General features: G+C 40.2%; 2 protein-coding genes and 1 long non-coding RNA gene across 8 annotated transcripts in view; 1 reads left to right on the top strand and 2 right to left on the bottom strand.

The window, feature by feature from the left end:
* The first annotated feature begins 21,209 nt into the window (after positions 1-21,209).
* LOC136869284 (uncharacterized) lies at positions 21,210-42,931 on the top strand. Its single transcript, XR_010859750.2, has 3 exons — positions 21,210-21,271; positions 38,879-39,056; positions 42,745-42,931. It is a non-coding gene; the product is annotated as an uncharacterized lncRNA (long non-coding RNA).
* Positions 42,932-53,861: 10,930 nt separating this feature from the next.
* Rpi (Ribose-5-phosphate isomerase) lies at positions 53,862-193,085 on the bottom strand. Of its 4 annotated transcripts, XM_067135517.2 has the most exons (9): positions 192,823-193,085; positions 192,540-192,600; positions 187,485-187,600; positions 187,210-187,343; positions 160,379-160,520; positions 157,958-158,060; positions 144,253-144,293; positions 61,659-61,746; positions 53,862-54,013 (listed from the first exon to the last, which is right to left on the bottom strand). In XM_067135517.2, the coding sequence occupies exons 1-9, from the start codon at positions 193,060-193,062 to the stop codon at positions 53,943-53,945; spliced, it is 996 nt and encodes a 331-aa protein (XP_066991618.1). In that variant the 5' UTR covers positions 193,063-193,085; the 3' UTR covers positions 53,862-53,942. The 4 variants fall into 4 exon arrangements, with proteins under 4 accessions (XP_066991618.1, XP_066991620.1, XP_066991619.1 ...); XM_067135519.2 differs by lacking the exon at positions 144,253-144,293 and having other exon boundaries at positions 53,875-54,013; XM_067135518.2 differs by lacking the exons at positions 53,862-54,013; positions 61,659-61,746 and having other exon boundaries at positions 136,549-144,293.
* A 12,799-nt stretch (positions 193,086-205,884) lies between these two features.
* Positions 205,885-288,358, bottom strand: part of LOC136857113 (heat shock 70 kDa protein 12A) — a 560,524-nt gene continuing 478,050 nt past the window's right edge. For 2 of the 3 annotated variants that reach the window (XM_067135515.2, XM_068225061.1), the window contains 12 exons: positions 274,256-274,445; positions 269,852-270,135; positions 246,980-247,155; positions 244,404-244,625; positions 235,483-235,699; positions 226,915-227,040; positions 224,160-224,371; positions 223,858-223,980; positions 216,259-216,399; positions 209,412-209,547; positions 208,830-209,005; positions 205,885-207,766 (listed from right to left, as the gene is read on the bottom strand). In XM_067135515.2, the coding sequence (XP_066991616.2) occupies positions 207,572-207,766; positions 208,830-209,005; positions 209,412-209,547; positions 216,259-216,399; positions 223,858-223,980; positions 224,160-224,371; positions 226,915-227,040; positions 235,483-235,699; positions 244,404-244,625; positions 246,980-247,155; positions 269,852-270,135; positions 274,256-274,445 (2,198 nt within the window). In that variant the 3' untranslated portion in view covers positions 205,885-207,571. The remainder of the gene's footprint in view (positions 207,767-208,829; positions 209,006-209,411; positions 209,548-216,258; positions 216,400-223,857; positions 223,981-224,159; positions 224,372-226,914; positions 227,041-235,482; positions 235,700-244,403; positions 244,626-246,979; positions 247,156-269,851; positions 270,136-274,255; positions 274,446-288,358) is intronic. The other variant, XM_068225062.1, reaches the window with a different exon arrangement.

Below are 288,358 nucleotides of genomic sequence, written 5' to 3'. Positions count from 1 at the left end.
ATCGTAGATTCAAGGACCTCCGTGTTCTGACCTTGACCGAGGATGACCGCTGGCGCAGTTCGTTTTCTCTGTGAACTCTTCCTTTCCCAGAATCAAGTTACGAGCTCTCCCGATGATAGATAATTATCACCACGACGATGTTTAGCTTTCTATGGCCCGACCTTCAGTCACCTTATAACATTCCTCTAGTGTTACTCCACAGCGCTCAAGGTCGGAACGTGGTCATAAGATATATAGGTTAAGGAGGTAAAAAATGAAATACCTCTCCATCGTGCGGGTGGTGAAAGATAAAGAGTTAAATGATGGTAGGTTGTTTATTGCCTCGTTGCCAATGTGGATGATGGTGTTGATTGTTTTTTTTAAGGGACCTAAGTTGTCTGATCCTTTAAGGTTTGAGGCTAGATAAAGAGAAGTCATGAAACGTGTGAACAAATGGAAGACTCCCTAGGCCTCGCACATCTAATACCGAAGGAACCATCCGGATCCCGAATATTCGATTTATCATACGTTGCACCGACACAGATAGGTCTTGTGGTGACGATGGGGTAGGAAAGGCCTAGGAGTGGAAAGGAAACGACCATATCCTTAATTAAGATACAGCCCCAGCATTTGCCTGGTGTGAAAAATTGAAACCACGGAAAACCATCTTCAGGGATGCCGACAGTGGGATTAGAACCCACTATCACTCGAGTGCAAACTCACAGCTGCGCGACCCTAACCGCACGGCCATCTCACTCGGTTCTTCGGGCTTCGAGCTTCCAGTTCAACTATCCTTCCGTTCGTGGGATATTAATCGCGAGTGGTTAATTCTCTTGGCTCGGGGAATGGGAGATTGTATAACTTCCAGACTTCTTGCACACTACACATGAAACGGAGTTTCCTATTCCAGGCAGACGCCATCCAACCTCGTCGTGGAGGGAACACCTTATCAAAAATGCACCGGCTAGAAACGATCACACATTATTATTATTGTTATTATTATTATTATTATTATTATTATTATTATTATTATTATTATTATTATTATTATTATGATTATTATTATTAAGGTGATTTGAAAAGTTAACGTTTAATGAGAATTCTACATTGTAAGTATGTCTGTTCGGCAGAGCTCCAGATTTAAATTCCACATAGCCACTTCCTTCCCCGTCCTATCCCATACCTTCCCTATCCCATCGTCACAGAAAATCTATCTTTCTTAATGTGACTTTTAACCATCAGCAAGAAAAAAATCTCTACTTGTTAAATGTTTTGATTGACTTTAGAGTTGTCTGTTGAATCTTTAGCCCCAAGGCTCACAGAATACTCAAAAAGGGAAACCCAAACTTCCGATGACAGCGCCATAACGAGGCGTGCAAGGCATGGTGAGGAGTGATGTAGTTAGCCAGTGCTTTCCTCACTGGAACAGAATGTGCTATTGTAGCACGATTGAGCACCGTTCATAAATACTAGTCGTGCTCCGGATGTCTCTACTTGCTAGTTGCTTTACGTCGCACCGACACAGATAGGTTTTATGGCGACGATGGGATAGGGAAGTGCTAGGAGTGGGAAGGAAGCGGCCGTGGCCTTAATTAAGGTACAGCCCCAGCATTTGCCTGGTGTGAAAATGGGAAACCACGGAAAACCATTTTCAGGGCTGCCGACAGTGGGGTTCGAACACACTATCTCCCGAATACTGGATACTGGCCGCACTTAAGCGACTGCAGCTATCGAGCTCGGTGGATGTCTCTACTCAGCACTGTCCTTACCCCAGCAATTTCCTTATTGTCACAGTTGTAAATGAGACTGAGACTTCAGTAATGTTCTGTGGTATTAAACATTGGAGAAAGGAAAGTGTCTACAGAACATTAGTTTGTCACTTCCTCCGATCTGTCTCAGTCTGATATTTGACAATATGAAAGTGACTGAGGTATGAGACAGGGGCGTAGCCAGTGGGGGGAGGGGTTACTGGGAGTTAGAACCCCTTCCCCTCCATGGATTTTTTTACAAAAGGAAAATGAACAGAAACTGACAATAAACTAAATAAACATTCAGAGATATAATTGTAAAACCAGCAGATCTGTTGAACCTATTTTCTAAGAAGCCTCGAAAATTGGATTTAGATAGTAAACTGAACATACAATTCGCTGTAAAACTGTAGAGCTTGGTCGTATTGTTCTTGTTCTGTATCTTAGTGTAAGATTTTGTATTGTACTCCAATCTGAATATAAGCAGAATTCACTTGTATCAGTGTCCTTAAGGAATGGCAAATCATCCTTGCGCGCACCACCCACTCACCTTCATTATGTTGTATTAGGATTTTGTAACTATGACCCCTCACCACCACCCAATCGTCCGATCCTGCCTACGCTACTGGTTTGAGAAATGCTAGCAAGACCGTTCCTTATGCACACGAACGATGTGAAAGTATGCCGTATAGAGTCGGTTAGTGTATACGTTTCGGACAAGTTGGTAGAATGATATATACTGTAATAGCACCTTCTGGCTCACCAAACCAAGCAAACTTCCCCTCTTTTTCCTAATACACCCTTTCAGTGACACCCGAGATTTCATTGTCAGCTGATCGTGGAACTGTTGATAAAATCCAACCAGTCTGTGGGATGGGGCTCTATATACATAAATTGAGTACAAATTAGCAGGGCTAGGATTTAGACGAGACAGCGTCTACAGAAGGCTACATAGTGTAACGAAAGCATGTGGTGATATTCGGACCTGTAGTTCCAGTACTAAAGATCCAATCCGAATGGTTCAGGTATGATTTGAAATGAGAGCACATATGACTTGGTTGGAATCAATTAAATACATGGGGCAAAGGTTTCAAAACGTGACGATTTCAAGGTATTTGCTTTGCTTGTTTAGTTACTCCGAAACGAAAGTCGTTAAGATGTCTGAAGACCAGTAGCGTAGCCAGAATTTAAGTTTGGGGGGGGGGGGGCGTTCATCCAGAATTTTATTTTGATAGGTGTCCAAACTTCCATAGTTTAGGTGGTGTAGAATACCGATAAAGGAAATGGGTGTCCTTGGATCCAAGTAAGAGTGGTGGATTCGTGCGGATTCCGGAAGCTAATAGTAGTTTTCTTCTTCTTCTTCTTCCCCCGTTTTTCCCACATCTGTGGGGTCGCGGGTGCTAACTGTGTCGCACATGTGGATTTGGCCCTGTTTTACGCGGATGTCCTTCCCGACGCCAACCCTATATAGAGGGATGTAATCAGTGTTGTGTGTTTCTTTGGTGGTTGGTGGTGTAGTATGGTGTCTGAATATGAACATGTTGGGACAGACACCTAGTCCCCAGCCAGAAGAATTAATTAGACGCGATTAAAATCCCCGACCCAGCCGAGAATCTAACCCGGGACAGTCTTAACCGAAGGCCTCAACACTGATCATTCAGCCAATGTGTCGGACTCCGTAAGCTAATATTAATGTACATTATATATAAAATGCTCAATAAAAGTACATTCGTTAAAACTCCTGGGGTGTGTGGACTTCTTGGGCGAAAACTCCCCCGTCCCCCGGCTAACTCTGTTACTCCCATCCCAACATAACTGTAGCATTTCATATATTCCGAGTACAAGTGAAATGAATGCAAGAATAAACAGTGTATATACGCGTGTAAGGATGCAATATTCTGGTTTAGAACAAATACGGTAATGTTATTATAATAATGGCCACGTGATAAGCAATAAAGAAGTGACACTTCATACAAATAATGCGGCAAAGATATACACACACACGCGTCGAATACAGGTTTCTCGTCCTTCTTGTCCATGGCTAGATGATGAAACCAAGAGAATGGTGGCCCACCGTGACTCGTTATTTCGACATTATAAACAAACCCTAGATGACACAGACTTCGAATCTTACCGCATCTTAAGAAATCGCACAAAGCAGTTAATCAGAAATTTTAAAAAATGTATATATTTTCGGAATTTAGCTAACAACTTAAATTCTAATCGCGCACGGGACCAGCTTAGAGCTCTGGGAATAGGAAAACATCAACAGAGACAGACAACTCCTGACATTCCACTTGACAAACTGAACGATTACTTTAGTAGAATAAATAATCAACCTACCCAAATTAACTGCACCGACTCACCGCCCTCTCCTCCAGCCAATCCACCATTCACATTTTACAGTGTCACAGAAAATCAGGTTAAAAGGCTTTGTACTCGATTAAATCAAAGACTACAGGTGTAGATGATATTCCTATTACTTTTTACATAATATTATGGGTGCTATCTCGCCTATACTGACGCACATACTGAACTACTGTTTATAAACGGAACTTTCCCTACTGTCTGGAAAACAGCCAATAGTATATCGGTACCTAAGAGTTTAGACCCACAATCACCCTCTGACTATCGTCCTATGTCCGTACTCCCTGCGCTTTCTAAAGACTTTGAATGTTTAGTAACGAGGAAGTTCTGGAATACCTAAATAAAAATGCTCTTTTGGACCCTTTACAATCTGGATTTGAGAAGGTTCACAGTACCGCGACAGCAATTTTGAAGGTTACTGAAGACATTAGAAACGCTATGGACAAACGTCTGCTCACTATACGTATCCTTCTTGACTTCAGTAGCGCCTTTGACACTATAGTAATTCCAACTATGATAAAGAAAATGGAACTGCTAAAATTCGACCTGGCTGTGCTTAAGGTTTTTAGTTCTTATTTGAGTAACCGTCAACAGCGTGTAACAGTAAACGACAAGGCCTCTAAATGGAAAATGAAACTTAGTGTTGCCCCACAGGGCAGTATTATTCGGCCCCTAATTTTCTGTATTTTTATCAATGATATACCATCTGTGACAGGAAATAACACACATGACCTCTGTGCTGACGATCTTCAAATATATTGACACTGCAAGACAAGATATTAACAGGGACCTCCGACGGGTCAGTGTATATGCACAACGAAGCTCTCTTATACTAAACTGCAAAAAAACTCAGACAATTATAATTGGATCACGAAAATTACTGAGCTACTCAAACAATGTCGCAATCCCGCCTAGCCTACTGAATTATTTCCTACAGTAAAACGGTTGAAAATCCCGGCGTAATGATGAATGAAGCAGCTGATTGGTCTGATCAGACGAAACAAATACGTAAAAAGGTTTTTGGAGTTTTTCACCCTCTTAAACGGCAGAGGGATGTATTTCCATTTGAGCTACAGGTCAAACGAATACAAACACTCATTCTCCCTATTCTTGGTTATTGTGACGTTGCTTTAGTTGACATGACGAGAGAAGAAACACTTAAACTTCAACGAGCACTGAATACCTGCCTGCGATTTATTTACAATATCGGGTACGACGTTCATATCACCCCATACTATCAGGCTGTCTCATGGCTGATGTCTGATAAACGTCGGCAGCTATACACTTTAACGATGGTGATCAGAGTGGTAGCTGAAAGTCAGCCAATGTATATTTCTTCTAAATTCATCTTTTTTATCATCATTTCACAACTTAAATACACGTTCTAGATTCATTCTTTCTATTTCACTGCACCGCACAAATAAAATTAATAGACAATTTGTGGTGACTGTCGCCAGATTATGTAATTCCCTGCCAGTTCAGGTCAGAGAAACTAGCTTTTTAAAATATCGATTTAAGGTCACCTGCTGAGGACAGCTGACTGAATGGTTGAAGTATGAATGTGTGCGTTCCTGAGGATTAGCCATTTTTAAGAGATTTTAATATTAATTACTTCTAATATTAATTTAGTAAGTAATTTATTTAAATGTATTTTCAATTAAATGTATGTAGTTTTAACTATTTTAAGTATTTCAGTATTTTATTTAAGATTCTGATTAGTATGTGGTTAAGTGTACGAGAGGGCCTGGAGCCCTAACTTCGCCACTGTACTGAAGGCACTAATAAATAAATAAGTAATAAATAAATAAATAAATAAATAAATAAATAAATAAATAAATAAATAAATAAATAAATAATGCAAAAGCGTATGGGTATAGATATCTTGTTAGGTGGTAAAGAAAAATACACGTCACAACATATGCTATGTAGGATTTACCTTGTCCTATTAGTTTCCAATGCGGTTAGGGCCACGCAGCTGTGAGCTTGTATCCGGATAGTGGATTCGAACCCCACTGTCGGCAGCCCTGAAAATGTTTTCCCGTGGTTTCCAATTTTCACACCAGGCAAATGCTGGAGCTGTACCTTAATTAAGGCCACGGCCGCTTCCTTCCCACTTCTAAGCCATTCCTATCCCACCGTCGCCATAAGATCTATCTGTGTCGGTGCGACGTAAAGTAAATGGTTAATTACTTTCCTCGCAAGCCTGGGATACAGAATATAGTAGTATACAGTTAGAGTTTAGTGGCGCTAATATTCGTACGTATAATTTTTATTAACGTGTCAGAAACCAACAACACTGAGCTGTTGCCATTTCCACACCGTTTTAAGGGTTACCGATCCAAGCCGGGATTTGAACCTGCGAACTCGAACTCAGAAGGACAGAGACACAACCAACTGAGCCACATAACAAGAAGGCGTTTGTGATTATTGTTATAAAAAGATTAAGTTAGTATGTTTACAAAGGTTTTATGAGGAGCATTTATTAAGGGGTACATTTTCCAACTGTCCTGAATGCACGAGACCGGATGGAACAACTAGCTGGAAGCTAAAGAGCCTTGCAGGGATGTCGCTTCCTTCTCTGTTCACTTTCCCAAACCAAACTCCATGACGTAACAGCCCCGAAGCGCCATCGCCTACCAAGCGACGGCTGTTCAGCCCGGAGGCCTGCAGATTATGAGGTGTCGTGTGGTCAGCACGACGAATCCTCTCCACTGTTATTCTTGGCTTTCTAGACCGGGGCTGCCATCTCACCGTCAGATAGCCCCTCATTTATAAGCACGTGGGCTGAGTGTACCTCAAACCAGTCCTTTACCTGGCCGGGAATCGAACCCGGGGCCTCTGGTAACAGGCAGGCACGCTACCCCTACACCGTGGGGCCGGCTGGTTACTTTTAGGTCTCCTTATTTTCGAATTTGACTTAAGGAATTCTGCATTCGATTCCCGGCACTGACGGAGTTAAGAAAGGCATGGGATCGGGAGGATACAACCTTGTTTTTGGGTGCAGTAGAGTTTTCCTTGAGTCTCCCGTAATCGAAATATCTACGGCCTGGAAGGTAGTCACCTTCACGGGGTGTAGTACCAAAGTGGTTCCTTTTTTAAGAAGACAAATTAAATAAAGATTCTAATTCCTCACAAACGAAGAATGATATTATCAATTTTACGAACAGTTTCAATAATGCAGCCGGTGTATGTTAAGAGTACAGAAGCCATGATTGTACATGGTAACAATCAAAACCAACAATATCTACTGAAGATCCGTCACCGCACTCTGTAGGACCAGCTTTCTTTTTATATCCACCGGGCGAGTTGGCCGTGCGGTTAGGGGCGCACAGCTGTGTGCTTGCATCCGGAAGATAGTGGGTTCAAACACCACTATCGGCAGCCCTAAAGATGGTTTTCTGTGGTTTCCCATTTTCACACCAGGCAAATGCTGGGGCTGTACCTTAATTAAGGCCACGGCCGCTTCTTCCCACTCTCAGCCCTTTCCTTTCCCATCGTCGCCATAAGACCTACGGTGCGAAGTAAAGCAAATTCTAAATAAAAAATAAAAAATCTTTTCACAACCCCTACCAAGGAAAAGTTGTATCCACACTACTGGCCACTGAAATTATTTTGTGGGTACGCCACTGCATTCACTCACCATTTAAGGTTCAAGGTAAGTCCGAGAATGGTTGGATACTCAAAATACGCCACCATAAATGATGCGGTTCTGGCTCAAAAGTGTAAGGAAACGTAAGGGACGGGATCTGTGTTTTAAGTAGAATCCGTATCAATAGAACGTGACTTCCCATTTTAAAAATGTTTGATGTATCGACTGCGATTCAAGCCTGGGCCGTCCTGATGAGAAGATAGAACCATTGGAACTGAGTTATCACGCCCGCCAATTACAAAATAGTTACCCGCACCTTTGATGGTGCCATTTGAGGTTCCAATCAGTCCCCGGGCATTTGATAAAATATATAGGCCTACCTATCGAACTTAGGCACGACTCCGCGATTGTCTTGCTATTTTAAAAGTAAAAAAACTTTTTCATAACTTACCGAGGATGCACATGGTGTTGGCTTCTCAGTGAGAGAACGGTCCCTCTTCAAAAAAGTTACTTATGTGGCAGAAAATGAGAAACTAACGTGCAGCTCACAATCCTGTCAGAATCTTCCCAGCGCTGCAACTTAAAAACAGCACATCTCTTAACCAGGGTACAACCCGAGGATCCCTAGGACATTGTTGTTTCCTGGAACCGATATGCAAAAGTTGACACTATGTTGTTATGTCGGTGGTCACGTTCTGGCCTCCTACAGAGTAATCCCTTCCTAATTGCTCCTTTCTCCATGCTTGGCATTTGTCAACACACGGTTACATTCTCAATACTGAGGCCTCTACAGGGAAATATCCCCGAGAATCACAATCCTAAGTGTCTTCCTTTCATTCAAGCAGTACAGATATGGAGAATTATGTATGGCGCTATTGAGCCCTGCTAGTAGATTCTTGTCGCTACGTTAACTTAACATTTCGGCGTACGTTTTTAAGTTGTTCGTACCGTACGTAAAACAACGGCTGATCATCGCTCTAGTTTCAGGAAATACACTGACTGACAGAGCAAATGCAACACCAAGAAGGAGTGGTTCGAAAGGGATGAAAGTTGCGGAAAAACCAGAGACGGCACGGACGAATAATTGATGTTTATTTCAAACCGATATGCAGGTTACACAATGCGCACGGCATCGACTCAGTAGGATGTAGGACCACCGCCAGCGGCGATGCACGCAGAAACACGTCGAGGTATAGAGTCAATAAGAGTGCGGATATTGTCCTGAGGGATGGTTATCCATTCTCTGTCAACCATTTGCCACAGTTGGTCGTCCGTACGAGGCTGGGGCAGAGTTTGCAAACGGCGTCCAATGAGATCCCACACGTGCTCGATTGGTGAGAGATCCGGAGAGTACGCTGGCCACGGAAGCATCTGTACACCTCGTAGAGCCTGTTGGGAGATGCGAGCAGTGTGTGGGCGGGCATTATCCTGCTGAAACAGAGCATTGGGCAGCCCCTGAAGGTACGGGAGTGCCACCGGCCGCAGCACATGCTGCACGTAGCGGTGGGCATTTAACGTGCCTTGAATACGCACTAGAGGTGACGTGGAATCATACGCAATAGCGCCCCAAACCATGATGCCGCGTTGTCTAGCGGTAGGGCGCTCCACAGTTACTGCCGGATTTGACCTTTCTCCACGCCGACGCCACACTCGTCTGCGGTGACTATCACTGACAGAACAGAAGCGTGACTCATCGGAGAATACGACGTTCCGCCATTCCCTCATCCAAGTCGCTCTAGCCCGGCACCATGCCAGGCGTGCACGTCTATGTTGTGGAGTCAATGGTAGTCTTCTGAGCGGACGCCGGGAGTGCAGGCCTCCTTCAACCAATCGACGGGAAATTGTTCTGGTCGATATTGGAACAGCCAGGGTGTCTTGCACATGCTGAAGAATGGCGGTTGACGTGGCGTGCGGGGCTGCCACCGCTTGGCAGCGGATGCGCCGATCCTCGCGTGCTGACGTCACTCGGGCTGCGCCTGGACCCCTCGCACGTGCCACATGTCCCTGCGCCAACCATCTTCGCCACAGGTGCTGCACCGTGGACACATCCCCATGGGTATCGGCTGCGATTTGACGAAGCGACCAACCTGCCCTTCTCAGCCCGATCACCATACCCCTCGTAAAGTCGTCTGTCTGCTGGAAATGCCTCCGTTGATTGCGGCCTGGCATTCTTAGCTATACACGTGTCCTGTGGCACACGACAACACGTTCTACAATGACTGTCGGCTGAGAAATCACGGTACGAAGTGGGCCATTCGCCAACGCCGTGTCCCATTTATCGTTCGCTACGTGCGCAGCACAGCGGCGCATTTCACATCATGAGCATACCTCAGTGACGTCAGTCTACCCTGCAATTGGCATAAAGTTCTGATCACTCCTTCTTGGTGTTGCATTTGCTCTGTCAGTCAGTGTATTTTTGGGCGGGGGCGGCCCCACTGCCCCCCCCCCTTGTCTACGCCAGTGCTGAAGACAGAGAATTTTGACACCTTACATTTCCCTAACAAAATCGTTCGAATCCCAAAATGATAATAGGGTAACAGAGAGGTCCAAAATTTAAAAATTGGAACTTTGTTTGAGAAATCGGTGATTTGACCATCTAAACATCAATGCTGGCCCTCATGTGGGTGTTCGTTCGAAAGCTCTCCCTGAGGTGGGCATCGCGATACCAAAATGGTTGCCGTAAAAAAATACAAACTGTTTTGAAATGTTACTCTGTACGGTATTATTCGAAAGAGGAATTCCAATAGGATTGAGCTGCGCTAGCATAATTCTTCTCGTACTTCACTTTCTATAACCACGTGGAATCGCGCGACTTACGTAAGTGCACTGAAACGGAATGATACGCAGTGGTATGATTCGCCAATGTTCGTGCTATGTAAACAGCGTGATTCAGCCGCCCCTTCCAATGCAGTTTTATGAAACCCAAAATATTCATTCCGTCCTGAAAACATCTGCCCTGCCGGTATGCTCAGACAACACAACTGGATATCTTGGTATTTACCGCCTCACCATGATAGTAATGTTATACTCGTATTAAACACTGGAAGACATGCGTGTGCCTTCTAGATCATATGAACCTGACACACCGGAGAAACACTAAATTGATAGTGTGATCAAAGTAAATCTAATACTTGCTATAAGCTGCCCAGTGTGCCGTACGAAACCGTAGTGTAGTTGGTAAAGGTGTGGCGGAGCGGGCTTGCATGTCAGGTGAGAGGTTTGAGTCCGGGGCGAAGATTACAAATGTCTGAAATATTTGTTTAATACGCACCACACGCAATGTAAGTTCAATACCCGCTTTCATTCAAATTGTGTGTGAATGAATGTCTTTGTGACCCTAAGAAGGGCCGATTAGTTAGCAGGCCGGACACATACAGACCGGAAATAATAGGAACACAACTGCCCTGACAATGTTTTATCGCAGAAAATTCTCGATGTGATGACTTTTGGTTTTTGCACATTTTGGCCCGGTGTCTAATATATCGTCTTGCGCGCTGAAGAATTCCAGGTGTAATTGCTTGGTAGGCTCCGTGATGAGTTGCCGGAGCGGGTCGGAGTTTTCCGGTGCCTGAGTGTAAGCGACGTTCTTCAAATGTCGCCACAAGAAGAAGTCTAACGGCGTTAAATCCGGTGATCTGGCGGGCCAGGAAACAGGGCCTCCTCGTCCTATCAATTTCCTTGGCAGTTCCTCGTTCAGATGGTTACGAGCGGGCAAAGTCGAATGTGGTGGAGCTCCATCCTGTTGCAACCACCTCGTCAAACGATCGTAGCAATAGTAGTTCCTGACGCAGAAAGTGCAGGCAGCGTGGGCCCGTAAAATGGCCCTCAAAGAAATAAGGTCCAATCAGGCGATCCTCCAAGATTCCACACCAAACATTCACTCCCGATCGTACTTGATGGGCCGCCTGTCGGAACTAGTGAGGATTGTCCGGACTCCAATATTACATGTTGTGACGTTTGACGTTCCCATTATTGTGCAAGCGCAATTTGTCCGAGAACAAGATATGCGATACGAATGTTGCATCATATCCCAGCCTGCCTAATAGCCACCAACAGAACTCCATTCGACCTCGAAATCCCGCCCATGAAGCTCTTGCTGTAGCTCGCGATAGTGTGGGTGAAATTTACAGTATGTTCATGCAGTATTCACCAGACGGACGGCTGGCTGGTGTTCACCTGTCGTGCAATCGCCCTTATACTGGTTTGGATTATTACGAGCTGCCTCCAGATCGGCCTCTTCTATTTCACTCGATGTAACGGGCCTGTCGCGGACTGGTGGCTGGTTGGAAATCACGCCTGTTGTTCTTAGGCGTCTTTCAACAGGGCGGAATGTCGTACCAGCCGGCTGTCGCCTGTCGGGATACCGTTCCTGGTACATACGTAGTGCCTCGCATGCATTTTGTCTTGCTTCCCCATAAATGAAGAGCATGTCAACGTATTCCTCTGTGGAAAACATGACGAATGACAGCAGAGATTACAGTACATTTAGGCCCTAACTAGTGGAGTATACGCAGGGCACATGATGAATAACAGCGTCATTCTACTGTTTTAATGTGGCACACGTGGGCCTGTGTTTACGTATTCAAACATCATACCGATGCAAAAATATTTGAACGATGCAAAATTCGAACCGCCGCTGGCACATTCCGTCGATTGCTCGGCGAATGCCTAACCACATCCGCTACGCTATACTGCTGTAAGCACACTGGTAGCACGACAAGAACAGAGTATATCCGCCATCTGGTTCGGTGTTTAAGACATTAATTATTCCACTGTTTCCTAGTTTTATGCATTGATTCCCCTCTTCGTTACACCCGGTCATAAGGCACGACACATTAACATAGTTTCATGGTAAAAGAACGTTGCTACATTATTTCAAGGCGTCATGTTTTGCGAACGGATGACGTAACATTTCGCTAAGGTTCAGAATCGTGCGCAAAATGTGCTCCCTGAACATTGATACCATACAGTACGCCTGTAGGGGAATAGCACCCCTATAACCATGTGCACGTTAGTTGGGCTGCAGTAAACGATATTAGAAGGGGCTGCTGAATCACACTGTACAGCTATCCAATTAGCTAGGCGACCTGCCAGAAAAGTTAGTTAATGTCATCGATAACATAACTGCCGTAAAGATAAAATCAGTTAATGGATTTGTATTTATGTGTGCACGTATTTATTTTACAAGGAGCGAAATTTCTTACCCATCCTTGGTCTATCTAACGTGTCTTTCAATTCACGCTATGCCAGATTTCTGTGGAGCGACGATGTCACGAAAGTCCAGCGGCTATTCCCATTACGGTCGGGGATTTTAACTGTGTATCGTTAATTCCTATGGTTCGGGGAATGGATGTTTGCATTAGCTTCAACACACATCTTCTATACACACAATACATCACACAACTAACCACCACTGAAACAGGCAGTACCGGGCGAGTTGGCCGTGCGGTTAGAGGCGCGCGGTTGTGAGCATGCATCCGGGAGATAGTGGGTTCGAATCCCACTGGTGGCGCCCTGAAGATGGTTTTCCGTGGTTTCTCACTTTCACACCAGGCAAATGCTGGGGATGTACCTTAATTAAGACCACGGCCGCTTCCTTCCAACTCCTAGGCCTTTCCTATCCCATCGTCGCCATAAGACCTATCTGTGTCGGTGCGACGTAAAGCCACTAGCAAAAAAAAAGAAAGAAATAGGCAGTAGTGATTTCATCCTTTTACGTATGATTTTTGTCGGGAAGGACATCTAGTAGTAAAACTGGGGAAATCCGCACACTTTCTGACGCCAAGAAACTGGGAAAGACCAGGAAGAAGATGCTCTTGAACACGACGCCTATGTTCACAATATCAACAATCATGTGAAATACAAGCTTATGCTGTAGAACACAAAGCGCATTCATTCTCCGTGTTTACTTTTACATCTTGCAGTTTGCAGAACTCTATTTAACTATTACGCCCAAACTTCACTGCGCAAACTTAGTTTGCACAAGTAAAATCTTTGGGGCTGCAACGTTTACGCAAGCCGCGCTTCTTGGTTTGCACGAGCCATACGTACAAACTTTCCGCTGCAAACCGGTTTGCGCAAGTATGCGCGAGGTAAATCCTGTGCGTGTGGACGGCCGTTTATTCGAGGTGATTGTTTCGCAATTCCGAGAAATGCTCTGTGATAGTTTTAGCACAGTACTTTGCTTGAGCATGATACTTCTAAGGAGTATAACTTCACCGAACACTGAGGAAGTAACTGAATCTACTCCTGAAATGGCTAAATTTGTAATAAAAGTTCAATCTACCTTGAAGAAGTGAATTGATGATAGATTTTTGCTTGAGGCTTCTCAGCTCCCGCTTAACGGATTGAGATAAAACCAACTCCTGGAATATTCTAGATGTCTCTACTGAAAAATGCGCTAGGTTTTATTTTTCGTTTTTCAATCGAAACAGACAGATAACACGCCCACAAGATGTTGGATATCGTCTCCACATCGTGTATCCTATCAACGCTATAAAAATTGCGACAAAAACTCGAATGTGCGGAGACACTACCGTACTCTCTTATTAGTGAGATATGGTCGGGAAGTAGTTATAACATACTCATAAGGAAAGGTCCCGGTAGTTATCACGGAGAAGTCTTATCAAGGATCAGAAATAAGGACTCCTTGCAAACGTTTAGCTGCTATTGGGCACTGGTATGGGCCGGAGGGTTAGGGGAATGGGGATGATGGATGTGCATGTTTTAGCAGTTCCTCCTCTTATGAACTAATTCCTCCAAGAAAATCGGTGCCTTAAAAATGGTCAATTTATTTATTAATTATTATTTTTTTATGTCACTGTTGTTCATTGTAATAATATACAATCTTGTACTATGAAAAATTTGTAACTTCTCTTATCAGAAAACGAGGAGTCCATTTTCAATTATTTCTGGGGGGCTCCGAGCTTCTCAGCGCCACTACTGCTTCTGATATCATTTGATACAGAGATCATTTTCTTCATCTTCAATCTTTTGTACATTTTCAGTCCTCGTCAGCAAGATTTAAACAAGCTTAGTCTGATTTGCTTTTTCCAATCTGGTTACCAAAAAACCAAACCCCACGGCACTTAACGCCCTTGAAAGGGCTCTGGCCTGCCCAGCGACCGCTGCTCAGCCCGATGATGCTTGATGATGCTTGTTGTTTTAAGGAGCCTAACATCTAGGTCATCGGCCCGCTCAGCCCGAAGGCCTGCAGATTACGAGGGACCGTGTGGTCAGCACCTAAGATTATTCTGGTACATTTCTAACACCGTTGGATTACTTATTCGAAGGTGGGTTAACGGAAGAGCGTTTCCTAGTACAACCTGTTTTTATACAATGTACCCACTATGAGAAGTGTATATGTATGTATGACAGACTACACTTTAATAAATAATTTGTATGTTTGTTGCCAGTAATCCTCAAGTCAGGTAAGTAAACGGTTACAGATGTCCATTGGTCCTTAAAAAATCCAGTATTTCTTCGCACTAATTACATGTTCATTATAACTTACCGGTTGTGGTCCACAGAACATATTTTTTGCGATATGTATTCGTTGTCCTCTTCCACCAAATGCACTGAATGTGAATTTAATTTGAGCGACAACATATCGGCTCTTCCCTTGTCAATAACCGTGAATATTGAATACCCTAGGTATATCTTGCGGAAGTGGCAGCGGATGTATTGCTCCACGAGCCACCTTCTTTTTACTTTATAAATTTGCATCGCACTAGGACATCGTGATTAAGTGATAATGAGTTCCACGCTCGTAACTTTATATTTCGCTAGAGAAAGTTCTGATGTATGGAAGTATAATGTCAGGAAGAAATTACCGTAACTCGTAATGAAGTTATCTTTAGCTTCTCCAGAACTGAAATTATAACCTAGGGGATACCATTTGAACGATAGTTTGTGGTGGAATTCGAATACTTCCACCCAAAGTCACCGCAGCCAGCATTGAAAAGGTCTGAATCATCCCGGTCAGTGAAGTTGGATATTGTACTTCTCTGACGAAATTCATATATTTCACACATCTCCAATGCTAAAAGACCGATTTCTCACTTTTTTTAAAGTTAAGGGTTGAGGAAGTTATTCTGAGATTTCAAAGTGACAGAGGATGGTTGCCTAGTTGTACTTCCTCTTAAAACAATAATCACCACCACCACTTTCAAAGTGACAGCTCTCCTGTATCTTTCCTCTAGAGAAGACAAGTCCACTGAAAGAGAACAGCAGCTAACGCGGGCACAAAAGGAAGATAAAAATTGTGTGGACCAAGGTGTGTGTGAGCACGAAGTAGGCGTCATCTGTCTCTAGAGGTATGCTAACAAGGTAACAGGAAGAACAAGTCCATCCCATCCTCCTCACCTGCCATTAAAGTGACTTGCTGCTCGTTTAACAAAAACCAACTTACAGTTTCTCAAGAGCTGCTTGAAACTTGCCAGTGTTTGCCTTTGATCTATTGACATGACTGACCGTCTTCTTTAACAACATACTGGTATGTCTTAAGAGTACTACCAATTATGTACGATGTACTTCAGAATAGTTTATGGCGAAAAAAATATGATTATAATATCACAGTATTATCATAGATTGCAGATACCCTTTCGTACCTTATGTGTTAATGTGTTACTGTTCTCCCTAGCCTTCAAATCTCCATCAACGCATAATGATATTCAATAATACATTCATTCTAGAACACTTCTATAAGCACGACCAATGAGTTTACTGTCCTTGTGTTTATGATCACGAAGTATTTATTCCTCTCTTCCACAAATTATTTTGAAAATATGATTGAATAAATAAATAAACATAAGGAAATAAGACATGTGATACATTTAGGGTTTATGCTGTATCGGCAATTACATAATTGTGAATCTTGCCCAGGTTCGTACATTCACAACTTCTAACAAAGCCTCTTGTTATTTAATCGTATAATCTAGTAATGCAGAGCAAGCAAAATAAACAATACTTCATGATGTCCAATTTATCAGGTCGAAAACGTATCCGTAGTAACTGGGACATGATAACCGAGTGACTCAGTGGGTTCTCACCAAGGTGACCGTGGTTCGAATTTCAGCCGATGCATGTAGGATTTCGGAAATGAAAAGTCATGATCACGTGGTTCGGACTCCTCATTAAAAGTGGATGTCCTGTGACCATGGTTACAGTAACATAAAACTACAAGCTTGCTTGTTTTTATGAGTATTGTTACTAATCCTTGATTGTGAGTTAGACGCAGTTTTTATTTGTTCTTCCAATTAACTGTTACTTCTTCGAATTTATAATTACGAAAATTCTTGTAATTAGTTATCGAGGATATAAACCGTAAAGTAGTGTGAAGAAGTTAGAAAAACTGGGAGATTTTGGACTATAATGTGATATTCTGAGCGAGGAAATAGCACGTTGGTAATGAAATGGCGTATGGCTTATAGTGCCGGAAGTGTCCCAGGACATGTTCGGCTCGTCAGATGCAGGTCTTTTGATTTAACACCCGTAGGTGACCCGCGCGTCGTGATGATAATGAAATGATGATGAAGCCGACACATACACCCAGCCCCCGTGCCAGCGAAATGAACCAATGGTGGTTAAAATTCCCGACGCTGCCGGTAATCGAACCCAGGACCCCTGTGATCAAATGCCAGCACGCTAACCATGTAGCCATGAAGCCGGATAGCACGCTGGTGACAAAATGACAATACAATTTTTATTTTAAAGCAGGTCAAAAGTATAATGCACTGGTTTCTGAACCGATCACTAACGAGTTAGTTAGGAACACTTTGGAGAGTCATCATCACCATTACAAGGCTCGTCTCGAGCCTGTTTCATGTGTGCAGTACGAGAGACTTTCTGAAGAGTTCGTTTGTCGGTTTGTGTGCTGAGAACAGTGCTCAGACCATCCCCCTTGCCACTCTGCAAGAAAATATGAAGAACATCCCATTCAGCTCGAGAAACTGAAGCTGTTGTAGCTATGATTTAACCCTCTTGTGGAGGAGATCTGGATAGTTCTAATTCACAGTTTTCAAGAAGGTAAGTTGGGTGTTCTTGTATAGTGCTTATTCTGTTAGAAAACAAGAGAAAGATAATCTTCACTTTAATTTGCAGAGTCAGTTTACCGGTGGCATGTTCTGTTCGGTATTCAGAATATATCCTTACCCCGAAATCTCAGGAACCCGTACCTTTAACGTTGTTTGCAAAAGGCAGAAAATGAAGAGGCAATTTAAATCTTTTTGTAATTTAATAATTTAACATTACGGTATATTATTGTCCTCAAGGGAGGAGGGAGGGTAAAATGTGTAATAAAAAGAAATATGCCAGAGGAATAAAATACTCCGCTGAATTTGCATTTCGTCAATCTATCGGTAGCATTTCAAGAGCAAATTTTGCTAATTCATCATAATCACGTAGCACATACTACTAGAATGTTGATCTTGTGTCGCTATATGTTGTTGAAAAGAACTGGTTAATTTTTTTTTTTTGTAATAACACTTGGAATATTTTAAAGAATAATTCTGATTGTTAATGATCATTAGCAATAATGCTAGATTTAAGAATGCGTTGACTTATATTCTGTTTATGTTTAATTGCTAACAATTTTTTTTAAGATGTTGTTTCTTGATACAGACCAGAGCAAACTGTATCTTTCACTGAAGTCTCATTTTATGGTTATGACAGTATGGACGTTTCTGAGGTATGGGCTGTGATGAGTACTGGCATTCGAGTACAATTAGTGCGTTAGGATGCCATTAATGGAATATAATTGAATACTCCCCTGCCCCAGTCTCGGATCACCCAGAACTGGGGAGGGGGTAATCATTTATTGTACTCCAAAATATGATTTGGTACATGCATATACAACATTAGACATTTACAATTAAACTTTTTCAATATTTCAATCTATTTCTAGATTGTATTTTCTTTTTTTCTTTTCAGATTATTTATTTATTTTGTCCTAGACGTTAACCTCGTTATATAGTCTAGGACATGCATGTATCTTACCCTCCTTAAGTTGTATTAGTGCTTAAATTGTCTACCTTTTGAATTAATTGAATAACTGGAAGCATGTCTGAGTGGCTATACTTTATTCACATGCAGTTTAATAGTTAACTTGAGAAACAATGAATAGCGATCCTGCAATACAACAATTTATCTATTGCTTCATTTAATAATTGCTTTACACCTACACGTAATTATGTATCTTCTCCTTCCTTATTTTCTCTTTTTTCATCCTCTTTTAACTTCTTTTCCCACGTTTCTCTTATAATATTGCAAAAGTTTTGTTGTTTTTCCTGGTACCCTTCCATTCTCTGTCTATTAATTTAGCAATGGTGTAAAATTCATGTTCATAATCGATTTTACTTATATATTTTCCGTCTATATATTTTTCTCTTACCTTTCTTGTTTCTTTGTCCTTCAGTAAGTAAGCAACTTCCATGTCCTTATGGCATAAAATGCAGAGATTTTCCTCATTTTTTGTTCTTAAAGCTTTATTATTATATTCTCCAATTAGCCACAAAATTATCCCTCTCATTTCGCTTTTTGTTAACATTTCAGGCCTTACTGTCATATTTTCGCCTATTTTACAAAATACAGCCAGTGTTCTCTTGCTGTTACAGTCTGACCTTACTGTTTGTCTTTCAATGTCTCAATCACCGTTTTACACAATCCCCTGTCATTTCTTGATAGATTTCTTTCCCAATAGTACCCCATTCCTACGTCATCCAGTAGCTTCTTCACACCATCCACCCAGTAATCCTCATTTTGCTGTTTCATTTGGTGCTGGTATGCTATCCTTGGAATTTCACCCTCTGCCTCCATCTTTAGCCTCCACCAATATTTAATTATTCATTTAACAATATCCGCCCGTATACTCATTCCTTCACACATCTTTCTCACTCCACTATTTGCAGTGCAGCTTGGCAGTCCCATTATTATTTTGACAAATTTTCTTACAACTATAATAGGATGTCATGAGGGGTGCTACTCGTAGGACCAGTCGTGCAGCAATCACACTTTCTGGACCAGTAAGGAAACCAGTGACGAACTACATAACTCCTCATGACGTCTCATTATGACGCCGATACCGGGTCCTGCGGTTTTCTTATAATCGCGTGAACTTTGGTGATGTTCAGCCTCAAGGCTGAAGACCTGACAGAAGAACAAACAAACAGATGTTAAATATTCTGTATAATGGTAATGTTAAAGAAGGAGGGGGCATTATTAACTCATTAGCTTCCACCAGGATGGCCAAGGTTCAAATCCCGTGGATCCTACGGTGACATTTTCTCCGAAAACAGCACGAAGCATCAAGAAATGCACTCGGCAAAAACCCCAAATTAACCAAGATGGATTTGCGTACCCAGCAATGATTATAAATAATAATGGCATGTGGCCTTCGAAGAGCCCTGGTGCAAGTCTTTCGAGTTGACGCCATATAGGCGACCTGCACGTCTGTGAGGATGAGGTCCTGCCTATGATGAATGAAGACGGCACACATACCCAGACCCCGAGCCACTGTAATTAACCAATGATGGTTAAAATCCCCGACTCGGTTGGAGATCGACCCCGGGACCTTCTGGACCAAAGGCCAGCACGCTAACAATTTAGCCATGCAGCCGGACAGAAATAACTATGGTAAGCTGTAGGAAATTAAAATATGTTTTCAATAAGACAAACCCATATTTATGTTGACTGCAGTGGCTCACTCGTTTGGCCATTATCTATCTATTTCCAAAATAGTAGATTCGATCCCCACTGAGGTCGGAGGCATTCGAGGGTGTTTACTTGTAACTGTCAAAACCGGGTGTCATTGGCTTCCAGCACGTTAGAAACTTCTGTAAAGCAATAATCCGAAACTGTAGCGCCTCTAATCTAAGAGACGCTAAACAAATAAGGATTAATTAACCTGTATCCAGCCCCGCGGTCTAAGTGTAGTGAGCCTTCCTTTTACCCGGAGGCACCAGGTCGATTCTCAGCTAGGTAAGGAACTTTTATCTGGGTCTGGGTGCTGGGTCGAGGTCCCCTGACTACGCGTCATCTCGTCACCTCTCTTCGGGCTGAGTAGCGGTCACTTGGTGGGCCAAGGCCCATCAGGTCTGTAGCACCATGGAGTTTGTTATTGGCTAGTTCTGGCATTTTCTTATCATGTGGGTTAGTTGTCCCTGCGTTTCAAACATAGCGGGTTCGATCTCGGTAGCATTTGAGGAATTTTAAATGTGAGAACTCTCTTACCAGGCCAGTTTGTGTTCTGGCTATGAGTAGTCACATAGTGATCTGTTAAATGTCAGGATCCATCCTATTCCTGCGCCAAGATCTTAACGGTGATGCTCACTTTACATCGAGAACAGTGTTCTGGGGATAAACGGAGCGGTTATCTTCGGCATTCATCGGGATGCACTTGTAACGCATTACAACGGTAGGGTTATTGTTTCGGGCAGTGAGAGGTCAGGTGCATGAGGCTACGCGGGTTGCATGAGTAATGTGATGTGATGAGGGGGCGGGGCTGGCTATATAGCCGAGAGTCAAGTCTGGGCTGACACAGTACTACACTGAATCGTCCGCAGAGCGCATCACAGTCAGCATGAAGACTGCAGTGAGTACACGACTGATCTTAACTCCTCAGAAAGGGAGAGTCACTCACATATATCAGAGAGTCCTGTAGAATTTGGTGATGCGATTTGAAATTATCTCATAAGCATTGGAAATGTCTGTTAGAACTTTGAGATTAAAGATGATTTCATCTCAGACATGTTAGAGAGTAATTATCTTATACGTATTAGAAATCTGTTAGTGCTTAGGAGATCAAATTTGAGATTATGTCATACATATTAGAAATTCTGTTAGAATTGTAGATCAGTGCATGATCGGGACAATAGGTTTAGAGCTAACACCCTTCAGGTTCCACAGCATCGTACGGTAAACTGCAGTAAGTCGTTTATTGTCACTGCCTGTCAATTATAAAATTGCCTTAAAGTAAACTATATGAAATACAGCAAGATAGTGTCAAAACCCAGAAAAAAATGTCTTAAATACCGCTACCTTTCCACTTATTACGCCATGCTAGTGAATTTTCACCAATTTAATTAAATAGTACGAAATATCGTAACTTACTAGTTACTTTTTCGATGTTTAGTTCTTAATTCATCCTCCGCATTAAAATGTATCTTAGGTTTCTCTTACGTCTTCTCTTCCTTTTTAGTATAGTCTATGTTTTCTGAAATGTAAAAGTAATATTGTGATCTCCTAGATGTTTAGTTTTTAATCTTTTTAATCCTCAGTAGAAAAATACATCTTACGCTTTTTTATAGTTTATTTTTATTAGAGTTTGTATATTAATTGATTTACAGTGTCAGTTAGTTACAGCCAAAGGGATCTCTGGTCCTACTTGTAATTAACTTTAAATATATTTCTATTTTCTACCAAATCGGAAATATTGTTTTATACGTATTAGAAACTTAGAGTTTAGAGATTGATTTTAAAATTATATTTTCTTATTCTTGTGAGCCTCCGTGGCTCAGACGGCAGTGCGTCGGCCTATCACCGCTGGATACCGTGGTTCAAATCCCGGTCACTCCATGTGAGATTTGTGCTGGACAAAGCGGAGCCGGGACAGATTTTTCTCCGGGTAGTCCGGTTTTCCCTGTCATCTTTCATTCCAGCAACACTCTCCATTATCATTTCATGGCATTTATCAGTCATTAATAATCAGGTTGGGAGTGGCGACCCCATTGTACAAATAGCCTATATCTGTTTCATTCATTACATCCCTGACCCGGTCAAAGACTGGAAAACAGGCTGTAGGTTGTTTTCTTCTTCTTCTTCTTCTTCTTCTTCTTCTTCTGCGAGTGTCGTCTCCATTAGGGAAGGTTGGTTGGCTACAATCTTGGCTGGTTCGATCTTCAGCTGTACTTGTCTTAGAATCCAGCCCTGATCAGTCCCGCAGGTTTCTTTTTTGCTAGAGGCTTTACGTCGCACCGACACAGTTAGGTCTTATGGCGACGATGGGATAGGAAAGGCCTAGGAGTTGGAAGCGGCCGTGGGCTTAATTAAGGTACAGCCGCAGCATTTGCCTGGTGTGAAAATGGGAAACCACGGAAAACCATCTTCAGGGCTGCCGACAGTGGGATTCAAACCTACTATCTCCAGGATGCAAGCTCACAGCCACGCGCCTCTAGGCGCACGGCCAACTCGCCCGGTCCTGCAGGTTTCTCAGCCATGAGTGTTTTCTTCGACCTGACCTCGTCGCTGATCAATTTTCCTTTGCAAGATCAGCTTTAGGAGACGGTATTTTTCGTTTCTGTAGATATGCCCTAAGTAGGCGGTCTTAATTTTCTTCATAATGCTGATTGATCCTTCTTAATGCGCTTCAGTACAGCTGCACTGGGGACATGTTTTGTCCACGAAATACGCAGTATCCTTTAACAGATTCACATTTTGAAGGCTTCCAGTCACTCTATGGTATTGTGTTCGAGTGCCCATGACTCAGCGCCGTACAGGTGAACTCAATACACACAACACCTCACAAAGTTGTATCTTTAGGTTCTTCATATTCACATCAGTTCGTTTGATCGAATCATGGAACAGTTGTCGGCTTTCATGATTTCTTAACTACGAGGCACCTGCGTTAGTAGATTAATTAGTGTGTTAAATAATGTTTTCAGAGAACCTCTATCGTTTGTCAGTGCTTTTTAATATCAAAGGAGCGTCAAGCATGGAACATTCATACTCGCATTGGTTATGCTGCAAGAATATAGATTAAAATGCAGTTTCTTTCATTTCGCGACGTATTCAGTGTTACACAAACACAGGTTTTCGGCAATGATGGCAAAGGAAAGAGCTCGGTCTGGGAAGGCAGCAGCCATGGCTTTAATTAAGATACAATCCAGGGATTTGCCTGGTGTGAAAACGTAAAACATGCAAAAAACCATTTTCAGGTTTGCTGCAGGTCGAGTTCTAACTCATCATCTCCTAAATGTAGGCTTACCAGTCGTACTCGCTCGGCCTACGGTACAGTCTTGACGTAGGCTGATATTTGTATTCTAAGTGGCTACGTCGCACAAACACACTGGAGGTTTTTGGCGACGTAAGGGCAGAGGGCTATGATTGGGAAGTAAGCGGCTGTGGCCGTCGTTAAGGGAGCCATGACTTAAATGTTGCTATTTTTTACCAAAAAATCGAATTTTTAATTTTAATGTAAAAAAATCCCCCAATTCTTCCTCTTTGAAATCCTGTTATCAGATTTCATTAACGCCATTTTTAAAGCTTTAAATGCCGGATTTAAAGGGTAGCGATTCGGCGTATATAGAGCAAGCACACCCCCTTTCTCACGCTGCCAAACAGAATTAGCTTCAAAGTTACTTTGGACTACTATCTCAATAATACCGCTGGAATGTATGTACCTTGTAGCAGGCCCACGCTGTGCGTAAGAGGAAGCAGACATCTGAGGGAGTAATTTACAGTTCGGGACTGTTTTAAAGCAAGTATGTTTCTTAAAATTTGCAATTGCTTTTGTCTACCTTAATATTTTTTTTGTTTTAGTTTTTTTTAGCTTTTTGCCAAGCATAAAATGCTCCTTGCGATAGAGTTTTTATCTGATTCATCTGATGTTTTCAGAGAATGTTTGAATATATACAGGAATTATAAGTAGTTCTGCGTTTTACTATCAGCTAAATATTACCTTCATATTTTTACTCTGAAATAGCACGAAACTGTATTTTTGCCTATTAAATGAATATTGAAATTTTTAAAAAAATGTATCTCCGATAGTTTATACCTGACTGCGAAACCTGGAGTTCTTCTTAAATATATGAGTATTTTTAACAAGTCTGCCAAACTATAACACCCCCCCCCCCAAAAAAAAATTGTGCCAGAAGGAGAATTTTCCATGCAACATATAAAAATAAAAATTAGTTGTAAATAACTTTGCTACCAATTAACTAATCAACTTCAAATTTTGTATGGGGCTATATCTTATTAATATATACTTCTGTTTTAAATTTGGTTTTGATAACTGGTAAATTGTGGAAGTTCAAAATTTCAGTCACGACTCCCCTTAAAGTACAGTCCCAACATTTGCCTGGTGTGAAAATGGGAAACCATGGAAACCATATCATGTTCCGTATGTAATCGCATTGGTATGCGATCCAAATCACGCAGTCAATTCATTCGATCGCTGAAAGAAAGTACAAGTAGCATTCTTAGATAATATTTGTGACTTATTGGATTTTAAATTCATAAAGGTTTCAATTATAATTATGAGGTGAAAATTCTGCATTTTGAGGACAGTGGTGAAAGCATAGTGGCGCTAATAGTAACTAAAAATGTACTTGAACAAGTAATATACTCCCACACCATAAACATTGTGACGATGCAGACATTGTATCAAAGGCAAAGCCATCTTCTTTAGAGGCCTTCAAGGCCTTGGGAGGAGTGGACGGTAAAGACTTCCACTATCCATAACGACGGCATTAAGTGGGGTAGAGTGTTTGACTCTATGTCCGACCGCCTTTACCACTAGGATTTTAACCTGGCACTCATTTTTGGTGTAGGATGAATGAAACTCAACGTCATATGCACGTTCAGAAGTGGGTATGTCGTTTCTTAAATTTTTCGGCTTCCTGACGGGGAATCGAACCCTCGTCTTTCGGTGTGAACGCCTTTACCACCTCGGCTAAGCAGCCTGTCACGAGTTGAATCGCTGCAAATCACTCGTAACAAAAGAGAGCGTTCAGCAACACTTGGCAAAAGCATATTAGCGGGAAACCCCCGCAAACCCCATGGCACTACAGGCCCTTGAAGGACCTACCAAGTGACCGCTGCTTAGCCTGAAGGCCTGCAGATTACGAGGTGTCGTGTGGTCAGCACGACGAATCCTCTCGACTGTTATTCTTGGCTTTCTAGACCGGGGCCGCTATCTCACCGTTAGATAGCTCCTCAGTTCTAATCACATAGGCTGAGTGGATCTCGAACCAGACCTTAGGTCCAGGTAAAAATCTCTGATCTGCCCGGGAACCAAACCCGGGGCCTCCGGGTAAGAGCCAGGCACGATACCCCTACACCACGGGGCCGGCGTTAGCGGGATACCAACACTGCATAACTTTTGGTGTTTGAAATACCGTTTGTTTGTCCAACCCTTGTCCCGTTTCTCTACGGAGTCGAGTATGAGGTGAGATGAATCTGTCGTGGCAGGTTTTATGACCAGATGCCCTTCCTGGCGTCAGCCTCATCAGAGGTGTTAATGAAATGAAATGAATCACGTGATATGATAGTAGGAAAGAATAGGGTGAAACCCGATGCCGGCACATAGCCTACTCCTGTCGAATAGCACCAAGGGGTCTGCTCAAGACTTAACGTCTCCATCCAACGGACGAATCACCATCAACAGCGTCATATGCCCTCGCTCCATATGAGCACTGCGGAGAGGTTTGGAATTTAAACCAGGCTTTTGGCACACAATCTAATTATTACAAATTGTATACCACCAACCTCCTCTGCCCTGCCGGCCAACATTCTGATGGACCGGGCGAATCAGCCGTACGGTTAGGGGCGCGCGTCTGTAAGCTTGCGTCCGGGAGATAGTAGGTTCGAACCCCACTGTCGGCAGCCCTGAAGATGGTTTTCCGTGGTTTCCCATTTTTATACCAGGCAAATGCTGGGGCTGTACCTTAATTAAGGCCATGTCCACTTCCTTCCCACTCCGAGTCCTTTCCTATCTCATCTTCATCATAAGACCTGTCTGTGTCGGTGCGACGTAAAATAGATATTTAAAAAAATCTGATGGTGAAATTGTTTTCGACCAACGGGACGCGAACAGGCTAACCACGGTGTCTGACCGTTTAGGCTTCAATGCCTTAATGATCATGGCCACCAGGCGATGTTGAAATATGTATTTGCTTTTATTTAAATATAGACTGTCTTTAATGCATGAACTGGAAGAAGAAAAAAGTATGAACAATTCATAACTAGTGATAATTCGATTAAAAATTTGAAGCAGACCGGCTGAGTAACGTAGTTGCTTAGATCTTCGCTTCCTCTGCTGAAGGTCACGGGATGGAATTTCGATGCAGTCGGCTGGCATTTAAGGATGCTTTATATCAGAGTTTCGTGAACCAATATTTGATAAAGATCTGGCACTTCTATAATCTATCTCATTTCTTGGCATCTTCTTCGTCCCGCAGAAGAATGATCAACATGGAATAATTATCCCTCTTTTGTAATTCTCGTATTAGAGTTGCTGTATCGAAGATGTAGTGAGGAAAGCAACGGGAAACTACCTCACTCCTCATTTCCCTAGTACGCCTCTTTAGTGATGCCTAGGCCATCTATGCCAGCTGATGACAGAGATGTTGAGGATCCCACCAGCGGAATCGCTGACGGACTGAACATACATACATACATACAACCACTGTAGGAGGTTCTGTGCTGAGAAGTCTTCTCCGCTCACTCCTCGTTTCCCTTCTGTGTTGTCTTCTGTGATCAGTTGTACCATGTTGTATTTGTCATTTCGAAGGTGTGATCGAAATAAGATGTCGGTGCGACGTAAAGCAAATTGTTAAAAAAATGCTTCTGTCTTTTTCCTTCTATTTGCTTTAAATTTAAAGGGCTAGGAGTGGGAAGGAAGCAGCCACGGCATTTTCCTGGAGTGAAAATGGGAAACCACGGAAAATCATCTTCAGGGCTATCGACAGTGGGGTTCGAAGCCATTATTTTCCGAATGAAGGCTCACAGCTACGCGACCGTAAACGCATGGCCAACTGGCTAGATGTCTCCGTGAGTTTTGCGATGGCTCGTATAGTTTTTCAGTATCACGGACTATATCATTGTTGGTAACGCGGCCTAGCCGTGGGTTCTTCTACATTCTGCGATATATCCACATTTCAAAAGCCTGCAGTAGGTTCATTGACGAAGTCTCCAGAGTCCATCCTTCGACATTGTAAAGCAGCACTACATGTAAGCAAGTTCGTTACGAGGTGATGCAGCTCTTTTCAGGCAACACCCCGCCCAGTGGAGGTGAGCCGTAATGATACGGAGGCGAACAAAGCAGCATTGACAGCACACATTACTTCATGACATGCCAACAAGTTTCGAATCTAAGTTACGCTTGCACACAAAATATTTTACCTTTAGAAACACACCTTTCATAATGCCGGTTCTACTTTTAATTTCTACATCCAGAAGACAGGGATAACAAGTATCCCTAATTTTGTCAGTTAAAATAAATCATCTATCTATCTATCTATCTATCTATCTATCTATCTATCTATCTATCTATCTATCTATCATTCTTGACGTATCCAGCATCCTACGTGCTCCATCTCCGTACAGGCCATGAATGTCGTTGGAGGATTGGAAAGTAAAGCCTTCCTATATCCGCAACTTTGGCACTAAGTGGGTCCGCCCTTACCCTGAGTAATTAATCTGCTAATTATTGTTTATGTAGTTTGAGAGAACCACAGGGCCATGTGCCCCTCTGTTCGACTTCGTGACTGGAAATCGAACCAATGACCTTCCGGATAAATAGAAAACGCCTTTACCTCCTTGACATGACACCCTTTCAATGGCCTTTCCGACCAGGGTGAAAAACAACACTTCAATTCAGTCAGATACGGTTTCTTTCTTTTTGCTAGTGGTTTTACGTCCCATCGACACAGATAGGTCTTAAGGCGTCGATGGGAAAAGAAAGGCCTAGGAGTTGGAAGGTAGAGGCCGTGGCCTTAATTAAGGTACAACCCTAGCATTTGCCTGATGTGAAAATGGGAAACCACGCAAAACCATATTCAGGGCTGCCGACAGTGGGATTCGAACCCACTATCTCCCGGATGCAAACTCACAGCTGCGCGCTCCTAACCGCACGGCTAACTGACCCGGTCAGAAACGTATAAAAATATATTAAAATTCCCTTCTGTTACATCATCTAGCAATGTCTTATGGAGGGAAAGTTCAGCTTATAAACTGATAACGTAAATGGACTTGCAATGTAAGAAACTCAGATAATGGCTGTACATTTAAGAACCGTGTTTTCCTAAGTACAGTATCGTTTCAAGGACCTCCGTGAAGACTTTACCTGCAAGTAAACGTTTTTGTGAAGAGAGAATTTGTGTACTAAACTGACAGCTCACGCGCTCATAGACGAAATAATAATAATAATAATAATAATAATAATAATAATAATAATAATAATCGAGCAATCGGCTCCGCGGTTTGAGTCACGTAGTTATCAGCTTGCATTCAGGAGATAGTGGGTTCGAACCCCACTGTCGGCAGCCCTGAAGATGGTTTCCCGTTGTTTCCTTTTTTTTTCTATTTGCTTTACGTCGCACCGACACAGATAGGTCTTATGGCGACGATGGGACAGGAAAGGGCTAGGAATGGGAAGGAAGCGGCCGCGGCCTTAATTAAGGTACAGCCCCAGCATTTGCCTGGTGTGAAAATGGGAAACTACGGAAAACCATCTTCAGGGCTGCCGACAGTGGGATTCGAACCCACTATCTCCCGGATGCAAACTCACAGCTGCGCGCCCCTAACCTCACGACCAGCTCGCCAGTTTACCATTTTCACACCAGGAAAATGCTGGGACTGTATCTTAATTAAGGCCACGGTCACTTCTTTCCCACTCCTAGCCCTTTTATACCCCATCGTCGCCGTAACACCTGTCTGTATCGGCGAGACGTAAATCAAATTGTAAATAATAATAATAATAATAATAATAATAATAATAATAATAATAATAATAATAATAATAATAATAATAATAATAATAATAATAATAATAGTGCTATGTCCTAAAATAACAGACCCCCATGGCACTACTGCCCTGATGGGCCCTGGCCTACAGTACAAAGCAACGACTGTTCAGCCCGAAGGCCTGCAGATTACGAGGTGACGCGTGATCAACATGACTTCTCTCAGCCGTTATTCTTGGCTTTCTAGACCGGGGCCGCTATGTCACCGTCAGACAGGTCCTCAATTGTTCTCACGTACGCTGAGTGGACCTAGAACCAGACCTCATATCTAGGTAAAACTCCCTGCCCTGGCCAGGAATCGAATCCGGGAACTGAAGGAGAGATGCATGTTCAGTACCCCTAGCCCATTGGGCCAGTAGCTGACGTCCCACTGACTAGTTTAATTTTGTTGAAGACGCCGAGTAGACGGAATTTTGCCCCGTAGTTATTTCTTTTACGTGCCGGTTACTCTACGACACGAGGTCGACGTATTTGAGCACTTACAAATACCACCGGAGTGGCTGTCTCCGTGCCTAACTGATTAGCATGCTGGCCTTTCGATCCAAGGGATTTTAACCTTCATTTTTACCTCCTCTGGCTCGGGAACTAGGTGTCTGTGCCGTCAGCATTATATTTCATCCTTGATAGGGCCCCATCCTCACAGACACGTCGTCTCAAAAAACCCGAACCGGGCCACTCCGGAGACCATACGTCAGACAGTAAAAGCGCCGGTCTTCTGAGCTCAAGTTGGTGAGTTCGATCACGGAGGTATTTCAAAGTACTCAAATACTTAGCTTCGTATAAGTAAATTTACAGGCACGTAAAATAAATCCTGCAGGACAGAAATCCGGCACCACGGTTTATCTGAGAACCAAAAGATAGTTAGTGGAACTTAAAACTATTATTATTATTATTATTATTATTATTATTATTATTATTATTATTATTATTATTATTACTCAAAGCTAGTACCTTATCTAAACTTGGCTTAGTAAGTGCTCCCTACTCGGTGTGTGTGTGAGAGAGAGTGAGGCGGGGGTGTATTTGGTCAGGCACCCCGCGCTGCTTTTCCCCTCCCCCTCTGGCCAATGGCACGTGGGCTATCCATACAAGTGATTAAAGCGCCAATGTTGCTTAACTAATGGGATCCGGTGTCTCAACACGGTCACACCGTTGGCATTATTGTTCTTATAAAGTGATATAAAGATAGAATTTATACGTCATATTCGGAGGCCACTGGTGAGATACCCAACTCGTTCAAGGATTTCAATCAAGACCTGCTTGTTGAAACGTTCATTCACCCCCAGAGGTCAACTGGAGAACTGTGAAGTGAGTGACAGTGGACAATCGTTACGCTGACGATGATAGCAATAGCTGTCGATCTTGCTGGGTCGCAATCATCTTTGCTGACTCGAGGTCTTATCCCTTTCAGATCTGTATTTTCCCCCCACAGGTATAAAAATTACCCTAAAAATGTCACCTTCTGAGGGTATACAAATCAGGTGTCATTCCCGAAGAAAAATATTTCCTTATTTTCTTCATACTTGTCTCACCCCCATTTTCACGCACGGGATGTTACGGAAGTAGTTAATGTCTATTTTTATCAGGTTAAGACTGTACATTCTCAAGCAGATTAATTATAACTGAGATGAAACTCTGCGCTACAACATAAAATGGGAGTAAATTACTCATAAAAACGAAGAGATTAGGATTGCTTTACCTATAAGGAATAATCTTCATTGGGGTAATCACGAGGGTGTAAAGAAAGGTTACAGATCTGTTCACATGCGTATGAAGATATTTAGAGGTTGTAGTAAGGATGTAAAGAAAAGGGCGCATAAGTCTCTGGTATGACCCCAATTAGAATGTGGTTCTAGTGTATGGGATCCACACCAGGACTACTTTATACGAGAATTGGAAGATATTCAAAGGAAAATAATACAGTATGTTCTTGGCGACTTCCGACAAACGACTAGTGTTTCGAAAACATTGCAAACTTTGGTCTGGGAATACTAGGAAGTAAGGGGACGAGCTGCTCGACTAAGTGCTATGTTCCGAGCTGTCAGTAGAGAAATGAAATGGCGTATGGCTTTTAGTGGCGGGAGTGTCCGAGGACAAGTTCGGCTCGTCAGATGCAGGTCTTTCGATTTGACTCCCGTAGGCGACGTGCGCGTCGTGATGAGGATGAAATGATGATGAAGACGACACATATACCCAGCCCCCGTGTCAGCGAAATTAACTAATTATGGTTAAAATTCCTGACCCTGCCGGGAATCGAACCCGGGACCCCGGTGGCCAAAGGCCAGCACGCTAACCATTTAGCCACGTCAGATGGCGTGGAATGACATTGGTAGAAGAATAAGCTTGAGTGGAGCTTTTAAAAGTAGGAAAGATCTTAGTATGAAGATAAAGTTGGAATTCAAGAGGACCAGTGGCAGCTGGTGCAGAAAATCAGTTGTGTGCTGTAACCCATCCCCCCTCCTAAAAATAAAAATATTTACAAACATACCGGTATGTGGTTTTCAAGAGGCCCTCCACTGAGTTTTCCACACTGAACAAACACGCAAACAACCCCAACACATATACACATTCCTCATAAAAAACTATAAAACTATATAATTAAACACACAATAACCCCTGCAATGGCAAAATATTTACGAACTCAAACACTTGGAGTGCAAAAACAGAACTTCCCGATGTTACCAACATTGAAATAAATGCAAGTGTGACTAGTGCTGCCTCTCTGTGGTCGAACGAAGAATCGCTGTGAAGTGATGTTTTGGCTGTTGTTTCCACAGCCTAGCGGAAAAGTTGGGCACGCATGCGCAAAAGGCAGAGTTCCTGAAAGGCTTAGAAATTATCGCTGAGCTGTGATCGCACAGCCCAACACAGCCACCCGGCATGGAGTGCACGACTAGCTACCTGGTTGTGAGGTGAATTGCATAATTTCCTATTCTTTGGCTGACGTCTTTTTCAATGCACTGTATTTGATTGTAGAGAATATTTTTAAAGTAAGTTATTTTTCAAATTGGCAATGTGCTGCAGCACTTCAGCACATAAGGTACGGCCGCCCCTGAGAGGACTAATCGGGGCAAGTATTCATTTATAGCACCAGGTTGAGGGACTGGAATAATTCGTCAAGGGAAATGTTCGATAAATTTCCAAGTTCCTTGAAAACATTTCAAAAGCTAAGTAAACAGTTGATAGGGAATCTGCCTAGTGCCTACCGAGCAACCGCACTAAATGTAGATCATTGATTGGTAGTGTATGTTCCGCCATACTTCGTAAACGGTTATTCATTAATCACGGCCGACTGGATCCCTCGCTGCGCTCCGGAGCTAGCTAGAGCGACGCATCAAGTCGGCCGTGCATTAATCCATTTAGTTCCGTCATGTCCTGCTAGATGGCTCTGTTTCCGAAAGGAGAAACAGAGAATTCCATGAACAAGACCAAGCCACTTTATAAGTTGCAATCTGAGATGAACTATTAGAAAGATAAAAAATGGCTCTTTACAGTCCAAAGCACGGAATTATGCCGATGTACCGCTGTTAGAGTACGGTTCCAATGTACAAGGCCCACACCAGGACTACTTGATACGAGAACTGTAAAACATCCAGGGGAAAGCAGCACGATTTGTTCGCGGTGATTTCCGACAAAAGAGTAGTATTACGAAAATGTTACGAACTTTGGGCTGGAAGACTTGTGAGTAAGGAGAATAGATGCTCGACTATGTGGTATGTTTCGTGCTGTCAGTGGAGAGGTGGCGTGCAATTACATTAGTAGACGAATAATCTTTAGCAGAGTTTTTAAAAATAGGAAAGTTCATGATATGAAGATAAAATTGGAATTCAAAAGGACAAACTGGGGTAAATATGTATTTATAGGACGAGGAGTAAGGAATTCGAATAAATTATCAAGGGAAATGTTCGGTAAATTTCCAAGTTCTTTGGAAACGTTAAATTACAAGCTAGGTAAACAACTGACAGTGAGTCTGCCACCAGGGCGACAGCCCTAAATGCAGATCATTGATGATTGATGAGCATTTATACACCACACGTCTCTAAGGTGGATTTCTCCGTACTCAACACCACTTCTTCTTTTGATCGGCCGGGTGACGCCGCATCTTTACTTCCGCACCTAGCCGCGTAAAAACGCATTTCGGCTGACGCCACGTTGGAAGTCGGCCTTCCCATCACCATCATGCCCAACTGCATTCTTCACGATGTCGAGCTCACCTACTCTGATGAAGAACTTCTCCACTACTTCCGCAATAACTGCTTCCCTATTACCAACGTGTCTCGGGTACAGGATAATTGTCTTCCCATTCATCGGATCCTTGTTCAAGTTCCAACAGAAGATGCCGTACAACAACTGCTCCAAGATGGTGTGTACTTCGACCTTTCCACGCATCGTGTGGAACGCTGCCCTTCATATTTTGACGACTCCTTTGAGCCCCTCGCCACACCCATACTACCCCAAGGACTCCCGCCTCCCCTGATATCGCTCTCTTCCTAGGACCCCCCTGTCACCACCACCACCACTTCTACCATCACAACTACCACTAACACTTCTGTCCATGCTTCCTCTACTATTATTCTAACTACTACCGTTATATCCCATTCCTCCCCACTTATGACGTTTCCTCTCCCCATCCCAATCTCACTTACTCAACAACATGCAAAAAACCAGCCGCCTGCTCAGGGAAATGCCACCGTTCAAGATACAGCGTGCCCACCGTCTCCACCATCACCGCCGACAGACCAGCATACCATCTACAGCTGTGTTGTTTGCGGCGTAAATCCCAGTCTCCCAACTGAGGTAATTGTCCACGAACTTCGCCTGGCAGGGATCCTCGTGCGGAGAGCGTTCAGGATCCACAACGCTGCTGGACCCACATATCTCGTGCCCCTCCAACTTCCGACGTCTGCAGACAATCAACGCCTCATCGCTCATGAAATCCATCTCCACGGCCGCCACCATCGAGTAGAACCCTCCCGCTCACCTCCCCAACTTTTGACCCGGCCTACATCACCTCGTCGGCGTCCCTGGCCTACCCCTCCTCCTCCTCCACTTACTCCCAATATGCGGTTTCATCCACCCCCACCCAACTACTTTTCCCCACCTCCGCTTCCATCAGACATTCTTCGCCTACTGCTCACATCCCTTATAAACTTCTCCTCTTTCTATCACAACTTTGCACTTCACCTTTTCAATACCCACCTCGTACTCTCCTCTGAATTTTCAATCCTTGCACACATCCCCTTAAATAATATCCACGCACACCTTCTCATTCCTTACTTCGTATAACCCTCCTCCTCATACTATCGCTCCTTCCCCAACCAGCCGAAACTCCTAGCCAGGGTGAAGGCGTAACCTTCAAAGTGGCCCACCCCTCCCTGGGAGGGGAATGAAAACATAGGGAAAAATGAGCATTAGCTACCCCGTTGATGCATCGTTCTAATACCGTCTAACACCACCTTCACCTTTGATAACCGCCTTGATACAGCAAGGAAAGGAGTCCACAAGTTTCTGCTGGTATGCCATATGCATGTCTAGCCACTCGCTGTTGATTAGATCGCGTAGAGCCACCAAATAACGAGGATACTGATATCTGAACAGTCTTATTTTCTATGATATGATGGTCGGGGGATTTAGTGAGCCAATCAAGGCTTAACACTGTGTCGGGTGTGTTCCTCAAACCAGTCACGTATACATGCAGCCCTGTGAGCACGGCTGTTGTCATCCTGGAAAATGGGAGTGTCCACAATATACTCATCATGATAATGTTGAATGAAGGGCAACACTTGGTCTTCCTGGTACATGTTCACGGTGACGTAAATGAGTGTGTCCAAGTCATAGTGCCATAAAAAAAAAACCAAAACACAGAATCACTCCAGCCTGAACTTCACACTCCAAAACTGCGGGTCAAACGCTTCATTGGGCAATCGGTGTACTAAACGCCTTGCTTTATTTGAAAACAAGCAAAATCGTGACTCGTTGAATCACACGGCATGCCTCCAGCCAGCAACTGTCCATGTTCGGTGTTGTTTGGCCATCGAAGGCGCTCAGCTTTATGTGTCACTGTGAGAAATGGCATTTTACGAGATACCCAACTCCAGATGTTACTTCGCAATGTTCACCCGGAAACTGGTTGGGATGGACTTTCATTTACCAAAAGCAATAATTCCCATTGGGTTTGGAGCCGGTTTTCATTGTCAAGGATCGTCGCCATACGACCGATTTGTGTCGGTGCGACGTAAAATAAATTTAAAAAAATTTACACTGCGCGACGCTCATCCTCGGTGTCTGTCAGTTAGGATCATTTTGCGACCACAATTTTACACCGTACTTCATTACCGCGAATAGTACACCATTTCTGGTAGACATGCTGGACAGTCCTTGTTGATACACCAACACATCGGGCAACTTCATTCGCTGTGTGCTCATGGGCACGTCCAAGGACGATAGCCCCATTTTGTCAGTCTGACACGTCTTTGCTTCGACCCATTTCGATGCGCTGCTTCCATACAACCGACTGTCTCTCTCTCTCTCTCTCTCTCTCTCACACACACACACAACTTCACTGCCATGGTCATATGTGACGAGTGAAGAGTCACATGACCTGCTACCAGTGCAATATTCTTCAAAGCGACCGGACTACTCTTTCAAGGGGATGACTACATTTTTTCCCGGTATGTTTATATGTTCTTTACGTAATATTAAATAATTGTGATTTATTATATTAAACTTTAATACCATTTCATCGACAACAGATCGGTTTTAATCAGCAGTTACTCATGAAAATATATTTACTTGTATTTACAATCATGTAAAGGAATAAAACTACTGCAAATGATACAGTATGTTTAATTTTATAGTCTACGAATGAAGCAGTTTCATCTCAATGAGAAACGGACACAGTATTTTGCACTACAAAGAATAAGTTGAAATATATGCTTTCAGCGCATTTTCTAGCAAACTACTGAGCATGTAATTAAAAGGAGATAATATATATATATTAGTTAAGGTTTCCAGTCAATCATATGGTTATAACTTGGTCGTCTGACTATATTGACCTCGTTAGGCTCTGCAAACCAAGGCTAAAGGTAAGGTGCTAAGCAACACAAGAGAATTGGTGGAACCAGTTAAGGGTGGAGCAGAGGCGTTGTACCATTCCATTACCAACATAAGCTACTCTTTCTATATCGGCAAGATTCCGTGCACTCGACTATTCATAATAACGAACATCGGGTTAAAGTGGGTTCAGGTACTGTATGAGTTCGTGTTATACTTTCTCATCAGCTAACTTCCTCGTAAAACTTTGAAGAAGTATTTCCGCCTAGTTACTTAATACTATTTTCTCTAAGTAATTCTCCATGAAATTAAACTTTCACCTTAGTCGTGCGTGTTAAATCATGAACTATGTCTGAATTAGGAATCCAATATCGAAGGTTGGGATTCTGGAAAAACATTGCTGAATAAGTTTACCTAGCGGGTTGTTTATTCTCCTGACATTAACACTAAGCAACTGTACATCGTACCATAAGACATCACCTTTACACGTGATATATGGAAACAGCCGTTCATTAAATGGCACTTAAATCATGCAACGGATAATGAAACATTCGGATACAATAATATGCGAAGCGGATACACACCATCCTCTCTAGTATACAAAAATTAAGTAGATTCATAATTCGTTTCTAGGGACTTAAAATCAAAATCATCAGGAAAAATGAAGTGCGCCTGACACAGGCACTGAATATAGAGATGGAGTACAAGAACTTGTAGGACAATACAGTCTCCAAGTTATTAACGAGTTAGGTTGGCCAATAGCATTCCACTCCCATAAGTAATACACGAGCAATTATTCGCTAGGCTTTACTACTACTACTACTACTACTACTACTACTACAAACCCCATGGCGCAACAGCCCCGAAGGGCCATGGCCTACCAAGTGACCGCTGCTCAGCCCGAAGGCCTGCAGATTATGAGGCGTCGTGTGGTCAGCACAGTGCATCCTCTCGGACGTTATTCTTGTCTTTCTAGACCGGAATAATAACAATAATGATAATAATAATAATAATAATAATAATAATAATAATAATAATAATAATAATAATAATAATAATATGGCCTCGGCTGCCTCAGTGTAAGTATTTTGACTTTACGTCACCTGAGTGAGTTGCATGTCATTTCCAAAGTTCATTTTTCACTAACATATTTAATATATAACCAATATATTTAACTACAATCAAATACAATTTTTTTTTCGTCGCACCGATAGAGATAGGTCTTATTGTGACTATCGGATAGTAAAGGGCTTGGAGTGGTAAGGAAATCTCCATTTTAAAATAATGACATAGGCAGAATCATTATTTCTATCCAATTTAAAACGAGGACACAAGTTAATTTTAAGTTAATAAACTGTAAATAATACCATTCGAACTTCTATATTTCCGGAAATAAAATAATTCATCACTGAGTGGCAAGTAAACAAAAACAGCTGCGTATATCTAACATTAATAAGTGTAGGTATTTCATCTACCTCTGACAGTCAATGTTTATTCAAATCCATTTCACTGTAATACAGTAGCTAAAACTGGTACATTTTAGTGAAATTTTTACTTAAATCAATGTCGATTCGGACGGAGTTGTGGGCAATAGTAATTTAAATTGTCAGTAATATGGAAGTAACTGATTACAACATCAGAGCAACGTGAGTCGCTTATTATAGAATGACTGTCCCAGAAAGCCTCATGCATACTCAGCAGAAAAATATGGAGCTGTGACTGACCAAATATCACAAAGAGGTTGGGATTTTCGAATGATATTTGGTTAAATAGAGACGGACGATAGTATCAAATAGTGTCTTAATTTCACTTCCTGTTTGTATTTAAAATTAGGTTTTCTTGCAATAACTTTGTCTAATTCCGAAAACTTACTTTATTCATGGCACCTACTGCGGAATTTCGGACTTCCTACATTGCAACTTAAAGTCCACCACAGTGTGGAAACGGTGCAGTTTCAATTGAAAAGGAAGATATTAGAAAAAAATTCAGATATTGTTTATTTCAATAATATGATTTTCTGGTATTTTAATAGTTTCTTTTTAACGGAATTTTCTACATTGCACACTCCGCTATGTTTTCCTTATTCCCATATGCCGTGGTTACGGTAATGAGAATTGCTACACTTCTCGATTTACCACGACCATTCTCTCAAAACATAAGATTTCCAACAGTTTTGACCTTCCATTCCAAAACACCCTTTTGCTATTACACGTAAGGACGTATGAATAGCGCTACAGGAATAGTTACTGGTTAAATGGGATTTGAGCACCCAGAGACCTGCCAAATACTCTTCTGAAGGACAACAAGGTCACTAATAAATATAGTGTTCAGAAAAATAATGAATGGAAATGTACATACTAACCTTCGTTTGAAATGTTCGTAACTGAAGTGACATTTGTCCACAGGTGGTACTCCTGATGTTGGTGGCGATGGCTGTCGCGGCGCCTGCCCCCTCCTACACGCAGCCTCTCGTTTACGGCTACTCCTCACCCCTCGCCTACGCCGCCGCCACATATGCAGCAGTCCCGGCGTACAGACCAACATTGTATACAGGCTATGGAGGGTACTCAGCGTACCCTGGAGGTAAGTCCCCAATATTACCAAGGACCGAGGTGTAGCATGTCTTCTATATCCACCGTGAAAACACGAAATGCAGCCTGCCAACATATTTCTCAAGGTAGAAGGAATACAAACGTCAAATGTTACGGTGATTTCATTTTGGCATAAAACCATAGTAAGAACTGTATACTGCGAAACTCGTAACTCATAACACAGTATGTCAGGAGGGAGACAGGTGTGTCTATCTCTACACTAAAGCATTTGGAATTTGTCTAATTTCTAGGAAATCAAGTTGACATTATTCGAACTGGAACCCATATATAGCAGGTAACTTTCTTGCTATTAAAAGAAGAGAATTATTCCTTTTCACGTTTCACGTTTACTCAGGCATTCAATGGCAAAAATGCCACTAAGGTAAGGGTGTATTCTGCCCGAAGGTAGGTCTGAACCTTCGCAGAGGTGTGCCTGATCCGGAGTTTACGTACGGTAGGGTAGGATGGCCAGTTCCTTTCCGCTCCTCCATTCCCTTACGCCCCCACCAACAGCGCGTGGTAACCCATCCAAATCTTGACCACGCCCACTGTTGCTTAACTTCGGAGATCTCGCGGGATCCGGTATTTTTCAACACGACTACGGCCGTTGGCGCATAATGCCAATGACGTCGTGTAATTGCTGTTTGAAGGTTATTGTTTTTTCTTTTTTTCTTTTTGCTATTTGCTTCACGTCGCACCGACACAGATAGGTCTTATGGCGAAGGTGGGATAGGGAAGGCCTAGGAATGGGAACGGGAAAACCATCTTCAGGGCTGCCGACAGTGGGATTCGAACCCATTATCTCCCGGATGCAAGCTCACAGCTGCGCGCTCCTAACCGCACGGCCAACTCACCCAGTAAAGTTTATTGTCACAGGTACATTTTAACCCTAAACAACGCCCTCTTGGATATACACATGGAAGATACTGTTATGAGATGTTACCGTACGTTCATGCATGTAAGATGTTTGAAATTCTCCTCGAATGATTTCTTAAGAGATGGATATTTTATCCCTCTTGGTGTAAATCAATCTTCCGCTAATATCAGCTACTTTCAAGCACTCCAGTGTTACTAAGGGTAAGAGGGTAATACTTTCGTTATTTTGTCCCTTGAAACAACCGGCTCAAACGAACTCCGCAACTTTTACCTGCTCAACACACGAACTCCGCAACTTGCTCAAAACTACCCTTGCAGCCAGTACACGAACTGCGCAACTAGCAGCAGATCTGTGATTTTCTCTTGGCCACTCCCCATAACACATCAGTAAGCCATATAATAAAGAGCTTTAATTACAAGATACTTTTATTCAAAACATGCTTTTAAGCTAACGATAACATTTAAGACTTGTACGAAACTTGCGAGTACCTTCATTCAGAAAATATCTTTAAACTAGCGATATCAGTTCAACTTCGTACGAAATACATTTCAAAAAGTAGGCCTATAATCTGTCCATTTCACCATTTGCACAATTTTCTTCTGGATGTCGTTCTTTGTATTTCTTGTCAGTTTTTGGTACGGAACCAGAGCCGACACTATTTAGCTAAATGTAAGAGGCTGTTGGTACTTTGCTGAAGATGGATCAAGAGTCTGGTTTCCTACGCGCCGAGACAAAACATCATCACTCCCAATTGTTAAACGCTTGGCATTACAGTTCTTCTTCGAGCATCTCCAACCCTGATCATCAGCAGATTTCACTGTCCTATAATGTCTGAATATAAAGTTTAAAAAAAGTGGGAGTGTCTGACCCCTTTCACTACACATTACTTTTACACTATTCTCCATCTACAGTGTCACTATCCTACACACTTTTCAATGCCTTACTTTCTCGGCTCTAGATTCACCACTGCTATGTTCTTCTCTGACGAAAGGTTCAAGCTAGGCGGAAGCACCTGTTTTTCTACCTGAATGGCAAGTTGCGAAATTCGAGTACGAGGATTAGTGGACACATCCTCGACATTTTCTGAATTGCGGAGTTCGTATCCCTCTGAAGCAACTACCAATGTTACCACCTCTTTACTAATTGAGGCGTTTTTTACAAGTACAGTCATAGTCTAAAATTTTCTGGAAGGTGAAATAACTTCCTGTATCCCACAAATATCTTTACAAGTCTTGGGATTTTCGTTGTGTATTCTATGAATGTTGTTATGTTTTCACTAGTTTGCATTACTCACTGGCTATTACTTAAGTTAGAGAAAATGAAGCTTAAAACTAAGTCCTTAAGAACTGTGTCAGTTTTGTTAATAACTGGCAGGAAATTATAAATAAATAAATAAATAAATAAATAAATAAATAAATAAATAAATAAATAAATAAATAAATAAATAAATAAATAAATAAATAAATAAATAAATAAATAAATAAATAAATAAATAAATAAATAAATAAATAAATAAATAAATAAATAAATAAATAAATAAATAACCTAATATAATGCAATGCTTCCTAAGACCCTGAGTAATGTATTCAATTGAATATGTTAGTGTTCACATTTTTGTAAATAAAAAAAAAGACCTCGGCATTGCGTGGGATGGAATGGTTAGCTCTTAGCCGGCTACCTTTGTCCACAGAAATTAACCTGGTTTTCCTTGTTGGTGTGGACTGAGTGAATCTCGGGGCCATGTGCCGCTCCAAAAGTGGAAATCTCTTTTCTTACATATTTCAACTTCCTGGCGGAGAATCGAACCTACTTCTTTCCACGTGAACCGAGCACGTCTTTATAGCCTCGACTAGGTAGCCTCTGAATATTATGTGTGTCTAATGTAAGAAGTAATTGACTTCTATGATTCTGGTTCAGTATTTCTCTTAATTGGTTTATAACTTCAATTTCTTTTTGCTAGTAGTTTAACGTCGTTCTAGCTTAGATAGGATTTTGGCGTTGAGATAGGAAAGGAAGGAAGCGATGAGGTCTTAATTAAGGTACAACCATGAAATTTCCTCAGTGTGGAAAATGAAAACCACAAAAATCCATCTTCAGGTTAGCCGACGACTTCAAAATCACCATCTCTCGAAATCAAATTTACTTCTATACGAGGTGAACCGTGCAGCCAACTCGCTCGATGTATTATTTTCTAATCGATTCGGTATTACCACATTAATAGTGGCATAGGTCTGTCTCTGTGGTGTTGTAGTTAGTGTGATTAGCTGCCACTCCCCGGAGGCCCGGGTTCGAATCCCGGCTCTGCCACGAAATTTGAAAAGTAGTACGACGACTGGAACGGGGTCCACTCAGCCTCGGAAGGTCAACTGAGTATAGGGGGGTTCGATTCCCACCTCAGTCATCTTCGAAGTGGTTTTTCATGGTTTCCCACTTCTCCTCCGGGCAAACGTCAGGATGATACCTAACTTAAGGCCACAGTCGCTTCCTTCCATCTTCCTCGTCTATCCCTTCCGATATTCCCATCCCCTCACAAGGCCCTGTTCAACATAGCAGGTGCGAGGTACTGGTCCTCCTCCCTAGTTTTATCCCCGAGCAATTGTCTCCCGCTCCAGGATACTCCCCTTAAGGCAGTAGAGGGAAAAAGCAGCCCCGTAGGGTAAAATTATTAAATAATAAAAATGGCATGCAAATAGATTGAAGTGGAAGCATATGGAATATAATAACAAATCCAATTTTTGTTTGTTAGTATTTTTTCTGTATTTCGTCAGCTATCCTTGATAATGATATATTTACTTCTTTCCAGTCTATGGCTATCCGTACATCAACTACTATTAGCGGCCGTCTCTAGTGCTGCGACATTTCTTCTAGTGCCAACCCATCGTCACCACTAAGAGTCACCTTCTACTGAGGAGTCTCTACAAGTGCCATCCCTCATTATCATATTACATATCATAATTTGTCATTATGAAAATAAACTATTTTATACAATGGTTGTCTTTCTTGTGTTTGAACCTCAATTTTCTTGAGCACCTTTAGTGCCGGATTAAACCCTTTGGAAGGTTCTAGGCCAGGGTTTCCCAACATTTTTGTCTCTCTGGGGCCCCTTGAACATATCGCACGCATGACCAAGGAACCCCTAGCCACAGAACATACCTACTGCATTCAGGAAACAAAAAAAGCAGAATTTTGTAATGATAATATGTTTGAGTTTATTCGTATAATTTAGGACTAATATTTACTTTTTTGAAAGTTGAATTTAACTCCTTGTACATAAAGACATATGCACATAAATTATAAAAGTGTGACACTTGGATAATAACTACAACAGTTTTTTTTTTTTTTGCTAGTTGCTTTACGTCGCACCGACACAGATAGGTCTTATGGCGACGATGGGACAGGAAAGGGCTAGGAGTGGGAAGGAAGCGGCCGTGGCCTTAATTAAGGTACAGTCCCAGCATTTGCCTGGTGTGAAAATGGGAAACCACGGAAAACCATTTTCAGGGCTGCCGACAGTGGGGTTCGAACCTACTATCTCCCGAATACTGGACACTGGCCGCACTTAAGCGACTGCAGCTATCGAGCTCGGTACAACAGTTTGGATCTGGAAATTTACTTGAAAAGATTCACTTGTTGCGGTTGTTGGAACAATGGGACGGATGATGCTGTTTTCCAAAGACCAAGCGCTTTACAAGCGTCGTCATTCGAACCGAAGATCAGCCTCTACATTAGCTCTGTTTCTGTATTTCGTTTACGTTTGTGTGAGAGCGGAAAAGGTACACTCACACGGGTATGTTGTCATGAAAGGTATTAAACGCAGAATTTCTTTTCTATCAATTGTCGGGTATAGGGCACATCATGGACACAAAATTCGATCAAAGTTGTGATATATTCATTGAACTTCCTGGAGCTAATATGCCACTCCATCTGATTCTCCCCCCATATCACACTTCAATTTATTTCTCAAGGGAGGGCAGTACATGTTAAGTTTCAGAGAAGAGGTTTCTAATCCACGAGATTTCTCAATCAGAGGCCGAAAATACGGTCTGAGTGTGGATACTAGCAGTTCTAAGTGTCTCACAATTACATCACTTACATTGCCTTGTACTATTTCTTCTTTTTCTGCTGCTAACTTGCACTATCTATCGGCCAAGTTAAGAGTTACATATACTGCATGTAAGTTATACAACAGTGAAGACATAGTTACTAAATTCATATGAATTGTGTGTGTACAATAAAATTTCGCTCTTTAAGTACTTACAACTTTTTTTTTTTTTAACCCTTGGATTATCGTCGCAAGTCCACAGCGGTCCGCAGACTACAGTTTGGGAATGGCTGCTCTAAGCAATAGAAATCTCGGGGCTCCCTCGCAAGTTATTTCCTAATACGTCTTTAGTTTTCCCAACAAACAAATTTAATCAAAGAACTTCGTTATAAAAGCAAATATTAACAACTATTAATGTTATTAAAAAGTTAACATACTATGGTATTTAATATTAGGCCCATTAAACAATGTTACAGAATTGTATTAAGCAGAAAGCTTAAAAATGAATTTATTTATTTATTTATTTATTTATTTATTTATTTATTTATTTATTTATTTATTTATTTAGCGTATGATGAATACAATATTATATACAATATATACAACTACCATCTCAAGTTCATAGCTAAAGTTCCATGTCAAAATTTAATAGCCAGAGAAGAGCTTCGTTTGAGACACAGTTTAAGTCCTCTATAGAGCCTCTGTAACCACGCAAAGGACACTCAAATGCAATGTGATCCACTGTCTGCTCATCTTGTCCGCAGTCACATTGCGGTGATGTCTTCCATCCCCATTTGAAGAGAGTGGCTCCACATCTACCTTGGCCGGTCCTAATTCGATTTAGCATCCTCCACTGCCGTCTGGGAAGAGAAAAACTATCTGGGCATTTGCATGGGTTCTCAATGATGTGATGATGTGGTAATAAGGATTGCTGTTGCCACTGTTGCTCATGTCCGTAGGTTTAACCTACATATGTCCCCCGGGTGGTGCTAAGTGAGCAACATCAGAATAAGATGAGACCGAACTCTCGTATACGACCTCCCGGTCAAGGAAAACGGAGAAGAATCACACCTAGAGGCCCTTCTCAGGGCCCTCAAGTTCGTAACATTGGCCCTTCAATGAAAATATGCCAGCTTAACATCGAGGGCATAAGCAGAGCAAAGTGTGAACACCTAGCAAAGATTCTCAAAATGAATTTTAATAAACCAATACAATCTTATCTTTCAGAATACATTTGCAGTCACACACTCGTCACTTAAACATCCACCACTACGGCATGCTGCCATCTAGTAAGTCACTGAGGAAACACTTCCGGTGCACAGTTCAAACTAAATTGCCGATACGTTAGGAGTGTCCGGAAATGGGAACTCTCCGGGTAAAGGTCCCAACCTACTCTAATATGGTGTTGCCTGTTTCCTTTTTTTTTTTTTTAATATTTAATTTTTTGGTAATAAATTCTATTACAGACTGTCACCTGACAGTGATGAGCCTGCGAGAGACAAAGTATAATGTGAAAATTATCTCTATTCTTAAATGTCTTTAAACTGTTGATAGGCACACTAATATAATTGTAAAATTTTCGCTCTTTTGGTTGATTAATTCTGTCTAACTCTTGGAAACAATTTAAGAAATCTTTATTACAGTTTTTTTAATAGCAAGCCTGGTTCTGTGTTCTATTGTCGTAAGACCCCTAAAAGGGGTGCGGTGTGGCCCAAAGATCGATTCCTATTCTGCCTGTAATTTAGGAAGTGTTTCCTATATTTTCCTATACGTACCGTAACATCTCCAGGATAGCTTGCGGCGGTGTGATCATATCTGTTCACTTCAAACAGGTGAGTTAAAATTACGATTTTCGAATTAATTTACGGGATATACTTGCAGCATTACGACTCAGCTCAAAGAGGAATAATCTTCCACATTTACATGCTTTACAGACCATAGTGTCGAAGTCTAGACACAAAAGGATTCACTAATTAATCGAATGCAAGTTTTTAAAATGTGAGTGTATTTGCAGAAACTGAAGATCCCATGGGTATACCGTGTCACCAACGACGAGGCACTCCGGCTTGCTGAGATACTATGCGGAGTCCTGCAGTAATCCTCGTAACACGCTGCAAAGCACCCTACCTTGGGCACATCTTCCAAAATGACAAATACAGCCTGATACAACTGATAATAGAAGGTGAGATGGGAGGGAAACGCAGTGTCGGACAGAATAGAATATCCTGAGCTCGGAAGCTTCAATGGCTCGACATCCACGATACGGCAGCCCCGGTACGAAAGCGTAAAATACATGTTCCATGATGGTCAACAACTTTTGTGGGACGAAGAACACCCTCTACAAAAAACTAATTAAGATCTGCCAGTGTCTGAAAGAATATTCAATTGGAAATTATCGAATTACGATTGTTACTAGGAAATAATAATAGCAAGCGGCAAAGTGGTCAGCGTCTGTTCACCAGAGGTGTGGCTGTAAACATGCTCCAGGAACTAACAATCCCTGGTTCTACACCACTAGCGAAAGCTAGGAGATTGTTTACAGCAATCATGATTCGTATAAGTAAAGACATCATTACCCCAGGTGGATGATCAACCCACGCTAAAGTGGCAACCAAGCATTCGGATTCTGGGGAGCTTGGACTTCTACGAGAGAGCAAGTCGGAGTGCTCCGGCATTCACGGAAAGCACACACTTACATTGGCACTTTCAACATTCAGACATTGATTCAAACGGGAAAACTACCTATATAATCTCACAACTCACGAAGCAGAAAATCCAAATTCTGGCCCTGCAAGAAACACGTTTCCCAGATTCAGAAACGGTAGACTACAATAATTACAGAATCTTCAAAAGTGGGACAAACAAGAAGCAGCACTATTTGGCATGGCCTTCATTGTAGACAAAAAAGTTCTAGAATCTGTGAAAGAGTTTAAATCCATCAACAATAGACTTGCGACTTTAAGAATCAAACACACCAGCAAAAGATACACCTTTATTAATATCCATTGCACCAACAAATGACGGCAATAAAAAAGAGCCCGAGAAAACGGAAATAATCTGGAAATAACTTGAAACAGAGATGGCCAAAATCCCGAAAGATGATGTAAAAATTCTACTCGGTGATTTCAGTGCACAAATTGGCAGGGAACGAAAATACAGGAAGACAGTGGGAGACTATCCGGCACACAGGTGGACCAATAAGAATGGCACAAGTCCCATTGGGTTATTCCAACAAAACAACTTGGAAACTATGTTAAATTCACCTAGAAAAAATCCCCAAAAACAAAAGATATGGCGATGACCCATCCACTGTTTAGGAGAATTTCACATTGATCATGTGGCAATAGCGTACGTTTATCAAAAGGAAATCACAATGTGCAAGTGCGCAGAGGTGTTAATATCGATTCGGATCATTATTTAACCAGGATCAAAATAAAATTCACACCAAAAGAAAATTCAAAAAGGAAACGCCGGTGATCCCAAAATTTGATCCACACAAAATCAAAGACTCCAAAATAACAGAAGAATGTTAAGAACAACCTACAGAGAATTGGGAGAAATCTCAAACCAAGATCATCAAAACGGCGAAAGATCTCACCCCTCTTCACAAGAAACCAAAACACCCTTGGTGGAATCAAGAATGTGAGAGCGCACTAGAAGTAAGGAAAAATGCATTTCAAAACTACAATTGCAACAAATCAGAAGAAGCACAGAAGACATTTTTCGAAGTTCGAAAACAAGCATCTAAGATTCCAAGATAAAATAAACGGAAATACGTTAACGATCAACTGAAGTCAATTGAAGACGATTTCAAAAATTACAACACACACGGTTTTTACAAGACTTTCGCGAACCAAATTAAGGGGTTTTCTCCACATAATCTTTGCTTTCGGAAACAAGATGGTAGAAAGGCCTTAAAAAATAAAGAAAATTGCCAGGAATTAGCCACGTATTTTTCACAGCTTTTAAATTATCCAGAACCTACAGAGAGATTTCAGAAAATACAGCCAGAAATTGCACTAGAATATTCGTCACCACCAACACAAGAAGAAATGTACAGTATTCGCACAGCAAGAAAAAAACAACAACGCATCAGGGGAGGACGGAATTGTAGCTGAACGTTTGAAAAATTTAGACCCAAATTCGCTCAAAGAAATTACACAAATAATTCAAAACATTCGGCAAAACGGAAAGCTCCCGGATGACTGAAAGATTGCTCTAATCCATCCACTACATAAAAAAAGGTGACAAATCAGATGTAAGTAATTATAGAGGGATCTCTCTTGTATCTGGCACCTACAAAATTTTATCAACATGTCTCTTACAAAGAACACAAAAGCAATTAGAACCCAAATTAGATGAATATCAAGCAGGATTCAGACCAAATAGGTCATGCCTCGAACACATTTTTAACCTCAAAACTATAGTAATGCGAGCTCTCAGACAAAAACCCCTCGTATGCACATTTGTAGATATCAAAAAGGCTTACGATTCGATCTACAGGCCCTCACTGTTCCAAATTCTAGAAGAGAGGGGACTAGATCCCAAAACTCGAGAACCCTTGTCCCGTTTCTCTACGGGGTCGGGTATCAGGTGAGATGAATCTGTCGTGGCGGGTTTTATGACCAGATGATCTTCCTGACGTCAACCTCATCATAGGAGTTAATGATATGAAATGAATGACGTGAAACCCGGTGCCGGCACATGGCCTACTCCTGTCGAATAGCACCAAGGGGTCTGTTCAAGGCTTAACGCCCCCATCCGACAGACGAATGATCATCAACAGCGTCATATGCCCTCACTCCATATGAACACTGCGGAGAGGTTTGGAATTTAATCCAGACCTTTGACATGCAATCTAGTGATTAGAAATTTTATACCACCACCTCCCCTACCCTGCCGGCCAACATTCTCATAGTGAAAAGTTTTTCGAACAACGGGACTCGAACCGGCTGACCTCAGTATCGGATAGTTTAGACTTCAACGCCTTAATGATCATGGCCACCAGGCGGGCTTTATAAAAAAAAAAAAAAACATTGAGTGGCACAAAATCTAAAGTGAAATGTGTGGGGGGTAATCTTAGAACCCTTCGACATTCAAACAAGCGTGAGACAAGGTGATGCACTCTCTCCTATTCTGTTCAACGTCGTCCTAGATAAGGTTATAGAAGAACGGAAGAAAGAACGCAAGAAATGTGAGTTTTTGAAGCCAATTCGACTGGGCTTTCCTAAAGATAACTTCTACATACCATACCTCGCTTTTGCAGATGATCTGGCGATACTAACAGAGGATGAGGAGACTGACGTTAAACAGCTCGAGATACTAAAGAAAGTGCAGAAAAGGTGGGACTACAGATATCGTCCGAGAAAACTAAATTCTTATGTTCAAAGACAGATACCAAGAGCCTGAGAACAAAATATGGTACAATTGACCGAGTCCCTTACTTTAAATACCTTGGAGAATTTATCGAACCGACAGGCCTAGAAAAGATTTCACAACAAACTCATCTCCAAAAAAATTAAAAGAGCATTAAGGTAGTCCAAAACATCTACAACAAAAAATCCATGTCAAGACATGCAAAATTTCGGCATTACAACACAGTCATAAAACCAACATTCCTTTACGCAAGTGAAACACTGACACTCAACAGAAAGCAAGAACTTGAAGAAATCAAGAAAGAAGAGAGGAAGATCATTAGGAAAATCTTAGGAGCAAGATACACACAAGAAGGTTGCAGGTTACAATCAATCAAAACAACTGAAAAGTTCTCGAACATTGAAACTGACACTGCTACTACTACTACCGGGCGAGTTGACCGTGCGTTCAGGGGAGCGCAGCTGTGAGCTTGCATCCGGGGGATAGTGGGTTCAAACCCCACTGTCGGCAGCCCTGAAGATGGTTTTCCGTGGTTTCTCATTTTCACACTAGGAAAATGCTGGGGTTGTACAGTAATTAAGGCCACGACCGCTTCCTTCAAACTCCTAGGCCTTTCCTCTCTCAGCGTCGCAGTAAGACCTACTGTATCTGTGTCTGTACGACGTAAAGCCAATTGTAAAAAAGAACTACAACTACTACTACTACTACTACTACTACAGTGTGATAGAGGGCGCTATTCACATTCAGTGAAGATTTGTCATATTCATTATTATTATTATTCAGGATTATTTAAATTAGATTTCATTGTGCTGTGTTCGGCAGTATATTTTAGTGATTTCTTTAGTGAGATCTCAATTCTGGTGAGTTTGAATATCTCATTTTGGCGATATTTTACAGTGTGTTGAGTTTGTTTACTCCAATAACCTATGGTTGCCATGATACAAATATTATGACGTCATGCGTAGTGAATAAATTCAAAATTAATTGCTTAATATTCATACAGAATACCAAGTTATATATGTTTGGAAAATTGTTAGACCCTATTAACCATTTCAAATAAGATATCAGGATTTGGCTTGCCAAGATCAGATTTTTGAGTCACCTTATGATCTAATGAACTGAAGGTGTGGTCTCGTGACATATGGTGGTCTCTTTAATGTATTTATAAACAATACTTGTGCGCTTGTGCCAGTTCTTTTATTCAACCGCAGAACTTTAGCAGCAATAAGCGTTTGCACGCCTTTGTAATTAAACGCTAATAAATGAGTAACTACATTTAAAAATTGAATAAACTTAATTATTTGGAGCTGCAGCAACCGAAATCACATTGTATACAACACCGTTTCGAGGGATACAGTTAATTATTGGCATTAACGTGCTACCGTAAATCAACTGTAACAATTTAAACTGAGGAAATGCTGTTCCAGTCCAGATTCATTACCACCAGATAAAGAAGAAGTCGCAAGATAGATCAAAAGACTTTAAATCAATAAAGCATCGGGTGAAAATGGAATCATAGCGGAAGTCCTCAAATCAGCAGGCTCAAACACCATAAACGAAATACCAAAATCATGCAAGATATTTTGCATACAGCACAAATCCCAGAAGACTGGAAAAATGCATTAATTCACCCGCTACACAAGAAGCGAGACAGAACAAATGTAAACTACTACAGAGGAATCTCATTGGTATCAGTTGCATACAAAATTATACCGCAAAGTCTTCTCGATATAACACAACAACTATAACCAAAAATCGGAGGATATCAGGCAGGATTCAGACCAGGCCGATTATGTCAGAGAAAATCTTGAAACTAAAGCTAAGATATCAGAGAACTGTAGCAAAAGTTTGTTCTGCATATTTGTTGATTTCAAAAAATCCTATGACCAGTTGATGGCGAATCACTTTTCCAAATACTAAAAGAACAAGATTTATACATGAAAACTCTTTCAATCATGAAATAGACACTTTCAAACGCGAAGACCAAGGTTAAATTCATGGGGGAAATCTCAGATCGCTTTGAAATTAAAACGGGAGTAAGATAAGGAGATGGACTTTCTCCTTTGCTCTTAATAATAATGAACGATAAATGCGTCCTTGACAAAAGTTATATAAGAATAGTTCAAATAGAAATTAGTCCTCAAAATTCACCAAACTATCACTTTAGGCACAGGAAAATTAGCGATAGATTTCCTAACATTTGCAGACGACCTAGCAACCTTAACTCGAGACAGTTCAACAGCCCAAAATCAGAATGAACTTCTGAAAGAAATAGCTGAAAAAGTCGGCTTCCAATTATCTTGTGAAAAGACAGAATATATGACCTTGAACAAAAAGGCAACATGGCTCATTGAGAAAAAAAAATATGACAAAATTGAAGGAGTATCACAAATTAAATATCTTATTGAAACAATTCATGAAAATGGACATGAAATAAAACCAACGAAATTACATGCCAACAGATGGAAACTAAGACAAAAATTTATTTTGAAGTACACAAAACTAAAACACTGCAATACAATCATTAAACCAGAATATCTTTATGGAACAGAAACGCTGATTTTGAACAGGAAAAGCAGACATTGAGGACTTTGAGATAAAGGAACGCAAAATCATAAGAAACATTCTCCGTCCAAAACTCGTATATGGACAATACAGGCTCATAGACAAACAGGAAATGAAACAATAAACCAATATTCACAGTGACATTAGAAAACGAAGCTTAAGATTCTACGGACTTATGCAAGAATGGAACCAGACATATTTACAAAACAAACTGTCGAATTCTATGAAAGCAGGAGTAAAGACAAAACAGATGGAAAATCAGATCCGATCCGAAATAAAAAAACAGGCAGGAATTACACCAGCATAGGTCCAAAACCGGGTAATCTTCAGATCCAAAATTCACAAATGGCAAGTTGACCAAGAGGAAATAACAAGAAAGAAGACTGGAACAACTTGGTCTGATGACAGAAAAGGAGCCCACGGTAAGAGAATGAAATATATTTTGTTTTGTTACTTGTTTAACGTCGCACTAATACATCGAAGGTTTTCGGCGGCCGTGGTCTTAATTAACGTACAACCCCAGCAATGAAAGAAATGTGGGCACAAAGAAAGGAAAATGCACGCCAATAAGTACTTTGCGTAGTATTAATGGACTTATTTGCAAATATATGATAATATACAGTACATGGGATGGTGTATTAGTTTAAAGGAGAAAATAGTAAAGTACACGATAGGGCATGAGGAAATAGAATAAGTATTGGCTTCCAAGTATCTGGGAAGCTCGATGAAAGAAGACATGCAGTGAGGACAAGAAATCGGAGTCAAAACAACAATGGCTAAAGTTTTTTAACAGAAAGAAAGGACTGCATGTGGTAGCCTGAATGAAGACTTACGGAAACATCTGTCAAACTGCTTAGTGTGGAGCGTTGCTTTGCAGGAGACAGAAACCTGGACGATTAGCAAAGAGGATGAGAGAATAATAATTAAAACCATCCGAGATGTGGGCGTGGTAAAAAATGGGGAAGATCAATACGACAGATAGAGTGAGGAATGAGGAGGTGTTAAAAAGATTTGGAGAGCAAAAAGCACGTTACAGATCGTGAAGAATAGAAAAAAGGAACAGATAGGGCACTGTTTAAGGACAGAATGCTTGCTGGTGGAGATAATCGAAGGATTGGTGCCGGAAAAGAGAGTCAGAGGAGGAATAAGATAACAGATGTCAGCCGTTATAAACCGAACGAAAGGAGCTATAAAAGAGTGAAGAGGAAAACGGAAGACAAAAAAGAATGGAGGGCGATCAAGTGGAAACCTGCACAACATTGAATGATGATTATGATTACGACGATGATGATGATAATGATGATGTATCAGTTTTGACTTTCGTTTTGCTTTATTGGATGGCAGAGGAACTGGAACTCTTTCTGCCCTTCAAAGAATCCGGATATGAAGCCGCGAATTTCATATCGAAAGACCTATACCGATCCACTGAAGTGGCTATGTTACGTGATGCAAGGTGAAGACGACAACTCGGAAAATATGCCAACAGTTACCTAATAACCTGGTATTATCATAATTATCCCATTTGATATACAACTGAAGGGCAGTGAATTTTATATAATTATGCATTCTTTAGAAATGTACCAATATAAGATTGTTGTGTACAATCTCATTCTTAAAGCCATTCTCATTTAAGAAGGCATCCCCTTGGCCTAGGGGTAGCGTGATTGACTCTTACCCGATGGCTGCAGTTTCGATTACCGGACAGTTCAGGAATTTCAGTTCTGGACGAAGGACTGAAAAAGGGTATATTCAGTCTTACGAAACCAACTAAGAAGCTGTGGTATGAGTGCATTTGTATGGGCAGCATTTGTCTTGGTAGGGCAGTGAATGGTTCCACCACGGGTTTGTTTTTTAGAAAATACGCAATAGCATATCTTCTGCGTGTTTACAGTTTATTTTTACATATTCAGCATATCAATCTTTGTAATAGTAATACCACTGAGATGGTCCCTTCCACGATGATCTTATTCTTGTTTCCCGTTTTATCTTCTGGGCTATTATTGGCGATCGAAGAAAAATTAGAGACCATACTTCTCGGGATCGCCATGTTCTTCGAAATCCACAGATCTCCTGATGGCAAGACCTTTACCTAAAAGCAAGATCAAAACAGATTTATTTTTATAGACCTCATGAACTCAGAAACTAGATGAAGACTTCCAAACTCAACCCATGAAAGATAAACTTTCCTTAAGAGCTGACCATTTCTTCGAATGGAAGAAGGTAGATTAGGTTTACTCTAAACACATTCTCTATGATAACGGAAAAACCAACCTTATTTTAGGTGACTGCTGACGTCTCATAGCCACCGTGCCCCAATTTTACGTGAGAAGTCCAAACAACTGGGACGTGACTTTTCATTTCAAAAATCTTACATGCTTTGGCCAGGATTCTACCGCGCCCGTCTTAGTGAAAAGCCAGTTACCTAATGACCTGGTATATAGGTATAGTATTGTTGGATGTAGTGTAAATAATGCTAGGCTTAACCCGTTGAAATTCAACGGAATACTAAGACCCTGGTTCGGTAAAGTATATTTTTCTGGCTTTTAAAAACTGTTCAATGACAGCATTTGTTATATGTAGTTTCCAGTGGCTAAATACAGACTCCAGAACTTATCTTATAGACTGAAGTGTTTAGTACTTATATGCAGAGAACTTTACGTCCATTGTCTCTGAAATTTAGTGCTGTTAGATCACCTCCTTAAACACTACATTTATTGTTCTTTTATGAGACATTGGTACACGAATGTCTTGCCATTACCGCCAGGACCATCTATAAAGTATGTATTATTGTTATCTTGCATAGTGTGAATAAGTTCATTCATGATGAATTTTTGTTGTATGTGGCAAGTCACTGATAATTGGTAACCCGAAAGTTGAAGGAGAAAAACCATGTAATTTTGTCATCTTACTGATGTCGCGGAGAGTCAGTTGATAGCTGTTTGCTGGTTATGAAGACATAGGTAATCTTCACTAAGAGAATCTGTAAAAGTATCCCAAAATTCAACTGAATCACATTGTTGAAATATACAAATGAAGAAAAATAATTGCCACAATTAAAATGGCATTTGAAAAACTGACACTTCGCGTAGATAACGATGCCATTCAGCATCGGTCTGAATTAACCTACGTCCCATCGCTGCTTCCTTGAATGTAGAATGGCACACATTTTAGACTGTCTTCATACCTTGAAAACAGGTGGCACCTACTACGTGAAGTAACAGCAAGTGAAGATGATATTTTTCTCATTCCACTGGGGAAACGTTAGACATTCTACCTATTATTTTCCCAGGCTTAATTCTTTTTCCCAGACGCATTTATTAATTTTTCAAACATAACGATCTGGCGTTTCTGGGTATATGTAGGGACTTCTTGTCGCCGGATTCTTATTTAAATTAAACCATGCAATCAGTTCTGTGCTTTACAACTCCACTCGAAGTAGAGCTTCAGGACAGGATAGGAAAATATTCTATAAACAGCTTCACTTGGACATATCGGGAGTTCAGAAAGCTAGATATTTCACCATAGTGAAGTAAACCCTCGTCGCTTGTTATTTGCAGATTAGCGCACTCACGTCTTTTGTAAATATATTTGTGGATATATTTTATACTCTTTAATACTTGAAAAACTCAACATTAATATGAGCTTGAAAGTACAACAAAAGGACAGGATTACAAGGCACTATGAAACGATTGTCGACTTTCATGTCATTACCTTGAACGCGGTTTCAATGCTAGCGAAGCAGCGCTCGGTGGTATAACCTTGAGTCTGCAGTGTGCCGCCGTCTCATAATTAATTACGTAGCTCTCTCTGTAAACGGTTGACAGCAAAGCATTAGTATATTGTAGCTATTATTGTTCACTCCCCTTCGTTGTGATTATTTTTCCATATTACCGTACCTTGTTCTGTATGGCGATAGAAAGGTGAATACAGTGTTTTATTCTCAGTTCTTCATCGTCGTGTTCATTATGATGTTATTACCATGGAGCGGCGAATGATCCCAACAGTCACTGATGGAAACTGTTTATTTCGGTCCGTATCGCACTGTTTGTACAGTACACAGGAATGTCATCGTGAAATACGTTTGCGGGTTGTTCAGACAATTAAAACTCTATGGGAATATTATAAAGATTTTGCTGTATGTGACCCATGCTACAGAATCGATAACCCAACTGACTACGAAAATTAGTTACAGTAGCACAAAACAGTATTGGTCTGTCGAGATATGCTACATGTGAGGACGAGGAATCGAAGGGAATGATGATAAAAATTGACATATACTAGAATCCTTAACATGTGTCATCTTGTGTAACATGTACTTGCCACCAAAAAAAGTATTGGTCTCAATTAACATAATGCAGTTTCTTGATCGTTCGTGAACGTTTCAGTACTTGGTAGGTCCTCCTTCCCTCTTTATAATCTCAGCTAACCAATTTGGCATCGTTCGTACCCAGAATTCCTTAGTTTCCTTTGGTATGTTATTCCATTCAGTGAGCAATGCTTGTTTCAGGTCAGCTTTGTTTGATATTGCATGCTTTCTCACGTTTTACTCCAAATAGTGCAACAAATTCTCGAAGGGGTTGATTTTGGGAGATTGTGCTAGAGCTTCCTTCTAACGTGGTATTTTATATAACACCCATAGCTTCATGTTCAGGGCTGTGTACTTGGGGTCGTTATCTTGCGTAAACGTATACTTTGCTGAGAGTCCCATTTTTTGTACACTTGATGGAATACCTCGTATGTGTCTTGAGGATGTTAATGTATGCTTTGTGAACCACAGTTCCTTCAATAAAGGCTAATTCACCTACACCATTTGCACTCATGCAACCCGACACCATTAGGGAACCACCTCTATGTTTCACTGTAGCTGTCAGGTTCTTATCTTCAAGTTCAGAACTCGTTTACCTCCACACAGTCACTCGTCTGTCTGACCTGAAGAGGTTACATTTACTATCATCCAATCCTCATAGATGCCATTTCTCTGCTCTTTAGCGTAAGCAAGTCTCTTCTTCCTGTTAGCCTTACTGATGTACGGATTTCTACGGGCTGTTTTGCCCGCATATCCTCTTTCGCGTTGCACATTTCGGATGGTTTCAGATGATGCTTGCTCTTCTGCATCTTGTTGTAACACAGATGCTATCTTCTGCGCCCTTATTTGAGGATTTTGGGCCACCCTACGCACAATTTGCCGTTTGTCTTGTACTTATAACTTCGAGGGGTGGTCATTTCTTGGTCTATTTTTTATTGTCTTTGTTCTTTTGTACCTGTACACAATATTTTTAACAGCTGTAACAGCTCTTCCAGTAATTTCACTTATGTCCTTGAGAGATTTACCTTTTTGAAATAGTCGCACTGCAATCCTCCTTTCTTCCACGGTTGTTTCTTTCATTTTTCTTCCCATTGTAGCTGAACGTAGAAACAGTGCTGAATTACCTTCCGACGTGTCAGCAGAGACATAATGAGCCGGAGTTGCGGCAGACTGCACGATGTCACGATGATATTGTTTACTAGACTAATACTTGTTTGGCGGGTAATGATGCACGCCGTTGTATTACTGGTCCGTTTGCAAACAGCATGAATCTCCTTGGCTCTATATTCAACATACTGATGTACCTGACTGTCCTTCATATCTACATATGTGTAATTCCATGATATGTACCATTAAATTGTACTATACTGTTCCGTTCATACCACAGCTATGGGCAGTCCAATACTTTTTTGAGCCACTGTATCTCTTGACGGTGAATATGCTGGCCATGTTGAATTACATTGTATTGGTCAGTTATTCCCCGATTATTTATTTGGGGTTTACAGAGATGATTGCAACGTAAATTTTGAATATGGTACTTGAAACAACATTTGCAACCTACTTTTTTCTGCTGGTGTTGATGCCGGTCATTACAGTGTTTGGGTTTCCAACGTTCAGTACCAATCGTAGTAAATGATACTGTTAAAAAAACACGAGAGGAGAAAGACACTGACTGGCTGAAGGGAAAGTGCAACGCGACGTCTACCATTCAAACGGTGACATAATTCTCCCATTTTACATACCATATCCAAAACTATGCATGGGTCTAATGCTGTGCAAGACATAGCGCCCAAGGGAGTGGAGGGAAAAGGAAAAACGTCCTTGACCGGGCGGAGGGTAAGGACGGTTCGGCGTATACATTACCAAAGTTGACCAACTTTCCAAATTCAATAAAAATAGGCTTTTTCAAATACAACACCTGAGATAAATTCTTTCAATTTGGGGTATTTAAATGCCGGTAGTAAGAAATGAAGTTACCGCTCCGCGTTCTACTTTTCAGCTGAAAAAAGTACGTCGTCTGGCTATTTTAGTCAATGTTGTTCAATGAAAAATTGAAATTTCCTGAGAGTCGTATATCTGATGACTTAAAGGCATAGGGAATAATGAACAGTCCAACAATTTCAGGGATAACATTCGTCAGTATAATAACGCACTGTATTTTGTCTCATTTACATCAAATATAAAATTACCTTCGTGTCATGGACCTTATTACTTTAAAATTCAAGATGTAGCACATCACGGACAATTTTCGTGACAGACAAAATGCCAAAGGGCCTAAGAAGCAACCGAACCATTAGACCTATCACTTTATAACTTATGTCATAGTGTTGTAGATAGCGAGATCAGATGACGTGTTTCATGGTTAGTTTGCCGTAGCATAGAGTCCTGAATTTTCCTCCACCCTAAGCCTATAAGCTAGATATAAGTGTCTAGACTCGAATAAACCACACGGAGAATGCCGGTAATCATGATCAGAGATGCGGAGAAGTGTGCATTTGAATCCTGCATGGGCATTGGGTTTTGCCACATCTGTTGTCAAGGATATACTTGGATTTAGCTTACGTGGTGGCATAGTATACCACGTCAAAAAGGGTTCAGTATCAATATAAACTTGTTATGTACAAGCTCACACAGCACAAAAACTAGGGTATAGAGACAAGTGGCTGTTTATGAACATACCATAGGATACACAGTAGGATTCTATAGTATACTGTATTATATTGTTCCTTTCTTTCCCTCCTCTTAATACGCTCCTTGAATGATCTAAAATCATATTTGTTCAAGTAACTGCGTTGGAAATCAGCGCTATTCAGCGACTATCCTGAGAGTGGTCCAGTACCACGTATAATCTATGGGTACGTCCAAGATGCACGCTGGTTTTCTGAGTCAGACAGTCGGCGCCGAGTCGGCATAAGTACTGTATATCCTTTGTTGCTAAGCGGGACTGGCCATAATGCACGTGCGCGCAGGAAGCCTGCGCACTGGTAGTCTGACTCAGATGTTTACCGGAATGATTAGTTCATTCTGGTTTCAGACAACCTGCCGCGCAGGCTGTTGATTTTCGTGTTGAGTGTGTCTGACATTTTGTTAACGATGGATATCGAGGAAGAACAGGAGTTTTGTGGTAATTCACCCAGTTCTTCGTAAGCCTGTGTTCAATTTTTAACAAAATAAAATAAAACGTACCCGAAATCATTCTGAAATATTCGAAAAATCTGTTTTCGTCGGCAAGTAACTGTGGAAAAGGGTGTTTGTACTCCCCGTAAATAGATCTTAATTCATTAATTGGATGTGTATCACTTCTCATTCGTTTTAACTTGGTTGTAACATTGTCACCTAGCAGCAATACAGCTGCAGCCTGTTCTCTTGTTGGTTCCATGCTACACTGATCAGTTGTAACTCATATCTTTTCTTTTGTGGCAGCTCTGTCTGCGCTGACAACCAGCTTTCATGTCCGACTCGTTGGCTGAATGGTCAGCGTACTGGCCTTCGGTTCAGAGGGTCCCGGGTTCGATTCCCGGCCGGGTCGGGGATTTTAACCTTCATTGGTTAATTCCAATGGCCCGGGGGCTGGGTGTTTGTGCTGTCCCCAACATCCCTGCAACTCACACACCACACATAACACTATCCTCCACCACAATAACACGCAGTTACCTACATATGGCAGATGCCGCCCACCCTCATCGGAGGGTCTGCCTTACAAGGGCTGCACTCGGCTAGAAATAGCCACACGAAATTATTATTATTATTACCAGCTTTCATAATGGCCACATGTCACCTGCCGCTCGGAGTCAGACAGTCAGCGCCGACTGTCTGAATCAGAAAACCAGCGTGCATCTTGGACGTACCCTAAGGCACCCCTAAGATAATACCTTTAACCAGCTATGTATTAGAGAAGCTTTGTTGATGCTGAATAGAGATTTAAAAGAGGTCGAGCTCTCAAGACGGGTTACACAGCGCCCTAGCATGGCTAAGGAAATCACTCGCTTTCTTCTTCTAGTATAGTGCTTCAGACTAGCTCATACTAAGTATACCATGGTGATATAAGGACCGAAAGGAAGTTGGATTGAATTCTGAGGTTGTCCTCATTTTAATTAGTTTCTATTTTTAAATGGTTCTGTCGAGTTATATTTTGTGGTACTTATCAAGGAAGGACGCGTCCGGGGAATCGCCAATCTTACCTAACTTTTGTACACACGTTAAATGAGCCAGTAATAACACAATGGCGAGCCTCCGTGGCTCAGGCGGCAGCGCGTCGGCCTCTCACCGCTGGGTTCCGTGGTTCAAATCCCGGTCACTCCATGTGAGATATGTGCTGGACAAAGCGAAGGCGGGACAGGTTTTTCTCCGGGTACTCCGGTTTTCCCTGTCATCTTTCATTCCAGCAACACTCTCCATTCTCATTTCATAGCATCTATCATTCATTTATATAAATCACTTTGGGAGTGACGACCCCATCGTAATAACAGCCTATATCTGATTCATTCATTACGTTCCTGACCCGGTCAAAGACTGGAAAAAAGGTTGTAGGTTTTCAATAACACAATGGATAAAATACTACTTTCGGAAATTAACTCGTGCGACCTACAGAAAGCGTTAAAGTTCGTATGTTTGAATTAGCGCGCTCGGCTACCCAGGCCGCTACACCATACCCTACCCCCGCAACTCGCACTGTCCAACAGCCGATCTGAGGCCACGCTGACATACGCTTATGTAGTCGTTGTATGGGACTAGTGGTTGTTTGTATAATGGTAATCAACATAAGACAAAGTTATTTTTGCGTTGGAAGAAAAATGTGGAACATGTAATATTATCGTCGCTTCGTTAGGTGTGGTTGGTGTAGAACTGTTTTGTGCTTCCAATATTTCTACCACGAGCGTCATTGTTGCAGAAGCTATAAGGAGTAACTTGCTTTCGTGCGTAACGTCGCTTGTTATACTGATTAACCTTTATATCTACTGAGTCATAACAATCTTTTCTATTGCCTTTATTGACCCACAATCAATGCAGGAATTAAATTATTTCTCTTAATATCGCTACGTCATTTTCACGACGTGCTACGCAATTACTAACGGAATAGAAGAGGTCAGTGCGTGGTTCCTCGACAAGTGAACCCAGCACGTGCCGCAGTCCTGCGTAGCGAAGCGGGCCGATTCAAACGTGCGAACTTCAACGCTTTCTGTAAGTCGCATGAGTTCATTTCCGAAAGAAATGTTTTGGCCGGTATGTTATTCTTGGCTCATTGACCGTGTGTGCAAAGTTTACGTAAGATCCGTGAATCCCCGGTTCGCGCCTTTCCTTTGTTAGACACATTGTCTTTAACATCTTAAAACTCACTAGATTATATCATCTCCACCTATATGATTAGCACAGCAAGACGGAAGTTAATACAGAACCAGCGATGTTATAGGAAGATGACTGTACTTACTATTCAAGCAGATGAAGGGATCCTTTAGGTGTCTGTGTCTCATATCCACACACACCATGCCGTAACAGCATTGTCTGGACGTGTGACACTGGAATAAAAACAAAACGGTGGCATCAGAGTTATTTTTACCATGTGACCTTTCTTTTGTGGATGTATCTAATCATCATTACTCTCACCCGTAAGCAAACTAGATACAAGACCAAAATGAGCAGCGGCTTTTAAAATTACGCCCCCTCTGTGATGGGGGCGGTAGAATAACACCTAAGGTTTCCCCTGCCTGTCGTAAGAGGCGACTAAATGGGCCCCAGGGCCTCTCACCTTGGGGGATCGTGGTTTGGCGACCACGGGGCCCTTAGCTGAGTCCTGGCATTGCTTCCACTTACTTGTACCAGGTTCCTCAAAATCATCTATCCTATCCGACCTTGTTCTTTTCCGACCCCGACGTTATTAGAGCATTCGACGCCTAGGGAGTATTTCATTTTCACGCCTTTCGTGACCCTTACTTTCGTTTGGCCGATACCTTCACTTTTCGAAGTGGCGGATCCCTTCCATTTTTCTCTCTGGTTAGTCATATATAGAGGATGGTTGTCTAGTTGTACTTCCTTTTAAAACAATAATCACCACCATCACCACCTTTTAAAAGTACGCTAACAAACACTGATTCAGCTGCAGCAAATAACAATCGGATATCTCCCCAGGAACAAAGTTGATATAGTCAATTTGCCTTAATACGTTCACTGCCGCCTTAATTAAACCTATGAATTTCCCCAGGAGCCGATATGTTTTTTTTTCTTTTTTTCTTCTATTAGTTAGAAAGTAATAGATGTTCGTTCCAACATTACGAGTGGAGTTTTTGCACATACACATGAAAAATCATCGATGACGCACGCGTGCGTGTTATTAATACAGCATATTTACATTTCATTGTAGCGAATGATATTACATCGTTACCTAAATACCATTCATACCGAACTCGATAGCTGCAGTCACTTAAGTGCGGCCAGTATCCAGTAATCGGTTGATAGTGGGTTCGAACCCCACTGTCGGCAGCCCTGAAGATGGCTCTCCATGGTTTCCCATTTTCACACCAGGCAAATGCTGAGGCTGTACCTTAATTAAGGCCACGGCCGCTTCCTTCCCATTCCTAGACCTTTCCTATCCCATCGTCGCCATAAGACATATCTGTGTCGGTGCGACGTAAAGGACATAGCAAAATAAAAAATAAAAATAAAATATATATCGTTCACACCAAGAATACCCGTCAGTAATTGTTTTTTGACGCAGTAGTGAATATTATTGTAGTCATTCACATCATGTATAGCACTAATGGTGAATCCTAAAGCAAAGGGCAGCATTTCGCGGTAAATGAGCACAATAATAAACGGAGTCAGTTTTTCCCTTCTGCACTTAATTTCGGTGTTGGAATTCGAAGGACCGCTAGACTTGCCATTGCCACTATCATCCATTATTACACCGCGTTTGAGAGCAACAGGTCATGAACCAATAACCCGAATGCGTAACTCGAACCTCATTCCGAGTGCCGTTACAGGAGGACAAAGCCTACTGTCCCGACCAGTAAAGACAAGAAAAACCGGATCATACACAATGACGCGTATGTGCATCATGGAGCAGCCAACGTGTTAAGGCGAGCTGACAAAAAGCGAGTTGATGGATTATTTCTGTTCCCGATCTATAATGGGAGTTTACGAGGATTACTCCGTGTTTAAAAAGTCGGTCATCATAGTTTGTGTCAAATGAGAAGCGTTTAGGCTCAGAGAGATTACTTAGAATTGTCCAACCATTGGCTGACATGATGTCGCGTAATACCATCCATTAAAAGCACTGCGCCTCGCAGAAAAGTTCACGCGTTAAATATAATTTGCGTCAGTTCGAAGTACACTCATCTGCAAAAAAAAAAAAAAAAAAAAATGCGAACCGTAAAATAATCGCGCGAGTAGAACGATGGTTTCAACTCAGTACCTTCATCGGCTGGCATGTATTCAATTTGCGTTTAATACCGATTGCTTGCACGGAAGAGCCACTAGAGGACGTGCATGCCCATTCCTCATTCACAGATGCAAGATAGTCGTACCTTCGTAGCAGCAAGACCGACTCCAATACTCATATCGTAACATTAAGAAAAACATGGCGGATAAAGTAGCCGGACTGCTGGTATTGGCGAACACGAAAATATCACGTACATATTCGACCAATGGCGGTAATTTAACATGATAAATGTAACATCATAAGGAAAATCACCGTTCCGCGTATGAAAACGTTTCGCCAACAACTTATCATCCCAAATAATAAATTAGAATCACATATATTCTACTAGAACAGACGGACAGCCCCACAGTAAAAGAAATCAACAAGCTGATTATTTAGAAATTTCACTCGGTCAAATAACAACCCACCTGGTGGCCATGATCGTTAAGGCGTCAAGTCTATATGGTCCGATACCGTAGTTAGCTTGTTCGAATCCCACTGGTCGAAATATGTAACTATCATAATGTTGGCCGGCAGAGTAGGAGAGGTGGTGGTATATAATTTCTGATCATTAGATTGCGTGCCAAAAGGCTGAATTCAAGTCCAAACCTATCCGCAGTGTTCAAATGGACTGAGGGCATATGGCACTGTTGATGGTGATTCGTGCGTCGGATAGGGACTTTAAGCCTTGAGCAGACCCCTTGGTCCTATTCGACAGGATTAGGCTATGCCGGCAAACAATTTTCGCCCTCTCCCTTCCTACTAACATATAGGACGTCATTCATTTCGTCTCATTAACCCCTCTGATGAGTTTGACGTCAGGAAGGGCATCCAGTCGTAAAAACTCGCTTCGAAGATTAATCTCACTTCATATCCGACCCCGTAGAGGAACGGGATAAGGGGAAGGTTTGCACATACTCGAATAACATTTTCTCTTTGATTTCACGTCACTGGATGGATGAAAATACAGCACATGGCAAAAGGTGTTACATTTGATGTAGTCTGCTTGATAACAGCATGGATCAGAAGATCAAAATGGTGCAGGGGCGTACCCAGGAGGGGGAGACTACTGGGGAGGTTAGAATCCCCTCCCTCCCCATGGAATTTTTATAAAAGAAAATGAACAGAAACTGACAATAAACAATAAACATAAATGTAGAACCAACAGATCTGCAATTCACTTGTATCAAACCAAACCAAACCAAACCCCATGGCACTACAGCTCTTGAAGGGCCTTGGCCTACCAAGCGACCGCTGCTCAGCCCGAAGGCCTGCAGATTATGAGGTGTCGTGTGGTCAGCACGACGATTCCTCTCGGCCGTTATTCTTGGCTTTCTAGACCGGATTCACTTGTATCAGTGCCCTTATAATGACAAGTCATTCAAGAACTTTCATGGTGTACTACCATCATTTTTAACTACAAGCAGTGTATGCACACTACTGTTTTGTCATCGACTTTAAAATAGTCACGATGTATATTACTAATTCACGTCTGCCTTAATGTTTTATTCGTTAGAAAACTTAAAGAATAATATTGTATGAGAGGCATTGCCGTAGTTCGACTTACACCGGTTCACAACACGATCAAAACAAACACATTCTCACGTTACCGCATATAATTAAAGATCCTAAGTGTCCACTAACTCATATAAATACACTCGCACATTTATATTCTACAAAGAAACTAATACTTATCGTCAATTTTCATGAAATTACACCGACTGCATACGAAAACAACGAACCTACGTTTCCAATAGGCCCGGCTACTCGATTCGCCATCTTGGAACGATCGAGAGTAGCAATTAAGGTCTGAGGATTGGAATCGGTCTTGGAAACAGTGGGAGCAGTGTGACCCGCACAGCTAATATGACTGGCCACGCAGCATGTTCTGACGGCACATTCAACAAGCACTCGATCAGCGGTAACTAGGATAGACGAGTTTGAGGGAGCCCATATCATCGGACTAAGAGAAGCAGGTTGGAATTTCTGGCGCATTGTTCACCACTTGAATCATTTTTACTACACTGTGCATCGGTGTGGGACACCATGCGAACGTGAGGGCACACACACGTGTGAAAAAGGCTTTGGTCGACCCCGGCGGACCACAGCAGAGAGGATCGTTTCATTGTTCGACAGGCTGTAAGCACTCCACCGGCGGCGCTGCCCACCATTACAACCTGAGCACCGCTGAGCACGTTTGAACTTTTGTCAGGAACGTGCAGCATGACAGGCTGCAGATTACTGACAAGTTGTGCTCAGCGACAAACCACGGTTCTGTCTGGATACAGACGACCGCCGAATTCGAGTGAGAAGACGTCCTGGCCAGCGCAGTGATCCGCGTTTAGTTGTAGAGCGGCACACCGCCCCAACAAGCGTTGTCATGGTGTGGGGTCCATTTCGTACGATTCCCGCTCCCCAAAGGTGGCGATTGAAGGAACCCTGACGGTACGGCGCTACGTCCAGGAAATTTTGTGTGATCCCGTTCTGGTGCAACTCAACAGCTCCATCTTCCAGAATGGTAATGCTCGGCGTCACATAGTATGGGTATCACTGACCCGTCTTCCTTGTCCAGCAAAGTCTCCAGACCTTTCACCCATCGAGAATGTTTCAGACCAGATTGCGCCGCAACATCAGTCAGCGGCAACTACGACAGATTTTGAGGGCATTTAAAACGATAAGCCTTTTGAAGTAATAACTATATTTGGTGTTGTAGTTGGCCGATTTCAGTGATTCTTGCGACGATTAAATCCCTTTGTTGAGTACGTTTGCAATTTTGTAATATAGTGCTGCTTTTACGATCGATTACTCTATTTTTGTCAAAGTAAATCCTCTTTTCCCTCTTCTCTAGTCACGATGGGGGAGAAATTTAAAATATTCGGCGGGAAAAATCGATCGGCTCGCCAGACGGACTGCGGTATAGTTGTGCTTCAACTACAATTCTTACTAATATATTTTATCAGCTGTAAGGACAACTAACAGTCAACGCTATTCAAATGTGTTGCATTATGATTCACATCTATGGGCGTGGGACATCGTAATTAACAGATCTATGCATTTGGTACGTGGGGTTGCAACTCATCATCTCCCGAATACAAGCTTACAGCTACACGGCTCGCATGTGCCATTTGTCGCGTTTTTTACAATTGGCTTTACGTCGCACCGACACAGATACGTCTTATGAGGACGAGGGGGTAGGAAAGGCCTAGAAGTGACAAGGAAGCAGCTGTGGTCTTAATTAAGGTACAGGCCCAGCATTTGCTTGGTGTGAAAATGGAAAACCATGGAAAACCATTTCAGGGCTGCCAATAGTGGGGTTCGAATCCACTATCTCCCGGATGCAAGCTCACAGCTGCGCGCACGGTCAACTCGCCCGATGTCATTTGTCTAATTGACATTGAAACTCAACTACTATATACAAACCAAAACCCAAACCAAACCTCATGGCACTACAGCCCATGAAGGGCCTTGGCCTACCAAGCGACCCCTGCTCAGCCCGAAGGCCTGCAGATTACGAGGTCTCGTGTGGTCAGCACGACGAATCCTCTCGGCCGTTATTATTGGCTTTCTAGACCGGGGCCGCTATCTCACCGTCAGATAGCTCATCAATTCTAATCACGTAGGCTGAGTGGACCTCGAACCAGCCTTCAGGTCCAGGTAAAATCCCTGACCTGGCCGGGAATCGAACCTGGGGCTTCGGGTAAGAGGCAGGCGCGCTACCCCTACACCACGGGGCCGGCTAACTACTGTATACACTCTTGTTAAATTTGTTAAGTTATTAAACTGAGAATGGAAGAAACTAAGAAAAACAGCAAAACTGTACTGTAATATCAACAGAGAATGTAGGAAGGAAATCTAAACACAGCGAAAACAGCTAGCTCGTAGTAAGAATATGAATGAGGAGGTCCCCTAGACTTTGTAACTCAGTTTAAGTCCAGGGAATACTTCAACGTGCAAGATTGTCTAACTATTAAAGATACGACCAAAATATATTTCTTCTTCTTCTACCGTTCTTCCAACATCTGTGGGGTCACGGGCGCAAACTGCGTAGCACACGTGGATTTGGCCCTGTTTATGGCCGGATGCCCTTCCTGACGCCAGCCCTACTTGGAAGGATGTAATCACTATTGCGTGTTTCTACGGTGATTGGTAGTGTAGTGTGTTGTGTGAATATGAAGCGGAAAGTGTTGGGACAAACACAAATAGCCAGTCACCCAGCAAGAAGAATTAATAAGACGCGATTAAAACCGCCGACCCGGCCGGGAATCGAACCCGTAACCTTCTAAACCGAAGGTCTCAACGCTAACCATTCAGCCAAGGAGTCGGACCGTCCATAATATATTTCTAGGATGCATATTAGTAAACTATATTTTCGTTATTTTGGTAACATTTTGCCAGTTGGAATATCTGTAGTATTTTGTAATATAACAAAAAATGAAATGGCGTATGGCTTTTAGTGCCGGGAGTGTCCGAGGACATGTTCGGCTCGCCAGGTGCAGGTCTTTTGATTTGACACCCGTAGGCGACCTGCGCGTCATGATGAGGATGAAATGATGATGAAGACGACACATACACCCAGCCCTCGAGCCGGCGAAATTAACCAATGATGGTTAAAATTCCCGACCCTACCGGGAATCGAACCCGGGACCCCTCTGACCAAAGGCCAGAACGCTAACCATTTAGCCATAGAGCCGGGTAATATAACAAAATTAACTGCATATTCGAGTATTCTATTTTCATGGTGGTGGACATTGTTTTAAGGAGAAGTAAAACAAGGAAACCGTCTTCACATAGGCCTAGCTCTAATCAGAAATTAATAAAGGACCAATTTTTCCATGCGTGAAGGTATGGGAGAAAAGGGATGGGATACGAAGGACGTGAAAGTGAAAGACTCCATAGATCACGCAAATCTATCGCTGTCGAAGTCGGAAGAGAAAAGCGTAAGCTAAGGGGGGTCAGATCAGAAAGATGAAAATGAGAGGCGGAGCACAAGTAAGTGAAAGCAATGACAGACTCAGAGGCTCCGTGGTCTCATATCTACGCTGCCAAGCCGAGAGTTCCTGCTTGCAAAAGGTAGGAAATAGCGTGGATGCATTCTACGCCCCTACTCACAGGGGTTGTTTATTGAGTGCCTGATTAAGTGAAGCAAAGTGAAATATGATCTGTGTTCTATTGCAGGTAACATCTCGGTATGGGTTAGAGGTTGAAGCGGGAAATAAGAATGGCTTGGCAACCAGTAATGTCATTCAAATTATTTTCTTTCCATACTCTTCCTCCATTCCAAACCCCACGCTAGATTTAAACCCTGAATTGCGCAGTCAGAAATGGAATCCGAGACTAAAACTCGTGTTGCTTGCGACATAAAAACTGAACCCATCTTCGTAAGGCAGGTAAAACAGCATGGCAATTTACGTAGCGGGTTAATCAAAGGAGCTTTGACAAGTATGACGAGAATGGAACCCGAGACAGGAAGTGGAAACAATTTTTGACTACCCAGCGTGTCGGCTGAATGGGTCGGGCCAAGTAGCTGTGAGCTCACATTCGGGAGATGTTGGGTTCAAACCCTGCTGTATTTCCTCATTTCCATTATAGCTTAATTAAAGTACGGCCGGTACCTTCCCAATCCTAGCCCTTTCTCATCCTTGCGTCGCCAAAAGCCTTCCATTAGCATTTTTTGATTAAGTTCGCACGAGATTCTGTTTGCTGACCATCAGAGTCTGAGACAGTTAACTGGAAATGATTTTTGAAAAGCTCACACGAGATCCTATGTTAGTCGTCACATCTCACCAGCTGTGGGCTCTTTTGTTAGTGGAAAGGAACGGGAATACTGACAGACATTTAAAACATAACATCAACAAAATACTTTTTCAATTCAGGAGAACTGGTCCTCATGAATCGCGCTTGGTCATCTGGAGACGTGAACGCGGAACTTGGCTCAGGCTCCTGGAATGTCCCTGGCAGTGAACATGGCCACGATCTACCTCAAATCTGATCACGCACTCTCATGACCTTACTTTGTAATTCACGGGGCTTTGCATTACCGTTAATATATTCTATCACTAGTTCTTAAGAAGGGATCTGAATCGTCAGTGGTGCGCAGTGTGGAAGATTTTTGCAAAGCAGGTTGCCAAATAGGCTGTTATAAGGACATAAATATAGATAGTAACAGATTAAACATGTACACTAAACTACATAATTAAATAACTGGGTGACCTGTATTTGTCTGGATGTTCGAAGTTTTCGATTATGTTCCAGTAGAACTGTCAAATGACCTGCTTTTTGTAGGATACTCCGGGATTTCGGTGTATAACGAATTGATTATTCAGGACGAACGATTGTCTCACATTTTACTTACGGCGTGACAGTGAAGAAACGACATGTTTAAAGAAGACTGAAACTCTAACTGTTCATTTACTATTGAAACAGGACTTCGCCTCGAAAGGTGATATTTAAATGAAGATTCATTCTCTGAAGAAAAATGTATTTAAATATCATAGTTTGGTATTTCGTCGCTCTTATATCAAAAATGCCTGGCTCCATGGCTAAATGGTTAGCGTGCTTGCCTTTGGTCACAGGGGTCCCGGGTTCGATTCCCGGCAGGGTCGGGAATTTTAACCGTCATTGGTTAATTTCTCTGGCACGGAGGCTGGGTGTATGTGTTGTCTTCATCATCATTTCATCCTCATCAAGACGCGCAGGTCGCCTACGGAGTCAAATCAAAAGACCTGCACCTGACGAGCCAAGCCCGTCCTGGGATCTCCCGGCTCTAAAAGCCATACGCCATTTCATTTCATATAAAAAATTAAGTTCCCTGAAGGAATTCAAAATTTAATTTCATCGATTGCATATGTTTAAAACATTTAAGCTCTTTAGACCTTTTCAATCGTGAAATTACCAGCGTTTCGCCCCAGTGTAGTAGTGGGTTCATCAGCTGGATTGCTACACCTTTCCAAGACGCTGGTGGCTAGCGCGCCGTTGAGACACAGCTGCAAACCTCCTATGTAGAACAACGCAGTGGCGGTACACTAGGGGAAGCATGTGCCCCCAATTGTATAAATGCAGGCTTGTAGTAGTGTCTCAGCGGCGCGCTATCCGCCAGCGTCTTGGAAAGGTATAGCAATCCAACTGATGAGCCCACTGCTACACTGAGGCGAAACGCTGGTAATTTCACGATTGAAAAGGCCTAAGAGCTTAAACGTTTTCGTCGCTCTTGTTCGTTCATATCATAAAAACCTTCGAAGAATGTCATTTTTCCACACTGTGTAGAGGAGAAAGATACGAAATGGACTTTGAGTGGCATCTTCAGAGGAAATAATTCTGCAAAATGATTTATGAAGACTCTGAAAACTTGTATATAAATAAAATGACAAAAGAGTCCAAGAAATAGCTTTCGTTAGGTAAATGAGGAGAGCAATACTTCTACTTAAATGGGATACATCTTTTATTTGCTTAATATAGGCGAAGCGGTAAAACCTCCGTGGCTCAGGCGGCAGCGCGCCGGCCTCTAATCGCTGGATTCCGTGGTTCAAATCCCGGTCACTCCATGTGAAATTTGTGCTGGACAAAGCGGAGGAGGGACAGCATTTGCTCCGGTGACTCCCGTTTTCCCTGTCATCTTTCATTCCAGCAACACTCTCCAATATAATTTCATTTCATCTGTCAGGCATTAACCATTGCCCCAGAGGAGTGCGACAGGCTTTGGCAGCCAGCACAATCCTTATCCTCGCCGCTAGACGGGGCTTCATTCATTCCATTCCTTACCCGGTCGAATGACATTTTATAATATAAGTTAAAATAATTCTCCTCAGTTGTCAGTCAACTGACGGAAGCATACTTGGATTCGCCAGCCGTCAACTACGGTAACATTCTTGGTGAATTATAAGCCTACGATATTTGGGGACTCTTTCATTACGTCTAAATTAGGTATGTAAGAATGCTATCTATTTATTTATTTAGATTATTTAGTCGAGATTACAGTGACGAACATATTCACGACATCTCTGCCACCGGAGAGTATTTTTTTTTTTTTTTGCTATTTGTTTTACGTCGCACCGACACAGATAAGTCTTATGGCTACGATGAGATAGGAAAGGCCTAAGAATGGGAAGGAAGCGGCCGTGGCCTTAATTAAGGTACAGTCCCAGCATTTGCCTGGTGTGAAAATGGGAAACCACGGAAAACCATCTTCAGGGCTGCCGACAGTGGGGTTCGAACCCACTATCTCTCGGATGCAAGCTCACAGGTGCGAGCTCCTAACCGCACGGCCAACTCGCCCGGTACCAGAGAGTAAACAACAAACTTTGCAGGGTTAATATCTCATAAGTAGAGTTCATGTTTGTATGCAGTAATAGGTTAGAATACTATTTTGCCGAGTGAGGCATTCCACGTGAAATCGGACAGCAAAAAACGTGTTTTATTATTTTGGAGTGATGTCTTAGAAAAAATAAGTGATTGGAGAGATTAATTTATGCACGATATCAACTTTATCCTCCCCTGTGAACCATGTAATCTTGCCGCAATGGGAAGGCTTCCAACCATATCGGAGGAGTAGGCCCATCTGTCGAGAGACCAGACTAACGAATGGTTAATCGAAAAGGAGGTAGCAGCTTTCCGGAAGTTGCAGGGGCGGCAGTCTGGATGAAGGACTGATACGTTCTTGTAATAATATTTTAACATAGCTTAGCTGTGTTGATACTGTTACACGGCTGAAAGCAACGGGAAACTATAGCCGTAACTAACTCCTGAGGACATGCAGCTAACTATCTATGAATGAATGGTATACTGATGATGGCTTCCTCCCGGGTAAAATATTCTGGAGATAAAATAGTCCCCCGGGTGTGGATTACACAGGAGGAGGCAACCTTCAGGTAGACGTGTACCGTACTGACATTCTGCGAGTCGGAGCGTGGAATGTTAGAAGACTGAATTGTTGTGGTAGGTTAAATAATCTGAAGAGTGAAATGGTGAGACTAAAATTAGATGTAGTTGGTAAGAGTGAAGTACGTTGGCTGGAAGGGCAGGAATTGGTTTAATAATGAATAAGAAAACAGAGCAGCGGGTAAGTTACTATAACCGTCGCCAAAAGACCTTTGGCAATCATGTCAATCACTACTGATCTGCATTGAGGGCAGTCGCCAAGGTGGCAGATTCCCTATCTGTTCTTTTCCTAGCCTTTTCTTAAATGACTGCAAATAAATTGGAAATGTATTGAACACCTCCCTTGGTAAGTTATTCCAATCCCTGACTCTCCTCCCTATAAACGAATATTTGCCCCAATTTGTCCTCTTGAATTCCAACTTTATTATTATTGAATTTCCCGTTACAAACCCTATTTTACAAGTAGTATATTAGGGTTATAGATAGTGAGACTAAGTTAATACATGACAATTCAATTACAATAGAGATGACTTATAAATTAGATGGAGAAATTTAACAAACACTTGTATTCTATATTACACATTACGCATTACGCATTAATAATTCATATCTACTCCTGTTAAAAATCGGACACTCAAATAAGAGATGAGGAACAGTTTGTTGTATTTCACAGGTACAAGTGTAGGGCTTCTGAACACTGATTCCAAACCTCTCGAAGTATGATCCAAACCTTCCATGTCCTGTCAAAAACTGAGTTGTAATATGTTCATGTTGCAAAAACCTACTTTGTAATCTGTCTTGGATATTTGGAAAGAACAACTCTCTTGTTAGCCGGCCATTATTGGTTGTTCCACATATCTTGTGTATACTCCCTCAGTTCCTTTTTTACATGAGACTTTATCTTCGTATTGTGATCTTTTCTACTTTTAAAGAAACCACTCAAACTTATTCGTCTACTGATGTCATTCCACGCTATCTCACCACTGACAGCTCGGAACATACCACTTAGTCGAGCAACTCATCTCCTTTCTCCCAAATCTTCCCAGCCCAAACTTTGCAACATTTTTGTAACGCTACTCCTTTGTCGGAAATCACCCAGAACAAATCGAGCTGCATTTCTTTTGATTTTTTCCAGTTCTTGAATCAAGTAATCCTGGTTAGAGTCCCATACACTGGAACCATACTCTAGTTGGGATCTTACCAGAGACTTATATGCCCTCTCCTTTACATCCTCACTACAACCTTCAAAATACCCTCATAACCATGTGCAGAGATCTGTACCCATTATTTACAATCATATTTATGTGATTACCCCAATGAAGATCTTTCCTTATATTAACACCCAGATACTTACAATGATCCCCAAAGGGAACTTTCACCCCCATCAACGCAGTAATTAAAACAGAGAGGATTTTTCTTACTTGTGAAACGCACAACCTGACTTTTAACCCCGTTTATCATCATACCATTGCCTACTGTCCATCTCACAACATTATCGAGGTCATTTTGTAGTTGCTCACAATCTTGTAACTTATTTATTACTCTGTACAGAATAATATCATCTGCAAAAAACCTTATCTCTGATTCCACTTCTTTACACATATCATTGATGTAGATATAAGAAAATATAAGGTCCAAAAATACTACCTTGAGGAATTCCCCTCTTAATTATTACAGGGACAGATAAAGCTTCGCCTACTCTAATTCTCTGAGATCTACTTTCTAGAAATATAGCCACCCATTCAGTCACTTATTTGCCAAGTCCAATTGCACTCATTTTTGCCAGTAGTCTCCCATGATCTACCCTATCAAATGCCTTAGACAGGTCAATCGCGAAACAGTCCAATTGACTTCCTGAATCCTGGATATCTGCTATATCTTGCTGGAATCGTACACGTTGAGCTTCAGTGGAATAACCTTTCCTAAACCCAAACTGCCTTCTATCAAACTAGTTACTAATTTTGCAAAGATGTCTAATATAATCAGAAATAATGCTTTCCCACAGTTTAGATGCTATGCATGTCAAACTGACTGGCCTGTAATTTTCAGCTTTATGTCTATCACCCTTTTCTGTATACACAGGGGCTACTATAGCAGCTCTCCATTCATTTGGTATAGCTTCTTTGTGCATACAATAATCAAATAAGTACTTCAGATATGGTACTATAACTCAACCCACTGTCTTTAGTATACCCCCAGAAACCTCATCAATTCAGCTGCTTTTCTAGTTTTCAACTTTTATATCTTACTGTAAATGGCATTGTTGTCATAGGTAAATTTTAATAGAGCTTTAGTATTAGTCACCTCCTCTATCTGGACATTACCCTTGTAACCAACAAGCTTTACATACCGCTGACTGACTACTTCTGCATACACATACACACTCCCCTTCTTCATTAATGATTCCTGGAATGTCCTTCTTGGAAACTGTTTCTCCCATAAAGTACCCATATATACTCTTCTATTTTTCACTAAAATTTGTATGACCGCCAATTATGCTTGCCATCATGTTATCCTTAGCTGACTTCTTTGCTAGATTCAATTTCCTAGTAAGTTCCTTCAATTTCTCCTTACTTCCACAGTTATTTCTAACTTTATTTCTTCCCAACCTGCACCTCCTTTTCAGTCTCTTTATTTCTCTGTTATAATATAGTGGATCTTTACCATTCCTTACCTCCTTTAAAGGTACAAACCTGTTTTCACATTCCTCAACAATTGCTTTAAACCCATCCCAGAGTCTGTTTACATTTTTATTTACCGTTTTCCACTGATCGTAGTTACTTTTTAAAAACTCCCTGGTGCCTGTTTTATCAGCCATATGGTACTGTCTAATAGTCCTAATTTTAATACCTTCCTTTCTATCACATTTATTTTAAACTACTTCAAAAACAGCTTCGTGACCAATAATACCATCTATTACTTCGGTTTCTCTAAAGAGCTCATCAGGTTTTACCAGCACCACATCCAGAATATTCTTCCCTCTTGTTGGTTCCATCACTTTCTGAATCAGATGCCCTTCCCATATTAACTTATTTGCCATTTGTTGGTCATGATTCCTGTCGTTCGCATTACCTTCGTAATTGACATTTGGTAAATTGAGATCACGCGCTACTATCACGTTCCTTTCCTCATCGTTTCCCACATAGCTGGGGAGATAGCGGGTTCGAACCCCACTGTCGGCAGCCTGAAAATAGTTTTCCGTGGTTTCCCATTTTCATACCAGGTAAATGCTGGGGCTGTACCTTAATTAAGACCACGGCCGCTTCCTTCCCATTTTAAGCCTTTCCTGTCCCATCGTCGCCATAAAACCTATCTGTGTCGGTGCGACGTTAAACAAATAACAGTTCCACATAGCTGGTCATCTTATCAAACAATTCTGAATCAGCGTCAGCGCTACCCTTTCCCAGTCTGTACACTCCAAAGACATCAAGTTGCCTATTATCTATAGAGATGAGCCTTACACCTAAAATTTCATGTTTGTCATCTTTAACTTTTCGTAGCTTACAAATTCTTCTTTCTCCAGAATGAATATACCCCTCCTACCATTCCTATCCTATCCATTATATAATTTCTCAGCCATGATTCAACTCCTATTACAATATCTGGTAAGTATATATCCATTAAATTACTTAATTTTATTCCTTTCTTTACAATACTTCTACAGTTCAGCACTAACATTTTCTGTGTCGGTGCGACGTAAAGCAAATAGCAGAAAAGTTACTATCACCAACGTAGTGAACCAATTATTGTTGTCAGGAAAGTCACCAAGCCAGTGCCCGCCATAATAGTGCAGATCTATATGCCTAGTAGTTCAGCAGATGATGAAGAAATATAAAGAATATACGAAGAGATAACAGATGTAATACAATTTGAAAAGACGAGAATCTAATTGTGATGGGAGACTGGAATGCAATGGTAGGCAAAGGAAGATAAGTTAATACCGTAAGATAATTCGGACTGGGACCAAGGAATGAAAGAGGAAGTCGGCTAGTTGAATTATGCACAGATCGTAATTTAGCCCTAGCTAATACTTGGTTCAAACACCATTAAAGATGGCTGTACACGTGGACAAGACCTAGAGACACAGGAAAGTAAGAAATAGACTTTGTTTTTATTAGGTAGAGATTCAGAAATCAGGTATTGAATTGTAAGACGTCCCCAGGAGCAGACGTGGTGGTCATGTAATATAATCTGAATTTGAAGAAATTGAAGTAAGGAAGGAATACACGAAGAAGGAATCTAGATAAGTTGAAAGAAGATAGTGTGAGGGATTGTTTCAAGGTTCAGGTTGCACAAGGACTAAATGAAAAGGCAGAAGGAAACAAAATAGAAGAAGAATGGACAGCCGTGAAGAATGAAGTTAGTAGGACTGCTGAAGAAAGGTTAGGAATAAAGGAAAGATCAACTAAGAATCAGTGGATAACTCATTCTAGACTTGATTTCTGAACGACGAAAGTACAAGAATGCAAAATATGAGGACGGCAGAAAAGAATGCAGGCGATTAAAGAATGAAGTAGACAGAAATTTCAGGAGAGCTAAGGAAGAATGGCTGAAAGGGAAGCGCAAAGATGTCGAAGCTTGCATTGTTCTAGGAAGGATAGATGCTGCATGCAGGAAAATCAAGGAAACCTTTGGAGAAAGGAAAACTAGGCGTATGAATATTAATAGCTCAGATGAAAAACCACTGCTAGGGAAAGCAGACAAGATAGAAAGATGGCAGGAACATATCCAACAATTTTATCAAGGTAAAGAAACATATGATAAGGTTCGGGAACAAGAAGTGACTGTTGATGCTGATGGAATAGGAGATCCAATTATGAGGTCAAAATTCGACAGAGTTAAGAGAGATCAAAATGGAAACAAGGCACCTGGAATTGATGACATACCCTCAGAATTACTGACTACCTTACAATAAACCAGCATGGTGAGGTTATTCCATTTAGTGTGTAAGATGTGTGATACAGGAGAAGTGCCATTCGATTTTCGTTATAATGCTGTTATACCTATTCTCAAGAAAGCCGGTGCTGACAAGTGAGAAAATGAGCGCACCATTAGTTTACCATCTCAGCCTCACGCTTGCAAAATTTTAACACGTATTATTTACAGAAGAATGGAAAGTCAAGTTGAAACTGAATTAGCTTCAGAAGAAATGTAGGAACACGTGAAACAATCCTGACACTAAGTTTGACCTTAGAGGATGGAATTAAGAAAGACAAGCCTTCGTACATGGCATTCGTAGACTGGACCAAGCTATTGGGATTGTGAAAGTGATCGGGATGAGATGTCGCGAAAGAAGTATTATCTACAATCTGTACATAAATCAGTCTGTAGTGATAAGAAAAGAAGGCTATGAAAAAGCAGCAGCAATCCAGAAAGGAGTGAGTCAAGGCTGCAGTTTTCCCCCTCTTCTTTTCAACGTTTAATAGAACAGGTGGTGAAGGATATCAAAGGGGAATTTGGAAAACGAATCACAATCCAAGGAGAGGAAATCAAAACTCTGAGATATGGCCATGATATTATTATTATTCTGTCGACTCTGCAGAAAATCTGGAGAAATTGCTGAATGGTATGGACGCAGTCTTGGAGAAGGAGTACAAGATGAAAATACATGAATACAAACAAAGGTAATGGAGTGTAGTCGTACAAAGTCTGGTCATGCAAGTAATATTAGATTATGAACTGAAGCCTTGAAGTAGATGAATATTAGAATATTGTTACTTGTACCAGAATAACTAATGATGGTAGAAGTAAGGAGGACATAAAATGCAGACTAGCACAAGCAAGGAAGGCCTTACTTAAGAAAATAAATTTGCTCACTTCGAACATTGATATAGGAATTAGAAACACATTGTTGAAGACTTTCGTTATATGGCAGTGAAATATAGATAATAACCAGCTCAGAAAGAAAGAAAAGAGTAGAGAAGGTTTTGAAATGTGGTGTTACAGAAGAATACTGAAGGTGAGATGGGTAGAACGCATCACAAATGAAGAGATACAGAATTGAATTGGTGAGGGGAGAACAATTTGGCGAAATTTGACCAGACGAGACAGAATGATAGGGTACATCTTAAGACACCCATGTTTTCTCAGTTTTTTATTGAAGAGTAGGCGGTAAAAACGGCAGAGGCAGACCAAGGTATGAATATGACAAACAGATTAGAGTGGACGTAGGATATAGTAGTTATGTAGAAATGAAGAGTTTAGCACGGGATAGGGTGGCACAGAAAGTTTCATCAAACCAGTCTATGGACTGATGACCCAAACAAAATAACATCGACTCAATCTGATCAACAGTCTTCATTATATTAAATGTTGAATATAGTATATCTTTCCGTGTAAAGTTTTGACATAATTACTGTATTAAAAATAACAGTAATTTATGGTATAAAAGATGAAAATAATATTTTAACGTCGAATGAAAAATGTAACGCACGAGGCGAAGCCGAAAGTGATCATTTTCCCAAGATTTTAAATATATCTTAATCTCGCGTGTCATACCGGAGTTTGTTTATTACCAATATCTAAATCAGATTAAATGAGAAAATTTCACTCGTTATTCAATCTGAAGTTTGCCATGGCTTAAACGGAAGACAACGCTGGTTGTCTGGAAGATTAAAGATATAAACAAATTGAAATAGGTTGCATATATATAAGTGTAGTAAATTGAAATATCTAGAGAAAATGAGAATATATTTATTTCTGAAGATATTTTGATCGATTTTCACACTACCCTGACATATTTGGTTTCCAAGAAGTCTGCTTTTTGTATTCTGATTATCATTAATTGCAGTGTAATTCGAGGAGTGAACTAAATCGTTTAAAGCTGTGAATTAATAGTTACTTACGCACTATAATGGCTGCTGCGTACAATATTTCATTCCATTCTACTGTGAATATACATACATTAAATTAATTTCATTATACGAAGGTTGGAACTTAAATAGTGGCAACTATTTTTCTACAACAGATACAACAGAGGCATTGGAAGACCCCAGAAGAGATGGCTCGGTGACATAAAGCTGTTGGCTGGATCACGCTGGTTCCAAGTGGCTCAAGACCGAAGACGATGGAAGCATATGGAAGAGGCCTATATCGAGCAGTGGATTGAAATAGGCTAGAAAAGAAGAAGAAGAAGTAGTAGAAGCAGAAGCAGAAGAAGAAGATGATGATTTACTGTCCTTCAGTGTAGTCACCAGCGTTGTGTATAACCCGTTGCCAGCGATGTGGAAGTCGTAGTATACCTTTAGCAGAGCCTGTTCCGTTGATGGTGCGAATGGAGCGATCTACTGCCTGTCGAATCTCTGCAACAGTTCTGAAGCGAATGCTCACGAATCGTCTGGCTTCGATGATTGTCCAGTAACGCGGCAAGAGCATGCACTTCTTCTTCACTCGTAGCACGACCTGCCCGATGAATGTCCGCCACAGTTTGCCGACCATCGCTGAAGGCTTTTACCCAACGTGCCACTGTTCTGTAAGGCAATGCAGATTCCCCGCAAGCCTCTTGAAGACCTTGATGACACTGTCGTGCTGTACGACCTCCGCCACATTCAATTTTGATCCAACTCCGTTGTTCCTGTTTGGAAAACATAGTGACAGCGTTACGTTAGACCGCTAGCTCACACGTGACTGTGTTTCTCTCGCTTGTGCGCACGCAGGTGATGTGGGAAGGGCGAGTCCATTAGTTCTGAGGTAAGGTAGGTATGCAACCAACGTGTGCCATCAGCGACAATATAAGATTCCGTTGCATAGCGTCTCCACAGCAGTGTTGCCACTATTCAAGTTCCAACCCTCGTAAATAATTTTGATTCGTCACGACGCAAATCGTCCATTTTGATTCATGCATTGACGGTTTTCTTTTTTTTGTTTTGTTTGTGCGAGCATAAGGTTATGCTGCAATAAAACATACAAATTAATGTTAATGAAGCGGTAAACAGTCCATTAACCTACCAGAGTCGTAAACATGATCCTCTGGTCCTGGATTAATGAAGTTAATACGAACTTGTTAATATACCGTGATATATGCGATATTAATCTGTTGGAAATGAATTAACCTATACATTAGGCAGTCTTGTGATGGTGGCAGATTACTTAAGCTGGGAATACAGAGACGAATTTTTGTGTAGATAATTACGTAACCAGGGTGCTGCAATCAAGCGGAGAAACAATACAACATGGTTAAGTTTGGTATTCCTTGATTCGTGATCTCTCTGAGTATCCGTGGAGTTCACCCAATCAGAGACGATTTGTAATACAACAGTGCGAAAAGTAATTACAGTACGGCCGTACTCTTTTGAGTACTTGAAGAATTCGTCCGTGGGGAAGAAGGCAATTACGTCATAGCTTGGAATAATTTAATTCACTTATAAAAATAAACTCATAGTTTGAGTTGCTAAGGACGACGAATTAAAGAGTATTTTGTTTGCTAGGTATGAATAAACTACGAAGATAGGGCCTTAATTTCCTTGCAACTGTAAAGAATACAATAATAAATATAGCCTAATAATTAAGTTATTTATTAACATTTTATGGAAACATGTGAATTAAATTTGACTTCCTTTCCTACATTAAAAACATATATTTCGAAAGTCACTGTCTTCCTCTTCAAAGAGAATACGGTAACGGATTGCGTTTAGAAAACTTCGGGGGTCCTTAATGAAATGGTACTGAAACCGTTCAATCCCACGGTATTAGACATATCGGGAAGCCTAGTAAGATATATGTGCCATTTACCGCATCAATTTATGAAATATTTGGTTGCAAATAGCGTTTTATGCTGTGTCCGGGATACGAAAGACGCTGCGCGAGTTCGGAGGCTGGAGCCCTAATTAGGCCTACGCGGAAGGAGAGAAAGAAGCTCTGAATACAGCGTGACCTCGGTATTACCCTCTCTATTGTGCAAGAAGCTAACGATATGACGCCAAGCTAAAATGCTGCCTGTGTCAGAAGGCCTAGCTAAGTTACAGGGTTTCAACCTAAGAACTGTATATTACCATCACTTCCCTGCCTATTTCTGGGATACCAACCCACAGATTTCTTGGGCTCATTCATAATAATAATAATAATAATAATAATAATAATAATAATAATAATAATAATAATAATAATAATAATAATAATAATAATAATAATAATAATAATAATCTATATATTTAAAAAAATTATGAAAACTAAAGTCAGTCAGTTCGGCCATTCTATCCAGTCGATTTCCTTGATTATTTTTTAAACTGAAAGGTATTCATGCACAGATTTGTCATCAGGTACTATAAATCACATAACTTCCGCCTTCCTCAAATCATTTGATTTTTCAATTTTTGACTCTTTGAAGCAATCATATCTTTGGTTTTAATTGAGGTACGGAGTTCATTTTGGCCTAAGAACACTCAGTAGATTAAGCTCTTTCATTTAAGCTCTTAACTATTGAAATTGGTTGATTATGAGGAAAGTTATGAGTGCACATTCAATTTGACGTCTCATTTCTTCAACATGTTTTCTCATTGAAGCAATCATATCTTTCGTTGTAATTGAGATACGCAATTCATTTTGGTCTAAAAACACTCAGTGGATCAAGCGCTTTCTTTTGAGGTAATAACTACTTAAATTGGTAGATTATGAACAAGTTATGAGTACATTTGTCTCCATGACAAAGATCTCTGAAGGACTTTTTAACAGTTCGGCGCGCAGTGTTGTTCCAAGGAACGTTCAAATCAATTTGTGTGACGTATTTTTAAGTGTTTTGTTGACATAATATTACATTCTATGATCACAGCAGAGCATGTGCTTTATTTCATTAACTCGAAACTTTGCAAATACATCCGTGAGGATAGTAACGAACAACACCATACTTTGTACATTGCGGGCGGAGCCAGCGGGAAACTGCTAATAATAATAATAATAATAATAATAATAATAATAATAATAATAATAATAATAATAATAGTGAAAATTCCTCGCAATACCCGGAAAATTACATAAGATGGATTAATAAACTCAACATAATTTGCAGTATTTAATGATGTAAAAATGTAATTTCCTTCTCGACGCATTCTTAAGACAGCATCGCGGTGATAAATACCAGATGGCCTTTGGGGTTTTCTTAACTCAGAGTTGGGAGTCCCCATCACCCCCACTACGCGCGTCTAAAAACCCAAAGGACGCAGTCGTAATTACTGTTAAGCACGCCATCCGATTTTAATGAAAATAGTTCAGTAGATAGAGGGTGTAAAGAGCTACAAATTGAGCATCCATTCGACTCTGAAGATGACTGCTAACGGAGCGAATATGTACAAGTGGGAGGGGCGTTCCCTTTCCATAGGGAATTCCACTAGTCGTCTATATAAGGCGTTTCACCCTGCACATTTCAATCTTAGCTGTATCATGGTTTGTGTGGTTCATGTCGTAGTGCATATTAAGTTTTTCTTTGTGCACGTCATTGTGTGATAGGTGTGTGTGCTATCGACATCAATTACGTAAGATCAGTACTCCTCTTGTGATGGAGTGAACATAAGATATTGTGATATTCTATACAGGCTAAATAAATTAGTTTCATTTAGAGACTGGGTCACGCTATCTGTAATCATCAGTGTATTGTGGGGCAGTGATAACGGAGATTTCAAGATCATTGTGGTCTAGTTAGCTTGTGGGTAGCTACCAGATGCTATAAACGCTATCAAATAATTATAGTCATATTAGTCAGGGATGAGTAAGTGAATAGTGACGTCTAGTTGGGGGATAGACAAATTATCAAGTATCGTTGTCTGAAATGAACGGGGCGCGAGTGGCGATCGTTAGGGACATTGATTGCTACTTGTGGTAGTCTATCTCGAACCTATGAGTGGTCACTAGCATTTATCTTGAAGTAAGATAAACATTACTTCGAATAACCCGACTTGCATTTGTGTTCATATGTATGCGAGTGCCCCTTGAACGCAGTACCTACAACTACCAAATCGCGCCTATGTGCCAGCAGTATTCCTAGGTGGAAGGACAGCGTGGGATTTTCAACGGCTTGGAGGTAGCAGTTTCCAGTACATGTTGGAGTCAGCGCAGAGCCAGATGAACCCAGGATCTTCTACTAGCGAGATGACGGTCATGGATAACTACAGTAAATCCATATGGGTATCGCCAATGACAGCAGATTACACACCGGAACGACAAGTACATTCCTATGATATCTTAGCATGAAAATCCGTCAAAGGTCGCATTAATATGATAATTTCACTTTGTGGATAGATTCAACAGCTAGCATTTTGATTTCATGTATACGAGGCGACTTGGCCATGCGGTGAGGGGCGCGCAGTTGTGAGCTTGCATCCGGGAGATAGTGGGTCCGAATCCCACTTTCGCCAGCCCTGAAGGTGGTTTTCCGTGATTTCACATTTTCACACCAGGAAAATCCTGGGGCTGTACCTTAATTAAGGCCACTGTCGCTTCGTTCCCACTCCTAGGCCTTTCCTATCCCATCGTCGCCATAAGACCTATCTGTGTCGGTGCGACGTAAAGTGACGAAAAAAATAGATTCCATGTATAGTAAGTAGATAGGGAGATATGCGTGTCTCGAAGGGATATAGTATTTTTATTAGCTTTATTTTTCTTGTCTTCTGGGTGATTATTGGTTAATCACAAGAGTTATCACCGTGAATATGCATGAATGTTAATGTGCTATAGGTTGTTATGCGTGTTTAATGAAGCACTCATAGATGGTGTGGATTTAAATAACTCAGCTGACTTCCATAATATTTCCATTTAAATAAACTGGTAGGATCTTCCTAAGTTCCGATTATTAATTGTCCAGGTGATTTACAAATTAAATTTGCATGGTTATATACATCCTCCTTTAGTTTAAGGATGCTGATAAGTGAAGAAAGGAAATGACGACTTGAGGTGCGAACTAATGACATTGTAAGATAAAATAAAAATAAAAAAATAAATAATCGTATGGCCTCAGCTACCGTGTGCAGACATTTCAAGTTGACGCCATCTGGCTGTCTCCTCGTCAATTTCGACGTTCCGTTTTACTCTAGGCCCACTAGATGGCAGACCGAGTAAACCGAAACTCTCTTGGGCGTCTATGGCTGAGATTTAATTAATTTTGTCGGGTAAACACCAAATGTGTCACCAGAGATCTTTTACATGCCGATATCGTACGACATGGAATGTCGAATGGACTTTTTTCCGCCCTTCAAAATCCGACTACCTCTGCCGGGTTTGAATCCGCTATCTTGGGATCTGGAGGCCGACACTCTACCACTGATCCACAGAGGCAGCTATTGTAAGATACGCGAGTGTGTGAAGTATAATACTTTGATGTCCTGTCGGTAAGGGTCATCTTAATATTTTCTAGAGGCATTGAAATAGTGTGGATATTAAGTACATGTGTTTAAAATGGTGGGCGATAGAGAAAATATGTGAGAAATATGCAGCACATGAGAAATAATAATAATAATAATAATAATAATAATAATAATAATAAGGCAGTAGTGTGATTAGCAGATACTTTGGAAGAAAGTGAATGATATGTGAATAATATCTATGGAAGATAATAATATGTCAGAAAAACATGCGATAGATGCATTTAATTAATCGTTTATTCCGGCTGGAATTGCGAGCAACGCTCAGCTGTTTTGCCACGGCATGTTCCCTAGGCGAGTGAAATATGGCCTCAGAGTGGAGGGGTGAAAGGGAGGCGAGATTCTCGACCTTTCAGTTGTTTGTGTTTCTTTTAATGACTTTGTCCCTAGCATGTGTACTCTTATATAATAATTATAATTTCGTGTGGCTATTTCTAGCCGGGTGCAGCCCTTGTAAGGCAGACCCTCCGATGAGGGTGGGCGGCATCTGCCATGTGTAGGTAACTGCGTGTTATTGTGGTGGAGGATAGTGTTATGTGTGGTGTGTGAGTTGCAGGGATGTTGGGGACAGCACAAACACCCAGCCCCCGAGCCATTGGAATTAACCAATGAAGGTTAAAATCCCCGACCCGGCCGGGAATCGAACCCGGGACCCTCTGAACCGAAGGCCAGTACGCTGACCATTCGGACAACGAGTCGGATATGTGTACTCTTGACCTGCATAGATAGTTTCGCCCAGTTAAAAACGCAGTACTTACAATATTCGCGTGCGTATTAATTCGTCTTTATCATCGGAAGGTTCTGTGTTTAATGGTCCAGTAGTTGATGCATTCCCCCAATTGGGGTATTACAATACAGTCGTAGTTAGTGGATTTCAGCTAGCCCCTCGAGTCAAGATGGAGTGGGGAATCCTTGGATCGATACCAGAAGACCTTTGTGGGGTCACAGATTCTGGAGAGCACTGGGGTGTATTTATTGTCTTCTTTACAAGGAAAATGCCCCACCGTATTATTTATATTATTGTCTGTGTCTTGTGTAATTGTGTGGTGATTAGTTTTGGAGTTATAGGTTCACCAGCGTTGTAATGTCCACATTGTAAATATTACTAATTTGTTACCCCGGAAAGATGCTTATATTCGGTAGTGTGGTAATGTGTAATGTGATATTGTAAGAACCACCTAATAGGCGACGGCGGGATTTTTATGACTAGGTAATTTTTTCACGGATGTGGAACGTACTTATTTAGATGCCATCGTCTTCGTTTAATTTATGTGGTTCTTTCACAATAATCAGTGGATGGTATATCTGCCATAGAGGAAACGAGGTCATTGACCCGTGTAATAAAATGGTTATCCAAATTACATCCTTGTCAAGTGAAAGGGAAAGTCCCTAATATTTAGCAATGAATTTGTAATTTATGGAGTGCTGAGTGGTTTCGGCTTGGGAATGTCAGAATGCAATTCAAGAGTGTATAACGAACTCATAAGGACATGAAATGGCATTACCCATGCGATAACTTATGCCACGCAGGCGATTATTTGGCATCTCATGTGTGTACGGAGTTTTTCACCAATGATCTCTCAGTGAATAAAATTGTGTTTTTAATTTGGTAAAAATCCATTCTTATTATTTCTTAGATCAATGTGTTCCTCTTTCTATAGTGCCCTACTTTCAAGATGTTACATGCCCACTTTATTTCACCGGACAGTACCATGACCCATTTGCTCTCGAGCGTAGCCGTTGCTTTGAATGAAAGTAGGGAGAATGGAACTTCGATGCCCGGGTTTGTTTCTCCGAAGTTCTTTATCAATAACATTTCCATCTGTGACATATTGGTAAGGCAGGATTTGTACACTTACTACTCTGTCGATGCCCGGGACAGGTACAGTACGAAAGTAAATTTGTTCATTTCACTAGCTGTGGGGACAATTACTTAACATGCGCATTTCTGTCCACAGCTCGTATTGTTCCGCAGATTGTGAGGCGGATAAGTGAGCATGCCTCTTCCGATCAGCGGCTTGTCGTGACGTACTCGCTTCCTTGTTCTCTGTGTCCCTTTGCGGTTTCATATAGTGTTGTACTATTGCTGACCTTCATTTTATATCTTACTTTCGGAGTAAAATAAACCTAAATATCAGGTTAATATTTAAAAAACACTGAAAGATGTACAAAGCCATTAAAACGTTGCCGGAACGATCTCCTTACCAACTCTCTATACAGTCTATAAAGTTAGTTACCGGATCTTGGACTTAACGTTTCACACGACTGCCACTGATATTTCCCTTATTTTCCTTATAGTTCACTGTATCAGGAAGGGGTATAGAACAATAAATGGCATGAGCTATTTTCATATAAAACCAACCGTAAGAATGAAACATCGAGTTTTATGCTTTACGGTCCCTTCTGAAGCATCCCCTCCTGGCGAATTTTTTAAAGAACTTATAGCTAAGATCAGTCTCAATTCTATTCTAAACTCAAATACTAAGTGTCATTAAAATCCACCCACCTATTTCCCCTTGATGCTGTGATAGACACATACAAATATTAAACTGAACTCGATATAGAGTATTACAATGACGTCAGTATTCTTGTCAGAATAGCGGAATGACCCGACCACAGATACCGGTGAAAACTTCTCTGCCATTTTCCGTTAAGTGTGCACACTAACCAGAGCCTCATAGCAGGAACACTATGGTGGACCACTGTATCATGTACGAGTATTTGTCAGAACTTGTATGAGCAAAGGAATGGCGTGCTTAAAATGAAAGTTATCTATTTCTCGACAATATTCAGGAAGGCTGTTCTACTTGGCACGCAACATTAATACCACCTATCGGAGATCAGTCGTAGCAGAAGTGACAAAGCGCATTACAATAAACAATAGTGAATGTAATGTTACTGCTGATCAATTTTATGGACTTTCGATATTGTAGTCCTTCACATCTAGTTTTCTTCTGACTAGGATATTAGGGCATCAAATGTAAAGGGAGCCCTTCTTCCTCCTTCCATGAAGTTTCTTCACGACATTTTCTTGCCGATATGGGCTGATGAGAACGCAGTTTTTCACCGCCAGACAATCACGGCAAAAACATCTCCATCGCCAGTTAACACGACTGAACAATATTTCCATGTTAGCGATGCTCGGCGTTGACATGGACTAAGCAACAAAAATCTAAATTATGACTATATCTGTTATCATAGCTATTATGTGAAACTGTTTAAGTCATAAATGATCGAAAAATGTAGGATATTATCTACGTAGTACAATCATTAAGTTCTGTGACTTGACGCCTGGAGGATAAGCACCCACACGACTCTGTATGTCACACACGATGCCGCATTACACGGCGTACACTGACACAGAATCGCATCCACCCTCAAAATAGTCGCCGTTGGCCGTTATGCACGTTTGCCAACATCGGTATAGCTGCTGGAAGCACCGCTGAAAGGAAACACCATGTTTCGTCTCCAGTTGTTTATTATCCGGTTGAGAAATATCGGATCATCGTCAGCACTACTGATGAGGTCACCACAAATCGCCATGCGATCATCACATTAGTCTTGCAACAGGATTCGTGGCACACTGTGCTGGGTAGCACGAGACATGTTGAGGTCATCCGTCAGAATTTTGTGGCAAGTACCAAGGCTGACCCCTCTTGCTGCTGCGATATCGTCTTTTGATTGGGAGCGGTTAGCACACACCAACGTTGCAACTTATTGGATCTTGCGTTCCGTTCGAACTGTTTGTCGTCGACCAGTACACACATCGTCTTCCAAACTATTCTGCCCTTGCACAAAACGTCGGTGCCACCTAAACACAACATTGCGACTCAATGCATCCTTACCGTAAACCTGCTGCATCATTTCAAACGTTTCGGCTGCGGTTTTGCCTAATTTCTGGCAGAATTTGATGTTTGCCCGTTGCTCAAACTGTGACATGCCAACGTCCGACTGGCGCATTCAAATCACCGTCACAACACCGACCGTACGTCTGCTTCCAGTGCATGCACTCAACTGTCTATTGCAGGGACGAAAGACTACCTGAAATGGTACCATACCACGGCGCCACCTATGCGCTATAGTGCACCACAGCGCCATCATGCGGTCAGTCTCAGAAATGAATGACTGTACTACGTATACGTTTTATTATGTAATATTTGTCAATAGGACCACTGATAACGTCGATATTCGAGAATTACATTTCAGGCCTTCCGCAAAACTATCATTTCACCCATTGAGAATAAAATGATTTATAGCCTAGAGCCAGGGATGGCGAACCTATGACACGTTTTCTGTGGCACGCCGTACGACATACTAACATATTTTAATGCTTGTAATGTGTGATGATAATAACAACAAAGTTATTGGTTTACATCCCACTAACTACCTTTTAATAGTTTTTGGAGAGACCGAGGTGCGGGAATTTAGTCCCTCAGGAGTTCTTTTACGTGTCAGTAAATCTACCGACACGAGGCTGACGTATTTGAGCACCTTTAAAAACCACCGCACTGAGTCACGATCGAACCTGCAAAGTTGGTGTCAGAAGGCCAGCGACTCAATCGTCTGAGCCAGTCAGCCCGGCTAACATGTAGCATATTTTAACATTACGCTTTAATAAAGAAGTATATCAAAATTAATTTTATGGCCATGTCTTTTACAAAGTTTATTAGGTTAAAGCAAAAATATATCTTATAACATTTACCTCTTTTTTGACATCTCATTTTCAGTGATGTTTGCAAAATAAAATCATGAAACATTCAGTCGCATGAATTTATATGCAATGCAATCTCATACCTAAATGAATTCAAATGAGGGTTTCATGATGATTTAAAAGAAAAATAACCGATGGCATACTAGACAGTAAAAAATAATAAACAAGACCATAATGCACGTCTATGCTGTGGAGTCAATGGTAGTCTTCTGAGCGGACGCCGGGAGTGCAGGCCTCCTTCAACCAATCGACGGGAAATTGTTCTGGTCGATATTGGAACAGCCAGGGTGTCTTGCACATGCTGAAGAATGGCGGTTGACGTGGCGTGCGGGGCTGCCACCGCTTGGCGGCGGATGCGCCGATCCTCGCGTGCTGACGTCACTCGGGCTGCGCCTGGAGCCCTCGCACGTGCCACATGTCCCTGCGCCAACCATCTTCGCCACAGGCGCTGCACCGTGGACACATCCCTATGGGTATCGGCTGCGATTTGACGAAGCGACCAACCTGCCCTTCTCAGCCCGATCACCATACCCCTCGTAAAGTCGTCTGTCTGCTGGAAATGCCTCCGTTGACGGCGGCCTGGCATTCTTAACTATACACGTGTCCTGTGGCACACGACAACACGTTCTACAATGACTGTCGGCTGAGAAATCACGGTACGAAGTGGGCCATTCGCCAACGCCGTGTCCCATTTATCGTTCGCTGCGTGCGCAGCACAGCGGCGCATTTCACATCATGAGCATACCTCAGTGACGTCAGTCTACCCTGCAATTGGCATCAAGTTCTGACCACTCCTTCTTGGTGTTGCATTTGCTCTGTCAGTCAGTGTATATCGATCCTCAGTTGGTCTCACAAGACTGTGAACTCCAAACCACCCCTCAGTCCAGAACTTAAAATCTCTTGACTGGCCAGGAATCGAACCCGCGGAATTCATATATGAGGCAGTCACGGAGGTGGAATAATAATAATAATAATAATAATAATAATAATAATAATAATAATAATAATAATAATAATTTCACTTTGTCCAGCTCCTTGGCTAAATAGTATCGCGTCCTTCTCATCAGGGAATCCTTGGTTTGATTTCCTGCCGGGTCGGCGATTTTACAGTAGCCGCGTCTGGTTAATTTCTCTATAAGACAATGAGTTTTTGTTTGTCTGTCCTTTCCTCTTCATCTAAACGCCACACACTACACTACAACGACCACAGTAACACGCAGTGGTGAATACATCCCTCCACATACAGATCCAGGAAGGATATTCGATGTAAAACATGTACATGTTATCCTCGAAGTAACTTAATTTTGCAATTAACATACCTCTACACCAATGTGAGGGAAATGCGACAGAATAATAGTAATAAGTTATCTTTATTTTATTTTTTCGCAATGTGTTTTTCGTCGCACCGACACAGATAGGTCTTATGGCGACAATGAGATAGGAAAGGGGTAGGAGTGGGAAGGCCTTAATTAAGTTACAGCCCCAGCATTGGACTGGTTGGAAAATGGGAAACCACGGAAAGCCATCTTCAGGGCTGCTGACAGTGGGGTTTGAACCCCAATGCAAGTTCACAGCTTCGCGACCCTAACCTCACAGCCACTTGCTCGGTGAGTTCTCTTTATGTGGCAACTTCTTTTGCGATAAAATATTGGACTTACCCCTTCAGTAAACCTCCGACAATCAAGAGTATTAGCCACCGAAGTTATCCCCATGACAAGTAGCATACCAAATAGCTTCATTCTGGCCAGTTCTCATCTGGCATTTATTCATGTTACTGTTGGTTCTTAAATTCAACATCTTATACTTGTCCAAGTTATCATTAGCTGTAAATCGCGCAATTAATCGAATAATTGTTTCTGATTTGATGGGCTTGCAAATCCTGGTACTGTAGAAAATGAGGCGTAACAAAGAAGTCCGTTAGAAAGTAATGAGGTTTTGAACAGTAGTAGCTGAGGGATAACACAGGATTACTTTTGTTGTTGTTGCGATTGAGGCAACTTGAAAGTCAATTGAAATCTGACGACGCTCTTGTTAACCCAGTCAGGAATTCGTAACTTTCGAGCAGTATGTGGTGACTACAGGGCCATCATCTGAGCCTGGCATTATTTCAACTTACTTGGGTCAGTTTCTCCGGTCTTCTTCTCTTTCCGACCTCTCGTGATCAAACCATCAGTTTGCCTTCAAGCTCGATGACAATAAGTTAGGCTAGCAACACCCAGATAACCTTTCATTTTCCCGCCTCTCTAGGCTTTCCCTTTCTTTTTTCGATATCTTCATTTTTCAATGGGCCGAAACTCTTTCCTGATAGCCTGCTTGTTAAGTGAGAATGTCAGCGGAATTCAAAGTGTAGTACGTGGGGTCGTCTCTTTTACAACTTGCTTTACATCGCACCGACACAGATAAGTCTTATGGCGGGAACAGGAAAGGGCTAGGAGTGGGAAGGAAGCGGCCGTGGCTTTAATTAAGATACAGTCCCAGCATTTACCTGGTGTGAACATGGGAAACCACGGAAAACCATCTTCAGGGCTGCCAACAGTGGGGCTCGAACCCACTATCACCCGAATACTGGATACTGGCCGCACTTAAGTGAATGCAGCTATCGAGCTCGGTGCGGTCGTCTCAAAGAATACGCAAATTTATCGTAGCTTCTAACTGTTTTCATTGAGCAGTTCCGAAATGAGTTAAGCCTGCTCACTTTCAATAAAATCTTGTTTTGATTTAGTGTTTTTATTTACCACTACACAGAGTTCCTTTTCCGAACTATTCATTTTAAAACGTGTCAGTTTGTACCTCCCACTGACTAGGTATGCAAAAATGCTTACTTATGCTGCATTGCTCTGTTTTACATTTTTTTGGTTTCGAAATCCACTCATTCACTTCAATTGTTCTCAGTAGCAGTGTACACAGTACAATAGTAATTGTTGCATTAATAAGTGTACTCATATATAGACCTATATATTTGCAAGGCAGTGAAATATCTCGTTATTTATTCCACTCGCCAGAAAACCGCGTTCATCTCCATCTGTCTTGTGAAGGCTTGCCGCGTTGCCTGATAAAGTAACAGAAGACTCCAATGGTCGAATAATTGGGCTATCATTAAGCTATGAAAATGCCACGAACAGTTCTCCGGTCATTGCTGACCGTTCAGTTCCGGGCTTCTTCTGTAAACTTTACTCCAAAGGAGTTACGAGGTTTCCTTTGCCCAGCAAAGATACCGTATATATGCAATATAATGATTGTTATTATTGGGGAACAGGGTGGTGTAGCGGTTTAGCTGCTTCCCTGTCATCCCGGCGACCGTGGTCTGAATCCTACTGTTGCTGGGATCCCATGGTGTCAGGAAGTATATGCGACCTTAAATCCCCTGTCACTACTCTTACATGCCTCAGTGCGCGCAGGAACACTGACCAAGCGGAATAAGCTGAGGATGATGATGGTGATGACTAGGGCCCGGATGTTTATGCGGTAATAGTTTAGAATGCAAACTTACTGAAGCGAGTAATAAGTAGAGTCTACCCGCACGACCGTAATGCTAGGAGGTTTGCATAAACATTAGGGGTTAGGCCCATTAGAACCCCTAGAATTTATGTTACTCCCACTACATTGCGTAAGAGCAGGCTAGTCGACATTTCCTACTAACAACATTATTTTGTAAAAAAAAATATTTAGTAGGAAATGTCGACTATCCCGCTCTAACGTAGTGTAGTGCAAGTAACATAAATTCTAGGGGGTTCTAATGGGCTGAACCCCTAACGTTTATGTAAACCTCATAGCATTAGCGTCGTGCGGGTAGACTCGACTCGTTACTCGCTTCAGTAAGTTTGCATTGTAACCTATTACTGAATAAACATCCGGCCCTGGTGATGACTATAGTTAATATTATTTGATATCCAGCAACAATCATTTGTTATTTCCGGTAGAATATAATCTCAGTATACTCGTACTTCAGGGCACGAAGGTAAAAACAATTAAATTTTCGTGTATGCCAACCAAAATGTTTGAATACCACTGCACTAGTTGAAAACAACGGGAGATTACTTAGAAGAGTTTTTTTTTTTTTTTTTTTTTTGCTATGGGCTTTACGTCGCACTGACACAGAAAGGTCTTACGGCGACGATGGGATAGGAAAGGCCTAGGAGTTGGAAGGAAGCGGCCGTGGCCTTAATTAAGGTACAGCCCCAGCATTCGCCTGGTGTGAAAATGGGAAACCACGGAAAACCATTTTCAAGACTGCCGATAGTGGGATTCGAACCTACTATCTCCCGGATGACTTAGAAGTTTTGTAATATTATTGTTATTATACTGATGCAGGTTTTGACAACCAACGCCAACTGACAAGCTTTCCTCTTCCGGGATAATAACCCGTGTTGACATTACAAATCTATATATATAAAAGCAAGTCGGGCTGGAGCGATGTATATATAAATATTTAAAAATGAAAAAAGACGTGAATTAATAAGGCACTTCCAGAAATCTCCGAAATTTGAAACTTGGTACGGGGGAAACTGATGACCCCAGGATCCCTCGAAAAATCGGAAATTCTCAAAATTCCCTGAAGGGGGCACGCTGGGGGGCTCAAATTTTGGGCTCAGCATAAGAACACTGTCGTATAGTATATCCAAAACGATAACCTATAGGTTTCGTGGGCTTAAAAATTTTCGGGAATTTCCTCATTTTTATCCCCCGTCCCCCCAAATCAAGATGGCGGCACAACCTGCCAGACGAGGTAGACAATTGAAATTTGGTGAAATTATAGCTTTTGGTCCCTAACCGACGGGAAAATTCCAAGATGTTCAATTTTTTCACTTTTTACCCCCAAAGATATCGAAATGTGGAGGCAATTTTAATGACTGTGCAGACATTCCTTTTGAGCTATTTTTTGGCTACACGGTAAGTCGTATCACAAAACGGATGGCACAGTGTCCCTTCAATTCGGAGTGATCTACAACTTTGGTCCTGTGACATTTTGTCGTATCTCTCTCCCTTATACGTTAAATTTGGCCGTATTTCTGGATTGTTCGTAAATTTGGTGATATTTACAAGTATATTTCATTCTTTGACACACTTATAAGAACGATAGGATCATCGCGTTAGGTGCGCACATTGGCACGATTAAGGGACATATGTGTACCAAATTTCATGATTCTAGCTTATACATAAGTAGGCAAAAAGTAATGTAAAATGTTAAAAATGCACCCAAATTTCACCCTACTCAAAACGTGAACTCAATTTACCCCCTTAATATTGGAGATACGAGGATATGGTTTAGAAACAAACATGTAGAGCGATAAATGAGGCGTCTGATGGCGCAAACCGTTTCTTAATATCATAAACCGTTTAGGAGATATGAATCTCGAAGTGGAAGTCTGCACTTTTCAACGTGCTCATGCTTATCCGTCATCTATATATACACAATGTGCGCACCTATCTATATATATAAAGTAGCTTGTGCTGACTGACTGACTGATTCATCATCGCCGAGCCAAAACTACTGGACATAAAGGAATGAAATTTTGGGGATATATTCATATTATAATGTAGGTGCTCGCTAAGAGAGGATTTTTGGATATTCCGTCGCTAAGGGGGTAAAAAGGGGGGTGAAATTTTAAAATGAGTGTGTCTATATCTCAAAACTTTAAAAGTTTACAGATGTGAGAATTGGTATTTAGAATCTTCTTTAAAAATAAGGAAACACGTATTTTTTGGTTTTCAGACAATCCCAATAGGAGGGGTGAAAAGGGATGAAAAAGGGGTTGAATGCCTTTAATCAGGATACCGCTACTTATATCTCAGAAACTGAAGATATTACAGACCTCAAAATTAGTACTTTCGATCGCAGTCAAAAATAAAAAAACACATATATTTTTTGTTTTTGGAAAATCCAATTAATGCGAGGGCGAAAGGGGGGTGAATTTTTAAAATGAGTGCATCTATATCTCAAAAGTTTTAAAGTTTAGAGATGTAAAAATTGGTATTTAGAATCTTCATTAAAAATAAAGGAACACGTATTTTTTTGTTTTCGGAAAATCCCAATAGGAGGGGTGAAAAGGGGTGAAAAATGGGTTGAATGCCTTTAAAGAGAATACTTATATCTCAGAAACTGAAGATATTACAGACCTCAAAATTGGTACTTTTGATCGCTTTCAAAAATAAAGTAACACATACTTTTTTGTTTTCGGAAAATCCAATTAATGCGAGGGTGAAAAGGGGGGTGAATTTTTAAAATGAGTGCATCTATATCTCAAAAGTTTTAAAATTTAGATATGTAAAAATTGGTATTTAGAATTTCCTTTAAAAATAAAGAAACACGTATTTTTTTTTTGTTTTCGGAAAATCCTAATAGGAAGGGTGGAAAAGGGTGAAAAAGAGGTTGAATGCCTTTAATGACGCTACTTATATTTCAGAACCTGAAGATATTACAGACCTGAAAATTGGTATTTGGGATCTACTTGAAAAATAAAGAAACAGGTATTTTTTCGTTTTTGGAAAATCCAAATAATGGGGGGTGAAAAGGGGGGGTGAATTTTTAAAATGAGTGTGTCTACATCTTAAAACTTTAAACGTTTACAGATGTAAAAATTGGTGTTTAGAATCTCCCTTAAAAATAAAGGAACACGTATTTCTTTGTTTTCTCTAAATCCCAATAGGAGGGGTGTAAAAGGGTGAATAATGGGTTGAATGCCTTTAATGAGGATACATATATCTCAGAAACTGAAGATATTACAGAACTGAAAATTTGTAAATGGGATCTCCTTTAAAAATAAAGAAACATGTATATTTTTGATTTTGGAAAATTAGATTAATGGCGGTTAAACAGGGGTGGCAAATTGGGGTGAATTTTTTGAAAGACTAAATCTACAGAATATCTGAGAAGCGTAAAATGTCACAGACGTAAAAAGTGGGTATTTGGAATCTCCTGTAAGTGTAAAGAAACATAGGTGATTTGTCTTTGGAAACTCCACTTAAGGGGAACTAAAAGGGGTGAATTTTTTAAATGAGAATTTCTACAGTATATCTCAAAAAACTTAACATGTTACAGAAGTGAAAAATGGTAATTTTTAAATTCTAATAAAAATAAAGAAATGCGTATTTTTAGTTTTCGAAAATACCACTTGGGTTGTGGGGGGGGGGGGTGAAAGTGACTGAAAATGGTGTTGAATTCTTTTAATTAGGCTACTGATATCTTAAAAATGAAGATGATGCACACGTGAAATTTAATTTTTGGAATCTGCTTTAAAAGTAACAAACACGTATTCTCAGAAAATCCAATGAAGGGGGTTTTGGGGGTTAAAGGGTTGAAAAAATTAATTGACTTAATTGTATGAGAATACATACATCTAATAAAAACTAAAGTTGTTACAGACGTGAAAATTGGTATTTTGATCTCCTTTAAAAACAAAGAAAAGCGCGTTTTGGGGGGGGAAACAATCTTGGGGGGGGGGGCGGGAATGAAAAGGAACTGAATTCCTTTCATGAGGACACATAAATCAAAAACTAAAGAGGTTAGAGTGGTGGTAATTGGTATTTATAAGATCCTTTACTATTAAAGGAACAATATTTTTTGCCTTAATATCACTATGTGAGGGGGGGGGGTGAAAGGAAGTTAAAAAAAGTGAATTATTTTTAAGGGGATACTTATATCTCAAAACTGAAGGTAATAAACGTGAACATTGGTGTTTGGAATCTCCTTTAAACATAAAGAAACACACCTTCTTTAATTTTTTTGGGGGGTGGGGGTTAATAAACTTAACGGCGGTGGGGTGTAAAAGGCGGTGAGACCAATTGATTTTACTGTTCATAATGTACTTATAAGGAGCCTCCGTTGCTCAGGCGGCAGCGCGCCGGCCTCTCAGAGGTGGGTTCCGTGTTTCAAATCCCGGTCACTCCATGTGACATTCGTGCTGGACAAAATGGAGGCGGGACAGGTTTTTCTCCGGATACTCCGGCTTTCACTGTCATCATTCATTCCAGCAACACTGTCCAATATTTCATTTCATTTGTCACTCATCGATCATTGCCCCAGAGGGGAGCTTCGGCAGCCGGCACAATTCCTATTCTCGCCGCTAGATGGGGCTTTATTCATTCCATCCCTGATCCTGTCGAATGATAGGAAACAGGTTGTAGACTTTCGATCCACTTATTCTGATCATAAAACGATCATTTTTAATCTTTCCTGCGTTCTTTTTCAACAGCCATCTTTTCCTTCGGAGAACGTTCTTAGATTACAGTAGATTCTCCTGGCATATAAATAAAAATTTAAACACATTTTAAATAAGCGATAGGAATGATATTGACCGTCAAATTGTTCACCTCTATAATAAGGTCAATAATACACGGAGGTATGTCATTCGTATCGCCAGAAATCCCGCTCACTTGCCTACGCGCGACAATGGTGCTGGTCACATTGTCAACAATGACAATGGCAGCAGATGTAATTTACCGCCAAGTAGCGGTCTTGCATATTGATGTGGGGTCCAGAACATATAATAATAATAATAATAATAATAATAATTGTACCGGGCGGTACACCTCTACACCGTTTATTTAAAAGTTGCGCCAGTTGAAACTCCTCTTCTGGAGGAAGGTTGAACTTTATCTATTCTATTAATTCTCTACTTTCTCAGAAGATGTCACCACGTGGAAAATTTTTGAGTTTGTGAACTGTGTCATTTTTGATGTGTCTTTGTTTCGCTTGAAGTAAGAAGTGTGAACTTTCTCTTCTAGAGGACACTACTGAAGATCAACAATAGTGCGACCTAGTGCGGAGTTAAAGAACTATTTTGTTGGAGAAATTTTTATTTCAAGAGTTTGTTCTTTGTTAAATTTCCTTCTGTCATTGTTTAAGTTGGCTGTATACCCCTCTTTTTCCCCTTAGTTTGGATCTAGCCAATCCCGAATTTCTTTAATTAATGTTCCACCAATAATGTGTTTCTTTTTCCTCTATGTAGGGGTTTCTTTTCCCGAACCAATAAAGATTTTGTGGGAGGGTGTTTTCTTTCCCCTAACGCCTAGAATCTTCCGCGAGAGGATATAAACTGCTGATTTTGGGGTCTCCGGGCCACTTCTGTTCCATCTTTCAGTGTATTAAGTACATAGCAGGAGGCGGGAAGCGCCTCTTTCTTCTTCAGCCGTTCAACACCAGGTAATGGCCTATTAATAACGTCTTTTCTTGCTAGGTCGGCAGTTTAACACTCGCGGCGGGTTCGAAGCATTTCCATCATGTAACCTTTTCCTAAAATGTAATTACTCTTTTCATCTTTTTCTTGTAAAGCTACATATTGGGATAGAGAGTGCTAACCCTCTCGAGCTCCCACTCACATTTGTTTTGAGGTGAACTTATTTTCTCAAACTATTCTTCGTTTATGTAATGTAAAGTGTTCTTCTCTAAGTCACCTCTGTAGTATGGGATTAGCCCTTGCGTTAGTGGCCCAGAGCCAGATTAGGTTTTAAAAAACAAAGTGTATTAGGAGTGCAAGTTCGCCTCCTCTCAAATTGTTATTTTAGAGGTCATGTAATCAACCTTCTTTTCATGTAATAGACCTCCGTAGTTTGGGTATTTTACCCCTGTAAATACGTCCTTAGAGGACAGCTTGAAGGTAGAGTTTGGTGTGGCCTTTGAGAGGCTTAAATTTTAAGAGCGGATCGCTCTTTTGAAAATGGAGGGTCATATGCCTCGTGGAGGCTTTTCTGTGTAATTCGGAGCCAGGGGCTCCTAGGGATGAATGGGGTTTTCTGCCCCGTTGTTAAAATTTGTATATCGGAAAGTTGGGCTAGTTGCTCAAAAATTGTGAACTCAGGGCTCGAAGCCCAAACTCTGTAATCCCTGTAATTGTACATTTCAAATTGTGTTTCGGCTACTAAGTACCTGTTCTTTGTTATTACTTAATTTTGAAAAGAAAATATAACCTTGTTAAATTTTAAAATTTAATTTCTCTTTAGTAGCTTGAGACCTATTCACCACCCAGCACCTTCTTTCATGCTTAACTACCACAAAAACTCGGTAACAAGTGGTAGCAGAGCGTGGTTGAATGGGTCTCAATTTAGCCCCTTTTGACGGCTAAACATTGCTTTAATTCGAACTCTAACAATTTTCTCAGTTGCTGGAATTTTTTGAGTTTTTCAGAATTGTTCTGTCATCATGCCCGGCCCTCGCGATGTTCTCCTCCTTAACTACTTGCGCAAAGAGGAGTTGATATATGAGTTAACTATCAGAAACGTTCAATCTGGAGGCACGGTTGCAATAGATACTAACAAGCTTAGAGAGTCCCTTGATTTGCCCATTTCCATCCCCAATTTGGGAGAGAAAGAAATTGATGACTCTCTTTCCACGATTGTCGAGAATATTACTGGGCTAGCATCGGTAGTCAGCTTTTTTGATGAAAACGATCCATCTCCTAATCAAATTAAGCGTGTGCAAGGCAGGCTGTATCACTTTGCAAATAGAGTTAATGATCTATTGTCTCTAAAGGTGAATGACGTTCAGAGGAAGCAAGCTAATACGCTCCTTGAAACTATTTCTGAATTGTCTAATAAGGTCACTCAATTGCTAACCGGCGAAGCTCCTCCCAAAACTGATCAACCCGCCACGGTGAATGTAGGTAACGAGGAAGAGCCTCCTCAGGGAGAAGTCAATAGGATAACCGTTGCTGCTCAAACTATCTCTGCCCCATCGAACAACGAATCTGAACGCCGTGCGTCATTGAGTAACATCCGCTCTGAATTAACTTCTTTGCCATTGAAACCTTTAACGACCATGTCACCTGGGTTCAGCAGCTTGCCTCATCCATTGGCAATGTTGCTTAGAGGTATCTCTAAGTTTTCCGTCAACACCACCAGTGACGTAATTTCATTTTTAAGATTTCTAGTGGAATTTCAGGATCATGCCCTTGTGTTTTCTCTTTCCCCATGTCAAATTTTGCAAATTATCTATCCTTATGCTATTGGTGTTCTATCTGACAAAATAGTTAGAGCCATCGCTGAGCAATCTTCTATTGAGGATTTCCATGCCCATTTGCTAGCTAACTTCATCCCGGCTAGGGCCAGGTCCTCCCTTATTCAGAAATACTATTATCGGGTACAGCGCTTGGATGAAAACCTGGCAGACTTCATCCAAGATATTAAGTTTTATACTAGGGTGTTTGCTCTTCACTTCCCTGAGGATCAAATTGTACAAGCTATTGTGGAAGGTATTTCACCATCCTATAGGTCATATTTGTGTTTCGCGGCGTGCCCGCAAACGTTCTCGGAACTTGAAGCATTGGCAGTCTCAGCGGAAGGAGTTAGATATGCCGATTCTTTGCGTGTCGCGAAAGAACCCCCGCCTTCCTTTAGTAACACTCGGCCTCCACCTCGCCGACCAGTCAATCCCCGTAAATGTTATGCTTGCGGGTCGCCTGACCATCTGCGGAATAAGTGTCCTCTGATCAAGTCAAGTGGGACAAGGAATGGAGCAGGGTCATCACAAGGCTGTTTTAAGTGTGGGGCCTTCTCACATATCGCCAAGAATTGCCCAAACTCAAATAGCACCCCCTCCTGCTCAACTTCTGGTGCAAATTCCAGCTATGCCAATAATAAAAAGTGACTAGTGGCGTCGGCTGAGCCGACTAATCCATCTTTCCAAGGCTCAGCCCCGGGCAAAAGGGTCGAGAATTCAGGGAATGAGCAATCTTCAAATTCTTTTTTTGAATGCCCCAGAGAGTGTCTTAGGATTGCGGCGGATACCCCCGCACCGGTTCCTTTTCTTAGGATTGAGTTGAATAACGAGCCTATAACAGCTCTCTTAGATTCAGGCAGTGTTTGTTCCATTATTTCGGCTGATTGGTATTCTAAATTGAAATCTGTTTGTAAACTCCCTGACTATGACTCATCTCCTGTTAAATATGTTTCGGCTAATTCATCTCCATTAGAAATTCTAGGTTCCTTACATGTCAAAATTCGGGTTTTTAAATTTACATGGAAGATCAAATTGTTTGTGGCCAAGCGTTTGTCTTGCCCCATCATATTGGGAGCGGACTTCATTTCTCACACTGGTCTTGTGCTCGATCTCCAGAGTAGGTCGTGCACATTCAAATTTGCGTCCAATTGTAGAATTCCCTTGTTAAAGTGTAATTCTGTATCATGTTCATCTATTTCGCCTACCCAGGATGAGATGTTGTTAGACCTTAGACATCTACCTGAGGAGCAGGCTGATAGTATTCGCAAACTGTGTCAGTCGTTTCCCGAGGTGTTCTCTGATACTCTTGGTGTTACTGACCTTATTGAATACAAAATTGAGGTTACGGATTCGATTCCTGTCCGTTTTCCACCGTATAGGCTATCTCCACCTAAAATGAAGGCTCTGAAAGAAATCATCGATCAGATGTTGAAGGACGGTATTATTAGGCCCTCTAAGTCTGCGTATTCTTCGCCTATTTTTCTAGTCCCGAAACCCCAAGGAGGCTTCAGGCCTGTCATTGATTACAGGGCTCTCAATCGGAAGGTGGTGTTGCAATCTGTGCCCCTTCCCGACCTTCATTCTTGCTTTTCATGGTTTCGAAAGGCCAAGTTCTTCACTATCTTGGACTTGAATCAGGCCTATAATCAAATTCCCCTTGCCGAGGAGTCTAAACATCTTACAGCGTTTGCCACGGACTGGAACTTATATGAATACAACCGCGTGCCTTTCGGGCTCCCCACGGGGGCAGCTGTGCTCACTAGGCTACTAGATAGGGTCTTCTCCGACATCAAATTTGAGTACTTATATCACTACTTAGATGATGTCGTCGTATTTTCAGAGACCTTTGAAGAACATCTAGATCATCTGCGAGAAGTTCTCGATCGCCTTCGTAAGGCTGGGTTAACTGTTAAGTTGTCCAAGGTTGCCTTTGCTAAGCCCTCTATGTCATTCCTAGGGCATATTGTGTCACCTGATGGTGTAGCAGTCGATCATTCTAGAACACAGGCCATCCGTGATTTTAAACCTCCCAAGGACATTAAAGGTATCGCCAGATTCATTGGTATGGTGAATTTCTTCAGAAAGTTCATTCCTAACTTCGCTAATAGAGCGGCGCCCTTAAACCTTCTTCGTAGGAAAGGCATCAAATTCGAGTGGGGACCTTCTCAACAAGCCGCTTTCGAAGATCTTAAATTAGCTCTCTGTAATGCCCCTGTACTTGCTATGCCTGATTTCTCGAAGAAATTCATCGTTCAAACGGACGCGTCGTCGTCAGCTGTAGCCGCAGTCCTTCTTCAAGAGACTGAACTAGGGAGGCGTCCCATCGCCTATGTATCTAGGACTCTATCGGTTCAAGAAGCCAAGTATTCCATCTATGAGCTCGAAGGGTTGGCAGTCTTATTCGCCTTAGAAAAGTTCCGTCTCTATCTGGAACATGTCAAATTCGACCTGGAGACAGATAATCAAGCCTTAAGCTGGGTCTTAGGTAGGCCGCGTCGTACTGGTCGTATAGCCCGTTGGGCCATCCGTATTTCTGCCTTCCAATTTGATGTACGACATATCAGAGGTACCGAAAATGCTGTTGCTGATGGACTCAGCCGTATGTTTCATAACGACGTCGAAACCCACGAACCGGTCGATAGTTCATCACCTTCCGAGTCCATACTATCTGGTGTTAATGCCATCTTAACAGATGCTCCCATGCTTTTTAGGGATATTGAGAAATACCAACGGGAAGATCCGACGCTGGCTCCTATAATGGAAACCCTTTCTTCTGGGGAACATGCTGTCCCTTATGTTCTGAGGAATGGTGTTCTATGTTGCCCTTCGAGGCATGATAAGTTGATGAAAGTTGTTGTTCCAGCGGTTCTTGTACCTATGATCTTCAAATACTATCATGAGACCCCATTGGGAGGGCATCTGGGTATCTTTAAAACTCGTGAAAAGATTCGTGAAATGTTCATCTGGAAAGGTATGGACGGTGAAATCCGTGAACTTGTAAAAGCTTGTAAATCTTGTTTGCTCAGTAAACCAACCATGTCCACCAAGGTAGGCCTCTTGTCTTCGCATCAAGCGTCGCGCCCCATGGAACGCCTGTATATTGATTATGTGGGACCCTTCCCCCAATCAAAGGGGAATGCCAACAAATTCATCTTTGTATGTGTAGATGGTTTTACAAGATTTTCGTGGTTATTCCCGACTAAGCTGGCTACCGCTCAGTCTACAATTACTTGCTTAAATTCTATTTTTGCTTCTTTTGGTCCGTGTCAATATATTGTATCTGATAATGCTAAGGCTTTTACATCAAATCTGTTTCGTAAATTCTGTTTTGACTTGTCCATCTCTCATGTAACTACATCTGCTTATTACCCTCAACCATCTCTGGCTGAACGGGTTAACCGTAATCTCAGGTCCGCTCTCATTGCTTATCATCATGAAGATCCTTCCAGGTGGGACACGTCCCTGCATTGGTTAGCTTTTGCTTTGAATTCGGCGGTTCATGAATCTCACAAGTTTACTCCAGCTTCTTTGATGTTCAAGTTTGTTCCCAACTCGCCGCTCTCTAACCTCTGGTCTCTGAGTGACATTCTGCCCGAGACCATAGATCCGGACAACATCAAAGATCTTTGGAAGAAGGCTAAAGCCAATCTTAAAGTGTCTCATGAAAAGGTTAGGGAAAGGTATGATCGTGGACGGAGACCCACCCCTTTGAAGGTAGGCGACCAGGTTATGGTCAAAAATTTTGTTCCCGCGGGCAAGCTTGCCCCCAGATTTCATGGGCCTTGTATCATTCTCGATTTTCTTACGCCGGTTACCTTATTGCTAAGTAATCCAGCCACCGAGAGGATATTTAGAGTTCACCTGTCCCAGGTGAAACCGGTGTAATTTCTGTGTTAACTTGCTTCATATTATTTTGAAAGGATATGAAGGTTATATTTTTTTTTTTTTTTTTTGAGTTTCACTTTAAGGCATTCTGCCCCTTCTGTAATATTTTGGTTTTAGATGTAAGCCTTGTGTAAAACCTGCCCCGACCCATTAAACTGCCATCCTGTTCTTGCCACGGCCATTACCACGCTCCCGTCTCCTGCTCCACCCTACACAGTGGCTTAACGAATACCATGAATATCTGCACGCCGCTGGCCCCTCACTCTCTCTACAAGCCTGTACCCTCAAAGAAAATGATTGTCCAACACAATTCTGCCGCCTAGCTTTAATGTTTCAGCGCCCCCGCAGCCGCGCAGCGACGTGCAGCGACTGGGGAGGGGGATGGGCCCCCTCCTCTCCAGCGAGGCCGACATGTGCACGGCAAGCCGGAGCTCTCCTCCCGGCCAAGGCGGATGTGCGGCGCACGACCTGCTACATGCCCGCAGCCTGTATCTGTTCACCGCGGGCGCGGCGGACCTCTACACCTCTGCTCCCCTCATAGTGCGGGCGAGCGGTATCTCAGGGTACTTAAGGGGTCCGAGCGGCCTCCCTTGGACGCAAGCTGCAACGGCCGGTCTGGCCATCCTTCTTAATTTACATCAGCTATATAGACAGTCACCCTAAGCAATAACTACTCTTGGAAATTCAGCAGCAATATTTGGTGGACATTGCAAAATTTTTTCTTCACCTTTAAGTATTAAAAGTTTATCTTCAGAAATTCAAATTCTACAAACATAAAGACTTTCATTCACCTGCAACAAAAACATTTTGAAACTGAATTAAGAAATCTTGTAAATGCTTCTGCTATCTATCTTCGTATCAACATCATTACTTGGACTTTGTTTCAAACTGATTTCATGTGTCACCCCTGGAGGAACTTTTGGGGGGGGAGGTCTGTACCGGGCGGTACACCTCTACACCGTTTATTTAAAAGTTGCGCCAGTTGAAACTCCTCTTCTGGAGGAAGGTTGAACTTTATCTATTCTATTAATTCTCTACTTTCTCAGAAGATGTCACCACGTGGAAAATTTTTGAGTTTGTGAACTGTGTCATTTTTGATGTGTCTTTGTTTCGCTTGAAGTAAGAAGTGTGAACTTTCTCTTCTAGAGGACACTACTGAAGATCAACAATAGTGCGACCTAGTGCGGAGTTAAAGAACTATTTTGTTGGAGAAATTTTTATTTCAAGAGTTTGTTCTTTGTTAAATTTCCTTCTGTCATTGTTTAAGTTGGCTGTATACCCCTCTTTTTCCCCTTAGTTTGGATCTAGCCAATCCCGAATTTCTTTAATTAATGTTCCACCAATAATGTGTTTCTTTTTCCTCTATGTAGGGGTTTCTTTTCCCGAACCAATAAAGATTTTGTGGGAGGGTGTTTTCTTTCCCCTAACGCCTAGAATCTTCCGCGAGAGGATATAAACTGCTGATTTTGGGGTCTCCGGGCCACTTCTGTTCCATCTTTCAGTGTATTAAGTACATAGCAGGAGGCGGGAAGCGCCTCTTTCTTCTTCAGCCGTTCAACACCAGGTAATGGCCTATTAATAACGTCTTTTCTTGCTAGGTCGGCAGTTTAACACTCGCGGCGGGTTCGAAGCATTTCCATCATGTAACCTTTTCCTAAAATGTAATTACTCTTTTCATCTTTTTCTTGTAAAGCTACATATTGGGATAGAGAGTGCTAACCCTCTCGAGCTCCCACTCACATTTGTTTTGAGGTGAACTTATTTTCTCAAACTATTCTTCGTTTATGTAATGTAAAGTGTTCTTCTCTAAGTCACCTCTGTAGTATGGGATTAGCCCTTGCGTTAGTGGCCCAGAGCCAGATTAGGTTTTAAAAAACAAAGTGTATTAGGAGTGCAAGTTCGCCTCCTCTCAAATTGTTATTTTAGAGGTCATGTAATCAACCTTCTTTTCATGTAATAGACCTCCGTAGTTTGGGTATTTTACCCCTGTAAATACGTCCTTAGAGGACAGCTTGAAGGTAGAGTTTGGTGTGGCCTTTGAGAGGCTTAAATTTTAAGAGCGGATCGCTCTTTTGAAAATGGAGGGTCATATGCCTCGTGGAGGCTTTTCTGTGTAATTCGGAGCCAGGGGCTCCTAGGGATGAATGGGGTTTTCTGCCCCGTTGTTAAAATTTGTATATCGGAAAGTTGGGCTAGTTGCTCAAAAATTGTGAACTCAGGGCTCGAAGCCCAAACTCTGTAATCCCTGTAATTGTACATTTCAAATTGTGTTTCGGCTACTAAGTACCTGTTCTTTGTTATTACTTAATTTTGAAAAGAAAATATAACCTTGTTAAATTTTAAAATTTAATTTCTCTTTAGTAGCTTGAGACCTATTCACCACCCAGCACCTTCTTTCATGCTTAACTACCACAAAAACTCGGTAACAATAATAATAATAATAATAATAATAATAATAATAATAATGTTCTGGACCGTCGTCACATGTGCGGACCACGCTGGAAACGGGTCCTGGACGGCTAATGACTAAGAATGCAGTCCGGCCGCGGGTTCAGTAGGCTACCGCCAAGGCACCCAAGACGACACCACGACAGATTCCCTGAAGGATTTGATCCATATTAAAAATGCTTATAGGAAAAGATGGCAAAGATTTAGGGACCCAACTAACTGGGTGGAATACCTGGACCTAGCCCGGGAAGTACGAAATCGATTGCTGGAAAGAAAGATTGAAAAATGGGAGGAAACTTGCCGTAATCTATTAGAAAACGAGTCAGATCGCGAATTTTGGCGGATTCTCGCAGAAAACGAGTCAGATCGCGAATTTCGGCGGATTATATATCTAATACAATAAGCATTCAGTTATAAATTTCATTATAATTCCGTACCGAAGCACGGGTATCTTGCTAGTCTATATATATAAAAGCAAGTCGGGCTGGAGCGATGTATATATAAATATTTAAAAATGAAAAAAGGCGTGAATTAATGAGGCACTTCCAGAAATCTCAGAAGTTTGAAACTTGGTACGGGGGAAACTGATGACCCCAGGATCCCTAGAAAAAACGGAAATTCTCAAAATTCCCTGAAGGGGGCACGCTGGGGGGCTCAAATTTTGGGCTCAGCATAAGAACACTGTCGTATAGTATATCCAAAACGATAACCTATAGGTTTCGTGGGCTTAAAAATTTTCGGGAATTTCCTCATTTTTATCCCCTATCCCCCCAAATCAAGATGGCGGCACAACCTGCCAGACGAGGTAGACAATTGAAATTTGGTGAAATTATAGCTTTTGGTCCCTAACCGACGGGAAAATTCCAAGATGTTCAAATTTTTCACTTTTTACCCCCAAAGATAACGAAATATGGAGACAATTTTAATGACTGTGCAGACATTCCTTTTGAGCTATTTTTTGGCTAAACGGTAAGTCGTATCACAAACCGGATGGCACAATGTCCCTTCAATTCGAAGTGATCTACAACTTTGGTCCTGTGACATTTTGTCGTATCTCTCTCCCTTATACGTTAACTTTGGCCGTATTTCTGGATTGTTCGTAAATTTGGTGATTTTTACAAGTATATTTCATTGTTTGACACACTTATAAGAATGATAGGATCATCGCGTTAGGTGCGCACATTGGCACGATTAAGGGACATATGTGTACCAAATTTCATGATTCTAGCTTATACATAAGTAGGCAAAAAGTAATGTAAAATGTTAAAAATGCACCCAAATTTCACCCTATTCAAAACTTGAACTCAATTTACCCCCTTAATATTGGAGATACGAGGATATGGTTTAGAAACAAACATGTAGAGCGATAAATGAGGCGTCTGATGGCGCAAACCGTTTCTTAATATCATAAACCGTTTAAGAGATATGAATCTCGAAGTGGAAGTCTGCACTTTTCAACGTGCTCATGCTTATCCGTCATCTATATATACACAATGTGCGCACCTATCTATATATATAAAAGCAAGTCGGGCTGGAGCGATGTATATATAAATATTTAAAAATGAAAAAAGGCGTGAATTAATGAGGCACAACGTTCTCTGTGAAGGGAAAGAGCATTTGTTTAATAATCTTTCTGGTAGTACGAACAACAGATTGGTAAACTCAATTTTATGGTAAGCTATTTATTTCGTTAATATTTAACTTTGCATTTTACATTTTGTCCGTTCTTCAGAAATGCTTTTCTTTATAACTGTGTCGTGTTTTGCAGGCTTGTTGTTGTTTAAAGGGGCCTACATCGAAGGTCATCGGTCCTTAATGTTGTTCATCATTACTTTCAAGTACTGATAGTTAACATGTTTTTCATATGCTACGAGTTATTATTTTCTCATTAATAATTATTAATACTATAATATACGAACTTGTTATTACTTAAGACAGAGCAGACAATGACCGGTAGAAAAAGGTCACAGACTTGGGACTACTTTGAAGAGCTTCCAAACAAAGGAGTAAAATGCACACGATATGATATATTAAAAAACGATAGTAAAAATACATCGACGGTGATAAGGCAGTTAAAAATTCATCTTGTTCGTCCTTCGTCGAATGAAACCATTACAAATGAGGGGGAGACATCTCCACCCAAAACGATGTCGACATAGTATGCAAGTAAAATAAATATCGTCTGTAGGCTCTTTTCTTTTTTTCATGAATAGCACAGTGGACGGCCGCCCGCATTAGAATGTCTGCCTGGACAGGGTCTACAAAGTTAGTCTACTGCTGAGGCATACAGTTTATACCGATTTTATGTGCATAAGCATTACGTTATGAAACCAATTTATTCATTGATTGGCAATTAGTCCGCCTCTTTGGTGTAGTGTTTAGTGTGATTAGCTGCCACCCCCAGAGGCCCGGGTTCGATTCCTGGCTCTGCCACGAAATTTGAAGAGTGGTACGAGGGCTGGAACGGGGTCCACTCCACCTCGCGAGGTCAACTGAGTAGAGGTGGGTTCGATTCCCACCGTAGCCATCCTGCAAGTGGTTTTCCGTGGTTTCCCACTTTTCCTCCAGGCAAATGCCGGGATGGTACCTAACTTAAGGCCATGGCCGCTTCCTTCCCTCTTCCTTGTCTATCCCTTCCAATCTTCCCATCCTCCCGCAGGGGCCCTGCTCAGCATAGCAGGTGAGGCCACCTGGGCGAGGTACTGGTCATCCTCCCCAGTTGTATCCTCCGACCCAGAGTCCGAAGCTCCAGGACACTGCCCTTAAGACGATAGAGGGAAGATCCCTCGCTGAGTCCGAGGGAAAAACCAACCCTGGAGGGTAAACTAAGAACGAAAAGTAATAATAATAATAATAATAATAATAATAATAATAATAATAATAATAATAATAATAATAATAATAATAATAATAATAATAATAGTCCGCCTCTGTGGTGTAGTGGTTAGCGTGATTAGCTGCCACACCCGGAGGCCCGGGTTCGATTCCCGGCTCTGCCACGAAATTTGAAAAGTGGTAAGAGGGCTGGAACGGGCTCCACTCAGCCTCGGGAGGTCAACTGAGTAGAGGTGTGTTCGATTCCCACCTCAGCCATCGTGGAAGTGGTTTACCGTGGTTTCCCACTTCTCCTCCCGGCAAATGCCGGGATGGTATCTAACTTAAGGCCACGGCCGCCTCCTTCCCTCTTCCTTACCTGTCCAATCCAATCTTCCCATCCCTCCACAAGGCCCCTGTTCAGCATAGCAGGCGAGGCCGCCTGGTCGAGGTACTGGTCATTCTCCCCAGTTGTATCCCCCGACCCAAATTCTGAAGCTCCAGGACACTGCCCTTGAGGCGGTAGAGGTGGGATCCCTCGCTGAGTCCGAGGGAAAAACCGACCCTGGAGTGTAAACAGATTAAGAAGAAGAATAATACCGAGCTCAGTAGCTCCAGTGACTAGTGCGGCCAGTATCCAGTATTCGGGAGATAAGGGGTTCGATCCCCACTGTCGGCAGCCCTGAAGATGGTTTTCCGTAGTTCCTCCATCTTCACACCAGGCAAATGCTGGGGCTGTACATTAATTGAAGCCATGGCCCCTTCCTTCCCGCGTCTAGCCCTCTCCTATCCCAATGTCGCCATAAGACCTATCTGTGTCGGAGCGAGGTAAAAGCAAACTGTAAATAATTGTCTAGTAGTTACCAATAAAAGTACACAATAATAATAATAATAATAATAATAATAATAATAATAATAATAATAATAATAATAATAATAATATAGATTATTCCCACCACCCACCATCCCTGATGCGCCTCTAACTTCTGGCCAGGATGTAATAGTGTCGAGGATAGTAACAAAAGTATGTTCGGCGCGCGGCTGTGAGCTTGCATCCGGGAGATCGTGGGTTCGAGCCCCACGGTCGGCAGCCCTGAAGATGGTTTTCCGTGGTTTCCCATTTTCACACCAGGCAAATGCTGGGGCTGTACCTTAATTAAGGCCACGGCCGCTTCCTTCCAACTCCTAGGCCTTTCCTGTCCCATCGTCGCCATAAGACCTATCTGTGTCGGTGCGACGTAAAGCAACTAGCAAAAAAAAAAAAAAAAAAAAAAAAGTATGTTCCCGCAACGGTACAGATTACTCGCATATATACAAATAATGTTTCCGCAACATTGTAAGAAGAACTTCTTGTATACTGTACATTCAAATGAAGTTCTGGAGGCATTTTGTATATTTTGGGGAGGCATTTGCAACGAATCGTCGCACATACACAGATGTTGGCTGTCTCTAAATTGCAGATACAGTTTGGAGGGGTTATACGCTCAAAATATACATAAGTGCACAGCAAACACAGGACGAGGCGGTATCGCCTAGCTCAGTAATCTAACAGCCTTTTTGAGGTTTCTGGCTGATAACAAGCAAGCCGCTAGGTTCGAACTCTGACGTCATCTGCTCGAGCAGTTCGAGCCGGGCTCAAGTACATCGCTAACTACTCGACTGGGGTTATCCAGGGGCGGCGTGCCGACTGGAGCCCAGATGCCGCAGATGCGCCGCCTCCCACTTGTCCCGCGACTGCCCCCACGGCAACGACCCCGCGTACTCTAAGTGCGCTAACTGCGGGGGAAAACACGCGGCCAACTTTAAAGACTGTCCTAGCCGCAAGGACTACGAAGCCGCCCATCAAGGCAAAGGGCCAAAGGGTAATAAGCGTGGCAACCCTAAGGCCCAAGCAGGCCCCTCAGGCACAGGCGCTTCACGCAAGAAGAACCCAGGCCCATCAGGTACAAAGGACCCTTCAGGTCTCGCAGGCCCGTCAGGCACAAAGGGCCAAAAGCAAGGTCCTTCAGACAACCAGCGCCCATCAGGCGGAGGCATTTTAAATTTCAAGCCCGTACGGACGGTAGGCAAGCAAAACCACGGGCCCTCAGCCCAACCAGCCCCCACCACCGTCCGAGCTAAGACCTCAAGTAAGAACAACAAGAAGGCCCAGCCCCAAGAAAACAAACAAAGGCAGGTTAAGTCCACGCCAGCACTTCCCGAGCTACTAGAAGGCCCACCCCAGGCCAGCTCCACCCCCCGCAGAGAACCTGCCGATAGCCAGCCGGCATCCGCACCACCACCCCCCTCGCCCTCACCTCTCACCACACCAATCTCACCAACAACACAGCTACAGGCACAACAGCCAGCGGGGAACATGGCAGTAAAGGCGTTCAGGGAAAGGATAGAAGAAATCCTGAAAACCTTCTTTCCGAACCTGAACCTGACGGTAGCCATAACCACTGGGGTTATGATGGCCAACATGCTCCCCTACCCCTGGCTAAGGGACCTGGCTAATGCAATCTCCGAACTCCTAACCCCGGATGGCTGAACAACCCCACGAAGATAATAATAATAATAATAACAATAACACGCAGGAGCTTCGAGTTCTAATATGGAACTGCCAGGGCGTCAGATCTAGGAAATATGAACTCGAAGCCTTCCTAGCCGCGAACTCAATACACGTAGCTCTCCTAACAGAGACCTTCCTCCCTCCGGGGAGGAAGTTCACTATAAGAGGCTACAAAATGCACAGAAGCGATAAGGCTAACAAAGTTGGAGGAGTGGCAGTCCTGGTAAGGAAGGACATCAAGCACATGGAGGTAGACATACCAGAGCTGGTCACGCTAGAGGCATGTGGAATAGCCCTACCAGTGCAAGGAACACTCATAAATGTAATAGCAGCATACTCCAGACCGACAAGCCTTAACACTCAAGACATAGAAACAGTACTAGGGCTAAATCGAAACACAGTGCTAGGAGGGGACTTAAACTCGAAACACGCCACCTGGGGATGCCTGAAACCAAACCCAGCAGGCACAAGGCTGTATGACCACATGCTAACCCAGGACTATGTGGTAACGGCCCCCAGTGAGCCCACGTTCCTAGCACCGAACGATCACGTATCCGACATACTTGACATAGCCCTATTGCGACATATTCCTCAAAGGCATAGCATTAAGGTAGTGAACGACCTGGGGTCGAGGCACCAACCAGTGATATTTACACTAGATGCGAACCCAGAGGAATATGAGAAAAACCCCAGACGCCGGCTCAACTATAAAGCAGCCAACTGGGGCAAATTCGAACGCAAGCTAGACACACTCCTACAGGGAAGCGAAGGCATGCAAATAGACAGCACAGCCCAAATTGACGAAGCAGTCAAAACCCTCGTAGAAGCAATTCAAACAGCCACAACTGCGAGCATACCGCTAAGCAAACACAGAGAAACACCTCTATTCGAGATTCCAGCGCACATAAAAGAGTTAATACGCAGACGCAACAGCCACAGGCGTAACTGGGCTCGACATCACAGAGACGAAGACCGCGAGATGAAAAACGAACTAAACACGGAAATACAAAAGCAACTACTCGAATACAGGTCGGAAAAGTGGAACAACCACCTCAAACTTTTCGACACCAACACCAGGCCAGTGTGGAACTTAGCGAGACACTTCACGCGAGAACCACACAACATCCCTACCATCAAGGGACCTAACGGCCCGGTATACGAGAACCGTGACAAAGCCGAAATCATAGCGGACTCCATAGAGGCGGCTTTCACCCCAAACGAAATACCATCTGACCCAGCCTTCATCAGGCAAACTGAGGCAAAGGTAGCAGAATTCCTTGAAAACGCACCTAAGCCGGAGGTTAAGAGGACAAATATACACGAAATTAAGTGGATTATAGGTCATCTTAACTCCAAGAAGGCGCCAGGCCCAGACGAGATCCAGAACATAATAATTAAGAAATTAACTCACAAAGCCCTAACACTACTTACCAGGATCTTCAATGCAATGTTCAGACTACAATACTACCCTGAACAATGGAAAAGGGCTAGGATCCTCGTATTTGGAAAACCAGGCAAAGACAAGTCAGACCCCAACAACTACAGACCCATCAGCCTTCTGGACGCCCTCAGTAAAGTATTCGAGAAAATACTACTGAAAAGGTTAATAGGGCATATCAAGGAAAAAGGTATAATTCGCAACGAGCAGTTTGGCTTTAGGAACGCACATTCTGCCCCACAACTGCTCACTCGATTCATAGAACAAGCCACCATAGGTCTCAACAAACGAAGAGACACAGGAACGGTTTTCCTTGATATCCAGAAAGCATTTGACAAAGTCTGGCACGAAGGCCTACTAGCGAAACTAATAGACCACGAATTCCACCCAGGCTATATAAGACTTATTAAATCTTATCTGGAGGGCCGAGAGTTCAAAGTAGACGTACATAACACGCTGTCAAGTACTCGCAGGATTAGAGCGGGCGTAGCCCAAGGGTCCCTTATCGGCCCAATCCTCTTCGTCCTGTATACAAACGACATGCCTACGACAGAACTCACTACCACACACCTCTACGCTGATGACACCGCTATCTCAGTTCAACATCCACAACTAGCGTGCGCTCGAAAGAGGCTCCAAGTAGCACTAAGAACTCTCGAGCCTTGGCTAACGAAATGGCGCATCAAGGTCAATGTTGACAAGTGCCAAGCAGTGCTGTTCACTAAGAAGAAAAGACTCACACGCAAACCAGTCAACATAAAAGCGCTAAAGCTTTTCAACGAAGATATAGTGTGGCATGACAAAGTCAAATACCTAGGAGTAGTCCTAGACAGAAAGCTCACCATGCTACACCACATCAATGATATTCAAAGAAAAGCACACATACGACTTAACCAGCTATATCCTATACTGAACAAAAAGTCCAGTATTAAAACGGAAGTAGCCATAAACATGTATAAGGCCTTAATCAGACCAATAATCATGTACGCAGCCCCAGCGTGGGGGTTCACTGCAATGACGAACCTGGATAAGCTGGAATTAATACAAAATAAATGCCTACGAGCAGCGACCAGACTCCCTTTCGACACGCCAATACGCCAACTACGCAGTATTGCGAAAGTCAGCTCAATAAGGCACCAAATACGTAAACAGACATTAAACATGTACAGAAAGTCATGGAGTAATAAGATCAACCCGTTAATAAGCGGGATCGGACGCTACTACGTTGATCTGTACAAAAAGTATCCTACACCGAAGCACATTCTGTTCAGCCACAGGGTTGGGTGGGCGAGGGGCCGATAGCCAACCCACTCCCGCCAAGCTGACACCTATATACCACATACACCCACACACTGCAGACACCTATGTAAATATGTAAATATGTTTCAGCTGTCCTAGACCCAGGGACCAGGCGAGGAAGATTGACAAAAAGTACAACTTAAGAAGACGACGGCAACGCAGCCAGACGGCCAAGGACGTGTCAATCCACCCCCGCCCCCCTACAGAGACATGGGAGCGGAACACCAGCCCGCGCCCTATAAACAGCACTAATATCTATCTGTTATCTCTTTCCTATCTAGGTTGTAAGCTGGACATGAGAGCAGGCAAACAGCCGGCACTCCATTGAGAACTTGTATATACATATGTTATTAATAATCTTAGTTTTAGATCTGCAGTGACAAGTGTGTTCAAACAACACCGCATAGAGGGACATCGACAGGAGGAAGAAGATAGCCCCTTGCATGCAAGGCTTGGCTCTAATTCCCCCCTCTCCAAAAGGAGACTTGGCACCAGGGACTGCTGGCTGCTGGACAATGGGACGAACCTGTGGCCCAAAGCCCAGACGCTAGCAGACCCGAGCCGACCCGGCAGTGACAAGAAGGACTGATCCCCATAATAACAAAAATTGCAAGGAATTGGTTTATGTTTGTGCATGTTACCTGTTCCTAACTAACATAACCTCTGGTCTTTTTCCAGCCCACATCCTTGCATGTGCTATCAAAAGATGTCAGGTTTTACATGTAGGCTCTCTCTTCTTTCTGCCTATGTGGTTTTTCCCTGACCCTTCAATACCATACCTTAACACTATCCAATCAATACAAACTTTGCCGTGGTAGCGAGTCTGACTCGGAAACCGGCAGATACTCCTTGTATCACTTCCCACTCTACCCAGCTATCTCTTTTCTACTTAGAAATTAATAGCATGTCGGAGGCCATGTAGATTGAGTCGATGGTCACGGCGGGGGAGCGGGCTACGGGGGCCCCCCGTAAAAAAAAAAAAAATCGACTGGGGTCCGCTGTTCTGGCCACCACTTCTCGCGCATGCGCGGCCAATTGCCAGCGTCATCTAGCCATGGCAAACGTTGCTATTTGCTTTACGTCGCACCAACACTGATAGGTCTTATCGCGACGATGGGACAGGAAAGGCCTAGGAATTGGAAGGAAGCGGCCGTGGCCTTATTTAAAGTACAGCCCCAGCATTTGCCTGGTGTGAAAATGGGGAAACCACGGAAAACCATCTTCAGGACTGCCGACAGTGGGGTTTGAAACCACTATCCCCCGGATGCGAGTTCAAAACTGCGCGCCCCTAACCGCACGGCCAACTCGCCCGGTCATGACAAACGTAACCGTTACATTATACTTACGCATGAGATTAATAAGTGTAAATCCTTTTGTTTCGAAATTATTAAATTACAAACGGTGAGTACATTTTTTAACTATCCTGTATATTAAACTGAAACCCACCTAGTGAAGGCCACGATATACTCGGCTAACGTACAAAGCATTCAAGTCACTTTGAGGCATTCGGTAATTCAGTCTTGTTCATTCCTGTACCATGACCAAATTAAATTAAATCACGTCAAACAACTAAAAGTACAGCATATAACTCTAGACGCCACTTTGCAGATGACAACGTGATAGGCCTACATGGTGACTTTCAATTCCCTTTGAACAGCACAAGCGAAGTAGTTAAGGAGTTTGGTCTTAAAACACAGTTAGTTTATGGTAAACAGCGAGCAGAAAATCATCAGCGCTATTATCACCTGGATGGAAACACCAATGTAAGGATGTCGCATATCAACAGGGATGGAAAAAATACAAAATAAAAGTAATTGGGCTTAATTACAGTTACCTGAGAAAAAAATTAACTCAAATACTATCACTAACTACATTTTTCAAAAAAGTAATCAGTAAAATTACATTTACTTCACATAACGCGGGTCTTCAGGGAATCACTGACTACTGACATGCTTTTTCACGTGAGGATGGAATGATAAGGGGCTGCCTGGCCGAGGCTGTAAAGGCATGCTCGGTTCACGCGGTAGGACGTGGGTTCGATTTCCCGTCAGGAACTCGAAAAATTTAAGAAACAAGATTTCCACTTCCGGAGGTGCACGTGGCCCTGAGTTCCCTCAGCCTCAGCCTACACCAAAAATGAGTACCAGGTTAATTCCTGGGGGCAAAGGTGGCCGGGCGTAGAGCTAACCACTCTCTCCCATCAAGTGCCGAGGTTACGGATGGTGGAAATGTCTTAACTCCTTAAACTCCTCCAAGGGCCTTCATGGTCTGTACGGAGATGACTTTGCTATTCTTTATGGAATGATATCAAAGTTTGCAAGAAAAAAAAACATGACTCCATGTTGTGCTTTTTAGCATAGAAACATTCAATGGCTTCCACCACTAGGTGACTAATCAGACTTTGAAACTGACTGACGTCGCACCAACACTGATAGGTCTTATGGCGACGATGGGAAAGGAAAGGCCTAGGAATTGGAAGGAAGCGGTCGTGGCCTTATTTAAAGTACAGCCCCAGCATTGCCTGGTGTGAAAATGGGGAAACCACGGAAAACCATCTTACAATTTTATTTTCAGACTTTAAATATGAGTAAAAATTACATTTTTGTGAAAAGTTACGATTACTACTAAAAATTACTAAAAAAGTAATCGTTACAAGTAACTGAATTACTTTTACTCAATTATATCCCAACTCTGCACATGAAGTACCGTACCTAGAATGCTGGTTAATATACAGACGAGATTCACATTTAGAGATCACAACCAAACCGGCATTGCAAGACATGTGCAACCATGACATCTGATTCGAAATTCGTTGGAGTGCCGTGAAGTGCCATGTGTAACCGGGCTACTTTTATGGTGTCGAAGGATGACACTGACAGATTCGTCAATGAGTTGACCTCAGCCCTTTGAAATGTGGAAGTATCGCAGAATGCTCAAGATCCCAAGGGTAGCCCGCATTACCAATGAGGAGATACTCCGTCCTGCCGGGAAATCATTCGAAGTCCTAACCATTGCAAAACGCAGGAAAGCAGCCTATTATGGTCACATCTTCCGAAATGATAAATACAACCTGATCATAGAAGGTGAGAGAGAAGATAAACGTGGACTTGGGCGGAAAAGATTATCCTGGACGCAAAACCTCCTCCACGGTATGGTAACGCTGATACAAGAAACACAAATAGGAAAAAAAAACAATACTTCATAATAGTCGCCAACCTTCTGTGAGGAGACGGCATGAGGAGAAGAAGAAGAAAATAATAATAATAATAATAATAATAATAATAATAATAATAATAATAATAATAATAATAAGACCGAGCGAGTTGCCCATGCCGTTAGGGCCGGGCAGCAGTGAACTTGCATTAGGGAGACAGTGGGTTCGAACCCCACTGGCGGCAGCACTGAAGATGGTTTTCCGTGGTTTCCCATTTTCACATAATGCCACGGCCACTTCCCACTCCTAGCTCTTTCCTATCCCATCGTCATCATAAGACCTATGTGTGTTGGAACGACGTAAAGCAAGTTGTAAACAAAACAAACAAAATAGAAGTCACGGTCATCCATAAAGATCCTCCCCTAGACAGCTTGTTCGCGTCGATTATTGTGTCCATAAATGTTTCTTTCCGCAGCAAACATATCAGCCAAAACTTTATTCGACTCCAGCTATCATGACCAAGTGTCCATGCATTGTATTTGCCTACCGCGGTCATGGTCTACTTGTCGTACCTACCTTGGCAGAAAAGCAATTGTTTGTAAGTACGACGTCGCATGTGCCAACAAGTCTAGGGGTGTTAAGTACCTGGAGTCGGCCAAGTAGAATGTACGAAGTAGAATTCATCGACGTAAGGCATTACCTTTGGAACAGGTTGACAGAAACTATATTCTTGTTTTTAAGATTGTTAAGGGATGGAAAAGAAATCTCTGAGATTAGTCTATGATATTGTTATTTTATCCGAAGTCTGTAGAAGAGAAAATGTTGAATGGAATTACACAGTCTTGGAGGAGGAGTACCGTAAAAGATCAAAATAAATCCAGAAACAAAAGTAACGGAATGTCGAATAAACTTAGGTGATACAGGAAATTTTAGAGACTGAAATGAATTCTTACAGGAAGTAGATGAATATATATGGAATAGTACAATAACTAACGGTGGGAAAAGTAAGGACACGAAAAGCAGACTAGCACAAGTAAAGAAAGCCTCTCTCTTTTTTTTTTTTTTGTTACGGGCTTTACGTCGCACCGACACAGATAGGTCTTATAGCGACGATGGGATAGGAAAGGCCTACGAGTTGGAAGGAAGCGACCGTGGCCTTAATATAGCCCCAGCATTTGCCTGGTGTGAAACCACGGAAAACAATCTTCAGGGCTGCCGATAGTGGGATTCGAACCTACTATCTCCCGGATGCAAGCTCACAGCCGCGCGCCTCTACGCGCACGGCCAACTCTTCCGGTAAAAGCCTCTCGTAAGAAACAATTTTCTCACTTCAAACAAACGTATGCATCTTAGAAAGCTATTTTTGAAGACTTTTGTGAGGAGTGTGGTGCTGTGTAGACGTGAAACTGGAGAGTAAATAGCGCAGAAAGAAAGAGAACGGGAACTTTTGAAATGTTGTATTATAGAATATTAAGGTGAATATGAGTAGAATGGATTATAAATTAAAGGTTGCTAAACAAGGTGATGAGAGGAGAACGATTTGGCGAAATTTGACCTAAGAAGTATATTGATAATGACACATCTTAAGAAACCCAGAAATTGTTTGGTTAGTGTTTGAGAGAAGTGTAGGTGTTAAGAACGATAGGGGTAGATCAAGGCATATACAAGACAAACAGATTAAAGTCGTTATGGGGTGTAGTAGTTATGTAGAAATTAGAAGGTTAGCACTGGATAGAGTAACACGGAAAGCTGCATCAAACCACCTTAAGGACCGATGACCTAAAAAAACAGAAGTGTCAATAGTCAATAGCAAGAGTGGAGTTAACATGTGTGACTGCGCTGTCAGTACCGTTGTGCGTATCTGAAATTAACTGGGTACAAAAAACTCACACAAAAAACCGGAAATTGTGCCCACAACACAGAAAATTCTCTAAAACGCTCAGGGAATAATACAAAATAAGGATGGAAGAAGCAAGGACATAAAATACAGACTAGCACAAGCAAAGAAAGCCTCTCTTAAGAAATATAAATAAATAAATCACTACTGATCATTTAGGGCAGTCACCCAGGTGGCAGATTCCCTACCTATTGTTTTCCTAACCTTTTTTTAAATGATTTCAACGAAATTGGAAATTTATTGAACACTCCCTCGGCAAGTTATTCCAATCCCTAACTCCCCTTCCTATAAACGAATATTTGCAACAATTTGTCCTCTTGAATTCCGAATGTTATCTTCATATTGAGATCTTTCCTAATTTTAAAGACACCACTCAAACTTATTCGCCTACTAATGTCGTTCCACGCCATCTCTCCAATGACAGCTCGGAACATACCACTTAGTCGAACAGTTCGTCACCTTTCTCCCAAGTCTTCCCAGCCCAAACTTTGCAACATTTTTGTAACGCTACTCTTTTGTCGGAGATCACCGAGAACAGATCGAACTGCTTTTCATTGGATTTTATCCAGTTCTCCAACCAAGTAATCCTGGTGAGGGTCCCATACTCTGGAACCATACTCTATTTGGGGTCATACCAGAGACTTATATACACTCTCCTTTAAATCCTTACTACAACCCCTAATCACCCTCATAACCATGTGCAGAGATCTGTACCGTTTATTTACAGTCCCATTTACGTGATTACCCCGATGAAGAACTTTCCTTATATTAACACCTACGTACTTACAATGATTCCCATAAGGAACTTTCACCCCATCAACGCAGTAATTAAAACTGAGAGGACTTTTCCTATTTGTGAAACTCACAACCTGACTTTCAACCCCGTTAATAACATTTGCTCACTTCAAACAAACGTATACATCATAGAAAATCGTCGCCATAAGACCTACCTTCGTCGGTGCGACGTAAAGCAGCTTGCAAAAAAACACCAATCACAGAAAGTTATTTTTGAAGACTTTTGTGAGGAGCATGGCATTGTGTGGACGTGAAAAAGGGAGAGTAAGTATCGCAAAAAAAAAAAAAAAAAAAAAAAAAAAAAAAAAAAAAAAAACCGGCCAGTATCCAGTATTCGCGAGATAGTAGGTTCGAACCCCACTGTCGGCAGCCCTGAAAATGGTTTTCCGTGGTTTCCCATTTTCACACCAGGCAAATGCTGGGGCTGTACCTTAATTAAGGCCACGACCGCTTCCTTCCCACTCCAGGCCTTTCCTATCCCATCGTCGCCATAAGACCTATCTGTGTCGGTGCGACGTAAAGCAAGTATCAAAAAAAAAAAAAAAAAAAAAAAAGAGAGAGAGAACGGAAGCTTTTGAAATGTTGTGTTACAGAATAACAGAATATGAGTAGAATGGATTAAAAATGAAAAATTACTAAACAAGTTGATGAGAGGAGAGCAATTTAACAAAAAATTGGCTGTAAGAAGGCTGTAGAGATATGCATGGGTGAAATAATAATAATAATAATAATAATAATAATAATAATAATAATAATAATAGATTACGTAACCTCGCTTAAGAACTCAACATCAATGCCAAAAGTGAAAGCAACCTAAAGTGTACTTTTAATTCAGCTACCGGTACTGAATGAATTAATACGGCCGGGCTAAGTGGTTCAACTTGGCAGGTTCGATCCTGGCTCAGTCCGGTGGTATTTGAAGGTGCTCAAATACGTTAGCCTCGTGTCGGTAGATTTACTGGGACGTAAAAGAACACCTGCAGGACTAAATTCCGTCACTTCAACGTCTCCGAAAACCGTAAAAAGTAGTTAGTGGGACGTAAAGTCAATAACATTATTACTATTATTATTATTATTATTATTAGGAAATACGTGTTTATAACAGATGGGCATGCTTTATTGTGTACATTATGCAGTGTTACGACAAGTGGGGAAAGGAAATTTGTTGTACGACAGCACATTAAATTAAAAAAAAAAAAAAACATCAAACATCTGAAAGCCTATAATGGAGTGCGAAGAACAACAAGGGTTCGTGCATCCTAGGTTCCTCGGGGGCAAAAAGCGAGCTTTACATTCAGCAAACCATTACGCCCATATTATACACACTTTCAAGTAAATTAGGAGATAATTATTTCCGTAGAAACAAGAGATGAATAGAACAGGGATTACTTACAAAACCATTGTTACCGTCACCAGAATTCAGTTTGGTCAAATACTTCAGTCATTTTTTACTTATTTTAAAACATTTTAAAATAAATTTAATGGCATTTTATTGATCATTTTCAGTGATTTTTTTAGGTCATCACCATCCGCCCTCTCTTCATTCCAAAGAAAAACAGCAATACACATACGCAAATGACAATACAGTTACCTAGATACCGGTAGGTAAAACAAGAAAACTTAGCTAAATACTGCTCTAAGAGAAGCTTACCCTCTGTGGGTGGGGGCGGTAGAATAACACACACGGTATCCCTTGCCTGTCGTAAGTAGCGACTAAAGGAGGCCCCAGGGGCTCTGAACTTCAGAGCGTGGGTTGGCGACCACGGGGCCCTTAGCTGAGTCCCGGTATTGCTTCCAATTACTTGTGCCAGGCTCCTCACTTTCATGTATCCTATCCGACCTCCCTTGGTCAACTCTTGTTCTTTTCCAACCCCGACGGTATTAGAGCACTCGAGGCCTGAAGAGTCTTTCGTTTTCACAACCTTTGTGGCCTGTTTGGCCGATACCTTCATTTTTCGAAGTTGCAGATCCCTTCCACTTTTTTTCTCTCTAATTAGTGTTATATAGAGGACTAGCTGATGTATCCGTGCTTCGCTACGGAATTCTACATTGTATACATAATTCTAGGTTTGGTAGTGTACACGTTGTGAGCAAGATTGTCTTAAATTGTATAGCTCTTAACGTTACCCTAGAAACGCGATGGGAGGTCACCAAACATCTTTTCTCATATGAAGACTGAGGGAATTGTTACTGTAATGGTAGACCCAATTTCATACCATCAGTCACAATCAGGTTGGGATGTTTTCATGATAATGCCTTTTTATATCCTCAGATGTGGTTTTCCCAACTGAATTGTACAATGACGTCAATAGGAATGGCGCGATGAAAAGCAATGCTTTCATATTACGAAATACTCATTCAAATGTAACACAACACATTTTCTCACTTTTAACGAACAGAACTACACTGCCTATCTAACAGTCGAAAGTTCCAGACCTGGAAAGGCCAAACCGCAGACAGCCGTGATCCGTGAACACTCTTCGGCTTTCTTCGGCGGGGAGAGGGTCGAATAGTGGAGACTCCCACGGCAAAAACTATGCCCAATTACTATTCTGTTTCCTAGGAGTACCCGATGAGTCGGAAAATATCAATTCACTACATTGGTGGCGGAAAAATCTATCTGACTTGAAGGGAAATTTTTCCTCCAAGCCAGAAGAGGAACCCCCTCTTCTCTGCTAGTTTGTAGAATTTAGAATGTAGAATTTAATAAAAATTAAGAGAAATAAGCTTTTCTTAAGAAACGGCTCTTTTCAGAGTTGAATTTTGAGTTATTTAATGAATATTGTGGTGCTATAATTTGGAAAAGGCCTAAATTGATATTCTAGACCAGGCCATACTACTACTACTACTACCACCACCGGTACTACTAAGTGAGGCGCTGCCGTAAGTATGCACACTGTTCATTCAAAACAGCCCGTCAGAGTAGGAATAGAATAGCTGAAATACTATGATGATCCAGTGTGTTACGTAGGTACCAGCTGCATCAGAAAATGTATGAACCAGAGGAATGGCATGCTAAAGAAGAAAATTTTCTAACTCCCCGGCTATTTCCCGCCAATATTCAGTCAGGCTGTTATACTCGGTAGTCGGTAAGCAGCAGTAATCCCATATATCGGAGTTGAGAGACAACGAACATCACAATAAACAATGGTCAATGTAATGTTATTGTTGATCAATGTTATGCACTTTCGATATTATAGGCCTTCACATTTCGTTTTCTTCCGACTCTGAAATACCGCTCTTATTATAGTCGGTACGGTAAAACTATATAAAATATAAATGATCGGAAATTGTATTCTCTATAACTTTTTATATAGTACTTTTCGATAGGACCAATAACATTGGTATTTAAAAATTACGTTTTAGGCACCTTCCCCAAAACTACAATTTCATCCAGGATGAATAAAATTGTTTATAGCTTAGACTATAGTTTCTTATTCCCCGACTCTATATACCGGTACCGATTTTCATTAAATTCTGTTAACCCATTTTCTCGTGGCTCAGCGTTGATATGGACTTAGCAACAAAAATACAAATTCATGAATATCTGTGTTATCATAGCCGGTACGGTAAAAAATGTATGACATATATGGTCGGAAATTTAATTCTCTTTAACTTTGGTTATGCACGATACGGCAACTAAAAATATAAATATTTGATAATTACATTTAGGTCTTCCCCTAAACTACCATTTCACTCAGCGTAAATAAAATTACTTATAGCTCAAATTGTAGTGGCTCATTCTCCGACTTTGCATACCAATTTTCAATAAAATAGGACCACTAATAACGTAAATATTTAAAAATTAAATTTTAGACCTTCCCCTAAACTACCATTTCACTCAGCGTGAATAAAATTATTCATAGGCTAGATTGTAGCGACGAATTCCTCAACTTTTCATGCAAATTTTTATGAATATAGGACTACTAAAAACATAAATATTTGAAAATTAAATTTTAGGCCTTCCCCTAAACTACCATTTCTATCAGCGTGAATAATATTATTTATGGCCTACATTGTAGCGACTTATTCCTCGACTTTGCATATCGATTTTCATTAAATTCTCTTTGGCTGTTTTCTAATGACGTGTGGACGTGTCTGACAGACAGACAGACAAAAATTACGGAAAAGTATAAAGTGCATTTCCTGGTTACTGTGGACATGACCAATACAGATATACCATTCTTTTCAAATTCTGAGCAATGTACAGATTTTGCCATGGAACTTCCCCTGGTCCCATAAAATAATCACAAAATTTGATGCAAAGTTCCATGGTTTCAGCAGTACTTCGGGCTCCAATATTTGGAATGAAAGTAAGTGCATTGACTGGTCAGATCCCAACACGTCACACAAACATTCAAATTTGTCTTCATGAAGGACGATATGTAGAACACAAGTAGTGAGTAAACTGTCTCCATGTGTTCAGGCTTCATTTGAACTTGCCCATAGAATAGAGGGTCATTCTAAATTAGTTACTGAAAATATAACTCCGTATATAACATTATTATACGTAGTTTATTTCCAATGCATAAACTGACATACCATCAAGATTTGTTTGCAATGTTTTATAGATGTTCAATGTGGCTCCCTTTCGTCACTCAGCAGATATTCCACCAGTATGAAAGTTCATTCCAGATACGCATGAGCATATGCGCATCTACCCGAGCAGTCGCAGCGTTGATCAGTTGAAGTTCATGGAGAGTTGTTGGAGGTGGAGAGATGTACACGTTATCTTTCACAGAGAAAAATCATGCGGTATTAAACTGGGAGATCGTGGTGGCCAAGGTATGTTCCCACCATGTCCAATCCAAGCAGGAGTGATGTGGTATAGGTATGTAGTGACCTCATGGTGGTAATGAGGAAAATAAAATGATCTCCCATATCCTCTTGCAGCTGTGACATCAAGTAGTTGTGCAACATATCTAGATATGTGATGCCAGTCACAGTCTTCTCATGCAAAAAAGAATGGTCCATATACTTTCACGGAACTGAATGCACACAAAACGCAGTTTTGGCAAATCCCAGTTATGTTCCAGGCAGTCTGTCGGTTTCTGTGTGCCCCACATCTTCACATTGTGGCAGTTTACTGTACCACTAAGGTGAAAAGTCGTCCCATCAATGAACACAAGCTTATTAAGAAAACTATCAACTTCTTCCATCCTGTTCATCGTGTCCACACAGAACTCGTACCGTTTCAGCTTGTCACAAGCACTCAAACGCCCCCCCCCCCCCCCCAGTTGCAACATGTACCCCTTATACTGCAGTCGTCCTAAAATTCTCCATACCGTACGTGTGGAATGGCAAGCTCCAAACTTGCTTTAGGTGTAGTCTTCTTTTGACTTGGTGCATATGTTTCTCTCATGGCTTCCACACTGTCGTCTGCTATACGAGGGCATCCTGTCCTTTCTCTCTGTGTGCCACAAAACCTGTTTCCACAAATCGATCACACTATGCTTTGATAGTTTTCACCTGTGATGGAGCTTTGTGATATTCTGCACTGAAACGTTTTTGAACGCTAATTTGCGGTTTCGTTTCATACAACCACAGACAACACTGCATGCGCTCTGCACCACTGTACACTTCCATGGCGGCTGCATCACATTTCCCGCCAGACGAGCGAGGAGAGTGAATGGTGCGAAGTCTGTTGGCTAGGTCAGGAACTAGATGATATGGTACGAGGTTTGATATTCGTCTGAATCAATTTCTATCAGGTAACTAATTTAGAATAACCCTGTACTCTACACCACTGAACAAGCTGACCAAAGGAATTTTCTGAGGTTCACCGGGCTCTTGACAGGCAATTCTTGACCATTTACTAATTTTCATTCTTTTGTGAAGAGTATCTTGGGTATGGTCATATAAATATTGTAAATATTGATTACGGGCTGCTGCGACCAACAAATCAACGCATTAGGAGCACATAACAAAGTTAATTTCCACTAGTGCACAAATACAATTTGATGGAAGTCAAATGAAGGACCAGAGTGACCTACACGAGCAGACACAACACATCACTCAGTAGGTGATTTAAAATATTTATCCACATGAATAAACACCACATACTTACACATAGGTACAACGAAAAATGTAGACACACCAAGATGCGTCTATTGCTGCTGGTCGCCATGTTCTGTCTGACGAATATAATAAAAGACGAGAAAATAATGAAATGAAATGCGGCAGGTGAATTGCCAACACAAAAGTCCCACCAAGCGGGAAAGCTATGTCTCCCATCAGCACAAAAGGCAACGGATCTGAAGTTCCTATGCATATGCAGTGATCTTTCCTCCAGTTGCTGAGGTCCTCAAAACACCACCTTCACTACATTTTCCGTACCTCCTAACGTCCACAACTACAAAGCGTCCTCTACAGCTAGTAATACAACTGTTTTTTTTTTTTTTTTTTTTTTTACAATGTGCTTTACGTTACTCCGACACATAAAGGTCTTATGGCAATGATGGAATAGGAAAGGGCAAGGATTGGGAAGGAAGCAGCCATGGCCTTAATTAAGGTACAGTCTCAGCATTTTGCAGGTGTGAGAATGGGAAACCATGGAATACCATCTTCAGGGATGCCGACAGTGGGGTTCAAACCCACTATCTTCCAAATGCAAGCTCACAGTTGCGCGCCCCTAGCTGCACAGCCACTTGTTCTTTACGACACCTTAAAACAAACCTTTGTAATTAAAATAAAAAGAACGGCTATTTTATTGGGCTTGTATCACTACATTCTCCCCGTTAATCTGCAATATTCCTCCACATATCTTCTGTGTAGGTTGGTAAAAATGACTGACAGTTGCTTACAAATGCAGCTGCATGTTTCCATGATCAACTTGTGAAGAGTGCTCGGAGACTTACTGTAGCTGTATTTTATGGATATTTGAGTACTTCTAGATTCTGAATATCTGCAAATAATTAATTGTGAGGTATTAGCACACATGCAATAAAATATATTACTACTTTATATTTATTGCATGAAAGTGCTTTCCTTTTTTCTAACAGAGAAATTAATACAGTACAGCCAGTTAAATCTGCTATGGTAATAGAGTAAACCATACAGCCATACCTGTCTCCACGCCGAGTGTTGGGTGGCGGTAAATAGTCTGACTCCACTATAAGGACCAACGGCTAAAGGCGCAGGAGTCCTTATAAAAGGGTAATGAGCCCTCAGTGGAGGAAATGCCACTAAAACCCCAAATCAACTGTAGCATCTGTACTCCATAGGAGCGGCTACTAAAGGCATCTGTTCTCCATGTTACCAAGCTCGATAGCTGCAGTCACTTAAGTGCGGCCAGTATCCAGTATTCGGGAGATGGTAGGTTCGAACCCCACTGTTGGCAGCCCTGAAGATGGTTTTCCATGGTTTCCCATTTTCACACCAGGCAAATGCTGGGGCTGTACCTTAATTAAGGCCACGGGCGCTTCCTTCCCAGTCATAGCCCTTTCCTGTCCCATCGTTACCATAAGACATATCTGTGTCGGTGCGACGTAAAGCCAATAGAAAAAAAAAATATTCTCCATGTTGGGAGCGGCCTTCAAGTTTCAGCTGGCAGTAGCTCTAAAATGCCTTTGGGAGTGGCGAACCCATCATAATATAGGCCTATATGATGACAAGTGTACTGAAGCCTCAGAAAATGCTAGGGCATTCTCCACATGTGACGTGCAGTTCTTGTGATGATGGGAGAAATGTAAGAAATGGGCGACCAGCAACTAAATACATCAAGATAGCAAGGCAATGACACTAACAGGGAAAGTGGAAGAAATTGTAGTTTTTATGGTTGACAAAGATATAGCATTGCTGGGAATCAATGGGACCAAATGGAAAGGAAAAGGTGAGAGGAAACTAAAGAAACGATACACCTTATACTATAGTGAGGAAGAGAAGTCAAAAATAGTGCAGGTTTCATAATTAGAAAAGACCTAAAGGAATACCTAGAATTGGTGGAAAACATAAATGACAGGTTGATTTAAGGTCAGATTGAGACTTGAAACTGGTGTTACAGATATAATTCAAGGGTATGCTCCACAAATAGGAAATAAAGATACGGATCTAGAGGAATACCTCGAATATCTGGAAGGCCATATACAAGACAAACAAGTTGCGATCATAGGAGACATGAATGACCAAGTAAGTCAGGAAAAAAAAGGGGATGAAGAGATTATAGCTGCATTTGGATATGGGAAGAGAAACAAGGCTGGAGATATTTTGGTAAACTTTTGTAGAAGAAATGAGCTGATCGTTGGTAACACATGTTTTCAAAAGAAAAACAATCAGAAGATAACAAGATACAGTTCGGATAACAAAATCAAAATTCTGATAGATAACATTCCGATCGAGAAAGGTAACAGGAAAACGTTGGTAGATGTAACAGCCCTCCCAAATGAATCTTTTGAAGGAGATCACAGAGTTGTGATAGCTAAGTTAAAGATGGGAAAGATACAAAAGATGACTGAGATTAAGCAGAGAAAGCTAAGTGTGTGAAAATTGCAGAAGGAAATAAATGAAGAGTTCCAGACACACATTAAAACAAGTATACCTAAGGAAGACAACGGAAGGGTCGAAGAAGAATGGGCATACTTCAAAACAGCCATGGTGGAGTCTGCAGAAAAGACCTGTGGAAGAGCATCAGGAAGGAAGAAAGGTCAAGAAACGCCCTGGTGGAATGACAGGGTAAAAGATATAGTTAAATGGAAGAAACAAGCTTGGAAAAGATGGCTGAGAAACAGAACAACAGAATGCAAAACAGAATACAGGCACTGCAAGAAGGAGTGCTCCAAGGTGGTTCCAGAAGGGAAAAGGAAATGCTGGCAAAAATTCACTGAATCTCTAAAAGAAGATACAACCAGAAGCAAAGAGATCTTATTCCAGTGGGTAAAAAAAAGAAGAAAAACTCAGGTGAAGGTGCAAACTTCATTAAAAATGAACAGGAGGAAGTGATAACACAGAAACAGGATATATTGCAGAGGTGGGGAAAATACTTTGAACAGCTTTACAACGTGCAAAATACCTTGGTACGAGGAGAAATCGAAGTGCCAGATTTAGTGCAGGTGGAAGATAAGGAAAACAAGGTGTCCATGGCAGAGATTGAGTGGGCCACTAAAACAATGAAACGAGACAAGGCAGCTGGAATTAACGAAGTCACCATAGAAATTATAATAGCAGGAGCAATTGGTCTACAGTGGTTGTATAGACTCTTAGAGTGATATGGAGAGAAAATAACTGTTCCAAAAGAGTGGACGAAAGGGGTCATTATACCAATTTTCAAGAAAGGAGACAGGAAGCAATGTGAAAATTACAGAGGAATGACACTGATACCTCATACAGCTAAGATCCTTGAAAGAATCTTGGATAAACAAATTAAGAGACAGAGTAGAGGGAAAATTGGCAGAACACCAGTATGGATTCAGAAGAGGCAGGTCCACATTTAACCCAATATTTACATTGCATTGAATGATGAAAAGGTACTGGGAATATGGAAAGGACATGGTAGTAATGTTTCTAGATATTAAAAAGGCATATGACAGTGTCCTAAGGAATTTGGTATGGAAAACATTGACAGAGGCACCGATTGGGAATGAAACAATGCAGATGGTAATAGCATTGTATCAAAATTGCAGAAGCTGTGTTAGAACCAAAGTGGGTCAAACTGAATGGTTCAGAGTTGAGACAGGCTGAAGACAGGGAAGTGTATTGTCTCCCTTACTCTTCGTTACCATCATGGATAGAATTGTACATAATATCAAGGAGAAGATGAGGGGCGAGCAAGTAAAGTCTATGCTCTTTGCTGATGACATGTTAGTTTGGGGAGATATTGAAGAGAAAGAACAGACACAAGCTTATTTATGGAATGAGGAGATAATAAATTTTGGAATGAAGATTAGTACTGTGAAAAGCAAGACTTTGATCATGACGAGAGGTAACAGAAAATCCAGGGGAGTGATAAAAATAGGAAATGAACCTCTTCAAGTAGTGAAAATTTTTCAATATTTGGCCAGCATGATGTCAGAAGATGGAAATTTGGATGGAGAAATTGATTTAAGAATACAGCAGTCTGCAAGTTTCTACCAGTGTGGGAGAGACGTTGTATGGAACAAAGATGTGCCAATGAAGTGCAAGAAGTTTTATACTCGTCCGATTATAAACCTATACTGACCTATGCTTCAGCAGCCTGGACATTGATTAAGGAGAACCAAAATAAGATACAAGCAGCTGAAATGTAGTTCTTGAGCAGCATACAGGGAAAGACAAGACAAGATAGAATAACAAATGAGGAAATAAGGAGAAGTGTGGGAGTGTGTAAACTTCAAGAAGAGATTGATATAGCAAAGCTAAAATGGTTTGGACACATGATAAGAATGCCAGGAGAGAGAATACCAAAGAGAACATTCGTGGATACAGAGTCTGCAAAGAGGCCTAGAATGAGATGGAGGAGCTCTGTTGTGGACTGTATTGCAAATAGAGGAGTCGATAGCATTAATATACTAGAAGAGGAATGGTGGAAAGATCGAGTACGGTGGAGGTACATTACCCTAACCAGAGAGAATCCGGAAAACGGAATGGATGAAGAAGACGACTTAAAATATGTACTGTATGTACAATTAATGGATTTGTTTAGTAACAAGGTTCATGCAACTTGCATACAAACTATGTAAAATACAAACTTTTCTCTTTTTACAATTTGTTTTATGTCACACCAACACCGATAGACCTTATGGTGATGATGGCATGGGAAAGGCCAAGGAGTGGGAAGGAAGCAGCCATTGTCTTAATTAAGGTACAACCCCAGCATTTGCCTGGTGTGAAAATGGGAAACCACGGAAAACCATCTTCAGGGCTGCTGACAGTGGGGCTTGAACCCACTATCTCCAGGATGTAAGCTCACAGCTACGTGCCCCTAACCGCATGGCCAACTCACCCGGTTAATACAAACTTTGGTGTTATGGCTAATCTCTCTTCGGGTAATATACATCGCCATCATTTGGTATTATATAGCAAACATTCTATCATCACTAAGTTCATAAGTAACCCAAGTAACCCAATAGATGGCAGCATACTTCAGTAAAGTATGTCAACAATACGTTATCACCTGAGCTTCTAATACAATCTGTACTGTCAACGTATTTTCTTTGAAGGTTAACCTGACAGCGTGGAGTGACATGTAGAACACGTCGTGCGGTAGCCGTCTATTACTGTGGAGAGACGTATCTGACACGCATTCTGCCACAACTGCATTGTCGTTCCGTCTCGTAGGTTTCCTTAAAACTATGTCCGAAATCTCCTCACGGCCTTCCAGATGAAGCTACAATCCTTCGTCTGATACATCTATCGATTCATTTGAACAATTTTTCACCTCACTATCGATGTGTAAAAATAATCGACTATTCGTTTGTCTAATCTTCCCGCCATGACGTTCGTAAACAAAGATATATTAACCTGTGATGCTATAGAAGGCATTTTAAATGAGTGTTTTAGTTATTCTGAGGACAGTAATTATAATTTTTGCGAAGATTCTGATGACAGTGATGTTGCTGTTGCCGAATTAGACCAGGATGAGTGTGAAAGTGTTTCAGAAGAGAATGTCATTGCCAATGCTGCAAGTGGTAGTGCTGCCTGTAATTTTTACTGGGAAGACATGGATAATTACGTGAGTAGAAAGGAAACATTTTGTAATGTGTTTGGACCCCAAGGCTTAGGACATTCAGGACCAGTAAAGGCTTTCAAACTGTTTTTTACTCTTGAACTCGTCCAGCTGATTGTGACGGAAACAAATTGCTACTCTGAACAATATATGAAGTCCCGAGATATGTTATTTCCGTTTCGATCTAGGGTAAGGAAATGGATTCCAGTAACTGAAAATGAGATGTATATTACCTTAGCCCTCATAATGCTGATGGGAATTGTACAAAAACCAACGTTTAGGTCATACTTCTCAAAAAATTGTACCATTGTCACACCCCTTTTTGGATCTATCATATCGCTAGACAGGTTTGAATCTATATGTAAATTTCTGCACTTCAACAACGAGACTAACCACACTACATATGGGGGGGGGAAAGCTATTTCCAATATATCCAATTATCACATATCTCAATAAGAGATTTCAGTCTCTTTATTTACCTGCTCAGGATATTTCAATTGATGAATCCCTAACTTTGTGGGGAAGAGACGACTCTCATTTCAACAGTACCTGCCACTCAAATCTTCCAAATTCGGCATTTAAATATCTGAACTATGTGAGTCTAGCACTGGATATCTCTGGTCTTTCATAGTATATACAGAAAAGGACACTATACTTGAATCTTCTTCTGTAACCAGTGATACAACTAAAAGCATGGCCATAGTCTTGACCCTCATTGAAACCCTTCTTAGAAGAGGACATACCTTGTGGATGGACAACTTTTACAATTCTCCCATCTTGGCACAAATGTGAAAAAACTTCAAAACAGATTGTGCAGGAATCGTCAGGCTGAACAGGAAGGAGATGCTGAAGAAAATCAAAGACAAAAAACTAAAACCTGGAGAGATTATTTCCCAACATTCAGGACCTGTTACTGTTATGAAATGGAACGACAAAAAGAACGTGACCACGATTTCCACATTCCACAATGATGAATCCAAATTGGTCATCATGAAGAAGGAAGAAAAGTCAAACCTATTCTTGTATTGGACTATAATAAACACATGGGTGGTGCAGACCTGAAAGATCAGCTTCTTCAAAGTTACTGAAAGAAAGAGAATGAATAAATGGAACCTGAAACGATTTAGAAGGTTGCTAAATGTGTGCATATTAAATGCTTTAATAATATGCAGGAAAAACTGTCCAAGTAAAAATGAAGACTCGCTCAGTTTCAGGGTTGAAATGGTGGAGGGACTGCTGACTGAGCATGGGACTGGAGTTGAAAGAATGGTTCCAGGGAAACATTCCGCAGACAATACGATGCCACGGTTGACAGGGAGACACTTCATAGAAAGAATCCCTCCCACAGAGAAGAAAGCTAAGCCACAAAGGAGGTGTGTAGTTTGCTACAAAAAACAAAAAACAAAAAAGAGAGGAAGGAAACGGTATACTGTTGCCCGGACTGTGAAGCCACACTTTGTAGAGATGAATGTTTCAAAGTCTGCCACACAAAAAGCCAGTTTTCATGAACTCCATGTACAGTAGAAGTCCGATAGTCCGGCACGTCCGGGACCAACCCGGTGCCGGATTACCGAAAATTCCGGACTATCGGGCGGTACCTCTTACTAGGATATAGGTTAAGGCGTACAGCGAAAACAGCTGTAACACGGCATTTTGCAGTAAAATCTTTTTGTTTTTTTATGTCGTAAATGGTCGACGAGCCAATTTTAAATTCATTCAACAAAATATTTCTATTCTCACCTTCCTCCAGGCGTTTGATGTTTTCCAGTTTCTGGTTGATGGTCAGAGTTACGTGCTTACGTTTCTCTCCTGATTGGGAACTTGAAGAAGGTTTTGGTTTCGAGTACATTGTCACTGCTTAAATACCAAGGAAACTTCCACAGGGCACTTTGATTTGTATGTTCACTACCCCACTGCTCTACTGTAATATGGATCCTAGATCGCAAGAAAAAATACTGCAGTGAAAAGTGCTCGCAATCAAAACAATGCACTGAACCTGTGTGTTGTGACAGCCAACAATGCAGATTGTGTCTAACAATAGCAGACACCGCTGGGTGGTTTCGAACCGCGCCATGCGCGTTAACTGTCGTAAACATAAAAAAATTAACATAAAAATTCCTGGAATGGTGCCAGACCATTGGGCGTTCCGGACTGCTGGATGCCGGACTAATGGAATTGTACTGTATGTAGGTTACATTTCTCAAAGTCTTTGAACTTACTGTTTGATGATGATGCTTGTTGTTTAATGGGGCCTAAAATCTAGGTCATCAGCCCCTAATGGTATGAAATGAGACAAAATGGAATGACAAAAGTCCAAAATGCTCCAAAGAAATAAACCCCATGGCACTACAGCCCTTGAAGGGCCTTGGCCTACCAAGTGACCGCTGCGCAGCCCGAAGGCCTGCAGATTGCGAGGTGTTGTTTGGTCAGCATGACGAATCCTCCCGGTCGTTACTCTTGGCATTCTTGACCGGGGCCACTATCTCACCGTTAGATAGCTCCTAAATTCTAATCACGTAGGCTGAGTGGACCTCGAACCAGCCCTCAGGTCCAGGTAAAAATCCCTGTCCTGGCCGGGAATCAAACCCGGAGCCTCCGGGTAAGAGGCAGGCACGCTACCCCTACACCACGGGACTGGCCCAAAATCCTCCACTGACCAGAATTCAAAACATGAGGACGAAGAATGAATGGATGGATGTGAATTTAAAACAACCAATGGATCCGACCCGCAAAGATTCTCATTCACAGAAACTGATGTAAAACAATAGTATTACTGACCAAAGGACTCTATAACATAATAGTGAATCGATGATGCTTTTAGTCTAAAGGGGTCCAAAATCCAAGTCATCAGCCCCTCACAATGGTACTTATCGCTAGGAAAGTAGAACCATGGTATTTGTCATGTTGCAGTACTAATCAAAAATAGCGTAGACTTGCGGCATTCCACACAGTATGGTAATACTCACAGGTAATGTAATTTGCACATGGAATACAGAACTATGGTGTTTCGCACACTGCAGTGCCATTTACAGGCAACGCAAACCTATGGTGTTCATCACATTCGTGTACTAACCACAGGGACTCGTACTATCCCGTTGTGTTCCTCAAATGGGTGCTAATCATAGGCAAGCCAAAACCATGGTGTCACTCCTAAAGTGGTATTAATCACAGGTACTGTAGAAGCCAGCAACGCACTCTGTTGCTACTAATCACAAACCTATTTGGTACCTAACATAGTCGTACTACGTGCAAGTAAAAGCGACCCATGGTGGTCCCTGTGTGGTGGTACTAATCACAAGTAGTTTCATGGTTCTAATACAATCATACCTTGATCGCCCCTTTTAGTCGCCTCTTACGACAGGCAGGGGATACCGTGAGTGTATTCTTCGTCTGCGTCCCCCACCCACAGGGGGTTATGTATTTGGTCCGCGAGAGGTATTTTATTTCCCTCAAGTCCGCCGACAAGCCAGTTAGGACCCCCCCCCATCCGCCACCTGGGACGCGCCACGTGGGAGTAGCACCTCTCCCCCTGCTATGCCAGTGTAGTAGGTTTGTGGAACTTACTGTTTGACGTCACTGTAAACTGCAGGGTTATAGCAATGGGACCTACAATTTAATGTGAAATCATAACCACAGAAACGTAAGTTTCAAGAATTCCACATATTTTTTCTAGACATGTGCAGTGTAAACGGTGTGCACTGTGCTACTGAATAAAGATGTCTGTGAAGCTGTACTTTGCATGTTTAAATCTTGCAAAAATGCTATAGTTGTAAATATTTATTCAAAATGCTTTCCTTTTGTGTTTGTATAGTGTAAATAATGTGACTGGTGTAGATACGTGATAAGAAGTGTATGAGGAGAACTGTGGATACTGTGGATACATGGATATATAATTAGGTGAGTAATTGTGATATTTTTAAATTGTACATCATTTTAATTTAATTTGTGTAAATATATGATCAAAATTGATTGGAATTAACAGAGATATGGCATTATAAAAGAAAATGGTGCTTAGGTATGCTAGCATTTAAATGCCCAGTGAAAGCTCCTCCCGCATCCAGTGAAGGCCAGGTCTTTAAATGCTCCCGCTCAGAGGAGTTAAAGACACACACTAGACAAATTTAATAGCAATGGTAACAAAACTGAATACCACAGTTTATTATCGAGTCCAAATTTGAACAATTATTGTGAACATCAGTTACAATTATGATTCACACAAAAAACAAATGGACAAAACTGTACATTTGGAAATTCAACAATTCACGTAAATTTTACACAATTTAACATAAACCCAAATATCAAAAGTGAACTTACATCTCCTAGATACTAGTGCATCAACACAAAACAAAGTTCAATAACCATTTTAGGCAACCAACCATTTTGAAAACTAATAGAATATCTGTGATCACTTAACATGGCCAGTGATTTATTGGGTATTTAATGCTGAATACATCTTCTGTTTATGGTTTTATAAGTCCCAAAATAGAATGGTCAATGGCAAGTCAGTAAGGGGAGGAGAGTGTAAAGTATGTGAGATTAGGACAACATAATCAGTTAATGACAACTTCCTTATTGAAGTAGCCAGTGCTAGGAGATGCGGTAACCACTATTGGTGATCTAGAGTTGAAGTCATGATCTTCAAAGCCAGAAACTGACCAAGGCACTGGATGGTATTTAAGAGATTCTATTTTTTCATGTGTAACCACAGAAGATATACAAGGTGTACTTGTAACTATATTACGAACATTACGGGAAGATATAGGGGATCAGTATGAACAATTTTCAGAGAGAAAGCCCTGTCAGAAAGGCTTTGTTTGGTAGTTAGGAGCTTCCATATTTTTGTTTCCAGTAAAGCATTTTTAAATAATATATATTATTAAAAAGAGAAAAAGAAGGGAAAAAGAAACAAGAGTGGTTTTCAAAATCAAATCAATTCATTTTCGTTCATGTGAGTTTTGATGCTGCCATCATAACATTTGTGAGCATATGAATAGTGTACTCATTTCAGCTGTAAGCAAAAGTTTGACGGTTGATGTTACCAATGGAATAGGCCCTGTTAAATGATGTTATTCATAAACAGATAATCCAGGTCCATAACGTTCATTAAAAATCACTTCCATGGCTCCACTGAGGCTAGTGGAAGACATTTTGAACATTTGGTGTAGCTGATGCTTGAATCCTGAAATGTTCATTCAAAGCATTCATCATCACCATTTTTATTTCCCCCTGTCCAGCTCTTGCCTGGTCAGGGTGTTGATTAAACTTCTCCACCATTGCTTCTCCTTGCACCACTCCTTTTCAGTAATTGTATTCCAGTCCAGTCTTCTTTTTATACTGTTCTTGACAGAGTCCATCCATCTTGCTCTGGCCCTCTCTCTTGCCCTCTTTCCTTCTATCTCAGCCACCAAGACTTGTATTGGTATCCTTCCCTCCTCCATCCTCATAACATGTCCAAACCATCTCAATTTATGCTTCTCCATCCTATCACTCAGCTCTTCTATCCCTATCTCTTTTCTGACCTCAACATTTCTTACTTTGTCTCTCATTGTCTTCCCTACTATACTCCTCAGAAACTTCATCTCACTGGCCCGAAGTTTACTCTCATTTCTTGCTGTCAAAATGCAAATCTCTGATGCATACATTAATATAAGGGTATAGTACATCTTATACCTTATATCCTTACACTTCATAGGAACTTCTCTTCCACACCAGGTTTGTTATATTATTTTTTTTTTCTTTTTCTTTTTTACAACTTGCTTTACGTTGCACCAACACAGATAGGTCTCATGGCGACGATGGGATAGGAAAGGCCTAGGAGTGAAAGGAAGCAGCCATGGCCTCAATTAAGATACAGCCCCAGCATTTGCCTGGAGTGAAAATGGGAAACCACAGAAAGCCATCTTCAGGGCTGCCAACAGCAGGGTTCAAGCCCACTATCTCTCGGATGCAAGCTCACAGCTGCGCATTATATTCTGGTAGAACATACTTCCCACTTGTACCCTACTGCTCATCTCCTTATAAAACCTTGCATTTTGCATTATTTCACTTCCCAAATATTTGAAGTATTTAAAAGCCTCAAGGTTTTGTCCCCTGGTACGCCTGATACCGATTCCTTTTCCTTCTCTTTCTCCTCTTGTCATCACCACTGTTTTGATCTTCTCTACACTGATTTTCATACCATATTTCAAAGCATTATGGATTAATAAGTTCATCATGGAATACGAAAAGACTCCTAACTACCACATGGAGCATGTTCAGACATGGGTTTCTCTATGAAAATTGTTCGTATTAATCCCCTCCATCACCCTCAGAAGTCTGTAACATAGTCACAGGTACGCCCTGTATATTAAATGTGAAAAGTCTATTGGAAAATGACTAAATAGGGCTTGTATGGCACTGAAAGAGAATGCTCACTCAGGGCCTCTGTGGAAAGGGAAGAATGCCCGGTGGTGAACCGTTTTAACCACGTTAATGGTCAAAAATATTTCATTTATCACATGCACAGTTCCAAACAGAAAAACAAAAAAGGTACCTCTAAATTGTTTCAATGTACATACCTCATGTGACAAAACTCCATATAAAAGTTTTAACAAAGATCAAAATGGAAAAATATCAAAACAAGTAGCATTTAACACAGCAGTTCATGGTAAAAAACAATTCCATAGCATTACTTAAAAAGTTTAAAAATTAAATCATAATTATAATAATATATTAAGTCTTTAATGTTTGTGACAGTCAGCTGCACTGGCAAGATACTGTTAACAGTTTCAGGATGAAAAAGTAATTTCTCTAGACTCTTGCTCCATTGTTTTGTCTACATGAACAGTATTCTAAACAACAAATTAAAATAATTATTCTTTCCTGCAACAGAATCACAACTCACTCATACCAAATAATACAATACTATATACTGAATGAGCTACAAATAATTACCTATGCATGACACAAACTAAATAAGGCTTCTGCTTAGACATTTTAATCACAGTACACTGGAAGATCGAACATAATTACAACTCCCACAATAGTACAAACAGTGCAGAAAACAATGGAGAACAAGGAATCAAGATTTCCAAATTCTGGCAATATTCTGGCCTCAATAAGCCATTTGCACAAAAATATAATGATTCTAATAAATCTTCAAAAAGACAGCCAACAGCATTTTTACCATTCTAAAATGTAACATACTTCCATTATTAAATGAAATGTTACTTATCTATGAATCTTACCGAAGATAAACTGTTCATGTGCTTCCAGTACTTATATGTCTGGTTCCATGGCTAAACGATTAGCATTCTGGTCTTTGGTCAGGAGAGGGGGGTTGGGTTGGGCATGTCTCCCGGGTTCGATTCTCGGCTGGGGACTTTAATTTTAATTGATTAATTCGTCCAGCTCGGGAGCTAGGTGTGCATGCCATCTTCATCATTAAAAATCGTTTTAGGTAGGGTCCCATCCTCACAGACATGCAGGTCGCCCATAGGCCATCTACTAAGAAAACTCAGAAGAATAAACAAACAAAAGAGGTTTCAGGACAGAACACCTTGTGAGAAAACAGGCACCCTCTGGACATAGGAAAGAAGGGAGAAATATAGCCAGAGAATGCGCAAGTACTGGGCAAACATAACTCTGTAGTCGTTTGAACAGAGGAATAGGAAATTCGATTTTGCTCAGAAAGATGTTGAAGTGATTTTGTAGAGGGAACATCCAGAGGATATCCAATGTTATCTACAGTTTCTTCTGTCAGTACTCTATGCAGTTGTGTTAGCTTTTTACCAAGAATACTTCTTTCCCATTGCAGAAAATTTCTTTACCTATCTTCGACTAGGAAACTAAATATCAGGGAATATTTTTTTTTTTTTTTTTGGAAAATAGAATTATAATTGTGTTACAGCACATAAGAAGCAGCTGTCACTGCCTGGATTCATTATCTGTAAACGTATTTCTGTTATACATTATTTAATAAAGGTCCATGTGTTTCATATGTACATTACAATCCAACATGTAAAAAGGGGAAGTTTGGAAGATCAATTGAACAGCATTCCTTCTTTCTACTATGAAAATTAAAACATCACTTTTGAGAAATCCTACCAGTTATCAGCTTAATCTCCACCCTATACCTGGGTCCTCCAAACACTACAAGATTTGATCCATGAGTGAACGCTACTGGTGGACAATAAGAATCATGACCAACCTCAGTTAGTAAATATCATCCGTCATGAATACCAAATGTTTGGTTTCATATAGTAGTGACCTGTTTATAAGCTAATTAAATAATCATTAGAAAACATTATACAAACATTTTGGAAGGCAAAGAGAAAATAGTTGAGAGGGGTCTCAGAATGTGTAAATCATTCCAAACCATCCCAGGAAGATTGTAAGTTTAAAGGTAAATGTACGAGGTCTCTTACAAAGAGGAAAACTTACAATCGTTAAAGAGAAATGAGCCTACAGGATCTGGACATCCTTGGACTCAGTGAGACACAGTGAATCATCTCCATTAAGGTGAATGCTTTCCCATGAAAGATAAACATTATTCACGTTTAGGCTCCAACTGCAATTGCACCAGACGAAGAAACTGACACATTCTATGAGCTACTAGAACATACCATCAGAAATAATAATAATAATAATAATAATAATAATAATAATAATAATAATAATAATAATAATAATAATAATAATAATAATAATAATGTCATTTGCTTTACGTCCCACTAACTACTTTTACGGTCTTTGGAGACGCCGAGGTGCCGGAATTTAGTCCCGCAGGAGTTCTTTTATGTGCCAGTAAATCTACCGACACGAGGCTGACGTATTTGAGCACCTTCAAATACCACTGGACTGAGCCAGGATCGAACCTGCCAAGTTGGGGTTGGAAGGCCAGCGCCTCAACCGTCTGAGCCACTCAGCCCGGCTATTAATAATTCAGGGTCATTTTAATGTGAAGGTAGGTGAGACAGTTACCAAAAAAACCTATGGTTGGAAGGCACGCTTTAGCATCGACTAGAATTTTATGTTAGCGATAACCTGTCTATCTGCAATGCCATCTTCTAACACCATGCATGGCATCGTTATACATGAATTTCACCTGATAAGCATTCGAAGTTGGTGAAGCATCGTTGGTGGACTTTGGTCCTGGATTGCAAGACTTACCCTGGAGAAGATTGTGGCAATGACCATATTCTATCCATGAAAATGAGGATTAGACTGAAACTGATCAAGAAGGGGAGAATAAGACATGTTTGCATTACTGCAAAAAATAGTCCACAAGTGTTTGGGGAAAGAATAAGATCAGAACTTCAGAAGGAAGGAGCAGCCTTCCAAACATGGGACAAAGTCACAACAGTCATTAATTCATCGCTCCCTGGATATCGAACACCACTGTACTAATAAAAGAAACATGGTATTCAAGCCATGGAAGATAAAGAAGCATACAGCGTACTTTGTTGCAAAATGCAGTGTAACCGCAGAACTGACAACAGACGGTATCTTGCCCGTATTTGTGATTTAAAAAAAACATCAAAAGTTGAATCAAACCCGTGACATTAAAAAAATTAAATACAACCCATTAGTTCAACCACGAATATGGGTGATGGAAGATGAAGATGGCTACCTTATTGGTGACAAGAACAACACAATAAAGTGGTGGAAGCAATGCTGTGAAATCTTGTATTGGAAACCTTATTGGTGACAAGAACAACACAAAGTGGTGAAAGCACTGCTGTGAAATCTTGTATTGTAAAGGACATAACCCTGTGGAACAGGAAATTTCCGTGAAATCCAATAAGGAACCTGACATTCTATTCAGTGAAATCAAGAATGCCATCAATACTCTGAAGAACAATAAAGCCCAAGGTATTGATGGTATTTCAGGAGAAATGCTGAAAGTGATGGGAGAGAAGGGCATGCGTGTCTTGCATTCAATATGTACTGGAGGACACTTGTACTACTCCCTCTTTACAAAAAGAGAAGGTCCATGAGGAATTGTTCCTATTATTGTACTATTGTATTAATATCCCCTGCTAGCAAAGTTCTGCTCTACATAGTAAATCAACCCCTAAAATAACTTCTGCAACCTCAGACAACCACAGGCAAGCAGGTTTTGTCGCAGGTAAACGAACACAAGAGTCAATACTAAGCACGAGGCACATAACTGAAATATGTCCGAGTTTTGTTTCTCTGCTTTTATTTGTTTCTTTGACTACTAAAAGGTCTTTGACTGTGTTATGTGGGACAAGTTGTGAGAGGTGCACAAGGAAAGTGGGATTCCACTGAATTTAATATCGTTACCGAAACGTAGCAGGTGCTTAAGGAAACTGGGTTCCATTGCAATTAATACCATTATTGAAAGGTGTCTATAACCATTCTGCAACCATAAATGTGGATGGCAATTTCTCAGACAACAAGGTTGCATATTATCACATCAACTCTACAACATCTACGCAGAGCATGTCATTCAATGAGCTCTCAATGGCTGGACTGGTGGAATCTCGACAGGCAGCAGAAAAATCAGCAAACTGTGCTTTGCAGATGACATTTCCCTCATTACTGAAAGTGAAGAGGAACTTGCTCACCTGTTTACAAGAGTGAAGAATATTAGTCTTGATTTCGGTTTAGACCAAACTAATGGTAGTTGGTCTACAAGGTAAAATCGAACTTACAGGATGCCTAAAAGACTTGGAGGTAGTAAGGAAATTTGTAGACCTGGGGTCAATTATCCGCGTCACAGGAAATTGCGAAAAGATAATTAAGTGTATTGTCCTAGGTCGAGTTGCAATGGTTAACTCACCAGGATCTGGCAAAACTGAGCAATATCAATAGCTACGAAGATGTGCTTGGTTGAAGTGCTAGTGTTCTCCATATGTCTGCAAAACCTGGACCATGAAAGCAAAATGGCAAAAATCAAATTGATGTTTTTGAGATGAGGTGTTGATGGAGAATGCAATGTATACCTGGACGGGAAGAAGGAAAAATCCTTCCATTATAAACTAACTGAACATCAAGAAACATCTATCTTCACATTTAACCACAAGTTACCTCTAATTCCGTGGCCGTATTATTAGAAGAGAAGGGCAGAATTCCGAACAGACCATTTTGCAAGGCAAGGCACTAGATCATAAGGAAGGACAGTAAGTATATTGGTTAAATAAAAAAAAAAGAAGATCAAAGGTCTCTTCAGATTATATTAAGAACTGAAGACCACTCTAAGGCTAGGAAAGCAACAGATAGGGAATCTGCCACCTGGACGACTGCCCTAAATGCAGATCAATATTGATTGATTGATTGATACTGTAGGCAGAGATGTCAAATCAAAGATGCAACCTTAAAATCATACAGAAAATGAGGGCACGATGCTCAGCAATGAGCAGAACGACTAATGATGATGGTGAAATAGTTGTAACTCCAATTCCGAAGCATGTGATAATGGTAAAGCTAATACAAGGGTTCAATCAACTACTTTCAGTCATTCCAGTAGCAAAAATTATGCATTTTTACATACTTATTTTCCATTTTCCAGTCATTAGAAAAATTCTTCCTTTTGCAAACATATATTTCATGAGAACAGTGATCTATATGCTATGAAAGCTAATTCTGACACAAATAAACATAATTAACAAAAACCCATACCTCTACATTCTTAAAGTTTCCTTTTCCAAGCACACAAGAACAGTTTATCTCCCTCTACAGTAAGCATTCCATTTAAGTAGCAAAAAAATCTTGACAAAATATTGTTGATCTCAGTCTTACAAAACTATGAAACTCTCACACTAAACAAACACTATGGATTCTGCTCCTTGACAGATCCATCAGCCATCCCATAAAATACCTTTGTTGCCATGTTGACGAACAAGCCTGTTTCCACCACACCTGGGGAAAAAAAAAAAAAAAAAAAGAAATCCATCAATACAGTTGAGAACCTATGTTTTTATATAAAGAATGTATCAGATACAAGATTTTCTCTAAAGCATTACTAACTGGAGTAAAAAGTATGCTGGATCAAGAATTGGGAGAATATCAAGCAGGCTTCCATAAAGATAGATCATGCGCAAAACAAGTCTTCAACCTTAAAATTGTGAAATTCCTAATTTTCTGATGCGATAGAAGACACAAAAATAAACCTTGGTAAATGTAATCTAAATAAAAAAGACTATTTCTCTAAATCAGGAATAGATGAACTCAAATGCCAAGAACCAAGTTGTAATGTCATGTACATCGGCCAGACAAAACGTAATTTTCACACCAAGTACAAGGAACACAAAAACGCTATTAGATTCTTATCTGTAGTAAATTCTCTGAATTTACGCAGTCTTGACTACTTCAGATATTTTTAGGTTAACATTTATCAATAAAAATAATATCTTACAAGATACTCTTTTAATTCAATTTAATTCCATCAAATCATTAACTTACATTTTTTTGAATAATAATAATAATAATAATAATAATAATAATAATAATAATAATATTAATAATACTAATAATAACAATAATACCACTACCTGACTAAAATTAAAACAAAGTTTCTCCCAGCCATAAAAGGAGTGAAAAGACAAAAATTTCCAAGATATTACATAGGTAAAATTAAAGTCCCCAGCAAAGCAAAAGGGATGGTAGTGGTGGAATGAAGAGTGTGATGAGGCATTCAGAGATAGGACGGAGGCATGGAGAGATGGAGCTCAACCAAAAAGGAAGAGGATTTACTATCTTTCAGAACCAAGACAAAACTAACATCCCGGGTATTCCAAAGGATCAAGAGACAACAACACGAAACAGATCAGCTGAAGAAAACATAACTTCCCGAAAAACAACGTACACAACTTCTAGTAGCACATGAATAGATGTCCCATAGGGCTTCTAATCACAATTAAAAGGTTATCAGGCACCAGGACACTGTTTCAGAGATAAAGAAGGGAAATCAGGGCTGAACAGCACGGAAAATGGTGAAATTCTCAACAGACTCTTCAGGAAACTTCTGAACTGTGAAAGTCTCCATGAAAGTTTGGAAATGGAACAACCAAAACTAACAACTAACTCATTATCACCTAACAAAGAAAAAGTGGCACGGATTCTTCAAGGATCGAAGGACAACAAAGCTCTGGCAGAAGATGGCATTGTGAAAGAACTACTGAAAATGGGATCTACTGAAGTAAAAAATTCTCTGACTCCATTACCTGGGATCATATGGGAAAAGTTTCCCTGAAGACTGGCCGAAGGCTCTGATACATCCATTGGATAAGAAAGGTGATAAGATGGATGTTAATAATTACAAAGGAATATCTACAGTTTCAGTTCCATACAAGATTTTCTCTAAAGCATTACTAACTAGAGTAGAAGGTATAATGGGTCAAGAATTGGGAGAATATCAAGCAAGCTTCCAGAAAGATAGATCATGCGCGGAACAAATCTTCAACCTTAAAATGCTTGTGCAGAACAAATATGTGGCAGTTTTTGTGGACTTCAGAAAGGCATATCATTCCACTGACAGAAAAATCTTGATGGGAATTCTAGACGAGTTTGGAGTAGACAACAAGACAAGAAATCAGGCAGACAATCAGCAACACTTCCTCCAAAATAAAGTTCAGTGGGGAGATCTCTGGGCCCTTTGAAATCAAAACTGGTGTAAGACAAGGAGACGGACTCTCATCAACCATGTCCAACTGTATTCTGGAAAATGTCATTAAGGAATGGAAGAAGGGAATTCCTGACAAAGAAACTTGAAAGATTAGGAGAGGTAAGGAGAGTATAAGTATAGATTATTTGACATTCGCTGATGATATAGTGACACTCACCAGTGATATACCGACAGCTAAGAAAAGGATTGAAGAACTCCAGATGACGGCAAAGAAGACTGGGCTTCAAATTTCTTTTGAGAAGACTGAGTTCATGAATAACATTAGTGAGAAGAGGGAGATCCCATACAGAAGAACAGAAGAAGGAAGTAGAAGAAAGGATGAAAAGATACTGGCAAAGAGTGAAGGCTAAAAATAATGCAAAGATTGTCAAGCATGGTCCATATATTCTCAAAACAAAACAGAAGAATTATGAGTATAGTTCCACGAAAGGTGTTCATGTAACCGAAAATGACATAATGGAAAATTACACAGAAAAGTACGGTATACCGGGCAAGTTGGCTGCACAGTTAAGGGCGCGCAGCTATGAGCTTGCATCCGGGAGATAGTGAGTTCAAATCTCACTATCAGCAGCCCTGAAGATAGTTTTCTGTAGTTTCCCATTTTCACACCAGGCAAATGCTGGGGCTACACCTTAATTAAGGCCATGGCTGCTTCCTCCCCACTCCTGGACCTATCCTATAGTCGCCATAAGACCTATCTGTGTTGGTGCGACATAAAACAAATTGTAAAAAAGAAAAAAAAGAAAAACAGCAAGCCCATTAAAAGCTCGTTACACAACCCCCAAAATAATTTTCAAAAACAGTTCAAATGTGATAATAAAATAACAGCAATAACAATAGAAATGGTAGTGTAATTTGCATGAACTCATATGTCAATGCCATGTACAGGATCTTTCGTATAAACCCGGACTGAATACATGGCGTTTGTACTCTGGGCTACGGAGCTGCAGTATGAGAGGCGCACGCATAGTTCTTGACCCTGCAAGCAGCCTGCACATGTTTGATCTGGCAAGCACGAGTTGCCAGTCTATATCTCAGCTCCTCAGTGGTGAGACAATTATCATTGCAACACCATTTTTCGTACGTAAAAGTTCTGGCTTCGTCTTAAAGGTCATGCAAACAGTCATAACTCTCGCTATTGGTGTGCAGAAAATCCTTTTTTTTTTTTGCTAGGGGCTTTACGTCGCACCGACACAGATAGGTCTTATGGCGACGATGGGATAGGATAGGCCTAGGAGTTGGAAGGAAGCGGCCGTGGCCTTAATTAAGGTACAGCCCCAGCATTTGCCTGGTGTGAAAATGGGAAACCACGGAAAACCATTTTCAGGGCTGCCGATAGTGGGATTCGAACCTACTATCTCCCGGATGCAGAAAATCCTAATGCTGCTTATGAAGTCTCTCATCATGATAGGAAGATGGGTGTTTGGTGTGCCGTTAGTGCAAGACGAATAATTGGGCCTATTTCTTTTTCAAGACGACAGTAAATGCAGAGAGGTACAAAGACGATATTTTGACGCCGTTCTTTCATCAGGTAATGGAAGAAGAAATATAATGTGGGTGGTTTCAACAAGATTCTCAGCCCCTGCCCATACAGTAGAGCGATGAGAGCTGGCCTATTTCCCCCTTGGTCTCCAGATCTAACAGTGTATGATTTTTACTTGTGGGGTAAACTGAAGAGAAAAAGTGTATCGAACAAATTCTCACACATTGGAGGAACTGAAAGAAAACATTATGAATGAAATCAGAAACATTACAGTGGCAGAACTCACTTGTGTCAGCCTGAATGTGGTTACCAGACACAATATAATCCAGGAAGGGCGACACTTCCAGCATCTTTTATAACATCAGATTTCATATAAGATTGTACACACGCTTAAAGCAGGGTGGCCGTGCGCGACATAAGTTCAGCTGAGGCAGCTGCCGTAGCACAGAGTACAAACACCGTGCATTCGGGCTGGTTTTATATGAGAGACCCGGTGTGTGTGTATATATATATAACCTTCCAATGGTTTCCGGATCAGACATAGAGGAACCATTGAAGGTTATGATAACAAATAAGCTAACAGAAATTATACGGAAGTATACGTCCAGCCGTTAGACGTCCAGCGATGTCTGTAGGTCGAGATAACTCGCTCATTCGAATAGTACATTTTGATGGAAAGAGGATGAAGGCATAAAATTCATAAGCTCGGAACCCCATGTTTCAGGATAATTATATCCAGAAACGCATTATCTAGTGTACAAGAGGAAACCGGTAAATGAAAAGATCACATATCAGCGGACGAGTAAAGTAAATTTTCATATGCGACATTCAGATCCAGCAATGACATATAGGGCGGAGGCCCTGGAATGGTTTGAAGGATGCGAGTTCAGTGATCAAGAAGGCATTTATGAAATAATCGATTGTACGCGTTAAGAAGATAAAGCGAAAGGTTAAGCGTTTCCTTTGCATTAATTCTCAATTAAGAGAGTGATCTTGTCACAGAAGTCATTTCTCAAATGTCAAAAACACATGGAAAAGAAATTACAGACCAGTGATTTGTTAGGAATTATAAAAATGTGAACCAATGTTATTACTGAATATTAAAATAAGGTTTTGTTTTATATGAGCAATGATATGGTAAGATAGAGACTGAAGGTCAAGTAAGAAAAAAATTGCTACACACGTAAAGAAGGAAGCTGATCTAAAATTATAAGAATTTGACGAGTTATTGTATGAGAATACAGAAAAGAATTGTAGTAATATAAGATCTAGCATTTAACAAGGAAATAAGACGAGTGTTGTAAATTAACGCTGGAATATTTGTGTGTTGTATAAAGTTGTATTAATTCCAATTGCACAAGTTCTACGAGGGTGAAGGATTGTCATTGTAATACTTCAATCGAAACAACTATGCAGGCTTAAGTCAGGATTAGAGTCCTAACATGTCTGAAATTATGTGGAATGAAATAAGTATCTGAAGTTCGAGCAACCGAGAAGATGGTGCTGATTTACAAGAATAAGAACCCCAAAATTTTGTCCTTCCTCTATTCTATCATGTAGAATGCATTGTAGTAGTGTAGATTTTCTTTATGTTGTCATAAGGTGACATGATTAAAATACAACTTGAGTAACATAATGTGATCGTCGCAAATGTTTCACAATGTCCATGAATAGTAGTTAATTTTTTAATAAGGAGATATTGAAGCATTAGATTTCCATGTAATACTCAACTGGCGACAGGCATGCGATCATGGTAATTATTCCGGGATTTTCTAAAGATTGTCCGTGTGTTCAGAAGATACTATCTCCGTAATTGAAGGTGACATACTAGTTATTGCGTGGATAATTTTTGTGAGATGATTAGAAATGATTAATGTGTGTCAATTTGAGATCTTCTTATAGGATAATTTTCATGTTAGAAGTGTGATTTTGTGAGAGATGATTATGTTTGCCATGTTAACATTAAAATGATTCTGATGTGCATTTGGTTATGAGATAATTTCTTTGGATATAATTATGTGCTTGTATGCCTTTGCTGGCAGGACCTAGTGTTTACAGTGCACTATGTCTTCTGGTATGGGCTAGAGCAATATTGTTACTTTCATTGATCTGTCTCTGTCTTATCCTTGGCTTTGACAAAATGAAAGTGACTGAGGTATGAGCGATGTTAGTAATGCCATTCCTTACGCAGCCAGTCCCTGCTATGAATGGTGTGAAACTGTTGCTCACAGGGTCGGTTGGTGCATGCATTTCAGTGGGCTTGGCGGACTGATATGTAATAGCAACTTCTGGCTCGCTGGGGAAAGCAACGGGAAACTACCTCACTCCTCATTTCCCTAGTACGCCTCTTCAGTGATGCCTAGGCCATCTATGACAGCTCATGGCGGAACTATTGAGGATCCAACCAGCCTTCGGGCTGATGACTAAAACATACATACATACATACATACATACATACATACATACATACATACATACATATGTGCTTGTATATTTTTGGATGGATAATTATGAATAGGCATGGTGCGCATGTAAAGTGATAAAGAACTGTGAATGACAGGATCGTCGACAGAATGATATGGTGATAAATGCGGTTGCTATAATAGTATGGTTTGTTGGAAATAAGCATTACGGAAATGTTGTGTAATCTTCGAGAATTTCAATGAATTTAAGGTTTAGAATAATTAAATAACTTGTTCATCATGCAAAGTCTGAAGTGATACTGAAAGTAGACAAGCGTAAGATTTGATAATAGTGTTTTCCAATAACATTCTGAAGACTATAACTACGTGAGAGACGGGATTGATAATCATTGGAGTGGGCATGTTGGTTTTATCAAGTGCCTGAAGGACTGGTCGTATGGATATGTTACGGCGGGGCGTAACCATGAGAAGATTATTATGTGATTCTTCAATCACGGCGATATGCTCAGAGAAGATTGGCATAAGGTGCGTAATAATTGTCTTCCTGGTCATGGGGACCCAAGTATTTGAACGTGTAAAGAGTCGTCAAAATGTTAATCCATGGCACGGTAAGGAGGAGAATTTTACACATTTAGGTGGATGATCACTGTTAGAGGATCTTTGATACAAGACGACATCAATATGAAAGTAATGAGTTGTCTCATATTTAAACCAATGTTATTGTCACATGAAGCAGTGCATGATTAGTTTTCATTTTGAGTAGTTGCTTTGTAGTATTTGAATTTCGTAGACAGTAGTGGATCTTCACACTTTTCAGGAAAATCTATGGATGAGGCCAGATACTGAGGGATCGTTTTCCAAGTCATCTTATTTCTTAATGATGTTAGTAGCTAGATGTTGTGCAACAGAGCATAGGGTTCCAAGAGTGTGCTGTTCCTGCAGTGTAATTTGAGTTTATTGGTTGGAATTAACTAAGATTTCTCTGAAATGCAGGCGAAAACGTTGGATGTAATTCCCTATGGCATACTTAAGTTGTCATATAGATAATTAATTTATGCGATGAATTGTGATATCAATGGAATATGGGAGGACAAGATCTTGGGTTAATGAGTGACGGATATGAGCGAATAAATTAAATATTTATTATTTTAATTTTGTTGTCGACAGACAGTGATAAATAATGGAATAATTTAAATTGTCTTGATGATCAAGCCATCAGCAAGTTCCATGTTGGATTTACAAATTATTGAGATTTTTAGTTAAAGTTAGTTTCAATCGCCAACATGTTATTAATTTTATAATGATCAAAATCAACAAAGCATACAATATTTGATTAAATTTTCTTATTTTCCAATCATGTTGTTATGTTAAATACTATTATAGTTTATATTTCATTCATGAAGATTTAATTAAATTGGGATATCCTTCCAAGAAACTAAAATTTTCAATATTTTCATTTCTAAATTAAGAATTAGAATAGCCTCATATAGTTATGTAAGATGGATTCTCGCCATATCAATAAGAGCCTGATGTTAAGCAGAAAACAACTGTAACCAGTACACATCGAACGTCCATGCCCGTGAGTGGAATCTCATAAAACTTCTTAGACACCAGCCAAGGCAGACCTACATTATCTCGAACCTTTAGTTAACGTGCCCACGAATGGTTACAATATACAGACAAACAAAGTTTAATTTCCACACCAGGTACTGTACAAAGAACACAAAAATGCGATTAGATACAAACGGCATTCAGACTTTGGAAAGCACATATATGACGCCTCACACCAGGTTGAAGACATCAACACAGATCTACAAGTATTCACATCAAAAATAAAAGCAAAAACAGTGGAACCTCAATATCTTGAATCACCCTGGGAGCTAAATTTTATTTCAAGTAACTGAAATTTCGAGATACACAGAATACCGTTTTTGAGCATGTATAGCACATAATTGAATGATATGTAACTACGGGATTATAGTGAATATATTATTTTTAACAGTATTTAAAAATATACAAAGAAACTATTTTACAGCATCACTTTAATTATAACCCTTCTTATGGTAACTTTTTAGAAGACAGGATATAGTACATACAGTAGTGAAAGAAGAAACATACCTCGGTTAACACTTTTGGAAGAAATACATTAGTTTTGTCTGTTTTTAACTGTTGACCTTCTTTTCTTCCACATACTTTCCAACAACATTTATTGCTGTGAAAACACTGTCATTTACATTCAACCGACTCTGTATGTAGGACTGAAGAATAGCCACTGCACTTAACACCTGGTCCGCTGACGGTACAGGAGAAGGCAGCTCCAACTCTTCTAACTGGAAATCTTCCTTTTCTTCTTCTTGCTCGGAAGCAGCATTGGCGGTATCTGTAGAAAACTTGGCCACTATAACGTCGGCGTCCACATTTATGTAAGCCTCACAATCAGCTTTGCAGTTAACAAGCTGCCGATTTTCAGAATTAATTGAACAGCCCTCTTCCTACTGAAATGCTTCAAGTTTTTAAACACACCTTTGTCCATGGGCTGTAGTTCGGATGTTAAGTTCAGTAACAAGAAGACCAGACACATTGCCTTTAACTCCTTAGTGAGCACAGCAGTTATCTACGAAAAGGAGGATTTTCCTTCCATCACGTTGAAACTTCTCGGCAATACCACACAGCCAACATTCATAAATGAAGCTTGTCAGCCGCGACTTCGGAGGATGCTTTCGTAGGTGACCGGTAATTAATTCACATCTGAGAAACAGCAAGATTTCGCCAATTTTACGATCACTAGAAGTTTTAGTTTTTCGGTTCCCGTCATTTTAGCCCCCAGCATCACTGTAAGTAACCCTTTCCTTACTTGGTAACTGTTCATTACAAATCACAAATGCTATATTGCACAGTTAATGCTGTACAAAAAATAGAGCATTTTTTGCTTCAAGAGAGGAAAGGTTTACTTCGAGAAATCGAGAAATTAGTATAACTGAATTTTGATTAATAGAGAAATAAATATAGGCCTACGTGAAGAATAGGACAAAGGCAGAGAAATTTAAGTTACTTCAAGATACTGAAAATTCAAGTAAAGGAGGTTTGAGACGTCGAGGTTCAACGGTACACAGACATTATGAAGATATCAAAATTTACACTGGATTTTTTTTATTTATTTTACATGTTATGGTCTACATTGGACCACTCTGGTCAATTATACACAAGATTTTTTGCTTTTCTATCAGCCCAATATTTCTTCATTCTGAGAGATGCTGACTTCCTTTCTTCAACTGAAAACACACTTCCATTAGACATTTGATTAATCTTGGTCTGTAGCCTGGTGTGTGATTCTTTAATTAAAAAAATGATAAAAAAACTACGTTCGTGATACTGATGATAATGATGAAAATAATAATAAAACTACAAGTACAGTTTCAGAAAATAGGCATTGATGTCAACAGAAAATTAGTGGTAAACTAGCCAGCCCATTAAAAGCTCAATAAGGAACCCCTAGCCAATTTACTAAACAATTAAAATATGATGATGATAATAATAATAATAGTAATAATAATACAGTTCAGCGTGTCATTGACCTAACCAGAGCATAATGTAACAGAAAGTTAACTGACTAATTAGCCAGCGGGACACATACCAACGACAGAGTATTATACCACCTTGTATCTTGCATTCTATGGTAGACTGGAGAGGAGCGAGGACTTCAGTAAGATAAGTTCCAAATTTCAGGTATTTAAGGATTTAAAAAGAATTTAAACATACATGTTTATATATCTGTAAATATTTTCGAGTGTGATTTGATAGAATCTGATGATGTTCTTTGAAGAACAAAACATATCATTCTATTTTTAGTTATGATGTTTCTTTTTCAGGTATAATTCTGTTACCATATGTTTTCTTTTTCAGGCAGTTTATAAATGTAATTATTCATAAATTAGTTTTGACAGACTGAAGAACCTAAAACATTTACTAAAAAGTTTAAAAAATTCAATTAAAAACATCACTTGATCACAATACTTTAGGAGAGTGCTGCTGTAGGCAAAGTTCAAAACTAACATTTATACACAATGCTCCCATGACAGAATAAGTCGTCATACCCACCGCTAAAAGACATTTACAATGCAATGGCAAGATATTCCGTCATTACCATTTGAAAGATTAATGTGATGACACAATGTTCTTTAAATGAGGAAAAAGAAAGATCTAACCATAAATGTTTAGGCAGGAATGCTACATAATACAGCACTTAGGCCAATGACCTAGATGTTAGGCCCCTTTAAACAAAAGCATCATCAATAGAGCACTTCATATTTTGAATGAATGTCTCATTTCAATCTTTAATCCTTTGGCATTTCCTAGTTAAGAGTGGCTGCCTAGCTAGAATTACAGTGTTTCCTGACATGGTATTTAAAATTTAATAGACACAGCATCAAACAAACAGAGATACACATATAATTTATTTTGCATTTTGTTTCTAAATGATCCATGCATAAATATTTGTGCTCACCCTAATTTTGAATCTAAATATTGCTCAAGTTTCCGAAACTGTTTCAGTGTAAATGCATGCCTTACTAACGGGCTCACACAAAAGTCTCCTAGGAGGTAATGGTCAATCAATCAATCAATCAATCAATCAATCAATCAATCAATCAATCAATCAATCAATCAATACTGATCTGCATTTAGGGCAGTCGCCCAGGTGGCAGATTCCCTATCTGTTGCTTTCCTAGCCCTTTCCGAAATGATTTCAAAGAAATTGGAAATTTATTGAACATCTCCCTTGGTAAGTTATTCCAATCCCTAACTCCCCTTCCTATAAATGAATATTTGCCCCAGTTTGTCCTCTTGAATTCCAACTTTATCTTCATATTGTGATCTTTCCTACTTTTATAAACGCCATTCAAACCTATTCGTCTACTAATGTCATTCCACGCCATCTCTCCGCTGACAGCTCGGAACATACCACTTAGTCGAGCAGCTCTTCTTCTTTCTCTCAATTCTTCCCAACCCAAACATTGCAACATTTTTGTAACGCTACTCTTTTGTCGGAAATCACTCAGAACAAATCGAGCTGCTTTTCTTTGGATTTTTTCCAGTTCTTGAATCAGGTAATCCTGGTGAGGGTCCCATACACTGGAACCATACTCTAGTTGGGGTCTTACCAGAGACTTATATGCACTCTCCTTTACATCCTTACTACAACCCCTGAACACCCTCATAACCATGTGGAGAGATCGGTACCCTTTATTTACAATCCCATTTATGTGATTACCCCAGTGAAGATCTTTCCTTATATTAACACCTAGATACTTACAATGATCCCCAAAAGGAACTTTCACCCCATCAATGCAGTAATTAAAACTGAGAGGACTTTTCCTATTTGTGAAACTCACAACCTGACTTTTAGGCCCGTTTATCAACATACCATTGTCTGCTGTCCATCTCACAACATTTTCGAGGTCACGTTGCAGTTGCTCACAATCTTGTAACTTATTTATCACTCTATAGAGAATAACATCATCCGCAAAAAGCCTTACCTCTGATTCCACTCCTTTACTCATATCATTTATATATATAAGAAAACATAAAGGTCCGATAACACTGCCCTGAGGAACTCCCCTCTCAACTATTACAGGGTCAGACAAAGCCTCACCTACTCTAACTCTCTGAGATCTATTTTCTAAAAATATAGCAACCCATTCAGTCACTTTTGTCTAGTCCAATTGCACTCATTTTTGCCAGTAGTCTCCCATGATCCACCCTATCAAATGCTTTAGACATGTCAATCGCGATACAGTCCATTTGACCTCCAGAATCCAAGATATCTGCTATATCTTGCTGGAATCCTACAAGTTGAGCTTCAGTGGAATAACCTTTCCTAAAACCGAATTGCCTTCTATCGAACCAGTTATTAATTTCACAAACATGTCTAATATAATCAGAAAGAATGCCTTCCCAAAGCTTACATACAATGCATGTCAAACTTACTGGCCTGTAATTTTCAGCTTTATGTCTATCACCCTTTCCTTTATACAAAGGGGCTACTATAGCAACTCTCCATTCATCTGGTATAGCTCCTTCGACCAAACAATAATCAAATAAGTACTTCAGATATGGTATTATATTCCAACTCATTGTCTTTAGTATATCCCCAGAAATCTGATCAATTCCAGCCGCTTTTCTAGTTTTCAACTTTTGTATCTTATTGTAAATGTCATTGTTATCATATGTAAATTTTATTACTTCTTTGGCCTTAGTCTCTTCCTCTATCTCGACATTATCCTTGTAACCAACAATCTTTAGATACTGCTGACTGAATACTTCCGCCTTTTGAAGATCCTCACATACACACTCCCCTTGTTCATTAATTATTCCTGGAATGTCCTTCTTGGAACCTGTTTCTGCCTTAAAATACCTATACATACCCTTCCATTTTTCACTAAAATTTGTATGACTGCCAATAATGCTAGCCATCATGTTATCCTTAGCTGCCTTCTTTGCTAGATTCAATTTTCTAGTAAGTTCCTTCAATTTCTCCTTACTTCCACAGCCATTTCTAACTCTATTTCTTTCCAGTCTGCACCTCCTTCTTATAGAACATCTACATGTGCCCTTATTTCATTGGCATTAGTGTAGTGATGGGTAGTTCACGAACGAACTAGTTCTCGGGAACTACTTCACTCCCACGAACTGTGAAGTGTTTACTCGTCTCTCGAGAACTACTTCGCGAACTGTAGGACTTCACGAGTGTGAAGGAATGGGAAGGAACTTGTTCGCGGACAAACTACTTCAGCGGTTGCAGAGTGCTCTGGTGGGAAAATTACACATTTTGAAGTAGTTCGTGAAATAGTTCTTTCTTGGGAGCGAGAGTGTTGGAATCTGACGTTTAGCGCCACCGGCGAGGAAAAGGTTGACCAACGCTCAGATGTTATAAATTTATGTTTCAGTCAGGGGATGGAATCACCACCAAGAAAAGGGTTCTCCTGCGATAGCAAATCCATGTTTAAAACATCTCATTTTCAAGTTGACAATATTTAACAGAAATTTTTATTAACTTTGAAAAGAAATAGATTTTTCCTACACTTACATTTCTGAGGGTTTGAGGGCGGGGGAGGGAGTCTGAACTGACATTACCGATAATAGGAACGTTCACCTCTATAGCATTTATGAATGTTACTACAGAGAAGTGCACCTGCGTGCTACCTGTTGTCCGCTTTGTGTACTTCCTCGTTCTGGAAAGCTCGCGAAGCGATGAAGCCTTGTGTGAAGGGAATGAGAAAGAACTTGTTCGCGGACGAACTACTTCAGCGGTTGCAGAGTGCTCTGGCGGGAAAATTACACATGTTGAACTAGTTCGCGAAGTAGTTCTTTGTTGGGAGCGAGAGTGAATGAACTAGTTCCATTAGTGTCTTGCCAGATAATATCAACTGCTAGTTTTCTTTGTAAATATTCAGCATGAATATCTACCTGCTTTGTTCAAAGCTCATTAAATTCCCATACCACAAATAATTTTTTTTTTAAATATATTTTTTCTGAACTCCCGGAAGGTAAATCGTGATTTCGACTAGCATCATTTTCCCATATTTCCAGTTCATCAAAATTATTATCGCAACTCCAGACATCACTAGTAACATTTCTCTGTAGCTCTGTGTCTCAGTCTTCATATAATATTTCCAATTTTTATAATTCTTAGAACCATTATCACTACTACTACTACTACTACTACTACTACATTCATCAGAATACAATTCTGAACCACTACTAGAAAGTTTACTATCTCAGTTTTTATCATTTCGTAGACAGAAATCAGGTCACTATCCAAAAACTGAAAAAGAACTGTAAAAATAAAACATCAGTGCACCAGCGACTGCCACAGGATCTTACCAAAAAAAGTGAGAAGTATTTGAAATACAAAATTAAATTTACATAATTCCCCCCCCCCTCTCTTTTGAGGTGAAAACTGGAAATATTATGCAAGTAAATATGATATAATTACCAGGAATCATTTTAATTGTAGCATTAACAGCAGGCCAATCAAAAGAAGCAGCAGGGAATTTCCAGTCCAGCAGGAAGTTCCCATTATCAGTGACAACTGGTCCCTGAGAAGAAGGAACAACTTAGAAAGTTATTATCACAACAAGCATATATATGACTAACATGAATGAAATAAAAGTCACAGAAAATATGAAACAACTTCTAAATGCTGGTAGTCAGATAGAGAGAAAGAAGAAAACAGGTAACAATCATGATAATAAACACAGAAGAGTATGCACATACAGGTCCTTACAAATTGGCACACCTTACAGTACTTTCAATCAAGATAATCAATGAGAGAGTTGATGGTTAAAGGAGAATAATTAACCAAATATCATCAACTTATCCAAATGGATTAATTTTATTTAACAATTTGCTTTACATCACACCAACACATTGGATTAATTCTTGAATACTCTTTTCATTATATACAGTATTTCCAAACTGTTCCTATAAATTAAATCCCTGTGAAATTCCTTGTGGAAGCAGATCAACTGATAAATCAAACCTGAAAGAAATCCTTTGGTTACCAGCTGATCTGACAGATAGCATAATATACAACAATACAAAATTTTAAGGGACTTAACTATTCTGTACACAATGGGAGGCATCCCTACAACAAACAGTCTGTGATATCTGAAAAGATATTGGAAGCCCTACAACTTCAGAACACGGAACCTCAAGGAAGACAACAAAACTTGTCTAACAAGACTCAATCTATCACCTGATGACAACCTGGTGAATCCTAAACATGGATTTCTAGACTCTCAGGAAATCACGGGGATATAAGAGACCTGTAATTTAAGAAATGGTGTGATCTCTCTCACAAAGGTGAAGGAGTTATCCTTTTTAAGGAACATCCAGCTTCCAATAAATGAGTCAGCCACCATGGAGGATTATCACAATGTGAATGGAGAGACAGCCTCAAGATGTGCCCAGCAGGACTATGGACAGCAACCATTGTAGGTGATTCCTAAATGAGATTGAAACACTCGCACATATCCCTGGTTCCTGCTAGCACGGTGAGACTCTGCACATCACTAGACATCATTCAATAAGAACCCCCCACTGCCCAGCCCCTAAGAAGAACCGGATTGACCATCCATGAAGAGATCCATGGTATGGCAGAAAATGGAAGCACTTGAAGGATCAATATGATTGCCTACAAAGACAACAATGGAGGACATATAATTGATCCAACCATCTGCTTTGAATCCTCTGTGAGTCAATTTAATGATATTGATCATGAAAGGAAGGAAGTACTGTACATGAGCCCACAATTCCATTCTACAGGCAAAAAAATATTGAAGACAGAGACTTGCTGATCGGGGAATAGGGGCACAGTACCTTGGAAAATTAGTTGAGTTCTGCAAGACAATCCACCTACTAAAATCTTTGAGCAGTAACATTGCACTTTCTGCCTTAAAATTGTCAATAAGCTTTTTTTTTGAAATTCAATAAATGTTTTATTTATTTTTTCATTACAAACTTCTAGCTGGTATAAAATATATTTTGTCTTTTAAGCAGGCTCTAAATCAAGGAAGTGTTACTGTATATACATATATAAATAAAACAAGGTGATTTGGAAGTGATGATATGAAGAAATGGATGTAGAAGAATTGGGATTGTTGAGGAGAGAGCCTATCTCTCTGAAGACAGCAGTGTATGAAGATGTGGAGATTATCCTTGTCCTTTCGTGTTTTCATACTTGTCCTTGTCTCCTTTTCTACTACCCTCCTTCAATGCTGATCTATCATCATGTTTAAACAATTAGATGTTCCTTTCACGTATGATTTGATTTGGGAAAAAGATTAAGAAAGGAGGTAAAGTCCATTATGAACAGAAAATTGAAGAAGTGGGTACAAAGGATAAAATATGGTAAGGAACAGAGTGGTAAGTAAAGGAGGGACAGAAAATGAGAAGCAGCACAGAAAAATAGGACAGAAATGGATAAAAGAAGAGGAGAACATTGTGATTCTGGCCATTGACTGGAAAACATGCAAGATAAATTTAACAAGTCCACTGCAAGGCAACTAGTCGGATTTCCTCTACCCAGAGGGCAGTCAAGAACATTAAAAAGAGAGAGGACTCCTCATGGCAGATGTAGTATAACAGTCTTTAAATGATATGGAAGGACATGTCGCAGTGTCACTGCAGATGGAGGCCATAATGCCTTTGAATACTCTCACTGTGACAGAATACCTGAACACCGTGACAGCTGAAGCACTTAATTGACTGTCACAATCAGATATAAAACTGTTACCACAAAATTGAGAAAAGTGTATCTTTATGTCTGTATATATATGTACATAGAGTAAATATTCAGTTCATCATACATTAGATAAATGAACTACAAGCACATGTATATTAGTAGATTACTCACTGCTTTTGCTTTAGCAAGCCTCAGTTCTGCTTTGCCTCCATATTTGGCTTCAATTCTGTTCTGTATGGGAACATAGGCCATTGGTATTACTTCAATGGGGATACCTTTTTTGTACTGTTCTCCCAGGTTTTGAGATTCTTTCCTAAAAAACACAAATAATCACATAAAAATATACACATGCACAGGTTTAGGAACATGTAAATGGTTCTGGACTGGAATATGTATCAACCGACAGATCATATATAACACAAAAATAATATGCTGTTTCTTCAATATATACAGCAAGATACGAATTCAACAACCTAATCTTACTTGTAGTTGCACCAGTTTTATATATTTTAACATCCATTGTGCATATTACTGGCATACAAACAAGAGGAAGGATACACAATGGAATTCCCTTATATTGCAATAATAAGAAAATAAATGTTTCCAATATTTATATTAAACAGCTATGGAAGTTATTTTGTGAATATGGAAGTTATAACACACAGTTACTACTCATATCAATCAAAACATTTTATAAAAAGTAAAAATCCTCTTTCAGTCAAACTCTGGGAGACAAGTATCCCTTGATTAACTCTGGTACTATTGTGACAATGAAGGTCAAGAATGTGGCAGAGGTGGGGGAGCTGGAAAGGCACCAATGATGGCACAGTGGCAACAATACGCGCGAGACAAGCAGTGAGCAAAATAATACTGCCAGCGAATTGTAAAGACCTGCGATATGGAAGCTCCTTAGAAGAAACTGGAAACTGATTAGTATCAAAGTCTCATGATGTCTGTAAAAGTTTTTTTTTGCAAGTTGCTTTACGTCGCACCGACACAGATAGGTCATATGGCGACAATGGGACAGGGAAGGACTAGGAATGGGAAGGAAGCGGCCATGGAATTAATTAAGGTACAGCCCCAGCATTTGCCTGGTGTGAAAATGGGGAAACCACGGAAAACCATCTTCAGGGCTGCTGACAGTGGGGTTCGAACCCATGATCTCCCATATACTGGATACTGGCCGCACTTAAGCGACTGCAGCTATCGTGCTCGATGTCTGTAAAAGTAGTCTCAAAGGAGGCATAATCCTACCTCTTAAACTAATGTGTGGTTCCTTTGTTGAATCTCATTTACAGAGTGTAATAGTATCTCCTTTTTACCATCATTATTATTTTTTAGCTTATCAGGGTCCTTAAAATAAAAATTATTACTCAGAGAGGTTGCATATTTTTCCTATTGACTGAATTTATTATTGCAAAATAATAGTGATGGTAAAAAGGAGATATTACACTCTGTAAATGAGATTCAACAAGGAACCACACATAGTTTTTAAAAGGTAGGATTATGCTTCCTTTGAGACTACTTTTACAGACATTATGAAACTTTGATACTAAACAGACAGAATAAGTAGTTCATCAAGTATTGGATATATAACCAAAGCAGGTAAACAAAAATTATTTAACATTCAATACTACTGTATGAAATACATAACACTATTAAGGAAAAATGAAAAAAATCGGTAATACAGTCGCATCAAAAACTCATATATACTATTTCTTTAAAAATAGACTGTAGCACAATAGCTTGTAACACAACATAATTCTATGTTTCAAAATCCAATAAAGAGACATGATACTGCATAAAATAAATAAATAAGTGTGCACAATTTGTATAATAGTCTATGATGTGTTTTCAATGATTTAGTTCATAGTTTTGGTCACACCGCTCACAGATGCGCAAATCGATTTCATGGTAGAATTTTATCTCGCATATTTTTGCTGGTAGCTGTACACAGCCAGATAGTTCACGAAGTACCATAGATTCTGGTTTGCGTCTGTCCATGCTCTGTTCATCATGGCCTCACAATAATAATTAAACTTATGTCATAATGATCCATCTTTTCAATACTATATTATGCAATGTTTAAATTACATTTCTAATCTAGGAACTAGTTTCCGCCTTGGCTGGCCATCATCAGCCTTAATGCAAAACTGTACAAACACATCCAATAACTAAAACAAATGTACAAACACACAAATGACATTAAAAAGTGTTAAAAACATCTGGGATAAACTATGTACACAACGTGCAAAATATGACAAAATTAAAATCAGGCTCTAAAATTCTTACATGCGTTGCACCGTGTTAAAATGTTCCATTAGTGCTCGATTTGTGCAGAAGAAATGGATTGATCATCAAAAATACCTTTTTCCAAAAACAAGACAACCACAAGATAACAACATATAGCTGGGATGGAAAACATAAGTCTCTCATCGACTATGTCATCACTAACAAAGGAGGAGAGAAATATGTAACTGATGTCAAAGTTATCCCCAGTGAGAGTATGGACAGTGATCATAGATTATTGATTGCAGACCTAAATCATGTGGCTAACACAACCCTGAAGGAAAAAAAAAAGGAAAAAAAACGTAAAGTGAAGACTTGGAAATTAGAACAAGCCAAGCTGAAGGAAGAATATAAAATAAGGATACAGACAGACTTACCAAAAGGGGAAATGAATACAGTAGAAGAATGGAAAATTTTAAGGATACTTTGGTGGGTGAAGCTAAAGACCTGTGTGGAGTAACAGGATTGACTATGAAAGAAAAAGAGACACCTTGGTGGAATGACAGAGTCAGATTGGCTATAAAAGAGAGAAATTGGGCAAAAAGATGCTAGACACAGAAAAGCAAAGAGATGCAAAAGATCCAGGTGGCCAAGAAACAACTAAACTACAGGAACTCTACAGGCTAAAAAACTTACAGCTAAGAGGATGGTAAGAGAAGAGAAAGAGAAAAAATGGAATGAGTTTGTGGAAAAGTTGGAAGAGCACAGCAGAGGAAACAATAAACTTCTTTACAGAGTAATTAAAAACAAGCGAAATAACCTAGAAGACATCAAGGTAATAGAGCAGGACAGTGGATCAGTAGTACGAGAGAAAGATGGAGTCAGGAGAGAATTTAAGACCTTCTTTGACAAGCTCCTGAATGGAGAGGCATCAAATGTAATTCAAAACAGAGAAGAATCTGGAAAAAGTGAAGAGCCCAGTAAAAATATGGAGCCACCAATCACATGGTTGGAGAAAGAGAAGAACCTTAAAACAAGAAAGGGAAAGCTGCAGGAATAGATGAGTTAAGTATGGACATGTTAAGAGCAGGAGGAACCCCAGCAATCCAATGGCTATATAGACTCCTAAATGTAGTATGGCAGAAAAATACCATCCCAGAAGACTGGAAGAAAGGTATAACTGTACCTATATTCAAGAAAGGCAGCAGACGGAAATGTACCAACTACCGTAGCATCACTCTACTCTCTCATGGACTAAACATTCTGGAAAAAATTATAGAGAATAGACTGCGAGAAATTGTAGAACCACTTTTAGAAGAGGAACAATATGGCTTTAGGCTTGGAAGACCAACAACAGATCTTATATTTGCTGTCAGGATGCTGATGGAAAAACACTGAGAAAAAGAGAAGCCTTTTTCCTTGACATCGAAAATACCTAGGACAGCATTCCAAGGAAGCTTATTTGGGAGTGCCTGAGAAAGCTCGAAGTTCGAGACAGTCTAATTTCAAAAGTTAAGGTGCTTTACGAGAAAACCAGAAGCTGTGTACGAGTCGGTTCTGGACTGTCAGACTGGTTTGAGACAAAGAGGGGAGTACAACAAGGTAGTGCTTTATCACCCCTATTATTTACCATTGTAATGGATACCATATTGAAGGCGCTAAAAGAAAAGGGGCAACAAGACTTAAAAGCTTTTGCATTTGTAGATGATGTAGTAATTTGGGGTAACTTAGAGAAAGATGTAGAAGAGAGACTGCAAGGGTGGAGTCAGGAGTTTGAGAGATATGGATTAAACATCAACAAGGCTAAAACGATTGTGTTGAAGGTACAGAAGGGTGACCAATCAGCCAGAAATCATGCTAAATGGCACTAAGCTGGACAGTGTCACAGAATTTAAGTACTTGGGTAGTATAATGTCCACGGATAACTTAGCTAAATATGAAGTAAATAGTCGGATCAGCAAAGCAATACATTTTTTACCTCCTAGTAAGACAGCTACTATGGGAGAAACAAGTACCACTCAAAACCAAGATGACACTGTATAAATCATACTACACCCCTATCCTCACATACAGCCTGGAAACCGCTACATCTATATATATAAAATAAGAGTTTTGTCTGTACATTGCTCAGAATTGGAAAATGGTATTTCTGTACCGGTCATGTCCACAGTAACAAGGAAATGCACTTTTTACTTTTCCATAATTTCTGTCCGTCTGTATGTATGTATGTACAGTGTACACGCATCACAAAAAAACGGCTGAAGGGAATGTAATGAAAATCGGTATGTGAAGTCGGGGGATGAGCTGCTACAATCTAGGCTATAAATAATTTTATTCACGCTGAGTGAAATGGTAGTTTAGGGGAGGGCCTAAAATTTAACTCTCAAATATTTATATTATTTGTGGTCCTATCTATAAATATTGCATAACTAAAGTTATACAGAATTAAATTTCTGATCATTTATGTCATACATTGTTACTGTACCCACTATGATAACACAGATATTCATGAATTTGTATTTTTGATGCTAAGTCCATATCAACGCCGAGCCACGAGAAAATGCGTTAACAGAATTTAATGAAAATTGGTATATAGAGTCGGAGAATAAGAAATGTACAGTCTAAGTTATAAACAATTTTAATCACCCTGGATGAAATCGTAGTTTAGGGGAAGGCACCTAAAATTTAATTTTTACATACCTACCGATTTTATTGGTCCCATCGAACAGTACTACATAACAAAAGTTATAGAGAATACAATTTCGGATCATTTATGTTTTATTCAGTTTTAGCGTACCGACTATGATAAGAGTTGTATTTCAGAGTCGGAAGGAAACTAAATGTGAAGACCTACAATATCGAAAGCGCATAACATTGATCAACAATAACATTACACTGACCATTGTTTGTTGCGATATTCTTTGTCTCTTATGCTGCCGCTCAACTCCGATATATGGGATTACTGGTGCGTACCGGGTATAACAGCCTGACTGAATATTGGCGGGAAATAGTTAGAAAACTTTCTTCTTTAGCATGACATTGCTCTGGTTCGTACATTTTCTGATACTGCTGGTACATAACACACTGGTTCATCATAGTATTCCAGCTATTCGACCCCTACACTGACACGCTGTTTTGAATGAGCAGTGTGCAAACTTAAGGCAGAGGCTCTCACTTAGTAGTAGTATGACCTGGTCTAGAATTACAATTTAGGCCTATTCCAAATTATAGCACCACAATTCACTAAATAACTCAAAATTCAACCCTGAAAGAGCCGTTTCTTAAAAAGAGCTTCTTCCTCTTCACTTTTATTAAATTCTACATTCATTTTATTTCAAATTAACAGTGAAGAGGGCATTTCTCCTCTGGCTTGGAGGAAAGATTTGCCTCCAAGTCAAATAGATTTTTCCGCCGCCAGTGTAGTGAATTGAGATTTTCTGGCACATCAGGTACCCCTAGGAAACAGATTTGTAAAAGGGCATAGTTACCCTGGGACTCTCCACTATTCGACACCCCCCTCCCCCGAAAAAAGACGAAGAGTGTTCTCGGATCACGGCTGTCTGCAGCCTGATCATTCCAGCTTTGGAACTTTGGACTTTTAGATCAGCAGCATAGTACTGTTCGTTAAAAGTGAGAAAATGTGTGGTTTTTTATTTGATCAAGTAGTTCATATGAAAGCATTGCTTTTACTCGCGCCATTCCTACTGACATCATTGTAATGGCCTATGTTCATTTCAGTTGGGAAAAACACTAAGACAATCTTTCTGAGGGTGTAAACAGGCAGGTGGAGAGTGAGTGTTTGCCATTATAATGAAATTCCCCAACCTGATTGTGACTGATGGTAGGCAAGCGGGTCTACCATTACACCTAACCCAGTCTTAATATGAGAAAAGACGTTTGGTGATTTCCCCGTCGCGTTCCAAGGGCAACGTTAAGAGCTATATAATTTAATAGAGTCTTGCTCACAACCTGTACACTACCTAACCTAGAATTCTGTATACAATGTAGAATCCCGTAGCGAAGCACGGGTACATCAGCTAGTTAACAAGAAAGGACAACTCGAAACTTCAAGCAGCAGAAATGAAGTTCCTACGCGCAATAATCCAGAGGACCAGGAGGGATAAAATCAGGAATGAAAAAGTCAGAGAAGACGTAGGACTAGAAGACTCCTTACTCCAGAAGATCCAAAAGGCAAGACTGAAGTGGTTTGGTCATGTGAAAAGAATGAGTGCCAACAGGTCTGCAAGAAAGGAGTATGAAAGAGAAATCAGGGGAAAGAGACCAGTGGGCAGACCTAGAGAAAAATGGACAGACTTAGTGAAGAAGGATGTAGAGGAGAGAGGTCAGGATTGGGAGCGGATTGTGAACGAAGAATGGTTCATGGACAGAACAAAATGGAAGGAACTCGTATACCACACCTGGGAAACTGGAGTTGGTCAACGATGATGATGATGATGATGATGAGTGCTTGTTGTTAATATATTATGAAAATGCTCCTCTGTTGGACATTGTTAATGGTTGATCAAGGACGGCACACGAAGATATGGTTAAATGACTGGCACGTTCTACCAGCTATTTTCTTAGAGAGAAAAAGGAAGAAGTGAGCTTTGTTACTGAAAACTTTCTTTGAGGATCCTGTCTCTGAACTGTTGCTATACTTCATTCAAACAGAAGCTTCCACATTTCATGTTGTACTGAAGGTGGAGTGTGACAGAACATCAGTATCTGAATTGATGGATACAATGAATGACTTGAGAAGAAATCTTCTTGAAAGAAAATCCCATTGGTTTATTCCTGGTAAAGTGAGAGTGCTTCAAACTTCACTGGAAGAGGGAAGCTTGGTTACAAAACAAAATGTAGAAGAAACTGCTATAACATTCTATGAAAACTGTAACTTATTGAATATCTAGATCCATAGCTTAAACACATCAAGGACTTAGAAGAGGTTTTCCAATGGGCTTCACTGAATCACTTTCCTACGTGGTCTGAAATTGACAAGAATGTTGAATCATAGCCAGGCAACGGTTCTTTAATATGGTCAAAGATACTGATTAGTGGCAGTATGTAACACTAGAAAAAATAACTGTGAAATAGCTTGGATGATCCTGTAGCTGTAGATAAACAGTGGACAGAAATCTTTGTTCACCAAGGACAAAATGCCAGGCATCATCATCTTTCATCATTCATTCAATACTTTCTTGTCCTATGAGATAGAAATGCACATGTAGAAAGGCTGTTCTCGCTAGTAAACAGAGTTTGGACAATAAAAAATTTAATTTAATAGTAAGAACTTTAAAAGACTTTAGACTGATCAAGTATAATTTCCAGCAAACTTGTAACAAGTTCTTGAATTTTTTGAAGTGCCCCCTGCCCATTTAATAAGGAAAAGAGCATCATCTGAAAAGTATAATAAAATGTTACAATTTTGTCCTATCTTAAAAGTCTGAATAAATTTTGTAATAAAACAATACACTACTTCAATAATTGCATAATTGTATAACCATTCTTTACACAGTACAACTTCTCATATCCGAAATCCTCCAATATCCAGCCTGGTTTCCATAGTTTAATTTTTTTAAAAGTATATGACAAGTTATGTTTTCGGGCTGGGATGTAGTGAATTACATTACAGAGTTAAGACTGTAGCATAAGAAGGAATGCAAGGAGGAAGTGAGCACTGGGATTGCGAGGGATGGGGAGGTGGTTGACTCTGAAGTACTCAGCAATATCATTCACCTACTGTATTGAGCCCATAATTCGCCCATAATTCTACATTACAGAAGAACCGACGCACGGCTATGTAGGGCCAGCAGCGAGTGGAAAAAGCGTGCATCCATTTTGGTAAATAGCCAGCCTGGTGTTCCTTACTTATTAATCACGGTGGGAGATGACCAAAGCATCGAGCAAGAATGGAACATTTTGGAAGACTTCGGAAATTGATAATAAATATTGGCTAATAACCTCTATTGAGAGAGATTTCGGCAATATCATTAGAGATGAATTAATTAATACGAACTTTTGGAATCATTTGATAAAGCTCACTTCACAGGAAGAAATATAATTAATAACACCCATAGAGAAGTTCTCCTATCACCAGAGTGGAAACGACATGAGGAAGGGTCATCCATCCACAAGACGTGGGAAAATCACCCATGGTATTAATTAATTACACCCATGATAGAATTAGAAGGAATCAATGAACACCACCACTGTGATCAGGAAAATAGGCGGAATCTCTGGTGTGAGTTTCAGAAAAATTGGTCTAGCAGTATAGAAAATGGGATGAGATTGCACAATAAAGGGACGCGTTGTCCCGCGTCACTAGATAGCTCTTATAAATTATTACTCGGCCTTGGCTGGCCATCATCAGCCTTAATGCAAAACTGTACAAACACATCCAATAACTAAAACAAACTTACACACACACACAAATGACATTAAAAAGTGTTAAAAACATCTGGGATAAACTATGTACACAACATGTAAAATATGACGAAATTAAAATCAGGCTCTAAAATTCTTAGATGCGTGCATCATGTTAAAATGTTCCATTAGTGCTTGTTGTTAATGTATCATGAAAATGCTCCTTACAATCTGAAAGAGAGAACAGTTGTTTTGTTTTCTTTGTGACAGATAGCATCTTTGTCCAATAAATACCAATAAATAACAATAATAATTAACTATAATCATTGCCCCACACTTGGGTGCAAGTTGTAACTAATTACTGTTAATAATAATAATAAAATAAATGACTGAATAAATAAAATTACTCAAACACTTAATAAAAATAATTAACCAAAATGTCCGTAGTATGGGCACTAGAGTTCACCAGAATGGATTCCTCAAATTTAGATAGAGCATGATAATTCTTTTATCTCCCAGGGCATGTACATAAAAGCTGCATACTGGTACATATGCTTCAGGCCTTACCTAACCTTCTGAAAAAGACTAAATAGGTAGGAACTGCACCTAGGTTCATCAATAACTCCACTGATTCTAAAATAACTAACTATATTCTCAATAAAATCCATGCATGAGCACCTCATCAAAACAAAAAACAAAAAAAAAACCACACACAACGTTGCTGGAAGACTCCATATTTACAACAACAATGAAAACAGTGAGAAAACGAAAGCGAGAACTAAGCCACCATTTGTAGTTAGTCCGCTGAACAATGTACATATATGTAGATAAGAACCCTTCACTGAATATGTACCAACACGACTTGCCGATTCTCAGAATCGGCAATTATTATATCACACAGATACTGTACCTCATAATACTGTATTCACTGACTTTAACACTTGTTTTAAAGATATATACATTTGAGCAACACAAGCTTGTCGTTCCTGAACATAAATTATGGAAAGTCTGAGATATAGCACCTTCCAGCTTTCAGACACATGTAATACCAGACTGCCACAAGTGCTACAATACTCAATGCGTATGCACTCCACACTTTGTTGGTCAGCCACTTTCCACGAACGTTTGAAGTCCAGTCCAGTATAGTGCAGCCATGTCACTCCAGTACCGTACATCCAGTTTCACTGATGTATTGTGTGTCAGCACTACTTCATTCCCGTACCATGTGTATTCCTTCCCGCTGTTTGATCACATACTAAATAGACATCAGCATTCCCCTTCCTCTCACATGATACACCTAGATTGATCCTGGCCAGTCAATCATGAGTGGATCCTCTAGTCAAGACCACGCCGTGAACTTCTTCTTGGTCCCAAGACAATAACAAACTATGGAGTGTTTCACATGACTCATCGGAGATTTCCGACTAAAACATCAACAAGCTCATGTGATTCTGGGCTATTCACATGATTCATAGAACTTGCCGACCACCACAAGAAGTCCATAACATCAAACCCTGGGATATACACATGACTCAAGCAAAGTTTCCAAGTTCAATATAGCAATGTTTTACCAGCCGTTGTACAAAACAAATTACTCATACCACATATGGAGACCTTAAAGCTTACAAATATTAATGACAAAATATACAACTGAAATAATAATAATAATAATAATAATAATAATAATAATAATAATAATAATAATAATAATCAAATACTGACAATATCTCTCACTTCTACGTACAGTGCGAGGGTGTGATATATGTACTATCACATAACGCCCCCTTGGTGAATCGATGATATCACATATTATGATTCACCATCCAACAGAACTTCATAAATGATATAAATGAACACTTCAATTACTGTAATAATGATATATACATTGCGTCTACTGCATTGTGTTTGCACACATGAAATACAATTTGTTCAAACAATAAGGATAATAATATGGCTATATACAAGCAACACTGATTGTTTCATACCTCCTGGAACACAATCCCTTCTTACTACTCTACACTTAATTCAAAATTGATAATTTTACATCCAAGGTGCAGATCCTATCTCTTATATCTGCGAAGACTATAGATATTAAATGTCCCAAGGACCTTGTCATCAGAGGTTAGAAACTGATAAGCACACTTGCTTATTCTACTGTCCACCGTATACGGATCCTGATATGATTAAAAAAACTACATATAAACTTAACATCAGCATCAATAGACGAGGAATACGTACCGCAATAAAATCTGAATACACCTAGAATCCAATCTTTCTCACACACAAGCATTCATCCCATCCAGTCACACAAGAATCATACAAGCTTTCATTCAGAACATTCAGAACAAAGTAATCCCTATTTCTGAAATGCGCAGGAATCTCACAATGTTGTCTCTTCCACAAACCCATAATAAATGCAAGCAAACAGATCGCATACTTTCTCACACATTCCACATCGATATCAATCAGGAAGTCATTAAAATCATTCACACAACTCTCAGCCTTAAACAAAACATTTGCTGGGATAGACTTTCTTTCATCTCAGGCATACTTCCATTCTCACTCACGCTCACAATATTACTGAAATTATTACCATAATTCACTATGAAATCGCTATCATTACCACTTAATGACCCAACAATTAATCCATCTTCACCATCTTTCATATCAGCTCCTACCTTTACCACTTATGCCAACAACACTGCTACTCTCGACTCTCTTATCAGAAGTTTCATTAATCTCAAAGTCACCATTTTCACACATAATTGACCTAATCTTAATCTCCTCACGTACACTTAAATGAACAAAAACATCCTCACTCTGATGTATACTCCATAAAAACTCTTCACTTACTAAACAACCTTCATCAACTTCACCAAAAAAAAAAAAAATATCACTTTCAATTTCAGAAACTTCCACAAGATTATCGATAGCAACACCGCTATTACCATCACCACTAGCACAAAGTAAGTCATCCGACACATTTTTTTTACTTTCATCACGTCCCATATTCTCAAAATCTCCCTGATCACAAAATACAGGATTATTCAATAATTCCTCTTTCACGTCTACATCATAACTTACCTGTTTCATCCCGTGAATAGGAATTTCGGTATCGGACTGCCTATCTTACCCAACTAAGAAGCCCGATTCCGGTTTAATTTACTTGACGTGGCCCATTCACTATTACCATATCTCTGCACTTGATCTGGAGGTCTTTGATCCGTATGTCCCCTACTTTCAATCTTCTGCCATAATATTCCTGGTGATTGACTCCCTGATTAGTGTGTGTTTCCCCTTCCGGAATTACCACCCTGATCCCCTTACCTAGAATGACTGAAATTCTGATTATTCCTCTCCCCCCCTAGCTGATTAGATTGTCTCCCATTATCCTCATAATTCCTACCTTCACTTTGCCTAGTCCTCCATTGTCCTTCCAAAGCATCAAACATCTCTAACAGCTGCTCTAATTCCTTAACCGTATGACTGCCAATTATGCTTGCCATCATGTTATCCTTAGCTGCCTTCTTTGCTAGATTCAATTTCCTAGTAAGTTCCTTCAATTTCTCCTTACTTCCACAGCCATTTCTAACTATTTCTTTCCAATTTGTTCCTCCTTTTTAGTTTCTTTATTTCTCTATTATAATAAGGTGAGTCTTTACCATTTCTTACCACCTTTAAAGGTACAAACCTGTTTCCACATTCCTCAACAATTGCTTTAAACCCATCCCAGAGTCTGTTTAAATTTTTCTTTACCATTTTCCACCAATCATAGTTACTTTTTAGAAACTGCCACATGCCTACTTTAACAGCTATATGGTACTGCATAATAGTCCTACTTTTAAGACCTTCCTTAATATCACATTTATTTTTAACTACGACAAAAAAACAGCTTCATGATCACTAATACCATCTAATACTTTGGTTTCTCTACAGAGCTCATCTCGTTTTACCAGCACTACATCCAGGATATTTTTCCCTCTAGTTGGTTCCATCACTTTCTGAATCAGCTATCCTTCCCATATTAACTTATTTGGCATTTGTTGGTCATGCTACCTGTCATTCGCATTTCCTTCCCAATTGACATCTGCTAAATTCAGATCTCCCGCTATAATCACATTCCTTTCCATGTCATTTCCCACATAGCTGATTATCTTATCAAATAATTCTGAATCCGTGTCAGTGCTACCCTTTCCCGGTCTGTACTCTCCAAAGACATCAAGTTGCCTATTATCTTTAGAAATGAGCCTTACACCTAGAATTTCATGTGTCTCATCTTTAACTTTTTCGTAGCTTATAAATTCTTCTTTCACCAGAATGAATACCCCTCCCCCCACCCCATTCCTATCCTATCTCTACGATATACACTCCAGTTCCGTGAGGAAATTTCTGCATCCATTATATCATTTCTCAGCCATGATTCAACTCCTATTACAATATCTGGTAAACATATATCTATTAAATTAATTCTATTCCTTTCTTTACAATACTTCTACAGTTCAACACTAACATTTTTATGTCATCCCTAGTTGATTTCCAGTTCCCTGCTCCCTTATCACTGCTCCCTAGGCCACCCCGTTTCCCTGAATGTACCTCCCTATTACCCTTTCAAACAAATTTCCTAACTAATAAGTACCAATGCGGTTTAAGTGAAGGCCATCTGAGCGCAGATCCCTATCTCCTACCCACCCATTAGGATCTTGTTATCTGGGATCGAGCGAGTGTTCCTTGTTTGACATCCAGAAATCTGGCAACCCTAGGGTCACGTGTTTCTACCGCACAATCCATATTGAATTCTAACCACTGTGTAATCAAACGATTATTAAGAAAACCATTTAGTATACTTTTCTTTTATGGAGAAAAGCAGAACTATAAATTGTAAATGGATGTGAGATCTTAAATGAACTTTTCTGTTGGCCTTGTTTGTTGTTTTCTGTTGGAAAATGTGTTTGGAATGAAGGCCTGTTTGTGCTGATGTTTGCAATTTTTTTCAGTTACATCCCCTAAACCAGAAGTCAGGAGTTGCTACTGTACAGCAGTCACCATTTTGGAAGGCCCTTGGCATAGTGTGCACCTCAGTAAATCATATGACCTTCATACAATAGCATGCAAATAGAAACCAATCTCCAGTCGGCTGTGGTGAGGGACGGAGGGCCAGCAACATCACAGTCAGGAAATGAGTAAGACAAACACTATCGTCGCTTCTTTTTCTGTGCAGCCAAGGGCCTTTCCAAGAGGTGACTGGTATAGATATTTGTTACAAATTACAAACTTCATCACATAGATTCGTATTGATACAGCTTAAATTAAGAACTGGTGTTTGGTTTAATGATGTTTATTGTTTTTTCACTTGTAAAGTGAAGTTTATTGATTGGGTGGACCATTAAATCTAACACCAGTTCTTAATTGATATAGATATGTCGCACACCTCGTGTACTGCCACCTTTTGAGTGGTTACTGCACATATGTCTATCTTTTTCATTCACTATCCTTCACTACCACACAAGCTCACTCTAACTGTCCCTATCTCTCACTCAAAGTGCTACTCCCTATTATGACTCACGTCGTATCAACATATTATCATTCCGTTTGGGTCTAGTCTTAGATCGAAAGCTTAATTTCGATGTGATAAGTGATTTCCCTGCGTTTTCCACGTATATTTTCCGCAATTTTTATTTCCCTGTGTTTCCAGAAAATGGGTACTCTGTATTTGTAAATCCTGTGCATCACAAGGACTTTTGAATATATATAAATGTCATTGTATGTATGTATGTATGTATGTATGTGTGTACGTATTACATCTCCTACTAAACCACTGCAGCTATTTGAACCAAACTTGGTACACTTACGACTTAGTATCAGGAGACAAACCGCGTGGGGTTAAGACACCCCAAGTACCCTTAGGGGCATGGAGCGACATTTAAAAATATTCTTTAAAAAATGCCAAATCCACACTTTTCGGGGTCGCTGAGATGAATAGTGATACTCCGGAATTTTTTAACGTCCAAATTCAGCCCCCTTTTGAGTGGGGGGCAAGGGAGGGAGTGATATATCAAAATAATAGAAAATAATGTCGAATCCATGCTTTCCAGGGTGGCTGAGATGAACAGTGACACTCCGGATTTTTCTTGACAAACCGCGTGGGGGTAAGACACTCGAAGTACCCTTAGGGGCGGGGGGTGAGGGGGTGACAATTAAAAATATTCAAAAATAGTGTCGAATCCATACTTTTCGGGGTCGCTGAAATGAATACTGACGCTCCGGAATTTTTTAAAGTCCAAATTCAGCCCCCTTTGGGGTGGGGGGTAAAGGGAAGTGAGATATCAAAATAATCGAAAATAGTGTCAAATCCATCCTTTTCGGGGTCGCTGAGATGAATAGTGACACTCTGGATTTCTTTTGACAAACCGCGTGCGGTAGGATACCCCACGTACCCATAGGGGCATGGGGGGCGAGGGGGCTGACACATAAAATATTCGACAATAGTGTCGAATCCACACTTTTCGTAGTCGCTGAGATGAATACTGACACTCCGGAATATTTTGAAGTCCAAACAGCGTGGGGTAAGACACCCCATGTACAAATAAGGGCGGGAGGTGAGGGGGCTGACATATAAAATATATGACAATAGTGTTGAATCCATATTTTTCGTGGCCACTGTGATGAATAGTGACACTTCAGAATTTTTTAAAGTCCAAGTTCAGCCCCCTTTGGGGTGGGGGGCGAGGGGGAGTGATATATCAATATGATCGAAAATAGTGTTGAATCCATCCTTTTCGGGTTCGATGAGATGAATAGCGACACTCGGCATTTTGTTTGACAAACTGCGTGGGGGTAAGACACTCAAAGTACCCTTAGGGGCGGGAGGGCGAGGGGGTGACATTATTCAAAAATAGTGTTGAATCCATACTTTTCGGGGGTCGCTGAAATTAATACTGACACTCCGGAATTTTTTAAAGTCCAAATTCAGCCCCCTTTGGGGTGGGGGGCGAAAGGGAGTGAGATATCAAAATAATCGAAAATAGTGTCAAATCCATCCTTTTCGGGGTCGCTGAGATGAATAGTGACACTCCGGATTTCTTTTGACAAACCGCGCGCGGTAGGACACCCCATGTACCCATAGGGGCATGGGGGGTGACATATAAAATATTCGACAATAGTGTCGAATCCATACTTTTCGTAGTCGCTGAGATGAATACTGACACTCCGGAATATTTTGAAGTCCAAACCGCGTGGGGTAAGACACCCCATGTACCTATAAGGGCGGGAGGCGAGGGGGCTGACATATAAAATATATGACAATAGTGTTGAATCCATACTTTTCGTGGTCGCTGAGATTTATAGTGACACAGAATTTTTTAAAGTCCAACTTCAGCCCCCTTTGGGGTGGGGGCGGGGATAGCGATATATAAAATGAATCGAAAATAATGTCAAATACATAGTTTTCAGGGTCGCCAAGTTGAATATTGGCACTCCGGATTTTTAGTATCAGGAGAAAAACCGCATGGGTTTAAGGCACCCCGGGAACCGTTAGGAGTGGAGGGCGAGATATAAATATCATCAAAAATAGTGTCGAATCCACACTTTTAGGGGTCACAGAGAGAAATAGTGACACTCCAGAATTTTTTAATGTCCAAGTTTAGCCCCCTTCGGGGTGGGAGGCGATGGGGGAGTGATGTATAAAAATAGTCGAAAATAATGTCGAATCCAGATTTTTCGGGGTCACTGAGATGAATAGCGGCACTCCGAATTTTTAGTATCATGAGACAAACCACGTGGGGGTTAGACACACCAGCTACCCTTAGGGGTAGGGGGCGAGGCAGTGAGATATAAAAATCATTGAAAGTAGTGTTGAATCCATACTTTTTGCGGTCGCTGAGATGAATAGTGACACTCCAGAAATGTTTAATGTCCAATTTTAGCCTCCTTCGGGGTGGGGGAACGATGGGGGAATGACATATAAAAGTAATCAAAAACCATGTCGAAACCACACATTTTGGGGTGGCTGAGATGAGTAGCGAGACTCCGGATTTTTATAAGTCCAAGTTCAGCCCCCTCTGGGGTAGGGGCGAGGGAGGAGTGGTATATAAAAACAGTCTAAAATAGTGTCGATCCACACTTTTCAGGGTCGCTGAGATGACTAGCGGCACTCCGGATTTTTAGTATCATGAGACAAATCACGTGGGGGTAAGACACCCCAGGCATCCTTACTGGTGGGGGTGGAGAGGGGGTGAGATATAAAAATAATCGAAAGTAACTTTTCGGGGTCGCTGATATGAACAGTGACATTCCAGAATTTTATACACCGAGTTCAGTCCCTTCGGGGGGGGGGGGACAAGGGAGGAGAGCTATACAAAAATAACCGAAAATAGTGTCAAATCCACAGTTTTCGTGGTCACTCAAATGATTAGTGGCACCCAGTTTTCGTGGTCACTCAAAAGATTAGTGGCACTCCGGAATATTTTTAAGTCCAAATTCAGGCCCCTTTATGGTGGGGGGTGAGGGGATTTGAGATATAAATATTAATCGAAAATAGTATCGAATCCATAGTTTTCGGGGTCACTGAGGTGAATTGTGGCACTCCGGATTTTTTATGAGTCCATGTTCATCCCCCTATATGGTGGGGATTATGAGGGAGTGGGATATAAACATGATCGAAAATAGTGTCGAATCCATAGGTTTTGGTGTCACTGAGGTGAATAGTGACACTCCAGATTTTTTAGAGTCCAAGTTCATCCCCTTCGAGGTGGGGAAGAGGGGAGAGTGATATACAAAGTAATCTAAAATAGTGTTGAATCGGTAGTTTCCGTGAGCACTGAGATAATTCGTCTCACTCCAAATATTTTATAAGTCCAAATTCAGGGGCGCAGGGGAAGTGTCAAGTAAAAATAAACGAAAATAGTTTCGAATCCATAATTTCGGGGTCCCTGAGATTAATAATGACACTCCGGATTTTTTACAAATCATATTTCATCCCCCTTCGGCATAGGGGGAGAAGGGGTAAAGCAGAAATTTTCAAAAATGACCGAAATAATGGACGTACCGTAGCCTATGTATGTTACAGCGTAGCTTTCAACCAAAATTGATACAAGTATGACTTACTATCTGGAGAAAGTACTGTTTACGATAAGACACCCCTGAAACCTCTAGAGGAGGGGTGATTTATATATGGAACTAAAAGCGAACAATAATACTTTTCGGACTACTGGAGCGATTCAAACAAACCTGGTACACTTATGAATTACTATCAGGAGATAAATTGCGTGGGGTTATGACAAATTAGCACCCCTAGGGGTAGGTGTTAGAAAGGGTGAGATATAAAAATAATCGAAAATAGGGTCACATCAAAATTGTTTTCGGGGTCACTGAAATGAATAGTGACACTCCGGTTAAAAATTAAATAATTGAAAAGGAGGTTCAACCTATTCAATACTTAAAAGAAGGAAGTGCAGTAATCACATTCCTATTTAAATGGGACCGGTTTCGACCTTAGTCCAGGTCATCATCAGCCGTAAAAAGATGTACAATGTTTATGAATATTGGAGGTCAGTTTCACACTTTGATAGGCACAAAGACACGACACCACATTCTGTATGCACAAAGTCACAACACTATCAACTAATATACGAAGATCAAAAATAACTAGAAGTCGCAGACGAATAGATTTGTAGTAGAAAGCCGCTAGCTCCTGGTGATCAGCGCGGCACATTCAAGGTCATGCACTGCGGTCGAACGCCAGAGTAGAGTGGAGAATGTTTTCAAGGTCTAGAATTTGTCACGGTTGCGGGAAGTTAAGTACGTATATAAAAATATACGACGCAAATCAGAATAATTGAGTGAGTACTTGTACTCCTGCTAAGTTCTTGGAAAACAGTTGACTTGAAAAAACTGACCTCCAATATTCATAAACATTGTACATCTTTTTACGGCTGATGATGACCTGGACTAAGGTCGAAACCGGTCCCATTTAAATAGGAATGTGATTACTGCACTTCCTTCTTTTAAGTATTGAATAGGTTGAACCTCCTTTTCAATTATTTAATTTTTAACATCAATAATTTCAATACGGAACAATGAAGTTTTTATCTTTAAACACTCCGGTTGTCGTTTAAGTCCAAGTTGATCCCCAATTGGCGGGCGGGTGAGAAAAGTGAAGAAAAGATTGCATCCAAATGACCGAGTTTATGGATGTTTTTGTGTACGTTCCAATATAATTGTCAGCTGAATTTGGTACAAATATTACCTACTGTCTAGAAAAAAATACTGTGGGGGAAAGACACCCCTAGAAGCCTTAGACAAAGGGACAAAATATAACAATATTAGTGTTGAATCCATACTTTTCGGGACTACGGGAGCGATTTCAAAGTCACTTATGACTTATTATCAGGAGACAAAGTGTATGGAGATATAACAACGTTAAGCACACCCACAAGGGGGTGAGATGTAGAAATAATCGAAAATAGTGTCGAATCCATTCTTTGCGGGGTCGCTGAGATGAATAGTAACGCTCCGAATTTTTTACAAGTCCAAGTTCTTCCCCCTTTCGCATAGTGGTGAGAAGAAGTGAAAAACAAAATTTCCAAAATGACCGAGATAATGGATGTATATGTGTATATTCCAGCATAATTCTCAACCAAAATCGGACCTACTGTCTGGAAAAAAATACCTTTGGTGTAAGAGGACTCGAGCCTCTAAAGTAGAGCTGAAATGTTAACATTAAACGAAAATGACCGATATCTGTGTCCAATCCATAGTTTTGAGGATTGCTGAGATGAACTGTGACACTCTGGATGCCGTTTAAGGTTTAGTCCTAATCGGCAGGCGAGTTAGAACCAGGTAAGAAAAGAAAATGTCCAAAGGGACAGAGTTTAAAGACGTATGTGTGTATGCTCTAGCATACCTCTCAACCAAACTTGGTATACACATGACTTACTATATAGGAAACACTGTGGGGGTCAGATACACCTAGCAACCCTAGGGGCGAGGGTGAATTATAAAAAACAAAGAAAGACAGGTGAAATATAAGAAATAATAGATAACGACAAATATTCATGTACAGTCCATACTTTTCGAGGTCGCTGAGGTGAATGATGACACTCCGGTTGTCGTTGTTCAGCCCCTATCGGCATGGATATTAGAAGGGGTGGAAAGGAAAATGTTCAAAATGACCAAAAATACGGATGTGTTTTTCATCCAGCATAGCCTTCATATAAAATTGGTACACGTATGACTTACTATCTGAAAAAAATACTGTTAGGGTAAAACACCCCTAGCACACCTAGAGGAGATGGTGAAATATAAAAATAAACGATTTTTTACTGATATTAATGCGTTCTTTACGAGGTCACAAAGTTGATCTGTGACACTCTTGATGGTCAAGTCATACTTCAGCTGCAATCAGTATGGAGGTTGAGAGGGGGTGAAAATGAATGTAAATATAACGGATATTATGGATGTACTGTATGTGGGTATGTTCCAGAATTGCTCTCAGTGAAACTTGGTACACATGACTTACCATCTTAGAAAAAATACTATGGAGATGAAAAATCACAGCCTCCGCTGGGGGTGGGGAATGAGAGGGGTTGACATGCAAAAATGATGGAAAATAACCAATATTAATGTCGAAATCCATTGTTTATGTGTCTCTTATACGAACTGTACGCTCTTGATACCATTTAAGTCCACGTACAGTATCCATTGAGACAGGAGCTGAGAAGGGCTTAAAAGTATATGGTATAAAATGAACGAGATTAGTGTTGAATACACTGCTTTTGGGGTCACTAGGCTGATTGTGACAGTCTCAATGACTGCCGAAATCATGTACATCATTATGTACAGTGCGACTGGTAAATATATATAATTGTTACTTTTATTTTTTTGGAAAGAATCAAATACTTCCCAGTTATTTCTAGCTTCCACAAGGACAAGGTTTTACTCGAAAATGAAATAATTTAAAACTTGAAATAAGATGCATCTAAATAACTCTACAACTACATAATAGGTCATAAAATGAACATCTCAAAAAAATTCAATAAGCAATCACTTCACACTTAACTAACTGGTAATACAAATACTAAAGGCAAACATTCAAAAGCTACCCGGACAATGCCGGGTACTACAGCTAGTATATATATAAAATGGATGGTACACCAGCACCTTGTAATCTAGTTTTATGCATCCTGCCAATATTACTACAATTCTGAAATACACTGGTCTCTCTCCCTAAACTGGAGTAATGGTTATGGGTGTGGTTATGGGCTAGAAAACAGCAGAAATCGTGAGCGCCGCTATTAATTCATTATAGGTACCTCAAACGAACCCACAAAACGAGCAGATACAAAGAACACATACCTTACAACAGCAGCAGGTATTTTATGGGCTGGGAACTACAAATCGCATGTCAAGCCTCGCAGTAGCTCAGACTGAAAGGGCGCGGTGAGAGATGTGATAGTGGCAGTGCTCGAAAGTTTAAATCCCACGCTAGTATTTTTTACTGCCAATTACCTGGGATGTGGCAAGGTTGCATAATTTATAGCTTCTACAGACGGATTTCTTTATGTGGCCCTGTAAGCGGCCGTATGTACCGTGGCACTGGGTATGGTGCTGGGTTGGATGAGGATGAGGAGGTGATGGTCTGTGGCTAGGACACAGGCAACCAATTATCTATGTCGTACATGTTCCAAGCTTTGTAGATCACAGGTAGGGCAAAGTGTGCCCCATTGGAACGATAACTACATGCGATGGCAGGTAGGTATGTAGACGTGCAAACTCCCGTGCTTCAAGGCAACACAACACGACTCCAGCGATAAGTACAGTATGTAGATATGTTATTCAACTATGGAGAAGCTAAACAGAATGCATACCAGGTACGTGTGTACCAAGAACACTATCTGGATAAACGACAACTAACAGGCATGACATTTTGGAGTGTGGAAAGACATCTGCAGGCTACAGTGCCCCTGGGAAGGACATAGCCTGTTCGAGATCATCTTGTGCATCTGCTCACAATTAAGAGGTTGTGTTGGACACTATCCAGCATAGCCTTCACTCTAGCAAAAAGGGCACTGCATAGGAAACAAATATACTGCATATGCAGCGGTTTCACCTGTACGATCTGCACTTACACCAGGAGCTCCATGGTTATGATTTTGAATCCCAGCTGGCATTCTGTCGATGGACCCTACAGCATGTGGACAATGAGCCTGCCCTTTTAACAATCATCTTATTTACGGACGATGCATGGTTACACAACAATGGAACCATAAATTACCATTATGTGTATTACTGAAGTGTAGATAACTCCTCCAGGTATGACGGGCAGCTTTTCAGGTATTCAGGCAGACAGGGGCGTGAACGTATGGTATGGCATCGTGGGTGATCACCCCAATGGTCCCCATTTCTTTCAGGGACCTCTAATGGGAGAACTCTATCTGTGATTTCTCCAAAGTGAACTACCACCATTCTTGGAACATGTGCCACTCCTTAACCGTTGCAGGATGAGGTTTCAACATGATGGAGCTCTGCTGCATGTGGTGGTGGTCGTCCGGAACCATCTCCATATAACGTATCCCGACAAGTTGATAGAAAGGAGAGGACTTGTCCTATGGCCTACCAGATCTTATGCCCATGGATTTTTTTCTGCGGGGCCATGTAACCAATTGGTGTATGCAAAGGAGCTGGCCAATGCTGGTCACCTTAGACAGTTCATCACTGAGACATCCCGATCGCCCAAGAGAGTTTCGGTTTACTCGGTCTGCCATCTAGTGGGCCTAGAGTAAAATGGAACGTCAAAATTGACGAGCAGACAGCGTCAAATTGAAATGTCTGCACACGGTAGCTGAGCCCATACGATTATTATTATTATTATTATTATTATTATTATTACTACCACTGCTTTCTATTGTTGTGCTTTGATTTTGGTACAGGAGTAAAATGAGTCTTCTGTCCCATTCTTCATGTTCCTAAAGAGTTGTTTCCAGTTTACTTTATCAAAGGCTTTCTCTATATCCACAAATGCAATGTATGCTTTCCTGTTAACACTCAGTCTTCTTTCTAGAATAGTTCTTAATGCTAGAAGTGCTTCTCTTATTCCCTTCCCTGTTGTAAAACCAAACTGATCCTGCGATGTATATTGTTCAATTTTCTTTTTAATCCTGTTCTTAATTACACTAAGCAGTATTTTGGATGTGTGTGATAGCAGTGTTAGTGTTCTATAGTTGGAACAGTCAGTAGCATTTCCTTTCTTTGGTAAGGTAACTGCCCTACTTTTAGTAAAGTCTCCAGGAATTTTGCCATTGTAATAGCATCTTGCAATGATTCTATACAGTTGTTGCTCCATTCTTTCTCCTACTCCTGTGAGAAGTTTTGCTGGTATGTTGTCCGGTCGCTTTCTTGTCCTTTAATTGTTTTAGTGCTAGGTCAAATTCTTCCCATGTGATTATTGGGCCTATATTGTCATCTTACACCATCTGTTCAGGTTCAAGATAGTCTGGAATTGCCATTACTTTTTCATCCCAGTACAGGTCTTCAAGATATTCCTTCCAGCGTTCTGTGATATCTTCACTATCAATAAGTAGTTGCCCATTCTTATACTCTATAACTGAACTTGTTTTTGGGTCTATATTGGAGTGATTTGATCATGCCATATGCTCTATCTGTTCTTCCTCCTATTATATCATTCTCTATAGTCTGCATAATTTCCTTCATTCATACTTCTTTTGCCTCCCTACATTTTGTCACAATGAGATTCTTTGTTTTTCTGGCTTAATGCTGTGTTTATCTTCTTATACTGGTTTTGTTTGTGAATGAGGTCTAATATCTCTTCAGTAATCCATGGTTTTCTTGGCTCTAGTCGTCTATTCCCTAAAGTTCTATGTGCTATCTCAGAAATTCCTCATTTCATCATTTTCCAGTCCATCTCACAATTATTAGATTCCATGAGTGCAATTTGTATCCTCTGCATATTTCTGTTTAATTTGTTCATTTTGCAATCTGTTTAAATCCCATCTGACTTTCTTCCTTCTGATTATCTTTTTAAATCTGAAATTGGACTTTGCCATCACACGTGTGTGATCACTGTCCACTTCAGTGCCAGGGTACCTGTGACTTGATTTGATTTCTATACCTAGCTTTAACTAATATGAAATCAATTTGGTATCTTTGCATGTCTCCAGGACTTTTCCAGGTATATCGTCTTCTCAAACGCACTTCAAACATGGTGTTAGTTATTATCATATCATACTGTTCACAAAAATCTAGTAGCCTTTCACCTCGGCTGTTCCTCTTTCCAAGTCCAAATTTCCCATTCTGTCTGGTTTCGAGCTAACCACAACATTGAAATCTCCCACAATCACCAGATATTCTTTGTCGTCAATTAGTTTTAGTAGCTCATAAAGACATTCTTCAACCCCATCTTCATTACTTTTTTTTTTTTTTACAAGTTGCTTTACGTCGCACCGACACATATAGAAACTTATAAATAATAAAACAGATAGGTCTTACGGCGACGATGGGACAAGGGGCTAGGAGTGGGAAGGAAGTGGCCGTGGCCTTAATTAAGGTACAGCCCCAGCATTTGCCTGGTGTGAAAATGGGAAACCACGGAAAACCATCTTCAGGGCGGCCGACAGTGGGGTTCGAACCCACTATCACCCAAATACTGGACACTGGCCGCACTGCAGCTATCGAGCTCGGTCATCTTCATTACTGTTCGATGTTGGAAACTACACTTGTATAATGGTCATATTCCTAGGTTTTGCTTTGATCTTCACCATCAGTATTCTGTCATTTACATGATAGGTGTTAGGGCTATACCATGTCTTAAAATTTTCACCCTGATAAAAAATATGCTCGTAACAGATTTTTCAAAATTCATACAGAACATGCCCTAGCAGATTCCATAAAGTTAACAGTGGCTTGCCATAGGGATCAGTCTTGTCTCCCATTCTCTTCAACTTATACATCCATGATCTACCAGAAACCGTATCTTGCAAGTTTACCTATGCAGTTGATATCAACCTCACCATACAAAGAAAGACTTCAACGAGGCAGAAGACATTCTATCCGAAGACCTTGACAAGATGGGTGGTTACTTTAAAAAATGGCACCTGAAACCTAGTCCACTAAAGACAGAGGTAGCTATGTTCCACCTAAATAACGGACAGGCTGGCAAACTATCAACCTACGATCAGGTTTGGAAACCACACACTGCAGTGTAATACCAACCCAAAATATCTGGGTGTAACTTTAGACAGGTCCTTAACCTATCGACGCCATCTTGAGAAACTGCCTGCTAAGCTTAAAAGCCGTAACAACTTGCTGGTTAAACTAGCTGGTACTTCATGGGGCGCAGATGCGCGTACACTACCAATAGTAGCAACAGTATATTCGCCAGCTGAATATTGCTCCTCTGTATGGCTCTATAAAAGCTCCCACACTAGTCTGGTTGATGTCCAACTGCACCACACAATGAGAATTATATCTGGTACATTGCGCTCTACTCCTTTTCAATGGTTACCATTACTGAACAACATCTACCTCCCAATACATGAGGATACAGATGAAAATGCCGTAATGAGACTCAAATCACGGAAACCTGCCTGGAAGATGGCAAAGGAATTAGTTAATTCACATTTCAAGCCTAATGAAATATGGAAACACGAATGGTCACAATCACACCCTCATGGCATTGTCAACATCAGGGATCCAACTTCAAAGTTGTCTGGGTTCATTCAACCTTCCTCGCTCCACCTGGACCCCACTCAACAGGATGCGCTGCAGAGTCGGAAGAAGTGCCTCTGCTCTGCATCAGTGGGGCTGGAAAGACTCTCCAGCTGGTGATTGTGGTGCTGAAGTGCAAACCATCGTGCACATTCTGAAGGACTGCCCTCTGCAAGCTTTTGCTCGTTCCATCGAGGACATTCATCAGGTGACCTTTCAGGCACTCTCCTGGCTGGAAGAGCTAGACATTCATTGATAAGAGACTCGAAGACCCCCCACATTAACCTTTTTAATGTGAAGCTTGTATATATATATTTCTTTATGTATATAGAGTCAATTTTTTTGGTGCCTGTTAAAACCTTGTACATAGCCGATTGTCAACTGTAGCATCAAATACTAAATAATAATAATAATAATAATAATAATAATAATAATAATAATAATAATAATAATAATAATAATAATAATAATAAATAATTTATGTTAATTAACCAGTACATTCAAGACTTATCACAATAATCTTGCAGTATTATGTAACCACTAATGCTGTAATCATCAGACACAGAACCCCATTTCCATGTGTATTTTAAAACACACGATTGTGATTGTTCATTTTTAAGATTCCACGTGTATTGGTTGGGATTTGGACAGTAGCTGTCATCATATCATTTTGCCACCTTGCCTTCATCTTTATCAATAATTTTTATTTGATGGTACTGAAATTCCTCGAATGAAAGGGAGAAAAATAAGATAAGTTTATAATGGGCACCATCAGTGAACTTGAGGACAACTGCGTACCCAAGATTTAAAAAAACAAACTACCAGCACCATAGTAGTATTATCCACGGACAGTACTACTTATCATGAAATGCTAATACTGTATGTGTTATCTCAGTATCTACATTTAATCAAACCTGTTATAATGTGTTTCTTGCCTTTGTAGAGATGCACGCTGCTTCACTGCAATGGAAACGTCCTGCTTTTCATGCAGCCTAGCTATGTTGTGTTCAAAATAATTTGAAATACCAATTGATCAATTGCAAAAGCAGCTGAATAGTGGCATGCAAGACAGGCTGTTGTCATGACACTGTATGTCATAGGGCTAGAAACAACCCAAATATGAATTAATGCACGGAATGTACAAGTCAAAATTAAAACATGTGAAGGTGTTTTGCACATCTGGGTGGTCTGATGGCATTGCCTTTCAATTCTAGCTGCTGACACCATATTTCTCTAACAAGCTAGCTAATTAGTATGCCAGCAAGATGACTGAATACCACTCATATGATAAACATTGAAATTGATAAATTAGTAATACCGAACTTAAGTTCTGAGACATCAGTAGTTTCCAAACATTAAACTAGATCATCATTCCTGTTACGTGAAATATTTCAAACACCGGATCTAAACAGCAGGTAAGAATCATACTGACAATGCTGTTTTACAATCTGTACCGCAATCATTGTTACATAAACAGTTTGCTGTTCTCTTTTTAATACACTTTTCATTTGGTATGCAAAAGAAGGTATGTAGATTGCATCCATCTATCATGGATTTATAGTTAAAACAAGGAATTTAGGGCAAGGGTAAATAACTCATGCATAAGACAGAGAGAGAGAGACACACACATTACAGTCAAAACACAACTACAATAAATAGACGTAAACAGCACATTCTGATTTGTTACTTACGTGTAATCGCCTATGATAATTAACTGCTTTGCACATGATGCAACAATTTTCTCTTGAGTGAGGCAGCCTCCACCACCTTTAATGAGGGTCATACGAGAGTCTACCTCATCTGCACCATCAATGCAACAATCTAACTATAAAAAACAGACAAACAATATTATGTTACAATCCTAAGTAATAATAATTACAGGAATGAATAAAGTACAGCCCTTTAATTTTGCTTTTAATTTAAGAAATGTTCAAATACATTGCTTGCCACAGGTAGGCTTACATACCACTGGATTCCGATCCAAATCTCCGAGAGTCAGCTTGTGACCTAAAATTAATTGTCTAGCTTGGAATGAGGTTGGAATGCAGATAACTTTCAAGTTCTCATTTCTCACTCTTTCAGCTGAAAAAATAAGATAAGAAAAAACACATTCAGAAATAATATCAATAAAGGCAAGCAAGTACAGTAAATAAAAGTATGCTCTACAAACAGAAAAAAAAATTTTAAAAATAAAATTGGATTAGACCATTAACAAGAAATTTAGCAAGGGTCAGTCCAGTTTACACAAGAAAAGTCGGCCTGATATCTAGGGATGAGAATTTGCCTATTTTATTCCTATTCCTGTGTACAGAAACACAGGCTCTCGAGATATAAATCCATTTTAGGCTCGTTTTAGTAGGTTTTATTGTGCCTATAAATGCCTATTTAAGGTTTTTGTGCCTATTTGGAGAATAATTGCCTATTTTATGCCTTTTCACAGTCTTTTAAAGACTTTTTTTTCAATGCATTATATTCTAGCTAGTGTGGTCGAAATAACTGGCAGGTGGGTAACGTGCATTAACTCCACATATCGCTCAAATTTAGTTCTCAAGATACCTTGTGGAGGAATGAGAGTCCATGCTAACTCCAGTCACAAATATAGTCAAAGATATGACATGTTTTCTGATTGATTCACTAAAATCACAGCTATGGGTGTGTAAAGAGTGTTATTATGTCCAGCAGGTTGTGATCATAACAATTTTCATCACTCTAAAGGGTATTTTATGCGTACTTATAAAGCGTTATCTCCCTCTCCATATGAGTTCCTGTCTAATATGATTTCTTAACCATTCACGTCAAGGAAGAAGTCAAGCCTGTAACAATGTTTTCTACTACATGTGTTGGACAAAATAAAAACAATGATGTCGCAGCCACCTGCATGGCCGCCCTACAGGATTCAGCCACCACAAATTCCTGGTGCCCAGTCATATACGTATAGAAAGTGATAGGGATCATAATATTAGAGAATAAATGCAAGAGAAAGTTTAAAGGTAATATTGAACATACACATGACTGGGCACAGATTATGTGACAGAATGTAAAGAAGAAGCCATTCATAGTCAAAGATGTGCAAGGAAATTAGTTCCTTGACTTTGAATCACTATTGGAAGGCCCTCTGCAACATTGACAGGTTAATAACAATGATGACCAGCTGAACTGGAGGGAAGTCAATGGCTTAAAGTGGGCACTCTCTTCTACAAGACTACTCTTGATGAAGGGGCATTTCAGGAAGTAAGCTTTTTAAGACAAACAATGCAGCTTTACCATCTCTTTCTTGAAGATTAAGGACTTGCTTTATTTACTGAAGTTTGTGTCTAATGTTTTCCATCACTTATATCAGGTGCTCTCTACAAGTACAACTGTCGAAGAAGTGTATCACAGACACAGTTTCAGATGTAAAAGTAAACCACAGCTTTAACTATGGGTGCAGACTACAAGTTTACCTCTTATAATCATACACTGCTATAAAATAAGACATCTCTGTAAGAAAACACAAAAATATAATAACAAATTTATGGCACTGACAAACTGAACTAAGTGTAGGCTATACTGTTACTAAAACACATCTGTCTCCTAAGGTACAGATATTATCAATTCCTTTCAATCTGTGTCCAATTTCTTTTCAAGTAACTCAAGGTGTTTTCGTTTTCTTCTAAAAATATTATGGTGTCCAGAGGTTACATATCTGTTTTGCTACGTGTTTGGCTATGTAACAGACAAATCCAATAAGTGCAATGTATTGCATTTGCACTAATCTTAGCTAAAGCCAAGTTCATTAGTACTCCATCTAGCAATCAATGCTCTAGTGAAAACTCTGTCTGTGAGTTGTTTTTACTCGATACAATTGGTTAATGTCTATATGACAGAAAATGTTTGGTAATTTTTTTAGTTACAAAGCCCAGAACAAGAAGTGATCTACCAGAAAGTTTAATTCGTCAAAATAAAAAGGATGAAAAAGTGCTGATTCTTCAAAATATACCAGTACAGGGGAAAATGAAATACTAGACCCCTGGTACTTCGATGTCACATAAAAATTTAAAAACTATAAAGATGAGTACGAGGACTGAGCTTTGCTTTAAAAAGACTTGAAGAACTTAATCTAACTCCACAGACTATGACAGGAGTATTAGGGATTGATCAGCACTTAAATACATTTAAGTGCCTATTGATATTGTCTATATGGGTCGAAGTCCTTTCAGAGATCAACTCTTGGAATGTACTTCTGCAGGCAACTGTGGATGTTGAAGTTACCGACCTTCATCATCTGACTGATAATTTAACAAGCTAGTGTTCCAAGTGGGATGATATGCACCTAGTTCAAGAATGTAAACTTGTAGCTGAGAATTTTGGAATATTACAAGAGGTTCCTGAACAAAGGAAGAAGCAAAGCATCTGCCTGATGGAAGTTGTGAACTACAGAAGAGTATGAAGAAAACTTTAAAACCAATATTTTCTATGTACTGATAGACAGTGTTGTAGATATTTTAACACAAAGATTTAAAGCTGTAAACACCACAGGTGACCTACCAAGAACAACTTCAAAAAAGATACAGTTTGCAGACGATCTAGCTTTAATTACTCAGAGTACGGATTTGGCGCACTGTGAGGATGTACTTACAGAGAACCTAGCTACCATGTGTGACTATTTTCACAAATGGAGACTCCAACCAAATCCTAGTAAAACGGAAGTAACAGCATTCCACTTGCATAACGTGGAAGCTAATTGGAAGCTACATGTGTTTTTTTAACGGAACAGAAGTCTCCCACAACTTCTTCCCAAAATATCTGGGTGTCACACTGGATCGATCCTTGTCGTTCAAACAGCATTGCTCGAATCTGTCAAAGAAGCTGAGTACAAGAGTAAATCTACTGCATAAACTAGCGGGCAGCAACTGTGGTGCAGATGCAAACACTCTTCGCACTGCTTCACTTTCTCTAGCATATTCGGTTGGTGAGTACTGCGCTCCTGTGTGAGAAAACAGCATACATTCGAGCAAGATTGACGTACAGCTGAATGAAACCATGAGAGTTGTTACTGGTACAGTGAGGTCCACTCCTACTCAGTGGCTGCCTGTTTTAGCAAACATTGCTCCTCCAGATCTGAGGAGAAAAGCAGCGAAAGTACAGTTGCTCAAAAGACCTTTACACACAGGAACTCACTTTTGTTCAATGCCTTACGAGATCCACCTGTGATGAGGTTAAAATCCAGGAATCCACTCTGAACTGATCTACACTCCTATGGAAAATTCAGTGTAACAGCAGAATGGAGACAGCGATGGAAACAATGTCCACCCACCAACACCTTTCTGATTAAAGACCCAACGAAGAAAGTGCCAGGTTTCGATCTTCCTCGACATGAGTGGTCAAAACTTGACCGTTTCAGAACAGGCCACGGCAGGTGCCGATATATGATGAAAAGGTGGGGATATTGTGAAAGTGCTGCGTGTGAGTGTGGTGCTGAGAAGCAGACTTTGCTTCATGTTGTTGAGAGCTGTCCACTATCAGCATTTAAGGACGGTTTACGGACTCTGGATGAATTGACACTAAGTACAGTAGACTGGTTGTCGAAGCTGGACATTCTAGTTTAATTAGCCTACCTCTATATTTTAATTTGTATGTTAATTGTATACTTTTACACATTATGCTTGTAAATGCCATACGATAATAATACCCCATTTGTATGCAGGATCTCTCTTGAAGTTGTTAAGTCCTTTATTTGTATTCTGTTATAGGTCAGTATATTTCTTATGACAGTTGTAACTTCATTTCCTCAGTTTGTCATGGATTCCATTTTTGCAACGAGTTTTGTCCTGTTCAACAAATCAAAGGCTTTGGTGTAGTCGATGAAGACAGTTCTGAATTTGTCTTTTGGATGTCTTAGCGCTTGGTCGATGTCATTAAGAAGATTATGTATGGCTTGTAAGGTGGACCTCCCTTCTCTGAAGCCAAATTGTTGATCTGGAATCAGTGGGTCTATTGTCTCCGTTAGGCGTTTGTTGAGTAACTTTGTGTAGACTTTAATTAGGCCTATGTTATTTTCAAATGCTATACCACGATAGGAATTTGGATTATTTGTATCCCCTGATCCCTTGTAGAGGACTTTAATTGTCTACTTTCTCCAGCTATCTGGGATTTCTCCTGAGCTGAGGCATTTATTAAATAATTCTGTCCATATTTCCATTAACACTCCTGTTTATTCGTTTAACATCTCATTATAAATCCCATCTGGTCCTGCTGCCTTTTTGTTTTTTCTGTTTCTAATTACTGTTTCAACCTCTTCTGTTGTATTTGGGAGGTGTTTTCTTCCTCATTCAGTGTCCTGAAATTTGGACTTAAAATGATGTTATAAACAATTCTGCAAATCAAAAAGCAAGGAAAGCTGTTTTGTAATAATTTGAATCTTTTGAGATGATAAATTTTAATGTATTGAAAAAAATCTCTTGATATGCTTTTCTAATTAACTACTTCTATATTAAGATTATGATTGATGAACTTGATCTGTTGGTATTATTTGAATGTAGTGGCACTTTTAAAAATTATAGGCCTAATTAATTATCTTTCAAAATGCTGCGTTTTAATTATGGGAAACTACGCAATGGGGAGCGCCCAGCTAAATAACTGAGATGGCACCTAGCTCTTGATGGTCCTGGACCAAATAGGTTATATAACAAGATCTTGAAGCAAGCAAGAAGATAAAGATAGCAACAGATTATGCAAGAGGAAGAAGTCTGCTTGGATACAAAAAGTGGAGTGCGCTCATTACCGCACCTAGGCAACTGGAGTTGTTTCACAACAAATGACCACAGGGATGGCAACAGAGGAAATTTGCTTTGGAGAGCTATAGACCTAGGCCTACATCCTGTTAGTTTTCCTTCCTTTTTTTTTTTTTTTTTTTTATGTACACAAACACATTTTACAACTGAAATAAACGCCTGTTAAACTCATTCAAAAGAAATCAACAAGAAAGATACCTAATCATAATGTCACTCAAAATCTACCACTATTGAATACCAGTACATACCTAGTCTCTCCACAGCATACACAATTGTAGAACCACTTCCGACCCCAATAACAGTATTGTCCTGAAAAATATAATTACACAATTGAATTGAAAGAAAAATGTGATGGTGTACAACAGGCATAAGCTTCCAATAACCTGCAATTAAAAATCTTTTGAACATATCACTCCAATCTTTATTACGTCAAGTAACTTTCACAAAAAGAGAACTACAGGGAATAAATTACGAAACTTGTGTCTGTAAGCAGACAAATCCTGTTGTACTCCAAGTACTTTTTCAAATTACCTTTACAAATTCGTCTACAGCTCTAGTAGCTGCAGCTTGTTTAGCTCTTTCAACAGGCCCCATGATTTTTTGGTGAACTTTGCTTGTTGGGCAGAAAATATTAATCCTTGGCCTCGGTAACTTCACTGGAGTTAAGTAGTTACGTGATGGAAGAATGCAGCCTCGAAATATTTCAGCATGCCTTCCCGAAAACTTCCAACGCTTTACTTTCCACAAACACCAGGAAGAAACTGCGGACATTGCGTACCGCTTTCCTGGTGGCAAATGCAAGAATCACAGACGTAAACAAAACAACGTGACAACGGAAGCGAAGGTCCGTGACCTTAACCTACGCCAAGCCGGTAGGAACGGATGATTTACGCCGTTAGCCCACGCCTCTTGTCGAGATGGTCGAGATGGAGCAATGACCTCGTGAGGATTATTTTAAGAGATCCAGTTCTTGCAATCCACTACATACTTTCCACCGTCAACTTTCTAGGTGTTTGTAAGAGGCCAATTTGGCTGGAAATAAATAATAAGCTATACGGTAGCTCAGTTAATAAAAAATAGTACATCGAACACTTCCGCGATGATGGTTGTTGACCTTGACCGAAACGAAAGTGATAGTGGAATGGGAAAAAGATTAACACACTCCCGCTCCGGATTTGTCATCAAAATATTGGCCCGGAATTCAAGCTGAAAGGCCAAGAGAAAGGATCTAATCGTAAGATAGAGTTCTGGATGTTTTTAGTCAACACCTATTTTCACTAACTACTGTACTCATGAAGCCCACATACCAGAACATCTTATGTGGGATTCACACGTATATGTTACTACCTCTGTAGCCGGTAAAAGTCCACCTGTTCACACAAGCTTTATAACAAGATGAGGAAGTAGAAATTATGCAAATCTTACTCAGAATTCCAATTACAGGAGAGATGTGCCCATTGCAATATCCAGGAGCCCAACAACCTCTCCCCAGAAGTACATTTACTTTTATAATCTAGTGTTCTTTTTTGCAACTGGCTTCACGTCGCATTGACACAGATAGGTCTTATGGCGACGATGGGATAGGAAAGGGCTAGGAGAGGGAAGGAAGCAACCATGGCCTTAATTAACATACAGCCCCAACATTTTCCTGGTGTGAAAATGGGAAACCACAGAAAACCATCTTCATGGTTGCTGACAGTGTAGGTTTGTATCCACTTATCTCCTAAATGCTAGCTCACAGCTGCGTGTCCCTAACTTCACGGCCAACTCTTTCGATATAACCTAATGAACAATGTATCAAATAAAGTTGCATTTTAAACACCTTTATCATACATATACAAGGCTACAATTTATCTATATACTAGCAGTTGTACCCGTGCTTCGCTACGCTATTCCAGATAGTATACGGATATCGAAGTAAATTACTGTACATGAAGTTAATAATAAATTTTAAATTGCATGTAAATTGGCGTTATCCGAGAAAAAGAATAGGGAGATCCGCAGACGATGTTTCCAATGTAAAGTGGGAGTTGTGGAGTTGCGATGATAACGACAGGTGCACTTGTCTACCACAATTATGTTTTAGAAACGTAGAATAGGGTGAAATTTGTGTAAGATTTTCACACAGTGCATTACTTTTCAGATACTTATGCGACAGCTTCAAACATAGAATTTGGCTCACATATGGCTACTGGGAGGGCCAATATTCGTGTAGAATTTGATGATCCCATCTTTCGTAAAAGTGAATCAAACCATCAATTGTACATGTACAAAGTGCAAAATTTAGAAATAGAGAAAAAATTAATGTATAAGGGATAGAGATACGACAAAAGGTCATAGGACCGAAGTTGTAGATCACTCCAAATTGAACGGAGATTGTGCCATCCGTTTTGTGATACGACTTACCGTTTAGCCACGAAATACATCGAAAGGAAGGACTGCACCGTCATTAAAATTGCCTCCATATTTCGATATTTTTCGGGGGTAAAAAATAAAATTTTTAAACATCTCGTAAATTTTCCGTCGGTTACATGCTAAAAGCTATAATTCTGCAAAATTTCAATTTTCTAACTTGTCTGGGAGATTGTGCTGCGATCTTGATATGGGGGAGTGGGTTAAAAATCAGGACTTTAAGGAAACTTTTAAGCCCATAAAACTTGTAGGTTCTGGATAAATATATTATGCAGGTTTGAAACTCTCAGCATGTACCCCTCAGAGAACTATGAGAATTTGAGATTTTTCTAGGGATCCTGAAGTCATCAGGTTGTCTGGTACCGAGTTTTAAATTTCTAAGATGCCTAGAATGGTCTCACTAATTTACGTCTGTTTTCATTTTTATATATATATATAGTACAGTTTATATATATCGCGCTAAACAGACTTCCATTTATTAGTGTGGATAATATTTTACCCGCTTCCCTAGTGGTTCTAGGGGCGTCTTACTCCCACAGTACGTTTTCCAGGTAGTAAGTCATACTGGAACATACACACGTCCATTATCTCGGTCATTTCTGACAATGTATTTTTTCACCCTTTGTCACCCCGTATGCCAAAGGGGGCTGAAGTTAGACTTTAAACATCCGGAATGTTACTATTCATCTCAGCGACCCGGAAAACTATGGATTCGGCAGTATATTCGATGACTATTATATCTCACTTCCCCTTCCCCCACCCTAAAGGGGGCTAAACTTTGAGTTTTAAAAAATCGGAATGTTACTATTAATCTCAGCGACCCCGAAAAGTATGGGTTCAACACTACTTTCGATGATTTGTATACCTCAGTCCCCTTGCCCCCCCCCCCCCCTGAGGGTTCCTGGGGTCTTTTATCCCCATGTGGTTTGTCTCCTGTTACTAAAAATTCGGAGTGTCACTATTCACCTCAGCGACTATGTATTCGACACTATTATTTCTATATATCACTCTCCCATCGCTCCCCCCACCACGAAGGGGGCTGAACTTGGACTTTAAAAAATTCTGGAGTGTCGCTGTTCATCTCAGCGACTCCGAAATTTATGGATTCGACACTATTTTCGATGATTTTTATACCACAGCCCCCTCGCCCCCCCTGCCCCTAAGGGTTCCTGGGCTGTCTTACCCCCACGTGGTTTGTCTCCTGTTACTAAAAATCCGGAGTGTACAATTCACCTCGGCGACCCCGAAAACTAAGTATTCGACATTATTTTCTTTTAATTTTACATATCACTCCCCCTCGCCCCCACCCCAAAGGGGGTTAAACTTGAACTTTAAAAAAAATCCGGAGTGTCACTATTCATCTCAGCGACCCCCAAAAGTATGAATTCGACAGTATTTTCATTAATTTGTTTATCTGACCCCCCTCGACCCCCCGCCCCTAAGGGTTCCTGGGCTTTCTTACGCCCACGTTGTTTCTCCTGATACTAAAAATCCAGAGTATACAATTCACTTCGGCGACCACCGAAAACTATGTATTTGACATTATTTTCGTTTAATTTTATATATCTCGCCCCCCATGCGAAAGGGAGCTGAACTTTGGCATTTGGAAAATGGGGACTGTCACTGTTCATCTCAGTGACCACGAAAACTGTGGATTCAGCACTTTTTTCGATTATTTTTATACCTTGCCCCCCCTGAACCCTCACCCCTAAGGGAGCTACGGATGGCTTACCCCCACAGTGCTTGCTCGTCTCTAGATAGTAAGTCATAAGTGTACTAAGTTTGGATGAAATTGCTCCAGTGGTTTAGGAGGAGATGTGTCATTTACACACACACATAGATGCATACATCCATTTTGATATATAGTAAGAAGAAGATTATGCTTGCTTTATTATTACATAGAAAAATTTTATTTTGAACACTGCAGAGATCTAAACTTAAACTGTATATCAGAAGAAATTATTCGAATCCGAGGAATGAATATTACTTCGCTCGCGGCATGCCCAATCATGAGAATGGCTTCAATAATATTAGTCAGAGTTGTGTTCATTGCAGAGGACAGGATTCTTATTCTTAAGAAGGATAATTGGTGCCACAATCGTCCGCTCTAAGATGTTTGAGGGTACTCCAGGTGACTCCAAGTCTTTCGAAGCTCTGCCGTGTAGTCGATAGACTTGTAACTGTGTAGAACATCGAGTAATTCTTGTAAAAGTTGCTTGTTGAAAGAAATGAATGACATGATATATGATAGCAAGAATGAAGAGGATGAAACCCTGCGCCAGCACATATGCCACTCCTCTCGAATAGCTCAAGACTTAACGTCCCGATCCGACGGACGAATCATCATCAACACCGTCATATGCCCACACACCATATAAGACCAAAAACAGCTTCCTACATCCTGGACGTAAAATGGCTCCTTAAATATTGTGTTCTCTACCTATCTTACGTACGTTGCCGAGCGACAGCGACTCGATGCATTTAATCTTGGTGACAGCACGTTGGATTGTCATATCCCAATGCACGTTTTCCGATGGTTTTTCGTTCATAACTCACCAACGAAAGCGAAAATGAAAATTCCGGCTTCGAGGTGCATTCGGACCCCTTTCCATCTACCTATGTTCAAAATTTCAGATCTCTACGTGCTATAGATTTTGCTGGGCATCGCGCACAGACACACAGACAGACAGATAAACACTTCCTTTTATAATATTATAGATATATAATTTGCCTTACGTTGTACCAACACAGATAGGTCGTATGGTGATGAGGGTACAGGAAAAGCCTAGGAGTGGGAAAGAAGCAACCATGGCCTTAATTAAGGTACAGCCCCAGCATTTGCCTGCTGTGAAAATGGGAAATCACGGAAAACAATCTTCGGGGCTGCCAACAGTGGGGTTCGAACCCACTATTTCCTGGATGCAAACCATTTTGTTAAGCTCATTCCAGAATACTTTGATATCCTCAACTTTTTGCACCCACTCTCAGCTAATCCTCAGCTTTTCAACATCTGCGCTCTCACAGTGAATTTGTGTATTCTCTGTTTTGTACTTCCTGTTGCTGTCATTCAACTCTGTTATGTCTAGCTTCATTTTCTTCTTTCACAACTCTCTCTCACCCTGGTGGGGTTGTGAGTACGAATGTGTTTTGGCTCTATTTTCCTACTGGATGTAATTTCTGTTGCCAACCCTATGTTGAGAAATGTATTCACTATTACATGTTTCTTTGGTGGTTGGTAGTGTGGTGTGTTGTGTGAATATGAAGTGTGTATTGGGACACACACAAATATCCAGTCCCCGAGTCAGAAGAGTTAACTATAAACAGCTGAAATCCCCAACGTTGCTGGGAATCAAACCTGGGTCCCACTCTTAACTGAAGATCTAGATCATAAGTTATGAGTTTCATTATGGTTCATATTGACAATTGATCACTATCAAAGGGTGGAGAAGGGTCCATTTATTCAACACCATAAGCTTGTATATTGTCTTATAAAACTGGGACTAGTTTCAACCCCATATAATCCGGAATCTATACAGATAAGGATGCCAACTCCCATATCAACTCAGGAACATTTGACTGCTGTAGGAGCGACAACATAGTTCGGCATCAACCACAGCAGTTTTGATGTGTCATTTAGCTTCAAGTTTGGATGTGTTGTTCAGACTTCATCAATGTTCTAAATTAAGATTGTAAATACCAAAGTGTTTAATTTATTACTGGTTATATGTGTGCATATGTCTTCCAATTGTAGCATGGCTGAATATGACCCAATATATATGAGGTCGAAACTAGTCCCAGTTTTATAAGACAATATACCGGTACAAGCTTATGGTATTGAATAGGTGGACCCTTCTCTACCCTTTGAAGTGAAGACCTAGACGTTAACCATTCAGCCAAGGAATCAGACTCCATTATGTCTGCCTTTTGATCACATATTCCATGATCTGTTGCATCTGTCCTTTTCCATTTTGATTTTATTTGGTAAATAATACATCCAACGTAATATACTGTTTGAAACAATTCTCTGTCCCATATTGATTTGTTTACCGTAACTATCTTATGTTCTCTCTTTTCATTCTCTACTTCCTAATCAATGGGTAGCAAATTTAAATCCTCTCATATTGTGGTTTAATTTTTTTTAGTTTTGGAATATTTGTATATCACCAATAGACCTATTCACCTTCTACCTTACAAGGCCCAAAAACCTTGAATATATCAATATTTTTACTTCTCTTCACATCTCACTCCCAAACTCGTTTGATCTTCAGCCTCATCATACCATCTACTGTAGGTAAAAACTTAACTACAATGAACAAAATATCTAGTTGTCATTTGTTTTCACCATATTTTATATTTCCTTTTCCTCCTCACAAATTTTGTGTTTCTATGTGATACTTGCCCCTCTCTTGTAACTTGCTGACAGCCTGCTCACTGCAGCAAATGCCAACTTTTGGAACCTTGTTTGGGTGAAAAACAAACAGAAACTGCTAATGAACAAATGAGGTACTGTGGCATATCCAGCCACAATCCAACTCAGTGCGGTGCAGATTCCAAGCTTAGTAAATGATAAGAATGAATGGCAGGTTAATGAGTCCCAGTTGAGATTCCACTCTATCCCACTCAGTTCAGCAAACTGTTTTTTGAGAAGTTCCTTAGAATTGGATTGATTACAACTGATTGGAACCAGTAGTGATGAGTGATCTTGGTTCAGATATAAAGAGTACAGTATATTTGCACACATTTTAATAATGATGCTGTGGTCTAAAGCGTGATATTTTAAAAATAAAAAATTTGTTTTCTGAAAAACGGAACATTCAGCATACGGTTTAGAGTACGGTATGCAAAACAAACTGAGAAAAATTATATTGTTCCTGGTAAAATCGTACATCTGACAACCTTAGCAGTGAGAGATGTGGAAAATGATATTCTCTTTCCAAGACAGTTCAGGAAGCAGTAGAAAAATGTGGTCAATTCACTGATTTCTCCTTCTTGAATTTACATTGCCATCTTCTGTTAGCTACAGTCTTTGTAAGTCAAAACAAGTGAAAGCAGCTTTCCCACCCTTCAGTGTCTCAAAACTTGTTTAATTTCCTGCTTGAGTAAAGAGCAGCTAATAGGACTGGGTCTACTGAACATTCATTTCAATATAACTCCACATGTTGATAAAATGATTCAGATGTTTTAAAATGACAAGAAGAAGTAGATTGGTTAAGATTCTGAAAATTTGTTATAAACATGTGATCATTCCTGGTGTTGTTTCCATAAATTATTTAAATTGTGTGTCAAACTGATGTCAAAGAGCAAGTCCAAACCCAATAGGTTATAGAGGTTTTACAAACTTTAGAGATACTAGAATTATTAAGAAAATTTAGTTAATTGTCTTCTTATTTAATGAACTGACACAAACCATTATTTTCAATTGATAATGATCAGATGCAGACTCTGCATTAAAACAAGACTATTAAAAATTCTTTGGGTGAAATCTGCTAATTTTATGGTTATTGCAATTAATATAATAAAAATCTTCCTGGCTGTTATGCCATGGTCCACTCCTCTCATTCCTTCCAGATGTTTTGACTACTGCTGCGGTAGTCATCTTCTGTGGTGTCATCTAGGTACTCTTTCCTGTATCCCACTAGCGACTGCGGTGGTCGCTTGGGAGGCAGCTGCATGTATATCTGAGTGTGCGGCCTCCGATTGGTTCACGCCGTGCAGTCCGATGTCTGATTGAATATCTGAAAGCACGACCTCCGATTGGTTCATGCCGAGCAGTCTGACGTTTGGTTGGATCTCTGAGCACACGACCTCTGATTGGTTCACGCCGTGCAGTCTGTCATCTGGTTGAATACATGGGGGCATGACTTCTGACTGGGTCACGCCGATAAGTCTGTTGTTAGATTAGATCTCGGAGTGCACGACCTCTGATTGGGTCGTGCCGAGCAATCGGTCCTTCGGTTGGTTGACTGTGATGTCTCTAATCTTGGCTTGGGCTGTAAATTAAATAAGGGGGTGTACCAGGACTTGCTGAGTTTCAGTCCTTCCTCCTTTCTTTTAAAGTTATCTGGATGTTTGTGAATATCAATAGCTTACCTATAGAGGCAGGCATGGAAGTGGGATGTTGTGGACAGGAGTACTTACAACACTATGGAACATCAGGAGAGGAAGGATACGCAACGGCAGAAGAAAAAGTACAAATGTATATGGGGCAATATGAGAACAAGGAATCCGATTGATATGGTGGATCCTTCCTGGACAGTCGTTAACTTATCTAACCATTGTTTAACAGAAGATGAAACTACTGTTTTTGCAAAAGGAGGCAATTTTGCGGTTACACTGATGGCCATCCCAATAGAAGATATCATTTCCAACATAGAATCAGGAATACATCAACTACCACCAGAGGTTTCCAAGGAAATATGTCACGACTGTTCCAAGATACTCTGCAAGGCCAAATTACCAAAAAGGTAATCTTAGCAAAAAGGAGGGGCTTGCCCTAAAGAATTTAAAAGCCAACAAAAGTATTATGATTTTAGCGGCAGACAAAGGTAATGTTATCTTGAACACCGTGGATTATGAACATAAGATCAAAGAACTTGATCCTTCAATCTACAAGAAATTTCCCTGTGGACCAGCTATGAGTATCTTGAACAAGACCGATACTCTGATTAAGAAATCTTATTTTACCAGAAGAACAGAAGAAACTGAAGAAATCAGAAGCCTTATCTCCAAAACTGTATGGTCTTCTTCAGATCCATAAGTCAGATGTTCCTTTTCGTCCCATCGTTAGTGTAATTGGCTCTCCAACTTATGAAGTTGCAAAATATTTAAGCAAGTTACCGCAACCTTACATAGGAACTAAAGACTCGCACATCAGAGACTCTGCCCATTTCATAAACAGATTGTGACACTTGCAAGTACAACCAGGGGATATACTCGTCAGTTTTGACATTGTCTCGCTGTTTACCATGGTACCAATCAAGGATACTCTAGAACATATTAAACATTTCTTTCCATATGAGACAATAGTTTTATTTGAACATGTACTCATAATTACATTTTTTTCAATGGAAACTTTGATTTTATGAACAGACCAACGGTGTTGCCATGGGAAGCCTGCTTAGCCCTGTTATTGCTAACTTTTATATGGAGTTCTTTGAAGAGGAAGCTCTGCAGACTGCTGTGAATAAATCCAGCTGTAGGTTTTGCTACGTGGATGACACTTTCATGATATGGGGACATGGAGAGGAGACACTTGATGGCTTTCTTACACATCTGAATAGCATTCATCCTCGTAGACAATTCACTGTGGAGAGGGAAAAAGATGGGGAATTAGCCTTCCTGGATGTGCTGGTGAAGATGAAGAACGATGGATCCCTAGGACATCAAGTATATCAAAAACCAACACGCACAGACCGTTACTTAAACGAAGATTCCAATCACCACCATGGCCAGAAGTGCGCCATGATGAAGACCTTGGTGGATCGCACTCTTCATGTCTGTGAACCACAGTACATCAAGAAAGAACTACGGCATCTTGATCAAGTCTTATGAACCAATGGCTACACGGTAGAAGAGGTCAGGAGGACACTCCATCGCAGAAGACAGCTAACAATAAACGAGAACCACCCAGGAAGAAAGGTATCACTTTTTTCCCCCGTATATTCAGGATGTTACAGATCATATTGGAAGACTCCTTAAACGTCACAATGTTAAGACCATTTTTCAGCCGACCTGACAGCTACAAAATATGTTATGTTCTGCCAAAGATCCATGTGACCCTCTAACATCTACTGAAGTCTATAGGATACCGTGCACCTGTGGAGGTGCTTATATTGGCATGACTGGCAAATGTGTCAAGATTCGCCTGACGGAGCACAAAAGGAACTGTCGCTTGGGGCAATACGACAAGTCAGCAATAGCGGAGCATGCTCTGCTTGACAGAAAGCATGACGTGTTACGAGGATACTGATATACTGGCCACAACATCCCACTTCCACGCCTGCCTCTGCAGGGAAGCTATTGAAGGACACAAACATCCAGATAACTTTAATAGAAAGGAGGAAGGAATGAAGCTCAGCAAGGCCTGGTACACCCCCTTATACAACTTACGGTCGAAGCCAACTAAGATCAGGGACATCACAGTCAACCAACCAGAGGACCGATTGCTCAGTGTGACCCAATTGGAGGTCGTGCACACCGAGATCCAATCTAACAACAGACTGCTCGGTGCGAACCAATCATAAGTTATGCCCCCATATATTCAATCAGACGACAGACTGCATGGTGCAAACCAATCTGAAGTCGTGTGCTCAGAGATCCAACCAAACGTCAGACTGCTTGGCGCAACCCAATCAGAGGTCATGCTTTCAGATATTCAATCAGACATCAGACTGCACGGTGCGAACCAATTGGAGGATGCACAATCAGATATAAACGCAGCTGACTCCCAAGCAACCACCGCAGTCACCAGTGGGATACAGGAGAGCGTACCTAGACGATGCCATTGAAAATTACTACCGCAGCAGTAGTTGAAACGTCTGGAAGGAATGAGAGGAGTGAACCATGGCATAATAGCCAGAGATTTTTATTATATTGAAAGCCGGTGACTTTGATAATGAAATTAATGTTCCTGTATATTTTGTGCATACAATTTTATTCATCTGATCCATGATTGCCATAATTAGACTTGAATTCTCCTTTACTTTTCCATTACTCAGAGCTCTCCACATTTTCATATCTTCATTTCTTATTACTATTGCTCCTCTCCCTCTTCTCTAACCAATTGCTTCAAGCCAATATTATTGAAACTTTATGTGATCGTATGTATATCACTGCTTAAGAAACATGTATCTGACAATGCTCTTCCTACCCATTATTATTCTTAGACTGGTCACACCTCCCAATCACATAAGGATATGCAGTCCATCAGAACATTGTGTTCATTTTCCTATGGTTATGTGTAAAGGAAAATGAACCTTAAATACATTATACTGGTAGGAGGTGTCAATATGTCTGAAGACACAGATTCCTTAAGTAAAGACCTGGAATCCCAGACAAGGCTTTTTGTGAATGATGATGTACTGTATAGAGTAATAAACAAATTACAGGACTGTGATACAAAAAGACTTTGACAATGTTGTAAGATGGATAGCAGATAATGGTATGATGGTGAATGGAATGAAAAGTCAGGTTGTAAGTTCTACCAAGAGGAAGAGTCTTCTCAGTGTTAATTACTGTATTGATGGGGTGACAGTACCTCATGGCATTGATTTTCTGAGTCTAGTACCTTAGGGTAATCACATTAACATGTTTGTTTATAGAGATTACAGATCTTTTCACATGTTTATGAGGGTATTTAGGGGTTGTAGTAAGGATGTAAAGGAGTTGGTGTATAGGTCCCTGGTAAGACCCCAATTAGAGTATGGTTCCAGTGTATTGGGGCCACACCAGGATTACTTGATACGAGAACTGAAAAAGATCCAAAGGAAAGCAGCACAATTTGTTCTTGCTAATTTCCGACCAAAGAGTTATGTTGTAAAAATGTTGCAAACTTTGGGCAGACAAGACTTGGGAGTAAGGGGATGAAGTGTTCAATTAAGCGGTATGTTAAAACCTAATGTTAGTTCTTATTTAAGCTGTATCAATATGGACCTATATAATTAAATTTGTTCATTGTAACAACAAGCGGTATGTTCCAAGCTGTGAGCGGAGAGGTGGCATGGAATGACATTAGTAGATGAATAAGCATGAGTGGAGTTTTCAAGGGAAGGAAAGATCATAATATAAGGCATACTTCATGTTTTAAAGCCAGCTCTACAATCTAGGGGTTGGAATTCAAGAGGGCAAAATGGAGCAAATATTCATTCCATGCACTTAAGCGACCCAGTCAAGGAACAGTATAATCATCAGATAATATTGGCAGCAATGCCTCTTAAAGGTACTGAAAGACACTTGAGCCTGGAGTGACTGAACTGGCAACAAAATAAAGATAAATCTACATGAGTGACGTGTGTCCCCTATGCACCTGCTCCAGGGTTAATGTCTAGGAAACAGATGGAGAGCAACGACTTTCTATGTAAATCCGCGTGGATAGAGTACACATAAAAGAAAAACATGACTCCAAAATTTTTGGCTGCAGCCTTCATCAGTGGAGGAACTTCATCCTACCGGTTATCTTGACCACCTTGCCTATGAAGATTAACTGCACCCTAGTCACTGCCATTTTTTATTATTTATTTATTTAATTTTGTTTGCTAGTTGCTTTACGTCGCACCGACACAGATAGGTCTTATGGCGATGATGGGACAGGGAAGGGCTAGGAGTGGGAAGGAAGCGGCCGTGGCCTTAATTAAGGTACAGCCCCAGCATTTGCCTGGTGTGAAAATGGGAAACCACGGAAAACCATTTTCAGGGCTGCCGACAGTGGGGTATGAACCTACTATCTCCCGAATACTGGATACTGGCCGCACTTAAGTGACTACTGCCATTGTTGAAGTACTTGTAAATGTGCTATATATATTTGACGGAGTTGCAAATTGCTTGTTTATATGCTGTTGGGACAGGGAAGCACAGCATTAAGATGAAGGTAAAACACTATTAAATATTCTAACATTTCAGTGTCGTTTGTTTTGCCGCATATGGTGTGTATTCAGTTCTGTGCTCTTCTGTTCAAAGTAAAAGCTTTAGGTGAGGATCATGAAAGCAGGTATGTACCTTTAAAGGAGGTTACTTGAGTTGTCAGGTTGAACAGAATTATAAATCTTTCATGTGGGAATTTTTTAATGAACTGCTGATAGCGCTGTGCACAAGCAAAATTTCTCTTCAGACCAGGTCCAATGAGTTGCATGTGGCCATGTGTGGTGGGGAGGTATGACTGGCAGAGAAAGGAATTAGTGGGGGTAGGTATAACATAACACACTGGCGATGAGATAGCAAGCCAGATGTGAGTCTGCCCTGAGCTACTGGCAAGAGCCACATTCAGCTCTTTGCTATCAGAGCCACATTTGTGATCACTCTTGTACATAATGCTTTGGTGCAAAGTTCAAAACATGCCAGTATTACATCAGGCCAGGTCATCAGCTGACATAAATGTACATCCGTACTGCTCAAAAAGTTAAAATATGAATAACATACTTCCTCAGTATTTTCTTAATTTTTTATTTTCTAAATAATGTCTATGAACATAATTACAGAGCAGTCAAAAACAACTGTACATAGTTACATTAATAATATACAAATCATTATTTAATTGCACTTCACGATGCATATCCAGCTGATCTCATAATTCTCAGTAATTTATAGTCAAATTATGGAAATAGCAGTGAAATATGTACAATCTGTTCTTATATATTTTGAATAAGATAGAGTAATTCTAACTTCTGTAAACAACTGTAGCAAGTCATATTTTGTAATATTTTCTCACTAAAATTTAACTCTTTTATGTCTCTGACAAAATTTAATGTGGTATCGAAAATACAGAGAACACTTCACTTTTCTAAACATGGTATGTCATTTTTAGATTATACTGCATTGTGTCTATGAATAAGTAGATCAAGCTATTTTCTAATTTTCTAAGAAGGATATTTTTATGCATCATATATTAATAATTGTGAAGTACAACTAAATGATTCAATTCAGTCTTACCACCTTTGCTTTCCTTTCCTTTTCCAAGAGTTGTATTAAGATGCAATGTATAAGGTCTAAAGCTGCAAAAATGCCTTTTGAAATCTTCAAAGATGAAAAATTCTGCTAACATGATAAAAGGTATTTTGCATCAAAAAGACTTGAGAAAAATTCTAAAAGGGAAAATAGGGAGAGTATTATTCTTTTGGTGAATTTTGGAGAATCTAACTGCAGCCAATGCTGACTTTGTAATCTGCAGTAACTTCACAGTCACATTGACTGTTAGGAGTTACAAACACTTTAAAGTGTCTATTTTTCTGCATAAAGATTAGGTTAATTCACTTTGGAAATACAATACAATACAATACAATACTAAAGTCTTCACAAAACTCTAATAATGCTAAAAACTTTCATAGTCGTAATTCTTGACGTAATTGGAAATGCACTAGTCACATGTCTTGTGCTTTGGGTTCTAGACATTTGTACTAATCTTCTATGCCCCTAAACTCTTTCCTGGAAATATTGCATAGTACTATGAAGAATGCTGTTGTAACTGCTTTTTTATAGAAGTATATCTAAATTCCTTGCAAACATACATAAGAAGGCTGGATTGCTCTGACCTCACTCAGAAGGTTAAAAAATTTAAAAAAATCAGATTTACATAATGTTGAAAAATGCAAAAATATATACTGAACAAAACACATTTTTACAAGTGGATTCAGAGAAGTAAAAAGCTATTACAATATTTTGGTTTGTCAAAGATGAAGAAAGCAACAAGTGTTATCAGATGTTTTTTGTGAGGTCTTTAAGAAGCAAAGAACATTATTACGCATGGAACACAGAGATAGGGTATATTTGAACAAACTTATAGAAAGTAGAAGAGCATTTGTCAAAATTTTAGTCTTTAGTCCTTAGGGTTTACTACTGCAAAGTCCTCTATGGAAGTATTTTGTGGACTCCAGTTAATGTTTCAGTAACACTTTCGTTTCACTTTCACTGAAGATTCATGTACAGTATGTAGATACAATAATAGTGATGTGAACATTTCATTATTACTGCAAGTTCTTAAACAATGTCAAATGTAACATGGGCAATTTTAAAATCACCAGACATAAGTGAATGAAGTTTAGAGTTTTCATTGGATCATGAACAAGGTATAACACTGCAATCAATATTTTTCACTCATGTTGATCATGTTCACAATGTAGATGGACAACTAGGATCACTTCTTTAGCTACAATAGCAGCTATTGGATTGTCAGAAAGTCAACATCTGCATGAACAATGTTACCAGAAGTGACATCTAATGCACTAGCAGTCACCTCTGTTCCCCCAAATACCATACGAGTGTGAATCTCTCTTCGTCCTTCACTTTGAACAGTGGTATTGGACAGGTCCAGATTTAAAGTACCACAGCGTCGTACTCCTGGGTCTGTGATGAACTGTAAATATATCATTCTTTGATAAGAACATGGAAATATATCATTCTTTGATAAGAACATGGCAGACAAACAGAGAAAAGTGAACGATTTTCAAGATATGATATGCTAGACTTTTCTATGGAAATATTTGATCCTGAGCTTCATTAAAAGAATGAAGCAAACAAGAAATATACAACCTGCGACAATAAAGTTCAGTGAATGAAGTCAGAATGGTTGATCCGGCAACACTGGTGACACGCAGCGCTGCACCTGCATAGCAGCAGGTTTTGACCAGCTACTCCCAACATTGTTCAGTTGAGCATCGTGTGTGTGTCGTGTAAGACCTGCGTGTTTAGTGCATTGGTTCTGAACTGCGAACAGGAACATGAATGACCAAAAGATCAATGTGCAGTGTTGTTTTAAGCTTGGCAAGACATCGAAAGAAATGCATGCGATGCTGGTAAGTGTTTATGAAGATCAAGCACTGTCCTTGAATTGTGTGTACGAGTGGTTCAGCCATTTTCGGGGGAGGCCGGGAAAGTGTTTCTGACAACCCCCGTCAAACAGTTCATTGCAAAAGAGGGGGTGGTGAAACTTGAACATCCCCCATACTCGCCAGATCTCAATCCTTCAGACTTCTTCCTATTCCCATGACTCAAACTCAGTTTGAAAGGAAAGAGATTTGATTATATTCCTGACATCCAATGAAACGTGACGAGGCTTTTGAACACCATCCCAAACGAAGCCTTCTTGCAAAGTTTCCAGGACATGTACTGCCGATCTCAGCAGTACATAGTTATGGGAGGGAACTATTTTGAAGGACAGTAAGGTCACTGTTCTGCATTGTTCATCTATGTTCATACTACAGGACTATTCACAGAACTTTATTTTCACAGGTTGTAAAATGTATTATTGTTTAGTTGTACCAGTACTGTGGTTAGTAACTGAGCCTGAATGAATAAGCATGAGCAATAATGGAATTGAAAACATACTGAAACATGGTTATGTAATAATAATAATAATAATAATAATAATAATAATAATAATAATAATAATAATAATTACTGTATAATAAGTATTTTACCTTTGCCTCATTTGTATCTGCGCAGTATATGTTGATCACTATGGAGGTCTGGGATGGCTTGGCTGGGGTGTATCTTCGGACTACAGTTTCTCCCAGTGTAACAGATTGCTCAGCCTCCACAAACTTGTCTAGTACATCAGCACACCATTGCACACCATCCTTCTCCACTAGTTTCTCTGTTAAGAGGACAGGGACCATGACAGACAACACTGTTACATTTTCAACTTCTACAGTTTTGAAGTAAACTTTATTTGCATACAGAGTATGGAGACTGCATTAGGCAAGACAAAACAGGTAATTCTTGTTATATTATTAAATAAGAAAGTGGTAGTTCATCTGGAGCCTATGATATATCTAAACACGAGCAAAATTTACCTTTAAGTAGTACCTTCATCTTGAGTGTAGTTAATAATTGTTTTTGCTTCTTTTAGGAATTACATTGGGGGTCATCCTCATATATTCAGTAAATTAAGGTGAATTAAGCATCTACAAGCAGCTAAGATGTACACAAAAAATAACTCATATACCATTAAAGATATTTATTAAAGATGTTTATAAACAACATTCAATAAATGCACTAACCTTTTGGATGCACTCCAGGTACAAATCGTGTCAGTACTCCAACACCATATGTATGCTTTGAACGTCGAAGTGTTACCACTCCAGGGTCCAGTCCAAAGAGCACAGCTCCTCGCAAGATAGTGAGAGAGACTCCCTGCTTGGGGAAACAACAGAGTTCAAGTAGCATTTCACCTTTAAAGCTTAGTGAAATAGGTGGATTTACAATTGCAACATTATTTTAGGTACATGTTCAATGAAGTTTAAAACAATATTATTTACAAAGCTCTACATGTATTAAACAGTTAACTTGGATATTATTGTCATTTAAATTATTATTCTAGTAATAATAATTTAATGAAAATACGTCTATTCAGTACAATTTTAAAAAGGTGTTTCTTATGGATAATTCATTTTGAATTATAAGTTTATCTTTGCACCTGCAACTATTATAGCAATCATGCTAATCTCATAAGCAATATATGTTACCATTAATCCTGTGAAGGATGTACTTTGCTCATTTTATACACATACATACATTATCATTATAGACCATTATGACTTCTGGGGTTCAGTCCACAAGCTTCTATTTGCAACTCGTACTGTGGCCTCTTTTAGTTCTATACTTCTTTATCTTTAAATTGCTAGAAACTGAGTCTAACCATCATCGTCTTGGTCTACCTCTACTTCTCTTACCCTCTATAACAGAGTCCATTATACTCCTACGTAGCCTCTACTCCTCCATTTGCCTCACATGACCCCACCACCAAAGCCGGTTTATGCGTACAGCTTCATCCACTGAGTTCATTTCTAACTTAGCCTTTATCTCCTCATTCCGAGCACCCTCCTGCCATTGTTCCCACCTGCTTGTACCAGCAATCGTTCTCGCTACTTTCATGTCTGTTACTTCTAACTTATGAATAAGATATCCTGAGTCCACCCATCTTTCGCTCTCGTAAAGCAAAGTTGGTCTGAAATAAGTGATGTAAAGATAGTTTCATGCGGGAGCTGACTTCCTTCTTACAGAATACTGTTGACCGCAAATGCGAACTCACGGCATTAGCTTTTCTGCACCTTGCTTCAATCTCACTTACAGTATTACCATCCTGAGAGAACACACAACCTAAATACTTGAAATTATCTACCTGTTCCAGCTTTGTATCACCAATCTGACATTTACTTCTGTTGAATTTCTTACTTACTGACATCAATTTAGTCTTCATAAGGCTAATTTTCATACCATACTCATTGCACATATTTTCAAGTTCCAAGCTATTAGACTGCAGGCTTTCGGCACAATCTGCCATTAAGACCAAGTTGTCAGCATAGGCCAGACTGCTTACTACACTTCACTGAATTTAATCCCTCCCTGCCACTTTATACCATTCAGCAGATGATCCATGTAAACTACAAACAGCAAAGGTGAAAGATTACAGCCTTGTCTAACTTCTGTAAGTACCCTGAACCAAGAACTCATTCTATCATCAATTCCCACTGAAGCCCAATTGTTAACATGAATACCTTTGATTGATTTTAATAATCTACCTTTAATTCCATAGTCCCCCAGTAAGGTGAACATCTTTTCCCTTGGTACCCTGTCATATGCTTTCTCTAGATCTACGAAACATAAACACAGCTGTCTATTCCTTTCGTAGCATTTTTCATTTACCTGGTGCATACTGAAAATTTGATCCTGACAGCCCCTCTGTGGTCTGAAACCACACTGGTTTTCATCCAACTTCTTCTCACGCACTAATCGCACCCTCCCTTCCAAGATGCCAGTGAATACCTTTGCTGGTATACTAATCAATGAGATACCTCGATAGATGTTGCAATCCTTCCTGTTCCCTTGCTTATAGATAGGTGCAATTACTGCTTTTGTCCAATCTGAAGGTACCTTACCAACACTCCACGCTAATTTTACTACTCTATGAAGCCATTTCATCCCTGCCTTCCCACTATACTTCACCATTTCAGGTCTAATTTCATCTATTCCTGCTGCTTTATGACAATGGAGTTTGTTTACCGTCGAGCATAATTTCACCATCATTTTCCTCCTCCCCATGAGCTTGGCTGTTCACAACACCACCAGGAAGATTTCCTTTTAAATTGAGAAGATGTTCAAAATATTCCCTCCATCTCTCCAATGATTCCCTGGGATCTATTATGAGTTCACCTGAATTACCCAAAACACTGTTCATATCCATTTTCCCTCCCTTAGTAAGATTCTTTATTACTGTCCAGAAAGGTTTCCCTGCTGCTTAACCTGGCCTTTCCAGGTTATTACCAAAATCATCCAATGACTTCTTTTTGGATTCAACAACTATTTGTTTAGCTCTGTTTCTTTCATCTATGTACAATTCTTTGTCTGCATCAGCCCTTGTTTGGAGCCATTTCTGATGAGCCTTCTTTTTACATTTACAAGCTGCTCTATCATATCCATGTACTTCTGTCTAATTTCCTCGTTCTGGAGATTTTCTACCCTTATTTGTTTGCAGACAGATTTCACTTTCTCTATCCTTGGCATAGAGATACTTTTGTTTTATTTTGCAACTAGTTGTTCTACCCGTGCTTCGCTATGGAATTCTACATTGTATACAGAATTGTAGTTTAGGTAGTGTACACGTTGTGAGCAAGTCTATTAAATTGCATAGCTCTTAATGTTACCCTAGAAATGCGGCAGAGAAATCACCAAACGTCTTTTCTCATATGAAGACTGCGTTGGGGAATTTCATTATAATGGCAGGCACTCACTCTCCACCTGCCTTTTTACATCCTCAGAAAGACTGTCTTAGTGGTTTTCCCAACTGAAATGAACATAGGTCATTACAATGACACCAGTAGGAATGGCGCGATTAAAAGCAATGAAACACTTGATCAAATGAAAAACAACACATTTTCTCACTTTTAACGAACAGTACTACGCTACTGATCTAACAGTCCAAAGTTCCAGAGTTGGAATGACCTGGCAGCAGACAGCCGTGATCCGTGAACACTCTTAGTCTTTTTGGGAGGGGGGAGCGGGTCAAATAGTGGAGAGTCACAGGAAAAAAAACTATGCCCTTTTACTAATCTGTTTCCTAGGAGTACCCGATGAGTTGGAAAATCGCAATTCACTACACTGGCAGCGAAAAAATCTATCTGACTTGGAGGCAAATTTTTCCTTCAAGCCAGAGGAGAAACCCCCTCTTTACTGTTAATTTTGAAAAAAATTAATGTTGAATTTAATAAAAGTGAAGAGGAAGAAGCTCTTTTTAAGAAACGGTTCTTTTCAGGGTTGAATTTTATTATTTAGTAAATTGTGGTGCTATAATTTGGAGTATGCCTAAATTGTAATTGTAGACCAAGTCATATACTACTACTACTACTGAGTGAGGCTCTGCCCTAAGTGTGCACACTGCTCATTGAAAACAGCGCGTCAGAGTAGGGATTGAATATCTGTAATACTATGATGAACCAGTGTGTTACGTACCAGCTGTATCAGAAAATGTATGAACCAGAGGAATGACATGCTAAAGAAGAAAGTTTTCTAACTCCCCAGCTATTTCCCGCCAGTATTCAGTCAGGCTGTTATACTTGGTACGCAGCAGTAATCGCATCTATCGGATTTGAGCGGCAGCATAAGAGACACAGAACATCACAACAAACAATGGTCAATGTAATGATATTGTTGATCAATGTTATGGGCTTCCAATATTGTAGGCCTTCACATTTAGTTTTCTTCTGACTCTGAAATACCACTCTTATCACAGTCGGTATGGCAAAACTAAATAAAACATAAATGGTCAGAAATTTTATTCGCTATAACTTTTGTTATGTAGTACTTTTCGATAAGACCAATAACATAGGTGTTTAAAAATGAATTTTTATGCGCCTTCCCCTAAACTACAATTTCATCCAGGGGGAATTCAATTGTTTATAACTTAGACTGTAATTTGTTCTTCCCCGACTCTATATACCGACTTTCATTAAATTCTGTTAACCCATTTTCTCGTGGCTCGGCGTTGATATGGACTTGGCAACAAAATACAAATTTAAGAATTCCTGTGTTATCAAATCCTGTATAGTAACAATGTATGACATAAATGATCGGAAATTTAATTCTATAGAAATTTAGTTATGTAGTATTTATTGATAGGACCACTAATAATATAAATATTTGAGAATTAAATTGTAGACCTTCCCCTAAACTATCATTTCCCTCAGCGTGAGTAAAATGATTTATAGCCTAGATTGTAGTGACTCATCCCCTAACTTCACATACCGATTTTCATGAAATTCTCTTCAGCCGTTTTCTCGTGATGCGTGTACGTACATACATACATACAGACAGACAAAAATTACGGAAATGTAAAAAGTGCATTTCCTTGTTACTATGGACATGACCGATACAAAAATACCATTCTTTTCAAATTCTGAGCATTGTACAGACAAAACTCTTATTTTATATATATAGATAATATTGCAACATTTATGGAGGTAACTGAAAATATACCGTACATTTTAGACAACTACAGACAGAAGATTAAAATGATGAGATAATAGTACGAATTTCAGTAAAACCTAATTATTAGTCCTCAGTTTACAGGTTTTTTTTGTCATCTCCGTACAGGCCATGAAGGCCCCTGGAGGGGTAGAAGGTAAAGGCTTCCACTCTCCATAACCTTGGGACTTGGTGGGGTAGATTGGTTAGCTCTATGCCCCCAGGAATTAACCTGGTATTAATTTTTGGTGTAGGCTGAGTGAACCTCAGGCCATGTGCACCTCCGGAAGTGGAAATCTCGTTTCTTAAATTTTACGACATCCTGACAGGGAATCGAACCCACGTCCTCCGGGGTGAACCGAGCATGCCTTTACTGCCTTGGCCAGGCAGCCCCTAGTTTATAGTTATGCATATTTATTATCTTACGAATGCAAAAAGAAGAGTGATTTTGACACAGTGTGCACAGTAATTACTTCAATGCTCTTTTTCTTACCTTTCAAACCTTGTTAAGAACTATCAGTGACATGTCATTTCTAGCCATCAGGTAACAATTCCAGCTTGTTGTACTATTTAAGACTAGACCTTAGAAGATGAGTAGAAATTACAAATACAAGCACTAACAACGAGAATTTATCTTTCATGTCATGACCTGAAAGTTTCATGTTCCAAATCTCAAGACTAAGAGAAAATGTTTATCGTAGTTCTAAAAATAGCAAGCAAAGTGAAAGTAACTGAATGTTTAATGAACATCAATCAATTCAAAATTTGGCATCTGAATATGGTGTTGGTTATGACAGTGCACTGTTTAAAGAAATTTTCCAGTAAAAAGGATCAGAGTGAAAAAAGAAGGAAAGCCCATTATAGTGTCCGGCTCCATGGCTAAATGGTTAACATGCTGGCTTTGGTCACAGGGTTCCCGGCAGGGTCGGGAATTTTATCCATCATTGTTTAATTTCCCTGGCACGGGGGCTGGGTGTATGTGTTGTCTTCATCATAATTTCATCATCACGATGCGCACGTCGCCTACGGGTGTCAAATCAAAAGACCTGCACCTGGCAAGCCAAACCTGTCCTGGGATCTCCCGGCACTAAAAGCCATACGCCATTCCATTCCAGCCCATTATAGTTGTAGAGTTGTGAATGTAGGTTTGCTTTAAAGAGCAAAGTTTTTGTAAGATTTTATTTTTCATTAAGATTATTTTTTAAAATGTGTAGAGTCTGTGTCAAAGCCACTGTCAAAGAGCTTTCTGGCATAGAATATATCATGTGGATGTTAGAAATAGGTGAGTGGGCAGAGGTTTAGGGAGATTCTTATTTTTGACTATGATCTCCTCTTGCAAATATTGTGAAATCACACTATTTGCTATCTCCATCTTCACAGTTACATTTACTGGGTATTTTTTGGTTTATGTATATCCATAGGCTAACTGGGAACAGTAAGTCAAGGCCTACCCAGTTGCAGCTCTTGGTGCTTGACTGCCAGGGCTTTCTTACATTGTGCAGAGAATCTCTTGTATGTGCATCTTTAAACTTGAGCAGTTTCATTCTCTTTGACTCATTCTTTCTACTTGTTTCATTCTGTTTGACTCATTCTTTCTATTTGTTTCCATTTTACAATTTGCTTTACATTGCACCGACACGGATCGGTCTTATGGCGATGATGCGATAGGAAAGGGCTAGGAGTGCAAAGGAAGCAGCCATGGCCTTAATTAAGGTACAGCTCCAGCATTTGTATGGGGTGAAAATGAGAAACCATGGAAAACCATCTTCAAGGCTGCCAACAGTGGAGTTTGAACCCACTGTCTCCCAAATGCAAGCTCACAGCTGCGTGACCCTAACCACACAGCCACTTGTTCAGTCCTGTTTCCATTTGCAGTAGGCTTAGACCTTCTTTAAATTAAGATGTTGTGGTATTTCAGTAATTTTCACAAAGTATTCAACTACTTCTCAATTATTTTTGCTCAACTAATCATGTTTTCACAAAAATATTAGTACTGTTATTGAGAGATTTCACGTAAACAAAACAGGGGACACATCACGGTACATGCTATTATGTTGCAGTCCTGAATTATATTAATTTTACCACACGGTCCAAGCTCCGATTTCACCACAAAATGGCGGATGCATGAACCGCTCACTACTGTAGACACTTGAGATCCTTCTCTTTCCAAGTCAGTTATCATATTTTTGCTAGCTTTATATGTATGCTTTGTACAATGTACAGTAGTTTGCTTTAATTCATGTAACATGAACCTAAAATAATGCCACCTCTTAAGATGCAGACTATAAAAACTTCTCAGTTACTAATAAAATGGAAGAAACTATTCTTTCTTTTGTTCTTTCTTTCTTTCTTTCTTTCTTTCTTTCTTTCTTTCTTTCTTTAACATACCTGTGGAATGATCACCCTCAGACGATCACTGAAAGCTTGTCGTACTTCATTCTGTAATAGCTGAGATTCTGCAAAACCTCCTACAAGGAAGAGAAACTGAATTCCATGAACTCGTGGGCTGTCCAACACATCTCGAATATACTGAAATATAGGTATGAATCAATCAATTATTCAATCAATCAAGGCACATCCTCTAATGTCAAATATATGTACTTCCCATATTCATTTCACAGATACTTATTTTTCTTTTAACATAAAATAATTGAAGACTCCTAATCACCAATGTTTCCAGTACAGTATGTCTATATCAAGATGAAAGGCTTGCAGATGCAAAGATGGTTTTCTAATGATGCTTAGTTTCATGTAAGTGGATGGGTAAATGGTGAAATAAATGTTACTATTCCTTCAAAAGCCCAAAAGAAAACTCCACGCCATGCCCCCAAAATTGGTGTTTAGTGTATGAATAGCACTACAGAAATGATATGGCTGATTTCTTGTAACAGACTATAAATTCTGACCATTATATCAAGTTGATCCTGAATATATTTTTCTTATAACTGCTTGAAAAGGTAAGGGCATTTGACTACTTCCTGCAAAAAGACTTATCCATGGTTATTCCAGTAATTTCTAGGGTTGCTGGAGCAACTCATGCTCATTTTGGTTTTAGCTGTTGGGTTGTACAGCCAGATGCCCTTCCTAATGCTATGTGATTTTTCAGAAGAAAATTTCAACTGAGAATTGACTAGGATTTGAACCTCAGCCTTCCGGGTAGGAGGCCAGCAGCTAAGCTATTGAGCACATGCACGGTATTTCCTGCAAGTTGGCTAATGACTACAGCAAAGTTATAATCTTATAATGCTTCCAGTCATTGGCCAGGTCTGTTTAGAATGCAAGCCTTTCCATTGTCTTCTGTCTTCCTGCCAGCTCTCTGTTGTCACTTTCGTCCATTCCTCTCCCATTTTCTTCACCTGCTCCTCCACTTCTTTCAGCTATCTGTTCCTTGGTCCTTCTCTTGGTCTCCTGCCTTCCACTCCCATTTCATGCAAATTCCTGAGTATCTTCTTCTTCTCCTCCATTCTCTTCAGGTGTCCTTGCCATCTTAGCCTTGATTCCTCTACCTTATCCTGCAATGGTTCTCATTTCTCATCCTATCCATTTTTTTGACTCTATTCTACTTTTTAAAAAGTCATCTCACTAGCTTTTCTCTCTGACTCTCATTACCTAAGTTTCTGAAGCATGTATCATACAGTACATCATGACACATCATTTGTTTGCCATTTTGTGGGGGACATCTTTACTGTACAATAACTTTTAATATTTTTGAGGAATGTTTCATGTTTCTGCTTGTCTCCCCCTACTCATTTCCTTACTTTTCACCCCTTCTTCTGTATTAAGTTTCCTGGGTACTTGAAGCTTTCCACCTTCCTAAGTTGTTCACCACCAGTCATTGCTTCAGCTGCATGATCTCACTCTACCTTATACTAAATTTCATGACTTATCCTTGTACTATTTCATCACATCATTCAACTATTCCTCCCTATTTCTCCACACCCCAACTATCTGCAAACTTCAATGCTTTCCTGTTTTCTCCCCCAATGTCCTCTGCCACTCTTGTGATTATATCATCCATGACTAGGTACAAAGAAAAGTAATGGTGTGAGTGTTCTTGTTTTCCTGTTCTAGCCAATCTGTCCTCTTCCCTCCTACTTTCATGCAACTTGCAGCACTCCTTTGATACATTGTAATCATTTTATGATTTTATGATTGCAATATATAGTGTTTTCAGGAAACTAGTAATTAGCACAGGACCGAGTGAATTGGTTATGGTGAAAGTAGTTAGTGGGACACAAAGCCAGGACTTACTAAGAAATTGATTCTAGCAAAGAAGTCAGCTAAGGACAACATGATGGCAAGCATAATGGGCAGTCATACAAATATTAGTGAAAAATGGAAGAGTATGTATAGGTACTTTACGGCAGACACAGGTTCCAAGAAGGACATTCCAGGAATCATTAATGAACAATGCATCTTTGTAGGTGTGATATTTACCAATTGATGAGCCCAACTTAGCACACTGGGGCGAAACGCTGGCAACCAGGAATGAGTTGGCTGGAAAAATTTATAATGTCCAATAACGGACCAACTACATGGGTATTATAAATTTACTCATTCAGAACAAATATTTCGGGTTCCCTATGGGAATCAATATCTTTATCATCTGATGGCCAGGCAGGCATCAATTTTTTAAAATGAGACAAATTGTCTTATAGTGCATTGGCACTGCCGGTGGCTCCAAGTAGCCTACGCAGTGGCCTCCACGGTATGCACTAGCCATGAGCCTTTATAGGTGTGCTATTTATCAACTGATGAGCCCAACTTAGCACACTGGGGAAAAATGCTGGCAACCAAGAATGAGTTAGATGGAAAATTTATAATGTCCAATAAGTGGTATGTTTCGAGCTGTCAGTGGAGAGATGTCATTCCATGCCATCAGTAGATGAATTTGAGTGTCTTTAAAAGTAGAAAGATCATAATATGAAGATAAAGCTGGAATTCAAGGGGACAAATTGGGGCAAATATTTGTTTATAGGAAGGGGAGTTAGGAATTGGAATAACTTACCAAGGGAGATGTTATGTAAATTTCCAATTTCTATGCAATCATTAAAGAAAAGGCTAGGAAAACAACAGATAGGGAATCTGCCACCTGGATGGCTGCCCTAAATGCAGATCAGTAGTGACTGATTGAAAAAAAGTGAAAAGTTTTCTATAGTTTCCCATTTTCACACCAGGCAAATGCTGGGGCTGTACCCAAATTAAGGCCACAGCTGCTATATTTCCTTTCCCATCCTGTTGTCAAAAACCTTTGATGTGTTGGTGCAGTGTTAAACATGTAGCAAAAAAGAAAAATGCCTTCTGCAAACACATATGGGACAACGTCCACCACTTCACAGACATCGGCTCAGATCTTAAAATATTACACATTAAAAAAACAAATCTTTGCATTAAAGGAGTCAACAGAAATTAATACCATCATGAAAAAAGCCAGCCAGAATAACCTCAACGATATCTCTCTCTCTCTCTCTCTCTCTCTCTCTCTCTCTCTCTCTCTCTCTCTCTCTCTCTCACACACACACACACACACACACACACACACACACACACACACACACACACACACACACACACACACACACACACACACACACACACACACACACACACACACACACACACACACACACACACACATATATATATATTCTTTTTTTCTTTCTTTTTTAAAGATTCCCCATTCTTCATTCTACTTCATTAAATTACATACCTTATCAGTAAAGCACAACATTTCAAACTCCAATAAAAAATTATATTACAGTATTTATTAATTTGTTAATATGCATTAAACAGCTCCTAAAATATTTCAAAAACATTTAAAATATTTTAATGATAATAGTAATAATAATTGACTACAATTATGGTTACACAAAAGCCTATGATGTCACCATAGCATGACATCATAAAAAAGTTCAACGATCGCACACCCATAAAAGATATCCCAATCTTCACTGCAATATCAAGAAACCACAACAATTCAAACTCTATTAAATTATTATAACTCATTTGTTCACCAGTGCTCATTAAACTTCCTCTAAATCATTCAAAACAATTTAAAAGGGATAATAATAATAATAATAATAATAATAATAATAATAATAATAATAATAACAGACTATAGTTACAATTCCGTGAATGCCGATAACGTCAGCGGAATGTGGCATAATGGAAAGTTATGGTACTCTAGCCAACTGGCGCAATGCCAGTGACAACATCACACTCCTAATAATAATGTTATTTGCTTTACGTCCCACTAACTACTTTTTAAGGTCTTCGGAGACGCCGAGGTGCCGGAATTTAGTCCCGCAGGAGTTCTTTAACGTGCCAGTAAATCTACCGACACGGGGCTGTCGTATTTGAGCACCTTCAAATACCACCGGACTGAGCCAGGATCGAACCTGTCAAGTTGGGGTTAGAAGGCCAGCGCCTTAACCGTCTGAGCCACTCAGCCCGGCACATCACACTCCTAGGTGGACCAGTGAGGAAAGAAGATCCACGTGATGAGTACTTCATTAATATAAGTTATAACATTTCAACAGTTATTAAAACAGTGGATACAGGTTTTAATATAAATGGTTGTACACTTCTTAATACCATAATATTAATCAATTTAAAAAAAGAGTGATTTGTTAGAATCTGATCATTTTCTTTAATAATGAAAGATATAGAAAAAGGAATTTTGATAAATGGAGTGAGATTAAACAACATCCGGTATGCTGATGATACAATTGTATTTGCTGATATTATCCAAGTGGTACAGTCACTAATGGATAGAACTGTAAGAGTCAGCAGTCAATACGGGCTTGAAATAAACACCGTAAAGACAAAACTCATGGTTATAAGTAAGGAAAATATTTCCGGAATAAACTTGGTTATAAATCAAAAGAGTATAGAAAGGGTAAAACAATATTCATACCTTGGAACCATAATATATGAAGACTGGGAATGCTCACAAGAAGTCCAGGTACGCATTGGAAAAGCAAGAAGTTTGTTCCAGAAAATGAGTAATGTGTTTAAGAGCCACAATCTAACTTTAGGGACTAAAATCAGACTTCTGCACTGTTATGTATTTTCTATTCTCTTATATGGTGTAGAGACATGGACCTTAAATAAAAACACAGAGAAGAAGCTGGAGGCCTTTGAAACATGGCTTTATACCAGATCCTGAGAATATCTTGGACCTAGAGAATGACAAACATGGAGGTAATGAGAAGGATGAACACAACACCTCAGTTGATCAAGATAGTGAAATGCCGAAAGCTGCAGTATTTGGGACATATAATGCGCAACACAGAGAGATAGAACCTACTCCAAAAAATACCCCAGGGGAAAATCAACAGCAAAAGAGGTCCTGGAAGAAGAATATCTTGGCTTGACAATCTTAGAGGCTGGTGCAATATGTCATCAGTTGAACTGTTCCGCGCTGCCACAAACAAGACGAAAATAGCCATCATGATCGCCAACATCCGAAACGGATAGGCACCGAGAGAAGAAGAAGTCATTCTATTTTAATTAGTTTGTTTCTTTTCCAGATATAATCTGTTGTTAAATATTTTCTTTTTCATGTATTTTCTAAATTTTATTTAATTATAAATTAGTTTTGACAGAATGAAGAATCTAGCAGCTACACATCACAATCAAGCATACAGAAAGAAGGAATTGAGCTTTCTGTGACTTTGGAAGCAGATCACAATCTCTGTGCTCTCAGTGATAATGAGAACATTCTCTTTGCAGAGGAAGTTATATTTAAAAGTTACTTAAACTAAAAAACCAAACACAAAAATCCCACCAAATTATGTGCATGAAGGAGAGCTTTATTTTTCTTTCCTAGTAGTAGTAGTAAAATTCAAGCCATTTGCAGGAAATTAAAAATTAAAGCGGGGCATCTTTGGAAAAGCTAAAATTCAGGACAATCTCACTTTTTCAGGACGTATGGCAGTATTATTATCACACAACAGACAAATTGTTTATGAAATTCTCACAGTTCTTGATGCAGAGTTGCAAGGAGTAGCTACATAGGAATATCATTTCACATTATGATGTGCATGTGCAGTAATGTGGTAAGTAGTTTGCCATTACATTTTCATGATTGATAAGTTTACCGCAGATGTGCATGTAGTGGTTACCAGCCGGAGCACTTGCACTCGCTCGCATGTGTGGGATGTGGATATGCCTCTACACTGAAGAAAATGGAAATTGCAGTACCCAGAAGGAGTGATGCTACATTGCTGCAATTCAACATGCAAGACGAGTGTTCGGTTGTGATTCGATGATTACACTTTCAGGTCCCTCTGATCGCAAGTTTGGACAACAATCAATACAGGATGCGCCCACCATGAGCTGCAATACATTGATGAATTCGTCGAGGCATGGAGTCAATAAGGCCCTGGATAGCTTCCTGAGGAATTGTGGCCCATGCTTGCTGCACTGCACAGGTCAGTTTTTCCAGAGTTGTGGGTGGCTGAGGACAGTTGGCCAGTTGTCGACCCATCATGTCCCACACATGCTCAATAGGACTGAGGTCCGGGGATCTGGTGGGCCATTCTAAGGTTGTGATGTCATGGAGAGCTTCTCTGGAGATGCGTGCAGTGTGAACCCAGGCATTGTCCTGATGTAACATCCCATTAGCAATGTTTGCCATCATAGGGACAACCACTGGATTGAGTACCCTATCAACGTACTGTCGAGCAGTCATAGTGCCCTCAACAAGCAATAATTGTGATTTCACATTAAAGCCAATAGCTCCCCAGACCATAATGCTTGGTGTTGGCCCTGTGTGCCTCTTGACAATAAGATCTGGGCGGCCCCTCTCCCTGGTACGTCGGTGCATGCGATTCCGGCGATCACTGTGAGCAAGACAGAAGTGCGATTCATCACTAAAGACGACCCTATGCCGTTCGTCGACCCACGTCGATCTTTCTCGATACCAGGCCAGGTCACTGTTTTGGGGTGAATGGAACACCTTCTGCAGGGACACGGGCTCGTAAGCCAGCTGCATGCAGGCGATTACCAACTGTTTGTTGTGTAACATGGGGTGCCACAGCTGCACGAATTTGCGCTGCTGTTGCATGGGGTTCCATCCGGGCCATCCGAATGATGCGGCGATCCTCTCTCACAGTTGTCTGTCGTGCTGGGCCTGTGCCAGGTCTACGAGCATGGGTACTTTCATTTGACCACTGCTGCCATACACATTGTACCGTAGATACCTGTCGGCCAATACGTGCAGCGACAGTCCTTAGTGATAATCCAGCCTCATACAGCCCAATTATCCGAGCCCTCTCAAACAGTGACAGTTGTTGATAGCGTGCTCTTCTCTGTCGTCGAGGCATGTTTGATGGGGAACACTTCACTGCACAGACTGCAAGTCAACTACTTTACAATGGCGAAAAATGAAAGTATCCTCCTATTCAATACATCATATATTCCGTCATTAGACGGAGTAAACAAGTAAACGGAATATATGATTATTGAATAGGAGGATACTTTCATTTTTCGCCATTGTAAAGTGAAAACCGTCAATACGGAATGATTCTAATATCTTGTAATGCAAGTCAACTACGCTACACCAGAGTTCGTATACTGGAGTTGATTCCTCCGCGACCAATCACGTAGGGAGACCTGTAGCAGCAATCCAATGGGTCTGAAACTTTGATTGTTTACATACCTACATGGCATCGTTCCATATCTTGAAAATCAACACAAACGACTAATGTTTTCATGGTGTTGCAATTTCCATTTTCTTAAGTGTATATATCACTCTGTAATTACTTGAACCTAAGATTGGGAAAATTCATCCTGGGACTTGAAATAAGGTGTTATTCCTATATTTTCTAAGAATTAGTGAAGATGAAGTATAAATAATACCAAGGATAACTATTGAATGCTGTAATGTTCTTGGACCAAGGATTCCTGCTTGTCTTATTTAGCTTATATTACTACACTTAAATATGAGAAAACTTGCCCAAAGGAAAATAAGAATCTTCTTACTTGAATTATTTTCCCTAGTGTTGGTTTGAATAGCTCCCTCATGACGTTTGGCTGCAATCGAAGAGTGCCTTGGGATGACCATGTTATATCTTTACGACCATATTTACGAACAGCTTGTTCTATCTGAAAGAAACATACAAAAAGAAAGAAATTTCTGTGAGAAATAAAGAGCATGTTTTTTATTACAAAAATTAATTTTGTATCTTCTAAATTTTGATGGTTTGAAGGCATATAGTAAAGAATAATTTCAAAAATTATGCCACTCTAGATATCGTATTTGGTGTAATAAAAACTCGACTCACCTCTTTACCTTTAAACTTGCGATAAAAGTCTATGAAAGCAAATGGTGGGAAGATGTTAAGCGGAGAGTCACGATGAGGACTGGTGCTTCTTTTACGAGCTTCAAAGCTCACCATGAGTTCCACATAAGCTGCTGGACGTTTCAGTTTGAACTGGTTGAGAAAATCATCCCCAAAAATATCTCCCAGGAGATGCTCAAACTCTTCATCAACACCTGATGATATAAATAAATATCTTTTAACTTGTTATTATACTATTGATGTTGTTATAAATTAACAAACTAATTTAACCAAATCAGAAACAAAGTACGTCAACAAAAGTAAAAATTCATGGATGTACCAGGAGCATTGTCTATACAGACTGACTTTGCTCTGTAGGGTAATGGGCTCAAGATATTTGAATTCTTGGCATAAAAGCAGTGAGAATGAATGGTTATGTGAACAGAGTTGACCAGTTTTTCCTTTTCCCACTGTTCAGGACCGAGCTCGATAGCTGCAGTTGCTTAAGTGCGGCCAGTATCCAGTAATCGGGAGATAGTGGGTTCGAGCCCCACTGTCGGCAGCCCTGAAGATGGTTTTCCGTGGTTTCCCATTTTCACACCAGGCAATTGCCGGGGCTGTACCTTAATTAAGGCCACAGCCATTTCCTTCCACTTCCTAGGCATTTCCTATCCCATCGTCGCCATAAGACATATCTGTGTCGGTGCAACATAAAGCAAATAGCACTGTTCAGGAATAATAAGCAAGTTTGAGAATCCTATCAACATTTATTCTTAAAACATGATTTTTCAAATGTTCTCTTTTCTTTTCACTGAATATTATTCAAAGTGAGAAATTATTCAGTTCTTGTTCTCTTGAATTATTTGCACAGCCACATATCTATCCTAAAGTGATATTTTGACCAAATTACTGGAACTATTTTACTTTGTGCTAAAAAGGAGTATCATCATGAACATTCTTATGAAAATGGGGAAAAGTCAAATAAAATTTCCCTGAAATTAAAAAAAATTATTTAAGTAAATTTTCCTTCAGTGCTGTATTTTTTGTTCTAAATCCATGCACAGTTCAACTTCCTTTTCATTCAATAAGGCCAAAGGCTGAATTTCAACTGCTGTTTTCTCAAGTGTATTTTTAAATTTCTTTTATGTCCCTTGTTTCACGCTAACAGCCGTAGCTGTGTTGAAACACCGGATCCCGTGAGATTTCCGAAGTTAAGCAACATTGGGCGTGGTCAAGATTTGGATGGGTTGCCACGTGCTGTTGATGGGGGCTAAGGGAATGGAGGAGCGGAAAGGAACTGGCCACCCTACCGCACGTAAACTCTGGCTCAGGCACTCCTCTGCGGAGGTTCAGACCTGCCTTTGGGAAGAATACACCCTTATCTTACCTTGTTTCATGAGTGGCAGAGAAATATCAGCAACAGATAATCTGCAGTGAACAGTTTCCCTTTTGTTTATGGTTATAAGATCGGAAATGTTTCTTCTCCCTCTGCTTCCCTCACTTAAACTACACCAGTGGCATGGTTAAGGTCACTTGCCTCAAATCAAAAGAGAGGGGATACTCTTATAAGTGTACCTTGCATACTTTTCTCTCTATAGATTTACAGTGTGGGGCTACCTAATGAAAACAGTGAAAATATGCCTGGTTTACCACTTAGGATGTGGGATGTAGCAAAGGCTATGTCCACACTGGTGCTCTTTTACTTGGCCAGATGCATGCACTGCAATATGTGTGTTTGGTGCACTTAACACATGCTTGAGGCATACCTCAAATCAGCTGACTAGCCCCATTTTCAATGACACATGTAGTAGCATGCATTTCCACCCATGGTGGATCTTCCGTGAAACTTAGTAAGTTTCTGTTTTCACCATTACATCAGAATACACAGTGGAGGTTACTGAAGATTGTGCATCACATACTGCCTTGTTGAACATTCCAGACAAAAGTTAGAGATGCAAAATGGAGAGAAATGATGCTTATACTGATATAGCCATTATGTCAAATTGTCAAATTGTGAAAATACAGAATTAAAAGCCTGTGTTCGAATTTTTCGAAGGAACATCAAAAAGCTATGGAAAAGAAAGAGCAGTGTAGGAGGGGAAGACAAGTACAACACCTCTTCATTCACATAAAAATTGCTGTAATCATTCCCATCATTCCCAAAAGCATGCATGGACGTTCATGTAAAGTTCTGAAATACAGCGTTGTTATTTCATTCAAATTCCCTCATTATTCCAACAACGTGTTTTAAAACGTTACTTCACCTATATCGATCCTCAGTATTTTTCGTGTCTTTCTCCCATTTTTTTACAGCAATAAAATTGCCACACTTTAACCCATTAATTTGACAGCATCTGTTTCATTCATTGCAGCTTTACGTCTATAATACTGACTGTTTGAACAATAATGGTGCACAGGTGTGTACAGCTAAAGGCATACAGCCAACACATTCAATCAAAGGCATGTGCTAGACTAACTTGGTGTTGAAAGTGCACTGACAGCTGTAAGCAAAGTTGAAGAGGAAAGTGCACCAGTGTGGATATAGCCAATGGCACTAGAGCATGAGATTCCACTCTATCCCACATAGTACTGAGGTTAATAATGGTGGAAGCCTCAACCTTCCACTCCTTCATGAACTTTCATGGCCTGCACAGAGAGAGCTTTGATTTTCTTTTAATCCAGTGACCATTTCTCAGGGTAGTAAATAGACAAGCTTGTTACAGACTAGCCTTTATACTATTTGTGAAGTGAAGCTTACCCATTGAGCCCCAAGGTCCACCAGTTGCCTTATGTAGCTCTCTCAAAGTTCCCTTGTTCTCACTCAACTCATGAACTGTGATATCCACTGTGCCTCCTCCACAGTCTACAACCATGTAGCGAGTACCTGAAAAAAAAAACCAAAAAAAAAAAAACCATACTGCTAGAAAAGGCATATGAATAAACAATGAGAGAAAATTGGATATTGCATGTTTTAATATGAGATTTAATATTGCTGTTAAATCAAATAACTAGCTTACAATCAATCAGGAACAAAAGTTCACCCTTCACTTGTGTACTCTTGCTCTGTTTGTAAGAGAATCAAAGGGTCATAATTTTAATACCGACCCTTTACTGTGCATTGTGTAAGGTCTGTACTCGGGGTCCATTTTGTAAGTGCAAAGGCAATGCCATAAAAATCAAACAGTATGACTGAATATTTGACTGCCAAATGTAGTTATAATATTAACTGATAAAAACCCTAATTAAACTAATTATAATGATACTAACACCAATCATATCCTTGCTAACACTAATATTTTAACTAATATACAGGTCTGTATACCTCCTGTATCAACAGGCTATGATGAATGACAGTGTAATACAGATCACATGTGGTGGAGACATTACAAAGGAATAAAACATAGAAATTACAAAATTTCAAGAGCTTTTGTTAGTAACAACATTATGCAGTGAATTTGTGGTCCCTCAGGAGCCTAATGGAACCTTAAGAGAGCTGTTTTAACTATTTTGTGAATATCCTCCATGGGTAGCTGGGAACTCTTCCATGTGTCGGCAAAGTGCCTAGGTATGGTGCTGCATGCTCCGACCATAAGTCCCATTACTTCAATCTCATAGAGATGGTATTTAGATTTGTAACAGGTGATTGTGGGTTTGTAGATCTCTTGTTTCCCTAGGTTTACCTCTTCTGGTTGGCCTTTATGGTGTTCGAACCATACAGTTGAGGTCTCTGCTAAAGAAGTGTAGCATAGCATTTCAACACCCTTTACCTGAGTTTGAGGTTTACATTTAGATGACCTTATCTTTTGGAAAGATGATCTAGAAATTTCAATATGGCACATGATTTTGTTTTCAGACTCCATATTGTCTGTTATGGTTCTCTTAAGGTTTGTTCCAACACGATTCCGAATTGATTCTGAACTGTCTGCTCATGTGCAGTAACTCGAAGGGCGTTCCAACATAAATGAGAATCGGTTCTGAATGATTCTGAATTCCCAGCTTGCTGTTCCAACACCATTCGGAACTGCTTTGTAACAGTTCCAAAGTGGTGAAAACGATTCTCAGTCTAAAGTGAAAACTAGACGTTCTGGTCATGCGCACTAGTAGGTTTGTTCCAATAAGAGTTCGGAACACAATCTGCGCACTTAGATCTGCACTGCACCGCACTGCACTTCCTCTGTAACCCCTGTGGCCAATATAACCCTACATTTCTTGAGATTTTGGAAAGTAAGGAAAATGGGTGATTTAGATGATGACAGTGACCTCTGTGAGGAAAACTTAAGTGATGAGGATGAGTTAGATATGAACATACCTAGAAAAAAAGAATGAAAATTATTTAGGTACGGTAACTAACAATTCAAGCTTTATAATTAGGTTAGGCCTATAATATTGAAGCCGAGGTTACGAATAATGGAAGCCTTCACCTTCCACCATTCCAAGGGCCTTCATGGCCTGTATGGAGATGACTGCTATAATACTGAATATATTAACTTGATTGCACAAGGTTTTTTTCACGAGATTTTAATCCTAATGTAAACATATCAGTATAGGTAATTCCGTTCAGATAAGTATTGCGATTTGCTGAGCTCCGATAAATGTATCGTTTTCGGCCGGATTACGGTCGCGCATCTGTCAGAAGTTAGTGGGTTCGAGCCCCCACTGTCTGCAGCCCTGAAGATGGTTGTCCGTGGTCTCCTATTTTCACACCAGGCAAATGTTGTAACTTACTTTCATTAAGGTCACGGCTGGTACCGGAACCTTTAAAAAAATAAAATAAATTCTGCCTTCTGTAAATCCTCGCATGTAAACTTGCCTTGTCCATTAATGTTCCCTGGAATGTCCTTCCTGGAACCTGTTTATGGAGGTTCCACCAAGATATGATCTCAGATCGCTGGATTCAGAGTCCAGAGTGCTAACCTTTACACCATAGTCGCTTACCCAATCAACTATATCTATGCCCACTTTCAAGAGCAAGATGCTCTGGTTATGTGGGTTGGACCCTGTCTTGAATTTTCTTTTTGAATTGCCCAATTGTGATGCTGAGGGGATGTTTTTCCAAAAGGGTATACTATTTATAGAAGGAATAGGGGAAGCAGGTGTGCCAGGAATTTCTTATCAGATATAAATAATTTTGCAAGTCATTAAATATTAAAATGTAATAAAAATGAAATTTTATGTTTTAGACTTCACATCAACAGCACAAGATTTTCTTGAGAGTAAGCTAGTGAAAGGGAGACAGCATGGAGAAATATGTATAGCTATATTAAAACACAGAAGGGGTACAAAATAAAATTCCAGACCTAAAATGGGAGACAGGAGTGCTCAGGATGTGTCAGAGGTTTTAGACAAGAGTGAACAGTTGGATTGTATAGCAATAGACTTCTCTAAAGCTTTTCACAGAGTATGCCATGATACTTATCAAGGAAATGAGAAAAATAGGACTGGATAGTAGGCAGATGGGTCATTAACAGAACCTCAGAAAGTGGGGAGGGGTATAGGAGAGGGCAGTAAACTGGTGCCTTCACAGGTTTGTAATTTTTGTGAACAATATACAAGAAGGATTGAACTTACAAATTGTAGATAGAAAAGTGAACTATTTATATGAAATGAAATGGCGTATGGCTTTTAGTGCCGGGAATGTCCGAGGACATGTTTGGCTCGCCTGATGCAGGTCTTTTGATTCGACTCCCGTAGGCGACCTGCGCGTCGTGATGAGGATGAAATGATGATGAAGACGACACATACACCCAGCCCCCGTAACCAATTAAGGTTAAAATTCCCGACCCTGCCGGGAATCGAACCCGGGACCCCTGTGACCAAAGGCCAGCACGCTAACCATTTAGCCATGGAGCCGGACAACTATTTAGATGAGTTTAAAATATTGTAGGAGGTTCTGGACAAAATACATACAGTATCTGGACTCAGAAAAATGGGATGAAAATGAATGTTGAAAGGAGTCAAGCAGTTAGTTTCAGGAACAAGACATGCAGGAAAATGCATAATTGCTAAATGGGGGGGGGGGGGGGAGGAAAGTGAATTTTGAAGATAATTATAGATACTTAGGAGTCACATCAGGTAGTGGTATATCTCACTGGGGAAGACATATAAGGTATGTAGTCAATAAAGCATTTAGGTCACTGCACATTGCAATGCGGATATTAAAAGGAACAAGCAGGGGTACAAAAGAGATGGCATATTTAATACTAATAATGTTATTTGCTTTACGTCCCACTAACTACTTTAACGGTTTTCAGAGACGCCGATGTGCCAGAATTTTGTCCCGCAAAGAGTTCTTTTACGTGCCAGTAAATCTACCAACATGAGGCTGACGTATTTGAGCACCTTCAAATACCACCGGACTGAACCAGGATCGAACCTGCCAAGTTGGGGTCAGAAGGCCAGTGCGTCCACTGTCTGAGCCACTCAGCCCGGCATATTTAATACTTGCAAGATCTCAACTGGAATATGCTTCACAGGTAAGGGATCCTTATCAAGAATTATTGGTAAAAGAATTGGAGTGGGTACAGAGTAAAGCAGGTTAGTTATGTGATGGGGACCACAGAATGACCAGCAGTGTTAGTATCATGCTAAGGAAATTTGGGAGGGAAAGTTTGACAGAAAGGAGGTTGAGAGCAAGATAGGGGGGTATGTACCGTACGCGCACCTTTTAGCGATACATGGACACCCTAGTGCTGAGTAGGTCGACCTCGGGCATCTTCGAGATTCGTATTGGCAACCTTTGAAACACAAACAATGAATCACTTATGCATCGCTGTGCGACATCTGGCGTACACTTTACGTACTAGTACTGTTGCTGTTTACACAGCAAAGCCAAACTATAGAATTCATGCTGGGAACAAGATTCGCATCGAGAAATGTTATATAATGTTATATAATGTGTGTATGACACAGTTGTTGGCTTAAGATACTAAAGGTTTAGAAAATTCATATCGATCGATCATATTATTGATTCAATTCAGATTTCATTTCCATTCAGTTGGCGGTATTACCAGAACTGGGAGAGCTCCCTCCTTACTCCTTCTACCGTACAAAGAGATATCGCTAAAAGGTGCGCGGCCTATACTTGGCATATACAGGTGAAAGTGCTTGGGAGGATAATGGAAAGAGCTTAAAGACTCAAGGTGTTTATAGAGGTAGGTTCGATCATGAGTTTAAAATAAAGTTACGCCAATGGTATAATAACCGGAGGAAATATTCATTTGTGGGAAGGGGGGGAAAAGTGGAATAGGACATCTTCAATCATTTCCAAAAATAAGTGCATTCATTCAAATGTAGAATGAATTCATGGCAGAAGGAAGTAAGAAAATACCCCATTTGGAAAATAAATTTTCTAATTCTTATGTGTTTACACAATGATTAAATTCTGGTGAAAAGGATCATAGAGTTATGGCTTATACCTTTATATTTTCAGAACAAACAGTCCCTCAGTATGAAGATGATTCATTTTTATAACATTTTCGGGTCACTCAGACAGTTGCTGAGCAGTTTCAGCAAACTCCTCAGTTTAAAAGGTACTATGGGCAGTATGAAAAACTGTCAGCTCGAAGTCAGGTCAACAGTGGTAATTTATAGTTGACTACACTTCGTGCATTCATTTCTCAGCAAATGCCTATACATGTATTTTAATCTTTGGCATAATACATATGCATTGCTACTTTCAGGTCCTCATATTTCTGTGGTTCATGGAGCATCATACTGCAAGTTTCAGAGATGTTGCTGACAGATTTGATGTTACCATCAGCTGTTTACACAGGGTGCTCCAAAGAGTTGTTCTATTTTTGAGCAGTCTATCTATCTATCTGCCCAAATAACCACCTGGCTTACAGAAGTTGAAAAAAAGGACAGTGAACTACTTTCAGAAAAAGAGGGTTTCCAGGTTTTATTGGGGCCATCAATGGTAAGGTAAGGGTTATTCTGCCCGAAGGCAGGTCCGAACCTCCGAAGAGGTATGTCTGAGCCGGAGTTTACGTGCGGTAGGGTGGCCAGTTCCTTTCCGCTCCTCCATTCCCTTACTCCCCACCAACAGCGCATGGCAACCCATCCAACTCCTGACCACACCCAATGTTCCTTAACTTCAGAGATCTCACGGAATCCGGTGTTTCAACACGGCTACGGCCGCTGGGCCATCAATGGATCTCACATAAAAATTGACAAACCAGGAAATGACACGTATTCCTATATAAATAGGAAAGGCTTTTATTCTATACCTACAGTTATTTAGTGTTCCATCCATGTTTGAGTAATGCTGTATTGGAAGAGAATGACATCGACATTATTGTGGAAAGGGCCTTGCCTCAACAGGAAATAGGCGATGTTGAGGACGATGACGATGATGATGCTAGAGATGCTAAAAGGATTCGGAATGACATTGTCAATACATTAAGAATGTAAACATAATTTATTCCTTATCTCCTCATTACAGTAATCAAGTACCCGCCAAATAAATGATTTGTTTCTCCTGCTGTCACTAGATGATGCTGATTGCGCACAGAACGATTCTATTTGCGTTCCAACACTCTGCGATAATGAACCAGTTCTGAACGGGACTCAGTACGCGCTTGCGCTTTCACAGTTGTTGGTATTGGTTCTGAACGCGTTCCGAACTGTGTGTTGGAACAAACCTTTAAGGTATAAGAACTAACTTAGTCAATCTACATCTTAATTATAATGAAATGGAGGCACCTCCAAGGTCATGTCTGTTAAATACCATGAAATTAGTGTTTGTGATATTTATGTTTAGACCATATCTTAATCCACTGAGATGAGTTCTACCAAGCAGTTCTTGAAGACCTTTAATAGTGTCACATATAATCAGGGTGCCATCTTTATATTTTATTATAGGGAAAACTTACTTTTATTATCTTTAGATAACTAAACGGCAACCAAGAGAAAAACAAAGAACAAAAAACAATAAAAAAGACAAAGATTAAAATATGTAGGACGTGTCATTGTCTTAAGCTTTATCATCACTGAAGTCTTTTGTGTCAAGGCCTCCATGCATCTACATATCTAATATTATGATAACTCCATTTACTTTCACAACTAGCTCAGTATCGTGCAAGGCTTCTTTGAATATGTAATTGGCAAAGAGATTGATTAGGAGCAGTGAAAGTATACATCCTTGGCATACTCCTCTTTCGATACATATTTCTGAAATTCTTGTTTGTCTGACCTTGACTGTGACTTGCTCGTTTGTATGATACAGATATATTTTATGTCTAACTGTTTCTACTGGAGAATTTCAGTCAGTTTTTCATGTTAGACTCTGTTGAATCCCTTCTCATAGTAAATGAAATCCTGCATAACCAGAAACGTACCAGGAAGAAGAAAAAGAAGTAAATGAAATATGCAAATACATCTTTGCATTATTCTTGGCATCTCTGAAGGAGGACCTTGACACTGAATAACGCCTCTTGGGTACGAACACCATTTCTAAACCTCATTTGGTTGTTGTCCATGTCCATTTCACACTAGCTTATCTGTGCATAATACACAGAAGTGTCCTCAGAATGTGACTCATTAAGACTTATGAGGCAGTAACCACTACATTTCCTTGAGTGTGATTTCTTTAGTATAGAAATGAATGTTAATTGTAGCCAGTCATCTGGGATTTCTCCTGTACTGTATATTATCTTCTGCTATCAGTTTTAAAACTTCATCTGGAATCTGATCAGGTCCTGGTGTTTTATTATAAGTTAAAGTTAGAGCATGCAGCTATTTGTCTTTCAAGTGAAGAAGTCATTAACCTATAGATTTTCAGTGATAATTGTTGCACGTTAACCATTTTCACTGTAGTTCACAGCAAGTGTATTGCACTGTAGTTTGCAGCATGTATATTGCAAGTTTACTTTTTTTAAGTACAGGAACTATAAATATGAGATGATATACGTGAAACTTTCCAGCAAAAATAAATAATACACTGTAACACAACAAAAATGACGCATCAGGAAGGAAATGTCCGATGGCTATAAAAATTGGAGGATGTGAGGAACAGACATAGGAAAACAAACAATCAAAAGTACAGAACAATCAAATGATTTATTGCAGAGTTAGAGCGTTACAAAATGAGGACGTCAATAAGGTATTGGTCCACCCCTGGCCTGGACGCAAGCTGTCACTCGACGTGACATAGACTGATAAAGTTCCCGGATGGTGTCCTGCGGAATTTAGTGCCAAATGGTTTCCAACTGTTGGGCTAAATCTGCGACATTCCGGGATGTTGGCATTCGCCTTCCCATGAAGTCCCAAATGTGCTCTAATGGAGAGAGATCCGGTGACCGAGCTGGCAAAGGAAGGATAGGGCAAGCTTGAAGACAGTTCATAGAAACACGTGCCGTGTTCGGCTGGGCATTTTCCTGTTGCAAAGTAAGGCCTGGATCTCGCTGAAGGAACAGTAACACAACCGGCCGTAGAATGTCATCAACATACTGCTGTGCTGTCAGTGTGCCAGGAATGACTACCAGAGGGGTCGAGCTATGAAAAGAGATGGCACTCCAGACCATCACCCTGTTGTGGGGCTGTGTGGCGTGCGATAGTCAAGGCACCGTTGGAAACTGGACTCGTCACTAAAGACTATACGTCCCCAGTCAGCGCAGTTCCATGTTGCTCGAGCGCGGCATCATTATAATCTGGCTTGATGGTGAACAGGCGTGAGTGGTAAGCAGCGTAACGGGTGGCGCGAGCGCAAATTCCGCTCGCTCAGACATCTGTTGATGGTCATGGTGGACACATGTGTGCGGGTCATATGATGGATAGTTGATAACAACGACTCCGGTGCTGTGACAGCTGTTCTGACAATCGCTCTGTCTGCCCGTGCTGTTGTGGCTCTCAGTCGACCACTGCCGTCCTGATGCTGATGCCTGCTGTTGCTGACCCACACTTGCCAGCATCATGTGATCGCCGCATCACTTCGACCCAAATGTCCAGCGACAGCTCGATTTGACCAACCAGTTTCTTTCAATCCGATCGCACGACCTCTTTCAAACTCTGACATCTGCTTGTAATGAGCACGAATCCTTCGGCGTGGCATTCTTACAGTCGATGTTAAGATAGCGCAGTCAAATGCAACAACTACTTTGAGCATACGCTTCAGAATCATGCGTTATATACACCTGATGCATGCGCAGTTTGGATGCATGGGAGCTCCCGCTATTCATTCATTGGACACGAAACTTTAATCATTTGCATGTTCGGTCCGAATGTCTTTGCATACGTAATTTCCTTACAATCGGACAACGCCTTCCTGGTGCGTCGTTTTTTGTTATAGAGTGTAAAATCTACATTGATATCAACATTTCTTACACATTACCTTCCTTGGCTTCTTCAAAAACAAGACCTGAGGCTGCAGCATCAAGCATGGGCAGACTACTGGTAGAACCAGGGGTAGAGGGTGTTCTGCGACCTTGTTCAGATGACCGCTCTGGAATTAGCTGGTTGAGTCTCAGCTTGCGGCAGCAGATGGAGGCAGCCTCAGGCTCTAGTGCTATGAGAAGACCTTCTGGATGATCAGGATTACACACTCCTGCCTGTACAATTTGTTTTAAGAAGGGATAATTGAGGATCAAAATAGCACAAATGAGAAGGAGCCAAGCAAGAAGAAGCATATGCATGTAATGAAAAAATATACTACTTAGGATACAAAAAACACCTTTGTTCTTGAAAATATTTCATTTTCACTGAGTATATGAAAAATATGGTCAAGAGGTGGACTGTAGCCTGTATAAACTTGCAACATAATAGAGATCTCTGCATAACTCAACATTTTAAACTGATGGGTTCATTATCTTTCCACTGATTTGAAAAATAGTATAATTGTTCTTTTTAAGACTGAAAGTAAGGTGATAAAGTTTTCTGGAGAGAAGGTTTATGTTGCAAATTATAAAATGGCTTCTGAATATCTAAGAGCAGGGCAATTTAAAAAAATGTAAGTTTACTGGAATTCTATCACCTCATTTCATAACACAATAAACTCTATCCGATGAACCACTCCAGCCTCATCAGGTGATATCCATCCCTACACGACACAGACATGCAGTTACTAAAGGAATATATATATATATATATTTTTTTTTTTTTTGCCATTTTGGACTCCCCATGGCCTGCAAATGTGAACCAGCCTGACCTCTGCTGAAATGAAAGAAGTCCAGAGAAGATCACATGATCCCAATTATGATTTAACTCCTCACCAGCAAAGGCACATTGATCGACCGTCTGTTCATCAGAAAAAGACTCTTTGGCAGCACATTTTCTGCAGTGGAGTCCAGCTTCTCGTAATCGTTTACTGACCGTATTTGGACTTCCAGGAAAATTGATCACCTGCATGAGCTCCAGTGAGTTTAAGAATGGGTTCTCCTGTGAAGTTTCAACTAACCTGTTGTCTTCTTTCCTGGTATAATCCCACTTTAAGTCAGTGCCCAGTAGACAACCAATGCCCCCTGATACCTGCCACTGCTGTATCCATCTCTGGGCAACCCTAGGCAGAACAACACACCAAATCGCTGAATCGCTGCCTCATGAATGTTAAAACTGCCATTTTGACACGTGTGAATAAAGTTTTATTCCTCGACAGAATATCATTTTGTAGGTTCCTCCTGTTCAATACTTACTACATTATTATTATTAAATATAAGTAGTCGAGGAATAAAAAGTGATTCATGTAAAGTCAATACAGAACCCTAAAATGAAGTTAAGTTACAGTGTGAATGCATGTCACAATGGAGTAAGCACTTAGCATCGAAGTTAGTTCAGCCAAACTTGGTGTGTTCCTTGCCTGATAACATCATGGTGTATTCATTTGGGAACAAAACAAATGTTTACACTGTGATTGAAATCTTAGCTTTTATCATAGGCATGAATTTTGTAGCCTACAGCTGATCCACTGCGCTATGTGCGAGCATGCCACGTGCATATAATTTCACAGCGATGTATGCAAGTACATATCACAAAGAGGAGAGAGAGGAGAGAGGGTAAAGTGAGAGCGACTGACGCAATGAGTGGGAACTGCGGTCCATGTTGAAAAATGCATCCAGCTGACTGTACAAAGCCAAACATAGCCAAAGTGGACTTTCTTATATCTCACATGTTCAGAGATGGATTAATTTTGGTTTGTTCATCTGCACGTTTGGACAGGCTTTACCTACAGTTAGTGATTGATGCAGTACTCTATTTAAATAAGCAAGAATTTGCATTTTGCAGTCACAATGAAATGCTCAATAAATAGTGGGAATTTCAAGGAAAAGTTGATGTTACAGGTACCAAGTTGTCCTGTAGAAATATAAAAGCAGTAAAGATAAAAAATGTATTCAGTGATGAGTCAAAAAGTTTACAAAATAAACTATTGAATGCATTTCAGACTACATCAATGATTTTGCAAGAACTGAAGTGGACACTGCTGGGATTTTTCCCCTGTTAAGGTAAGTATTATAACAGATATCACACAGGTGTCTGTGTTTTGTAATAGTTTTTTCCAACCATTGTCCCATTTCTCTACAGGGTCGGGTATGAGGTGAGACATCAACCTCATCAGAGAAGTTAATGAGATGAAATGAATGACATGATATATATGATAGTAGAAAGGGAGAGGTTGAAACCCGGTGCCAGCATATAGCCTACTCCTGTTGAATAGCTTTGAGGGGCCTGTTCCAGGCTTAACGCCCCATCTGATGGACGAATTACCATCAACAGCATCATATGCCCACTCCATATGGGTACTGCAGAGAGGTTCGGAATTTAATTCAGGCTTCTGGCACGCAATCTAGTGATTAGAAATTGTTTACCACCAGCTCCCCTACCCTGCCAGCCAACATTCTGATGGTGAAATTTGTTTCAAGAAATGGGACTCGGACCAGCTAACCATGGTGTCAGACCGTTTAGACTTTAATGCCTTAACGATCATGGCCGCCAAGCAGGCTAGTGCTCTGTAATAGTAATGTTCATTAATGGTGATGGAACTGTAGAGGAGCGTTTCTTAGGTTTCTATAATGTAAGTGCTGACAGATCATCAGAAACTTTGTCTGCTTTATTGTACAATCTTTCTTTCTGACATTAACAGTTTTGAATTCACATTTCTGGTAGTAGTATTTCATGACATCTTTTTTTTGACAGGTATCCTGCTTAATGTTTTACAAAAGAGGTAATTGTATGTTAACTTCTGTATATCAAAAATAAGGACTACTTTCGGTATGATAAGAAACAAGAGGAAAAGCAGTATTCGTCAATTATCTTTGAAAAGGCCAGCAAAATGATGGATATGTATCTCACATGAGACATGAGAGTACAGCTTGGCTTACAAATTTGTGTCACTCTCATGGTGATTGTCATGAGAATGCCCTGTTTTTGTGCTGGATGGTGGTGAGAATCTGCATGGAGATAGTGGTTTGTGTGGGTAGGTTCCTAAGGAGCCGTCCAGTTTCTTTCTTATTAGAACATCCAAGAAAGGAAGGCATCCGTCTATCTCCATAGTGAATTTAATTCAAGGATGTTGCTGATTTAGGTGGTTTGAAAATACATGAAGTTTCTCAGGACCTTCTGTCCATACCACAAATGTGTCATCAACATACTTCCACCAAATCATAGGTTTGACAGGCGCCAAAGCAATAGCCTCCTCAAAATGCTCCATAAAGAAATTAGCCACTACCGACGAGAGTGCACTTCCCATAGCCACTCCATCCCACCCCACAAGAAATAGGTTGAAGTCATGCAGTGGTGAAATAGCTTAGTAATGTCCTCATGGATCAGATGTTCAATGACAGACATGACCAAGTCAATCAGCACTTTAGTAAAGGAAGACTCCACATTGAAACTCATCAGAAGTGCATTAGGTTGAAAGGATATGGTTGACAACTTATTAACGAAATACAGAGTGTCCCTAAATAATAATAATAATAATAATAATAATAATAATAATAATAATAATAATATGGCTTTACTTCTCATGAAATACTTTAATGGTTTTTAGAGACACTGAAGTGCTGGAATTTAGTTCTGCAGGAGTTCTTTTAAGTGCCAGTAAATCTACCGACACGAGGCCGACATATTTGAGCACTTTCAAATATCCCCGGACTGAGCCAGGATGAAACCTGCCAAGTTGGGGTCAGAAGGCCAGTGCCTCAACCATCTGAGCCACTCAGCTCAGCGAGTGTCCCTACCTATGATTTAGTACATCCTCTATCTGGATGAAGCAACTTGCTTAGGTATTTAGCCAAAGCATACGTAAAGTTCCTTTTGGGGCTCATTGTAAGTATCTAGGTGTTAATATAAGGAAAGATCTTCACTGGGGTAATCACATAAATGGGACTGTAAATAAAGGGTACCGATCTCTGCACATGGTTATGAGGGTGTTTAGGGGTTGTAGTAAGGATGTAAAGGAGAGTGCATATAAGTCTCTGGTAAGACCCCAACTAGAGTATGGTTCCAGTGTATGGGACCCTCACCAGGATTACCTGATTCAAGAACTGGAAAAAATCCAAAGAAAAGCAGCTCGATTTGTTCTGGGTGATTTCCGACAAAAGAGTAGCGTTACAAAAATGTTGCAATGTTTGGGTTGGGAAGAATTGAGAGAAAGAAGAAGAGCTGCTCGACTAAGTGGTATGTTGATGGTTATGAATTTCATGTTTTTGGTCCGTATTGAACTGAGAATAATATATACCATAAGTAATAATAATAACAACAACGTAAACGTTTCCACCTTTTCAATACTACAATATATTCACAAAATTACAAATTACACGGTACTAGTTTTGACCCATCTAGGGGTCATCATCAGCCGTATTGGAGCAAAGATCATTTGTGGTAAAATCCTAAGAAAATGTTATTTTAAAGAATAACAAGTGAAATGAGATGTTATGGTAATAGTTAATAATACAAGGAATATACATACTAAGAGGTTTTTAACAAAGAATAAAGTATAAATGGGGTGTTGTAAAAATTATAATCATGGAAATCAGTAAGTTCTTGTATTGAAATGAAATATGGCTTAGGAAGAGGGCTTAAGGTGGGGCTAAAGGGTGCGGGAGAAAGTGTAACTGTCTTGGAAAAGTACCTTTGATTAAATTTAGGATTGAGTTTAGGTTGGCTGCATTATTGTTTCTGAGGAAAGTGATAAATAGATCAAAGAGTATGTTGGGTTTCTCTGAGATTTCATTGAGATTGTGACTGGCATTAAAGTATTGGTCTAGGTGTATGTAGTAATTTTCCACTTTAATGCCAGTCACAATCTCAATGAAATCTCAGAGAAACCCAACATACTCTTCGATCTATTTATCACTTTCCTCAGAAACAATAATGCAGCCAACCTAAACTCAATCCTAAATTTAATCAAAGGTACTTTTCCAAGACAGTTACACTTTCTCCCGCACCCTTCAGCCCCACCTTAAGCCCTCTTCCTAAGCCATATTTCATTTCAATACAAGAACTTACTGATTTCCATGATTATAATTTTTACAACACCCCATTTATACTTTATTCTTTGTTAAAAACCTCTTAGTATGTATATTCCTTGTATTATTAACTATTACCATAACATCTCATTTCACTTGTTATTCTTTAAAATAACATTTTCTTAGGATTTCGCCACAAATGATCTTTGCTCCAATACGGCTGATGATGACCCCTAGATGGGTCGAAACTAGTACCGTGTAATTTGTAATTTTGTGAATATATTGTAGTACTGAAAAGGTGGAAACGTTTACGTTGTTATTATTATTACTTACGGTATATATTAAGTGGTATGTTCCGAGCTGTCAGCGGAGAGATGGCGTGGAATGACATTAGTAGACGAATAGGTTTGAATGGCGTCTATAAAAGTAGGAAAGATCACAATATGAAGATAAAGTTGGAATCCAAGAGGACAAACTGGGGCAAATATTCATTTATAGGAAGGGGAATTAGGGATTGGAATAACTTACCAAGGGAGATGTTCAATAAATTTCCAATTTCTTTGAAATCATTTCGGAAAAGGCTAGGAAAGCAACAGATAGGGAATCTGCCACCTGGGCGACTGCCCTAAATGCAGATCAGTATTGATTGATTGATTGATTGATTGATTGATTGATTGGAGAATCTATCGCACTAACAATTGGTCTGAGGGGAATGTTTCTTTTCTTAAATTGATTTTAGGAAGTCCATATAATCTAGGTAGCATTACATCCCCGGAGTCAGATATTTAGCCTCCTCTTTTGTTTGTTGAACTGAATGTAATTTCACAATTGGTCATTCATTAAGCCTACTCATTCAGTGATTCGTCTATTGAGAGAACATAATGTGATAGGATGCCAATTAGAAAGATCATTCTTACTTCAGAGGAAATACGACAGCATGTGATGAAAGTCAATAAGATTCACAATTGCAGGTCAGTGATGAAAATATAAAAGAACTAGGGTAAACTCTACAACTTGCTATTACTGTCAGTTATTCAGCATACACTTGGGTAGTGTTTATCATTTTCTCACTGAAAATGCCCTAATTGAGGCATCTGATGCAATTTTTTAAATCATACTTAATTGCTATCCAGAATTACCATAGGTCTCTTGAACTTTTCTTCAAATCTTTTACTCTCCAAAATTCATTTTCTTTTACTGGGCCATGAGTTTTCCTAATTATATTTCTTTCAAATTTTCACACCTTACAGAGTCAGGTAGTAACCCATATATCAAATGGGTCTTACACAATTTAATATTGGTTATTCTCAACATCAAGGGTAGGAGCGCACATAAAGTATGGCCACTACATGTTATAATTATTATGACTATGAAGCAATCTGTCTGATGTGATAAAGCATTAATTACAATGACGGCTGTCTTTCACAGAACTTTGACGTTTCACTATTTTCTATAAAATTAAGAGTGTAACATAAGTGTCTATCTTAACTCATGCTTCCAAAAGCAGAAGAAATGATGAGAAACAGGAGAATGACAGTGATTTCAGAGGCTTCTATCTAAATCTCATTGTTGAGATCAGTTTTGTAGTGAGTTTGTCAGTGTTTGGGCAGGAAGATAATTAGAGAAATATACTTTAATTTGAACAGTCGAACTTCTTTTTTTTTTTTTGCTAGTTGCTTTACGTCGCACCAACACAGATAGGTCTTATGGCGACGATTGGACAGGGAAGGGCTAGGAGTGGGAAGGAAGCGGCCGTGGCCTTAATTAAGGTACAGCCCCAGCATTTGCCTGGTGTGAAAATGGGAAACCACGGAAAACCATTTTCAGGGCTGCCGACAGTGGGGTTCGAACCTACTATCTCCCGAATACTGGATACTGGCCGCACTTAAGCGACTGCAGCTATCGAGCTCGGTAGAGAACTTTAGTAAGACTATCTATTGTACTTCTTATTCCTGTTGGCTGTTTGTAAGCAAAAATATTTTTCCTATGATGACAGAACTTTAGTTTGAAAAAGTCAGCCTATTACTATTGACTACAAATACAATTGAGGCCTCTCTCAAACTCATCTAGCTGGTCAAAGGCTTGTCAAGTGTGCGTTTGTTGGCGCATGCTGTATGTTCACTCAACTTAGCTCTGTGGCTCACACGGCTACTAAGGCCTTATTCGGCATCTTGCATCTACAAATGAGGGAGGGACATGTGCGCCCCCTAGCAGTAGTGGCAATTAGGGGGCACGAGTGTCCCCCTCCCCACTTTGTGGAGAAAATATTACATTTTTATTCCATTTTAGCTAACTGAAACTAAGAATTATAGGAATAGGAATTATTAAACAAGCAATTTTTACAAGCCCTTGTCTTTTTAGCTAACTATTTTCTTTAATTTTTAACAAAATTATTAGGGGAAATACACAGGAAATATCGTTTGTCACGGCTAACTGATTTGTAAAGCGCTACAGCAAGTAGTAGATACTTTGCATGTGCTGTGCAAAAGGGTAGCAGGGGTATATTTTTTTTGCCAAAATTGGACACTGAGGTATGATTCACCTGCTTGCCATGTGCATTTGTCAGTCTGGCAGTCTCTTTAGCGTCTGTTGGTTTCTTAGTGTGTAGACAAATACTAAATGATTTTTAATTATATAATCACACCAGACTTCTATTTAATTGTGTAATATTGTTTCTTCGGTGAATGTTTTATTGTATAGCGTAAAATTAAGTCTCAGAAAACTATCATTACCACACTTAAAGTTTGTAAACTGTCAACCTTTACATCTCTGTTGAAATTTGCACAGAGAGCATAAAAAAATGTACTATTTTGTAGCTTTTTTACCTCCTTCAGTTTTGATGTATATACGGGGGTTGAGTCATAAGTCATGGCAACTATTTTTCTTCTTGCGAACAGGAGACAACATGGAAAATGTAAGATATGTATTTGGAAATATAGGGCATGTACTTATGCATAGTGCCTGAAGACAAATTCTGACGTAAGGAGATTCTCGTAGGAAAGTGACATTGGTAAACATTGTTTTATTATGGTATAGAGAGCAAATATGCAAGACTACGTACAAAGGACAGGTCTCCACTGGTTACAGACCTTCAGAATAATCACCCAAGGTTTCCACTGTGCGTTGCCAGTGGTGAGGCAGGTGCTGAATACCATTCGCTGCATGTGTATCGCTAAAGTGTGACACCTCTCTCCGAAATGCTGTTATGATGTCCTCTTTGTTAGCAAACCGTTGTCCATGTAATGGCTTCTTGACTTTGAGGATTAGATCATAGTCACACACCTAATGCTTCCCGCAGCTCTGCATGGTATTGGCATGCATTTCTGCCATGGAGAACTGCTATTTTAATATACGATCAGTGCTCCTGCTTCTTGACTTCCATTTTATGACGCTCTCACTCACACATTGAACTTGGTGGCATGCTTAGACCCACACTGCTTTTTACATACACCATCTAGTGGCATCATATGAAAGTACATACCATACGTTACCAAATGCATATTTTAGATTTTCTGTGTTGTCTCCTGTTCACAAGAAAAAAAGTAGTTGCCATGACTTATGACTCAACCTCCGTATACCCCCCCCCCCCCCGTGCTATATCCCACAAACCCAGATAATTTTGTTGTCTCCCCCCCCCCCCCTTCCAATTCCCAATCGCTGCTACCACCCCCCTAGTGGCACTTCAGCACTAGCAATTTGCATTAAACGCAAATGAAACACATGACAGACTATGATGATACTGTGTGGCAACCTTTCTTGTACTTGTGTGATTTGTTCATGGTGCACAATTTTTCTTGCAAGTAAGTGCATTTTCACTAGTTGCACTAATAAGGTATGTGTAGAAATGTGTAACCTGATAAGCAGCTTCCCTGATGAACTGCTTGGCAGGCTGTCTCCATATAGCAGGTACTGTGATAACCCAGCGGATGTCGTCGGGAGAAAGGTCGGTCCCAGCCTGATCAGAGAGTTCCTGTAGAGCTTGGGATTTAAGGTGACGGAGAGCATGAGCAAACACTGTGAATGCTGGGAGAGCATGTCCATTAGCAGCACGCACCTTGGTGTTGCGATTCATGTCCTGAAAAGTAAATGAAGGAACAAAACTTTTTAATTCCAGTTGGATATTATAATAAAAATATAAGAACTTTTCATCATTATGTAATTTCCTTAATATGAAGATTTTCTATGCCACATTAATGCATTTTCACCTATACTTTCTTTCTCTGCTGCAAGTATGATGTGTCGCTATTGACCTATCCACGGCTTTTGATAGGGTAGATCATGGGAGACTACAGTGCTGAAAAGAGTGATGGCTACTGGACTAGACAAAAGAGTGGCTGAATAGCTGGGAACCTGTCCTGTAACAGGAATTTTTCTCAACATTCTTCAGCACATTGTGTGCTATGATCAAAGGAATGTATTCTTTGTTTTGATAAAAATCAAAAGAGCCTGATTTTAATATTATAGTAGTCTACTTTTGAATACTCTCATGTTTGACATTCTGTTGAAGTCCTTCATGAATTTATTGTCTTCATTTTCAGTGATAAAGAGTCCTTTATAAGATTCTGTTCTCTTTAATTCTGCAGCTCTGAGAATCCATTATACTCACTAAGGAGATTGGAAAACACCAACACTTGTTTTACATTTATGGATATGCAGTTCAGTTCCTTTGAAAAGATATAAACAAAATAAATATCTAGAAAACAAAATTCATGATTATCAGCCTGAATGGAAACATCATCAAAAAGATATCACATTTCAAATACTTTGGATGTTGGCTAACACAATAATGAGATCTGGATGTTAAAATCAAAACCAATATCAGCATTTCAAGAGGAGTGTTTCTGAAGTTAGAACATCTTGCATGCAACTTGCTGGAGGGGGAGGAGATAATAATAATAATAATAATAATAATAATAATAATAATAATAATAATAATAATAATAATAATAATAATAACAACAATAATAATAACAATAATAATAATAATAATAATAATAACGTTATTTGTTTTACGTCTCACTAACTACTCTTTTACGGTTTTCGGAGATGCTGAGGTGCCGGGATTTAGTCCCGCATGAGTTCTTTTACGTGCCAGTAAATCTACTGACACGAGGCTGACGTATTTGAGAACCTTCAAATACCACCGGACTGAGCCAGGATCGAACCTGCCAAGTTGGGGTCAGAAGGCCAGCGCCTTAACCGTCTGAGCCACTCAGCCAGGCTGGGGGGAGGAGATCATGAAGTGGTATCTGTTATCAGTGCTCCTTTACAATGCCAAAGGCTGTGTCAATGGACCCACTGCAGACTTTTCAAATGGAGATTCAGATCCCAATTGGTAGACCATGTCACCAACGAAGAGGTACTTTTTCATGCCAGGATCTAGTGACGTCCTAACCCTCGCAAAATGCCAGAGAACTGCCTCGTTTGGTCAAGTCTTCTGAAATGACAAATACAGCCTGACACAACTGAATATAGACAACAAGACAGAAGGGAAATATGCATTTATGTGGAGAAGATTATCCTGAACACAGGACCTCCTACACTAGATAGTATTTACAATGGCTAAGCTAGACACTTTCCATCTAGCTTTACTAAAGGATTCTCATTAGAACTGATTACCACAGATTGAATATCAGGCCCTTATTAGCTTGCAGACTTTCCAGATACTGTTAGTGAAAACAAAATGAAAATATTTATACTGCTTAACTGGAACTTGAAAACCAAGGATCCCTGATGAACAAATTCAGATTTTCTTTATCACCGTTACAGACATTGAGGACTTTTGCAGCCAGTGTTCAGGCTCATACACCATACTGTCACAGTGACTGTATGCAGTGTACCTTTACAAATAAAGAATCAAGTTATATATGGAAAGATAGGAACAGGAATTGGAGTATGTGATAGAATAAACATAATTAAGGTCAAAGCCACTACCTTCCCAACCCTAATCCTTTCCCACCTTCAATTTGTTAGTGTTAAACCACTAGCAACAAAAGGGATAATCATGATGACAGGTTAGCATTGGAAGAGGTAGCAGTAGATAAGGAGATAGGGACAAACGTGAAAATGCAAAAGGACTCTTGTTGTGTCTTCCTATGTTTCCATATAAGACTTGATTTGTCCTTTCCATTACTTAAATGCAGACGTAGTGTGTACAGAGATCATCTGAACATATGTTGAACTTGGAGCATAGCTCATCCAGGTTTCTGTTCTAATGGATTTGTTGATATACCATATTAGACTTCTTGTGGTGATAACATCATTATCGAGGTAATACAAACAGATATAATACTCGAATACTTTTAAGAGGAAACATCCATTATAAAGCTGAGAGGAAGGAAAATATCTCTTACTTTATATTCGGTGCCCTCAATCAGAGGCAAGCTTTTTTTTTTAAAACACCAAATATTTCTTCAAGAGAAATCTTACCTGATCATGATGTAAAGCCATTTTGAATTTGTCAAAGTACAGCCACTTTTTAGCCTCTTGAATGTCAAGATCATGGAAGAAGTCTCGTGCTGCAAATCCAAATGAATGAAATTCTTGCTCAGGGGTTAGGAGGAGTGTTGTTGGTGTCTTCTGATTATTGAGTCCAGGATCTCCACCTGAAAGCAAAGTAATCAGTCTTCACTGTCACCAGTCATTCAGATCACATGGACAGTTACAGGTTAGAAGATATCAAGATCGTTCAATTCATGCTGAGAGCAAGGAGAACTATCTCCAAATTGCTGGTCATATGATGTGAACCTTCAGTGCAAGGCATGAGAAAATCATTAACTGGGACATCAGTATACTGAAAGCTTCAATAAATATCTGACATCATCATCTCTATTTCACCAGCTAGAAACCTATCAACAGTCTAACTGTTCATATGCATTTTGACTTTATCTTCTTCTTCCTGGCCTTAATCCCAGTTTATTGGGGTTGGCAGTTGATATAGATTTGGGTCCGCCAGATGGCCTTCCTGATGTCAACTGCATGTGGAGGAACGTGTTCACTATGTGCCAGCCTTGTCATAGACCCCTTTGGTGTTTCCTGGAAACGATGACTAAGCCAGAATAGGGACCTCCTAGCCATCCTGAGGACATAACGCAGCCTCTCCTCTATTGTTCTCTTCATCTGGTTTTGCCCTGTGCCTTTTTGAAGATGCATCTCTAGCTGTTATGTTCAATTTACGATCTAAAATCCAGTTTTCAAGGCTTCTTAGAAAATAGATTAAACAGATCTGTTGTTTTCACAATTATGTCTCTGAATGTTCGTTTAGTTTATTGTCAGTTTCTGCTCATTTTGTTTTTGTAAAAATTCCATTGGAGGGAGGAGTGTTAACCCTCAGTACTCTTTTCACAGAAATGAAGTGTAGCCAAGGGCTAATGATTGCAGCCCAAACACAGGATGTATTTATTTTAGAATGTTACATTTTACAAATTGAAGAATGCCTATTGACATTAATAAAATAAAACTAGAGTAAATTAGAATGTCAATGTTGTCTTTTTATGAATTTCAGTACCAGTAGCTTATGAGCTATCTTGTCAGGCTCCATGGCTAAATGGTTAGCGTGCTGGCCTTTGGTCACAGGGGTCCCAGGTTCGATTCCCGGCGGGGTCGGGAATTTTAACCATAATCGGTTGATTTTGCTGACACGGGGGCTGAGTGTCAACGTGCAGGTCGCCTACGGGAGCCACATCGAAAGACCTGCATCTGGCGAGCCGAACTTGTCCTCAGGCACTTCTGGCACTAAAAGCTATACGCCATTTCATTTCATGAGCTATCTTAGTTTGAAAATTATAACGTTAGTTTTCTTGAGATAAGTGGTCAGTTGCTTTTCTCTGCACCATATTTCTCTACTTGGCAACACGAGACATGTACACGCATGCACAGAAATTGTGTCCCAATATAAACAATCAACACTGCCCCACTCCAGTATTGAAAAGGAGGGAAGGGAGTGAATGGGTAGTGCAGAAGGTACAGTGTGTGCGCGCGTATTGCTACACTGATTCTGTGGCGGCCTAGATTTGGTTATGGTATACTGTAACACTGTAAGATGGCTCCTGTGTTATCACAAGTGAATCAAAGCAGTATTGTTGGCATGTGGGAGGCCCACATGGCCCTCCCAAGCAATAGCTCAAGCAATAAGGTACCATGCAGTCTTACGATAGTTTGGAGATGGATAGAAATAAGGCAAGAACGAGGTGAAGAAGGAAAGCTAGATTATAGGATACATCTAAAAGAATTACTCCATAACAGAATGTTGGAATCGTTCAAATTATAGACAATCTCTGTTTGCGGCTATGGGTAACGCGATTGCCGCATTGAAACTACGAGTAAGCTGGACTACCATGAGTCGCTGACTCCATGCTGCAGGTATTCACAATCGCTGAGCTGCGAAGAAAGGACAATTTCTTCATAACCACAGAGACCTTCGCGTAGGCTTTGCACTACAAGAAAGTGTTACTCCAAGACAGGAATGGGAAATTACATTCTGGGTGGTTGAAAATGTATTTTGCTCTGATCCAGGTAAACAGCTGAAGTGCTGGCATCCAATTGGCAAGTGTTATGAAGACCCCTTTGTCCAGGTAACTCATTGGTCGAGTTGCGGCACATGTGGCTTATTGGGGTGGATAAATGGTGTTGGTCCAGGAGAGTTGATAGATGACACTCCACACATGACTGCTTGTGAATATGTGAACATTTTATAAGGTGCTGTTCTTCCTAGTGTTCAAGCTCTTTACCCCATGAAGAAGTACCCATTATCAGATTTGTGCATGATAACTGCTCTGTTTACACTGCACCTGTAATCAAAGCTATCTTTGAACAGCATCCCAACATTCATGAGCTTGACTTGCCTTCCAAGTTGGCTGACTTAAACCTAATAGAAGATGTGTGGGCAAGAATGGTAAACACATTCCAGGTCAGGAGAGGATGAGAGCGGCTCTGATAATGCACTGCCGAGGTTGGGCAAATCTGAGGAATGAACCAGACTTTTTCCAACATCTCATACTTTCCATTCCCAAGTGGCTAGAGTAAATGATAAACAGAAATGGGGTATGGACTGATTATTAATGTTCTGGAAAGGAGGAGGAACTCATTTCTTACGCTTATTGTAAAGTCAGTACGTATTTGACACAGCTGTTTAGTTATTTAATACATACTTCACAATTAGTTTTGTGTTAATTTCCATTTTTCTTTTGTTGAAATTTTATGATTATGATCATGTAACTATGGACAAGTGTGATGATAGGAAAAACTTAAAACGGTCCACCTTTTCAATACAAAAAGTTATATTTTATTTATAACATGTATTTGTACTTGGAACTAGTTTCGACGCTGTGTTTGCGTCATCATCAGCCAAAATGGGAAACAGGCAAGCATGTAGGCATTTATGTTACACAAGGCGTTACATTAAACAATACACATCTTCCAACTAACTAAAGAAGTCTCCCTTGAGTTCCTGATAAACATACACAACAGGAAATTCTCTTTAACTCTCAACAATAGCTATAAAAGAGCAACGGTAAATTGTATTTTAAATACTGTGCAGAGATGTGGAAGCATTCTGTAGATGCACAAATTAATCTTGTAATCTTCATAGGTCCGGTATTCAGCTTGACAAGAATATAAAATAGGTATTAAGGAATACATTGTTGAGAGTTTGGAAGTTGACTGTGCCAGTATTGGTGGTGTATTGTTGCAGCGTTACGTGTAGGGTGGGGGCAGGTTTCTATGATGTTTATTGCGGGACATAAGGCGGTAAAGCTATGGCGCGAGATGAAGAGGAACAGAGCGTGTTGGATAGTTTAGGTCTGGGCAGCGGCCGTTGTTGGATTAGGAGGGGAGAGGGGAGGAGCGGTAGGGGAGGAGGGGTGGAAGGGGGGGAAGTATGGAGGGTGATGTGGTGAAAGTGTGTGGCGAGACAAAGTATTATGCATGATTTGAAAGACAGATCTGTTTTTCGGGATATTCATGTTTTTGAAAAATTCAATGAGAAAGTCGAATAGGATCTTTGGTTTCTCTGAGATATCATTTAAGTTTAGGTTGGGATTGAAATATTGGTCTAAATGAATATAGAGGTTTTCAGTGACGTCTAGGAAAGAACCTTTGTTTAGAATATCTAATACTTCAAGATCTTGATTTATTTCAGTAAAGTTGTGCTTAAATTCTTTTATATGTAGGCCGACCGCGGAAAAACGGTTGTGTTTTATGGCATTGACATGTTCTGCATATCTGATTTTAAAGCTGCGTCCTGTTTGCCCTAGGTAAGAACTTTTGCAGTCTTGGCAAGAAAACCTATATACACCTGATTTAGAAAAAGGACTACTTTTATTTATTGATGAAGAGTTGTGTAGGATCTCTGTGCTTCTATTGTTAGTATGAAAGGCTATTTTAACGTTGTGTTTTTTAAAAACATTAGTGACGTTGTAAATTTCTTTATTGAAGGTAAATGTGGAAAGCGTGGCAGTGCTAGTATTGTCTTTTATTAGGGTGGTTTTTGGGCGGTGTCTGAATTTATTGATTATTCTTTCAATAAAGGATTCATTATATCCATTGAATTTTGCTATAGAGCGAATGGTGTTCAATTCTTTATTTAAGTTTTTTCTTGACATTGGAATTTTGAATGCTCGGTCTACTAAGCTATTATATGTAGCCGCTTTGTGTGTTTGGGGGTGTAGTGAGTCATTTCTTATAGTAGTGGCCGTTTGAGTGGGCTTTCTATAGATACTATATGTGAACGAAGAGGGGTGCCTGTTGATTGTTAGGTCTAGGAAGTTGATGGAGTTGTTTGTCTCTGATTCTAAGGTAAATTTAATGTCATCACTAATTCTACAGTGTTCCTGATGGATTTATTTGATGAGAATTTATAATGTTTATTAAGAAATTGTTGGATAAATTGAGATAATTTATACAAGGGGCTTGGTCTGTAGTTTATTATGGGTCGAATAGGGACACCGGTTTTGTGGATTTTGGGTAGTGCTTTAGCTGTTGGTAGGCCTGGGTTCATAGTAATTAACTTTTGTTTTTCTTGTTCAGTGAGGAGAAAAGATGTGCTCTTTAGAATTTGTTTCAGTTGCCTTTGAATTGATTGTGTTGGGTCCTTCTTAACTATTGAAAAGGATTCATTATCTAAGAAAGTTTTGGTTTTTTGAATGTAATCTGTTTTATCCATAATGACTGTTGTGTTGCCTTTGTCGGCCTTGGTAATGATGAGGTGGTTGTCTTTGACTTTCTTTTTAAGATTGAGAATTTGTTTTCTTTCAGTAAGGGAGTCTTTGTTGATTTTGGTGATAGGGGTCGCAGTACGGTTTTTTGAGAAAAAACTTTTGTTTAATTGTTTTTTTACGTCCATTCTGAGTTCGTCTTGTAGGGCCTAGTTCATATGGCATTTTGCTGATAGCAACTTCTGATTCAACTACGAGTTTGGAGGCTGTAAGGGCCGAGTTGAAACAAGGCCAGTTGTGCTTTGGACCTTTCGAAAGAATTCTTATATCGTCCTCATTTAAGTTGGTGGTGGAGAGATTAATTACTGGAGGGTGGAATTGTTGTAGATTGTCATTAACGAGGTTAGGTTTGCTGTTAGGTTTTGGAGGGGAGTTGCTGTGTTTTTCCTTATTTTTAAGTGCTACAAGTTTTTTCTCTAGTGTTATCTGTTTTTTGGACAAAATATTGAACAACTTGATTTGGACTTCATCTTGAAAAAGATTCCACTGAGCATTTGAAAGTAAGGTGGCTGCCTCTAAGTGAGTTTCATATAAGCGATGATTTAAAAACGACTTTTTCTTATAGAGAAATTTTAGTTCATTTTCTAACCAAAGTTTGTTTGTCCTAACCTGAACAAATTCTGTGTAATGCACTGTTTGATAAATGCTATATCCTTGCCTATTTTCCCAATTTTGATTTTTAAGCCCAAGTAATGATAGGCTAACGACTTTGCCTGGTTGGCTGCTTCATTTAAACCTAAGAATTTCATTTTTTTGTCCGTATTGAACTGAGAAGGATGATAGGAAAAACTTAAAACGGTCCACCTTTTCAATACAAAAAGTTATATTTTATTTATAACATGTATTTGTACTTGGAACTAGTTTCGACGCTGTGTTTGCGTCATCATCAGCCAAAATGGGAAACAGGCAAGCATGTAGGCATTTATGTTACACAAGGCGTTACATTAAACAATACACATCTTCCAACTAACTAAAGAAGTCTCCCTTGAGTTCCTGATAAACATACACAACAGGAAATTCTCTTTAACTCTCAACAATAGCTATAAAAGAGCAACGGTAAATTGTATTTTAAATACTGTGCAGAGATGTGGAAGCATTCTGTAGATGCACAAATTAATCTTGTAATCTTCATAGGTCCGGTATTCAGCTTGACTGTTGTGTTGCCTTTGTCGGCCTTTGTAATGATGAGGTGGTTGTCTTTGACTTTCTTTTTAAGATTGAGAATTTGTTTTCTTTCAGTAAAATGAACTAAAATTTCTCTATAAGAAAAAGTCGTTTTTAAATCATCGCTTATATGAAACTCACTTAGAGGCAGCCACCTTACTTTCAAATGCTCAGTGGAATCTTTTTCAAGATGAAGTCAAGCTGAATACCGGACCTATGAAGATTACAAGATTAATTTGTGCATCTACAGAATGCTTCCACATCTCTGCACAGTATTTAAAATACAATTTACCGTTGCTCTTTTATAGCTATTGTTGAGAGTTAAAGAGAATTTCCTGTTGTGTATGTTTATCAGGAACTCAAGGGAGACTTCTTTAGTTAGTTGGAAGATGTGTATTGTTTAATGTAACGCCTTGTGTAACATAAATGCCTACATGCTTGCCTGTTTCCCATTTTGGCTGATGATGACGCAAACACAGCGTCGAAACTAGTTCCAAGTACAAATACATGTTATAAATAAAATATAACTTTTTGTATTGAAAAGGTGGACCGTTTTAAGTTTTTCCTATCATCCTTCTCAGTTCAATACGGACAAAAAATGAAATTCTTAGGTTTAAATGAAGCAGCCAACCAGGCAAAGTCGTTAGCCTATCATTACTTGGGCTTAAAAATCAAAATTGGGAAAATAGGCAAGGATATAGCATTTATCAAACAGTGCATTACACAGAATTTGTTCAGGTTAGGACAAACAAACTTTGGTTAGAAAATGAACTAAAATTTCTCTATAAGAAAAAGTCGTTTTTAAATCATCGCTTATATGAAACTCACTTAGAGGCAGCCACCTTACTTTCAAATGCTCAGTGGAATCTTTTTCAAGATGAAGTCCAAATCAAGTTGTTCAATATTTTGTCCAAAAAACAGATAACACTAGAGAAAAAACTTGTAGCACTTAAAAATAAGGAAAAACACAGCAACTCCCCTCCAAAACCTAACAGCAAACCTAACCTCGTTAATGACAATCTACAACAATTCCACCCTCCAGTAATTAATCTCTCCACCACCAACTTAAATGAGGACGATATAAGAATTCTTTCGAAAGGTCCAAAGCACAACTGGCCTTGTTTCAACTCGGCCCTTACAGCCTCCAAACTCGTAGTTGAATCAGAAGTTGCTATCAGCAAAATGCCATATGAACTAGGCCCTACAAGACGAACTCAGAATGGACGTAAAAAAACAATTAAACAAAAGTTTTTTCTCAAAAAACCGTACTGCGACCCCTATCACCAAAATCAACAAAGACTCCCTTACTGAAAGAAAACAAATTCTCAATCTTAAAAAGAAAGTCAAAGACAACCACCTCATCATTACCAAGGCCGACAAAGGCAACACAACAGTCATTATGGATAAAACAGATTACATTCAAAAAACCAAAACTTTCTTAGATAATGAATCCTTTTCAATAGTTAAGAAGGACCCAACACAATCAATTCAAAGGCAACTGAAACAAATTCTAAAGAGCACATCTTTTCTCCTCACTGAACAAGAAAAACAAAAGTTAATTACTATGAACCCAGGCCTACCAACAGCTAAAGCACTACCCAAAATCCACAAAACCGGTGTCCCTATTCGACCCATAATAAACTACAGACCAAGCCCCTTGTATAAATTATCTCAATTTATCCAACAATTTCTTAATAAACATTATAAATTCTCATCAAATAAATCCATCAGGAACACTGTAGAATTAGTGATGACATTAAATTTACCTTAGAATCAGAGACAAACAACTCCATCAACTTCCTAGACCTAACAATCAACAGGCACCCCTCTTCGTTCACATATAGTATCTATAGAAAGCCCACTCAAACGGCCACTACTATAAGAAATGACTCACTACACCCCCAAACACACAAAGCGGCTACATATAATAGCTTAGTAGACCGAGCATTCAAAATTCCAATGTCAAGAAAAAACTTAAATAAAGAATTGAACACCATTCGCTCTATAGCAAAATTCAATGGATATAATGAATCCTTTATTGAAAGAATAATCAATAAATTCAGACACCGCCCAAAAACCACCCTAATAAAAGACAATACTAGCACTGCCACGCTTTCCACATTTACCTTCAATAAAGAAATTTACAACGTCACTAACGTTTTTAAAAAACACAACGTTAAAATAGCCTTTCGTACTAACAATAGAAGCACAGAGATCCTACACAACTCTTCATCAATAAATAAAAGTAGTCCTTTTTCTAAATCAGGTGTATATAGGTTTTCTTGCCAAGACTGCAAAAGTTCTTACCTAGGGCAAACAGGACGCAGCTTTAAAATCAGATATGCAGAACATGTCAGTGCCATAAAACACAACCGTTTTTCCGCGGTCGGCCTACATATAAAAGAATTTAAGCACAACTTTACTGAAATAAATCAAGATCTTGAAGTATTAGATATTCTAAACAAAGGTTCTTTCCTAGACGTCACTGAAAACCTCTATATTCATTTAGACCAATATTTCAATCCCAACCTAAACTTAAATGATATCTCAGAGAAACCAAAGATCCTATTCGACTTTCTCATTGAATTTTTCAAAAACATGAATATCCCGAAAAACAGATCTGTCTTTCAAATCATGCATAATACTTTGTCTCGCCACACACTTTCACCACATCACCCTCCATACTTCCCCCCCTTCCACCCCTCCTCCCCTACCGCTCCTCCCCTCTCCCCTCCTAATCCAACAACGGCCGCTGCCCAGACCTAAACTATCCAACACGCTCTGTTCCTCTTCATCTCGCGCCATAGCTTTACCGCCTTATGTCCCGCAATAAACATCATAGAAACCTGCCCCCACCCTACACGTAACGCTGCAACAATACACCACCAATACTGGCACAGTCAACTTCCAAACTCTCAACAATGTATTCCTTAATACCTATTTTATATTCTTGTCAAGCTGAATACCGGACCTATGAAGATTACAAGATTAATTTGTGCATCTACAGAATGCTTCCACATCTCTGCACAGTATTTAAAATACAATTTACCGTTGCTCTTTTATAGCTATTGTTGAGAGTTAAAGAGAATTTCCTGTTGTGTATGTTTATCAGGAACTCAAGGGAGACTTCTTTAGTTAGTTGGAAGATGTGTATTGTTTAATGTAACGCCTTGTGTAACATAAATGCCTACATGCTTGCCTGTTTCCCATTTTGGCTGATGATGACGCAAACACAGCGTCGAAACTAGTTCCAAGTACAAATACATGTTATAAATAAAATATAACTTTTTGTATTGAAAAGGTGGACCGTTTTAAGTTTTTCCTATCATCCTTCTCAGTTCAATACGGACAAAAAATGAAATTCTTAGGTTTAAATATGGACAAGTGTGTTATGTTTATTATTTTACTGTACATTTATTTAATTTATATACTTTCTAGAAAGATGTATTAGGTTCATATTTTTGGATTATGAAAACTTTCTGTAAAAATGTGTTAAATTTTATAATAATTATTTATGTTGTGATGTTGCAATAATAGCATTTTTGTTGTATAATTTAGGATACAATAACAAAACATTTCAGATTTGTTTTGTTATTGTTCAAGAAGTAAAATGTATTTTGAGTTATTTTTACAAAGAAATAGTTAGGCCTACACAGTATACACCAAAGTCTTATTTCTGCATATTAATTTTCTGTTTATATAATTCTATATTTGAGTTGGTGGTTATAAGTTCAGTAAAATCCAGAATCAAGTTACGAAACAATAAATGTTGTTTACAAATTATGACATGATATCACGTAGCTACAAAATATTCCTAACTAGTGTCAAATACTTTTTGGTTAAAACCTCCTTTACCTCTTGATACTGCAATTATCAGAATGGGTTTCCTAAAACTGTACTTTGAAATGGGCACAGTGGCAGATGTATTAATCACAACAAAGTCTTGTGGCTGTTTGCCTGCAGCAATGGAGGTGCTTTGTTTATATCGGGACATCATTTCTGTGCATGCATTTATAACCCTGTTCCAAACACTCTAGCTAGTCTTAAATCTTTGTCAGAGCTTGGAATTGAACCCGAGGCCTCATAGTTGGCAGTTCAACATATTAACTGTTACACCACACAGGCAATCAAATAAAACTTTTTAAAAATTACATATTGTATTTTTAAATAATATTACAATAATAAATACGGTACTGTAATCCTATTGTTTATATAACTTGACAATATAGCCTACTGCATTACTTCTACCTGCTGTAATTAAATTTGTGTTAGTTTCTCATAGATTTTAAGTTTGCCTGATTTTTTTATTTTTTATTTTTTATAAGCGGGCATGTATAAAATTTGTTATGTTGGGAATTAGAAGTGGGAGAGGGGAGGAATGTACAGGCAACAAAATGTACCCGGGTTGGTGGAATGTAGCGGCCGGGGTGGGGGAGGGGTAAACATCAAAACTGAGAAAGAAAGAAATGCTACAAAATGGTACGTTCTTTTTTTATGCTCTCTGAGCAAATTTCGACTCAGGGGTAAAGGTTGACAATTTACTAACTTAAGTGCGGTAATAATAGGTTTTTGAGATTTTGAATCAGTGCTATACAATAAAACTTTCACCAAAGGAACAATATTACACATGTATTACAATTAAATAGAAGTACGACATGATTATACAATTAAAAATCGTTTAGTGTTTGACTATACACATTAAGAAAAGAACAGATAGCCTACTTCAGAGACTGCCAGACTGACGAATGCGCACGGCAAGCGGGCGAATCACACCTGAGTGTTCATGACCTTGGCAAAAAAAATACCCCTGCTACCCTTCTTCACAGCACATGCAAAGTCTCCACTAATCGCTGTGGCTCTATACAAATCGGTTAGCCGCAACGAATGACATTTTGTGCATATTTCCTTTAATAATTTTGCTATTCGGGAGCTATAACAACCTGAGTGAACCACCGAAGTGTTAAGAGATAATACGGAACCGGTACCGTACTTCCCATCTCAGCCACTCACACTATTCTCTCCTCTTTCCAAATCCGCCTGGAACCAGTGGCATAAAAGCAGGGTTCTTCTCTGTTTCATCGACGCATGAAAGAGGCTGGGGAGGATTGGCGGATAGTTTCTAATTAAACTGATTTGACTAATAGTTACAAGGCTGCTCGTGCAGATTTGTTTACGGTACTCGTGAAAACGGGTGATATTGAGAAACGGTAGGCTATGTTTCACGTAGATATGTTAGTAGCAGTAGAAAACGTATGTTTTACAATGTAATAGCAGAAAACAGTGTTCATGTCCTCCGAGAAATGAACTTTTCAAGTTTTACATTTTTTAAAACGGCGATTAAAATTAAGGCTTTGGGAAGACGCTTCCACACATTTTTAGCTTCGACGAGTGTTTATTTCATTACAGAAGTTTGATTTTCTGTTTATCTTATATCGGAATGAGTTAATATCCAAGGGGAAAAATATTAACGTCGTATCGGTAATTAAAAAGAAAAATTCATTACTGAAAACGCACACATGCCGTGCAAAACAAAACAATCATTACATTACATTTACATTACTTTTCTTTGCTATAAGCTACGATGGATTTCTGTCTATTCCTGCATTTTATAAGATGGTATCACAGAATTCCAGGCATAACTCACACACACACACACACATGTCTCACTTGGTTCGTGAAATAATTTGTTATCCTCATAACCAAACCTCACGAGCCAATGATTCTTAATCATTAAAAAAATCGAAGTTTTTCGAAGGATCTATATTCTTCGTTTATATGAAGAACAGAGCATTTTCTGCCTTCCTGTGGTTTTTAATTTAAACTTGCCCCAAAACTGTCACAGACCGCTTTCCCGCCTCGCAGCAAGTCCTGTACTCCGCCATCTCCTCAGTTAACATGATTACCTTATAGGAGAGAGCGTTCCTTTTGTTGCACAAAGGAGTCGTTTTGTTCGAGCCCGGACTGTACCTTCGAGTACTTCCTGTTCTCCTGGCAAGCGAGTGGGAATATTTCTTCGAGTCCGAGAGCATGTGTCATTTTAATAATTATAAAATAATTTCTTCCTTTGTGCGGTACGCAAGCAACAGAAATACCTCTTGTAACTTCATGTACCCCGTATAGAACCGGCGGTTCGTTTTGCCACGCACAGTCTTCTGCACACCACCAACTCACGCGCCTACCTACCACTTTCACTTCTTTACTCGTTCGTCAAATAACTTTATCACCTTCGTGTAACTACTGTGTGCCTGTTACCCCCGGCGGCTTATTCCGCCACGCACGTTCCCGCGACAGCAACGCCTTTGTACGCGGTAGGTCACGTGACTTCTTGTCTGCAGACAAGACGAACTAAGATTACTTCACCTCTGATTAAGAGATGTTTTCCTGGCACTTAAAGCGAACAGTTTCGCCGCATCATCCTCTCCAACGCTGCGCATCACTGTCGCGGTGGTTGTCTTTGTAGCGTTCAATTGTCCGTCTCACCCACACCTCGCGGTAAGGCCATAAGTTGTGCCAAGTTCTGCTTTTTTTTTACAATTTCCTTTCCGTCCCACCGACACAGCTTACGGCGACGACGGGACAGGAAAGAGCGAGCGAGGAGTGGGAAAGAAGCGACCGTGGCCTTAATCAGTGTACCGTCCCAGCATTTGCCTAGTGTGAAAATGGGGAAACCACGGACATCCTCAGGGCTGTCAACAGTGGGGTTCGAACCCACTATCTTCCGAATGCAAGCTGATAGCTACGTGACCCTGCTTTCTTCACTTACGTCTATAACATACGCAAGTTGCAGTTAAAAGAATCATAAGAATATTCAAAAATCCACATAATTTCATATAACTTTTGAACCAATGCACAAACGTATGCAATCCGTTCTGAATTTACAGAGTGACTGTGGGAGGTTTCTCAGAGTTAATCTAGAAAATGTCTTCCACCTGCAGTCATACACAATTCTCGCACCATATTCCGTGACGTTCTTCGAACTGTATCCTCGTAGGGTGCGGCATCAGAAAGAATTTTTTTGTGTGTGTGTGTGTGTGTGTGTGTGTGTGGCGGGGGGTGGAGGGGAGGAAGAGCATAGTGTTTATTTATGGCAGTACCCGGTGGGGAGGGGGTATATAATTTCCCTGTAAGTAAATTACCCCCTCCCCGAAAAATGTAAATTTTAAATCTTTTTGTGTGAATTCTGTTGTTATAACAAGAATGATAAGCAATTCGATTCAGTATCTCTTCATTCTTGATTCGATCTACTCATCTCACCTTCAGCTTTCTTCTGTAACACCACATTTTAAAAGCTTTTATTCTCTTTCTTTCTAAGCTAGTTATTGTCCATGTTTCACTTCCATACAATGCTACGCTCCAGGTCTTCAACATCTTTCTGATTCCTGTATCAGTGTTCGAAGTGAACACATTTCTGTTTTTGAAAAAAAAAAGCCTTCCTTGCTTGCGCTAGTCTGCATTTTATATCGTCGTTACTTCTGCCATAGTTAGTTTTCTTATATCAAATATTATTAATAAACCGATGTTATTTTTAAAACAAATTTTAACAAATTAGCATAATTACCGTATGTTGTTTAACATAATGTATTGCATATTAAGCCCATTAAACAACATTACAGAATAATATTACACAAACATTCCATCGATGCCTACAGGTTTCCCTAGTTTTATGCTAAATACATACAAATACGAATTTTAATACACTACCAAATATTTAAACAATCACTTTCTCAATCTTTCGGGATATTTATGGTTTCTTCTAGCTATAAAGGGACTGAACATGTTGAGGATATTGCTACGAAGAGCTTCTTTATATTCAGCCGAGGAATGACTTTTCTTTTCAGGCCCATTTCCTTTGTGCCTGTAGAGAAATCATATACTTGGCCCTATTATCTAAGCTGATGTTAGTTTTTGGTCTGTTGGAAGTTTAGCTGGGAACAGTTTTCTCAGAAGAGATCAATGCTTATTGTGTGTTTGGTGGAAGCACAAGTATTTAAGTGAATAGACGCGGGCTAAAACTAAACAAAGAATGCAAACTGTAGGTTCCCTTGATATGCAAGACTGTGAATAACGTAGGCATCTGGCGTATTTCCTTCCCTTCGATTTATATTTCGAGCTTTCCAGAGCACTTTGATCTCTCATCTAATGAAGCTTTCTAGTGAATTTATGAACTGGATTTGGATTTGTGACCAATATTACGATCTTGTGATTTTACTGTATCTTGCTTCTATTATGTATACAATTTATATCTTTATCACGTCATACGCTATGCTGGCCTTTGGTCACTGGGGTCCCGGGTTCGATTCCCGGCCGGGTCGGGGATTTTAACTTAGTCTGGTTAGTTTCTCCGGCTCGGGGGCTGGGTGTTTGTGTTCGTCTTAAATGTGTAAGTTCAATTCAACAAAGTCGATTCATAATTAATAATCAGAAACATACAAAAAATTGTCAATTCATAATTTAAACAATCAGAAACATGCAAAGGTGTAGATGACTAAATGGTCATGAAGACCGAAAGCCAAAATAAAAAAATATAAACAAACATCATACGCTAAAAAATAAATACATACAAATACGAATTTTAATACACTACCAAATATTTAAACAATCACTTTCTCAATCTTTCGGGATATTTATGGATCTTTCGCAAGACGTCGCATTCATTAGCCATAATAGTAAGCGAATTGAGTCGTTCTTGTGTCCATAGAAGATCGATGACAATTTTTCATCAGTTTTAACTTCGAAAATGTTCGTTTCTATGTTTTGTAAACAATTCAAAAGAGCTTAATTATAACTGTCTTTCAAGATCAAGTCAATGTTAGTTACTTTGTTCCAATATCGCGGGATCCCTAAAAGGCGTGAGGCCCATAGACAGTGTCATCATCTCTGCCTGTTTAGTAATCCCGTATTGATCACCGCTAAAAGTGCCAAGCTGCTGGGTGACAACGTAATTGTACAGTGTCTGTGTTCTGGTGGTGACAACTAAGTTTTTTAATTTTTAATTTTTTTAAGCTTACCCTGATGGGGTACGGCGGACCTCATAGAGGTGATGCGGTGTTGCGGTGATTTCAGGTGCGAAGAAGGGTGCGAGGGGAGCGGCCGTGGTCTATAAAAGGAACTGTCCTGGCAATTGACTTTGTAGCGGTGATTGGGAATTAGAAGTCGGGGAGCAAAAAATTGTACAGACAACAAGTACCGGGGGTTGTGGAATATAGCGGGTGGGCGCGATTTGGGGGGTGGGGGGGTGTATATACATCAAATTTGAAGGGAAAAATTGTAAGTTTTGTAATGTTCTGTGAGCAAATTTCGACAGTCGACAAGAGAGGTAAAGGTGTTGACAGTGCGGTGTTAATAGTTTTTTGAGATTTTGATTCAATGCTATACAATACAACTTTCACCGAAAGAACAATATTACACATGTATTACAATTAAATAAAAGTGCGACGTGATTATACAATTCAAAATCAGTTAGTATTTGACTACACATTAAGAAATTAACAGACTGCCAGGCAATGTCCATGACCTTGGTTAAAATATGTACACCTGCTACCCTTCTTCACAACACATGCAAAGAATCTACTACTTGCTGTGGCGCTATACAAATTAAATAGCCGCGGCGAACATTTTGTGCGCATTTACGCTAGTAATTTTGTTAATAAATAAAGAAAATAAAGGAACGAATTAGCTGATAAGACAACAGGACTTGCACAAATTGCTTGTTTTTAATAATTCCTAGTTTCAGTCGACTAAAATGTAATAAAATGTAATGTTTTCTCCACAAAGTGGGGGGCGCCCCCTCGCCTCCCCTAATCGCCACTACTGAATGCAGAGTTGTAAAATCGTAGCCACTGTTTAATAATAATAATAATAATAATAATAATAATAATAATAATAATGGCGTATGGTCTCCAGAGAGACCTGGTGCAGGTCTTTCTAGTTGACGCCTAGGTGACCTGCGCGTCAGTGGGGATGGGACCCAGCCTAAGATACATTCTATTGCTGAAGACGGCACAGATACTCAGCCCCGAAGACATAGAATTAACTAATGAAAGTTAAAATCCCCGATCCGGCTGGGAATCAAAACCCTTCACGGACCAAAGGGCAGCATGCTAATAAAACCCTTTAGCCAGGGAACCGGACGTACGGTACCCACTGTTCAGCCGAAGCCCCTCTACTCGGATGATAATCCTTTTTTAAACAGATAATAAAAAGCTCTACGACAAACGGCATGGTAAATACTGTATGTAATTCGCATTTTCTGTGAAGGTATGGGTGTTTCGTTCTTCATTTTGTTCTATTTCCGCTTTAATCTGATGAAGAAGATAGATCTGCAAATTTGACGGAATTTCATGCAAGAGAAGTATTCTAAAACTAAGAAACAATGTTAGGTTTTGGTCCACCCAATCAATACACATCACTTTATAAGTGAACTATATTAAGTAAAAACAATGGACATTGATTCCGTACGAGACGTTATGGCAGGCTTGTCAATTTCAAGTTATATTTCACTTTTAAACATTGAAGACAAAAGTTTTTGCAAGAAGTGAGTTCAATTTTTATAAATAATGTATATATATATTTATATCTTTTGCGTTCTCAAATAATCCTTAAAAAGGCATTGGGTTCTTCAATTTTTTTCACTTTCTGATTTTTGAGTTTTGTAATCTACCACGTGATTGTATGGCTGATGAAGTCTCAGATAGAGACGAAACATGTCCCTAAATATTTTAAATATGTTTTTATTTAAATAGTTCACTTGTAGAGTGATGTGTGTTGATTGGGTGGACTGAAACCTAACATTGATTCTTGGTTTTAACCACAGTGTTCTGTGGTTTTAACTGTATACAAAATAATAATGCGGATCTACACGAGGAAGTTCGTATAGAGAAGAATTCATCTTTACGCCAACAGATGTCTCTGTCAGTCGGGACGCAGCGGTTCTTTTTCCGTAATAGTTCATAAGAACGCCGCAGTTGTCTCTGCGATCAAATTACTTTGTACCTCTTTAAAGATTCTTTGCTCCTAATTCTGGCGATCTTCTTCACCGCACTAGTTGCCACCACCGGAGATCTTCTGCGGTTGGTTCAATCTCCTGACGTCATACCCAGTTGCAGGTGACGTTCAGACTCGCCTCACTTCATCGAACTTAGTCAAATACACACAAGAGTACAATAGAAGTTTTATAGGGATTGTAGAACTTCATTGATTATTTTGATCTGGTTCCAAACTGTCGAGGAACGAGATGTGGCGGTTGATACAGGCAACTAGACAAGACCAAACCCATGTGTGAAGCGTGAAAAGTGTAGTGTAATTGTTAGAGCGCTATAGTTTCGATTGCCGGTATTTGCAGATATTTGCAGGTATGTGGTTAAAAATGGTAAATGTTGCTCACCTCCATTGGGAGTGCGCCTAAAAAGAGCTGCACCACCTCGGACGAGGAAACGAGTTTACTTTTTTTACTTTTAATTAATAAGGAAGGACAAGCTACTTTTTATTGAACGTCAGTTGAACATTTTATCAAGGAACATTGTTTTTCATCCTGCCGCAGTTAACGGATGACAGATTCAAGAGAAGACTTACGGAAGTTTACCAGAGCTAGAAATCATGCGCATTGATGGATTAGATAATTTTGGCAGATAAATGGCGAAACTGGCTGCTTAATTTTATTCCAGTTTGTGCTGAAAAACCATACTGCAGAATTTTTCAAGGTAGCAATCTGCAGACTTTTTAAAGGTAGCAATTTACAAAACGAGCAAAGAAATTCCTCTAAACATCAATACAAGACTATCTTTTTCTCGAAAGAAACAAAAACCCCTTCAGGCAAGCAACAGTGCGTACCGTTACATACCTCCACAAGTAAGCACTGCATGCATACATACATTCAATTTCAGTATAGACCGTTATGCCTTTCAGCTTTCAGTCTGCAAGTCTCTGAATTATCGACAACCCCTCTATTTCTAACCAGCTTTGCGGCCTCTACGGTTAGTTATGCGGCGTATGCATTAAATTTCGCCTACTGCAAACAGTTCATGAGTAAATTGTACTTAAACGAAACGGCACTTGTACATCACATGGCAATCACGCTGACTTTGCTCATGTTCCGTAGACTGCAATGACGGTGGACACTACGGTTACAGGTGTTACAGGCAAGAAAAATATATTTTCCTTTTATATCACTCAGATACAGATATAGTACTCGTCTGTTTACAGACACTTAAATCTATTTTGTTATCTCTTAGTCATTAGACGTAAAAGCAATCTGCGCTTTCTGTTTAAAAGTTCAATCGCGTGTTCTGAAGTAGTTCGGCCCTGCTTTCTTGCTGAACGAAAACGTTGTTTTATTAAGTTAAAACAAAAAATAAAACAACACAGCAAAGACGAAAAGAAGCCCAAAAAAGAAAAGCAAGTCAATACATGGTGCTACAACTCTCATGGGCGACAGCCTACCAAGCGGCTGCTGCTCAGCCCAAAAACATGAAGATTACGAGGTAACGCGTGGCCAGCGTAACGAATCTTCTCGGATTTCTAGGCTGGGGCAGCTTTTTACCGTCAGATAGCTCATGAATTGTTCTCAGGCAGGCTGAGACGACCCCGAACCAAATCCCTGACCTGGCCAGCAATCAAACCCGGTACTTTCCGGTCAGAGGCACTCTCGCTACCACGAAAGACCCCGGTGTCAGTTTTCGTTCAGTAGGGAGTATAAACAAGTTTTCTTAACATTCATTTATGGTCAAATGTCTCTCTATTTATTTTAATACTTGGTAGAACTTAAAGTGATATTGAAATATTAATATTATACATTCAGCATATTTCTTACTGAGGAACTCATAATCATGCAGGAAATGCTATGAAACTTTCAGTTCAATTTACTACTCCTCCTGCAATATGTGCAGACAAACCTAAAGCTCTGTTTCATGTAAGACATAGTTGTGATGGCGAAGAGTCGACTTTTATCCCAAGTATCCCGGATTTACATTCAGATGACTTAGGGCGGATTTTTTTAAAATATGCGTGGCAGCAGGAAGGATGTCCAGCCAAGTCCTAAACTCAACCTGGGTATTCCGATAACCCTACACAAACGAGAGAAAGTTGCATTAACCAACTCTTAAAACAAATTATTTTTTTATACCAAGCATAAGGAAATTCCTTAAAGGAATTCACTCATCTCACTGATACGACCTTTCCCTAGTTCTGCAAAAGAGTACTCGCCTATGCCAGTTACTGGAGGCGGAAACTGTGATTGATTGATTCATTGATTGATTAATATTCTTTTTTTTGCTAGTGGCTTTACGTCGCACCGACACAGATAGGTCTAATGGCGACGATGGGACAGGAAAGGCCTAGGAGCTGGAAGGAAGCGGCCGTGGCCTTAATTAAGGTATAGCACCAGCATTTGCCTAGTGTGAAAATGGGAAACCATCTTCAGGGCTGCCGACTGTGGGGATTAATATTTGAAGACGTCTAATATCTTTTTTTTTTTTTTTTTGCTATTTGCTTTACGTCGCACTGACACAGATAGGTCTTATGGCGACGATGGGATAGGAAAGGCTTAGGAGTTGGAAGGAAGCGGCCGTGGCCTTAATTATGGTACAGCCCCGGCATTTGCCTGGTGTGAAAATGGGAAACCACGGAAAACCATATTCAAGACTGCCGACAGTGGGACTCGAACCCACGATCTCCCGATTACTGGATACTAGCCGCATTTAAGCGACTGCAGCTATCGAGCTCGGTACGTCTAATATCGAGCAGAATGCGAGGTAAAGCAAATCTATATCTGTTATTGGGCATGGAAGTGCATGGAAGAGTTGAGTATATACACACTTTCATTGTTCGTAACCTCGGCACCATGTGAAGCAGAATATTAATTCATGATCAGTGCAGCTCCTGCTCTGTTGTAAGCTAAGCGAAGCGACCTCTAGATCAGTGTGCTTCCCTACAGCGAAAGTCTCGTTGATAAGTTTCATGACTTCTCAGCGAGAATCGAAAGCACACGTATCTTCTCGTCTAATCAACCTCGGTATCAAATATATACCTGTCAAAATACAGACCGAGTTGGCAGCGTGGTATGAGCTTACATAAGCTTACATTCAGTAGATGGTGAGTTTGAACCCCTCCATCGGAAGCCTTGAAGATGGTTTACTGTGGTTTCGTATTCCCTACCAGGAAAATGCTGGGGCTATACTTTGATTAAGACCATGACTGCTTCCTACCTAGTCTATCCCTTTCCTATTTTATTGTCACCAAAAATGTATGAGTTAGTGCGATGTTAAACGTCCAGTAAAAAGCATTTATAAAATTAATTAGAAAGTAGAACAACTAGACCAACAATTTTTCTACTCTTTGAATTCGGTTAGTTAATGGAAACGTATTAAAAATGGGCTCACCTTTTTGGATATCATAAAAGCATCCAATACTGTGAACATAACGTTCGTCCTATCCACATTGGGATACTAAAGTCTACATACACCCCCATTTTGTAGCATGTTGTGTACAGTCCTGGATACAGAGAGGTGGACGTGCAACTCCATGTCTGCGTCCACGTCCACAACAACATAAACCAAGGTCGTCAGGCCAGTATCGTACACTACAAGCGTGACAGATGCAACAGTGTGCGTTTACTGCGGTACGGAAGTCAACATACAATTGGAGTCTGCCGTCAGTTGTACAAGACACGTTGCAGTGAACACAGTGAAAGTGGTGCGTTCCTTTTTTTACAATTGGCTTTACGTCGCACCGACACAGATGGCTCTTATGGCGACGATGAGATAGGAAAGGCCTAGGATTGAGAAGAAAGCGACCGTGGCGTTGATTAAGGTACAGCCCCAGCATTTGCCTGGTGTGAAAATGGGAAAACACGGAAAACCATCTTCAGGGCTGCCGACAGTGGGGTTCTCGGATGCAAGCTCACAGCTGCGCACCCCTAACCACATGGCGTGCAGTTTGTTGATACAGTAGATGTGTATTGCAATACATGATTCGATCGCGTAACGTGGAGCCAAACAAAGAACTGAAATACCAGTGGAGGTGAGGAAAATATATCATTGAGCTCAGTAAAAAGAGCTTTTCACTGCGGAAAAATGGGGAAATTGTTAGAAGGAGCAATGCAAGTGTCCAAACCGTAATAAGAAACTACGATGATCGAGGAAGTGTAAAAAACAAAGCTAGGTGTGGACGGCCACCAAAATTATCTAACAGGGAGCGCCGACACATCATTAGAAAAGTGAAAGCCGATCCCAGAATTATAGCTACGGAGTTGGCGGTAGATGTCGCAAAAACTAGTGGTAATATTGTTCATCCCATCACAGTACGAATACTTCTGCACAATCATGAGTTTGACAGTAGAACAGCAAGGAAGAAACCGTTCATAAATAAGGTAAATGAACAGAAGCGCCTAGAATTTTCAACTCTGCATCGAAGGAAATATTCCATATTTTGGAATACAGTGCTATTCACGGATGAGAGTAAGTTCGACATCTTCCAGTATGCTGGAAAGCAAAAGGTGTGGCGAAAAAGGAATGAAAGTTTGAAGAAGAAAAATATTTTCCCATCCGTGAAGCATGGTGGAGGAAATATTCTTGTGTGGGGTTGCATGTCTGGAGCTGGGGTTGGTAATTTAGTATTTATTGAGGACATTATGGATAAATGGAAGTATCTCACCATCTTAAAGGAGAGTTTGAAACATTCTGCGGCGAAAAGGAGACTACGAACAGACTGGGTGTTTCAGCAAGACAATGACCACAACCATACAGCTACTTTACAATGTACCAAAGCAGTTGCATTCGCCTCCCCAGCCACCAGACATCAACCCAATTGAAGGTCTTTTGAGAGAACTAAAGCGTAGGATAAACAGATACAACAGGAAAAGCAAAGATAATTTGAAAGCGGCCTCAGTGCAGGAGTGGAGTAATTTTACATCTGCGGACACAAAAAGGTTGGTGGAATCTACAAAGGGTATGCCTCGACGTTTGGAAACTGTGATCGAAGCAAAAGGCGGCAATACAGAATCGTGCATGAAACTGAACAACATCACAGAGTATGTTGATTTTTGTACCGGACCGGTATTTTATTTGTATACTCAAGATGCCAGTATAATGAACTATGATTACTTATGCAGTATATATATATATCGTTTTTCAGTTTGTAACATGTCTGTTTATGGCACAGAAATGAAAATGAAAACCTACAACCTGTTTTCCAGTCAGTGACCGGGTCAGAGATCTTGCGACAAGGATAGGAATTGTGCCGGCTGCCGAGGCCTGTTGCACTCCTCTGGGGCAATGATTAATGACTGTCAGATAAAATGAAATGATAGTGGAGAGTGTTTCTGGAATGAAAGATGCCAGGGAAAAACGGAGTACCCGGAGAAAAACCTGTCCCGCCTCCGCTTTGTTCAGCACAAACCTCACATGGAGTGACCGGGATTGGAAATACGGAACCCAGCAGTGAGAGGCCGACGCGCTGCCGCCTGAGCCACGGAGGCTTCTTATGACACAGAAAGTGAATACATACTATTTTTTATTGATTCTGTCTTGAAGTGTTATTTTAGGGTGTATGTAGACTTTAGTGTCCGACTGTATTTATATCTTTGTTCTGCCATCGTACCCACTCATATCCATTGCGACGGCACATAGCTTTCTGTTTAATGCCTGCACTTGTGACACCCTTTAATATCTCCAAAATTACTCTTCGGATTTGTAAAATGAGGACATCACTGAACTTACCGCTCGATTCTTAGTTGTTCTGTTGGGTGAAATTAGTATAGTCTCATTTAAAAGAACAAAGTTGTTACCGGTTTCCCGGTAATTACGTACGTGATAGAGCAGAATGTCTATATCTTGAATCGATCAGAATCTATTTGAGGTGGACAACTCAGCTGAATAACCCTGCAAATGGAGAGATAAATCACCTACCGTACTGAACAAGAAACACTTACCTTCCCACTTGCGCATCATGTGAATGTTGAGCTCTGGGTCACGAGTGAAGCAGAATGCGTACCCACTATAGGTGGTACCGAAATCAATAGCGACAACTACAAAGTGCCTATTCTGCTCCGCCACTTGCTCTGTTTGGGTGGTAGTGTCAGCAGTACTGTCCACTGCCGGGTGAGTCAGGGAGGATACCACCAGGTCCCCACGGGCGTCCTCCACCACGTACACTTCCTCCACCAGGTTGAATGTTTCCCCGTGGTGTACATCTCGCGGTTCCACCTTCTCCAGCCTGGAAATGAACATATCCTGTAATACCCTACCCATACTACACCATATTTTATGCTTGGTACAACATACACTGGAGAGATTTTAACAAACTCATTTTCCGTCATGTGCTAAATAAATGGCGTGTGGCCTTCGAAGAGGCCTGGTGCAGATCTTTCGAGTTTCGACCTGCGCGACTGTGAGAATGGAGTCTTACCTATGATGAATTCTAATGCTGAAGACGGCACACACAGCCCCAGAGGCATAGGAATTAACAAATGAAAGTTAAAATCTCCGACCCGGCCGGGAATCGAACTCGGTACCCTCTGGACCAAAGGCCACCATACTAACCATTTAGCCATGTAGCCGGACATATGATAAATGAAATATGGCCTTGGTTTCGCAAAAGATCATGTACAGTAGTCTCGTCGGTGTTCTTTCCCCACATTTATGAAGTGTATTGTTTTCCTCCTAGATTGTACACTAGTGTCCAAAAGTTAAGCATAAGTTACGAGTAAGCAGGGTAACAGGAAATAGACCGCAAATTGCACGACATTTGCACCCACCAACCTTACGTGTTCGCTCTGTATAGTAAAGGAGTGTTCCCTGCTTTGACTAGCGGCGTAACCGCAAGGTAAACGCATCCAGTGCCTGCGCCCCATACTCCCTCGTCGTGTTTGCCCTGTTATAGTGTGCGGAGTGTAGCCTCGTTTTGAACCTGACAACATAATGGCACAACGACGCCATTTGGACCCCGTTTTGCAGGGTAGAATACTCGGCCGCCTGGAAGCAGGCTAGACACACACCTAAGTCGCCGTATCCTTGAATGTGCCACAAAGTGTCATTTCCAGGCTTAGGAGACGATTTCGAGACACAGGAGATGTTAGTCGTAGGTCAGTACTAGGTCGACCAAGAATAACCATCCCTCAGCGGGACCGATATCTGGCCTTAACCACCCGACGAAATCGGAGTGCACCTGCAAGACAATTGTCGGCGGAACTTGCAGCCGTCTCAGGAGTTGCCGTTTCCCGGCAAACTGTGTACCGGAGGCTCAGAACAGCAGGGCTGTTTGCCCGACGCCCTGCGGTGTGCGTCCCGCTCACTCCAGCACAGAGACGAGCCCGTTTACTGTGGAGCCGTCAACATCGAAACTGCACCATGAATGAATGGAGGCATGTGCTCTTCACAGATGAATCCCACTTCAGTTTGCAGAACGATTCTTGTCGCACATATCTGGAGAGAACCGGGTAGCCGATACAACCACAGGAACATCGTGGAACGGGACCAGTATGGTGGTGGTGGCGTCATGATGTGGAGCGGCATCATGTTGAGTGGCCGTACGGACCTGTACATCATCATGGGTGGTCCGAGGAACACTGTTAACGCTCGGAGATACAGGGATGAGGTACTGAGACCACATGTTCGACTCTTCAGAGGTGCGGTTGGTCCAGACTTCTTCTTAATGGACGATAATGCCCGACCGCACTGCGCTGCTCTAGTGGATGAATTTCTGGCTGGGGAAGACATTCATCGCATGGAGGTCTGCGGATCTGAATCCTATAGAACATACCTGGGATGCATTCGGGAGGCGAATTGCATCCCGTCAGCCTCCACCAACGACCGTCCAAGACCTTCGCATTGCCCTTTCCGAGGAATGCTATTGACTGCCACAAGAGCTCTTGGACCATCTGATAGAGAGCATGCCACGTCGCTGCGAAGCATGTGTGGCCGTTAGGGGTAACCATACACCCTATTAACAGCATATTTTGTTGTGGAAGATATTGCCAAGTTAGTAGTTGTCAAAGGTGTACCTTAGCTATGCGAATCTTTCTGACACTGTTTTTTGGACAAGTTGTGTGACATTTGGTGTGTGAGTCAGCTTCCGTTTGCTCAGCAATCCGTCGGACATTCCTGTCAGGTGGTATGACATCGTTTAGTGATAATGCTTAACTTTTTGACACTAGTGTGCATGATTCTGGTAAGAATTATAATTTCTAAACATTGTTCATTAGGCATATACCTTCTTACGTACTGTATCATCGATAAATCATACTGCATTCTACTAGCTGTGAGCTGATTTACGAAAACTTATAGTGATGAGATTACATGCGATCCTCAAAACCAGTCAAGTAGAGCATAGTCATATTGATAGCGTGAATATGGATAATTGTAGAAATGATATGCTCTTCCAGCTAACTTGATGATGATGATGCTTTAAGGAGAAGTACGTAAAATTGAGCAACCGTCCTCTCTTAACAGTAATCAAAAGGAAAGAGGAAGATACTTTTCAATACGAAGAATGAGAGTATCGTCAAGGGAAAGGAAGGGGAAGCACACGAAGGGCATGACGATGAAAGATTCCCTTGGCCTCGTAAACCTAATACCGACGAGGACAGAAAAGAACAGTTAACCACAGAATGCCACATAGGAAGTTGGAAGCAAGGAGCTTGGCGCAAGTGAGTGGAAGCAATGGCAGGCTCAGCAAAGGTGGTCATGGTACCCAAACCCATTTTCTGAAGCTGGGAACCCGCGGGCCCCCTTTTAGTCACATATTACAACAGGCAGCAGACCCCGTGGATGTATTCTATCACTGCCATCCATACGGAAATTTAATCTATTAAAATTAGTAAAAGAATTGTAATTGTGGTGATCTCAGGGACCTGCAGATGATGCAGTATTTCCTTTTAGCCCGAGGTATCCTTCTACGCGAGGAAGTAGTTAAAGTTGCCACCGGGCGGTTAGTTCCACGCAGCTGTGGGTTCGAGCGCCACTGTCAGCAGCCCTGAATATGGTTTTCCGTAGTGGCCCATTTTCACAACAAGAAAATGCTGGGGCTGTACCTTAATTAGGGCCACGGCCACTTCATTCCTACTCCTAGGCTTTTCCTATCCCATCGTCGCCATAAGACCTATCTGTGTCGGTGCGACGTGAACTAAATTGTAAAAAAAAAAAAAAAAAAAAAAAAAAGTTGCTGTCCTTTCTTTAACTTCCCTTTTTTTCTATTTTCACCATACATTCGGTTTGGAAGGGAAAAGACGAATGTTCGGATCTCATAATTCTACTTTGAGCATAATAGCTTCACGAAAGTATTCTCCCACCCTTCCCGTACACTGGAAAATTCCAACTCTCTTGAAACTTTTTACGCTCAAAAATGTCGTTCATGGACAGGTTGTTAAAGTTTGTCAAACTCAAAACCCTGATCGTAAACAGGTCGTCTCTGGTTTTTGTCAACGTATTACAATGGCAAAACGTTTTCGCCTCGGAATATGCCCGCCTGATGGCCATGATCGTTAAGGCATCAAGTCTGTTTGGTCTGACAGCCTGTTCGAGTCACGCTGGTAGAACAAATCACCATCAAAGTGTTCGCCGGCAGGGGAGAACACGGGAGAAGTAGTGGGAGGTCGGTCCATGGCCCAACAGCTCTGCACTCCAACCGACCAATCGAGTAGAAGACGGGCGGCCACGGTTCTAGAGTGGATCTACACCTCTCTATTCGGGAGACGGAGAGGGGCTGGTCCCCACCGTCCTGAGAATGGTTTTCCGTTGTTTTCCTTTCTCTTGGACTAAGGCAATTGCCGGGACAGTTCGTAGTAAATGCCACATCCGCCAACCCCTTCCTCACCTACTCCGAACATCTCCTTTACCGCAACAAATCCCTTGGCCTGAGAGAGGGCGTTATCCTATAAGAGGCCCGCCGTACCCCTTCAGGGTACGGAATGAAAAATTATGTAGTTAGTTAGGTAATTAGTTAGAGAAGTGGTGGTATACAATTTATTATCACTAGATTGCGCGACATTAGTTCGGTTTCAATTTCAAACCTCTCCACAATGTTTATACGGAATGAGGGCAAATGCCACTGTTAATGGTGATTCGTCCGTCGGATAGACATTAAGCCTCGAACAGACCCTTTCTTCTTATAAGACAGAAGTAGGCTATGTGCCAACACCGGGCTTCATCTTCTCTCTACATCATCATCATCATCATCATCATCATCATCTGACACGCAGGTATCCCATGGATGTCAAATATACTTTCACCATGTCATCGGACACTCCCGGCACTAAAAATCATACGCTAAATAATAATAATAATAATAATAATAATAATAATAATAATAATAATAATAATAGCCATTATATTGTTACCTTGTTCTGTGAGAGTTTTCATCACTGTCCGAGTTACTCGTATCTGCCAAGTCAAAGGAACTTCCTTGGATTCCTGAGTCCATGGACAGATCCTTACGATGTCTCTGGAGACAGCGCACACTTGCAATGCTGACATCATCTGAGCTGCTGTCCAAGGTAACTCCATTAAGTTGTAACGTAGGGCGACTACCTGAGGAGTAGAAGAGCAAAGTAAGGTCATGGCCAACCATTTGAGGGAAACAAGAGGGAAAAAGAAAAAAAAATTACACATCCTTCCAACGGTCCACAATAATAGACATGATATATTTTGTGTTTTTGCTGTACGACAGAAGCAAACTTCCGGGAATCTTCATTTTTCTTCAAGGCTTACCTCGGCGTCCGCAGAGAAGAAACTCGACCAATCACGACTGAGACAGTTCTGTCCTGAGAACGAGGAGCCAAGTGTTGGTAAAACGTAAATATTCCCTGCAGTTTGGATCTTTCACACGACAAAACCCTAAAATATATGATAAGATACTGGATTTAGAATGTTAAACTACGAAGTAGTATTTCTTGTAATATTTTCTTGCCATGAAATTGCTTGTTGTACTCCTGTTGTTGTTGTTGTTGGGTAATTATGTTTTAACTTTACTTTATTATCACATTACTGTAAGCGATTGTTGCCACCGGGATGTTTCCCAATTGAGATATATTTGTTAGTACTTAATAGCCTAGTATTAATACAGATATAATGTTCCAAGAGAAAATTTTCGGGCATGTCATATGAAGAATAGGTGGGTAAAATCAAGTTCTTGAGCATTTCTTCGAAAATAATAGAACGCTTGTAAGCAACCAATCAAGTCATAGTTTTACTTGACTGTTGATATCGTGATCATTGCCACGGTACCTCCAGTTTACGCGGAATCCAAACCACAGAGCGGGACATTTCATTAATAGGAAAGATCTTCTCAGTTTTAATTACTGCGTTAATGGGATGAAAGTTCCTTTTGGGGATCACTGTAAGAATCTAGGTGTTAATATAAGGAAGATTTACATTGGCGTAATCATGTACACGGTATTGTGAATAAAGACTACAGATCTCTGCACATGGTTTTGAGAGTATTTAGGTGTTGTAGTAAGGATGTAAAGGAGAGTGCATATAAGTCTCTGGTAAGACCCCAACTAGAGTATGGTTCCAGTGTATGGGACCCCCACCAGCATTACGTGATTCGAGAACTGGAAAAATCCAAAGAAAAGCAGCTCGATTTGTTCTGGGTGATTTACGACAAAAGAATAGCGTTAAGAAAATATTGCAAAATTTGGACTGGGAAGACGTGGGAGAAAGAAGACGAGCTGCTCGACTAAGTGATATGTTCTGAACTTTCAGTGGAGAGATGGCTTGGAATGACATTAGTACACGGATAAGTCTGAGTGTTTTTTTTTAAGTAGGAGGATCACAATATAAAGATAAAGTTAGAATTCAAGGGGAAAAATTAGAACAAATATTCGTTTATAGGAAGGGGCGTTAGGGATTGGATTAATTTACCAAGGAAGATGTCCAATAAATTTCAAATTCTTTGCAATTATTTAAGAAAATATTAGGTAAACAACACCGATTTTTTAAAATCCTAAAAAGCAATGACCGAAATTCTAACAGTAGTCACCTTGGCGATATTCCAGTGTTGATGTCACTCAAGACAATGGGATGTCTGGGGAGATAAGTTCTGGATTTCCCCCACTTAAAAAAAGAATAACCGTATAGCATCAGTAACCGTGCGCTGGCATTTATATTGGACGCCAACTAGGCTGCCTGCGCGTCAATTATGATGTTCCGTTTTATTCGACTGGATGGCACAGATACGGATAACTGTTGAACGATCGATGGCCGAGATTTAATGAATTTTGTCGGGTAAACACCAGAGATCTTTTACATGCCGACATCGTACGACATGCAGTGCCAAATGAACATTATTCCGCCCTTCAAAAATCCAACTACCTCTTCCGAGTTTGATTCTGCGACACTCTACCACTAATCTACAGATGGAGAATAGGGAGGTACATTCAGGGAAACGGGATGGCCTAGGGAGCGGTGATAAGGGAACAAGGAACTGGAAATCAAGTAGGGATGACATAAAATTGTTAGTGTTGAACTGTAGAAATATTGTAAGGAAAGGACTAGAATTAAGTAATTTAATAGATATATATTTACCAGATGTTGTAATAGGAGTTGAATCATGGCTGAGAAATGATATAATGGAGTGAGTATCGTAGAGATAGGATAGGAAGGGTGGGAGGGGGAGTGTTCATTCTGGTGAAAGAAGAATTTGTAAGCTACGAAAAAGTTAAAGATGAGACACATGAAATTCTAGGTGTAAGGCTCATTTCTAAAGATAATAGGCAACTTGATATATTTGGAGTGTACAGATCGGGAAAGGGTAGCACTGACGCGGATTCGGAATTATTTGATAGGATAGTCAGCTATGTGGGAAACGACATGGAAAGAAATGTGATTGTAGCGGGAGATCTGAATTTGCCAGATGTCAATTGAGAAGGAAATGCGAACGACAGGAAGCATGACCAACAAATGGCAAATAAGTTAGTATGGGAAGGACAGCTGATTCAGAAAGTGATGGAACCAACCAGAGGGAAAAATATCCTGAATGTCCTGCTGATAAAACCAGATGAGCTCTATCGGGAAACTGAAGTAATAGATGGTATTAGTGATCATGAAGCTGTTTTTGTGGTAGTTAAAAATAAATGTGATAGAAAGGAAGGTCTTAAAAGTAGGACTGTTAGGCAGTACCATATGGCTGATAAAGCAGGCATGAGGCAGTTTCTAAAAAGTAATTATGATCGGTGGAAAACGGTAAATAAAAATGTAAACAGACTCTGGGATGGGTTTAAAGAAATTGTTGAGGAATGCGAAAACAGGTTTGTACCATTAAGGGTGGTAAGGAATGGTAAAGACCCACCTTATTATAATAGAAAAATAAAGAGACTAAGGAGGAGGTGCAGACTGGAAAGAAATAGAGTTAGAAATGGCTGTGGAAGTAAGGAGAAATTGAAGGAAATTACTAGAAAATTGAATCTAGCAAAGAAGACAGCTAAGGATAACATGATGGCAAGCATAATTGGCAGTCATACGAATTTTAGTGAAAAATGGAAGGGAATGTATAGGTATTTTAAGACAGAAACAGGTTCCAAGAAGGACATTCCAGGAATAATTAATGAACAAGGGGAGTGTGTATGTGAGGATCTTCAAAAGACAGAAGTATTCAGTCAGCAGTATGTAAAGATTGTTGGTTACAAGGATAATGTCGAGATAGAGGAGGAGACTAAGGCCAAAGAAGTAATAAAATTTACATATGATAACAATGACATTTACAATAAGATACAAAAGTTGTACACTAGAAAAGCGGCTGGAATTGATCGGATTTCTGGGGATATACTAAAGACAATGGGTTGGGATATAGTACCATATCTGAAGTACTTATTTGATTATTGTTTGGTCGGAGGAGCTATACCAGATGAATGGAGAGTTGCTATAGTAGCCCCTGTGTATAAAGGAAAGGGTGAGAGACATAAAGCTGAAAATTACAGGCCAGTTTGACATGCATTGTATGTAAGCTTTGGGAAGGAATTCTTTATGATTATATTAGACATGTTTGTGAAATTAATAACTGGTTCGATAGAAGGCAATTCGGTTTTAGGAAAGGTTATTCCACTGAAGCTCAACTTGTAGGATTCCAGCAAGATATAGCAGATATCTTGGATTCTGGAGGTCAAATGGACTGTATCGCGATTGACCTGTCTAAAGCATTTGATAGGGTGGATCATGGGAGACTACTGGCAAAAATGAGTGGAATTAGACTAGACAAAAGAGTGACTGAATGGGTTGCTATATTTCTAAAAAATAGATCTCAGAGAATTAGAGTAGGTGAAGCTTTATCTGACCCTGTAATAATTAAGAGGGGAATTCCTCAAGGCAGTATTATCGGACCTTTATGTTTTCTTATATATATAAATGATATGAGTAAAGGAGTGGAATCGGAGGTAAGGCTTTATGATGTTATTCTCTATAGAGTGATAAGTTACAAGCTTGTGAGCAACTGCAACGTGACCTCGAAAATGTTGTGAGATGGACAGCAGGCAATGGTATGTTGATAAACGGGGTTAAAAGTCAGGTTGTGAGTTTCACAAATAGGAAAAGTCCTCTCACTTTTAATTACTGCGTTGATGGGGTGAAAGTTCCTTTTGGGGATCATTGTAAGTATCTAGGTGTTAATATAAGGAAAGATCTTCATTGGGGTAATCACATAAATGGGATTGTAAATAAAGGGTACAGATCTCTGCACATGGTTATGAGGGTGTTTAGGGGTTGTAGTAAGGATGTAAAGGAGAGGGCATATAAGTCTCTGGTAAGACCCCAACTAGAGTATGGTTCCAGTGTATGGAACCCTCACCAGGATTACCTGATTCAAGAACTGGAAAAAATCCAAAGAAAAGCAGCTCGATTTGTTCTGGGTGATTTCCGACAAAAGAGTAGCGTTACAAAAATGTTGCAATGTTTGGGTTGGGAAGAATTGAGAGAAAGAAGAAGAGCTGCTCGACTAAGTGGTATGTTCCGAGCTGTCAGCGGAGAGATGGCGTGGAATGACATTAGTAGACGAATAAGTTTGAATGGCGTTTATAAAAGTAGGAAAGATCACAATATGAAGATAAAGTTGGAATTCAAGAGGACAAACTGGGGCAAATATTCATTTATAGGAAGGGGAGTTAGGGATAGGAATAACTTACCAAGGGAGATGTTCAATAAATTTCCAATTTCTTTGAAATCATTTAGGAAAAGGCTAGGAAAGCAACAGATAGGGAATCTGCCACCTGGGCGACTGCTCTAAATGCAGATCAGTATTGATTGATTGATTGAGCAGGAGGATATAGTACACACCTTGCGTAAAATAAGGTAGTTGTTTTTAAGCTTTATCTTGAATAGAATGAATAATGGCAAACTAACAAAAAAATTAATAAAATCATAAAGCTTAAAGTAAAACCAACATGGTTTACACAGACATTAAATGACCTCAAAGAAGCAAACATTGCCATTAAGGGTAAACATGATAGGAAGTTTAGGAACAAAATTCAAAAAGTGATGTGCAGGGATGAAAAAGAAAAAAGCAGCCACATAACATAGAACAGGTCCGGAAATAGAGTTCAGAACGAATGAAACAGAAGTGCGCGGAGAGGAAGAAGGAACACAGCAAGAATTGAAGTAAATGTGCTATTTAAATAAATAAATAAATAAATAAATAAATAAATAAATAAATAAATAAATAAATAAATAAATAAATAAATAAATAAATAAATAAATAAATAAATAAATAAATAAACGGAGCTGTGTTGGGGTTACAGTGGCAAGTTTTGACGTAAAATAAGTACCGCATAATAGGCATTGGACCGCCTCTTTAGTGTAGTGGTTAGTGTGATTAGCTGCCACCCCCGGAGGTCCGGATTCGATTCCCGGCTCTGCAACGAAATTTGAAAAACGAGGACTGGAACGGGGTCCACTTAGCCTCGGGAGCTCAAATGAGTAGAGGGGATTCGATTCCCTCTTCAGCCATCCTCGAGGTGGTTTTCCGTGGTTTCCCACTTCTTCTCCAGGCAAATGCCGGGATGGCACCTAACTTAAGACGACGGCCACTTCCTTCCTTCTTCCTTGACTATCTCTTCCAATCTTACCATCCCCCAAAGGGCCCCTGTTCAGCACAGCAGGTGAGGCCGCCTGGGCGAGGTACTGGTCCTCCACTCGAGTTGTATCTCGACGAAATGTCTCACGCTCCAAGACACTGCCCTTGAGGCTGTAGACGTGGAATCCCTCGCTGAGCCCGGGGGAAAAACCAATCCTGGTGGGTAAATGAATTACAATTGTTTACAATTTGCTTTACGTCGCACCGACACAGATAGGTTTTAATGGCGACGATGGGACAGGAAGGGGCTTGGAGTGGGAAGGAAGCGGCCGTGGCCTTAATTAAGGTACAGCCCCAGCATTTGCCTGGTGTGAAAATGGGAAAGGTGTGAACATGGGAAAGGTGTGAAAATGGGAAACCGTGGAAAACCATCTTCAGGGCTGCCGACAATGGGGTTCGAACCCACTATCTCCCGGATGCAATCTCATAGTTGTACGGCCCTAACCGCACGGCCAACCCGCCCGGTAGGTAAATCGATTAAATAAATATACTGTACATGTCCTTAAGGCCATGGGTTCTAAATCATTTCCACCACTGGGGTAGTAGATGTGCTCGACTGGGACACCAGCAGTGTGGAACTCACCTAAACACTGACATGCTCCCGATAAGCTTTATTCTCTCGCATGCATTTTTGATCATTTTTTAGCCATTTATTATCCATATGTTGCAACTTTCGATAAAAAAATCAACTTTTGTCACTTCTTCGCCCCACAATTTTCTCAAAGATTCAGTATTTGATTTCGTTTTTTCCGTATTCTTGTTGAATGTACTCAGACGAATCGAACGACGCTTCACACGACGTGCTACTACACCGCAGCCCAGAGCTACACTAATTGTTGATTACGTGGCACGGCGATTTTTTTTACCTCAAGATGGAGGCACTATCGTATCACGCTGTAACGCTATACCGAAGCCAAACTGTTGTTGCTGAGTACATCGGCCCTTCCTCTTTACAATGAGATACAGGACACTGTCGTAACACCTGTTCTGTAGAAATTATTTTGATTTTAAAACGAACTTGGCAGGTTCGATCCTGGTTCAGTCCGGTGGTATTTGAATGTGCTCAAATACGTCGGTAGATTTATTGGAACGTAAAGGAACTCCTGCGGGACTAAATTCCGGCACCTCGGCGTCTCCGAAAACTGAAAAATGTAGTTAGTGGGACGTAAAGCAAATAACATTAAAAACGCAACAATTAAGGAAACCCTACATTCTTTCATTTTTAAAAGCTTTTAGAAGAAATTGTTAATCCTGGTAGTTTGTGTCGTGCTATGGTGGGGTGGGGTGAGAGTAAGAGACTTCATACTAAAACTAATGGTGATATAATGTGATTCCTCGAAAGCAAAGACAAAAATACTTGCCATTTATTTGAAAAAAATGGGAAGATCACTGATCTGTATTGAGCCTGTTGACAATATTGTTTCAAACAGTAAACGAAATCGCCGCCCCCCCCCCCCCCCCACCACCACCACTACCGACGATTTTATCTCAAAGGTTTCTCCCCACTAAAATTTCCCGGAGGGGAGGGGATTCTTTCATTATACAATAATGAGGAAAATGCAGAACACATATATTACTGAAATTAATGTTGTTTTACTCTGCATATTTTCACAAAACATCAGCAATAATACACATAATATAGAAATAATAACATAACTGTCAGACCTTGAGCTATAAAACAACGTAGCAGTGACAACTCTGCACCTGCAGCGTATTGTTCACGTTTCGCTCTGGCAAGTCCATCCGAAACCCGGCCAAAAATAAAACTTACTAGAAGCCCTCCTCCCTTGTCACCGCTCTAAGTAGCTCGAGCTTAGAGCATTCCTGCTCTTCTTGGAGAGGGTGTGTTTCCAATAGGACAATATTCATTTAAGGAGTGTACAAACGGAATAACATTCCAATGTTTATAATTTTTTATAACAGCAGAATTCGAACAAAAATGTCTGGGGGAGGGGGTAATTTACTTACTGGGGAATAATATACCCCGTCTCCCGCCGGGTACTACCCTATGATCCTTCTCTCCACCCCCACTCCCCCGCCCCCCGGCCACCACAATTTCCTTCTGATTTCGCATCCTGGAGTTTCAAGGCAAGATGTGTTACTTGTAATAGGGTTTTTCAATTGGATATGAAGGTGAAAGTGACTTAAAGCAACACCTTTCGACCGTACTACATAAAAGTTTCGAGAGACAATTAAACACAGCCAGTAAAGTAACAAAATTTATGTTTAAGAAGGGAAATGATGACAATAGTGTCATTCCTGCTGAATTAGCATTACCACAATTTTCGACACAATACGAGCTATATAGTTTGTCATGACCTGTCCCTTATTAGTATTTCAAAATCCTGGCAACACTAGTGTACTGTACGTCAAGAGGTACAATTTACTCACGAGTTGTAGGCACCTTAAATCAATATCCTACAACTGAAACATCAGACCACTTCCTATGAAAATTTGAAATTTCTCAATCAAGAAATGTTTTACGTTTGTCCGCTTGAGGGCAGTAGGTTACTAGACTATCGGTGACGGTAATAACCAAAGAGGTTGGATGGAAATTATTCGCTTCACAGGCTCTGATTTGCAAACAATCATTAGTAGTCATGGTTCTTACTTTGGCTGATGTAAGAAAAGGAAGTAAGTTCTGTTGTCTCCGAGATTCTCAACACTTTCGCCAATAACTCAATATTAAGTTCGTTGACACTCACAGGTCAGTATACGCATACGATTCAAGGCACATGAATTTCATGGACCATGACTGCACAAAACCTTTCTTGCTAGTGGTTTAACGTCGCACGAACACATTGAAGGTTTTCGGCGACGCAAGGATGGGAAAGCGACCGTGGCCTTAATTAAGGTACATCCCCAGCATTTGCCTGGTGTGAAAATGGGAAACCGCGGAAATCCATCTTCAGGACTCACTATCTCCAGAATGCAAGCTACGCAGAAACAGAAACAAAAACAAGCAAGATTTTGATAACCTGGTTTTCCTTATGTACACTCGCGGAGTATTCTTAAGAGCAGCGTAGAGAAAAAAAAAACAACTCGGGAGCAATTATTGTAATCGTAAGGCTCGGAATTTGAAGACCTAATAATTGCCTAAATAATGACCTATAAAAAGACCTAAAATATTAAAAAAACTAAAACTGGAAGAAAAGGACTTAAGAATGCGATACAAATTCAGTCATAATTCTAGTTTTAATTACATATCTAACTAAGGAAAACAATGTTTAAAAATGCAACATACAGTGCAAACTATATGATTGAAGTACTTCTTTTTTTCAGAGCGCATATGTTTTTATATTAATATAATTTAAATAATAATAATTTAAAATTTTAAAATTTAATAATTTAAAAAAAGTTACTTGCAGAATTTAGAATGAAATATATTGTACCATTGTATTTGACTGCAAGTAGGGATATTTAACGCAGTAATAATTTTGCAGTAGGGCGCCGCTTGTGAGGGCGTGATGCTATACAGAGCGCGGGAATCGAGGAGATGATTTCCCGAGGCAAGGCGTGGTCATGTGTGACGAAGAAAGAATATGTGAGGAAGAGAGAAAGAGAGATGGGATTTTGTCTGGGGGAGAGACCTGCCATCTTAACAGAGATTTTTAGCGGGAGCAGACAGGCCCACCACATTACGGAAATTGAGTCATAATTCCCGTAATTGAAGGCTTTTCAGGAAAATAAAAAGATGGAAATGGCCAGAATTTTACTAAGCTATAGATACCTCTAGGTTTATTAACATATGACTAGATCGATAAATATGTTCCAAGTAGAACCACCGTGGGAAGCTCTGTAGTGGCCACATTCCAGACTCAAGTTGTTTCTCGGGACTTCCCCTGGCGTCCTTTGGGGTGCTGCCCCGTATAAAAGCTAAGTGATATGGGGGGAGATCATCCAGTTGACTATCATATTGCTGCCGGCACGCGTCGCACGTCTGCTTAGATTGCGCCAGAAACCTTTTGTTCAGAACAAAGACAGTGTGTAATTATTACAGTGTGATAACTTTGATCCAGTGGATAGGTGACTTACAGAGTTACAGGTGGTGGATTTGTAAGTGGCGCGATGTTCAGATACCTATCAATGTGATCGCGTGTGATTAATGGTATCAGTAACAATAGAAAGCCGTACTTGTAGACTCGGATAAATAGCGGTGGGGGCGAAGCTCCCGAGGTGCCGAGGAAGTGTGGACAATAGGCTAAGGAGGTCTATATTCATCCTCTGATAGACTGTTGAATCCAAGTGGGCATAAAAACACAGTAACCGAGTGGATAGTCTCTAGAGCAGAAAATAGTTTGTGACACAGTGCACAAGTTAGCGAGTATGCAGTTATACGAGAATGGAGGACGAGGAGTGTGTATTGCAAAGTGTTAGCGCTGTGTGCTAGCTCAACCTAACTAAATGTCCAGAATGTGGCGTTGTGTTTAAAGTGAATATTTCATTGTAGTAAGAAGTCGAGGTATTCCGAGGGGAGTGAGCGGCTAGAACTTCAGAACGTGGCTTCGAAGACGCTACCTTCAACGAGGCATCCCTCAAGAAGAAGGCGGCACCATGAACCAGCGCAGTGGAAGACTGGACTCCATGAATCGAACCTGGCTGAGACATCTATCATGATGGGCTAAATCATGCTAGCCTACCCGGAGGGAGAGACGAGGAGATTAATTAAGATAAGTGGACCAATGAATTACTAGACATATGGTAGAGTTAAGGTATCACGCAGAGATAGTAGAAGTAAACGTGTAAATATTCATATACGATTTGATGGTGGCCCATCAGACTGCATATTAAGATTGTTTGATATATCTAAGGGTAAGAGTAGTTAGATTTGTTTTCTTGTATCTTTATGTAAAGCGGACAATGAGGTAATATTTGTTATCGAGGCAAGAGGTAGTGTGCCTAGTGATACATATTTTGTTTGTGTATGATAGACCGGATATTTTCCTTTGGGTCGGTCGCGAAATGCATTTTACTTGTAGGATTAGGCACTATGTGTAATTCCCACTATATTCCAGGGGAAGGGCAGATATACCTGCGTAATGTAAGGTATGCAGGCTGATGGTATTTATTTAGTTAAGGGGCTCTATTTACGTGCCTTAGACGGGCGTAAACTATAACGGAGGCGCAGGTTTTAACGCTATTCGACTCTATGCTACTCTGCCAAACGTTGGGTTTGAACCTCTGACTCCCGAGGTTAATGTTGTCGTGCCGCATATTGGCGGTGATGGTTTGATATGATTGAATAGCAGAACACTTTGTGTGATTCAACTGCGACCCGAGTGGGTGGTTAATTGAAGTCAGGAGCGTGATGTGAGATGTGTTTTTCCTCACTTATTTTATGCCATTTGCTGCTATGTGTAGAAGCTTGAAAGTCCCCTTGTGAAAGAATGTAGGGTAAGACGTCTAGCGGGAGTTTATTTACAAGTTTTTTTTTATTGTGGAAGGGGGCTCCAGACCCGACTTCAGGTCAATGTTCGCCTGCTCCATATTGGGGTGAGCTCGGCCATTTTTAAATTGCTCTGGAGGTCGGTAATTCTCCTCTGGCAGGGAGTCTTTTGCAAAACTGTGCGTCATTTATTTTTATCTACTTGACCTTATATTCCTTTCTTGTTTGATTCGTGTTCTTAGGGTTGTGTATTCTACTAATGTGATCTTGGCACTATGCTACTGGTATGATTGCCCTGTTGGCACATGTTTCTGCCTGGTGGACGTGGGTTCACGTCCGTGTAAATATATAATTGAGGGCGCTAGAGTAGGTTATCTTAGTTTAGTTTTATTTACCTATTGTGCTGCTAATTTTTGTGTATATAAATATCCCGGTATGGGAGGAAACTTTCATAATAGCGGTAATCTCTGCAGGTATCCTTAATTCTACCATTATATCATTTCATGTCGCAGACATAGGGATGTAGTTTCCATGTGGGAGAACACATCCGGTTTTTTTTCTTGGTTCACAGATCGACAAATTTCAGCATAACGCCATTATCCAGATTCTACCATTATATCATTTCATGTCGCAGACATAGGGATGTAGTTTCCATGTGGGAGAACACATCCGGTTTTTTTCTTGGTTCACAGATCGACAAATTTCAGCATAACGCCATTATCCAGATTGTACTTGCTTTGTTGTCTTTTTAATTTGTAGATGTGAGCCTTCGGCGCACGTATTTTGGCACTACAGGTGCAATCCTTGTAATTAACTTGTGTTGTGAATACAAACTTATGCTCAAAATTCTGATCACAGCGAAAGTGTTCCTCATTTCGTAGTTTAATGTAGTATTGAGTTCCCCATGATCCTCTCGTCATAAGAACCCAAATTATCGACCATTTCTGCCGACTGCAGCTGAGCTGGTGTCCGTATCCAAGAACAGAAGAGCAGGTAGGTATCATCCTGTAGTATTAATGTGCCCTGTAGGGTATATAATAATGTCGCCCGTACTTAGGGGCCAGTCTTGAGGATTATAGGGTATAATATGTTGTATCTAGAATGAATTCAGCGAACCCGCAATGGACATTGTGGAGAAAGAAATTGAAATGAGTATAAATGGAATAATTTTTGGCTTAACCAGGGTTACAGGAATTGAAAATGGGAAACCTTACCTCAGCTGGTACTGCAATATATTACAGTAGTCATCTCCAGGTTCTTAGTTGTAAAGGATCGTCGCTTTTCAGAGAGCACGTTACGAAACATCGAGACACTTCTCTCCACACCGTCAAGTGATACCTTCCTCTTCAAAAACACAAAATTTTCTCCTTTCAATACGGTATTTCACTTACCTTGCACATAATTTGATACCTTCGATTTTTCAAGCACCAGTTTCTCTCTTCTCTTTTCAGATATGGTTCAAAATATATGTAATACATTTTCTGCAGATGATGCATGAACTCATGTTGATTTGAACTGAGAATGAGCAGTAAAAATGTGGCGGAAAGAAGGTAAAGTTGCAAAAGAAAAAAGCCGCTAAGACCTTAAAAAGGCTAAAAAAGGGCAAATAAGCTTAAAAAACGCCGCAAAAGGCTAGAAAGGTCAAATAAAACCCACCATTTTCTGGCCTACAATGACCTAAGTTGAACATATATTATGTTGGGACTCGTCTTCGGATACTAAAAACATAAATTAAAAAAATCCCTCAACTATCGAGCCCTAGTAATCACTATTCTTATATCTAACTAAGCTAGATAATAAAGCAAAGTCATTTCCATACAGGCCATGAAGGCCCTTGGAGAGGTGGAAGATAAAGGCTTCCACTATCCATAACCTCGGCACTTGATGGGGTTGAGAGGTTAGCTCTACGCCCGGCCGCCTTTGCCCCCAGGAATTAACTTGGTACTCATTTTTGGTGTAGGCTGAGAACCTCAGGGCCATGTGCACCTCCGGAAGTGGAATGCCGTTTCTTAAATTTTACGACTTCCTGACGGGGATTCGAACCCACGTCCTTCCGGGCGAACCGAGCACGCCTTTACCGCCTCGACCAGGCAGCCCCTAAGCTAGATAATACCGCCAATAATTCGGAATTTTAGAGTAAAGAATATAACAGTTACAACTCTTTCTGTTATCTAATAATCGTATTCGTAACAGAGAGTTCAATTTTACTTCACAACATGACTGGACGTACGTATGTACAACTACAGCCCAGACGTTCGGATTTGGTGGAACTGCACCGTATTTGACATCTTGGTCACTTTTCTTAAATAAATTCAGTTCATTAGGTTAATACAAGAGCCTCCGTGGCTCAGGCGGCAGCGCGCCGGGCTCTAACCGCTGGGTTCCGTGGTTTAAATCCCGGTCACTCCATGTGAGATATGTGCTGAACAAAGCGGAGGCGGAACAGGTTTTTCTCCGCGTCCTCCGGTTTCCCCTATCATATTTCATTCCAGCAACACTCTCCATTATCATTTCATTTCATCTGTCAGTCATTAATCATCGCCCCAGAGGAGTGAGACAGGCTTCGGCAGCCGGCACAATTCCTACCCTCGCCGCTAGAAGGAGGCTTCATTCTTTCCATTCCTGACCCGGTCGAATGACTGGAAACAGGCTGTGGATTTTCAGTAGTCTAATACAAACTAATCAGTAGAACCAGGAATACCATTTCTTTCTTTCTTTCTTTCTTTCTTTCTTTCTTTCTTTCTTTCTTCACGAAGTACGAGATACAGCTACACTGAGCGCATTTCACTTGTACTGTCAACAGCCTAATAAAGAAATGTAAACTTTCATAATAAAATATAACAAACAAAACAAAAGATAACGATATCAAGTACACAGCCTACTAATAACTGTCCAAATCGAAAACCATAAGAATGTCCATGTTCATAGCCAAGTCGTCGTGGGTCAAAATGGCGGTATAACTACTGCACATCAACTTATCCTTAAGAGATTATT

This window comes from Anabrus simplex, chromosome 1 (genome assembly GCF_040414725.1).
Source record: "Anabrus simplex isolate iqAnaSimp1 chromosome 1, ASM4041472v1, whole genome shotgun sequence".
NCBI classification, from domain to species: domain Eukaryota; kingdom Metazoa; phylum Arthropoda; class Insecta; order Orthoptera; family Tettigoniidae; genus Anabrus; species Anabrus simplex.
This window is presented reverse-complemented; position numbering and strand designations above follow the sequence as displayed.

Bases quoted from the DNA above. Each gene is read 5' to 3' on its own strand.
- Rpi (XM_067135517.2), bottom strand. From the start codon at position 193,062: ATGTCCGCAGTTTCTTCCTGGTGTTTGTGGAAAGTAAAGCGTTGGAAG. The intron at 187,344-187,484 runs GTATGTAAGCCT...TGTTTTTTATAG, and splicing joins ATTTGGATCGGAATCCAGTG to TTAGATTGTTGCATTGATGG. The intron at 144,294-157,957 runs GTAATTATATCA...TTTTTTCCCCAG, and splicing joins TACAATTAAAATGATTCCTG to GTGTGGTGGAAACAGGCTTG.